Source organism: Eleutherodactylus coqui, chromosome 4, assembly GCF_035609145.1.
Source record: "Eleutherodactylus coqui strain aEleCoq1 chromosome 4, aEleCoq1.hap1, whole genome shotgun sequence".
Classification (NCBI taxonomy): Eukaryota; Metazoa; Chordata; class Amphibia; order Anura; family Eleutherodactylidae; genus Eleutherodactylus; species Eleutherodactylus coqui.
In genome coordinates this window covers 70,600,758-70,889,115 of record NC_089840.1, presented here as the reverse complement: position 1 = coordinate 70,889,115, position 288,358 = coordinate 70,600,758, and the positions used below count along the sequence as shown (strand labels likewise).

Sequence of the window (288,358 nt, the reverse complement as noted above, 5' to 3'; positions counted from 1 at the left end):
TGTGATCGCAAATTAAATATAAGAATTACCCTAAGAATATATTTTCATGTATGGAAAACAAAGTCAAAACTCCCTTTAATTTGGCATTATTCTGCAGGTTTTTAGGGATTTTTGCTCAGACCATGTAACAACTCTGGAGAATTTTTACAGATTTGCTGCCATTTATTCACAAAGCTTAAGATGAAGATAGATGCAGGCTATTTAATCCTAGGGTTGGGGGGGTTGTGACTCCAAGAATCAAACACTGGGATTATATTGATGCAAATTGGCGCTGTGTCCAAGGAATGCCAAATTTGACAGAACACTAGATGTTTAAAATCTTATCTCCTCCATAATTCTTTTCAAGCCTTTCGGGTATATTTATAATAATGGGGACACAAAATCTCATGTATTGTAATGGGCAGAAATGTCCAAGTCTGTGTATAAACAGTAATAACATTTCTTATAAATGCCCCTGATTCTTATAATTGTACTTTGTGAGTTTCCTGCAAGTAACGGCAATGTTTTGACAGTAATCCCTTTATCGAAATAAATCAAATTAAATTAATGAGATTTTGTAACCATCAGGCAACTCTAAAAAATGATTTTAATAAAGGTGCGCATGTACGTTTATTAGGATTGAATGGAACCTTTCGAAACCTTTCCCTTACTAAATGTAACAACCTGTAGACAAAGTAAAAAATAATAAAACAACAAAATGTGACTTTCTCCCAGGAGCTAGCAGTATATGTTACATATTGATCACTTGCAGGCAGGCAGCTGCATCCATTGCTGTGACAGGTCTGGGATCAAGTGGCACACTAATGTTTTTGGGAAATCAGTCCATTGTTTTGCAAATCCATGACAAAATCCATGTCAGAAAATGTATTTTTAGCTTTAATAGAAATTCGTGCCATAGTCTATACAGTGCTAACTTTTCCACTGATGGATTTCAAATCCGCATCATGGAAAAAGAGCGACGTGTCCCTTATGGACGTTGATTTTGCAACAAGAAATCTGTCAGTTGAACGGGGTAAATCCACTTGCAGATCCGCTGCAGAAATCAACATTAAACGTTTTTCCAATGCGGATTTCACTCTTGTGAACATATACACTGTGTTATGTTCAATATACATAAAAATGTATAAAATATGCTACTTTAACGTTAACAATGTATATGTATATGTTTTTCACTGTAAACTTATTTTTTCTTAATAAAGTTTTTCAGTTGAACACTTTTTTTTCTCCTTGAAGACATTTGATAACAAAAATGTATACCTTAAACATAAGAAAAACATACAGCCATACGTTTCCCATTGACTGTAATGTTAAAAAAGTATGTTTCCAGGTGTTTTTTTTGTGGGATAGAAAAAGCATAGTAGGCTAAACTTCAGTGTACCACAAAAAAAAAACCCGTTTATTGACATAGGTGAGGTCAAACGTAGTCAAAAGTATGCATATTTGACCCATTCTAGCCTATGGGTATGTGAAGCTTTTTTTTTTTTTTTCCGGGTAAAAACATCCAATTCTTGGAGTCTTAACGCTTTCCAATCCACTGTCTGACGTCTTCCTAATGGAGTCGAGGCAGGTGGAAGTCCCTAGACCTACCCGCAACCCCTGTCCCTACCTACTTGCCCCCCTAGGCTAGGCCCTAGGGCGACAACTGGGTGACAGTCCCTAGGCTCACTAGGGATGCGGGGCAGGAGTCAGACTCACAGACAAATACAGGAAAACAAACAGACACAAGGGGAGAGGGTAGCCTCTCAGCAGCAGTAACCATTCACAGGGCACTGGGAGAAACAGCCCCTGGCGCCTGCTAAAGAACGGCAGAGACAGAGCAAGTGCACCGGGGGGTCATGGCAATGGGAACTCGATGCGGGATGGCACCCACTGTGTCCCTAGCAACCCGGCTACCTAGGCGCCTGCTCCCAGAGAACGGGAGTGCGCGCCCAGAGCGGACAGCCAGGGGAGGTCACAAAGACCAGGGCTCCTCTGCACCGCACCCCTGCAGCACGGGTGATAGGACCGGCGGTGCGGGCACAGAGACCCCGAGAGCCGCCGGTTCTGACAACTATATTCTGATTGAAGCTTGTAGAGCTCCAATGTCAGAAGACATCCAACAGAGTATTCTTACCGTCTATCACCAGCCACTCCGCTGTCAGAGCCTCTCTGGCACACACACACTGGCTTTAGCTAGCAGATGGCACCATTGTATAACAGCAAAAAGAAGAAAGTCTTTTAGGAAACCTTGAATCCAAAATTGGATTGCAAAGGGTTAAATTCCAATATAAATAGCCCCTTAGACCAAGTAATATTTTATGGTCCTAAAAGACTTTTGCTCCATGTCCTCTGCCATCCACTGTAAGCAAGCTTTAGGATACAATTGTATGGTCATTAATGCTCATATTAATTCAGATCTCCATTTTTTACATCTGTAAGAACTCATACTTAGGGGCCTGGCTTAGCGAACTATGGGAGCAGACGTGTGGCTTAGAGCTCCGCTGCATAATCCTGTATCTATCCAATCTATTCTGCAGGAAAACTGGAAACACTCGCACTGGAGATTAGCTCCTACCTGGGGGATTCTCCTGTACCGATACTGGACACTCCAGTGATGGCTAACGGAGACAACAAGGTGCGGCAGAGTGAGAGATCAGGCAGTAAGGAGGCCTAACATGGCACCACAGTCTTAGAGCGGTAAACCCAGGGGCCATGAAGGAGGGCAGATCTATAATCCATCATGATCTTCAGAAGGTGGCTAAATGTACCACTGCAGTGGAGGGTCACATCAGTGAAGTGGAGGATGGTATGCAACTGATGCAGTGAGATATTCAGCATAATACCCAGGGGATGACTGCCCTATTCTCTAAAGTAGATGATAAGGAAAATAGACTACATCGAAAGAATGTTCACCTGATCGGAGTTCTTGAAAAAGTTGAAGGGTCAGATCCTAATACGGATTTTTGAATGGTGACTGTTGCAGGCATTTGGCAAAGACTTCCTATTTCCACTGTTTGCTGGATTAAGGGCACACCGCATCCCCACTCACCCTGGTCCACCAGGCCGCTCACCTCTTCCAGTGCTTATTAGGATTTTACACTACAAAGATAGAAATTTGAACCTGCATGAAGCCCAGGACAATCATGATCTTTCCATTAAAGAGTGCTTTCTTTCCAGACTAATCAGTAGAAGTTCAGGGTAAAAGGCTGCAGTTTCTGACTATAAAGAAGCATCTAAAGCAACTAAAAGTTCCATATTATATGATGTATCTAGCTAAGCTGCACGTGGTAGCACTAGAAGACTATGTTTTGTGAAACTCCTTGGGATGCCGTACGATGGCTGGATACTAATGAAGCTCAACTTCAGCGTGGAGCTTGACTTGCTACATGATGTGCACAAGCCACCTTCTTTTTTGGTGCCAGGTGCTTTGTATTCTTTAAGATGTACTGCTTCTGGACTATTCTGGACTCGTTTTGTGGGAAAAGACTCAGTAGAACTTGTAGTTTCTTTATTTAACCCCTTAAGGACCAAGCACCATAAATTTACGGTGCTTGGTCCTGAGATTTAATCCCAACCGACAACAAAAATACAGTGCAGGGATAAAAGCTCCTGCTTCTGCAATATAGCAGGAGCAGGTCAGATTCTTCGCTGTTTGCCTTCTCCTTTACAGACCACATAGCTTTCATTGAGTGCTATGTGGTGAAGAGAGGAAATGGAAGTGTTACTTATGCTTTTTAACCCAGTAATCACATGACCGCCGGTTGCCCCCTGCCACAGCAGAGCTTCAGGGTCCTAGCAGACCCAGATCAGCTTTGCCAGTGACTACTGTCACTACAAGGGGATGTTTTCCCCTGTAACTTGGGCTCCGATGAATGTCCAAGCTATAGTGGAAGAGTGTAAAATTAAAAAAATAAAAAGACAATGTGAATGACCCTTAGAGGTCTTATATGATATCATGGAGGACACGAGATGTTAAAAAATACCTAGTTACAAAAATAAGCTAAAATTTACTGCATAAAATAAAAATACATAAAGGAAATGAGCAACCACTAAGCTGACCCAAAAGCATCACCATATGCGTCCTATAATCCAAGACTATACAAATTATATAGCAAAACATTTGAAACAAAATGAAGAATGCTAGAGCAATAACTGTGTATCCATTTTGTATCCGGTATCCATCTTGTGTGCATACAACCTGTCATATCATATTACCGTAATTTTCCTTTAACAAGAATTTGTCAGATATGCACTCAGTTCTAAAGGACCTTGATGGTTTAGTACATTCTGTATAAAGCGATAAAGAAAACAGACCAGGGGGCGTGGCCTGGCAGCCCAGGAGAGAAGAAGTGCCCGCTGAGACTCCGCTCAGTAGCCGCTACAATCCACGGCATCCCGTGAGCTGGAGACTTGGGACGGCGATTTGGAGACCGGCGCTGGCATCCCCAACCCAGCAGGAACGCTTGGAGGCGTTTTTTGAGCCTCTCCGGAGAGGAGCACCGCGGGGCCTACAAGGCCTGAACATCCCCGGGCTCAAGTGCCGCCTGGCCGCGACCGGAAGTGCCGGCCAGCCGCGACCGGAAGTGGAGAATCGCGGGCTCTCCTGCCCAGCAGACCGGAGCGGGGACCAGCTTAAGGGCACCAGAGGAAGAGGAGAGGCCGGGTGGCCCACCCTGTACAGCTGCGGACCGGGTGAGTGACGCGGCGGCCGCCGCCGACCCGGGACGCCCCCCCCCCCCCGTGCTCCATCAGCCCCACTGGACTGCAGTGCTACACCTGGGGCACCAGAGGCCATCCCAGGCTGGCAGACATATCAGGGGCCCCCCCAATCGAGCGGCATCTGGAGCAGGGGGGACAGGGGATCTAGGGGGGGAAAAAAGCTGGAAACGCAGGGGACAGAGAGGGAGTGCGGAAGAAGCTGAGCATACAGTAAGGAGTACTGCACGCAGAAACCCCCCCCGCACACCCAAGAGAGCAACTAACTGCCCCCCCCTCCCATGTGTTTGGTCGCCTGGCGGACCCACGGACCCCCTTCATCAGCAGTCCCCCGGGACCATAACCCATTGTTTTGCGTACATCTACAGACCGAGCCCTGAGCTGCCGCCCGGAGGTAGCGCGTCGGTGGCGCACAGATACCATTGCATTATGACTGTACTCCAACAGCTATGTATTAAAGCTTAAACTGAGCATGAATCCCCCCCTGTGATATCTTACAAGCTCACGCCTGCGGACATCCCCTACTACTACTCTCTGGCGCGATGGCGCCCAGCAAGCAAGCTAAAATAACTAGCAAGCTGCAACAATACTCTCGGCCCAGCACCTCGGCGGACACCTGACCTAACGCGCCCTCCAGCCCACAGAGCGCATCCTCTGAGGGAGCCACACCAGCTTCCCCCTCCACACCCGGCCCGACTATTGCCGACGTACTGAAGGCAATCACAGAGTCGCGCTCTGCCCTCACTGAAAAAATTGACGCACTGCAGTCGGACTTTGGGCTACTGCGAGCGGACGTCCAAACGCTGAGAGAGCGCACAACAGAGGTCGAGACGCGAGTCTCTAACTTAGAGGACACTGTTGCACCACTCTCAGACCAGATGCGCACCCTTAACTCAAATCTCGTGGCGCAGCGTAAGAAAATGGACGATATGGAGAACCGCCTGCGCAGATGCAACCTCAGATTTATAGGATTGCCGGAGGGCGTTGAGGGCAGAGATCCTTGCGACTTCCTGGAATCGCTACTCAAGCAGGAGTATAGCCCCAACTCTCTGTCCCCCCTATTTTGTGTTGAGAGGGCTCACCGCATCCCATCAAGGGCCCCGCCACCCGGGGCCCCCCCACGCACCTTTATTGCAAAGCTGCTTAACTACAGAGACAGAGACAAAATCCTGGCACTTAACCGTGAGAGAGAACCACTTAGAGTAGACGGACAAACAGTCCGCATCTTTCCGGATTTCTCCTTAGAGGTGCAACAGAGGCGGCAAAAATTTACAGAAGTAAAGAAGACGCTGCGCTCGAAACAACTGGTCTACGCCATGCTATACCCTGCTAGATTAAAGGTGATCAAGGATAACCGCTCCCACTTTTTTGAAAACCCAGGGGACGTCCTAAATTGGCTTGAACGAAACTGATCCGTGTCGTGAGACTCTCAAAAATGCGCGCTTGATGTGGCTGTCCGACCAAAACTTCCCCTTTTCTTTTGCACTGTAACTGCGGAGGGAAACCCCCTTCCCCCTCCCCTTCCCCCTTCCCCCCCCCCCTTTCTCCCCCCTCTCTTTTCCCGTTCTTTCCCTCTTTCCTGCCCCCTCTCCCTCCATCTTAGACAAGAAGGTCGGCAGCTGAAGATAATGAAACTGCAAAGTGATGTGGACTGTGATAAAGCTACTATTTTCTTCAGACTGTGAGGGCTCGGCTGGTCTGGGAGCCTGGGTGCTGCCCGCGGCCCGAGCTGGGTACCCCTAGTCCACACTGGCGCAACCCACATTTGCATAATTCTGTCTCTGTTCCTTCACAGGGGGATTCCATTTTCATGTCTGTGACTGCTGTTACTGTTTAACCCCTTTTTCTCTGTTATAGTTTGTTGGTGACTCTCTTGGGGCCAGGCCTTACGCCCCCTACAAGTTGTGAGTTATGGGATCGAAACCTGTCCAAAGTTCGGGGGGATGGGTAGGGTGGGAGGGGGGGGATGGGTTTTGGGGGGGCAAATGTGAACAGATTTTGGTTTGCACTGTAACTTTTATTTGTTGTTGTTTTTGGCGCGACTCTTTTTCGGATACTTTACGAGGAACTTATGGGAACGATAACCAGCCCCTTGAAAATGGCTAGTACATACTTAAAACTGGTCTCCTGGAACGTCAGGGGCCTAAACTCTAAAATCAAAAGAGCATTGGTCTTTGACTTCCTCAAAACTCACTCCCCTCACATAATATTACTCCAAGAAACACACCTTAGGGGCTCGAGGACGCTGGCGCTTAAGCGAGCAACAATAGGCTCAGCGTATCACGCGACTTACTCAAATTATGCTAGGGGAGTCAGCATACTGGTAGCCAAATCGGCCCAGTTCAACTTCCGCCAAATACACATAGACCCTGGGGGGCGTTACCTGATTCTACAGGGAACCTTCCACGGGCGCCTCCTCACGATAGTAAGTGTCTATCTACCACCGCCTGCCAATATCGAAATACTTCATGAGGTGATGGCCCGAGTGGTCCCCCTGGAGACAGCCCCGATAGTAATTATGGGGGATTTCAACCTAATCCTGGATCCTGTGCTGGACCGCCTCACTCCAGCTGCTCACGCACAGACCCGGCTGCCTGGGTGGGCTGACTCCTACCTATTGCAGGAAGTGTGGCGTGCGCGACATCCACATGACAGAGCCTACTCGTGCCACACCCCGACCTATAATGCCTTCTCACGCATAGACCTCTGTTTCGGCTCTCCGGACTGCCTCCCCATGGTTCGTGACATATCCTACCTGCCCAGAGGTATCTCAGATCACTCCCCGCTCCAACTGGTTCTTGACCTTGGAGTTGAGGGCAGTCGTCCTATGTGGAGACTGAGCCCGTTGTGGTTGGAACAGAGAGAAGTGCACGAATATGTAGAACGAGAGGCTGAAATGTACTGGGGGGTCAACGAGGGGACGGCCTCGGAGCTAGTGGTATGGGATGCATTTAAAGCCTTCACCAGGGGATCCTTTACCTCGGCCATCGCCGAGCATAGAAGATCCCTGGGAGCCAGCCGTCTGGACCTGGAGCGCCGCCTTGATCTAGCAGAGGCTGGACACATAGCGGACCCCTCCCCGGAAACTACTACAACTTTGAGTGCCCTACGGCGGGAATACAAATTACTGCTGGTAGAATATACCAAAAAGAAACTTCTGTACTCCCGCCACCGGATCTTTGATCAGGGAGACAAGAATGGCCACTTGCTGGCCTACCTGGCTAGAGAGGACCAGACACTGCCACCAATTACAGCAGTAAGAGATAGCAGGGGTACTCTACTAGGCGACCCCAAACTAATCAACCAAGCGTTCGCCCAATTCTACAGAGACCTGTACACCTCCAAACTAAGCTGTACGGAAGCGCAGCTTCTGGAGTATCTGGATGACATCCCTTTCCCGTCGCTGAGCAGAGACAGTGCGGCCCATCTGGATAGAGACCTGAGCATAGAGGAAATAACGGAGGCGATTAAGTCACTTCCCAATAGAAAGTCGCCAGGCGTGGACGGGCTTCCTGGGGAATGGTACAAAAAAAATGTGGAAACCCTGGCCCCTCGACTTTTAACATTATATAACTCTATTCTGCGGGAGGGGGCGCTACCGGACACGATGCGTAAAGCCCTAATAATAATGATCCCTAAAACCGGAAAAGATCCCACGGACTGCGGCTCTTACCGTCCCATTTCCCTCCTTAACAACGACGTAAAAGTAATTGCAAAAATATTGGCGACCCGTATAAACTCGGTACTGAGCAAGATCATACACGCTGACCAGTCCGGCTTCATGCCTGGCAAAAGCACGGACATGAACCTGAGGAGACTCTTTAACCACCTATCGTACAAACATACTAACTGCGGGAAGCGCACTCTGGTATTTATAGATCAGGCAAAGGCCTTCGACTCAGTAGAGTGGAAGTACCTGTGGGCGGTGATGCGGCGGTTCAGATTCGGGCCAACTTTTATTAAATGGATCGAGATTCTGTACGACTCCCCGGTGGCTAACATTAAGACCAATATACATGTTTCTGCCCAGTTCTCCTTGAGTAGGGGCACAAGACAGGGCTGCCCTTTGTCCCCCGCCCTGTTCGCCCTCGCCATAGAGCCTCTGGCGATCAAAATCCGAACGTCACCAACAGTAAAGGGATTTAAATTGAACAATTACGAAGAGCGCATAGCGCTCTATGCAGATGACACCCTCCTTTTTCTCCAGGACCCGGAGGCGTCTCTGGAGGCGGCGCTGGCTATATTTGGCACATTTGGCACGCACTCTGGCATTAAGGTCAACTGGGACAAGACCCATCTGCTGGCGGTGGACCCTGCGGCTGCTGAGCTCCCCCTGCCCGCCCCACTGAGTTGGACAACCCAGACCACTTACTTGGGCATAAAGGTCTCAGCGGAACTATCCGCCTTTTACAATTCCAACCTGGTCCCTCTTCTGGGCTGGGCTGGGGAGGTGGCGACACGCTGGGCGTCTCTCCCACTCACGCTGGTGGGCAGAATAAACCTGCTTAAAATGAAAATGCTACCAAAATTTCTGTATGTACTGCACAATTCCCCTACATTAGTCCCCCAAAAATTCTTTACTATGCTCCGCGGGATCGTGCTGCGTATACTGTGGGGGGCACCACACCCAGGATTAAATTGGAGACCCTGTGCCTCTCGTCGAGTGGGGGGGGGGGGGCTGGCCCTGCCACACTTCTATTACTACTACCTGGCCAGCCAACTGGTATACGCGGGATGGTGGCTATCTTCGTCAGATTACAACCCAGTAGTAGGCCTTGAACGTAGAATGGTGGACCCTGCCCAGAACCTATGGGGGCTGCTACTGAGCGGCCCCTCATCCTCGGTTGCCCCTCTGCCCACTCCCATGCTGGTGACACTGGAGGCCTGGCAACGGGTCACGAGACTGTCCACTGCAGATGAGAATGCGAGGTCCCCACATACTCCCCTCTGGAATAACCCCAAATTGCCACACTTCCAGCGCTTCCCAGAGTCTGCCTTCTGGAGGCGTTGGGGCGTCAATGTCCTTTCGGACATAGTCAGCGGGGGCACGCTTAGCACCTTTCTGCAGCTGCGGGTAGCCCACGGCCTGCCCGAAAATTCTTACTTTAGGTACTACCAACTGCGAGGGGTGGCCAGGGCGCAATTTGGGGGTCTATCCATCCCACTATCTATGACACGACTGGAGAGCCTGGCACGGACGTGCAACCTGGTCAGGCCACTGTCAAGCTTCTATGCCCATATAGTGCGGCATCTAGCCTCGCTGGGCGAGAGGGCTGTGCAGAGATGGGAGGGGGACATCCCTGACCTGACATCGGGGGGGGGGATGAGGATATATTGGGTGGATCCGGTCCCCCCCTGGTAAGCGCTAGAGACAGGCTCATTCAAATCAAGTTCCTGCACCGCATATATTATACCCCTTCCAGGCTGCGTGCTATGGGACTGCTCCCCGCTGCAACGTGCCCGCGATGCCAGGCGGCGGATGGGACGATCATGCACGTGTTCTGGGAGTGCGTGGTCCTACAGGACTACTGGAGAGATGTGCTTGTTTTTATGGAGACGCACCTAGGGGCTCCGAGGATCATGCATCCTGGAACATGCCTCTTTGGGCTGGTGGGAGACCTGCCGGTGACTGCAGCAACACGTACACTGTATAAGCTGCTACTTTTCTACACAAAAAAAGTGATCCTACTCAACTGGAAACACCCCGGGAGACCGACCAGGAGTGCATGGGTCCGGCTGGTCAACTCCGAAATCCCTATGTACAAACTGACATACATGGCCAGGGGGTGCCCCGAAAAATTTGAAAAGATCTGGGGTGGCTGGGTGAGCTGCCTCGCGACGGCGGTGGGAGAGCAAAGCTAGGCAGTGGTGGAGGAGTGAGGGAGTGGGGAAGATAGGAAGAGGGACATCCGTATGACATATTAACCAAGTTAAAGCCATATGCTCAGAAAACACAAAATGCTCCGTTTATTTACATTTATTTATTTTAGTTTTTTTCTCTACTCTATTTCCGCTTTTTTCCTTAAAAGAGTCGCGCCGGGGGGTTGGGGGGGTTCTAGGTTCTAAGGTTAATTGGGGGAGGGGGGGGGGGGGGGAAAGTATTAGTCAGACATCAAGTGCCAAGTAGAAACAGATGGGTATATGCAGGTGGAGATTCTTTTTACCCTGATTTTTACGCAATGTACAGTTTACTGAACCTGACACCTGCGGTGCCAGCTACCTATGTTTATATGCTTGTTAATTTCTGGCTAAATAAAATTCCTTTAAAAAAAAAAAAGAAAACAGACCAATGGGCCCAGTGTCGGAACAACCTGTTCTCATGTTCCTAAATATTTTATTGTTTATACATTTCTGTACATTTTGTTTGGAGAAATCTCTTACACATAATTCCAATCCATTTGAGAGAAGTCTGCCTGGCTATTAGGATATTAATACTCTTTCTTTAGTTTTACGAACCGATGATAAATGAATTATAATAAATTATAATACAAGTGAGGCGTGTTCTAGCCTCATAGCAAATGTCTTTTGTATATATATACTTCTGCTGGTAATGCAATAAACAGATGGCTTTCAATCACATCCAATGCGTGTGTGGTTTGCAATTTGCTTCAAGCTTGAATATAAACAACTAATTTGGAACCCCAAAAACATACCTTATTCAATCTTTATTGCTACACTAACAGGAACGTATTCCCATACTTTATCTTAGCGTAATTATACTAATTTTAAAAGTAGATAACTATAAAAAAAATGTTACAAATCAGAAAAAAAGTTAGTGGAGAAGATTTTTAAAAAATAGCCCTAGATGTTGCGGAAAAAAATGCAGCAAAAATAATTTTGGCAGCTGCTGAAAAAAATAGGGCAAAAAGGATAAAATTCTTAAAAAGTCTCTGATCCTTTAGGACCAAAACACCCTGGCTCTTATGGGGTTAAATCTTTGCTCTTTCTGAACTTTAGGCCCATTTAGACACAACGATAATCGCTCAAAAGCCGTCTTTTGAGCGATAATCGTTGTGTCTAACTGCACTAACATCGAGCAGTTTTCGTTAAGCCGTCACTCATCGTTGTCTTTCAGTATTCTGAAAGAGAATGATCAGCCTTATCAAGAATTCACAGCGGGATACAGCTGATACTATGGTTTCAGCTGTATCCCGCTCCCTGATGACAGGCTGGGTATGAAGAACAGAGCGGTCCAGCTCTGTTCTCCATACCCTACTCAGAGTGCTTAGCTGTCTTTTGCATCCTCCGCTCGTCTTCTGCATCCTCCGCTCGTCTTCTGCATCCTCCGCTCAGAGCGCTCGGCTGTATAACAGCCGGGCGCTCCGAGCAGGGAACAGCTGGATGCAGAAGACAAGCGCAAGGTGATCAACATTTGAGCGATCAGCTTGCGCTGTAAATGACACAACGATTATCGCTCTTTTGAAATGGGCCTTTAGAGGTTCAATCGCAGTCTTTTCAGTGACTGACAGCTGTCTGTATATGATTGTGCGCATAGAAGTAGCTGTCAGGACTGACCAGCTACTGGACCTCCAAGTTCACAATGAGCAGAGATATAAATGAATAAAATATACTGTAAGTTCTACTGAATCTTTTCCCACAAAACCAGATATCAGTCTCCTACTTTATGACATGCTGCCCGCAGAATAGACAGCATTTTCAATTTGACATGTTCTCTTCGAAATACTTCATTTAGCAGTTGTCACATGGGTATGTGGGCATTAAAAGACAAGAAGCCATACTGAGGTGAACAGGAGCTGAAGGCAATTTAATATGCAAAAAAGAGAGGAAAAAACGGATCTTCTGCGTGGGGCGATTCTGTAAATTACATGTGACAAATCATCTTGGGAATGAGTTTATATTAAAAGGGAAGCTGTCACTAGTATTTAGCAAAGTAAACCAAAAACAGCGCTGCCATTCTGACGTCTTGCCCGGACTGCTTTTGCTATTGCTGTTAGTAAAAGCCTACCTGAATAATTGCAGCTTGAAAATTTTTCGCACCATATGAAAAATAGGCAGAGCGGTCCGGGGGACGTGCCGAACTAACTTTGCTAGCTGCCTCGTTTTCCCGAAAGCTTGCCCCTCTTGCCTTCTTTGACGTGGATGAGGCCAAATGTTTCATCCTAGCACCATTACGAAGTCCCGCACCTGCTCCGGGAGCTTGGCACATTGGCACATCAATCCTGCCCACAAATGGGGCAGTTTATCTGCTCAACAATTAAAGGGGTTTTGTCATTACAAAACCCCATTTCCCAGCTGGGCCGTGCCTAAAATAAAAAAAAACTAGGGTATACTCACCCCTTTTGGAGCCCTGGGACCTAACTGACAGCCAAAACACTGTATACGTGCGGCATTTATAAGCACCGTCGCTAAGCGACAGCAGGAAATTTAAAAGAAACCAGGAAGACTGCCCATGACAGCGTGCGCGAGGTACACAGTCATGCGCTTTCCAAAATTGCTACCCAGCAATGCGCCGGCTCATGCATACACTTGTTTATACACAATTTATCGTCCGCGCAAAAGAAAGATCAGGAATTCTGGCTTTTCTATCTATTTTCCTATGAAGTTGTGAGCGATTCCACTTCTCATACGCAATGTTAACAGAACACTCACATCCATTGACTTCAGTGGGGTCCGTCCGCGCAGGATCCGCACTAAAATAGAGCATGCTGGGATTTTCCTTCAGCTCGCAGAATGTGCAATTCGTATCCGCAAGTGTGAACGAAAATTCAAAAATACATGGCCGTATTTTACCACGGATCTTCAACGTGGACGGTGATTGTGGAATCGTCAATTAAAATCTGTTCGTGTGAGACCCCCTTTATCCTTCAGAATGTCTGAGCTGTAGTTGGTTTATTCTGGCGACACGTTCCCTTTAAGTCCTGGTTTTCTAGATAATACGTAAGAATTTGCGAAAGCCTTTTGATGTGTTTCTGACATTACTCTCTCTTTGCACTCTCGGAGTTTCTTATTTGGAATGAAACAATGCAGAATAATGAGTAATGCCTATGCCATACACAACTGATTTGTCAAGCTAAAACCATCCATCCTCCTGCACAAGGCGAGATATTGAACATCTGAACAGAACAGGTGGGAGCCGGAAGTTGGCCAGCAACTGGCGCCGAGCACCACATCCCAGTAGACTGCTGTTTGGCAATCAGTAGTTAGAGATCCAAGAACAAGTCATTTGAAACAGTGTGCTGCTTGGAATGATGCGTGCCTGAAGCCAGTTTGTCCTAATGTTGCCTTTTCTACAATGTAGCAGCCAGCTTTCTCAGAACCAAACAACAAGCAGATGTTGCTGCTCCCATCAGGTAATTTGGCACTGGAGCTATATGCAGATAGAGGAATAAAGTTTGCATTAAAAGGCCATTAACATCCAAACATTAAATATAATCAAACATGCTTCCATTGCATTTGTGAATATGCAGAATGGTTGTAATTTTTGCCTTTTTATTAATGAACGTATAGCTGTTGATCTAAATACGGTTTAGCAGTTTGCAGCATATTCTATGCATAGAATAGAGAGATACAGAAGATTCTGGACTGGGGATTTTAGTAGTATATTGCTGTTGGCAATGTGAAACATGGATTGATATCAGACTAATGCAATCATAGGTTCTGCTGATTTACGGTACAGCTTACGGCTGAGTGCACACGAGCGGAAATTTCGCGTTGAGATTTCATGCGGACTTTCCCTGTTGCACGCTACCATAGGATTGCATTGGTTTATGCAATCCTATGCAGACACACATGATTTTGATCCCAGAAAACTCACGTGGAAACAAAATCGCAGCATGTCCTATTTTAGTGCGAACCTCTGACGCGCCGGCTCGGCACTGCGCATGTGTGGCTGTGCGCCAGTCGTCACATCCGCAGACCAGAGCGAAGACACCGGACAGGTAAACCGAGGGTCACTGCAGGGGCACAGGTCGCATCCCGCTGCGAGAATCTTGCAGTCAGAATCCGACCCGGCCGTCTGCATTCACCCTACAGCTCAGGACTATAACACATAGGTATCATGTGTACTGTACTTTTTTGCACACACTGGATGTGTTCACATGGGCGCAGGATACACCTGCATTCGAATTTAAAAGGCTATGAGATCCAGATGTGTTCTTTTCCCCGGTTTTCTGCAGTATTTTGCGGATACTGTTGCATATTGTGTGTGCGTTTTTGCGCCCCACCACAGATTTCTATGGGGCCCTTTGCTGCGCAAGTGCGCACAAAATAAGGCCGGTCCTATTTCTTTGCGTGTGATAGAAATGCATGCAAAAAAAGAGACCGTGATTGATGGGTTATTCTCGCACACAAATACGCCTGTGTGAAGAATGGGGAGATTTCAAGGCATTTTACACCATGTACTGGAATTAAAAAGTTGCAGAATTTAGCGACATTTTGACTGCATGTTCTGTTTTTGTTGGATTCTTGGGAGATGAATTGGAGAGCTCACACATAAAGCAGGCTGAAAAAAGTCACTATGTGCAAGCGGCATCTTCAAAGGGAGACAGCGCAAGAATGGGGGACCCAGTGAATATTAACCCCTTAATGACACGGCCCTTTTTTTTCATTTTCGTTTTTTTCTCCCCCCTTTTAAAAAAGTGTAACTCGTTTATTTTTCCATTGATGTAGCTGTATGAAGCCGGACAAATTGTATTTCTCAATGGTACTATTTAATCTACCATATAATGTACTGAAATACTTAAAAAAATTCTAAATAGAATATTTATTAACGATGTGATGCATTTTGGCTTTCCACACAAGCCTTCTTCAAGCATTCTCCTCTTGCATCTGCCTGTGGCTATATCACATGCTCTCTGGGATTGGGGGTGCTGGCAGGAAGGCACCCCAGTGAAGTAAGTCTATAGATTTTCATTTTTTTCAATATATCCACTGCAGCGCAGGGATTTTTTCCACAACCCATTTATCTTACATCCAAGCTAGAAGCGGTACAACAGGGTACTAGAGCCTCCAGTATCACCTCTTGTATCTAAGCTACAGGCGGTACAACAGGGAACTAGAGCCTCCATGCCTGCCCGTTTCACATCATGTATCCAAGCTAGAGGCGGCCCAACAGGGTACTAGAGCCTCAATGCCTGTCTGTATCACATCTTGTATCCAAGCTAGAAGTGGCCCAACAGGGTGCTAGAGCCTCAATGCCTGCCTGTATCACATCTTACATCCAAGCTAGAGGCGGTATAACAGGGTACTAGAGCCTCTATGCCCACTTGTATCACACATTGTATCCAAGCTAGAGGCGGTACAACAGGGTACTAGAGCCTCAATGCCTGCCCGTATCACATCTTGTATCCAAGCTAGAGGAGGTACAACAGAGTACTAGAGCCTCCATACCTGCCTGTAGGTAGGCTGGTTTATAGCTCCATGCATTGTTTAGTATTGTGCGTGAGACGTATATTTAGAGCCAGCGATGGGCGTTGGATTTCACTAGCGACATCAATAAAGCCTCCTACACCTGTGCAGAGCAAATACACCTCCGTGAAGGTGGTCTAATCGCAGCAGATTTTTTTCCCTGCATGTGCCACTCCGTACATTCCTGCCTAATTCCAGTGAGAACATGCAAGTTCCAATTGTAATAAACCAATTATTGCGATAAAACATAATAAATCAGGAAATAAACGATTGCTGTGTAACTCGGCTTAAGACAAAGAAAACGTTAACCACTCAATTTGTACATTGTTTTTCTTCTTCAGCCTATTGAGAATTCACCACATTAATTTTGGCATTTATGTGTCCCCCACAATCACAGGTCCTCATATCAGAATTCAAAAATATTCAAGATGGCGTCTGACAGCCAGATTTCTTGAGTCAGATAATAATTATACTCAGCATGTGTCTCATCCTAAATGGCAGGGTTGGGACACTGGTGCACATCAGATCTGTCATTTCAAGCACTTTTACCATTTTTTGACATTGCTTATTCGTCATTAATAATTAATGTCTTATTATCTGGATGAGTGAAGCAGAAACGCACCAAGCCTTTAATGAAAGGAAGTGGGGAAAAAGCAATTTCATTTTGGCGAGTGGCTGGTTTTACGGGTTCAAAAGGTTCAATTTCAGTTAAGAACAAAAATATACAGTCATTATTAGACAATATTTTATTTTTAGGAAATGAAGTTGTAAATCCTGCTGCCGGGGATCAGGAGGGTCCTCGGGGCCATCACATCATTTTCTCGGAGAGCGGTAATAAAAAGCATAGCCGAGTCTGAACTAAAAGGAAATATTCTGCAACAAAGCACAATCTATGAAATATATATTGATACTGTCATACATTGTTTAAAAATTGAAGCGACGAGCAAGAGACGTTGTTTGATGTGAAAAATGTCTACAAAAAGCAGAACTCAATGTATTCTAGATTCCCTTTTTTTTTTTTTACACTCTTTGTTTCACTCTACACTGCAACGCCCCTTGTCACCTTCACCTGCAGATGGAGATATTGTTATTGCTGCGCTTTATGACATGCAGGTCCCTATAGGGACTAATTCAAGTGGTCAAGCTACGGCTTCACTGACATATGGTTGCAATACAGGTAAATAATAGTGTAACTCAGCTATATGGATGTGATATGTGCATAGAGATCTGTGTGTGGTTATACGCAAATTTTATGGTCATAGTATGATTTATGCTGTGATTTAATTTTCTCAAAATCTTGGTTTTGTGCGCTTTTTATGAGAATCACAGCAAAAAAAAACAAAACATAGCTGCGCACACTCGGATACAGCAGTTACTCGAGCAAGCATCGCTCTTTTCGAGTAACTGCTTACTGGTCCGAGCGTGCTCGGGGGAACAGCGGGGGGTGAGGACGAGCGGCGGGGGGTAGTGGGGGGTGAGAGATCTCTCTCTTCCCACCACCCCCTCGAGCACGCTCATACCAGTAAGCAGTAGCTCAAGAAGAGCGATGCTTGCTTGAGTAACTGCTGTATCCGAGCGTGCTCGCTCATCTCTAGCTGCAACGTTTGATTAGTAAAATAACAGTATGTTAGGCTGAAAAAGACATATGTCCAACTAATTCTGCCTGTAGCCCCCAATGTTGATCCAGAGGAAGGCAGAAGACCCCAATGAGGTAGAAGCCTTCTGTTCAGGCTACCATTTCCCCCAGTCAGAGGACTTATTTTTTAATGGTAAGTCTGTTTGCACACAAATGTTTTTTCGGTCCTGAAAAATCAGTCAGATTTTCTTGCATTTTTGCAATTTTTATGCATGATTTCCATTCGTTTTACATCCGTTTTTGACACGTGTAAGAAAAAAACGCATAAAAGTACAGGCTCTGCACTTCCTGGTTCTCCTAATTTTTTTTTAATATACATGCATTAAAAACAGACCAAGCGCATGCAGTTATTTATTTTTTTTAAACGCACTCATTGACTTGAATAAGTGGTTTTTACTACACGGAAAACGCACCAAAATAAGACATAAGACAAAAAAAAAAAGCCTGTATGAATACTCATACTCAAATGAATTTGTTCTATTTCTGTCGGATTTCGGACTGATTTTTCCAGTCTGAAAATTGGATGGAAAAATCGCTTTTGTGAATATACCCTAATATTAGTGTAATCTGCAGCGCTATTCTTTTCCGCAAGAATACTGGAATCCCGATGAACACATGAAAGTCAATGAGATCCATCAGCATTTGTCCGGATGAGTGAACAAATAAATGTATAAAAAAATCAAACATATTAATAGGTTAAAGGGGATGTCCAGCTTTACATTCTTGATGACCGATCCTCAGGATAGGCCATCAATAGTAGATCTATTAATCTATTGCTGGAAACACTCAGCTCTGATTCCATTGCAATTGACTAGGTTGATATTGCAGGCAAAGCTCACATTGACTTCTTGGACCCCTGCCGTTCTACTATTGATGGCCTATCCAGAAGATAAGTCATCAATACCGTAAAGCTGGACAACCCCTTTAATTGCTTCCTAGGAAATTGATCCCAGTGTATGTTTAAGGGTCCTTTTACACAGGACAATTGTTCATCGCAATCCAGTGAGAATCTGAATGATCATTCAGTGTAAATACATACTGCAAATGAACGATGAAGAAATTTATTTGCTTATCGTTCGCCATTCAGTTTATGCATGCAAAAAACCTGAACGGCAATTGGGCCGTGTAAACAAGTAGTCGCTCATCTATGAAGGACTCTCTGTTTACTGTAAACGGAGCCAGAATGATCTCTGGTGCTCTCTGAATCCATTCACTGAACGATGATCGTTCCTGTGTAAAAGGGCCCCTAAGAGATAGGTAAATTAGATTGTGAACTCTATTGGGGATGGGTATTGGGGTACTGTTGTATCTTGTCTCCACCCGAACTAGGGGGCGGAGACATGGGTTGACCTGAATCACTGACAGGGACCGAGGACGTAAAGCCCCCAGATGTGGATTGGCTGCTGCTCTGACACCCCGTCTGACAAGCTGGGCAAAGTAGCACTGGACAGAACGTGCGGCAGTACTGAAAGCCGCTACTCCGGACCGCGCACTCAGGTAGGGTGTGACGGGCGCCTTGTACTGCTGTACTGCTGCTGAGTCCCCCAGAAAGCCGCTTTTCCTGACCCTGCTCAGCTGGTGACCGCTGCCACTGCCGGCAACGGTGCTCTGCAGCGCTGTGCTGTTGCTCTGAAAAGGACAGGTAGCACTACCGAAAGCCGCTTCTCCGTAACCGAGCTCAGGTTGGTAAGGAGGACAAGCACCTTGTACTGCTCTGCTGCTGAGTCCTCTGGAAAGGCTTTTCTGCTGACCCCGCTCAGCTGGGGAGCGCTGCCTCCACTGATGTCTTGCTGCGCTATTCCTCTACTCTTGAATGCCGCTCCTGCTAGGGACCCCGCTCTGCTGTGGGTGCCTTGCATGGCTGCCTCCTGCTGCCCCTGCTCAGCTGCGGAGTGCCGGCGCCTTGTACGCAAGGCGCTGCTCCGGTCCCATGCCCTTCACGGTGCTGATGATTGGGTTCCTGCAGAAAACACAGCGCCATCAGCAGAAGCAGCAGCCAAATGACATCTGGGGGCGTGCCTGTCACTGATCATGCCCAACCCATTTCTCCACTCCTAGTTGTGGTAGCGACAAGATACAACAGTAGCGGTAGTGGTGCGTATGACGTATGGTGACAATCTTTGTTCAGTGCTGCAGATTATACTATATCTACGCTATATAATTACAGCATATACACTATGTTTACAAAGATATTGTGACTCCTACTAATCCGGTACTGTCAGGTGAAGGGGATATGCAAATTGGATGTGTGAACATTAGCTATGAAGGAGAGTGCCACACAGAAATTAACCCAGTACAGAACATCAAAATGTCACGAGGTATAGCGTTGGCAGACTCCCAACCATCCAATACGGGATATCACAGTGCTTTTGGACCTTCCAAAGTCCACGGGTGGCAATGTTATTCGGAAATGGAAAGCATCTGATGTGCATTCAGTGCAGCCTCCTTTGGGGACACCTTGTAAGCTGATAATACGGTTTACAAGGTCTCCCCAAATGTAGGCAATTAAGTCTTGTAAAAGCTGTGAAGGCATCACATACATCGTCTGATGAAAAACTCGCTCAGGGGGTCACACAACCCATTGGAACACCATTAGCACCAGAACCATCTGTAGGAAACCGTATGCGCAGGCTTATGATGGACGAGTGGCTGCACACAAGCCTAACATCACAGCAGTGAATGCACAGAGGCGCCACGATGGTGCTCAGAACATTGTTCTTGGACTGCAAACGAGTGGAAGCACAGTACACCTTCTTTCGATCGAATGGCCACACATAGATGTGGCGGTTGCCTGGAGATTGGTTTCTACACAACTACATCATTCCAACAGTGAAGTTTGCAGGAGGTTCTGTTATGGTGTGGGGGTGTTTCTGCTGGAAAGAACTAAGGCCATTGGTTATAATGAAGTCCATCCTCAATATCTATGGGTACAGAGACATTCTGGATAATGTAACATAGTAACATAGTATTTTAGGCTGAAAGGAGACATTGTCCATCTAGTTCAGCCTTTTTCCACCCCTCCTTGTTGATCCAGAGAAAGGCAAAAAAAAACAATAAAGCAGAAGCCAACTTAGCCCATTTGGGAGAAAAAATGTCTTCCCCACTCCATAATGGCAGTCAGAATAATCCCTGGATCAACGTTTTGAAAATTCCCACCTGACTACAAGACCCGGACCAACAGCCCCGCTGGTATTTAATGTCTATATCCTGTAATATATGTGGCATTACCTACCCTGTAGCAGTACTTTGTTACAGCTCTGTGTCTCTACCAACATAACCGAACACATGAGAATGTCCAGATCTCAATCTCATCAAGCATCTTTTGCATGAACTAGAACACCATATCCTTGCATACCCAACGCTCCCATCACTATCTGACACTCTCATCGAGGAATGGAGGCAAATCCCTCCACACGTCTTTCGGAATTTAGTAGTAGGAATGCCTAGAAGGGTTACTGCAGTCATTGAGGCCAAAGACGGCCCAACACCATATTGAAAAATGGGAATAAAATCAAATTTCATCACCTTCTATCTGTGTCCCAATGCTTTTGCCAGCATAGTGCACATATTGCTATATATGTAGCCTCCAATTTTTATTTTAAACAGGAAAAGAAAATTGCGCGACCTGTTGAAGTTTTTAGGTAAATTGGGGAACTATATTGATATAACATACTCTGCAGTAAAAATATCTTTCAGCATGCTAGCAACAACTTTGTAGCTGAGGTGACTGAGACATAAAGTCTTTACTCTTCCTCTGTATTGTAGTAGAATTCGTCGTGATCACATATTGAAGCCACACATAGCTGTTAAGTTAAAGCATGGCCTGTTGTGAGACGGTATGGATTTCTGAACATCGCAGGTGCCTGGAATGAAAATGGTTTGATTTCCCCTTAACCAGTTGGTGAAATGTTTAATTCTCCAAGGCTGAAGATCCTTATAATGTAATGCAGGTCTACTGCAAGGGCAGCGTCATTCAGACAGCTGAGCTATTCTGTTAATTAAGTCCTGTGCTCCAGGTACTCGCTGGTGGCAGCAATGCATCACCGGGATTCAGACAAATATAGTTACTTTAGCTCCCCCTGGATTAGATATTTTTGACACACAAACACTAATGGCTGCTTAACAGCTCTCCAGGCTGACAGTTTGGAAGCCATCCAGTGCATATTGCTCTGTAGCACAAAAAGTCATCTAAAATGTCTCAAAATGTGGCTCTGTTCACGAAACGTTCAAGTACACTGTCAAAAGAAGTGCAAAGGTAGATAATTCTAAGCCAATAGTATTGCATATATTAGTCATTGACATCCATTGTAATAAAGGATATCTTTTTTGCTTTTTTTTATTTTTGTTTTTTTGAATAGTGAGGCAGCTCTTCGGAATACTACAGCATATGTTGTTGTGTAGGTTGCTTTTAATACGGTTAATTAAAGAGTAACGCCCCCTAGTAAAGATGTAATTCAATATTCTGAAACTGAGTAGATAGCAGATGTCTCCTGTATTTGTATTAAATGGGTTGTTTCTGAACCACCTCTTTAAAAAGTGGATGAACCTGTGATCCATTGATTGCTACAAGTCTGGCATCTCTATCCAAAAGTTATGTCTGACCAGGATATTATGGGTATATACACTAAAATAATGAAAGCGTGTCAAAAGGTAACACAAAAGGGGAAATGGGGTAACCGTTCCTAATGTAGTAGGTGTTAGGGGACTGACGGGGACAGATGGTCAGGGAATCCCTACGTAACCCCTGTCCCGTGTCCCTACCTACTGTCCCTGTGCTGCTCTAATGACAGGGACCCCAAGGGAAGAGGGACAGGGAGACCGCAGGTGAGCACCGAGTAGCTGATAGGACACCAAACACAGAAACCAGAGAGTAGTCAGAACAAGCGAGGTCAAACTGGGAAAACACGTGCGCCGTACAGAAAGGGAAAAACAGAGTCAGAGTCAAATGCACAGCCGAGGTCATAAACACAAGAAGACAGGTCAGATGAATTGCAGGCGCAGGCAGACAAGGTCAAAACCAAACACTGGCAAGAGAGCCATTGGGGGAACCCCGGACAGAGACACCAGCCCGGGCCCCCACCGCACCCGGATGAGCAGCTTGCAGCAACCGTGCCCCGGCGCCCCCAGTGGTAATCCCAACTCTAACAGTAGAATGTGGGAAGATATGCCTATACAACAGAGCACTTATCCTGACAAAGGCGACCCTACCTCAGGAACCTGGGTCAAGCCTGAAAATGTCCTAGCTGGAAAGAGGGGAGAGGACCAGGAGAAGCAGACCAAAGATAAGCAGGAACATTCATACAGAGAAAAAGCAACACTCCAATAGCTTCTCCACTTCAGCGCTGCCGCTCTGCTGGTCCTAATTCAGATTTTTTTACAACTTGTTCATGCCTACTGTAATGAATGCAAATAAGAAAGATGGAACAATACCTCTGTAGCGCCACCTATTGGGTGGTACAATTCGTGCAAATTAATGTCCAACCCTTTATACAGATCTGTTCACGAAATGTTCAAGTACAGTGTCAAAAGAAGTGCAAAGTTAGGTAATTGTAAGCTTTTACAATTGCATATATTAGTCATTAGCATCCATTATAATAAAGGATACCTTATGTTTTTGTTTTTTTGAATAGTGAGTAGAGATGAGCTAGTATACTCGCTAAAGGCAATTGCTCGAGCGAGCATTGCCTTTAGCGAGTACCTGCCCGCTCGAGACAGAAGGTTCGGGTGCCGGCGCGGGGGAGCGGTGAGCAGCGGCAGTCAACAGGGGGGAGCGGGGGGAGAGAGGGAGAGAGAGATCTCCCCTCCGTTCCTCCCCGCTCTCCCCCGCAGCTCCCTGCCCGCCGCCGGCACCCGAACCTTCAGTCTCGAGCGGGCAGGTACTCGCTAAAGGCAATGCTCGCTCGAGCAATTGCCTTTAGCAAGTATACTCGCTCATCTCTAATAGTGAGGCAACTCTTTGGAATACTACAGCATATGTTGTTGTGTAGGTTGCTTTTAATGCTGTTAATTAAAGAGTGCCGCCCCCTAGTAAAGATGTAATTCAATAATAGGAAACTGAGTAAATAGCAGATGTCTCCTGTATTTGAATTAAATAGGTTGTTTCTGAACACAACCCTCTTTAAAAAGTGGATGGACCTGTGATCCATTGATTGCCACAAGTCTGACATCTCTATCCTACAGTAACCCAATGTTACTTCTGACTAGGACATTATAGACATATACACCACAATAACGCGGATAATAAAAGAGTGAGAAAAGGTAACACAAAAAGAGGAAATAGGGTAACCATTCCTAATGTAGTAGGATGTGGGAAGATCTGCCTATAAAACAGAGCACTTATCCTGACAAGGGCAACCCTACCTCAGGAACCTGGGGCAACCCTGAAAATGCCATAGCTAGAAAGAGGGGAGAGGGCCAGGTGGCCAGGAGAAGCAGACCAAAGATAACCAGGAACACTGATACAGAGAAAAAGGAACACTGCAGGAATGCTAAGCAGAACAGTAGACAGCGCAACATCAGGACTAGAAATCGCACCTGAACAGAGAGTATAACCAGCACCTTCCATTCAGAGGAGCTAGTATAACTAACCAAACAGTTGCTGGCTGACTAGTTAAGCAGTCACTTACCTTAGTCAGCCAATTAAGCCAGTGCTGAAAAACATTAACACATGGCGCATCACGTGGGCCAGGGCCAATGCACCAATGCCACCCCAGATCTACGAGTATCTGCCTGTTGCCCTGTGACACCCAATCAGCAGTTATCGCTGAGAGTAGCAGCATCTGATTAGACAGTTCCCCTGCAACAGGAAATGCCTGGCTGACCAAATGAAATGTGTTTTCCAACATAAAAATAATACAGACAGAAGATAATAGAGTAAAGTAGAAAAAAGCCATACTTAGCTTTCCAAAAGCTTCTCCCATTCAGCGTCATCACTCCGCTGGTCCTAATTCAGATTTTTTTACAACTTGTTCATGCCTACTGTAATGAATAGCTCACCCGCTGTGATGGCAGAGACCGTGGTCAGTATGGCGCTGGTTAGACTGGAGTTGTCTGAGGGATCCCATGTTTTCACTCTTTATTCCTTATATAGGAATCACCACTTTATTCCAGAAACCTTTACTGTAAGTTGTTACCTCAGAATAGTCGCTGACTGGCAGAGCAGTAGCAGGTGATGAAGAAGCATAATTGTAACTAGAGCTTAGGTTCATTACGAGATGACAATCAAGAAGACATCATGACAGCTGGGTTCACTGATTGGCCAGATGCTCATACGTTTTGTGCATGCACCTCCCGACATCCTCATCAGGTCTGCTGAGAAATGCTATGGAGCATGGTGAGGTAAGTTTTTTATACCTACAAGTCTAAGGCTTGGAGATACACAATATAATAGGAGAAACCCCAGATGTGAGCAACTAAATTATCAATTTGAAAACCTTTAAAGGATTAACCTCCAAAGGAGGAATTCCTTTTCTCTTATAAATTCGGTGAAATCACTGAAAAAAAACCTGGGTCCTATTGACCAAGATATTTGGCCCCTGTTACTCAAGATCTCCTCCAGTACAGTCTATAGAATATCTCAATATTTTATTGTTCACAAAATAAATTATATTCCGCTCATAAATTGGCCAAGTTTTACATGAGTAAAGACCCCTTGTGTCCAAAATGTAGGGTGTTAAAAGTGGACGCGTTTTATCTCCCCTACACATAACACATAGTATGTCAGGCTGAATGAGGACAATGTCCATCTAGTTCAGCTTCCTTCAACCCCCTGCTTTTGGCACAGAGGAAGGCAAAAAAAAACTCAACGAGCCAATGGGCTCATTTGGAGGGAAAAAACTCCTTCCCGACTCCATATGGCAGTCAGAATAATCCCTGGATCAACGTTTGAGTTCCTACCTAACTCCAAGACCCAGATCAACAACCCCACTGATCACCTAATGTCTATATCCTGTAATATGGTAGCACTCTAAAAAGATGTCTAGTCCCCTCCTAAACTCTTCTATCGATTTTGCCCCCAGGAATGCACTAAGATCCAGAAATTGTAAGAGATGGCGGTGGATACAATTGCTAAAATTTTCCAAATAAGGGTCTCATTTGATCCTAGAATGTGTATTCTTGAGGTATCGGGTGATTAAAAGATTAAGACCTAGGTGGTGGTAAATTATTATATTATGCAGCAAAATGTAGCATTAAAGGGGTTGTCCCGCGAAAGCAAGTGGGGTTATACACTTCTGTATGGCCATATTAATGCACTTTGTAATGTACATTGTGCATTAATTATGAGCCATACAGAAGTTATTCACTTACCTGTTCCGTTGCTAGCGTCCCCGTCTCCATGGTGCCGTCTAATTTCAGCGTCTAATCGCCCGATTAGACGCGCTTGCGCAGTCCGGTCTTCTCCCTTCCGAATGGGGCCGCTCGTGCCGGAGAGCTGCTCCTTGTAGCTCCGCCCCGTCACGTGTGCCGATTCTAGCCAATCAGGAGGCTGGAATCGGCAATGGAGCGCACAGAGCCCACGGTGCACCATGGGAGAAGACCCGCGGTGCATCGTGGGTGAAGATCCCGGCGACCATCTTACTAAGGTAAGTAAGAAGTCGCGGGAGCGCGGGGATTCGGGTAAGTACTGGACGGTTTGTTTTTTTTACCCCTGCATCGGGTTTGTCTCGCGCCGAACAGGGGGGCTATTGAAAAAAAAACAACCTGTTTCGGCGCGGGACAACCCCTTTAAGGAGTTCTCCAATAACTGAAAATTACTTCACAATCTCACTGTTCTTCCTGGTTGATGCTAACCCCGACATGTGACTGCTGCAGCTAATCACTGACCACAGTAGTGACCTTCTATAGCCAGTGATTGGCTGCAGCAGTCACATGTCCTGGTCAGCAGCAACCAGGAAGAACAGTGTGATTGTGAAGAAATTTTAAGTCATGGGAAACCCCTTTTAAAAATTGAATAACAGAATTTGCCCTATCATAGAAGATTATGGATAAACTATGAAAACAGGTGCATGGCCTAAAAAAATGTGGTATACAGAAAGAAAGGCAAATCCCCAAATTAATATTGCATTGAGACTCTTGGATTAGGGAACATGTGACTATCAATGATTTTGGAGATACTGTAGAATTGCTGAGATGTGGACAGAGGATAGGGGGGGGAAATGTCTTTATTTTCTTCTTTTCTTTTCTGATGACTTCTTACACTGGTTTGTTAAGAGGTTATTATACAGGATGTACTTTCTTTTTGAAATATTTGAAAAAAATTACAGGCTGTTCCTTCAAATCCTTTTCTGTCAATTATTTTATTTTAACCTTTGCCCATTGCAATGCATAGTAATTAGAGATGAGCGAACACCAAAATGTTCGGGTGTTCGTTATTCGGAACGAACTTCCCGTGATGCTCGAGGGTTCGTTTCGAACAACGAACCCCATTGAAGTCAATGAGCGACCAGAACATTTTTGTATTTCGCCGATGCTCGCTAAGGTTTTCATGTGTGAAAATCTGGGCAATTCAGGAAAGTGATGGGAATGACACAGTGACGGATAGGGCAGGCGAGGGGCTACATGGTGGGCTGCATCTCAAGTTCACAGGTCCCACTATTAAGCCACAATAGCGGCAAGAGTGCCCCCCCCCCACTGTCAGCATAAAGATCGTCCTCCTCTGGCACAGCTGTAACAGCTGTAGCAGAGAAGAACGATGTTTGCCCATTGAATTCAATGGAGCGGCAATACAGCATGTTCCACTGAATGCAATGGGCTGCCGGCGATCGCAGGATGAATGGTCGGAAAGGGGTTAAATATATAACCCCTTTCCTGCAATTCATCCAGAAATGTGTTACACTAAAAATATATACCGGCGTATAAGGCGACCGGGCGTATAAGACGACCCCCCAACTGTCACCTTATACGCCGGCAATACAGTGGAGCAAAGAATAAAAAGCATTACTTACGTTTTTAGATGATCTGCGGCGCTCCTGCAGGCTGTCGCTCCCTCCTAATCCACGGCAGACAAGCTTTCTCTATGAAAGGCTTTAAATCCCTGCCTCCAGGAAGACACGTGCCTTCAGCCAATCACAGCCAATGACAATGATGTCATTGAATGGCTGTGATAGGCTGTGTTTCTGGAGGCGGGGATTTCAAGCCTTGAAATCCCCGCCTCCAGAAACACAGCCAATCACAGCCATTCAATGACATCATTGTCATTGGCTGTGATTGGCTGAAGGCACGTGTGCTTCTGGAGGCAGGGATTTAAAGTCTTTCGTGGAGAAAGCAATACTCTGCCGTGGACCAGGAGGGAGTGACAGCCTGCAGGAGCGCCGCAGATCATCTAAAAACGTAAGTAATGCTTTTTATTCTTTGCTCCACTGTATTGCCGGCGTATAAGGTGACAGTTGGGGGGTCGTCTTATACGCCCTGTCGCCTTATACGCCGGTATATATTTTTAGTGTAACACATTTCTGGATGAATTGCAGGAAAGGGGTTATATATTTAACCCCTTTCCGACCATTCATCCTGCGATCGCCGGCAGCCCATTGCATTCAGTGGAACATGCTGTATTGCCGCTCCATTGAATTCAATGGGCAAACATCGTTCTTCTCTGCTACAGCTGTTACAGCTGTGCCAGAGAAGAAGGATTTGTCTTCTATATGTTCTCAATGGGGTCAGCGCTGCTGCCGCTGGCCCCATTGAGCGCATATAGAATGCATCCATAGCGAGCAGCGGGAGGGGCAGATTTCAATACTCGGGTGACACCTTATCTCCCCAGCCACTCACAGCAGGGGGGTGGTATAGGGCTTAAACGTTGCAGGGGGAAGTTGTAATGCCTTCCCTGTCTTTATATTGGCCAAAAAAAAGCGCTAACGTCTCAGGGAAGAAAGTTTAATTTACCAGAACACCGCATGGTGTTCGTTACGAATAACGAACATCCCGAACACCCTAATATTCGCACGAATAGCAAGCTCGGACGAACGCGTTCGCTCATCTCTAATAGTAATCCCTGGGGGCAGCAAGAATTACTATACAATTACTTGCTGTTCCTTTGTCTTTTCCTGCTTCTGTAGTGTCTGCAAAGCCTCCAGGGTGCTAATATGGAGATGGGTGATGAGCAGCACCCCAAATGCAGAGGCTCTTATTACTGCACTATTACAATTAATAACTCGCAACGTCTATGTATATATACCACCCCTGCTGCTCGTAATACAGAAGCTGATGCTCATTCAGTGTAATAGCACTCTACTGACATTACACGGTTTTTATGGCGCTCAACAACATTTCATTGAGCAGAATCTTCAAAAATAGCCAATAAAGTGATAATCTGAGGTATAAACTGCATTGGACAACTAGCCTGTCTTTTCCTTTTGCTGAACCAGACAAGTTCAAATGGATAGTTATGAAGAGATCATTGTTCCTTATGGCACTCAAGGGCTTTTTAAAGAGCCTCTATGGGAAATTCTAGGCTGGTTTCTTGACAGTGCATAGAGTGAAACTATAAAATAAAGTGCAAGTAGTGCTTCCATATTGTATATTCATTCATCCTGCCATGTAACGCATGACTGTGTACACTGCTCTTGCGACTCTCATAGGAGTAATGCTCCCTTCATAATCTTCCCCATAGGCTGAATTCCATTACCTTCAATGGCTGTGCAAATGAGCAGAGCTAAAGTACAAAGTAAACCAGGCTGAACTTACTATAGATTGGAATACACAGTATATTTGGCTTGTGCTCAGTTCAAGTGAATCAGAAAGTAGTTTCAGCAATTTGTATTTGTAGTTGTACCTGACTAGTTGTAGTCATGTGTATTTTGTCTTCTTTGTTTTTCGTGATATATACGACTCTTTTATTGTTCCAAATTCCAGCTAATATTTTATTTTATTGGTCTAAAAATGGACAAAAAACGGAAAAAATATTTTTTTTCCAAATGAACTGTTTTAACATACAGTGCTATGAAAAATTATTTGCCCCTTTCCAAATTTCCTCTTTCTTTGAATATTTGTTATACTTGAATGTTTCAGATTATCAAACTACTTTTTATATTAGACAAAGATGACCCAAGTAAACACAAAGTGTTGTTTTTCAATGATGATTTTGTTTATTGAAGGAAAAATTCAGACCCACCGAGCCCTATGTAAAAAAGGAATTTTCCCCCTTAGCTACTAAGGTAAGGTAAATGCCCTGGTGCAAGCACCGAGACATGACTCGAGTGACGTCACATCGTGCCATTTTCTTGGCAGACTGTTTTCGCAGGGTTCCATTGCCTTCCTCAGTCATCTTTTACCCCTCCAGCAAGCTGGGTTCTCATTTTACTGAACTCGGAAGGATGGAAGGCTGAGTCAACCTTGAGCCGGCTACCTGAACCACTCGGGGATTGAACCTGCAATCTTCAGATCATGAGCGAGAGCTTAGGACTACATTTCTACTTTGGTATTAGTTTGTGCAAGTCAGCTGCTTGGAAGAGTCGGGAGCACTTGGATGATCAGTGCAGCATTATGGGGATAAATTTACTTACAATTTATTTTCAAAATGACCTATTTTACTTCCCTCTTTGTCTATAAATGAGCCAACTAGCATCACTTCTGGTATGTGAAATTATTGTACGACTGTACTACACATATGACACACAGCCATACAGTCAAATGGGGCTTCAGTGTGTATTAACATGAAGGCTGATAATTATCAGTAATTATAAAGGTTGTAACAAGATTAGAAGTTATCCCCTTTCCAAATGATAAGGGATAGCTTGTAGATCGGTGGGGGTTTCACTGCCGAGAACCCTACCATTCCAAAAACGGGGGTCTTGTGTCTCCTGTCCTCACTGTGGGGCTACTGCCCTCTCCATAGTGAGTAGGAGTCTGAATGGAATGCTAGTTGTACAAGCGTTCTGCTGCTTCATTTCTTTTCACTGTGACTGCAGAGATAGCCAAGTGTCACCTGCTCAGGTATTTTCATCAGCCCCATTGAAATGAATGGAACGTTGACCGCGAGTACTCAGGTAGTGCTGAATTCGTTCTGTCTTCACTGCGGGGAAAGGAGCAACAACCCCATTGACAGGCAAAGCAGCACCCACGAATGTCTGTCTTGACATTGGTGTGGGTTGCGTACTCAGTCCCCTTATGTTACGATCGTGTGGGCAAACTACGAACGGGGTCCACACGATCGCGACCAAAGGGGACTGAGTACGTACACGGGTATCAGGCAACTGGCCCTGTGCCGTAGGGAGGATGAACTGGCCCTACCTAAGCGGGGACATTGCCTCAATAAGGGCAGCCCAGCGGTCTTCCGATCTGGGCCCCACCACCATACAGGATACATACACATGCCACATGACAGGGACTGAACAACAGGACACACAGAGCCAGAATACACAGCATACAGCAGCCACAATGCAAACAGTAATAGCAGATGATAAGCTGAATATAAATGCGAGGTGTTAGTTCAACCATTGGCCAATGAACTTAAGCTGCAAGCCCCGGCAAGGCCCCTTGTATCTTGCAGTCCCTACACTAGCAAGGCACATCTACTAAAGGGCCCTAGGGGCCACCCTGGGGCAGATATAGCAAACAAACTCAGCAGACCAAACACACAAAATAAACATACAAACGGACATGAACATCAAGGCACAGATTACACAGCAAGCTGCAACAGAACAGAGAACAAGTAACAAGACACATATCACAGATACATCCAAAGAGTACAAGACCAGCTTCAGACTGACCAGGAGTTGGGTTTATATGTGAGCACAGACCCAGGAGATTGGCTAGCAGGAAGAACCACACCCAGCCAGCTCAAGCAATTAACCCTGTGAGGGCTGTGCTGCTAGGAAGTTTAGAACTACAGATCCCAGCAGCACACGTAACAGATCCCCTATTCTGTAGACAGGGGGTGACTTCTAATTTTGGTACAAGCCCTTTAATGTTCTTTGTTTTTTTATGGCTTATTATATGGAGATAATAACATCTGAACACACAAGATCTTAAAAACAAGCTGCGACGTGTGAATATCCCATGTTTATGTATTGATTGTGGGGGAGTCAGGGGGACAATTCCAAAGAAATGACACTTAATCTTGTCACTGTGTGCTAGCGATTCTGGTAGAACTTAGCAAATGTCATGCAAGCTAGAATCAAAGAGCCTCATCTGTCAAAATTAATCAGGACTCTGGTTATTTTGGGCAACGTGTTCACTATTTCTCGAAGTCAGTTTTGATACATGAGGATGCGTGCGCACTTACATATTCTTGCACTCTGTCTTTTGGATCAATTTAAAATACATGTCTTTCAGATACATCAAAATTAGCATTTAAATTAATAGAGTGATAAACCGTATCCATTGTGATCAGTTGCAATCCGTCAAATGTTTTCTAGTTATACATTTTGGCGTGACTTAATTAGTATGGTACTTACATCTAGTCTAGACAGTAAGTTACTGTAAAACTGCATTAGACTCACAGAAGTAATTGCATGAAAGTTGCAGTTCTATTATTCCCTAAAGGATAAAAGTTGCATGTGACATTATAACTATCATAGATATTCCAGTACAGAACATGCAAGTTTTAATTGCTGTCTAGCCCTAATAATAAGTAAGCAAATAAAAAAATTCTTGAAAAATAACTATGGTAATTGAACAAAATAATCATAAGAGTTTCTCAGTTAAATTAACGGGAGAGTCCAACAGACTCCTGAAAACATTGCCACCACCCCTTAACTTAGCCCTCATCATAACAGTGTTCTTCTATTTTTCTCTATGTTTCCTCTAACTTGCATTTAAGCATAGAGTTGTAAATGGGGTGAAGTTGGTGATGCCATGTACTTTACCCAAGTACCAAAATTGTGAACTGCGTTACCATTTCTATGTTGTGGACTGCCAAAATCCTAGTGGCCACTTTGCAAATTTTGCACCGCTATATTGTTATTGCACTGTTTTGCCATGTTATATGCTAACCATGTTTATTCGCAAATGTTGTGTAGTCTAAACAGTTAACAACCAGTTATTTTATATGTAGGTCACAGGTGCAGACATTGAGCATAATGCCACATGGGTTCTGTCAAGAGCAGAGTCCGAGACTATAAATGAGTATGTGTCACGAGTTTAGCCCGGAGGGGGGGTGCAATCTCGTGCTGTAGCCACTTACTGGAAGATGTCGTAGTTCAGGAATAGTCGAGGTCTGGTTCACAGGATGGTGGTGCAGTACAGAGGGTTTAAGCAGAGGAATAGTCAGAAGGTAGCTGAGGTCTGGTTCACAAGATAAAGGTGCGGTACAATGGGTTTCGGCTGCAGAGTAGTCAGGAGGAAGCCGATGTCTAGGAGGATGATCAGTTGGTAGAAAGGCAGGTATGCAGGGAGGAAGCTTGACTAAAGGCACAAAGCACAATAAACACCTAAGGAAGGAGGGAACAGGGACAGGTTTATGTAGAGGGCTTATTGGGGAAGGAACAAGACACAGGGTTGACTGGACAGGGAAGACAGGGAACCAGGAACAAGGACAGGAAATATGCGACTAGGAATCAAAGAGAGCTATCCAGCTGAATAGCTCAATAGATAGGGCTGCTGCTTGGAGTGCAGGACAGATGTCCAAGGGGCTGGGTACCTGTGGTTAAAGTCCTGAGGGGCATGGACATTGAAAGGTTTGAGGAGGGACATGTGGAGGGACAATGAAAGGCTTGAGGAGACAAGGACAGGGAATATGGTACTAGGAATCAGAGGAAGTTTGATGAAAAAACCCTTGCTGTTATCAGCAAAGGCCCCAGGAATTTTGGCCCAAGCTTGGGGAAGGGACATGATAGCAGGGGGCCCTGGTGTATCTGGTGCAACTTGTTTATAGCTTGCCCGAGTCTCCTGCAGTACTTCCTTCTCCTGGAGAGGTGTGCATCCATTACTTAAATATGAAAGCAGATAAGAAAGCTATAAATCTGAAGTTCCAGTCTCTGAGACACTGATGATACGCTGTATAAGAAATGCAAATCCCTGAGATTGTTCTGAAGGCCTTGTTGTAGCTAATGGTCTTGTAGCTACAAGCAGAGAAAAGTTATTTATAATTGAATGTGCTTCTTCTGCTTCTGTTGACCTTCCGATTAGGGACTCTTGGCTAGATTGCCTAGAGAAGAAGATGGAAGACATTGTTGTATGCCTGCTTTCAGTATCTGTACTCTGCTCGCTTGTAGGCCTTTGAGGAGTAGTTGGATACTCTTCCTAATGCCGTTCTTGTAGTTTCTTCAGTTTTACTAGAAGTATTGCAAAAGTCCAATGAACTGTCTCTTTGCGGGAATTGTCGGACTCTAAATATGACAGATCTTGAACGTCTGCTGGAATTTCTGAGTAGTGAGGAACTCCGAGAAGGCAACTTCTCATTTTATAGGGGAGCACTCTTGGGGTCTTGCCCTTGACTAGACAGCTTGGATTGGTAATTCACCTTACAATGCTCTGAGGAGCAGGTGATGGTTCTTGATCCACAGTTGATGGCCGGGTTGTGAATAAAGAACCAATGGATTCCTAGGATGAATAGAGATTTTGTAGAGGAAATTAGATGAAAACTGATTGTCTCATAATGATTCAGCTTCATGTGAACTTCCAGTTCACTTGTCTCCTGAGTGACAGGCCCAGAAGCCAGAGGGGACCTGTCCACCATTTCCACGACAACGGGTTCAGCCTTAGCTCTGGTTGCAATACGGTTATCCAGAGCATATTGACAGTCCTTAAAGTTGCTACTGGATCCAACATGACAGTGCCTAAGATTTCGCAATTCCCAATAATTATCTTGATAGAGATAACAAAGTGGAGGGATGGGTGGTGTCTCTCATTGGAAGAGAGGGCCAGCATGGAATTGGCTGCCAGCTGCCCCATATAAAGGCCCTCCATTCCCTAAGTACCATGCACAGCCATCCCGCCAGGTTCCAATTGCGAACCCTAGCGGTATCCCGGTGACCTGGATCACATCTAGCAAAAGCTATAATTGTACAATATATTGAAAATAGTGTGCAAGGGGCTTTAGTGCTCTAGATGCATGTCTGGAAAAGGCACAAGAGAAGCTACGTACTGTACAGAGATAGTGTGCAAGCCCCTGGCTACTGCAGAAAAAAAAAATCACATCTACAGGAAATAAGATGCATCTAGGAGCAATCTAGTGACAAGAGCAGAACACACGCACATGGCTTAGAAGATTTGTGGTTGTCACCCATTGCATTCCTGGATAATTACCATGCAACGGCCCAAGCACATTCTAAATCATATTTTAATATTAAAGGAATCTATGATGAGAGACAGCAGTGATCTCATGAAGACAAGTGAAAACTCATTTGAATAACTATGTTTTATACTAGAGTTTCTCTTTAAGTAGATATGTTTTGAGATTGACAAGACGGGTCATTGATCCAAGGATTTATTCTGATTGCCAGATATAGAGTAGACAAGGACTCTTTCCATTTAAAATTAGGAAAATTCACTTCTACCTCATGGGGTCGTTTTGACTTGCTGTCATTTTCCAGCATCACAAATTATGATAGTATTAAAACTATCATGGGAAAAAACTTAAGGAAAACAATAATTCAAACTGATCACAACTTGTATTCAAAGTGCATAATTGTGGTCAGGTATTTTAAAGGATCCTCTATAATCATTTTTTAAGTAAGTATGAACCTATATTTTTTTTACTATTTAGAACCAGATCGTGAAACATTTTCCATTTTTCTAATTAGTTTTTATTTTCCGACTGTAGATTTTTTTTTATTCTATTGTTTGCACATGACTCTGGGGCTGCCATCCAGCCTAAGTTGCAGAGATATTCTTTACAGCAGCTTTTAGAGATATGGTTTACAGCAGCCATAGAAACACTCGACAAGAGGGGACCCATTGACGTCTATGGAAAGGTGTTCAAACCTGTGCATAGGTCATTGTGCAGAGAAGAAGGGCAGGTAAGCTGTGACTATAACCTATTGTGGATGGTGGATTCTGGGTCATCTACTTATATACTACTGGTCAAAAGTTTTAGAACACCTCAATTTTTCCAATAATTTTTGACATTAACACAATTGAATCCAGCAAATAATGTAAAATGGTTCAAAGGAAAGTTAAAAACAAATAATAATAGTCTTAATTTATGATTTTAGCCAAAGGGCTTTTTTTAAGGAATACATCAAGGTCAGCTGTATTGGACCAGACTGCATTACATGACCCTCTAGGGCAGGGTTTGGACAGTTTTGCTCTTCAGAACAGAGCACATTGCTATCATAATGGCAAGACAAAGGCAATTAACCAAAGACGACAGACAATTATAACCTTAGAAGTATAGGTCTGTCCTATAAAGAAATTGCCAAGAAAGCCAAGGTGACATTCAGTACAGTTTCCTGTACCATCACAAGGCACTTGGAAACTGGAAGAACCTCTGACAGGGAGGGTTCTTGCAGACCAAAGGCCATTACAAAATCAGATGACAAGAGTCAACAGTTTGTGGCGCCTAATAACACAAAACCTTCAGGCACAACTTAATGCAGGAAAAAAATAAACAAGTTTTCATTTCAACTGTGAAGAGAAGACTTCTATCTACAGGTTTGGCAGGTAGAGTATCAAAATTTAACATTTTTGGTATAATATGCTGGGTTTTTGTTCCCTGTCGAATAGGTGAAAGGATGGTTTCTCACTGTATGATATCAACTGTCAAATATGGAGGAGGATCTAGGGCTTTTTTCTTGGATCTAGAGTTGACAACTTCCACATAGTGACTGGCATACTAGACAAAAAAGACTACCACAGCATTTGGATATCCCATGAAATACTCTCTGGTGTATGCCTAGTTGGTCAGGGGTTTAACCAAGGCAATGATCCAAAATATACATTCGATTGTCTGGTGTGGTGGCCTATGGGACTTCTATCAGTCTTCCTACCCTTCCCTCTTTTACCATCCTTACTTCTCTTTCCCTTGTTCTTTTTTTGTAATTGCCTTTTGTCTTTTTGATTCCGATCAGGTACATGTTATCGGAGCATTTGCTACTTGTGACCCATGGAGACACCTGGAATAAATCTATTACTGGAAATTATATTGCACTATGCTGATACATGTCACATGCTTCTCGAAATATCTGTTCTTTAAACTTATGTGCATCATGTTTGTGTTTTTATATTTCATTATGTATGTTCTACATTTTAACATTTAGGTGTCATGTCCACGGGCGGATCGGATTCCTCATGCGGGAGGTCACAGTGGAATCTCACTGCGGTTACCTATCCAGGTCTTCTGCATGCTGTCTAGGTCTTCTATTTCCGTGTCTGAGGATGCATGCGGAAGCGTAGGTGCACATGTGCAGTACTTTTTTAACTCCTGCTTTCCTACGGAAACCGCAGCCCATCCTTAATTTAATTGCAGACCGACAGCAAATTGAACGGCTTCTATTGACTTCAATGGAAGCCTTCTGTGCGGTATCCGCACTTAAATGGAGCATGCTTTATTTCATTTGCGGGCGCCCATGTTTCCCTATGGGTGACTTTATTTGCAGATCGTCCGTAAATCAAACCCGCCCGTGGACACTGGGCCTAATAAACATAAAATTATTCAAAGCATACTTCTAGATTATGTCAAAGCTACTTAAGTAGACAAGAAGAAGTAGGCTTCAAAGAATGCTATGGCCTGCGCAGTCCAGAACACTATTGAGCTTGTTTGGGATGAACTGGACAGAAGGGTGAAAAGACAGCAACCTACAAGAGCAGCGGATTTGTGGGAACTTCTGCAACAATGTTGCAAAGGAATTTCTGAACAATATCTGAATGCACTTATAGAAAGAATGCCTCGATTGTGCAAAGCTGATATATCCGAGGTGGCTACTTTGAAGAGTCAAAAATCTAGATTTCCCCTTATACCCCTGTGTTTTCCACACCCACCTCCACTTCTTCCGTTCACCAACCCTCCTCTGCTTCAAGTGGACCAACAGTCAATTTCCAGAATGTAGGAATCCCAGGTTTAACATTCCAGTTGGAGTATGGGTTCCAAATTTGCCCTAACCTCGACAACAACTTAATCCATGTCCTGTTCCTACCTGTTATGGCTGATGAGGACAAGTTTTTGAAAATATGTAAATCTGTATTTGACAATGTTACTTTTTAATTATATTCTTGAAAAACAAATAAATAATTAAAAAGAAAATCTAGATTTAATTTGGTGAAACAAAGTTAATCCATTATTTGTATTAACCTTAACTTGTTTACTACAGTTGAGCGAACATACTCTGTCGAGCCTGATGCTCATTCGAGTATTAGCGTACTCGATGGTGCTCGTTACTCGAACAAACATCAAATCGTGTTCGACCCCGCCCCAGCTCTTGGCTCCTCCCCGCTGTGATGTGCCCATTTTGGCCCCTCCCCGCGGCGATGCAGCACATGTCATTTGAAAATTTTTTGTCTGGCAGGAAGGGGAGAGAGAGAGAAAATGAACCAAGAAAAAAAGAAAAGCGCTCGGGACCCGGCGTCCCACATACAAAAATGCTCGAGTCTCCCATTGTAGCCAATGGGCTTCGGTACTCGAGTAGAGCTCTCGAATTTTACGAAAAGCTCGACTCTAATAACACGGACCCGAGCATTTGGGTGCTCGCTCATCTCTATTGTTTACGTCTTCTTTGCTTTCATTTCTAAGTACATTTAAGACATTAAACTTTGTAAATAGCAATAAAAACTGGAATGATTGAGGTGTTTTAAAACTGGTAAGACCGGTAGTGTAGGTGATACTTTTCATGGTAACCCTGCTTATGATCATAATGAGTTGACTTCTGTAAAGTTTACTCTACAGGAAATGTTAGACGCTTAGTGGTCAATGTCAAAAATTCAGGATTATAGTTTCTTTAAATTCTAGTTGTAACAATGAAATTAAAAAAAATTCTTAAAAACTATGTTTAACCTAAAAACTTGACTTATGCAATAGGTCATTTTCTGATGACACATTCCTTTTAAGAAGGAGAACCATGTCACCTGTTAGCAATAAATTGGAAAGCAAGCTGGTTGAAAAAGGAGTCAAACATCCATTCTGTACAGCTTTTCCCTGATCCAGGTGACATCTGAGGACACCTGTATCCCCTACATTCATCCAAATGAGACCTTGTCCCTGAGATGAATGGCTCAGAGAATATGAGAAAGCAATATAGTTGCTTTAGTTTGTAGACAATGCATCCCATAGAACATCAAGGCCTTGTTTTGTTTTACTCTTTTTGTTGTTTATGTCAATCTGTTTTGAGAGCAAAAAAAACTGTGTTTTAAGTGGTTTGTGCAAAAAAAAAAAAGGAAGGTTATTAGCTGTTGCAGTTACTGAATGCTGTAAGGCTGGGAGGTGAACGTTCAGCGGCCTGGCTGCAAGCTTCTTTTCAGCTGCCTCATCATTATGCAAGATTTATAAAAGCATAAAATGGTATTATTATCCGACAGACATACAGAAGTGTTGATAAAGGGAGTCCTAATACAGTCTGATAAAATATACTAGGAAGCATCAGATTAGCAAGGCCCAAGATATCAAATATACAACTGCTTTATTTAGATCGCTTCTATACTGTATTATTAAAGGTTTTTCAATGGAACCCGCAGGAGCTGTCTGTGCGGGAAAATCGCATAAAAATGGAGCATGCTGAGGTTGTTTTCCAGCGCGTGCGATCCACTTGCCGGGCGTATTTATTTACCTGTGGGTGCCCAATGATTCCCTATGGGCGCTGATCGCATGCGTGGGATTTTGAAAAACAATTTATGCCGTGGACATGAGCCCTAAGGCCTCATGTCCACTTGCAAATTCTAATTTAAAATCCGCAGCGTTTTTCCTGCACGCGGATCCGCGCCCCATAGGGATGCATTAGACACCCGCATGTAGTTAAATACCTGCGGATGTCATTTTCCCCTGCAGACGCGGATCCGCGTGCAGGAAAAAATCCGGACCATGCTCCATTTGGTGCTGGTCTCCTGTGGGGACGGCTCCCGCAGGCTTCTATTGAGGCTTATGGAAGCCGTCCGGATCTGCGGGAGACCTAAAATCAGAATATACTCACCTGCTGCGGGCTGTGCGTGTCTTCCCTTCTTCCCGGCCGGATCTTCTTGCTTCAGCCTTGCGGATGTGCCCTGCGCATGCGTACGGCACGCAGCCGGCGTGCCGAGCACATCCGCTGGGCCGAAGAAAGAAGATCCGGCCACGAAGAAGGGAAGACACGCACAGCCCGCAGCAGGTGAGTATATTCTATTTTCAGCCCTCATGTCCGTGGGGCAGGAGGGACCCGCTGCGGATTCTCCATGGAGAATCCGTAGCGGGCCTGATTTTCCCCGTGGACATGAGGGCTTAGATTCATAGTTTTTATGCTTCTCCACCAGCCGTTATGTATGTAAACTCTGTTTATACACATCTGTATTTTGTTTATGCTGCAACAGTTTTATAGTATTGCTATTTTTCAATAAAACAAGTTTAAAAAATAAAAATTGAGAAATGCAATCATTTCCGAGCGTCTTCCTTTTGGATTGTGAACTGATGGCGTACGGTTTTGTAATCTCTGCATGTCTCTGACCTCAAGTGCACGAAATACTTAACACTGTTGTTACAGTTACCTATGAAAGGGTCAGATGCTTGAGGAAAGGTCACCTAGAACAAATGCTTGGATGTGAAGAGAAACAAAACTATTTCCTCCAACCATGTGGATCAGCCAAGCATTAAATGATAAATCTGGAGTGCATCCAGCTCCATTTATTCAGCCCCGGCTTGATAGAATTGTTTAGTATCTTGGCTAAATTGAATTAAGATTCTATCTTTGGGAAAAATCCTTTAATAACAACAAATACATATTTAATAGAAATTACTACAAATTATTAATGTACATCATATTCCTGTAATTATAGGTGAACCTGCATATTATTATACATGTGGGGGGATTTATATATTTGTCATGCTAATGAGAAGCAGTGGTGCTTCAGGTGGACAATGGCTTTTACATTTAGGGCTCCTTCCCATGCGTGCGATTGAGAGCCACGAATGAGTCTTTTTTGCGCGAGTTTCAGCGTATTTTACTGTACTTCTTGCACTCACAGGGCATGTTCATTTGCACGCAGCAGACAAACATGCCTGATTTAAATGGCTTGTAGCTTAATGAGTTCCAGATGTGATCCTTTTCTTGGTGACTTGCACAGCGGATTGTGCAGCCCATTGTGCATTGGACACATCCCCCTCGTACACTTTTATAAGGGGGGCTTTGGTGTGCACATGCACACAAAAGTAGAGAATGCTGCGTGCTTTTACGCAAACGTGAAAAGCGCGTTCGAAGAAAGGGGTAGGAGAATTAACTCATTGAAATCAATGGGTTCTATTCACTGTGTATTGCATACATACGTTGTCATTATAACCCTGAGCACTGCTGTTGTGTTTCTTTATGTCTTGAAAGGGTTATCCGGTTACAAAATGTACCCATAACTGCACATGTTTAAAAATAACACACCCAATGGTACTTACCCGTCGTCAGCCATGGGGATCCAGCACTACAGCCCCACGGTACTGCTGGTGTTTGTTATGGAACAGAGGCATTGTTTATTTTAAAAAAGGGGGGCAAATAGGGGCATTATTTCTAAAAGGGGACAAATGTGGGCATTATTTCTGAATGGGGACAAAGGGGGACATTATTTGTAAATGGGGTCATTATTTCCAAAAGGGTGCAAATGGGGCATTATTTCTAAAAGGGGGCACTATTAGTAAATGGCAATAAAAGTAGCAGTATTACTGAGTGGAGGCAAAAGGTGATATAACTGAGTGGGGACATAAAGAAGGCATTATTGCTAAGTGGGAGCACTTTTACTATGTGAGGGTCCCTTTGAGCACCACCTACTGCAGGGGGCATAAAAATGGTGATTCTACTACTGTGTAGAGTATCACAGATGGCATTATTACTATCTTGGGTACGATAAAAGGGGGGATTGTGTAGGTGTAGTTAACATAGTTCTGGAGCATGTGGCTTAAATGTGCCATTGTGTGCCAAAAACTGCACCAAATTTTGGTGCAATTTTTGACATAAACTTAAGCAACTACCAACCAACTAATATGTGGTTTAAATTAATACTAGACAGCCTAAAGATTCAACAAATGTATCATTCAGCAGAGCACATTTTAAGACTGTTTTGTCTATACTGTCTAGTTGTTAGGCAGTATTTGCATTCCAAGACGCACAAAACTCGCACTAAATAGAAGCCATTATTTTTGGGAGGGGATAGGCCAGCAATGTTTCTTTTGAAAATGCAGCATGCTTTAGGTATAAATGTTTTTGCTCCTTCTTTTCTTCTTTTCTTATAGGCTTCTCTACAGGAAAGAAAAACCCATGACAAAAATTTCAAAGAATAAGTGATAAATATCTGATCGCTGGGATTCTGGGACCCCCGCCGATCATGAGAATTGTAGTCCTGTGTCCTCCTTTTTCAGAGGGTACAATGAAGAGGAACTTGAATGGAGCAGTGGCCAAGCAAGCATGCTGCCGCTGCATTGAGCTCTACAGGGCGCATATTTGGTATTTCAGCAGCACTTCAGTAGCGGTGAGCGATTCCAGCGACCTGATTAGTTGTTGGGTACACACACCCCTTTGGAGATGAGCACGAGTGGCCGGCCCGTTAAATAAGCAGCAGCAGGGCCGTAGGAGGGCCGGCAACTAACCCAAACACTAAACCCTAACCGTAAACCTAAACCTAACCCTAAACCTAACCCTAAACCCTAACCCTAAACCTAACCCTAAACCTAACCCTAAACCCTGACCCTAACCCTAACCCTAAACGTAACCCTAAACCCTAACCCCCCGCGGGGCTCGTGAAGTAGCACTCATGCACATCTCCACAGGGGGGGGGGTGTACCCAACAACCAATGAGGTCGCTGGAATTGCTCACCGCTACTGAAGAAGTACAATATATGCCTACAGGGCTTCTGAAGAGAAACCGAGCACTCGGCTATCTCTGGCAGTCGCATAGAGTTCAGCACAGCCTAGCAAAAGTAATTGGACACCTGAAGAAGAATAAAAAGTAGTATTTATTCAGATATGTTAATACTTAGTGGGGCTCCTTTGGCCCTAATGACATTAGATATTCTCCATGACATACTTTCTACTAATATCTGATACATTTCAGCTGGTATTTCCCTCCATTCATCCTGCAAACATTTGGGGAGTTCTCTCAGTGAAGATGGAGGCTGTTCATATTTACTGATTTGACGTTCCAATTTGTCCCAAAGATATTCAGTAGGGTTCAACTCGGAGCTATGTACAGGCCAGTCCAATCATGCTCAAACCAATGTAAAACAGCGTTGGATTTGTGACAAGGTGTGTTGTCTTGTTGGAAGTATTGCTGACTATTTCCTGATTATTACCACATTGTCGGCAGCATATTATTGTCAAGAATGTCAAGATGCACCTCCATGTTCATAGTTCTTGCCACTGCAACCAGTGGACCACAAACATGCCACATAAAACATACTCAGACATAACGGAACCTCTGCGGTTCCTAACTGTTGGCACAGCACACGTAGGAAAAAGGCTTCCCCAGACATCCTCCACATCCAGGTACGTCCATCTGATTTGAAGATGGAATAGCATGATTAATCACTCCATAGCATGCTCTTTCATTACTCATCTGTCCAGTGATGAGGCTCCTGTCACCACTGTAGATGGGCCAATGTGTCTTCTTTGAGAGAACTCGCCGGATGTTTGCACGATGAATGTCAGCAATTACCAGTTGAAGTGTATTACACGTTAGTAGAAAGTATGCTGCATAAAGTATCCAATGTCATTAGGGCCAAAGGAGCCCCACTAAGTATTAACATATGCAAATAAATACTACTTGTGATGCTCAGGTGTCCAATTACTTTCAGCAGGATAGTGTATGCTCAGTTGCTCCATAGTGCATAGTGTATGGTCCATTCAAGCTAAGCATACTTTTATACTGGCCGATAGACAACCGAGTAATTGCTCAAAAGGGCTATTACAGGCAACTGTCATCCCATGTAAACATAGGACCCAACAGGGCAAGTAAGAGAGAATCGCTCACTTGTCAGAGTCACTTACTTTAGATAGGTGTTCCTCTATAAATGACTGCCAGAATGAAAGCTGGCGGGCGAAAATAATCTCTGGCGCACTTTGCCTCTATTCAGTGAGCGATTATCGCTCCTGTGTAACAGCACATAAAATTAGTGATAATTTCTATAACTGTCCCATATAAAAGTACCCTAACTCCTAAATGTGGCAGATTCAGTAAGGGGGAAGGGGCAACTCAGGATTCCCATTTTTTTTATCTGTAGAGGTCCCAATGGTGGGACTCCTAGTACACAGATAGGTGATAAATGTTAATTCTAGGAATAGCCTTTCAATTGTTTACCTCCAATGGATTCAGATCAGTTCTGGTCATGTAATGGACATAGGTGCAGGACTGATTATACAGTAGAGGTTGTACAGAGCCGTTTCTCCTAACAAACCATGTGTGTAAATCACAGGACCGAAAGAGATTTTTATTGCCTAGGACGGAATAAACAATGAGAGTTCCGATTGAATGACCGTAAGCAGAAATCTTAAGAGCCTGAAAACAATTGATACAGAAATTGTAATGGAAAATTTCAAAACTTTCGAGAAAAAACAAAATAACAACCTTTATTTGCTGGCACTCTAATACCCCTGTAAGGTTTTGGAATGGCTTTCACAGTCCCCAGACTTGAGTGTTATTGAAAATCCCTGGGTATATCTCAAATATGCAAGTCAGGCGACCAAAGAATATTCCAGAACTAGAAGCGTTCTGCATGGAAGAATGGGAAATAATTCCTACGGCAGGGATACAAAGACTGCTGAATACAAGAAACACGGGGAGGCTCTGATATCTACCAAGGGGTGATACTAAACATTGAATGATTTGGATGTGCTATCTTTCATCCATGCTGTATTGGGTATCAATATTACCAGTATGAGAAATTCAGCAAATAAAAAGTAATGTTGCATTAAAATTTACAGAAATCCATGATGTCTAATTTTCTTCACTGTAGAGGTTGTATTTTCCGGTATAATATCTGATAGGAAATGGCCAAAGTACATGAAGAATAAAATACAGACAAGCATTGATAACTGTCCAGGGAACTACTTGGCAAGTTTATTGGGCAGAGTGATTCAGTAATAAGTGAGGGTGGAAGTAAAAAAGGAATGCTGAGACAAGGGGGCAGCGGAGGAGGGTTTCAGTGCCTTTGTACCACCAATTGGATGTGGTGTCCGAGTGGCTGATAATGCTGGAGGTGCCGGGGTATGATGAGCATTGTCCGAAATTCTGCTTTGGTGAGGAAGTAGTTTGACCTATGAATAGAGATGAGTGAGCACGCTCATTTAAGGCTGATACTCGAGCGAGCATCGGTCTTCTCGAGTAACTGATTACTTGTCCGAGCAAATGTGGGGGGGGGGGGGTGGCGGGGGAGATCACCCCCGCTCTCCCCCACCGTCCCCCCACATTTGCTCGGACGAGTAATTAGTTACTCGAGAAGACCGATGCTCGCTCGAGCATCAGCCTTAAACGAGCGTGCTCGCTCATCTCTACTTATAAACAATCAGTGCTACCCTGTATATGAACTGCATAGATGTGGAAAAGATGATGTTGAGGTAAATAATATGTTTTGATAAGAAGAACAGAGGGGTTATTGGAGAAGACCCCACGGATTAACCATCTGACAGCTATTCCGAATTTCAGGGTATGCAAGCAGTGAGGCACATTCCTAAAACCCTGCCTTGGGTACTCACCTTATTCCATGCCTGGCTGCAAGCACTGGACTCAGTGTCCTAATGGTAGTTAATGTAGTGTGTAGTTTGTGCATTCTAGTGTACTATAACTTGAAATAGGGTAGAACATCAAAAAAACCCATGACCCCTACCTATTTTACTATAGACCCTATGACAGATACCCAGAATAGTTTATGCCAAGATCACAAGTAAAGGAGTTTAAGAGAAATGTTACTATCAAAAAGTTTTCATTAAAACAGTTACAACAGCAACAGACAGGACAACATGCAAATGGACCTCCACGTTGGTTTGTCCTAAGTATTTCCTGTATTCAAAATAGTTTACACGTTTACATTTGTAATTTTGCGCAACAATATTTATATACATATAAATTGCAGTCGACAGGCTTTCTACTACCGTGTTTCCCCGAAAATAAGACAGTGTCTTATATTAATTTTTGTTCAAAAAGTTTTAACTTTTTTACATGTATAGCTGCCTGGACACTATTTAAATGGACTTTTTAAATTAGCTGTTAGCAGGGATTAATTTTGGAGTAGGGCTTATATTTCAAGCATCCTCAAAAAGCCTGAAAAATCATTTTGCATCCTCAAAAATTCTGGAAAATCATGCTATGTCTTATTTTCAGGGTATGTCTTATTTTCAGGGAAACGGGGTAGTATATCATATGTGCCATAAATTAACAGCAAGAATTCAAAGAGTCCATATCCAGTTCTTGAATAGAATCTTGTAACAGAACCTCAGGAATAAATGACTAGGTTTACACACTCATTACGCTACCTGCTTTACACATATGTTGCTTTGAAGGATGACGTCATGATCTCTGACTAATGTCACTCTTGTCCTAGAACTTCCACTTGGGAGGCAAGAAATGTTGAAATGAAGATAGATGTTTCTGACCGTACAGGTATGAATATTATCCTTCTGAATTGAAGACATCAGTGGCTGTAGAGAAATGTGCAGATGGCTCTGGGGTCATGACAAAGGTCCCACCACCATTGCTTTTATCCCCGGTTGAGTTATGTCTCTTTATTGTTTTACTTGTTTTTCTACAAGAGACCGGTCTCTTAATAGGACAACCTTTCTAGAAGATAGCAGGATCAGTAGATTGTCAGTCTTGGCCAGTCTTGGCATGGCAAGGGATAATGTAGTAAGGGACCTTTCACATGGGTCGAATTGTCCGCAGGATGCAGCACAGATTTTGTCAATTATTATAGATTTTTTCTTTGCATTTTTAATACAGAATGCAATCTGCAGAATTTATTGTTATTTTTCTGCACAGATGTCCAACAGGTTGTCCCAATGATGATCACTTCTGTGCTTTTATACAAAAAAAGAGCATCGCTGAGTGATTGGAGGTGGAGTGATTCGAGGATCGTTCCGGCCTGTTCCATTCATAGTAAACAGGCAGTTGTTCAAAGGATAAACAACTGTCTATTTACACAGGCTGATCCGTCATTCAGTTTTATACTGCAGAAACTGAATGACGAACAAAAAACGAACTAATTCCTATTCGTTGTTCAGTCATTTACACTGAAGGATGATCGTTCAGATTCCCACTGGATGCAAGAATCTGAACCATTTATTGGCCCGTGTAAAAGGGCCAGTAGATTAATCTTTTCCAATCCAATTTCTATCCTGGTTTTCCTAGGGGGCTTACTCTTTTTCTGCAGTTATACAATGGCGCTATCTGCTGGCTAAAGCCAGTACTGCATGACGTGACACGTTGTATAGGCTCCAACAGCAGAGAGGCTGGCAATATACAGTAAGAGAACCCAGACAGACGTCTTCCAAATCGGAGCTGTACAGCCTTAAATCATAATGTCTTCAGAGGTCAGACAGTGGATTGGAAAAGGTTAATGTTGGCTGAACCTGACAATTGTGGCAGTAATGGCTGATCATCCAATGTGTATGGGAGCCTCCTGAAATTGGTGGCAGGTATGGAATATGATGCTGCTTATGGAAAGGCTTTAGGCCACTCTCGCACACGGCCTCGGCAAAACTGGACAGCACAGATGTGAAATCAGCTTTACTGCTATATTTTATAGGTAGTTTACAGCTATGCATTTGTTTTATATGGTCACACAATGTGATATAAGTGTGACTGGATACAACTATTGTGTTTAGAGATGAGCGAGCATACTAACTAAGGGCAATTACTCCAGCGAGTATTGCCCTTAGCGAGTACCTGCCCGCTCTCAAGCAAAGATTCGGGTGCCCGCGCGTGGGCGGTGAGTTGCGGGAGTGAGCAGGGGGGAGAGAGGGAGAGAGAGATCTCCCCTCTGTTTCCCCCCGCTCTCCCCCGCCGCTCCCCGCCCGCCACCGGTAGCCGAATCTTTCCTTCCGAGCGGGCAGGTACTCACTAAGGGCAATACTCGCTCGAGTAATTGCCCTTAGCTAGTATGCTCGCTCATCTCTAATTGTGTTGTATTTGGCATTATTAAATCAAAGTTTCGGTAAGAGCAAAATGTAATATTTTAGTTCCTTTCATCAGTAACTAATTAGGCTGCTTTCACATCTGCATCGGGGGTTCCACTTTCCTGCTACATTATTCAAGCAGGAAGGGGGAAACCCCTGGCCTTATTGAATCCGTCTTATGACAGAACTAAACAGCGCTGAACAGACCTCGTTGACAATAATGAGGTCTGTTTAGTTCTCGTTCAACTGACCAGCATCTTACCAGACGAAACCTAGGACTTTTGCTTCTGATATTTTGTGCCGGATCTGCGACGGAGCTTCCGAACGGATGTTCCAGCACAGATGTGAAAGCAGTCTTACTTCTATACCAGCAATACCAGGTATAGATATACCAGCTATACCAGCAATGCATAGAACTACAGATACAGATTAGGCAGGTTGAATGTGTGCAGAATATTACACAAGACCGATACCCAGAATTCAATATGTCTATTCAATAATAGATAATGCTTTCTTAAAATCAATAAGGAAAATTACTTCTTTATTGCACCTCTTATTGTTGTCTCTGAGGAGCACAATGCAGCCAGGTGGGGATTACTATTTGCCATCTCCATGTATGAAGCACATGCTTCAAGCCCTAACAAAAGACACTGTAGCTGAGACTATATACATGATCATTGGAGTGAACAAGCTCTTTATTATAGGACAAGGGTATTTTTAACCTTTTTATACCCTCCGGTGCCACACAGTATGTATAAACCTGGGCTGGGAGACAATTAGGAGGATTTTCAGAGAGTTCCAAAACACAACAAAGACCCATCGGAATTCTCCCCATTTAAAGGAGAAATGCATCCCGGGCTGTTCATATTTCAATGTGGCCTTTTCCGTAAAGGATAACCCTTTTCTTTTTTTTCCCCAAAGTTTCCGAGAGACAAAAGGCATCTTTGAAACGGCAGTCTGTTTGACTCCTGTGGTTTCTAGGTGGGAGAAATCTGATGACCTTTCTTAGCAGAGCCCTGACTTTTTTAGAGGGTGCGTAACATCAAGAAATCCAAATGTAAAAAGGAAAGATACTGCAAATCGAGAAAGGAACAAAGGGCATAAAACACAGAGTCATAGATTTATTAATGTATCTACCTTTGTAAGCAGCAGGCCTGAAACCTGCAGCAGACTGGTGAGGAATAATGTAGAATTAGATTCAGAGTCATTAGTGAAGAAGTCGCTGAGATTGATGCCGAAGGCAAAATAATGCCAGATCCTGCACCCTATTTATCAGTTCAGCTGGTTGTAATGGGCTTGTTCTTTCATAAATCTGGCACTTCTCTTGCATGTGATCAGCAGTTGAATGACTTGAATAAATTGCTCCTGTGACCTTTATTGTCGTGTTCTTTATAGCTTCCTTGTGATGGGGTTATTACACTATTCATAGCACTGAGTATAATTGTATATAATACATAATTAAAGATAGATAGACCACTGAATGCAATTAAAATATTTTAACCTCTTTATGGTCCATTCCAATATTTTAACCTCTTTATGCTCCATTCTGCGCAGGGATTGGCCTTGTTGTCTGTACCTTTATGGGAGCAGCTATGACATCCCAAGTTTCCTTTTTTAAAGTTTTTTTAAATTAATATTTCACAAACTCCTGTCTCTCACATTTTCTCTTGAAGTGCATTTGAGGGCCCTTGATACCATTGAGGAATCACAAGTGACAAAAGGCTAGACTGCCTAATCATACTAAAAATATCAAGGATATTGAAGGTAATTTTTTTAATATATAAACATATGTCTTAAATTGGTTGTCACTAATATTAGAGTACGGTAGTTATCCTCAATGAAATAAGAAATATTTAAATGTAGCCACCATAACAATCATCTAACTATTGGGAGTCTGGCTGCTGAAACCACAGGGATCAGGTTTTATCAACAGTGAAGTTAAATGAGTTTTCCGAGACTCTGATATTGATTACCTAAGCTCAGGATTGATGTTACGTCCGGATCGGATGTAATCAGTTGTTCTTAAAGGACAGATATACAAACAATGTACTAATGCAGAGAACACAAAATATTTCTAACAAAGCAAATGCAGGGGAATGGGAATTCTAACCTATCAATGTGATGAGATCCTAATTAAAAGCAGAGTATCCACCATGATGAAGGCGACCCTACGTCATGAACCAGGGGTTACCTTGACTCAACCTAGCTGGCAAACAGGGACAAAGTATATTACAATAAATAATAATATGTATGGGTGAAGATGTCAAACAACCATGGAATAAGCAATAGTCAGGAGATAAATGTAACAACAGCATAAAAATGCATTACACCAAATAGACTCATTTGTATAGTGCCAACTTATGCTGCAGGGCTTTCAGGTAATTATTATTTATTACCCCCCACCAAGCTGGGTTCTCATTTTACTAGAGAGATGAAAGGCTGAGTCAACCTTGAGCCAGCTACCTGAATCATGTGGGGATTGAACTTGCAACCTTCAGGTCCTAGGCAAGAGCTTACACTCTGCGGCACACGAGGCTCATGCCAACTAGACTAGACTAAAAGTATAATGATTACATGGGGAGCTGGGAGGGTTAAGTGTTGGCTTGTCACGGTGGCACTTACCAGGCTCCTTTCCTGGAGGGATGACACGCAGCCAAGGCCAAAGCGTAGCTGAAGATTACCAAAGAAACCCCTAGGATAGGGAATGCCAATAGACAGGAGGATGGGGGTAATAGTTGTCACGGGTGTCACCTCTGTTCCTACACACTGATATTCTACATAGTGGAGAATAATCATGGACACAGAGTACCTCGGGTCCCCAGGAATGGTTAGGGCCCGGTATAAACTTTACTTGAATAAAACTGTACATAATTTTTACAGGACAAATTAAGTACAGTCTTCACAGTGCAGACAACTCAAGGGCTCAGAGGTCAGAGAGGAAACACAGGATGAAACCGGTCCTACAGTCCACGTTATCTGTAAAGTACCGCTCTTGGACAGGGAGCACTCCGGAGGAGGAAGGGGGAAGGGGTCACTTCACAGACATTCTGGCATTAGTGTAATTGACTTTTAGGATTTGCACCCCACACTGAAGACGCGTGAGTGTCACTTAATAGTGTACCTCTATGCAGGGATCCTGGCTTTGGACAGCAGCATAGGAAAACTTGAGAAACTTAAATTAGGCCTGGGTCTCTCTTACAGCTTTACTTACGAGTGCTCTCTCTTAAGTTTGGGACTCACTCCTCTCACATCCAGTTTCCATTCGCTACAGGATATCTCTCCTCTTCCTCCATCTTCACCACAAGGAAGCTGAAGGTGCTTCCATGTGCCTCTGTGTTATAGCAGACAAGATAGAAGACCACTAAACACTTCATGAAACACAGGTTGAAGATGAACTCCTTTCCTGCTCTCAAGCACACATATTTATACCTTCACTTAAACCACATGGACATGACAGACTGATACATTTACAGAAAGGCAATGATTTTATGAAGGTTAACCTCTAAAGCACCGCAGCGCTTTCAGGTAACGTATTTACCTGAATAAAGCTGGGTACTCATTTTACCGACCTCGGAAGGTTGGAAGGCTGAGTCAACCTTCAGCCGGCTACCTGAACCATGCATTTAACTCGCAACCTTCAAGTTGTGAGCGAGAGCTTAGGACTGTATACTGCTACCTTAACACTCTGCGCCACACGTGGGAAAAACCACTCTATAAAATCCAGATGTCCTAATAAAGCATATAAACAAGGGGCTTCCTGAGAATACTATCCCTTTTAGTGGTTTAACAGGATGTATCGACATGTTCTCTACTCTATTTCATTTGCATTATGCTTTATATATTCCTTAGAGAAAGGAATATGCTTTGAGTATATTGCTCTATCCTGGACAGAGAGAGGCCTCCGCTATAAAGACCTGAGGAATACCAGAACTATGTATAATTTTAACTGGACATAGACTTCCACCAAAGATAGAACTACATGGGGCAGATTTACCAATCCTGTGTAAGATTTAGACAAATATCACAGTGGCTCATACGGTATGATGCATTTATTGTATCTTGCTAGAGATGTTAGACACTTTTGTCTAACTTTACACCGCCTACTAGTTGGGTTATTTTTTTTTTTTAAATTCGTTTTATTTTGACAAAACAAAGGCATTGTAGAATACAGAATAAAGAGAGTTTTGTTAGGTATGGTATTGTTCATACATACATTACAATTACATTAGGATCGATATATCTTATTGCTGTATTCTTCAGATAACTTGACAACAGTAAACTTTTTAACTTTTCCCAAAACGGTTCTGCTCTGACTTATTTCAATTTTGATGGAAGAGCTGTATTGCATGTCTGCGGACACTTATCTGGGTGGGGGGGGGGGGGGGAGGCACTGGTCGGGGTTCGAGGTTATTCCGTTTGTAAGGTAGAATGGGAGTCGATCCATATCCCCCACACCTTCCCAAATTTGGTCGGGCATCCTCTGTTTTGGTAGATGATCTTTTCGTAAGAGATTACGGTATTTACCATTTGTATCCAGTGTAGGGTAGAGGGAGGCTCCACCGCCATCCACTTCATGGCTATTGTCTTGCGGGCCAGGAACAGGATCTTTTCAAGAAAGATGCGGGTGTGATGTGGCCACACCTCCTCCTCCAGTAGGCCAAATAACGCCACCTTGGGGTCTAGATCAATAGTCAGTGGGGAAGGTAGTAGTGCGTTTATAAGGTTAGTAATTTCCGACCAGTACTCATTAACTGGGGGGCATTCCCATATCAGATGCCAAAAGTTCGCGTCTGGTTGACGGCATCTGTGGCAAGCATTTGAGGATGCGGTGCCCATTCTATATAGGCGGCTAGGGGTAAGGTAGGCCTGATATGTTATGTATAATTGGATTAATTTGTTGTTTACAGCGGGGGAAACTACCAGGTGGGACTCAGAGATGTCCTGCCATTCCTCAGGTGTGAGAGATGGAATAGTTCGTTTCCATTTGTCGTATGCTGTAGGTGGATTAGGGGATATTTTGGCCGAAAGGAGATACGTATATAGGGCCGAAATTAGCCCCCTGGGTCCTTGAGACTTAAAGGGGTTGTCCCGCGCCGAAACGGGTTTTTTTTTTTTTCAACCCCCCCCCCGTTCGGCGCGAGACAACCCCGATGCAGGGAGGTAAAGAAAGCTCACCGGAGCGCTTACCTGAATCCCCGCGCTCCGGTGACTTCTCTACTCACCGCTGAAGATGGCCTCTTCCTCCGTGGACCGCAGCTCTTCTGTGCGGTCCATTGCCGATTCCAGCCTCCTGATTGGCTGGAATCGGCACGTGACGGGGCGGAGCTACACGGAGCTACACGGAGCCCCATAGAAGACTGCAGAAGACCCGGACTGCGCAAGCGCGGCTAATTTGGCCATCGGAGGGCGAAAATTAGTCGGCACCATGGAGACGAGGACGCCAGCAACGGAACAGGTAAGTATAAAACTTTTTATAACTTCTGCATGGCTCATAATTAATGCACAATGTACATTACAAAGTGCATTATTATGGCCATGCAGAAGTGTACAGACCCACTTGCTGCCTCGGGACAACCCCTTTAAGGATGCCAATTGTAGGGAATTTAGATATATGTGTTGATGTGGGTGGGAATTGGGAGTTCAGAGCGTGTCTCAGCTGGAAGAATCTGAATAGTTGGAGATGTGGGGACTGCAGCTTGTCGCGTAGTTCTGTGAATGTAGGGAATATTCCGTCTTTATATATGTCGTTTAGTGTGTGTGCCCCTTGAGCCATCCAATATTGTGGATCTGGGATTGATTGTAGGGCAGTGAGGCCAGTGTTATTCCAGAGACAGAGCTCAGGTAGTGTATCTCGGTATTGTTGCAGCGCCTTCACCTCCCTCCACACCCCAAGGGCCAGTCTATGAAGCGGGACCACGTCGGAGGGGTTAGTGTATTGTGGGAATTCTAGGTAATTTAGAAGATTATTGCCTTTTACTTGCTTTGCCAGTTGTTTGTCTGCTATGGGCAGCTCCCTATTCAGGACCCAGGTCCGTATGTTTCTCAGTTGTCCTGCCAAATAGTAGAGTCGGAGGTCCGGAAGGGCCATTCCGGCCTGCTCCTTGGGCCTTTGTAATGTCGACAGACTTAGCTTGGAGCGAGTGGAGTTCCATACAAAGGAGGTGATTAGGGAGTTTAATGTCTGGAAGAAACGTTTGGGGACTGCTACTGGCATGTGCTGTAGTATATACAAACATTTAGGCTGTATGGCCATTTTAATAAGATTTATGCGCCCTGCCACAGAGAGCGGTAGTTTGGTCCATCCCTTTAATGTGTGTTTTATGTCGTCCAGCAGCGGGTCTATATTTTCTGCTATGGCGTTATTGTGATCATACGGCATTCGTATCCCCAAATATTTGAATGTTTGAACTGGTTTTAGCCCATATGTAGTTACACAGGGGTCATTTCCGGGCTAGGAGTTTGTATATAGGATTGTCGATTTAGACCAGTTGACGTACAGACCCGAGAAACTGGAGAACCTATCTATGTGGGTCATGGCTTGGGAAAATGAGTTCATTGGGTCTGATAGAAAAAGAATTGTATCATCCGCGTATAGTCCCACCTTACTCTCGAGGTCCGTCCATCTAATACCTTTTACACCGGGGGCATCTCTCAGACGTATTGCCAACGCCTCAATGGCTATGGCAAATAGGGCCGGGGATAGAGGGCATCCCTGACGGGAACCTCTTGCCAGTTGGAATTCGGGTGATGGAATGCCATTTACCACTACATTCGCGCTCGGGGACTTATATATGATTTTGATCCATTGTTGGAATATGGGTCCAAATCCAAAGCGGGTCAGACAGGCCTCAAGAAAAGCCCACTCCAGTGAGTCAAAGGCCTTTGCCATGTCCAACGAGACCAAGGCCCAGGGCATATTATATTGTTTTCCCAGTTGCATGGCCGTCTGGACTCTACGGATATTTATTGTCGTAGATTTCCCAGGCATGAAGCCCGTCTGGTCCGGATGGACAATGGACAGAATCACTTGATTTAGTCTAGTTGCTAGGATTTTGGTTAGGATTTTGTAATCGGCATTTACCAGTGAGATTGGGCGATAGGAGCTACAATCTGTCGGATCCTTTCCGGGTTTCTGTATCACCACTATGGAGGCTTTGTAGAATGAGGGTGGGAGGGTATTATCTATTTGGGCTTGATTTAGTGTCTCAAGTAGTAATGGGGCTAGTTGTTCACTATATTTCCGGTATGTTTCTATCGGGAGACCATCTGGGCCGGGTGATTTATTAGAAGCCATATCTCTGATTACTTGCTGGATCTCCTCTAGCGTGATAGGGGCTTCCAGAAGTTCGACCTGATCTGTGGATAAGGTTGGGAAGTTTAGATCCTCCAAGTAGCTTAGGACGTCTGCCACTGTACTTTGAGAGGAAGAGTTGTACAGATTGCTATAAAAATCTTTAAAACAGTTTGTGATAGATGGGCCGTCAGTCAGCTCCACCCCGCCCTGGTTTTTGATCTTAAGGACCGTATTAGTTTTATTTCCCCGTCTAATGAGGCTGGCCAGTAGGTGACTGGATTGATTTCCCAGTTCAAAATAATGTTGTTTGGTAAAGAATAATTTGCGCTTAGCTTTAGCATATATTTGGTGTTTGTGGAGTCGAAGTAGGCTAAGCCAGGTTATTTTATTGGCATCTGTAGGGTTGGATGTGTATATCTTTTCCGCCTCTATTGTCTGGGATTCTAATTCTCTGTCGGCCTGGGCTGACGATTTTTTAATGCATGATATGGCGGACTTGAGGAATCCACTTACGTAGGCCTTTAGGGTGTCCCATTTCAGAGCGGGGTGGGTATTCTCACTGTGAGCCTCTAAGAACAGGGATATGTGGAAAGGTACTTGATCATCTGGTCCGATTAGCTTCAACCAAAAGGGATGGAGCCTCCAAGTGGGTACTATATTTTGTTGGGGGAATTTCAACGTTAACAGTATGGGGCTATGATCGGATACGCCGCGTGGACAGTGCGTGATTTTGGAGAGGAATATTGCCAGTTCCGCTGAGCTAAATATATAGTCAATTCTTGCCAGTGCGCTATGTCCCGGGGAATGGCAGGTGAACTCCTGCACGTCAGGGTGTTTGAATCGCCAGAGATCGATCCAGCCGACACTGTCGATTAACTGTTTAAGGGAAGAGCTTTGGGTGGGGGTCGTATTAGGGGATATGTGGAATCTGTCTACGGCTGAGTCCATTACCATATTAAAATCCCCTAGGCAAATCACCCCCGCCGAGGGGTATTGATGAGCGTATGTTATAGCGGATTGTAAAAGATGGAGGTTATTATGAGGTGGGTTATAGATAGATAGGATAATGTAAGGTTTGGAGTCTATTTCTCCGAATATGAATATAAACCTTCCTTCGGGGTCCCTGCGAATGTTGATGGGGTTCCAACGTAATGACCTATGGATGAGCACGGAGACGCCCCTAGAGGAGGAGGTGTGGAAGGAGTGAGCTGCCCACTGCACCCAAGGCTTTGCCAGGGTGTCGGCCTTTTCTTTAATAAGATGGGTCTCTTGCAAACTTATAACGTGTGCGTTAGTTTGCCGAATATACGCGAAGACCGCTCTTCGCTTAAGGGCGGTGCCGAGACCTCGGACATTCCAACTAAGACATTTTAGAGTCATTGCTGACTGTGTGGATATGTGTTTGAAGTGTTGTCTCCGTGCCCCTAGAGTAGGGAGAAAGGGGGAAGATCTGTGGGTGTAGGGAGGGGAGTTGTGTCGATGCAGACCTGCTAAGAATATTATTGAAGAGCAGATTATAACATTTTAAACCTTTAACCTCTGACATTTTGCTTAATTTCGGCATAAATGTCAAAAACATCAAACAAGAATAAAACAATTTAGCTACAGTCTATACAGAAGTAGCAGATGTTCCTCTAATATGGGGGGGGGGGGGGGGGAGAATATCCCGGTGGCCTACAGAGGATCATGGGCGTTTGCCAGATCTGTTGGCAATTTAAAGATATTGTCGCCCCATGCTTCAGCGTCTATAGGTCAGGGGGGTATCAGTCGCACAAGATTATGAATTCAGAGTCCTGCCATAGCTGTTGTGGGTTCAATCGTCTTCCAGTATTTGCGGGTGCATATCCAGCCACTCCGAGGCCTCGGTGGGGGATTGAAGAAAAACCACTTTCCCTTGGGCTACGATACGTAAGCGGGCTGGGTACGCCATTGAATAAGGGATGTTTCTTTCTTTGAACTTTCTTTTGGCGTCTATGAAAGTAGCCCTTTGCTTTTGTAGCTCGGCTGAAAAGTCAGGGAATATAGAGATTATTGCGTTATTATACTTTAATGGGCCCTTTAGTCTAGCTTGACGAAGTGCCGCATCCCGATCTCTGCAGTTCAGAATCCTCACTAGGAAAGGGCGCGGGGGGGCTCCCGCTTGTGGTGGTTTTGTTGGGACCCGGTGGGCTCTTTCCACTACAAAGTGCGTGGAGAAGGTCTCGTCACTTAGCAAAGACTTCAGCCATGTTTCGGCGAATGTTTCTGGGTGGGAGCCTTCGGACTTCTCAGGCAGGCCAATTATCCGTAGATTGTTACGGCGTGACCTGTTTTCTAGGTCATCCGTCTTGGATTGGCAATATTCTGCTACTCGCGTGGCTTTTTTAACTGCCGCAGAGAGCGGGCGTAAGGAGTCTTCTGCGTTGGAGATGCGATCCTCCATTTCCCGCATTCTACCTCTCATGTTCTGCAAGTCTTGTCTCAGGAGCGAGACGTCAGACTTTATCTCTGCTATTTTATTAGTGAGAGAGGACTTGCAGGTATTGATTGCTTCGAGGAGCTGTCGCATAGTCGGTTCCAGCGGCTGCCCGCTCTCGTCTTCGGGCTCCCTCATCTGGGTGGGTCGTACTGGCCGCAGTGTATGATCTGGGGTCTTAGAATGGGCAAACTCTTTTAGCTTTTCTGCTGCCGAGCCACTTTTGGCTCGTGTGCTCATGGTGAAAGACGTGGATTGGTATAATGGTTTATGGAAGTAAGTGGCCCTTCCTCTTCTCCGTCCCGAGATTTTAGGTTTCAGTGGGTTAATGCGTCTCTTACAGAACTTAGATGTTATCAGCAAGAGTCTTTGTAGTTGTGCAGTTAGTGGTTGTTAGAGGGTAGGAGTCTTTTCCCGCTTAGCGTAGTGTGGTATATAAAGTATCAAGAGATATTGATTATAATAAAGTCTAGAGGGCAGTGCCGGTGGTTTTGGCGTGGTTTTGCAACACTTGAATGTTAACGGTTACACAGTCCTTGTAAGTTGCACTTATATTGGTTGTTAAGAAGTTTCTGCCTTTTCCCGTTCAGTGTATAACGAGTATGATAGAAGTGACTTATGGCGGGCGTCTTATGGTAAAGTCGACAGTTTTGGTGCGGCTTTGCAGGATTTAGATGTGATTAGCTATCCAGTCCTTAGTTATGTGGTTGCCGTAGTTGTTAGAGGGTGAAGGTCTCGCGTCCGGGGGCCTCAATTATATAGAATTTGGTCGAGTCTATGCCCAGTTGTAAAAGAAAAATTGGAAAGTGGCGCTGGCTCCTTGCCACGACACTGTTCGCCACGGGCAGAGGATCGGGCGGACGGGGGTTTTGAACGTAAGTAGTCCGTTCCTCGCGCCCTCCCTCAGGTGTTGTTATGTAGTAATGACAATAGCTGAGGATGTTTTGTTCCCCCCAGGCGGGGTAGTAGGGGTCTATTGTTGTAGATTATATGCTTGGTGTATATTCCCGGAGGGATCAATGTCTCTTAATGAGTGCGCTGTCTCTCTGCTGGTTACTTACAGTTCAGTTGCCGGCTCCGCAGGACCGGGTTCGGGAAGGAGAGTATTGCAGCGCAGGGTTTCGGGGGCCGCCAGGTGTCGCGAGCTGGGCCGCAGGTAGCCGGTCAGCGGTGTGATGGTCAGGCCGGCCTCGGTTCCGGCTGGGTCCGTGGCCGTCTATCCGGTAGCCGTACCGGCCAAAAGAACTCCCAGCTCGCCGAATTGCAGGTGAGGCGGCCGCTGAGGCTTAGATCAGGGCTCTTGTGCGACGTCCAGCCCCACTGGGGGACCGTGGTGGGATGTTGCAGGACGGTCCACCAGGCTGTGTCACCCGCACAGCCCCTGCGCGGGGAGAAGAGAACCGGAGGCTGCGAGCCAGGCAGCCCCTCCCGTCCGGGAAGGGGTTAATCCCTCGCCGGCTGCAGAGTCTTCAGTCGCTCGGGGTCGGACGTTGGAGCGAGCCGCGGACCCGGCCGGGGTCCCGGCAACAGGCACCGCTCCTCCTAGGATCGCGGGGCGGGCTCCCCAGCCCGGAGGGATGGCTCCCGCGCGGTCCGCGCGTCGGCACAGGCAGGCGGCGGCGAAGGTCTCGGGGCAGCGGGGCGGGCTCCCCAGCCCGGAGGGATGGTTCCCGCGCGGTCCGCACGTCGGCACAGGCAGGCGGCAGCGGAGGTCTCAGGGCAGCGGGGCGGCTGGAGCAGCTTGCGAGCCGCGGCTCTCCCCTCCGTCTCAGCGCAGCAGTCCCTTCCCCCTCCCGGGGGGGGGGGTGAGCCGCTCCGTCCCGGGGTCCGGGATCCAGGCGGCGGTGATCGGGGGGGGGAGGGCCGGCTCGAGCGGGGTGACCGGGTCTCGGGGAAGGCTCACCGGGCAGGTCTCAGCCAGCAGAAGCGGGCTCACAGGTCCTTACCCGGCTCTGTGGACAGGAGGCTTGGGAGGTCAGCGTCGGAGCGAGCGCGGGAAAACAGGTAATGGCGCCGCTCCTCTTCTTCCCCGGCCCGCGGCTCCGTTATGGGCACAGGAGACTCCAATCTCCTCCAGACGCGGTCTCAACGCCCCCTCAGGATTTAGGAGGTCCTGGATGATGTCTGGGGTCTCAGGATGTAACTCTGGCCAGGATTATAGCAGGATTTTAGGCTTTCCCTTAGGGAGCTTTCTTCACGTGCGACTGCTCATGTCGGTCGCTGGCCACGCCCAGTTGGGTTATTTTTTATGCTAGTATTCTGCCACAAAATATTGGTGCATTGTTCGAGGACTTTGTCACATTTAATGCATGCTTATTTTGATAATCCACACCCTTGTTTTTATGAGCCACGCCACTTTGCCTATTGAGGCGCAAAGGCCCTTTTATATGGAACAATTATCGTGAGGTCTGAACAATATCATTCTGTGTAAGCGCTGCCAGTGACTGAGTGATGAATGAATTTGTTCACTTATCGTTCTTTGTTCATTTTGTGCAGGCATAAACATCAAGCAATGATCAACTTGTGTATACAGGCAATTGCTCATCTATGAATGACTGCCTGTTTACTGTGAATGGAGGTGGGCAGTCGGAAGAGATCTCTTGCCTGCTTCACCACTGAGCGATAATTGCTGGGACGACTGTCAGTTGCTTAAAGGGGTTGTCCCGCGCCGAAACAGTTTTTTTTTTTTTCAACCCCCCCCCCGGTCGGCGCGAGACAACCCCGATGCAGGGAGGTAAAGAAAGCTTACCGGAGCGCTTACCTTAATCCCCGCGCTCCGGTGACTTCAATACTTACCGCTGAAGATGGCCGCCGGGATCCTCTGTCTCCGTGGACCGCAGCTCTTCTGTGCGGTCCATTGCCGATTCCAGCCTCCTGATTGGCTGGAATCGGCACGTGACGGGGCGGAGCTACACGGAGCCTGCATTCTGCACGAGCGGCTCCATAGAAGACTGCAGAAGACCCGGACTGCGCAAGCGCGGCTAATTTGGCCATCGGAGGGCGAAAATTAGTCGGCACCATGGAGACGAGGACGCCAGCAACGGAGCAGGTAAGTATAAAACTTTTTATAACTTCTGTATGGCTCATAATTAATGCACAATGTATATTACAAAGTGCATTATTATGGCCATACAGAAGTGTATAGACCCACTTGCTGCCGCGGGACAACCCCTTTAAACGCCCAACAATCGTCCCATGTAATAGGACCCTTAAATACATATGAAAGGGGATGCAGTTTTGGGGGGGAGATAAAAATTCTAGTGCATTAGGATGAGTTCACACATGGCGGAATTGCGTGAAATCTTGGATGCAGATTTCACGCCTAAATTCTGCAGCACTGTACATGACAATGTAAGTTAATGGGGTTTTAACAAAAATAATCTACAGTAGAAGTGAGTCATTCTGCAGATTTCGAAATTCACAGCATGCTGTATTTGTTACAGAAATGGCGCAGATTTTCACTATGGAATTTATTTAATTACAATACAATCAGTGAATTCTACAGTCAAAATCTGCATCAAGTTGACTTTCACACGGATTTCCTATGTGATGTGTGCTCATACTCATACGGGTATATGTGGGCCGTGTATTTTTTACGTGTGTAATACACAGTACACAGCAAATATGTATGCCTATTCACTGCGCATGTTAAACCTGCTTAGCCTATATTGGCGCATGATGTGCATAAAAATTGGACATGCTGCGTTTTGTTTTCACGCATGTAATACGCACAGAAAAAAACACATTTGTGAGTGGCCCAATGGAAATCAATGTATTACGAGTGTTTGTAATACGCAAGCTACATACTCTGTAAGTAAGCCGTTAAGGGACAAAAGGTTTCAATATTGACTTATGAAAAACCCTATGAACCCTCCATGTAGCTGGCAAATCAAGTTCATAAGCAAGCGGGTTTACTACATGCGTGATGACAAAGGGACCCACGTAACGCGGCGCCAATTTCAAAGACGGAACCTTCAATTTGAGATTTCTAGAAGACCAATATACCTTCTGTCCCATCCTGTAAGGCTCAGAGACTGACAGACTCTTCCCACTACGCAACTGCATACGAGCCCCTGTTGCTTCCAGGTTCTTCCGTACTTCTTTCCATACTCCCTGCAGCGCATCTGTGGTGACATCAGCTACAGGACAGGCAGACGGAGTATGAATAACTGTAAGGAAGCGAGGATGCTGACCATATATGCAAAGGAATGGAGATACCCCAGGGGAAGAACAAATACGGTTGTTAAGCGCAAACTCTGCCAACGGCAGGAATTCTGCTCACTGATGAGCCTTTTTACTAGCAAACAACCGTAAATATTGCACTAAATCCTGGTTCTTCTGCTCCGTCTAACCATTAGTTTGCGAGTGGAATGCTGACGAGAAGGTAAGTGACGTTCCCAGGTTTCTACAAAAGGCTCGCCAGAATTGCGCAACAAACTGAACACCGCGATCAGATACGATGTTTAAGGGAACCCTATGTAGACGAATGATTTCTTTTACAAAAATCTTTGAAAATTCTATTGCAGAAGGTAGCTTCTTTAACGCCATGAAATGTGTCATTTTTTGAGAAACGATCAACAACAACTAGGATAGCGGTGAATTTCTGAGACTCAGGTAAATCGGTGATAAAATCTACTGATAAATGCGACCACGAACGAGAAGGCACTGGTAATGGTCTCAGAGGCCCCTCCAGACGAAGCCGACGACTTTTACTGCGTGCACAGACAGAGCATCCCTTAACAAAATTGCGGATCCCCGAGACATGCCTGGCCACCAGTAGTGTCTAGTACAAAGATCCAGAGTCCCCTGAACCCCTGGATGGCCTGCGAGAACAGATAAATAAGACTCCTCAATGACTCTAAAACGTAAGGTCTCTGGCACAAACCACCTGCCGCCCGGCACCCCCGAGGGAGCGTCCTGCTGACAATTTTGTAGATGAGGAACGAGATCAGATTCTACAGCTGTCACCACCACCCCAGGTGCCTAAATATTCTCGGGAGCCACTGTCTCACTTTCCGGCGAACCGAAACTCTGTGAGAGAGTGTCTGCCTTCATGTTCTTCTCCCCTGGAATATATGTAACGATGAGGTTAAATCTGGCGAAAAACAACACCCACCTGGCCTGACAAGCTGTGAGTCTCTTAGCATTGGCGAGCTATACCAAGTTTTTATGAGCAGTATACACAGTCAAAGGATGCCTTGCCCCCTCAAGATGGTGACGCCACTCTTCTAGAGACCACCTAATCGCCAACAACTAATGATTACCCACGTCGTAGTTATGTTCCGCCGAACTGAACTTCTGCAAGAAGAACGCACATGGACTATACCCAGATCTCCTGCTGACTTCCTGAGACAAAACAGCCCCCGCCCCCACCTCAGACGCATCAACCTCGATGAAGAACGGTCGCCACGCGTCAGGCTGTACTAGCACCGGGGCAGCAGTAAACGCCTTTTTGAGATGACTAAAAGCCTATAGGGCCTCTTGCGACCATGTTACCAAGTCAGCACCCTTCTTGGTAAGATCGTTCAGGGGTTGAGCAATAACACAATAATGATTAATGAATTTACGGTAAAAATTAGCGAAATCTAAAAACCGCTGGAGAGCTTTCAGGTCATCAGGTCTGACCCACTAGGAGATTGCTGCCACTTTATCAGACTCCATTTGAATCTCCGTGGGTGAAATCACATAACCAAGGAAAGACACTTGTTTAGTACCAAAAATGCATTTCTCCAACTTGACAAAAACTTGGTACTCACGGAAACAGGTCAGAACCAGCCTCAGTGCCGCACATGTGAATCCCAGTCTGGGGAGTACACAAGAATGTCATCGAGATATATGACCAAAAATACCCCCAGGAAGTTGTGGAAGACCGCGTTCATAAACCCTTGGAACACAGCGGGGGCATTATAAAGTCCGAAGGGCATGACTAGACATTCAAAATGTGCGGGCGAGGTGTTGAACGCGGTCTTCCACTCATCTACCTTTCAGATGCGAATTAAATTGTAAGCCCCCCTTAAGTCCAATTTGGAAAACCAGTGGGCCCCTACCACCTGATTCAGTAAATTTGGCATCATGGGCAAGGAACACTGGTTCTTCACTGTAATTTTATTCAAAGCCCGATAATTCACACAAGGCCTCGATATCCCATCCTTCTTCTCTACAAAGAAGAGACCTGCCCCAGCAGGAGACCTGGATGGCCTGATATGTTGTTTGGCCAGAGACTCTGAGATATAGAACTTAAGGGCTTCGTGCTCATGCCCAGACAAATTGAAAATGGCTCCCTTAGGGATGGGACTGTCGGGGATCAAATCAATACCACAGTCCCACTCCCTATGGGGAGGCACAGTTTCTTGGAAAATACGTCATGAAAATCAGACAAATACTCAGGAATAAGTATGGTATCTGCTGAACACACAGATATAGTAGCTAAGTGACTATGACAGGACAACCCCCAATGTGTCAATTCCCCGAGTGGACCAATCAAATCGGGGATTGTGCAGTGCCAACTAGGGCATACCAAGCACTACATCAACGGACATCCTTTCCATTACCAAGAACGACAGATTCTCAGACTGGAGAACACCCACAGTGAACTGTAAAAAGGCAGTCCTCCTTTGTACAACACCTGCAGACAGAGGGGTAGAATCAATACTAGTGAAGCATATGGGAATCTTTAACACCAAGAATTCAGTCATCAGAGGTCTGACAAAACGTAAACTAATCAAATTGGCGTCAGCACCCGAATCAATAAAAGCTTGACTGGACCGAGTGAAATTCCGGAAGCCAATCTGACACAGCACCAACCACTTAGGGAGTACCTGTGATCCTAGGTGATCCTCCCAAAAATCGTCTAGGATCTAAAGTTTTCCGCCGGTTCGGACTGATGTTGTAGACGCTTCTGAGGACAGGTCGCTACACGATGTCCGGCTTTCCCACAATAGAGACAGAGAGGATGAGTCATCCGGAACCATCGCCTTTCCTCGGGACTTAGCTGGTCCACTTCCATAGGCTCAGCACCAGAAGTTGGCATGGGAGAAGTGGGAGTGGGTCTGCTGGATTCCCCAGCCTTATGGGCCTGACGTTCCTCAGCCTCCTATCAGCTTTGACTGCCAATTCCATCACATCATTGAGTGTTACGGGTGTGGGATGAGAAATGAGTAGATCCTTCACAGCATCAGAAAGACCCAACAAGAACACATCTTTAAGAGCGCTATCCTTCCAAGAGGTTTCACCTGCATACAGTCTAAATTTAGACCAATAGTCCTCTACCCACTGCTGCCCCTGACATAGAGACATGAGATGAGATACCGCCAACCCCGCGCGGTCCGGCTCATCAAAAATACCTCCATGTTTCTGAAAAAACAAATCAACTAACTGCAGGCAAACCGAACTCTTTGGCAAGGAGTAGGCCCATGTCTGGGGGGGACCCCGAAGTTAGGACATAATCAATCCAACTTTCTGGGAATCTGAGCCGGAGGAGCGAGGCCGCATCCGAAAATACAATCTACGTGCCTGCTGAAAAACAAAAAACTTGCTCCTCTCGCCTGAAAATACCTCAGGAGGAGGACACTTGGGCTCAGGAATAGAAGGGGCGGTAGAAACATGCACTAACTCCCGCTGCTCCTGGGCCACCATACGACCGTACAGGTTTGGATCACGACCACTAAATCCTGCAACAGGGTACTCATGGCCTCCATTCAAGAGCAATTTTAAGGGCCAGTTATTATATTACGGTATACAACCCATGATACGCCAGCCCGGGAGCCCTAGATCTCACCCACAAACCCCCCCCTGCCTACTTGCCCCCACTCCTGGCTAACCCCAGGCGGGCAACTGGGCGGTGGTCCCTACACTAACTAGGGACCGAAAAAGGGACGCTGGCGTACCAGGATGGAAAGGGTAGAATACCGTCAGGAAAGGCAGATGCAAATAACCAACAAGAACAATACTAAGCAGAACTGAGGCAAATGGAAAAACCTGGCAGATAATAGCAAAGAATAGAAGACAATCTGACAGAAGCAGGAAACCAACAGAGGCAGACTAGCTAGCACACTGAGGGAAACCAATAACTGGCAGTGATTGCAAGTCTCTGCACAACCTTTAAACAAAAGCCTCCGCCCAGGGGTAGAGAGAGGGAGATAGCCAACTCCCAACAGAACATAATAAAAGGGAGCTTGTGTATGGCAGCTGCACTCACAGGTGCGCGCGCAACCACCAGCACCACGCCACCCACGCCGAACAACAAGCTGGGGGGACGCGCCCCGACCGCAGGATCCCACACACTGCCGCCCCGGGAGGACCAGCAACCTCCGCATGGTAACACACTCACTCTCGTGCAACCTCTTTAGACATGCAGATTCATCGTTTACTCGTAAAACAAGAATCGTTCAGTCTCACATTAGCAAATGTGAAACACTGAACGAGCGTTCTTTAAATGGAACAAGCCAACAAGGATTTTTATGCCTGCATAAAATGGGCGATCGAGAAACTTTCAGTTGTTGTCTCGCATTTAGGCTGAACGTTTATTTTCACTTTTGCTCGTTTGAGGTAATTGTTCCATCTAAAAGCACCTTAAGACATAACATGCTGCTCTGACTGGCCAGCACTGCTCATATAGGCAACACTGGCCAATTAAAGCAGGTGTATAATGGCTTAGACTAATGATGCATACTAATGCACAGCGTGCATCACTTAATCAAAGAAGTGTTTTTTGTCCAGGACTGGAAAGGACCGTTTTAACTGCCTTTGAGGCTGGACAACTACTTGGATGCAGGTGGCTGTAGTCAAATCATCCGCTTGTCTGGGAAAGAGCAGTCAGTATACATATGAAGGCCGCCTGCAGACGGCCGGGTCGGATCCGGCAGTGAGAATTCTCGCCGCGGGACCCGACCGAGCGCATGCAGAGAGCAGCGCGTACTCACCCACGCCCCGCAGCACCGGATCTTTCATGTGCTGGCTGCTGGGCCCCGCACAGAAATAGAACACGCTGCCGTCTGTCTAGGATTGCGTTTGCTAACGCAATCCTATGGCAGCTTCCAAGGGCGGAAATTCCGCCCGTCTGCAGGCGGCTGAACTCTTTTTTTCTTTGGTTTGTTTATTTTGTGTAACTAGTTTATATAACACAAAATCTAGAATCATAAACACTGGCAGATGCCATAAAGACAAAAAAAATTAAAAGTGAATGGGGCTACAATACATTAATGAATGGGACACAGTCAATGGATATGAGTGACACTATGTATGGAAAAATTATTCTAATCCCCTCAAACCCTTTTGGTAAAGATTTTAGTTATATTTATATAATAAAAATATTATTAGGCAAATTTTTTTTTTGTTTCACCATTATACTACAGAATATGAATGGTTTAATCCAGTTTATTACATATCTATGGAAGACATTTCAAACAAACAGCCTCTTGGGGAAATTTGTTTTCCAAAGAAGGCTGCTAGTCCTCTGCATCTCTACGGCACAACATTTGTTTGCAAAAAAACCCACAATCATATGAGCTGATTTACTTTTAAATAGAGGATCTCTGCTCCCTTTCAGGATCTCACTTAAAGCCTCAGTATCCACAAGCTCTCCTGAATGAGTGCGGTGAAGCTTGGCCTGCGAACAATAAGCTCTGATCTGAGTGTCACAATCAATAAAAGGTGACAATGACGTCTAAATATACGTGCACCTCCAGTCACTTCTAGTGAAGCAATTGAGCAGCTAGACCTATATTAATCACAATGTGACAATGAATATATTAATCAGAATTAGGCTACATTCACACGAGCACGACTCTCGTGTGAGTTTTGTGTGTCGCAAGACGCAGAGAAACTTGCGCGAATACGACCTTCATTCTTTTGAATGAAGGTCATACACATGAGCGATTGTTTTTCCCTCACAGCGATGGTGCAAGGTAAGAAAATTGCTGCATGTCCTGCATGTCCAGAATGCATTGCACATTGTTTTCAATAGGACAGTCAAAAACATTGCATACCATGCAAAGTGCACGTGATGTTTTCCGTTGAAATCAATGGGAAACACTTGTGGGACAATCACCTGAAGATCGCTATTTCATTGAAGTGATGTGAGGCATTTTCACATTAAAAACGCCTGGCATCCACGGGAAAAATGCGTGTTGATAAGCGTAATCTTGGGCCAGGTTTCTTGGCCCAATATAGTGCTCGCTTGTGTGACTGTACCCTCCAGGAAACAAAAGAACCTCTAAAATCCTTCCATTCATTCAAAGTAAATAGACTTTCAGAAACCTGCGGTAAAAAGAAATAAAAAATGGTAAGATATAATGTAAGAGCACTAATCACTACCAGCAGTCAATATTGACAAAGTGAAAAAAATCTATCTATATGTCTTTGAAGTGTGGGAGGAAACGCGCACAAACACAGAGAGAACATACAAACTCTACACACTTGGTGGTCATGGTCACATTCAAACTCAAAAGTAACAATTCTAACCACTCAGCCAAGATCTGGCCCATAAGATATTTAGCCCATAATATAGTACTTTACTACATTTATTAAGTCAAAACAAAAAAAATCAAATAATAAATATAATTACAAGAAAAAGTAAGCAAACACTTTGGAATTACTTTTATTTCTGTATTGATTAGCAATAAAATGGTATTCTTATTGTTTAGCTAATAACACACAAAACGGATGTAATGTTCATCTCTTTTATTGAGCACATTCAGTTAAGATCTATAAAAGAAATATGCAAGAAGAAAAAGTACGTAAACCTCTGCATTGGCCAAAAGCTAATTGACAAACATAGTTTCAATTAATTGAGATTTGAAGTGTGGGTTTCATATGTGCTTTTCCATTAAATGGAGGCACACAAAGCCCGGTTAATGACAAAACTGTTTTTCTCAAGAAGGATTGGTTAATGTAAACAGTGCCTCAATAGAAAAAAAAACATTCAGAAGACCTCAGAAGACATGTTGCAAAGATGTATGAAGCTATAAAAGCTACAGTTTGTCTGACTCCGAGAATGCAGCCAATAGCTATATAATCATATAACCATCGTCCACATTCTTTTCGTGAGACAGACTATACAAATTTATTGCTTAAGACCTGAATGTACATCAATCCACATTAGTCAAATTATCTACAACTGAAGAAAATTAAAGATTGTTGCTATTCTACATACAGGGCCTTTCACATGGGACGGAATATTCCATAACAGCGTTGTGGAATATGCTGTCCTGGAGTTCCACATCAAAATCCAGATGACTAACTGTGGATTTTGATGGGAAATTGCTAGCAGAATTCTGCATTTTTCAATTGTACATCAAAATCCACAAGCTAGCATCGTGGATTTTGGTGCTAAATATTCTACAGGAGGGGATATTTTGCAACGCTGTTACAGAATGTTCCCTCCTGTCTGAAAGGTCCCTAAGAGTGGGTATACTGTTAAGATCACTTCAAAACCCAAGGGTAACAACAAAAGACCTACAGATGATGCTACAAACTAGAAAAACTTGCATTGGTGTTTACAATCAGAAAATAGTAAACAAGAATGGTGTTCATAGAAGGACTCTACAAGAGAAGCCTCTGCAGTTAAAAACGCAAACATTGCAGTTAGTCTCAAACTTGCACAAGACCACCAGCGTGTGTCAATCCATCTGGGGAAATGTTCTATGGATAGATGAGAGAAAAGTGGAACTTTTTAGGACAATTGCTTAACGCTATGGTTGGAGGGAAAAAAACACTGCACACCAACAACAAAACCTCATCCTAGCTGTAAGGTACGGCAGATGGAGCATCACGGTTGGGGTGGATTTGCTTCCTCAGGGCCTGGACACCTTATGATCATTGGGGGAACAATCATTCTAGGTGCATCAACATTTTAGAGGAGAATGTAAAGGCAGCGGCAGTTCATACTCTCAAACTTAAGAGATGCTAGGTGATGCAACAAGACAATGACCCAAAGGACACATGAAAATCAACTAATGGATGGTTAAAAAGTAAGGCTTTTGGAATGGCTAAATCTAAATTCTGGCCTTCACCCTATTGAGATCCTGTGACAAGACCTGAAGAGGGCTGCCCTTGTAGGGCACCCCAAAAATATTCTTGCCCCTCACTGCACTGCATATTCCAGCCCTTCTCCCAATCAGTGGCATGGATGACATCTCCTACGTTATCCACGAAATGGTCCAAATATTGTGCATATGTCTCGACCATGGACCGGTGCATGCACAGATCCTTCAACGCTATTGTTGTCAGAGTCGAGTTCAGTCCGTGGCCGTGGCACATGTGTAAGATTTGGACAGTCCCGTGGATGACGTAGGAGACATCATCCATGTTATTGATTGAGAGAGGGTCTGGGTTATGCAGCATAGTGAACCCTTAGCATGAAGGGTGGGAAACTTTAAAAGTATTTTACGAGGAATGCTGGCTTTGTTTACTGTAACAGAATAAGCATTGGAATAAACGCTCCTTTATTGCTCTGTGGATGCAAGTGATTTACCCTTGGAACTGATGACAGGTTTCCAGGGGTGCCCCTACCATGAGGCATTCTGCAGGAACTCAGAGTGACAGCAATTGGGTTGCCGGTAATAAAGGTTGGTATTTGTTTTTTGCTGGCCATATTAATGGCCAGTAAAAAGTAATTACCAGCTGCGAGCCAGCAGGACAGCAACTCAACAAGCATTTAACTCATTGGCCTGCTGCCCTTGTCCAGCGGCAGCCGCCGCTGCTGTAGTCGGACTGTCACCCCTGACCTCTCTCCCAGCATCTGCACTCCTGCATGCAAATGCCGGGGGAAAGTTCAAGGATTACAGTCTGATTATAGCAGTGTTATCAGATTTCTGCTAAGCTGAAGGTCCATTAAGGGGAACACTATTACTATTTTGGCTACTATGGGGGTCATTATTACTACTGTGGCCCTTAACGGGGGTCACTATTATTACTCGGGCCAGTAACAAGGTCACTATTAATACCCTGTCACTACAGACAAGTCTCTATGATTCTAATATGTGTTGTGAATCTTTCTGTATTGGTGCTTTAATGCCTCAGGTAGTATAAAGGTTTGGTGCACTCCTCCAGTTTTCCTTTAATGACCTCTCCAAGAGCTATTTGGCAAAAGATGTTTCAATGAGGGAGATGATATTGGAAGTATGAGTTTCACAGCTGCTTTGCCCATTAAATAAATTGTCACAAAACCGGCCTATTGAAAAATCTGTTCAATTTGGCACCCCCATCCAACCGATTAATGTAATGTAACGTTTTGTAATGTATTTTTTTCCTACGTTGTGGCATTCAAATCTAGACATCCAAGGGTAACACCCCACAGTGTGGCTTCTGGGCTGCCAGGATGCAGCTAAAATATGTGTTGAACAGCATCTCGGTACATGGTCCGGAGTCTGACTCCTGTCACACATGTGACTGATCACATGCTCATGTCATCATCAAGGGTCTTTCAGATTCTCCAATATCCCTCCTATACATGTGACTGATTACATAATTATCACATCAAAATGTCCTTTAGCTCTAGAGGTAGCTCTTCCTCTGATTTCCTGCAGCAAGCCCTCACCATTGCATCTGGGGCACATGCCCCTCCTTTAGCTAGACCCCTGTACAGGGATCTGTAGAATACCTATTAGCACCTCTGTACATGTACAGTGAGCTGGAAGTGAAGACGTAATCAAACTAATATAATCTAATGATGCATAATTCATAACAGATTTACCAGAAATGTATAAAGGATGAGAATGCAGAAAGTGAGACCTAGAAATCTCCATTCAGAAATAAAAGAAATTGAGGACCAGGCAGCTGCAATTATGAAAAGTTCATGAAAAAGCTTCCAGTTGTCTAATCTAAAGTGGCAGTGGTGTTCGGAAAGTGCGGTGCCATTTCTTCTGTCAGGTCCATTTGGATTTTTGGGAGGACACATGGGTGGCCCTTTATAATCAATGGCCAACCATGCAACCATCAGAAAAAGCAAAGCTGACAGAAGACGAAATAGGCACAGGGTTTTCCTAGAGCTACTGTTATTTCATTCTAGTGATCGTGGGGGTCATACCGGTTGCATATACTAGTGATAGTCTATCAATATAAGCCCATTAACCTATTTAGGACCAGCCACAGTAAATATACGGCGGCGGGTCCTGGGCTTAGAGCACCGCCGATAGTAAAAATACGGCGGTGCTCTAAGTCTCCTGCCTCTGCAATCAGTCAGAGACAGGAATGGGTTATCAGCTGTTTGTGACAGCTGATAACGCGGAGCAGAAGGCAGGAGGGGTTTTTAACCCTTCCTGCCTTCTGCTTCCCCGATATACAGTGCTCAATGAGCACTGTATGGGCAAAGTGAAAGTAAGATGTTCTTTCACTACGGGAGCCTCGGATTCCCTGCTATGCAGAGCTGGAGGGTCAGACTTAGACCCTGGCAGCTCTGCAAGTGACTAATGTCACCACAGGGGTTGCTTTCCCCTGTAAATAGGGCTCCTATGGACGCCCTAGCTATAGTGGGAAAGTGTCAAATAAAGTTAAAAAAAAAAAGTGAATGTCCCCCAGAGGTCTTATATGACCTCATGGGGGACACAGATAGTAAAAAACACAATTACACAAATAAGTAAAACAAAATAACAGAATAAAACAACAATACATACAAAAGAAAGAGAATAACACAAACCCGACGCCAACAAAAACCGTCGCCGTATGCGCCCTGTAAACCAAAACCATACATACTATATATCAAAACGTCTGAAATAAATAGAGGAACCCATTTCCATACTGTATTTTAGTGTAAATATAAAAATAATATTAAAAAAAAACTATAAATGTTAAAAAAATCATTTTTTTTAGCATTTTACCCCCAATAAAACTAAAAAAACGGAAAAAAAAGTCAGTGAAAAACGTATTAAAAAAATAGTCCTATATGTCACGGGAAAAAAAACGCAGCAAAAATTATTTTGGTAGCTAAAGGAAAAAAAAATGAAGCAGTAAAACCGCCACATGGGTAAAATCCCTAAAAAGTGTCTGGTCCTTAAGGTACAAAACAACCTGGTCCTTAAGGGGTTAATGCTTTTCTTTTCAATCATTCATATCATTTCTATACTCTCCCATTATTTTAACATTGACATAGGACTTTTCATTCAGGAAAGAGTGCTGGAAGTAGCTAATACGCAGTAGGATAAGGTGTATTATTTGTGTTATAATTTATTTATAAGGAGCTTACATAAACTCCAGAGCATTGTTCTGTTCTCATTAGATTATACATAGATTTATCCCATGTAATGCTCCTATGATCCTGCCTTGTTACTGGTGTCTAAATAGCTTGTACTGCAAATATCACACCTCCTGAGACTTGGGACGCTTCTTTATTCGTACAATCCCACAAGGGCCAGGTGTGTCAGCAATAGCTTACCTGACGTCACTAGGAGATACACGTTGTATTCATTTCCTGATTTCAACATCCAGTGAGGTTACAAAGAACAGGTATGACTAGCAGTGTGAGAGGAAGCACAGAGAGATCCTGGCTATGACGCCTGAACTGTCTGCTCAAAAATAACTCCACAGTAAGGCTGCCTGTGCACAGGCGGATATTTATTGCGTTACCTGCGGTGATAATCTGGCCGCGGGTAACGCAGTGATAGCTTTCCATAGCATTGCTATGGAAAGCGCAGCTGCGGCGTCCACGAGTGGAGACTGACAGATAGGCTCACCAAAGAGAAATTACAGCGGCTCCCACGCAGCGGAATATCGCTGGCGATATTCTCCAACGGCCATGGACAGGGGGCCTAGAGGTAGACTCAGACTAGCGCGTTTTCCCCTTATGTGGCCATGATGATCACAGCCTCCTAAAGGGCCGGATTTCGGTGGTTTTATTTTCACTATTGGGATTCTTGCCTGTTAATTGTACAGGTGAGAAAAGATAGGACTTGTCCTATCTATCCCGAATATTATGTGCGGTAAAGATCGTTTGGCACCTCTCTTCCCACGTTTTTTTTCAAACTCCTGCGCTTTGGGAAGGAGAAGATCTTCGAGTACGCTCCGTGCCGGTGAGCATGGTTGTGCTTAAAGCCATCTGAATAAGTCCTCAAAGTGCTTTTGGATGGAACGATTATCCTTGAAAAAATCGTTCAAACAAACAATAACATCGTTCAACAACAGAATTGTAAATTGAACACAAGTAGCTAATTTGTATTGATTTGATGCTGCTAAAAATGAAAATGACAGACAAAACTGGTAATTAGCTTTAGTTTTTATTTTTTACAAGTGTCGATTATGGAGAATCGCAATGTATTAAATGTAATGCCAAATCATTGCACTTCTATTGGGATTGCAGTTGGGATACCCCAAGTAGTGTTGCTTCATTTGTGAATGGCACAGTAGGGCTAATGAGCTTCGTTACATTAAAAAAAGACTGACCTGCAAGAGAAACACTTCAACCTGGTACACAAAATGTACAAAATGAACCATTGGTTGATTCTAAGAAGAATTTACTCCCTTCACATCAAACTAGGACTAATGAAAAACTTTGTAAAGAGCCTGTAACAAGTAGTTTCAAGTTGTTGGACCACACAATAGGGAGCTTTTTAAGGAAAATCTGTTTCACGATGTTCTTCAGGCTGATGAGAGAGCAGCAAGGAATAGTGTTAAGAGTGTTTGTTCAGGATTTTTGGGAGCTTTAATGCATCGCATGGCTCTCATATGTTGTGTGATGATGCAATGCTAGGTTTCGCATTGAAATCAATGGGAAACACTTCCGATCCTCCATCACGCATTTCCGTAGTGAAATCTGAAACAAAAGAAACAATGTTTAGCAGATTAGCTGTGGATTTTCCACAATGAATTAGTCCGGTGGGAACATACCATAAGGCAGAGGCGTAACTTGAAGCTCCTGGGCCCCAATGCAAAACCTGTAGCAGGGCCCCCAACTATAATGCTTTATTCATAGTACTGGGCTCCTTATATGGAGAAGAGAGGACTCATGGGCCCGGGTGCAACCGCATCCCCTGCATCCCCTATAGTTACGCCCCTGCCATAAGGGTCTCTCAAGCTGCTACAGTCGCTAATGTTTTCCGCTCAAGTGGGCAATTCTCAAGCATATAAATACCTGTTTAGGTTATAAATTTCTCCATTCCCTTTCAATATTATAGTGTCAGGAATCATTCTTCAAAGCTGACATATATGTAGTGCAAAGAGTACGTAAGTCTAGTTATTTATTCCAGAGGTCCTATCACACATTGCCATAAACTCAGGGGTGGACGCCAACATCAGGGGACCCCTGTGCAAGAACAGTATATGGGCTCCTTGATTTAATGGTATACATGGTATGCGCTCCTAGGTGCTTAAGGCTGGCTGCACATGAACGGATTTGCATTGCAGAATCCATGATTGGCGTCCGCACCGTGGACCTGCATTAAATACCGTTTGTAACATGCTATGTACAACGCTTCTTTCTGCACACTTGCATAAATTAATTGGGATTTCCGCGAGTGGAGGAAAAATTGCCGCATGTTCTATTTTAGTGCGGATTCCGCACAGACAGCTTCAATTGAAGTCAATGGAAGCAGTCCGGCCTACGGCCCACCCGCAATTGACATTGCAGATAGGTTGCAGGTACAAGCACCATCACCTAGCGATGGCGCGGGAAAAACAAAGAAGAAAGTGACAGGTACGTGCGGACGCCAGCTGCGGTCACGGCCAGATTCACATGCGGGCTTCTGCATGCGGAAACTGACCCTTTCGTGTGCAGCCGGCCTAACTGACCAAAACTACAGGGCGGGTCACAGAAAAATAGCCTGCCTCCGATCCCAGCACTACACTCTTTGGAGGAGGCCGTAGCCCCATGCACCCTGTCCAGTGAAGTCGTGTTATCCCAAGTGCAGTGTTCTGGCTTTATTGTACCCTACTATTTATTCCTTTTGTGCAGGTCACGCCAGAAAGATGGTGTTCTTCCTACAACAGAGTATAGTTATTGTAGAAGGGTATGTGCAAAGCAAATCAATTAAGGAAACGCGAAAGGCCTTTGCCGACAAGTACCCAGGTACAAAACCACCTGGTAAACGTTGTATTCGGTAACTGAAATGACACCAAACCAGGTCTTTTGCAAATATGAAGAAACTGAGACCTCCGTCAGTCCAGATGTCTGAAGATGTCCATGACATTCAGCAGCAGGTTGCAAATAGCCCTCGAAAATCAACTTGGAGACAATCCCAGTTGGTGTATCACGAATGACGTTTCAGCAAGTGCTGAAATCTCTGAACCTGAAACCATACCAAATAACGTGTGCAGGAACTGAAAGAGCTCGATAAAGCTAAACGTGTGAATTACTGTATGTAGTTGCTGACTATGATTGCTGGAGGACTTTTGGACCCATTGCTGTACTTTATGAGGAAGCGTAGTCTCATTTATCAGGTCACGTGAATTCGAGATGCTGGTCTACTGAAAATATCCACCTGACTCACAAAACACCACTACGTGACAAGAAAAATGGTGTTTGGTTTTGCAATGCCAGAAAAACGAATAGCGGGCTAAAAGTTTCTTCGAATCAGCTGTGAATATCACGGTTCATCTGGATATGTTTAAACAGTTTTACAAACAACTAACAACAGAAGAAAGAATATAGTACTTCTTCTAACAAGATGGGGCAACATGCTAATTGCTAAACCTTCCATGACTCACTGGCATAGGTTCATGAAGTGGTTTACAGAAAAGCGAACTATGAGCATGGGGTTTTGGCCAGCACGTCCCCCTGACTAGTCCACATGCAATGCTTATCTGTGGGGAAATATAAAGCGGAAAGTGCAGCCTGATAATAATCAGAGGCAAATGGGGACCATTTCCAGCATCTGTTTTAAGATTGAGAAGAATCAATAAAGCTTTGGAAAAAACAATACATTTGCTTGTTCTTCCTGTCTCAGTATTGTCTCAGGTGGCCTACTTTTCCGTGGCCCATCCTGTAGTTGTGATGCTACATCATAATACCAGATGGAAAGCCACTTATAATGTCACAGATGCATCAGTGACTGAAATGTAACTGTGATGTCACAGCAGCTTACTTGACTTGAAACCAACTTGTGATTTCACACAGCCTTAACTGACTGGCACCCATGTGCAGCGTCACAGCAGCTTACCTAACAGAAACCCATTTGTGATGTCACAATGGGTCTATCTAATGCCAACTGGACATAAGACAGCAGGACTGGACTTTACCTGTTGCACTTGCCTTTCATGGGTACTGACAGTGTCTTTGAACACTTAGCTAGCCCCAAATAACAGGACAACCAGAAAGTCAATAAAACCAGGTTTCCTTTATATAGTGCATACATATTCTTCAGCACTGTACATAGAATCTACCACCTACAATAAGGCCACCTGCACATGGATTTCCTGCAGAATTTCCACCTGTGCCTGCTGCCCCAGGATTGCATTAGATATTGCAATCCTATGCAGGCAGCCACCATTTGACTGCATGAAAACATGCACGGAAAACAAATCGCGGCATGTCCTATTTCTGTGCGAGCTTCGCAGAGGCCCGCACAGAAACGTCACTAGTGATGAGCCGGCTCTGCTCTGCGCATGCGCCTGCTGGGTTCATCGCAGAGCGGGGGCATGCTGGGAGGTCACTGTGGTCGATGAGCCAATCACAGTGATTCAGTGAATGACATCACTAAATGGCTGTGATTGGCTCATTAAGCGCCGGCTGTGATTGGCTGCCGGCACCCAATTAGCCAATCACAGCGGTCGCTTTGCTTTAGGCGGGGTATTCAAAGCCTCATCGCCAGCAGAAGCTCCGCTGTGAGACGAGGAGGACACAGCTTACCGCGGCACCGCTGAAGACCATCGGGATGCCGCAGAGTAGGTGAGTATTGTGTTTTTTGTTTTTTTTTGTAGGGCACCTGAGCTAGGTTTTATTTTCAGGGGAGGACTTATATTTCAAGCCTCCCCTGAAAACCCGATAGGTCTTATTATCGGGGTAGGACCTACTTTTGGGGAAACATGGTACAAGACTATGAAATCACCAATGAATGACAAGAACAGAATGGTGATAGTAATCAGAAGATGATATCAAATAATGAAGCAGGTGGAGAACAGAAATCTGACAATAATTGACCCTAACTCTAACTTTCCTTAAGCCTTCCAATAATCTATCCTCACAGCTGACCCAAATACCAGACCCCACTGTCCCCGAGAGTCCCTAAAGATATCCGTAATAGAAAGCAGAGCTAAAACACTGAACAACAATGTGGGCAATAGGATCCAGAGAGAAAAGAAAACAAACTTAAACAAAGCTCGTTCGGACAATTTATTCAGACAGATAAATCTTTTAAATTTAATTTGCTCGCTCGTTTAGTCAGTCACATTCACTGAACAATCGCTGTTTTCACGCACAGATGTGTGAATGAGCGCAGGAAGACTTTTATGCCTGCATAAAATGAAAAAAAAAATGAGAAGTAAACAAATTGTGATTTGTTGTTCAATTGTTGGCCGTGTTTACACTGAATTATTATGGTTCAAATTTGCACAAGCCAACAATTTTTTGAATGACAAGTGTTCCATGTAAAAGGGCCCTAAGGCTGGGTTCTCACTGGGCATATTCTCAACGGAAATCTTGCGGTTTGGCCGCAGCAAAAAAAACGAGAGATTTCCGCTGGGAGTGGCTCGGCCACAAGCTTTTCCGTTGCAGCTGGCGCTCCAATAAAGAAGAGCGCGGCCGTAATGGAAAAGAAAAAAATTGACATGCTGTGGCTAGCGAATTCGCATTGCAGCACCAGCTTTTCCAGGATGGATTCGCTGTCCTGTGTGGACAAGATTTCTGAGGAATCTCGTCCACATGGCTGGCCAATTCCGGGATTAGCGGCTGCAGGCGGATTTGCCACAGCGAAATTCCAGACGGAGTTTCCACTGCAAATCCGCCCTGTGTGAACCCAGCCTAAGAAGGTCAGGACAGGCAAAATACTTTTCTAAGGATGATACAATCCAAGTTCAGGGAGAGCAGCAGACAGAATGAATGTCGTCAACAAATAGGCCAAAGTCAGGAAAGTTTAGTGGAACTAGCACAGAACAAAGCCAGACTTGACACTATAATCCCCTTTGCACACTTTGAGGCTAATTGTTTGGGCATCAGCTAGCAGGGGGCGTACCTAAACTAGCCAGAGACTTGTCCAGATTGACTGAGGGTAGAAAAGCTCTCCCTTTAAAAAGCAGATCTTCCACACACCAAGCCTATGGAGACCAAGAAACTGACAGAAGATGCAGCATCTGCCACAGAAAACATGAGGCACATGGCGCTGGCCATGAATGACAGCAAGAGGTAGGGTATGCTGTTGGCCATGACCAGCTGTCAGAACAGCTATAACCAACAACAAACACCAGAGGCCAAGAATACTGAAAGAAAGGCTAGCCAATCAGGAACTGCTCTAACAGCGAGTAAATGACAAAACAGCAGGAAAATTCCTGCTGATCACAATAGTAGTATAACTGACAGAAACACAACTGTGATGTCACAGCAGATATGCTGATGGAATCCCACTTGTGATGTCACACAAGCCTACCCGACTGAAACCCATTTGTGATTTCATAGCTGTTCACCTGACTGATACCCACTTGTGATATGACAGCAGCTTACCTGACCTAAACCCACTTGTGATGTCACAGTAGTATAACTGACGTAAACTTACCTGTGATGTCATAGTAGTTTACCTGACTGAAACTCGTTTCTGATGTAACAGCAACTTACCTGACTGAAACCCACTTATGATGTCACAACAGCTTATCTGACTCATAGTGACTTGTGATATCATAGCAGTTCTCCCTAGCTGAAGTCCACTTGTGTTGTCACAGTAGCTGAACTCATAAAGTATAGAAAAACTAAATTAAAATACTAAGAGGCATAAGAATTAAAACTACAAACACCTGTCAGCAAACCTAGGAACACTGAGCCATAATACATATCATTCAGTGCTGCTGCATTATGCTGCATACTGGGCTTTCTAGAGCTCTCCTAAATAGCTAGTAGTAGAGATGAGCGAGCGTACTTGCTAAGGCAAACCACTCGAGCAAGTAGTGCCTTATGCGAGTACCTGCCCGCTCGTCTCTAAAGATTCGGGTGCCGGCGGGGGGGAGAGAGTGAGAGAGAGATCTCCCCCCCGTTCCACCCCGCTCTCCCCCGTCGCTCCCCGCCCCCTGCTGGCACCTGAATCCTTTGAGACGAGCGGGCAGGTACACGCATAAGGCACTATTCGCTCAAGTAATTTGCCTTAGCGAGTATGCTCGCTCATCTCTAGCTAGTAGCTATATAAGATATCAAGCAGGTCCCTGCTGCAGACTAATGACTCTGCCTAAATAATATCACCAGGTCTGCGTGTTTGAGCTGAAAGAAACATTGAAACTCCCCAACATGTTTCACCAACGTCGTGGCGTCCTCGGAGGGTCTGGGGTTACTAAAGGTGCACTGACCTAATGACAACTGTTATATAATATGAGGGAGGGATTCTCCCATTTACAAGAAAATCTGCAACACAAATCACAGCAAATCAGCTACATGTGAACACACCCTAACAGGGTATTTCAGAATGACTTTTCTAAAGCTATAAGCATAACTAAGAGTTGCACTCAACTCAGGCGTAATTTGCATCACACAGACACCAGTCCATGTACTGCCCATTATACATCGCACACAGCATTGCATTGACCTCATTGGCATGTTCTAGTCTGCATCCATTAAACGGACAGGAATAGGACATGCCATAAATTTTTTTAATACAGATCATCAGTCCGTGTGAAAAAACGTCCATGTGTATAGCTTCACAGGCTATAATGAATTGGAATTACATGGACAGCACATGGCCCCAAAATACACTAGTGTGCCGAAGGCCTGAACTGGACAGCCATGCTATACCCAAAAATATAAGCTCAGTTGTCACTGTTGTCCATTTCTTTTACTTTCAAACATGCCAGTCTGCTGCAGAACAGTCAGGGAAATTGTGGTAGATATAGTTAATATGTATTATTATTAAAAACATAATAAGACACGAAATTTGATCTTTTTAGACTAAGCCATGTATTTACGTTTCCATTTTATTTCACAACATTGCAAGTCCTTTTTGGCATTTCGAGCCTGAACAATCGGCTTTAGTAGACATGGAGGTGTAAAATATCAATAATTCACATTACGTCAATTGTTCTTTGACAAATGCTCCTGACACAAGTGATGTGTCGATAAGAACAGCTGACTGGGAGCAGTGCTCTTTGTTCGCTGTGCAGATGTTCTTATCACATTATACGATTACACCCTGGAAATGGAAAAATGAATATACTCTTTAAAATCAATTCATCAATTGTCTCCAAGGCTTTCTTTAGTACTCAGTGCACAATAAACTGTAACTAAAATCCCTAACAACTCGGTGTATATCAGCACCGTCAGATACTGGGCGAAGGATAACTGGTAGGAAGGGTTTGTGGAATACTCATTCCTTTAAACTTAACTCACCCTCACCTTTGCATGGTGCTACTATGGCTGTATCATTCCCTTATATATTGGCCGAGACTCTTCTCTATGTACAAAGGGTTTATCTTACTTTAATCAATAGAACTATCTACAAGCTACTTAATCAATGTGTCAGGCTGTCACTATTTTGACAAATTGCCCTTGTGTGCCATATCACTCCCAGAAGGTGGACTTCCTGACCCCATCTTGATATTAGAACTCCATAGAAAAAATACTCACACTTTCCATCTAATGTATTTAACAAAAGATTAAGCTGTGATATCACTGGCAATTAATAGCAGTAATAATAGGGAAATTTTAGCTTCATCCTCAGATCATTGCTGCTTATAAGGATCGTGCTCTTTTTTCTGGTTACACAGTTAGTTCCAATAATACAAGTGTCATAGATGGTGGTAGAGCAACACAGGATTCAGTATACAATGCAGCAGATGGAGTAATCAAAATGTACAATATTTATTTAGGAACTAAGCAATGGAAGTGCAGAAGGTTAGGATCATGATAAAGCAGTATAACTTTTACCTTGGTGTAATTGGACACTAGCTACGACTAACTGAATTCAGGGATGTTACGTTGTGCACAATACGAAATAACTGCAACACCTCTGGAACGATACGAAAAACACTTTGCAACTAGCAGCTTTGTGTCACCAAAATATAGATTATTGAATTGTAACTGACATTTCCTCATTATCTCTTTAGGGCTCATGTCCACGGGCAAAATAAGAATTAAAATCCGCAGCGGATTTTAACTCTTCTCCCGTGCGCGGATCCGCACCCCATAGGGATGCATTGACCACCCGCGGGTAGATAAATACCCGCGGATGGTCAATAAAAGTGATTTAAAAAAAAATGGAGCATGGAAAAATCTGGACCATGCTCCATTTTCATGCGGGTCTCCCGCGGGGACGGCTCCCGCAGGCTTCTATTGAAGCCTATGGAAGCCGTCCGGATCCGCGGGAGACAAAAATCATATTTTACTCACACGCTCCGGTTCTTCTCTTCGGCGCGGCGCCATCTTCTCTCAGTCGCGGCCGGATCATTTTGCTTCGGCCCGGCGCATGCGCGGGGCACGTCACCGACGTCATCATGCACATCCGCCGAGCCGAAGAAAGAAGATCCGGCCGCGACGAGAGAAGATGACGCCGCAGCGAAGAGAAGAAACGGAGCGGATGGGAGGTGAGTTTATTCTTATTTATTGTTATTTTCAGCGCTCATGTCCGCGGGGCAGGAGGGACCCGCTGCAGATTCTCCATGGAGAATCTGCAGCAGATCTGATTTTCCCCGTGGACATGAGGCCTTACTGTGAAAGGTTCGTGCCCTGGTATCAATATCTTAGCATGTGATCCGTGGCGCGCCTGATGGGAGTTTATTAACCAGTTGAAGTCCTTTGGCATAGCACTCTCCTATACAATAAGTCTGTTGATTAATTGCGTCCCAGCCAAACTTACAGTTGCTCATGTGGGAGTCGTCGCTACTACAGACTTGTCTGGGGTCAGTAGCGCGACACTGCCACTGCTTTCCATGATCTTTGTTCAATTTGGCCAGTTCAGCTGCCCCCACCATGTTGGGGCTGTAGCATGGCTCTCTCTATTTCTCTTGCTTGTGGCTCCCAGTAATGGGCAGTCTCCGGTTTCTCCAGCACTCACTATTTTCTCCAAGAAGTTCTTTTACTCAGGGTTTCTGCAATCCTGCTGCTTTGCTGCTTCTCCCCTTTTGCTCTTTGGTGCTACTCTTTGCTCTCGTATATGCTGTTGTAGTGGCGCAGCAAAAATTGTCCCTTTCATGTCAGAGTCTCATCCAATCAGCAAGCATCCTTTGACCATGTTCAGTTCCGACATGTGTGCCAAAATTTTGGCACAAATTTTGGTGCTCTCTGTGATTTTGGCACAATTTTTGGTGCTCCTGCACAGTCAATCTCCATAGCAACTTAACCCTTTAGGGGTAGTCCTTTACACAGGATCAGAGTGACATGTAATTAGAATTGTGAACTATTAATGTCATGGAAGAAACGTATCCAGCGAAATAGCGTTCTTCAGCTCCATATGGCATTGGAAAATGCTTTGTTTCTGGATACGTTTGGATTGGCTGTCCTCCGAACCATCCATGCACCCTATCAACTCTTACAAGAGATATTTCGATCCCTTCAAAGAGCTGCAGTTCAGGTGGGCTGACTTCTATTTTCATTTTTACTGTATCATGGAAGACTGCAGTCATACAACTAATTAGTCTCTTCACATATCATGTATAGAAATACCTTTTACTTCTAACCATGGGCCACTGACTTTGATGAATCTGTTCAGAGTACAGAATTTTTAAATACACGTGACCTTAGTTTCAGACTGGGGTATCTTGGGCCTACCATATGGTTATACAGAACATGTACGCATACACTTTTATTGCATTATAAACTTTGTTGTTACTAATTGCACAAATATATCATGATTAACATCTAATAGATTATACCTGAATCTACCCACAATAAAAATGGCAAGAAATTGACTCCAAATGGGTTGTCTTTGCTAAAAAAAAGTTTAGGCCCATTACTGCATCAGTGCCTGGGTCTTTCAGCGTATCCTCTGGTTGGCTAGTCTGACCCTGTTGACTAGGGTGTCCCAGTGCTTATCTGTATTTTTTGTGTACATACTGTTAGGTTGTGTGTCTGGGACCTGTGATTCTACAGGTTTCCATGATCACAGCTTCACAGAGGTGAGGGTTAATTGAGCTGGCTGGGTGTGGTGTTCACCAGCCAATCCCCTCTGGTCTGCTGCATATAAAAACCAGCATCCCTGGGTAGTAGATGCTGGTCCTTTTAGTGCTTCAGTGCTTTACTGTTTTACTTTGTATTAATCCCACTCAGAGCTGGTGTTATGCATGCTTGTCTGAAGTATCTCTCCTTTCCTGAGGATGGTCTGGACACCTGCTGTCCCTCTCTTCCTTGCATTCTGGGGTGCGTGCATTGAGTGGTGCGTGGTACAGTGACCGTGCAGGTGCATACGCCTGCAGGTTTCTCTTTATCCCTGGGCAGGTGATGTCTTGTGTGTGTGTGTCAGGTGGGTGATGCCTGATACTATTCCCTGTATCTCAGCATGGTGGCTGACTCTCTTTTCCCTTCAACTGAGGACAATTGGACTAGCTATGGTTTGCTATCTGGATGCATCTGAGTTCTGGCTGCGGTTTCTGTTCTATGTGGAATGCACAAGGTTTTGCATTGGTGTGAACAGTGACTTGTTCTGTATGTTGGTGCAAGTGGCCAGACATGTGGTGTATGTGCAGTCCTGTTCTATGAGGTTTGCATAACCTTGTGTGTTGGTGTGAACAGCGACATGTTTTGTATGTCTGTGCAAGTAGCCAGACATGAGGTGTGAACTGTTGTATTCTGGGTTCAGTGTGTGTGAACAGTATCATGTCCTGTGTTTTATGCATCTCTACAGGTTCCTAATCAGGGATAGCCAGGTCCCAGATGAAGACAGCTGGGTTGTCTTTATCGGGACAATCACCCTTCTTTAAGCAGGGGCTCCCCCCTTTCCTGATTAGTAAGGGACAGGTGTCCTCCCATCATTGCCTGGAGGTGTAGTTTGTCAGTGCAAATACTATAAATGGTGTTTGCAGTTTAAAATAGGACATCATCTTGCACCATGAGGCATGGTGCTTTAGTGCGCCACATGAACATAACACATAGAACATAGAATGGTGCAATAGATGCCTTTTATTCCATACAAAATTTACTCCCTCTACTAAACCAAGAAAGATTATATCCCCACAAAAATATACAAAGGGGAGATGAATGAGAATGTACTTCTTCCAAAATATTATGATGTCCAAGTCATGTGTTTAAAACCTCATCCTAATGATCCTTTAAGAACCTAAGGCATGTGACTAGGAATAAATGACTGGTCTATGAATCGGGGTTCTACTTAGTAATTGACAAATATCTGTGTAGGTGTAGTGACCTGGAGTGTGGCACTACAGTAAAAAAAGTACTTAACTGCACGTCAAGAGCAACTGTCCAACTCCAGCTCATTTAGCAGAGGCTAGTTATGCTGGATTTCATTTAATAAGAAGATGAAATTAGAGATGAGCGAACGTGTTCTTCCGAGCTTGATATTCGTGCGAATATTAGGGTGTTCGGTATGTTCGTTATCCGTAACGAACACCATGCGGTGTCCGGGTTACTTAAACTTTCTTCCCTGAGACGTTAGCGCTTTTTTTTGGCCAATATAAAGACAGGGAAGGCATTACAACTTCCCCCTGCAACGTTTAAGCCCTATACCACCCCCCTGCTGTGAGTGGCTGGGGAGATAAGGTGTCCGCTTGATATGAAAGTCTGCCCCTCCCGCGGTTCGCTCTGGATGCATTCTATATGCGCTCAATGGGGCCAGCGGCAGCAGCGCTGACCCCATTGAGAACATATAGAAGACAAATCCTTCTTCTCTGGCACAGCTGTAACAGCTGTAGCAGAGAAGAACGATGTTTGCCCATTGAATTCAATGGAGCGGCAATACAGCATGTTCCACTGAATGCAATGGGCTGCCGGCGATCGCAGGATGAATGGTCGGAAAGAGGTTAAATATATAACCCCTTTCCTGCAATTCATCCAGAAATGTGTTACACTAAAAATATATACCGGCGTATAAGGCGACGGGGCGTATAAGACGACCCCCCAACTGTCACCTTATACGCCGGTAATACAGTGGAGCAAAGAATAAAAAGCATTACTTACGTTTTTAGATGATCTGCGGCGCTCCTGCAGGCTGTCACTCCTTCCTGGTCCACGGCAGAGTATTGCTTTCTCCACGAAAGACTTTAAATCCCTGCCTCCAGAAGCACACGTGCCTTCAGCCAATCACAGCCAATGACAATGATGTCATTGAATGGCTGTGATTGGCTGTGTTTCTGGAGGCGGGGATTTCAAGGCTTGAAATCCCCGCCTCCAGAAACACAGCCAATCACAGCCATTCAATGACATCATTGTCATTGGCTGTGATTGGCTGAAGGCACGTGTCTTTCTGGAGGCAGGGATTTAAAGCCTTTCATAGAGAAAGCTTGTCTGCCGTGGATTAGGAGGGAGTGACAGCCTGCAGGAGCGCCGCAGATCATCTAAAAACGTAAGTAATGCTTTTTATTCTTTGCTCCACTGTATTGCCGGCGTATAAGGTGACAGTTGGGGGGTCGTCTTATACGCCCCGTCGCCTTATACGCCGGTATATATTTTTAGTGTAACACATTTCTGGATGAATTGCAGGAAAGGGGTTATATATTTAACCCCTTTCCGACCATTCATCCTGCGATCGCGGGCAGCCCATTGCATTCAGTGGAACATGCTGTATTGCCGCTCCATTGAATTCAATGGGCAAACATCGTTCTTCTCTGCTACAGCTGTTACAGCTGTGCCAGAGGAGGACGATCTTTATGCTGACAGTGGGGGGGGGGCACTCTTGCCGCTATTGTGGCTTAATAGTGGGACCTGTGAACTTGAGATGCAGCCCACCATGTAGCCCCTCGCCTGCCCTATCCGTCACTGTGTCATTCCCATCACTTTCTTGAATTGCCCAGATTTTCACACATGAAAACCTTAGCGAGCATCGGCGAAATACAAAAATGCTCTGGTCGCCCATTGACTTCAATGGGGTTCGTTGTTCGAAACGAACCCTCGAGCATCGCGGGAAGTTCGTTCCGAATAACGAACACCCGAACATTTTGGTGTTCGCTCATCTCTAGATGAAATCAAGATAGGGAACTAAATAGTTAATTTAGCTCAGTCATCTTTGCTTTAGAAAAATGGCTGAAAGACCTAGGGATGTAGCAGACAGGACCTGCAGATCACATGACCCAGCAGAAGAAAGAAATTCCCTGATTGGTCAAGAGGTGGCGCTAACCGCAGTCCAGCTGAAACAAGAGCCCTGAATGGAGTAAAGTGGAGATATTTCCTGTTCCCCTGATCTGTGGCATAGTAGATAATTAAAAAGTGTTGAGAGGGGGCCAATGAGGTAATGAGTGGAGAGAAAGAGAGGGAGAAGCAGGGGGGAAAATGTTTGCAGCCAGGTGAAGCTGTTACTGGCTTCCCTCCCCCTGACCTGTAACTAGGGAAGCTTACTTCCAAATTCAAGAAATCCTGTGAGCAGCTAATTGATCACCCACTATGTTGAGAGAAGCCTACGTGTGTCTTTAAGACCTGAAATCCTTCTGTCCATGCTTCAACAGCCAACACAGATGCAGCATCACCAGCTGCAGACATCAGACATCCTCATGATGGTCTCACTGGGAGTGAGTACTAGAAAATCTTAGCTCGGGTTTCAGGTTGGCAAAAAATGTTAGCTGAGTTGATAGGTGTTTTCAGTTCTCATCCGTCTCTCTATAGCTCTCCCTTATCTCAGGTATTGCCTCCTAGGGCTTGTTTATCCATGTATCGAGGTTTAAACTATGTATATACAAGTTCTACTGTTTAACATTCTTGCAGACTGCCATGTTTAACAGTAAATGGTAAGCCTGCAATTTACTCAAATATATGTGTTAGTTTTTTTCCATTACCAAGATCTTTTAATCAGGCACTAGTGTGACATTCACTTAATTCCATTAGTCGTTCATATCCTGTTGTTACCTTCATCTGCACACAAGATTACATAGAGCGTGCTGCGCTCATTGCCACCATGACACGGCTCTTCAGCCACCTCTTAGAAACTAGCCAGAGAGTGCAGGCCTCTTCCTGCTTGTCACACGTTGCATAGGCACATTCATACATGTAATGCTGTTGTTCTATGAGTGAAACCGCCCAGTGGACTTCTAAGCTCAGAATAGACAGAGATTTAGATTGATATATCAAAAATTGTACTGAATCTTTCACATTAAAATATACATCAATCTGCTCAGCTTCTCTTGCTTCCTAAGATATTACCTGCAGACAGACAACATTTTCAATGGAACAGATTGCCTTCAACTGTATGTAATTCAGACTATGCCAGATTGCAATTACTACTAATTACTAAGTAATATTCTTTCCTACAATAGAACCAGTAGATTCTGCCCCATCTCGCTAATAGATGTACATAAATAAGAGGACATTATACAGCACTACTGAGCAGTGTAGATGTGATTTCAATATCTGTAATACAGTAAATCACTTACTGTTAGTAGCAGCCAAGTCTGTGTAAGTCTTTTTCTTCTCCCCACCCCTTCTTTTCCCATAGACTTCTAATGGCAGCATGAGACAACACCCTTCTCTACTTCCTTTATTCTATCTTGATGTTTCTTTCACTAGAGTTTAATTTCAAATGACAACAAGCAGTGTACATAAAATTAGCAGGTATGGAAACTGCTACTGACCAATAGTTTACAGTTATTTTTCAGGAAAAAAAACGTAATTTTAGGGCAATAAAGCGATTTGCATTTTGCAGTTATCACATCTTGTTCTTTGTTGTCCTGAAAAGAAGATCAGGACAACAAAGAACAAGATGGCTAGATACAATCAAGGCCACCACAAACATGTCAATTGTGGAACTGAAAGAAGTGGTGAAAGACGGGAATGCATCGAGAAGATTGATCCATAAAGTGACCGAAGGTCAGATGAGATTGAACGGATAACCTTCATCATCAGTTATCCCATTGGGTATCATAATTAAACTACCATATATACTCGAGTATTAGCCGACCCGAGTATAAGCCGCGTCAATAAGTTTTACCGCAAAAAAATAGTAAAACATTGATTTGAGTATAAGCCTAGCTAGACTCCAGTATATACTAGGTTTAAAAAAAAACCCCGCAATACTCACCTCCCAGCATGTGTCTGTGTCCCCGGCGCGATGCTCTCCCCGTTGGTGCGGCAAGGTACTTCAGAATTCTCCCCGCTGTCATCTCCCTGGCTTGGTTTTAAATTCCCCCGCCGTCAGTGCAGTGTGACTAAGCGCTGTGATTGGATCAAGCGCCAGCCAATCACAGCCGGCGCTCGGTAAACCAATCACAGCCATTCAGTGATGTCATTCACTGAATGGCTGTGAATGGTCGAGCGCCGGCTGTGACTGGCTGGCGCTTGATCCAATCACAGCGCTGACAAGGGAATTCAAAACCGAGCCAGGGAAATGACAGTGGGGAGAAGTCTGATGCAGCTTGCCACACCGCCGGGGAGAGCATCACGCCGGGGACACAGACACCGGCTGGGAGGTGAGTATTGTGTTTTGTTTTTTTTTACCTTACTCGAGTATAAGCCGAGGGGGGCTTTTTCAGCTCAAAAAAATGTGCTGAAAAAAACTTGGCTTATACCCGAGTATATACGGTAGTTGTTTGAAAAGTCGGTGACCATTTGTGGAACTTTTGGTTTGGAACTGTATTCAATGGTAAATGTCATACTCTGTACACTTTTATGTATAATGGTAGTTTTTTTTCACTATTTGAATAACATCCCATAGATAATTATATCATCAGCCTTCGCATTTGTTTACATATATTGTTTATTGACAGCCAATTGACATTATTGCATGAACAGGCTTCTTTCTGTTTCCTCTAATTTCACGGATTGCTATTTATGTGTCACACATGACAGTACGATAACCTACGATACTGTTATTAAGCATGTTTGGTCTTTGCAGATATAAGAGGCACATTCATCTGCTATCTTACACAAGTTAGATATGCCAGAAAACATCTCCCTGTTCACTTTTGATTCCTGTGATCCTAATATGCATAAATTTAAGTAAGCTGATAACCCATATACAGACATTTCTAAAATGAAAGGGCAATCTCGGCGGTTTTATAGAGAATATGTTTTTTTCTCTGAGCTTAGGAGCCCTGAAAATACATTACAATGCAGATCAGAGACTGTTTGCAGACTTACTGCCAGTAAGTGAAATGGAGTTCAGAGATAATAATTACATCCCTGGAAATCTGTACCTCTTCTGCTACCCACACATTATAGTACTTCAGGACCATTTTTGCATAGTGACAGATTATCTTTAATTAGATTTAAAGGGGTTATACCAAGATATAAGGTTATCCCCTGATTGGTTGGGGTCTGACTACTACTGTAAGAACTACGCAGATTGGGAGAATGAGGACCCTGAAGGTTCCCGCAAGAATGTAGTGACACCACTCCAGTCATTTCAAAGGGAGCATCGAAGATTGCTGAGCGCTTGTACTGGGATTTACTACCATACTGGGATATACTTTCTTGCTGTATAGCCAGTACAGCCAGTGTATGCAGTTAATAGACATCAATTGACAGAGAAATTTCATAGATTATTACAGTCTCCAGGAAGTGACGGACTACAGCTCCCTCCCCTAGAGATCACTGACTGAAAGGGAAGATACATATTGAGCCTTATCTGTGTGCATGGTTGTCCTATCCTGTCTTATGTAGACTTCTAGAAGTGCAACAAGAGCTGGCATTAAAGGGGTTGTCTCATGAAATCAAGTGGGGTTATACACTTCTGTATGGCCATATTAATGCACTTTGTAATGTACATCGTGCATTAATTATGAGCCACACAGAAGTTATTCACTTACCTGCTCCGTTGCTGGCGTCCTCGTCTCCATGGTGTCGTCTAATTTCGCCGTCTTCTGGCAATTTTAGACGCGCTTGCGCTGTGCGGTCTTCTCCGTGGTGAATGGGGCCGCTCGTGCCGAAGAGCTGGTCCTCGTAGCTCCGCCCCATCACGTGTGCCGATTCCAGCCAATCAGGAGGCTGGAATCGGCAATGGACCGCACAGAGCCCACGGTGCACCATGGGAGAAGACCCGCGGTGCATCGTGGGTGAAGATCCGGGCGGCCATCTTGGTAAGGTAAGAAAGAAGTCGCCGCAGAGCGGGGATTCGGGTAAGTATTAAACTTTTTTTTTTTTTTTTTTTAACCCGTCCCTTGGGTTTGTCTCGCGCCGAACGGGGGGCCTATTGAAAGAAAAAAAACCCCGTTTCGGCGTGAGACAACCCCTTTAACTTCCTTTCCCTTTAATGATATTGAGATGATTCTGCTCATCCTGGGTCTGTACATACAGGAAAGCTCATAAGTGAGCGACAGATGCAACGTTGGGACCGGGAGGCAGTTATTGGAGCAAGGCCATTTCTTGGTGATCTTGGGTCAAGAAACACTCGGGAGTCAGTATAGCAGCATCTGATTCTGCAATGTTCTGGGTAAAGGTGATTGGTATCAGCACTGGGTTTTACTAAAACAGGGAATCTCTGGGCAAATATTCGGTCACATGACTCATCTATACCACGGCATTGCTGTTTCTCATCCAAAAGAGGGTTTCAACAGGAACTTTTATTCGGAACAAGTACGAGAAAAGTCTCTCGTTCATCCAGAAGTTGGAACAAGGACTAAGACCAGTGGGGCTTCCTCTGGGATACTCCGCAGGAGACCCTAACTCACAAGATTTGCAGCAGCGGTCTTTACACAAGGCATAGCCTATTTTCTGAACGTACAGCCAAAACGGGCAGAACCCACGCTCACAGTTATACTCTCTTACACAGAGAACAGGAAATATTAGTTTATTGGGGCTGCTCTAGTGGCAAGTATAAAAACTGCACTATTTCAAGATTCTTTTTATGTGTATAGATGCATAAAAAGCAAACAAAACTGTTTAAAAATATATGCATAATAAAAACCTGTTCTAAATAATGTAATTTTTCGACCATAGATTCCATTTAAGTCTCTTGCATCTTTCCCTCCTTTATTGAAACCGTCATCACTCTAAATACTTTTTAGTGCTTCCTCCCATCTTTCCCTTGCACACTCAATCTCTCTTTAACTCTTCCTCATTTTTATGTTTTTTTTAAAGGCAAGGGTTACACAGCAACTTTAACCATTACACAGGTCACATGACCAAAGTTTGTAGTGTAGCCCTGCGATTTCACAATCTAATAGAAGTCAATGTCATTGCAGTGTGGCTTGAAATTAGCCATGACTGCAACTCACCGATTGCAGGAAATCCAACTTAACTTAGCTTCTTACTGGCTACTTGCGAGCCTCAGTGTGCCTACATTGACTTCAATTAGATTTATATCCACTGGTAGTAAACAATGAAGGTTTACCTTGAATTACTGCAAGTAGACATCTTGAAATCCAAGAGGAATTGATACAGAAAATAGGTAGGGAAATGTTATGACTTCTTATTTTACGAAGAAAAAGCATTTTTTTCTAGATCTAGAATACTCTTTAAAGGGCTTGTACCAAGATTATAAATTACTGCCTATCTACAGGATACGGAATAACTTGCAGGTCGGCGTAGGTCCCACCTCTGGGACACTTTACGATTTTGAGAATGGGAATTCTGTGTCCCACGTTTTCCCCACTGCAGGGTTACTGCACCCCGCACAATGACGAAGAGAATGAATGGAGTGCTAGTTGCGCAAGAGCACAAGCGCTACATTCACTTTTAATGGCTAAGTGGCACCCTTAGGTATTTCCATTAGCCCCATTGAAATGAATGGAGTGCCGATCGTGAATGCTTGGTCAGCATTAGAGATGAGCGAGCATACTCGCTAAGGACAATTACTCGATCGAGCATTGTCCTTAGCGAGTACCTGCCTGCTCGGAAGAAAAGGTTCGGCTGCCGGCGCAGGTGACAGGTGAGTTGTGGCAGTGAGCAGGGGGGAGCGGGGGGAGAGAGGGAGAGAGAGATCTCCCCTCCGTTCCTCCCCGCTCTCCCCCGCCACTGGCAGCCGAACCTTTTCTTCCGAGACGGCAGGTACTCGCTAAGGGCAATGCTCGATCGAGTAATTGCTCTTAGCGAGTATGCTCGCTCATCTCTAGTCAGCATCATTCATTCTGATGCCACTGCGGGGTAAGAAGCGGCACCTGAAGTGATAGACAGAGCGGGATACAGGAGTCTCGTTTTCAATATGGAGGGGGCCTGCAGTGAGACCTCCACCGATTAGTCAGTTATCTCCTATCCTGGTACATATGAAAAGAATTATCCAAGTCAGTGCTCTTTTAATCTTGGTACAACTTCCTTAAGTGTCTGCAAATTTGTAATGTTAAACTTGACATTTTCTCTTGCACATAAATTGGTTTTTATAGATGGTGGTTATAAATTCTGGAAACTTTGGATATTAGTGCTATAAAGAGGCATGAACTGTTTAAAAAGGCAGAGCCTACACTACATAACTAACCATGGAGCGACCCTACAAATACTAGATGTCTCCATAAAAAGGTATTTATTCAGTGATCAGTAGCAACTGGACTGTGAGATAATCCTGCAGATTATAGTGGCTGCTCCAATCTTCTGTCTTGCTTAATAGGAAGCCCTCCTTTTTCTTTGCTCTCTCTTGTATGTGTGGAAAGAATTATCCAAGTCAGTTCACTTGTCTGCCTCACACATATCCACAGGGATCGCCCTTCCCTCTTCATGCTCAGATTGCTATTATATTTGCTCACTTTCCTTTCTTTAGGTTTCCTTGCTGATATTTCCTGATTTATGACCTATATTTTACGCTCATCATTTCATACTCTGTAAAAGGTCCAAGGATTTTGCAGAACACATTTATTCTTTGTCAGGGGTGCATCAAATGAATCCCCGAAAGATCTGAGAACGGTTGCTTTAGATTAAATGTATCTAATGTACCTGAAGAAGCAGTAAAAGTGTCACAGCATGCTACATATACTGTAGGTAAACATAGCTTCCAGTACATTAAACCAGTATGGCCATCATTTACTGAAACTACTACAAAGAGAGTAGAAATTGTCCATTGCACTATTTCTTTTCTAACCTCATGTTATCACAGCTATCTAACAAAAAAAGGCCTGAACTTGTTGGCCGTAGAACCACTCAGAGCTCCGCTTTCATTTATTGATCTGATTTGGGAAGATTAAAGCTGCACTGTGGTTGAGAAAAAGGCCAGTTCCATAAAAGTCTATAGTTGTCCTATTATGGCTATGTGAAACTCAGGTTTTCTGAAACAGTTACGTGTCCATGAGACTAGAGATGAGGGAGTATACTCGCTAAAGGCAATTGCTCAAGCGAGCATTGCCTTTAGCGAGTACCTGCCCGCTCGAGACGAAAGGTTCGGGTGCCGGCGCGGGGGAGCGGTGAGTAGCGGCTGTCAGCAGGAGCGAGCGGGGGGGGAGAGAGGGAGAGAGAGCTCCCCTCCGTTCCGCCCCGCTCTCCCCCGCAGCTCCCTGCCCGCCGCCGGCACCCGAACCTTTTGCCTCAAGCGGTAGTAGAAAGAAAGAAAATTTGTGAGAGATTGAGTTCCAAAAATCCACCTAGATTAATCAGATTAACCACTTCCCATCAGCCAAACAGCTATAAATGTCCTAACTGCAAATCCCTCTTGCAGTCAGGACGTATATAGATGTCCATAGTGGATGCTGTTGTGTGGTGCAGCGTGCTAATGCAGTAGACAATGCAGGGATAAGCTTTTGCTCACAATCTGAAGGTTGCAAGTTCAATCCCTGCATTGTTCAGGTATCAGGTACAAGGTTGACTCATCCTTCTGAGGTCTGTAAAATTAGTACCCAACTTTGTGGGGGGCAATAAATAAATTACTTGTAAGTGCAGTGGAATAAATTAGTGCTATAAAGATTTATACCTATACAGGTATCAGCTGTCTTCTTTGTAGCAATTATTAACATGGCTGGCATGTCATGATAACTCAATTAAGAGCATTGTAATAAATTGTAGTCATTTTATCGTAACTGAAAAATCACTGCCAGCCACCAGTGGCAGCCACTGCCGAGTCTGTGACTCCTGACTGACACTGCACCTTTGGACCGTTGCAGGCAGAGTGAGTAGAATTCCTTTAACCCTTTCCAATCCACTGTCTGACCTCTAAAGACATTATGATTTAAGGCTGTACAGCTCCGATGTTGGAAAACATCCGTCGGGGTTCTCTTACTGTATATTGCCAGCCTCTCTGCTGTCAGAGCCTATCCAACGTGTCACCTCATGCAGTACTGGCTTTAGCCAGTATATAGCACCTTTGTATCACGACAGAAAAAGAGTAAGCCCCCTAAGAAAACCAAGATATAAATTGGATTGGAAAGGGTTAAAGGGGTTATCCAGGCAGCCTTTGCCAGGATACATGGGGGTCAAGGTTTAATGCAAGGCTGGCGGGCCACATAAAATTAGGTGGCAGGCGGGATTTGTCTTGTGTCTGACATGTCTGGTATATAGTATAAAGTGTTATTATCTTGCCTTTCCTAGACCTCTAGTAGTACAATAAAGTTACCATTCAATCTCTAGCCTCTAAAAATAATGAGATGCCTCAGCTATTTTTGCCCTAATCTGTACAGCAAAGCTAACAAGTGAGTTAATAACTTTATTAAACAAATTCCAAAATAAGTGGATCTATTATTTATTGTACATACAGATGGTTCCCTACTTGCAAACAGGTTCCGTTCCAGGAACCTGTTCGCAAGTACATTTGTTCATATGTCCGAACAAATGTTTGTATGGAGCAGGATCGTGGGTGGATCCCATTCATACACCGTCGGGTTCAGGCTGTTCTTACAGCGGACACCCGGCAGCAGCAGTTCTCGTTGGAACTGTCAACACTTTAAATACCGCTGACAGCGGTATTTAAAGTGTTGACAGTTCCGACGAGCAGCGCAGGGCTCATCAGAACTGCTGCCGTCGGGTGCCCGCTGTAAGAAACAGCCAGCATTCGACGTTCAGAGGGCCCGTACAGTGTCCCGCGATAAGATCGCGGGACGCTGTGCGGTTGCTAGGCAGCCGAGGGCCTTCTCAAAAGCCCCAGGACTGCCAATGCAGAGTGCCTATCAAGCGCACAGCTTGATAGGCGCTCAGCATAGGCAGCCCTAGGGCCTTTCAGAAGGCCCCCAGCTGCCTAGCAACCACACGGAGTCCCGCGATCTGACCGGAGAGGCTTGATAGCATTACATCATACTGTGCAGGACAGATTGTTCATAACTTACGAAGTTCCTAACTTGAGCGTTTGCAAGTAGGGGACTATCTGTACTGTATAAATACATACATTTGTGATATATGCTATTAGGACCAATCGTTCTTCTATCCCTGACTGCAGCTTCTATGTAGGTTATGTTTGCACAGTCAAGATTTGCACTAGGCAAACTGCTGTGAACTTTTAGGGTCACCAACAGCAGAAATCCAGAATTGAAGCTTGGATTTCTGCCATGTATGGATTACCTACATTAAGGTTCAATGGAACTGATCCACAGCTTTTCTTGTTATGTTCAAGTCGAGTGTCTAACATATCACCCTTAGATTGGATATAAAGCAGCGTCCACATGGGACGAATGGACATCAATAAATAACGCTGAGAACACAACAATCACTAACCAATCACAATAAGGAAGGGAAAGGAATTCTTACCCTAAGATCCTTAAACAGAAAAGCCTGGCCTAAAGCGAGGCGATTGTTCCAAAGAAGGCGGCGACACGTCCGGAACCACGGCCACCTGAACTGTCCCTAGGTGGAAACAGGGAATGCCAGTAACCAAATGGCAATACCCATTGACACAACAATATATAAAGCAGAGATAACACTGCTATATAAAATAAGTGCACCAGCAATTTCTGACAGAAGACTGAACCCAAGAGGATGCGGACCAAACTAAAATTCCTCTAATTAGAGGAATAATCATCACCCAACAACAGGAGAGGCTGGAATGTATCCATTTCCACTATTTCTAATTAGCTGGCCGGGGAAACGTAAAACACGGAGGAATTTCCAACATACGACACCCAAGAAAACTACTGTAGGAACAGTATGCACGTGCCAAAAGCGTGATCACGTGAGTCGGGCTGAAGTCGTGACGCCAGCCCATTTCTGTGTCACAACCGTCATGCCACTACATCTCATCAGTTCCCTTCCAAAAAGCGGTGATACGGTAATAGAAGACAGCAAGGGGCAGTTAGGGGATGCAACTGCACAATTTTGATTGGCTTATCTTACATACAATATTTCTGGTGTCGCTTAATTTGATACATTTAATATAAATCCACAAGCTACAGTAATTGTGATTTTTTTTTTTGTCTTTTGTAACAACAGGTAACCTTAGGCCTTATGTCCCCGGGCAGGTCGGATTCCACCTGCAAGAGTCCATAGACGGATCCTACCCTGCCCGCAGCCGAGGATACTTTTTTTACCTGTGCGTATCTTCTGTGGACCTGTCCGGGTCTTCTGCGTCGACGCCCAGATGCCTTGCAATTAGCTTGTTCCCAGTAACATACACTATAAAGGCTTATTCACACAAGCGAATATGAAATCCATTCTTTTGCATCCATTCATTCACAAGCGATGCTGTGAGGGGAAAAAACTAAAAAATCGCAGCATGTTCTATCATTGGGACCTTAAAAGCCATTGCATGGCACTTGCATGCAGTGCGATGTGCATACGACTGCGATGTTTCCCATTGAAGTCAACAGGATCCTTTCACGCTTGTGAAGCACATTTCTGAGGATCACAATTTCACAGAAGTGATGCGGGTTTTTTTTACTCAAAAGCACTTTGCATCACCTTGAAAAACTCGGCCCGATATTGCGCTCGCCCTTGTGTGAATCTGGCCTAAAAAGCGATTGTCCAACATGGAAAACCCCAGTAGACATAAACATAAAGAGCTGAATTGCAAGGAAGCATTTGCTGTTTGATACAATGTATCCATTACATTATTCCAAGTTGTGGAGTTCCACATAGATCATACACAATGCAGATGGCATCTATACAGTATTACCAATACCTCTTTGTCTACTGTTATGTCTTTTGCTGAACTGTTTCACAGATGTGAGCTGGAAGCGGAGAGGACTCTGCCTCTGTCCATCTCTATTGATCCAGTTCTCTACGTCTGCTTTGAGTCAGACTAAGATCCCATGGGATGTCTGTGCGCATCACATGGTCAGCTACTGATGTCACTGCATGCATAAACTTCTAGGTTAATAGCAGGGCGTTTAGCGCTGCTGCTCCAGGGTCTGCATTATGTACTCAGCCAAGGGAGTGCATGTATTTCTGCTCAGTCTGTTGATTTACTATCACAACTCATTGCAAACAAGAGGAGTGGCTGTAATGTTTTCATATAAGGAATACTCAGTAGTCCTAATGATGTATTGATTAGTGAGCATTGATGAGAATACAATGAGGCAGTCTGATTTATACCGTCATTAGGTGGTGCTGCTATTTAAAACCTCATTAATTACATTAGTGTCTGCAACTTAGATTTTATTTCAAGATTCTTTATCTAATGGTGTGATCCATAGATAAAAAAATGCACATTGTAAACTAATAATCTTCTTCATAGACTAAATTACTGAACTTTTAGAATTCTGTATTTCGACTTGGTGATATGTTGTGTGAGTGGGCAAGGCAACAGGCCACTGCAATGACATGTAGAATGCAGTAATGTCACTACTACAGGCCCATGTGACATTTCGTCTCTATGGACCACAAAGGGCACATGGATGGCAGTGGTAAGGGAACAGTGGAGGATTCTAAAGATATTAAATTCTAAAGGTAGGTATATTGAGAACGTTATCATTTTAGCATCTTGGGCAAGTTTATTTTTTCTTTGTCTCTGGAAAATACTTTTAACATAAAAAGGCAAACTTAAGGGTTGTCCCGCGGCAGCAAGTGGGTCTATACACTTCTGTATGGCCATATTAATGCACTTTGTAATGTACATTGTGCATTAATTATGAGCCATACAGAAGTTATCAAAAGTTATTCACTTACCTGTTCCGTTGCTGGCGTCCTCGTCTCCATGGTTGCCGTCTAATTTTCGCCGTCTAATGGCCAAATTAGACGCGCTTGCGCAGTCCGGGTCTTCTGCTTTTCTCAATGGGGCTCCGTGTAGCTCCGCCCCGTCACGTGCCGATTCCAGCCAATCAGGAGGCTGGAATCGGCAATGGACCGCACAGAAGCCCTGCGGTCCACCGAGGGAGAAGATGCCGGCGGCCATCTTCACCGGGTAAGTAAGAAGTCACCGGAGCGCGGGGATTCAGGTAAGCGCTGTGCGGTGTTCTTTTTTAACCCCTGCATCGGGGTTGTCTCGCGCCGAACGGGGGGGGTGAAAAAAATAAAACCTCGTTTCGGCGCGGGACAACCACTTTAATTTTCTTGGTCAATCCTTTTCAATAAACCCCTTTAAGACCAGAGATGTTTTTTTAGCCCTGTTTTCCAAGACTCATAGCTATTTTATTTTTCCATCGAAATCGGTGTGTGGGGATTTGTTTCTTGCAGGTTGAGTTGTATTTTTTTAATGGTACCATTTAATGTAACATAATATGCTGAAAAACCTAAAAAATGTAAGTGAAATGAAAAACAAAATTGCAATTGCACTGTATTTTGAGTTTAAGTTTTTACAGTATTCATGGCGCAGTAAAAATGACATATGAACTTTGTTCCGTGGGTCAGTACAATTAGGATGATTGCAAATGTATATTTTTTTAATTTTTACAACTTTTAAAAAGTGACTACTTTTTTTTTAAACAAAAATTGCTTGGGGGGGGGCTTTCCACACGATGGGACGAAGGAAAGGTCTAGCTAGACCTCCAACTGCTGCAGAGGGAGACTCTGCGCTTCCTTGGCAGTCCCATAGCCTTGCTTCTAACATGGTGCCTCCTTGCTTCTAACATGGTGCTTGGAGAGCCCCGAGACATCCAGCAAAGAGGTAAGTAGGTAGATATCTCCCACATCTCCACTGCCAGCATGGTGCCCATTTCTGCATCACCTTCCCCAGCCGGAGCTCACAGTACATAATGGGCTTCCTTCCCCAGCAGCTGCGTTGCATTATCATGCATGGCACGCCCTGGTGCAGTGAAATCCCCAATTTGGGATAATGCATGGTACTGAAAAGCACATTTTAATAATGTCCAGAAGATGTGAGCTGGATAAGCTCTTTCAGCATTTCGAATCTTTCCATAAGCAAGCTCTGGAGCTCATATAGAAAGAAGTGCAGCAAGTTGGTCACCGGTTAGTTACAGTTGGGGAATTTCAGTAGACTTTTACCCTCTTGTAGACTCACAGACAAGCTATACAATCACAGTCCACCAAAATTGCCGACATATTACTCCACATAGATGACAGAGAGAACTGACAACAGAGAAACAACCTTGGTATACGTGGCCTTCCTGAGGATGGCAACACCACCCATTTGGAGACATGGGCCCAAACCAGAGGCCTAACTTGAAGCTCCCGGGCCCCGATGCAAAACGTGTAACAGGGGCCCCAACTATAATGCTTTACTCACAGTACTGGGTTCCCTATAAGGAGAAGAGAGGCCTTATGGGCCCCCTAAGGCTCCTGGGCCCGGGTGCAACCACATCCCCTGCATCCTCTATAGTTACGCCCCTGGCCCAAACCCTTTTTCGGAACTGTGCTTCAATGTCCTGCTAATAAGCCCATTGAGCTTGATCATATCCATAGGGCTCTGGGTCCCAGACCATCAGATCTGAAACGCACAAGAGAGGTCATATGTCGCCTACGCTTTTATAAAGATAAAGGCGCCGCTTTGAAATTTGTCCGGAAGTCGCCACCTTGACACATCAAGATTCACTTATCACCGTTTTACCTGATCTAGCCAGGTGCATACTTCAGCTATGCAGAGACCTGAAACCCTTATTGGACACCTTAAATGAGAAAGCTATTACCTACCACTGGGGATATTCTTTTCAGCTTTTAGCCCAAAAAGAATGGCAGGTATGCCATTTTCTGATCTCTAGATTGCCGATTGCCTAAATTCCTTGGCACCTTCGAGCTACTAATGATTTCACTGCCAGATTGTCTGTCTTTTCCTTTCCTTCCAGTTATGGCTTCTACAGAACAATGGCAAACCACACGCTCAAAGCAACAGAGTGTTGGTTCAGAGTCTCTTGTTGCATTTGGTGCAAACCGGTTGCGTGGTCAGGGGAAGTGAGAGTTTGGTACACAGGTAGTATTGGGTTGCGGTACAAAGGAGCAGGCAGGTAGCGGAGTCAGGTAAGCCAGAGGTCGGTACACAGGTAGTATCGGTTTGCGGTACAAAGGAGCAGGCAGGTAACGAAGACGGGAGAAACCAGAGGTCAGTACACAGGTGCAGCGATGATTGTGAGAGGAGCTAAGGGCTGAAAGCACAATAATCACGCAAGGTAAATAGGTACATGGCCAGGCTTAATTAGAAAATGCAATTAGAAAACAGGGTGGAGCTAATCAGGAACTGGGTTGTGGGAACAAGGAACAGGGACACAATTCAGCAGGGGAGGTGTCAAACAGGTTGGATAGCTCAATAAGGAGAGCTGTCACCCAGAGCACAGGAAGTCCCAGTTTTGTAGCATGCGACATTGCGAATCAAAAACCTTGTGGGTTTCGTAATATGCACGCGACTTGCAAGATTTTGTAGCCCATGTTTCCTTATGGAGCCTTCCTCTATGTTACATTGCATGAAAACGCGATTTTTGTGAGGTGCGATGAAACTTTGACAGTTGGAAATCCTACTATCAAAGCCCTAAACTAAGCCCCAGCTGCAGGAAAAAAAAAAAACATACATCACCTAAGAGGCGCTGTCATCTCAGGCGCGGGTCTCCCCTGAAACTCCCTGTCACTTGCTTGAAGTCTTCTGCCAATCCTTCCTGGATTGAAGAATCAAAATCCCCGACTCCAGGAAGGGCTGGCTGTGATTGGTTGACGAGCTCCGTGGCTCAGCCAATTAGAGCCGGTGCTTGTTGAACCAATCACAGCCATTCAATGAATGAATCTAAAGATTCGGCTGCCGGCGCGGGTGAGTTGCGGGAGAGAGTGGGGAGGAGCAGGGGGGAGATCTCTCTCTTACTCTCTCCCCTCCTGCTCCTCCCTGCTCACTCCCGCAACTCACCGCTCACCCGCACAGCCGAATCTTTAGAAACGAGCGGACAGGTACTCGAATAAGGCACTACTCACTCGAGTAGTTTGCCTTAGCGAGTATGCTCGCTCATTTCTAGTCATCAATAGTTGATCGGCTGGAGTCCGTTATTTGGGACCCTGACCGATCAGCTGATTGTGCACCCCCTGATATTGCTACAATTACACAGGGGTCGGAGTGGAATCCTCTACTCCGACCTCTGTGAAGTCGCTGGTGCTTGTAACTGCTGAGACGGCTCCCATTGATTTCAATCAGAGCTGCACTTGCAGTTACAAGCACCCGCTGCATCACAGAGGTCAGAGCAAAAATGTCCGCTGCTTCCACTTCGACCCCTGTGTATTGGCAGTGCTTAAAAAAATAAAAGGTAATAAAAGCTAAAAAAGCTAAAAAAAATAAACCTTTTGCCATATCTATAAAAAAGAAGCTAAATTTAAAGAAACAAAAACATATTTGGTATTGCTGTGTCCATAAAAGTCCAATCAATCAAAGAATTTCACTATCCACTCTGCACGGTGAATGTTGTCAGAAAAATAAATACATTTTTTTGGTCACCCCGTCTCTAAGAAAAAATGTATAATAAAAGGCCATCAAAAAGTCATATGTTCTCCAAAATGGTATCAATAAAAACTACAGGGCGCCCCACAAAAAATAAGCTCTCACACAAATGTTGATAAAAAAAAAAAGTTATGGCTGTCAGAAGATGGTAGCAAAAAAGAATTGTATTTTTTTTTCCAAACATATTGTATTTCAAAAGTAGTACAGCAAAAAAAAAAAACACTATATAAATTTGGTATCATTGTAATTGTACTGACCTATAGAACAGGGAAAGCGGTGAAAGGGACTTGTTATTTGTATAGCGACAACTTATTCCGCAGTGCTTTCAGGTAATTTATTTATTAACCCCCAGCAAGCTGGGTAGTTATTTTACCGGCCTCAGAAGGATGGAAGGCTGAGTCAACCGTGAGCCGGCTACCTGAACCATGCAGGGATTGTTATCATGTCATTGTTGCTGCATTGTGTACTCCCAAGATGGCGGAATTGTGCTTCTTTTCCCTTTTCACTCCACTTAGAGTTTTTAAAAGTTTTAATCCCTTAGGCCTCGTTCAGACGAGCGTGTATTTGTGGGCACGTATGTGCACACATAACCGCGTGTCTATTAGAACCATTGGTTTCTAATGGTGAGTTCACATGTCCGTCTTTTACAGGCGTACAAATTCGCGGACCTCCAAAAGATAGGACATCTGCACGCCAGAAGGATTTCCCGCGGGGAGTCCCCTCATCACTGAACACTGACAGCACTGTCACAGTGTTCAGTAATGATGGCACTTCCGTGGGGAGTAAAGAATCCGCTGCTACAGCTGTGGCAGAGTATCGCTATGTTCTCCTAGTACTTTCAATGGGGCCGCCGCTGCTTGTCTGACCAGCACGGTACTGAAACTCTTTCATAATTGAAAGAATGGCTGAGCGCTGCCTGTGATTGGCTGAACGTTGTGAGCAATCGCAGGCAGCGCTCAGCTGTCATTCAATAAATGGCTGAGTGCTGTCTATGATTGGCTGAGCGCTCACCCATTCATGAATTCATGAATGGGTGTGAGTGAGAGCTGCCTCTGATGGGTGAGGTTGTGACCAATCAGAGGCAGCTCATTCAGCAGGCAGGGATTTTAAATCCCCGGCTGCTGAATACTACACAGAGCAGTTCAGGAGAACTGCCGGCCAGACGGGGCTGAACTCCGGCTTCAGCGGAGAGGTGAGTATACATTTTTTTTTTTACACATTTTAGGATGATTTTCAGGTAAGGGCTTATATTTTTAAGCCCTTCACGAAAATTCATCCCGCGCTCGCCGGCAGCCCATTGCTTTCAATGAAGCCGGCTGTATTGCCGGCTCCATTGAATTCAATGGGCTAACATCGTTCTTCTCTGCCACACCTGTTACAGCTGTGGCAGAGGAGAACGATCTTTATGCTGACATATTTTTTATTTTTACACATTTTAGGATGATTTTCAGGTAAGGGCTTATATTTTTAAGCCCTTCCCGAAAATTCATCCCGCGCTCGCCGGCAGCCCATTGCTTTCAATGGAGCCGGCTGTATTGCGGGCTCCATTGAATTCAATGGGCTAACATCGTTCTTCTCTGGCACAGCTGTTACAGCTGTGGCAGAGGAGAACGATCTTTATGCCGACAGTGCGGGGGGGGGGGGGGGGGGGGAGCCCACTCTTGCCTCTATTGCGGCTTAATAGTGGGACCTGGGAACTTGAGATGCAGCCCAACATGTAGCCCCTCGCCTGCCCTATCCGTTTCTGTGTCGTTCCCATCACTTTCTTGAATTTCCCAGATTTTCACAAATGAAAACCTTAGCGAGCATCGGCGATATACAAAAATGCTCGAGTCGCCTATTGACTTTAATAGGGTTCGTTACTCGAAACGAACCCTCGAGCATCGCGGAAGTTCGACTCGAGTAACGAGCACTCGAGCATTTTGGTGCTCACTCATCTCTAGTCCTTTCCTTCTTCCGGGATAACAGTGATGTGTACTTTCAGGGAGTTTCTAAGGATTGTGTTTCCCGGATGAGACGGAGTTAAAGGCGCAAAGGAAATGTGGAGAAAGGGTTTCGGAGAAAGTTTTATAATATGAAATAGGGAGTCCATCTGGGCCAGGTGCTTCTCCTGTGCGGGATTCTTTTAGTGTGAGGGCAAGTTCTTCTTGTGAGATGGGAATCTCCATAGCTGGAATTGCTTCTGGGGGGAAATGGCCCAAGCCTGAATTGCAATCTGTTTCTTATGTAAACAAAATGTTCTCTTTTGGAATGCGATCTGCTGCTCTCTGACTTACTACACTGGAGAGGCCACACCAAGATATGCTTATCAAATTGATTGCAGAGCTTTAATTGTAGATGATATCCAACAAGGCTAAACTATATTAATTATGCATTATATTTAACCCTTTAACGACCAGCATTTTTCTTCTTATATTCTTTTTTGTTTGTTTTTTTTAAGTGGAATGAAGTAGAAAAAAAAGCCAAAATTGCGCCATTGATTTTTATAATTTGTTTTTCTGCCACTTTTAGAAAGGACGCCTTGAAGGTCAGCACAAATGTGTCAGTATCAAATTTATATAGGCTTTTTATGTTTTATTACTTCAAAAAAAAAAATAGGATAACCTTTAAAAAAAAAAGTTTTTATTTGCTTATTCTGATACTTTTTTGTTCTGTCAGTAGAGCTGTGTGGGGGCTCTTTTTTTTGTAGAGAAACCATTAGCTTTTATTTGTATTATTTTGGAGTACAAATGACTTTTTGATTACGTTTTGTTCAATTATCTTTTAGGAGTTGGGTGCCTAAAGAAATGCAGTTCCGGCACTATGTATTTTTTTCTTATGGCATTCACTGTGCAGGAAAATTATCTTTTACAGACACAGAAATTCCAATTGTTTTTTAGTTTTATTTTTATATTTTAAAAAATGCGGAAAAGGGGCTTTCAGAACTTTGAATATATATATATTTTTTTTACTTTTCCATTTGCCGCTTGGGAGCAGGAGCCAGCAGACAGATCTCCGCTGTCAGCCTATCTGACAGATAGCTGACCATGGAGAATTGTTGCAAATCACAGCATGCTGTGATTTGCCGGCTGCGAGCAGACAATCGCAATGATTCTCTACTCGTGGGCAGGGGGAAGTGCTTTCACTGCGTTCCCAACGGCCGGATTATCGCCGTGGGGAACGCAATTCAAACCCGCCTGTGGACAGCAGCCTTAGAAAGCAGGGTCCCTGAAGTTCTTTGTGCACAATCTATAGAACACAACATAGCACCAGACTCCTTCCACCAGTCCTGAGAAGACTGAGCGTCAAATGTACACCTTGCAGAGAGGAAAATGGGAAAAAGTACAGGATAGAAGTCATATAAAGGCCAGATATAGTGTTATTCCCCATGTACACAACATCCTAATTTATTCTGAAAAGTCAGGTTCACTTTAACTATTTTTTGTGATATGACTATCGATCTTAGAAGCAGAAAATTTCAAATTCTGAAAAATGCTAATCGTTTTCAAATCTTCACTAAACTTCAGATTTTTTAAACTACATAAACACAAAACATGTTGGCCAAAATTTGCCACAAACATGAAGCGCAGTGTGTCACACAAAAAAAATCTCAGGAAGCTTTGATAAGTAAAAGCATTCCAAAGTTATTACCACATGAAGTGACATATGTCAGATTTGAACAATGGAGCTGTGTCAGGAAGAAGAACGCTGGCTTAGGCGGGAGGTGGTTAAAAACATTACTGGTTGTTTGATGAACATGCTGGTTCATCAAGAAAAATATATAGTATTGTTAGCTCACCACAGTCCTTATATAAGATCCACTTCTCAATGCAAGTGCAGGGAAGAAAACAATCTGCATTAGCAATGGGCAGTCTGTACAAGTGACAAGATCCAAGGAAACTTCCAGAACTCAAATTGACAGAAGAATTAAATCACTCATTTATGGCAAACCTTAAGAACACCCGACATGATTAAGAATTCTGTGTGAGTTCAAAGCACGTAAACCTTCCTGGGTGTTGGTTTTTAATGTTTGCAATAAATCAGTTATTTTATTCTTCAATCACCTTGAGTTCTGAAAGCTTTCAGCCACCTGCACACCGGATTCTGAAGCAAATGCCTTCCATAGCATGCTATGGAAGAGCGCTTTTCCCTGCACACGAGCGGAAAACAATTGCGTTTTTCTGCTAGCGGATTAAAAATCGCGGCATGCTCTATTGTTGCGCGGATTGTGCGCAGACAGCTTCCATTGAAGTCAATGGAAGCTATCCATCCCGCAGCTCTTCCGCAATTGACATTGTGTAAAGGTCGAGGATTCTGCATCATCGCTAGGTGATGACACAGGAGAAGCAGGGATTTTTAAAACTTTGCACTGCGCTTGTCTGACAGTGAGCCATGCGGACCATCTGCACTACAGAAGAGAAGATACAATGACAGGTATGTGCGAACGCCTGCCGGGCACAGGGTCGGATTTCGATGTGGGCTCCCGCATGTGGGATCCGACCCGGTCATATGCAGCAGGCCTTCCTTAGATCTTGCCTCTTAATGAGCATGCAACCTGCCAAAATTAATAGATATGCCCTAATATGTTTTTCGTAAGGAAGATTTTACCATTTCCAATCAAAAAAAGGCTGTTCTACCACATCAAAGGGTTGTGTTATCAACAAGGGTCCTGCACTGTCCTAACACAACCCTTTTGATTGTGGTAGTTTGCACTTTGTTAACAAGAAGCACGATTCAGAATGCTTGTTCTATGGAAAAGTATCTGCAAAGGTAAAGTTTTCATTAAAAATATATAGAGAAAAAATACAGAACAACTAGAAATATATAAAAAGGAAACAAAAAGTTTCAAATACGAGTTTTACTTCTATGTCCTTAAGACAACACTCAAGGGATTACTACCTCAAATAAGCTTAGTATAAGGACAGGTAAAAGATTTCATAAATTTATATTCCAGCCTACTTTATATTGCCTACTTTTGTTGCCTCCATGCTAAGGACCTATTACGTTCTTGTGGGCAACTAAGCACTGGGCCCACACGAACGTGACCTGAGGACACAGGTTAGGGAGACCCAGGATAGGGAAACTGACCCTATGCTGCAGGGAAGATGACTAGGCCCTACCTACAAGCGGAGCAATTACCTCGATAAAGGCGGCCCCATGCTGGAACCTCGGCCCTGGCTCTCCCAGAATAAGTGGTACACGGAACCAGGACAAGTACAGACAAACCCAATGCACAAACTGGTAACTGACAGATGATAAACACACTTACCACTCAACCTCACACACTAAAGCAGATGGCAAAGCTGAATATGAAAATGAGGGATTAGTTCATACATTGGCCAATGAACTTAAGCCACAAGGCCGCGATGAAGGCTCCTTGTGTCTTGCGGTCAACACACAGGCAGACAAGACTTAGGAAATACAGCTTCCTCTTGCAGAGGGGCTGGGGTATATATCTACTACCAAACCCAGGGGATTGGCAGACCAGAACAATCACGCCCAGCCAGCTCAATTAACCCCTACCTGTGAAGGTGTTCTCCTGGAACCCTGAAATACAACACAGAGTCCAGCAGCACAACCTGACAGTACCTTAGGAAAGGCTAAAATCAGTTGGACATCCCTTCTATAAATGTGAACATTCTTGCTTCCATCTTTTGGGAACTCTTAACCAGTTCAAAAAGACCTATTAGTTTCCAGGTAACTCTGGTTGGAAATTCTGAATTCACTAGAAGCCGGAGGTCAAAAAGCCTCTTGCACTGCCTGAAAGTAAATGCCATCCTCTCTGCATGAAGTCCCAGAGGAGACAGGAGCATTATTTGTTGAACTTATTAAGTCACTCGAGTGTTAAAGGAAGCAGTGGTTTCAATAATGCGCGCCTACAAGACTATTGTCATGTGCCAAACCCATTTTGTTCCAAACAGATCACAACATCAGGACTCTTTTGCCAGAAAACAACTGGGAAGTTTCACTCATAAATCTGGGTTATTGCTCTATTAGGAGCTCCTTAAATGAGGCATATGATTGTAACTGCAAACTGCAAAAAAATCATGAAACCATAACAAAACTCAACCTATATATCTAACTGCAATAATCTGCTCTTTTGGGCTCTTAGTTATTTTCAAAAATGTAATTTTCACCTTTTAAATGTAATCTCCCCATTGAATCGTGCTCAGATAATGCACAGTCAATGAAGTCTACACTCTCGCCCAAATAACTGCTTGAAACAGCGATTTTTGGCAATGGACAAGTTGTATTATTCAATGCTACTATTTAATGGACCGTATCATGCAATGGAAAACTTTTAAAAATTGACAACAAAAATTTAAATGAGGTGAAATGGGAAAAAAATTCAATTTTACTATTTTTTTTCTTTCTGTGTTTGTTTCTTATGACGTTTGGGGTGCAATAAAAATGACAGGTTAGCTTTATTTTGTGGATCAGTATGATTACGGCTATACCAAGTTTCTATAGATTTTTTTTTAGGTTGTACTACCTTAAAAAAAATGCTTTCTGTCACCATTTTCATACCCTTTTTTTCTGTCGCTGGAGCTACGTGATGCTGTAGTTGCTATTGGTACGATACAACTTATTGATCACTTTTTATTCAATATTTACTTGGAGACCGGGTAACCAAAAAACAAAAAAAGGACAATTCTGGCATTGTATGTTTCTTTTCTAACAGTGTTGACCATGCGGTATAAGGGTGCATGGGCGAACGCAATATTGGTCCGAGAAACTGGGAGCGATACTGCATTTGTAAAATTTCAATATTCACTATGGGTGCATTGTGATTTGCGAGAAAATCGCTGAACATGCAATTTTCATGCGCATTTTACGTGAGCGTGAAAATTGCACGGATTTTCAAAAGGAAAAATTAAAAAACACATGTACATGTGAGTGCGAGACGATTTTTTTTCTTACCCACTGCAAACAATGGGCAAGATTTATGTGGACTCGCAGAAAAATAGAACATACTGCGATTTTGTTATCTCACAGCGTGGCTGTGAGAGAAAAGTCGCACATGTAATCAGACACATTGAAAACAATGGGGTCTATTTTAGTGCAGTTTTTTTGCGTTTTGCAATGCACAAAACGTGTGCGAGCAGTTCGCTTGTGTAACTTCATTCTAAGGCCTTTGTCACATGAGCGTCATTTTGTTGCAGAGTAGGTGCAATATAAAACAACCTATGGTAACCATGGGTTCTTTCAGGCAAATGAATCTTTGATATGCTTAAAAAAGAAAATCGTGATTTTTTTGACCATGACATTTCTCTCCGTCAAAAGATAGGACTAGTTCTATCTTTTGACAGCACAATGCCGGTGGCTCTGTAGACTCCTATGGGAGACTATGTGAGCCGTCCAGCAAAAGGAGATGAAGGGAATCCCCCATCGCGGGAAATTCCCTCCATCTCCGCGGGGTTTTTTTTTGTATTGTTCTGGCGACCAATGGATTTCGGGGCTGTGGTGTCAGTGCACTTGGTCGCAGCTATTCTTCTTTCACGCAATTTAACGCTCTGATATCTGTCATTTTTTAGCGTGGCTATCGGAGCGCTAAAATTATGCCCATGTGACCTAGGGCTAAAAGTAATAGTTTAATAGATTGAACTTTTATGACTGCTTGTCACCACTTATGTTAGTTTATTTTTTTTTATGTCACAACGGCGAAAAAAGCTTTTTTTAAAAACTTTCAATATTGAACGATTGTGCCGACGCGCCCGTGTGACCAAGCCCTGAAAATGTGAAAGAATAACATTTTTTTCCAAACTTTTCCCAATTTTGGCACTTTTAATAAATATTCACAAAGTCTATCAGTCTATTTTTACCACCTAAACGAAGTACAATATGTGGCGAAAAAAACAATGTCAGAATCACTTGGATATGCAAAACCTTTACGGAGTTATTCTATGTTAAAGTGACACATGTCAGATTTCCAAAATTTGGCTTTGACACTAAGGTGCAAACAGGCTTTGTCACTAAGGGGTTAAATTGAAAGTTGCCACATAAAGTCTCTGTGTCACTTCGCATCCCAATATTCAGGAAACTAAGTTGACATTTGCTGTTTACACTAACATGCCAGCTTTTTGTCTTCATTACAGAATATTATTAAAATGCAATAGTATTTGTGAATGTTTTAGACTATCGCTAGCTGTCAGAAAGGCATATGTCTGTTTTGGGATTCTACTACATGGCATCTGCCATGCTTATAATAAACACAATGTTTTTTTTCTGTTTACAAACAATCAACATTAGGATAAATATATATTGTACTATAAAAAGTACATTAGGAGTGTCTTGCACCTAACAAAGGCTTCCAGGGCTGTCCTGAGCTAATGCCTATAAAAAAACTCGTTTCGGGACACAAAGAGGGGTTTTCTCACCTGCCCCTCCTTTCTGCTGGTTCCAGTTTCTGTTTTCAGGCGGCCAGGATGGCTGCCACCATCTTTAGACTACCTAATCCCCTATAGTGCAATAGTATTATTAGGACTACAGAAAGTGGCAGTGTTCATCTTGGCCACCTGAAAGCGGGACCTGAAACCAGCCGAATGGAGGGGCGGCTGAGAAAATCAAGTACAGGTAACACACCTCTTCTAGTCCTGGGACAGAAATTTTGTGCTGAAACCGAAGGTTTGTTTTAAGGTACAGTACTGTGTAAAAGTTTTAGGCAGGTGTTGAAAAATGCTGCACAGTAAGAACGCTTTCAAAAATAGAAGTGTTAATAGTTTTTTGGTCGATTAAAAAAAATACTAATTCTTTTAGGTACACAAACTTTTTGAAGGAACTCAACAGGGATGTTGTTCCAAATATCCTGGAGAACTAACCCCAGATTTTCTATGGATGTAGGCCTGCTCAAATCCTTCTGCCTCTTCATGTAATCCCAGACAGACTGGATGATGTTGAGATCAGGGCTCTGTGGCGGCCAAATCATCACTTCCAGGACTCCTTGATGCTGACAATAGTTGTTAATGACTTTGGCTTTAAGTTTGCAGTTGTTGTCCTGCTACAGAATAAATTTGGAGATAATCATACACCCTTAGATGCCATGGTCTATGTTCTGTTGCCAAATCAACCCCTCGTGACATGATCGTGAATTGCCATTTGGTTGTTATGGCAGCTAGAGGCCTAGTGAAAGCTTCCAGGCTTGCCAATCTATTACTTATATTACACCTAGTATGACAGCCAGGGATAATACACTGCAATACAAGAGTATTGTAGTGTATTGTAGAAATTATCAAAAGATCACATGTTCAAGTGCCACTTGGCGATCAAAAAATAAAAATAGTGTAATCAAGTTTTTTAAAATACATAAAAAGTAATAAAAGTTAAGACAAAACCTCTTTTACCAGTTTTTACCTAAAAAAATAAACAATATTATCAAAATATGTTTTTTGCATGAACAAAAAGTCACATGCACCCGAATGAAATACAGTACCGATAAAAGCTACTTCTTTTGTACTGCTGATGTAATTGTTTGACTATACTACAGATTCCTGTTGTCCATGTCTAAAAATATACATAAGTACCAAAAATGTTATATTTTCCATATTGTAATGGTGAACAGATATATAAACTAAATATATTCACTCATGCTGTACCATGCAGTATTTTAGATATCCCAGTTGAAGATTGATTGAATATAACCGAAAAATAATTTCAAACATACAGAAAGAAAAGGAAAATGTCTTCATCTAGTTCTTTCAAAAATATAAAGTGGTAGATATGGTGCTATATTGATATGGCATTATATAGTTATATGCGATCTCATCAAGTCTGGAATACCCATTTAAGGTAAGTCAAACCCCAAATAGTGTCTCCAAATAATAGCTATGCCACTGACCCTACCAGAAGTAAAAAATAAATGTCCCCCTCAAGGTAACAGAGCCCTGCGGCCTAGTTCTTCCACCTAACCCTCATACCTCCAGACGCCTAAGCTGGTGGATCCTAGAGGCTCCCCTCAATGTTCTGCAGCCCCCAACCTCTGATGCTCCCGCACCTCCATACAGCAGAAGTCACAAAAATTGCTTCAATACTCTATCTCTCCATCCCCCACTCAGGAAAATCACTTTAATATCATGCCTCTCCAATTCACCTGATCAGTTACTGCATATACAGACTCTCCAGCTCCCCTCACCCCCCTGTACCTTCAATACAGCAGTACCTACTGTCCCTTCTTCACTAATCTGTTAGGATGCAGCCAGCTGCCTGTTGGGCTATGCGACTTCCTGCACAGCATAGCCCACTCCTTCCTTCTTCTGCTCATGCTGCAGACAAGGCGAGGAGTGGGGCTATTCTGGGGAGGAAGTTGCATAGCCCAACAGGGAACGAGCTGCATCCTGACAGATTAGTTAAGAAGTGACAGCGGCTACTGCTGGACTGAGGGTGCAGGGGTGCAGGGTGCGGGCTGGAGCGCTTGTATATGCAGTAACTTCTAGACGAGCAGAGAAAGAGCGGCGTGGAAGCGGAAGTAGAGGTGCAGTTCAGCTAAAGTAAAATGTAGCAAGGGGGGACATCCGAACCCCCTGTCTTAGGTGTTGCGTCACAGTTGTGACCCTTAAAGCTGCGCCACTGTTTATTGGGATTGTTCAAACCTACAACCTTTCTAGAAGGCTATCTTTCTCTTCTGCAATGACATTTATAGAGGAACCCTTACACCAACATCAGAGGTAGCTTTGCTTTCATCTATTCCAGGAACGATCTTTGTGGTAGATTAATGTCTGCTTTGTCATTTCATCAATCGAGCACCGCGATTTTCGAGTACTTCACTACTCGGGTGAAAAGTACTCGGGGGCGCTGCGGGGCGTGGTGGAGCGGGGGTAGCAGCGCGGAACAGGTGGGAGCTCTCTCTCTCCCTCTTCCCCCCCCACTCCCCTCTGCAACCCCCCGCTCACCCACAGTGCCCCTGAGTACTTTTCACCCGAGTAGTGAAGTACTCGAAAATCGCGATGCCCGATTGCGAAATCGGCCTTGCCGAGTACGTTCGCTCATCTCCATTTACGACTGGATAGGGTTAAAAAACATTTTTTTTACTAAATACAAGTCATAAAATTAAAAACATACAGTATTGTGACAACCTGTGCAACAAAATTAACATGCGATTTAGTTGCAAGACAACTTCTGTAATACGTACAGAAAAAGTATACCATAAAAAAATTGTATTTCCCTGTTTTGTAGGGGCGATTTAAGAGTGATCTGAGTGCTGCTATGAGGATTTTAGTATGTCTCTAATCATGTATATGTCATTGTAACAGGCTTACAGAACTCTGAAATGATGGAGGAGTTAAAAGTGAGTGATTGACTTCATCCTGTACATTTAATTTATTCAATGCTTGAATAACCAGCATTATCATCAAAACAAAGGGATCAATTCACATTCTGCCGTATGTAACTCTGAATCGTTCTATGAAAATACACCCACTTCATTGCCAGCAACATTGAGGATGACGACTAATGGGGTGAGCCAACTCTTTAAAAACACTTGAGTGCGAGGGGTGCAAAACAAGAGAATCTAGCAAGCAATGGAAATGATGATGTGTAAAGTGAAATGATATTCAGACAGTAAACAGAATGCAAATTAATGGGTGTGTTTGCTCTATAAAATGCCTTCCTTTGTTACGGCTTCACTGATACTGCTGAGCAAATGAAATGTTAAATGGTGCCCATTGAAATCAATGGGTCCTAGTTGGGTCCTACAGAGGTATAGCTGTTCTGTGCAGCTGCATTTTATTTTGACTAAGGCCCCCTGTCCACAGGTGAAGCAGACTATCACTAGTGATAGTCCGCCGCCGGGGAGCAGGGGAGAGAACTGAGAGTTCTCTGCGGTGGGTGAGTCTATCTGACAGATAGGCTCACCGTGGAGAATCGCGGCAAATTGCAGCATGCTGCGATTCAGATCCCGCGAGCGGGGAATCACTAGGATTTTCCGCTTGTGGACAGGGGGCTGCGCTTAACATAGCAACGTTACTGCGCTACTCGTGGCTGGGTTATCGCCGCGAGTAACGCAATGCACGATTGTCCGTGGACAGGAGCCCTAATAGATTCATTCATATATCCTAATTAAGGTGAGCAAACGAACCAGTCGAACTTTGCTAAAAGTTCAGTTCGTGGTAAGCCCGAACCTAGGGGATTTCCTCTTCTTTTGCTGCTCAGGGATTAGAACTGTTGGCTTTCAGCACTGGGGTCCGAGGCCACAGAAGAGAAAAATAGACATCAAACATCATAAAGACAGGTGTGAATCCACATGGGAAATAATGGTTTTCAACAGAGTTCTCCTTTAAAATGATTATTAGTATATTTGCTCCATGTGATCTGTCCAATGTGAATGACATGGGATATGTAGAGTGTATTTTTCTTCTTAGACATTAGTAAAGGGGTTAAATTGCCTTAAATTGTTACACTAACATCTTCACAAGAAAATATAAATGTGGCTCTTTAGAAGTCATTTTGTGTTCTAGATTCAGACAGCGGACCATCCATCAAAGGCATCATCTGGCACTACAGACCGCAGTTTAAAATGATAAATCCGTCTTATTTTTAAGTGGCAATTTTCTATAAATGTTCAGCTCAGGAACGGGCAAGTAAGGTTCATCCAGAAGACTGTAGGTAATATCTGCGCGTAGTAATAGGGCAGAGCCGAAAGGAATATTTATTATGAAAAATGGTACGATGATAAGCAATACATTTTGAAGCGACTGCCTCTGAGAGATGGAAGTGCCTTATCTAATTCTGCATGGGTACACTATTATTACCAGGCAGCTGCAGACAGAGATGGTGCTTCAAGCTTGTTCTTTGCAGTAGGCACGTTAGGAAAGGTATCTTTCCATAGAAACTTGAACATTTAAATAGAAAACGAAATGCAAAAGCTGAAGTACAACACTGGTGTAGGTATGATTAGGTAAAGCAGGGCTGAACAAAATCTGGGCACCATGATGAATAGAAGAAAAATAGCCCCTCTTAGGATTTGCTTCCCGTAGTCGGTGGCTGAGTGCTTTCACCTATTGCAGAATACATGGGGCTGGATGATATTACTGATAGAATCCAATCATTCCCTAAAGAAGCCAGCAAATATAAGGGATAAAAGTTGATACTATTACCTTATGGGGTGTGTTTCATAACGAAAGGTGAGACAAGCTGTCGAGGAAAGGGACAGCTCAATGAGAGAGGCTCTAAAAATTAAAGAGGTCCAGACATGGATCTGTATTACAGTTGTGGGCTTATCACAAACCGGTTCTGGCAGACTTCCCACCGACTGGTTAACAATAAAAGTTATTTTGCTGCAAACTATGTTGAACTGGATAGTGTCTTGGCCAGTATCTCACCTAGCTCAACGTTATGCTTGCAACAGAGAGTTTTTTTTACAGTTATGTAATTCTAGGTGGTACATTGGTATAGCAGTACCAGAACCCAATCTAACACTGGTGAAAGCCTAGCCTATGCTAAAGGTATAAAAAATCTTGATCCCGGGCCCTTTGACCTTGCTGGTAGGCAACCCACAACTGTCATCTATGATGGATGGTTCATTATTTCTAGCTTGGATAGATATCCCACTCCCCCAAATCTATTGGGTATAGACCTCTTCAGGATGGGGCGTGGTTTCAAAATCTACAACTTTGCAGCTATATCCATTCTCTAGGACGAATGCCTAGGCTATCAATTGCTCTTTCCAAATTCAGACAACTGTGCCTTGCTCCAGCACCTGCAATCTCTGTGGTCTGACATATGCCGCTTATGGAGGGAATACAGGAAACTTGCCTGGGTTTCAGAAAGACCTGGGAATCTGAACTGGGGCATTCTTTCCCCACTGAGGCTTGGGAGATATCTTTTCCCCTCACACTCAAGCTCTCAGTTTCCGTCAAACTTCAAGAAGCCAATTACAAACTTTTGTCGAGATGCTACAGGACTCTGCTCTCTCAGCTGTTCCCTGGTGCCTCCCATTTGTGTTGTAAGTGCTCCTCAGCTCCCAGCACGATCCTCCACATTTAGTGGTCATGCCTTTCTATTTCCCCCCTTTGGCAGATTTCTGGGCTATATAATCACAAATGCAGGACCTCAGTCCCCATCCTCCCAAAGATGGCTCAATTATTCATGTTTCCAGGCCCAATTTCAAAAGTTAGAAAAGGCTTGCTCCATTAATTTATTTTGGCCATGCTTTCAATTATACCTAGACTTTGAAAGTCAAATACTCCGCTGTTGAGATTGATGTCAACCGAAACTCTCGATAATATCCTGCATATGGAGGAAATGCGGGTGGAGAATAATAATACAATGGATGCCATTAATGCTATACAGAGTTCGTGGTATGTCATAATCAGCTTGAGAAAGACCCAGAGGGTGGGTCAAAACGTTGCTGTCTTGACCTTGGAATAAAAAGAAAATTATTATCTGATTTTGAAGTCATCTTGATTGTATGGATTGCCAAGTTACACCTCTGATGCTGCTCTTACTACTGGACTAAGTGCATTTTTTGGGGATACGAGTCTAGTCCCGCTTTGAAGCCTGCATCATTTCACTCTACCCACGGTATTGGGAATTGGTGAGTGCCGCTGGCTGCTTGTTTTTCATTGTATGTAAGAGTTCGTGGTATGTGTTTCGCTTCTCTTCTATATGATTGGATACTGCATAGTGCTGTGCCCAATCCCACTAACTGAGAAAGAGGGCTCTTCGTTTGCTTAGAGTTGTGGTCCAGGTCCTAGTGGATGGTGTTTTCCCATATCTTTCCTCTTTCGTTTTGCCTGTTTTTTGCTTGTTTTTACTATTAAAAAATACAAAGAAAGTATACAATAATTCCTGCAAATAAGACAAGATAATGATGCTTCATGGAATGTATCTATTTCATTTGTAATGCTATCAATAAAAGTTATTGAACCTATAAGTGGAGAAAGCAGATGAACCAGTTTGTAAGTGAAGTCCAGACTGTGGAACCTGACCCGTCAGTGAGCTGACAAGTCAAACCCACAACTCAAACCCCTCCTGTGCCTATTTATGTCCCAATCAGAGTCACTACTACTGACGACTCTACTTCAGAGAGATTGCTCCTGCCAAGTAGCAAGAGCATGCAGTGGCTGTCATATAATAACACAGAGGAAGTTACATACAGCATAGAACACACTGTGGGAATGCAAAAAGTAAGTACAGGCTTGACGTCCTTGACTTCTGGAAAAGTGCTTGTTGTGACTACTGTGTGAGGGGAGTTAGTGGAATGGACTGGGGAGAAACTGAGGATTACACATTAAGTTGGAATGGAGCAATAGAGAGCTGCCCCATAATTGTATCATGGCAACACTGCGTGTGAGTTGTAAGGCCATGCACACACATCCCCAGCTGCAGTGTAGACCCAGCCCTGCAGTGCATCTTGCTGCCTTCTAACGTTTGGAACGGACTCCTAGTCACCCCATCAAACCTCTGTTAGTTGCATTAAAAACTTGAAGAGTTCTTCTGTCTTTTCACATCATTCAAGCTGTTGTATACCAATCCATGTGTGAAGAAATCAGCTTTACTTTTGCACCATTCTTTTTGAATTATCTCCTGTGATTTGGGCTTTTATGTAAATTAGTTCCCTCTGCCTCTGTGATTCTTTTTGAATTATCCTGTACTTTCCCTATTAGGGCGTCAGAAAATACAAAAAAACATGCTTTCCACCTCCTAAAAGATTTCCTTGACTAGTCACGTCAACTTTAAAGCCATTGTTTGCTGCACATCGTCAATTTCAAACTTCCTTTGCCGTGTATTGATAGCAGATTTTACCTTGATGCCATTGTGTGAACCGTGCTCTGATTTATAGAACCATGTCCTGTAAGAGGAGACCATGCAGGAAATGATAGCTGACATTTACATATGCTGATATATGTAAATGGCATATTTAAGGCATTCTCCCAAAGATTATCATTTATTACTAAATGCAGCTGGTGAAAGGAATATTGAGGATGTAATGGAGCAGGGGGTCAACTACATCAAATGCCACATAAAGGTAGGGTTAGGTGATGACTGCTGCATGTTGATAAACTACTAACACCGCTGTGCATTGTGGACTACGCTCAATAGAAATGCATGAAAATTGCGCCTTCCCATTCAATTTTATGCAAAAAAATGAAAGTTATGCCATGCAAATCAATTGAACATTGCATAATGCAACATATGTGCTGTTAAATTCTTCGAGTTATTGCTGAAATCAGCACATTTTTTCTCCATGGCGCCGCACCAACGTACATTGCTTCCCTTCAGTTCATATACCACCTAGCCCGCACACTCTGATCCACTAACACACTCAGACTAAACACCCTTCCAATTCGAAGCCTAGATGCTCACCTCCAGGACTTCACCAGAGCAGCAACGATCCTCTGGAACGCTCTACCCCAAGGCATTCAGACATACCCCGATGAACGAAATTTCAGACGCGCCTTAAAAACGCACCTCTTCAGGGAGGCATACCAAATCTCCTGACCTAGTCCCCCTGCCCCTCCCTATGGCTACCCACACCTTCCACCCTGCTTATTCTCTACGACCTCTACCCCTGCACTTCCTTACCGCTCACACCGCGTTTGCTTCCTAATAACTGATTTCCACATGTAACTGTCAGGGAACTGGGAGTCCCTGAAAACTTCCCGCAACCCCTGCCCCTACCTACTTGCCCCCTTAGGCTAAGCCCTAGGGCGACAACTAGGCAACAGTCCCTAGACTGGCTAGGGATGTGGGGGCAGGAGCCAGACACACAGACAAATACAAGAGACAAACACAAAGGCAGGTCAGGCAATCTGGGTCGGCAACAGAGAAGAACGAGGTACAAGGAGTCAGGCAAAGGCAAGGACGGGTCAGGTCCGAAGCAAGCAAGTCACAGCAGGGAATCAAACACAGGATACGCGGGTGTAGCTGGGGACAAAACATACACTGGCAAAGGTCTAAAGGAACTGAGCAGTTTAAATGCTGTCAGAACTCCCACCCCAGCAGCTGATTGGGGCGGGGAGCCTGACAGCAGAAGGACCCAGACATTAAGCTTTGAGTCCAGAGTGCATATATCCCTATTCCACATCACCTCTACTCGAGCCAAGCTAAACAACCAATCACCGTGAACCAAATAACCAATCACCGTGAATCAGCCAAACCAAATAACTAATCACCATGAATCAGCCAACCCAAATAACCAATCACGATGAAACAAATAACCAATCACAGTGAATCAGCCAAACCAAATAACTAATCACCATGAATCAGCCAACCCAAATAACCAATCACCATGAATCAGTTAATCTAAACAACCAATCAGGTTGTGAATGGTGTGGAGGTGGTGTGGAATTTAGTTATACGCATCCAGAGTAGAGACCCAGACCTCAAACAGCAAGTGCAGAGCAGAGACCCAGACATCAAGTAGTGAGTGCAGAGCAGACGTCCAGCAATGAGTGCAGAGCAAGCGCGCCTGGGTGTCATGGCAACGGGGACGTGGCGTGGGGCGGTAACCCGACGCGTCCCCAGTAACTCGACTAACTAGGTGCATGGGAGCGCATGCCTGGAGCCGGCATACCGAATCACGGCAGCCAGGGGAGGTTACCAAGACCGGGGCTCCTCTGTGCCGCACCCCAGGTAAAAGGGCCAATAGTGCGGGCACAGAGACCCCCAGAGCCACCGGACCTGACAGTAATTCGCGTACTGCCTGTGTTCCCCCAATGCCTTATCTCCCCCCCTCCTTGTACCTCCTGTAACACCCCCACCCCGTTTGTTTAAAACTAATTGTATACCACATGTAATTGTTGTATTGTCTGTGTTCTCCCATGCTTGAAAGCGTTGCTGAATACATTGGCGCTATACAAATGAAGATTATTATATATTTTTTTCAGCCATGCCTTTCAAGAGCCATAAGTATTTTATATTTTTGTGGGATTATGCCGTCAATTTAAATACAACTCCCTAAATCGGACTTTGAGGTGCTGTAAGCTAAATCTTTTCCCAAGGTTGTGTAGGTGATGCTTTTCGAGGAGAGTCCTGTTAATCAACACCTGAGCCATTCTAGATGCGCCACTGATTGAAGGAGAGCTGCCACAAGCACTGCCCACGAGTATAGAGGGTACTCACCATCGCCATTTAAATAACCATCTTATAGATGCCTCTAAAAGTGCTACTATCTCAAAAGGTTGGCATTTTAACGATGGTGCAGCAAAAGCCAGACGAAAACTGCACTGTACAAACAAGGCCAAATTGACTGTTTTCATGTATCACGGATTATATCATACATCCCAGGCTCTGTATGGTGAGTTTAAATAGGTTTTCCATGCATGTATAAAGTGCTTCAAATTCAACTCATTTTCAAAAAAATCAAGCACCAAAAAGGAGTGATTGTAATGATGATATAAGTGATTACAATATCAGAGCAAGAGGATAATTTATTTCAGAAAACTGAACACTTAAAGGGAGGCTCTAGCACCCTGTTGGGGCGCCTCTAGCTTGGATACAAGATGTGATACGATTGGGCATGGAGGCTCTAGTACCCTGTTGGGGTGCCTCTAGTTTGGATACAAGATGTGATACGTGTGGGCATGGAGGCTCCATATGGTATCCTGCAGCATATCGGTCCACATTTGCTGTAACTGAGCCTCTAGGTCGTGCAAATCCATAGGCTTTCGGAGTTGGTGTCCCAGATGGCCCCATACATGTTCTACTGGTGATAAATTGGCCGACCTACCAGGCTACAGAAGTGTGACAATATTGTGGAGGCATTCCTGTGAAATCCTTGTTGTATGCGGCTCAGTATTATCCTGCTGGAAGATGCCTCTTTGAAGCCCTGCCATGACAGGCAACACATGGCTGCAGAATGTCCCTCAGACCATCACACAAGCAATGGGGGCAGTGTGCTGCTTCATAGTAAAGCTAAAATTGAGGTGCTCACCTCTAGGTCTCCAGATATGAACACAGCTGTCATCACTGCCCAAACTGAACCTGGATTTGTCGCTGAAGACAACCCGGTTCCACTTTGTAGCAGTCCAGGTTTTTTGTTCATAACATCACTGCAAATGGAAGCAATGGTGGGTGTCAAAGGCAGTACAAGTAATGGACACCATGAGACTAAATGTCCTTCAGCCAAGCACCTGGAAGTGTTTAAGACAGACACAGAGGCCTATAACAATATTGCCACCTATCTCTGGATGGTGGACAACGAAACAGTTGGAGATGCTCGTGTTTGTCGGATGATCAGATGATCCTCTCTACTGGTGGTCTGTTCGAGGGCATCATTAGACTGATCGCCTTGTGTATGTGCCCAAATGCATCCCAACACCTCCTAACAGTCTGGTCAAAATACCCCAGATGGCAAGTAATTTGTCGATACAACCATCGAGCTCATATTCCAATAATGCTCCCCCTCTGAAACTCTATGACCTGGGCGAAAGCTCTTCGAATGCATCACAAAGGCATGTCTAGTGGTCAACAAGCTCTAACCACAAGGGGCCTCTGAGAGCCTCTTTATAGGCCAAGGGTGGAACCACTTTTATCACCTCAGGTGGCAAGACCAATTATCTAATCACACCACAACTCTAATCATCTGCATATCTGCCTGAGATATAACCGCATGCCAAGTTTTGCAGAAAAACAACAACTCCTTTTAGGTGTTTGAATAATTTTTTTTACAAATAGGATAGTAAAATAGAAAACACAGTAATTATCATTAAAAAGATGTTCTGCTTCCCCAATGTCTGGTCTTATGCTATCCGACCCGTTTACTCCTACAAGTTAACCCCTTATTGTCATAGGATGTATGTTTACGCCCTTGGCACATAGTACTTAATGCAATAAGATGTAAACTTACATCATGCAGATGGCACGGGTTGAGAAATTAGTTCACACTGTCCCACAGCATGAATCGGCTGTGACTGACACATGGCCTCCCACTGCAATAGCGGAGAACACTGATCCCCACTGTTAAGCCCTCACATGCTGCGATAAATGTAGATCGTGTCATGCAGACTCCCTCTGTGATGTCATCAGACTTCCGCTATGTAATCATGGAGGACCAGTGGATTGCCATGGCCTGTGATTGCTATGGTATTGTACAAAAGTACTGCAATGCATTATCATAGCTTTCCTGGGTTAAGTCCCATATAGGGACATAAAAATGTAAAAAAAAAAAAACTTAAAAAAATAGTTAAAAAAATTAAAAACCTTTTTGCACACTTGGGGCTCAGTCAGATGAGCCATTTTTTTTATGTGCCTAAGTGCGCAATAAAAAATGCACCCCACGCATGTTGAAAATGCATGTGACCGCAGTTCCATGCCCATGGCTTTCAATGGGGCCAGTGATTGGTTCATTGAGCACTGGCTCTGATTGGCTGAGTGCCGCGGCGCTTAGCCTGTCAGAGGCAGCGCTTCCTCGAGGCAGGGATTTTCCAATCTCTGACCAGAAGAGATGCCTGAAAACAACTGCCAGGGACCAGGGAGAAGACGCTGCGGAGCTGACAACGCTTCTTAGGTGATGTATGTGCTTTTATGTAGCTAGGGCTTATTTTCGAAGTAGGGCTTATATGTCAAGCCCCCCCTCCCCCGAAAATCCTTGCACGTGGTGCTACACAGTTGTGCGACTTTGTAGCACCACGTTCGACTTTGTAGCGACACAAAATCGCAATATTGCCGTGAGAAAATGGATCATTGATGTGATATTGCTGCAATTTTCTTGCAGTGATATTACATCGCCCGTGTGAAAGCCGCCTCATAGGAATTTAGGAAAGTTATAAGTATGTTTAATGTTCTATTTAAATAACTTGATTATTTTATCATAATTGTGATGCTGAAAAGCCTGATGTTACGAATTTAAAGTGCATTTAATGTTAAAGTGAAAGGGATTAAAGCAAATTCGGTTTACATTTAGAAAAAAGAAAGCGCTGCAGATTTTCTGCTGTAACAGTACTGTAACTCTAATCTGCAGTTGTGATGTGTTTCCGCAATGTGTAAACAAACCCTAATACAATAAATGTATCACTTAAAAAGTTGGAAGTCAGAGGTTTGGTTTACTGACTCCACAGCCCTGGCGATAATTACCAAGATGTTGCTCTGAGAGTGCAGAAAGCTGCACAGAATACCGGGTGATAGTGGGGCATGCCAGGAGGACATTAATTAGGAGTTTGTAACATTGTATGTTAGGCTCAAAAAAGACATATGTGTATCTAGTTCAGCCTGTCCCCCTCCCAACCTCAATGTTGATCCAGAGGAAGGCAAAAAACCTCAATGAGGTAGAAGCTAATTTTCCTCATTTAGGGCTCCTACCCCCTTGTGTTTTTATAACGCGAATGTCAATGGGACTTTCTAATGTTAAAAATGCATCGCACAAAAATTGCAAAGCACAAACTTGCGATGCATTTTTAACATTAGAAAGTCCCATTGACAATCGAATTTAAAAAAAACACAGCGTTAACAAAAAGCAAGCTCTTAGGCTGGATCCACACAGGCTAGAAAATCTCGCTAGAAAATCATTGCTACAAAACACATGTATGTGAAGCCCATGGTTTCCAATGGGTTTATCCACATGAGCGATGAAGATTTGTAGCCTGAAAGAACCCATTGGAAACCATGGGCTTCACATACATACGTTTTGTAGCAATGATTTTCTAGCGAGATTTTCTAGCCCGTGTGGATCTGGCCTGAAGGGAAAAGAATTCCTTCCTGATTCCAATATGGCAATCAGAATAATCCCTGGGTCACCGACCCTTCTGCGGTAATTGGTGACTATAACATGTAATATTGTAACACTCCAGGCACCTCCTAAACTCTTTTATTGAATTTGTCATCACCACGTCCTCAGGCAGAGAGTTCCACAGTCTCACTGCTCTTACAGTAAAGAACCCACTTCTATGTTGTGTAGAAACCTTCTTTCCTCTAGATGAAGAGGGCGCCCCCTTGTTACAGTCCTGGGTATAAATAGATGATTGGAGAGATCTCACACAGAGATTTACACATAGTTTTTTGCCCCCCGGCTGTCCTTTTTCTAAACTAAATAACTTCACTTTTGATAACCTCTCTGGGTATTGTAGTCCACCCATTCAATTTATTTATTTGCTTGCCTTTGAACCTGCTCAAGCTCCATGTCCTGCCTGCTTACTGGTGCCCAAAACTGTAGACAATATTCCATGTGTGGTCTGACCAGTGACTTGTAAAGAAGAAGAACAATGTTCTCGTCATGTGCCCCTAGACCTCTTTTGATGAACCCCATGATCCTATGTGTCTTTGCAGCAGTTGCCTGACACTGGTTGATTCAGTTAACTAAAATCCCCAAGTCCTTTTCCATGTCAGTGTTACCCAGTGATTTCCCATTTAGTGTGTAACGGTGATGTGTATTTCCTCTGCTCATGTGCAGAACCCTACATTTATCAGCGGTAAACCTCATTTGCCACTTTTGTGCCCCCAACTTATCCAGATCCATTTGCAACTACATTGTGTTCTCTCTTGTGTTCCTTTCTTTACATAGTTGTGTATGATCAGCAAATATTGATATTTTACTGAACAATCCTTCTACCAGGTCATTAATAAATATAGTATAAAGAATAGGGCCCAATACTGACCCATGTGGTACCCCACTAGTACTGGTGACCCAATCAGAGTATGTACCATTTATAACCACCCTTTGCTTCCTATCACTGACCAGTTACTTACCCACTTACACACATTCACCCCTGGACCAAGCCTTCTCATTTTATGTACCAACCTTTTATGCGGCACACTATCCAATGATTTTCAAAAATCCAGATACTCAAGATCAAGTAACTCTCCCCGATCCAGTCTAGAACTCACCTCCTCTTAAAAGCTGATCAGATTGGTTTGACAGGAGCAATCTCTCATAAACCTGTGCTGATATGGAGTTATACAGCCATTTTCTTTTAGCTATTCCAGGATAGCATCTCTTAGAAACCCTTCAAACATTTTACCCACAATAAAGGGAAGACTTACCGGTTTGTAGTTTCCAGCTTGACTTTGCGCCAATCTAGTGGAACAGACTCCATTACTATACAGTCCTTAAATATAAGAAAAGCCAGTCTATCACATTACTTAATTCCCTTAGAACCTGGAGGGGTATGCCATTAGGACCCGATGGTTTGTCTGCACTTCTTCCTGGGTTGAACTGGTGACCTATAGTGAAGAGTTTACATTATCACTCTGCATCTCATCTGACATTTCAATATCCTCTATGAATACACTGAAACAAGCGATTTAATAGATTTGTTTTCTCATCATCATCCTTTGCAATTTTTCCTACATTATTTATTAAAGCGCCAACACTTTCAGTATTATTCTTTTTACTAATTATATAATAGTTTAATGTTAGTTTTACTCTCTTTGACAATGAGTTATTCTGTCTCTACCTTTGCTGCTTTTTACATAATTTATTTTTTTCTTCAAAGGTTTTAAGTGCTTCTTTGCTGCCCTCTTGTTTTAGTAGTTTAAACACTTTCTTTTTGCAGTCTATTGCCCCCTACTCATCTTTTTGAGTCACATTGGTTGATCCAGGGATTACTCCTATTCCTGGGAGTACAGATTTATAACAACTTTTGACAATTTCAACATAGGGTTAAATTCTTCAAGAGGATTCATGTGTGAATGGGAAGTATGAGAAATCTATAGCACAGATAAAACTGCTGGCCTGGTGATGCCCTAACACTAATTCAGAGACCATAAAACCTTCATACCTTTATCAGTGGACTACTTAAATGTTTATTTCTCTACTCATCCTGTTGCGGTATTCTTTGAGGTGTAAATTAATCACATCCATGTCTGTGCCTTGTCATAAGTATGTGTGTACATATATGTATGCCTCTTCGGATCTATTTCATTATGCCTGAGGAAGAATCCTGAGAGGTTCGAAAGCTCGCTATAACATCATGTATTTTTGTTAGCCATTAAAAAGTATCATATTCACAAGATTACTTTGTTTCTCTTGCTGGGCACAATCACGTTTAATGCCTTTATTACTGTAAGATATGACCTGCTCATAGTAAGTATTTAGTCTGTTATTAAACACTTCCCATTTATTGTCTGTACTCTTTATTTTTGAGGACATTGTCTCAGTCACTAAGGTTAAGGACATATTTGAGTTGATCGATCTTCGCCTTCCTAAAGTTTGGTATTTTCATAGCTCCCTGAAAAAACTCCTTTTTGAAAGACAAGTGGAAATGTATTATATTAAGGTCTCTATTTCCCAGGTGCCCCCCAACTTGCACCTGTTATCCTGTCAGGTCTGCTGGTTGATATTAAGTCCAAAATGGCCGTCCTTCTAGTTTGGTAAGGTATTTGTCATTAATTACTGACAGAAACTTGTTACCATTATGAGATCCATAGGTTTCGGCTTCCTAGTTTATATTCGGATAGTTAAAGTCCCCCATAATCACCTCATTGTGATTTGATGCTTTATCTATTTGCCTTAGTAATAGATTTTCAGTTGCTTCTGTTATATTTGGTGGCCTATAGTAAACCCCTAAGAGAATTGTATTATTGTTTTTCCCTCCATGTATCTCTACGCAGAGAAACTCCACATGTTCATCTCCCTCACAAATATCTTCCTGTAGTGTAGGCTTTAAGCCCTTAAAGGGGTTCTGACAAAAAAAAATTGTACTCACCTTGCCTGGCCTGGCCCGATCGCCAGGCATGTCCCCTCCAGCCGGCATCTTCTTCTGTGCCTTTAAAGCAGAGCAGGAGCGGTCAAAAAGACCACTTCCTGCTCTGGTCCATCCGTCAGGTACTTCCGAGGTGAACGGACGGACCGCCCACAGCAAGCACGTCACAAGCAGTGCTTGCTGTGGGCGGCCCGTCCGTCCTGCTGAACTCCGGAGTGCTGCGCATGCGCAGTGGAGACGCAGCCCGTCCTGACTCCTGTCAGAGGGCACCTCTCCACTGCGCATGCGCGCGATCCCGGAGCGGCGCGGCTCGTGCAGACAGAAGAGGAGGAACAGCGCCTACCGGGAGATGACCCCCCGATGTCAACAACAACAGAAGAACAGGTAAGTATTATCTTTTTATGCTTTAGCAGCCATTAACCCATGGGTTCCCTGGGTCCATTAGGCAGACCAGGGAACAATGGCTGCTAAAGCATAAAAACATTATTTGTGTCAGAACCCCTTTAAGGACGTGGCTTAAATTCCTGGCCTATTTTGGCCATAAGAACGCAATGAATTTTTGGAGATTTTCATCCCCACTTTTCAAAAGCCATACATTTTTTATTTACCATCGACATGGACATATGGGGGCGTCTTTTTTGTGTGACAAACTGTAGTTTTTATTGGTACATTGTGGGTACATATAATGTGTTCTTAAACTTTTATTAATTTTTTTGGAGGGCAGGGGGAAAACACATAAATTCTGGCATAGCTTTAACTTTTTAAAGCATTTATCATACGGTATAAATTTCATAGATTTTTTTTGGACAATAAAATCCATTTTCTTGGAAATTATTTTTGAACATCTTTGATTTTAAAGTCCCATAACTTTTTTATTTTGCCTTGGACAGAGCTCTATAAGGGCTTGCTTTCTGTGAGACAAGCTGTAGTAAGGTTGGGACATCGAAATCCGATGTATCGAAATATTCGATATATGGCTAATGCTTTGGCGATACTTTTCATTGATATTGTTATGTCCGATATATCGGTAACATCGATGGTTTAGGGCGATATAATATCGATTTTTGTAAGGCAGAAACGTGTCTTATGGTCTAATGACCATATTTTCTTTCTTTACATTTTGCCCTTTCCTTTGTGTTGGCACAGGATGGAGTTTTGCTCGAGGCACTAATGAACTTATAAACAAGTTCTAGAAACTTTTGGAAAGTGTGAGGCGACTCTTTGTCACCAATAACGTTTGCTCCAGGCAAAACGACTCTCAGAAAAAGTGGGGTCTTAGGCCCCCTTTCCACATGTGTTTGTTCATCGCGTTAGACGCAGGCTCTGAACGCTTGCGTCTAACGCGACGGCTGTGGGCAGTGCTTTCTAAATGAAGGCATTTCCACAGGCAGATGGAGGGCTGCGCTGAACGCACGAAGGTCGCATCCAGAAAAGAAGACGCGACATGTCGTGCGTTCAGCATCTAACGCGAACGCAGTGCTCATAGAAAAGATAGGAGACCCATCTAGCGCAATTACAATTGCGTTCGGGGCGCTGCGTTCACGTTACCAGGCCCTGCATTGTTTACAGGTTGCCATGGAGACTGTTGGTCCCTCAGCGACAACTTGAAAAAATGCAGGGCACGCAGCCCCACAAACACACGCAGAGATCATGCTCGCATCCCGTCAGGTTCAGCGTCCATCTACTGGCTTCCTTGTAGCTGGCAGGACATTGTTTCAGTGTGTTTACCTCCAATTATTTTTATTTGTAACTTTAATATATTTTCATGTTATTAATAGTTATAAGTTAATAATAAATTCAACAGTTTAAAGTTTTAAAAGAAAACTATAATTTTTTTTGTTGATTGTTGCTTTATTAACCCTAGGCCTGTTTTATTTTTATACAGCATTTTAAAAAGTCGATATATCGAAATATCGATAGTTTTTTACCGATATTTTACAATAATCGATAGTTTGTTCAGCGATAGTCGATACTATCGGCTATAGATATTTTTGTGTCGATGTCCCAACCTTAAGCTGTAGTTTTAATTGGTACAATTTTGGGATACTGTTGCTGAATGGCGCAGGCTCACTTCTGGGCCTGTGCCATCCACAGAACATAAGTCCTAGTCATAGAGTCATTAAATGGTAGAGTTGGAAGTGACCTCCAGGGTCATCTGGTCCAACCCCCTGCTCATTGTAGGATTCACTAAGTCATCCCAGACAGATTTTTGTCCAGCCTTTGTTTGAACACTTCCATTGAAGGAGAACTCACCACCTCCTGTGGTAATCTGTTCCACTCATTGATCACCCTCACTGTCAGAAAGTTTGTTTTAATATCTAATTTGTGTCTCCTCCCTTTCAGTTTCATCCCATTGCTTCTAGTCTTTACTTGTACAAATGAGAATAGGGCTGATCCCTCTACACTGTGACAGCCCTTCAGATATTTGCAGACAGCTATTAAGTCTCCTCTCAGCCTTCTTTTTTGCAAGCTAAACATTCCCATATCCATTAACCACGGCTCATAGGACATGATGTGCAGACCGCTCACCATCTTAGTAACTCTTCTCACTGCTCCAGTTTGTCTATGTCTTTTTTAAAGTGGGGTGCCCAGAACTGGACACAGTATTCCAGATGAGGTCTGACTAAGGAAGAGTAAAGAGGGATAATGACCTCAGGTGATCTAGACTCTATGATTCTCTTAATACATCCCACAATTGTGTTTGCCTTTTTGGCTGCTGCATCACATTGTTGACTCATGTTCAGCCTATGATCTATTAGTATATACAAGTCTTTTTCACATGCGCTGCTGCTTAGCCCAATTCCTCCCATTCTGTATATTTTTTTTTCATTTTAGGAGTTTGCATTTCTTCTTGTTAAATACCATTCTGTTAGTCGCCGCCCAGTTTACTACCACCCTGCAAGGACAAAAACTTATTGCTACGTTTGGGTGGGCAAGTGAGCACTGGGCCCACACGAACGTTACCTTGGATATGGAACACCAGGTGAAACAACCACTGATTAACACCTTTCCCTATCATCTACAAAGGAAGATGACCAAGGACCTATCTAAGCAGGGACATCGCTTCAATAAGGGGTGGGCCAGCGGTCCTCGAATCTGGGCCCTTGCTGCCCCTAGGAAACCACGCACCCAGGCTAGGACGCATACACATGCCACCACCAACAGGGACAACTAGCCAGGATAAGCTAACACACAGAGCCATAATCACACCATACAGCAGTGAATACGCAAATACTAGTAGCAGATGCTGATGCTCTAAATGCCAGGTGTTTGCTGACATTTTGACCAAAATATGGAAGATAGTGGGCCATGTCACGGTTCCCGGCAATACCGCTAGTCCCAACACTAACCAGGAGTCCAGCGACATAACCAAACAAAACACAAACCTTTCTCGCAGCCACCACACATAGAACCTGCTCACACAACACAGAGAGTTGTGCGTCACACTTCCATCAAAGCTGCCGAAAAAATCACTGTGACGGAGTCCTGAACTGAACCCTTCACTTGCATTACTAAAGCTGACACCACTTTGATGTCCATTTTACAAGAGTTTTGTTTGTTTCCCTTATATTTGGAAATAGTGTAGTCAACTATGTTATTCTACAATCCAAATAGAGCAAAAACTAACAGAACCCTTGTGAAACGGATGTCATAATGGTGTCAGCTTCACTAATGCAACTGAATGGTTCCATTCGGGGGTTCCCTCGCAGTGACAGATCAGCACCTATAAAAGAATGCCCTGACGTTATCACACGGCATAGTAAATAATGCTATGTGAATACTGCCTTACATCAGTTTGTATTGTACGACGCCATTCTAGTAGTGGAAGCAGTGTTCGGTATTGCTGATTTGTCCCATTCACTGGAATGAGATAACGCTGCAATACCATATACTGCGGCCACTAATAGTACAATGTCCTGCTGATCCGTGCGATTAGTGAAACTTGCAATGCTACTGCTCTAAGGGTGCATTCAGACGAACGTGGTTTTCTCCAATTATGTGACCGCGATAATCACGGCTGCCTAATGGGACAACACGAAACTACTGATTTCAATAGGATTTCAGTGTTTCATTTTCACTAGCTCTTAGCCATTAATACTATGGCCAAGAAAAGTTAGGCCCTGCCCAATCCTCCCTGCAATCCTCCATGTGGGAAAAAATTGGGAAGCGGCTATCTTCCCGCGGCTCTTTTCAAACTCCTATGCTCCAGCGTGGAGTTTGAAAAGCTATCGAAGGGGAAGAAATAGTTGTGCCTACGGCTGTCTGAAACCTCCCTAAGGGCGCATTCAGAAGACCGTATATCGGCCGGGTATTCACGCTGGCCGATATACGGCGTCTCTCTCTGCAGGGGGAGGAGGCTGAAAGAGCCGGGAGCAGTGCTCTGAGCTCCAGCCACCTCTCCACTATTTGCAATGAGAGGAGGCTGGATGGGGCGGGGCTAAGTTGCGGGAATTAGCTCCTCCCCCGTCCGGCTTCTCCTCATTGAAAAAAGTGCAGGGGGGTGGAGAGGAGGCAGAGAGGGGGCGGGAGCTCAGAGCACTGCTCCCGGCTATTTCAGCCTCCTCCCCCTGCAGAAAGGGACGCCATATATAGGCCGGCGTTAATACGCGGCCGATATACGGTCGTCTGAATGCGCCCTAAGACTGGATTCACACGGGAGATTTTTCCATGCGGGTTTTGTGCACATATAATTAGGTCTATTTACACGTGCGTCTTTCTGCTTGCAGTGATGCTGCGAGAGGGGAAGAGGGCAACATGTCCTAATTTTCTGTAAGATCACAGAACAATCGCCCATTATTTGCTATGGGTGGGATAAAAAATAGCATCGCACATACGAGTAAATGTGAGTTTTATGCGAGCAAAATACGATTTTTACATTTTCCTATTGAAAATCTAATGTTTATCGCTGCGATTTTTGCACAAACTTGCATAGAAAATCACAAATTTTACAAGTGTGATATGGTTACGAGTTTCGGACCGATATTGCGCTCACCTGTGTGAATCCAGCCTAATATTGATGCCTATTCTAAGAGAAGTATACGATTTTTCAGGTAAACGAGCCAGTTGCGCCTGGAAATTACCATTTTTATTATTAACAATAATAATAATAATCTTTATTTATATAGCGCCAACATATTCCGCAGCGCGTTATAAGCGCCCACTCACATGGGTGTACGCCATTTCAGTAAGTGACAAACTGACCAATTAATGTGCATTTATTTTTGTGGTATATTTCCTTTTTGTTAAGTCCGTGTGCAATCCGTTTTTTCATACGAGCAAAAAATAGCTGAGAGCGCTGTATCTGATTGGATGAGCGCTCAGCCAATCACAGGCAGCACTCAGCCATTTATTAAATGACAGCGGAGCACTGCCTGTGATTGCAGAGCAGAGAAGACGCGCCTGCGAGGTAAGCATATATTTTTTTATTTTTTACACAAGCTAGGAATGATTTTCAGGGAAAGGATTATATTTAAAGCTCTTCCCCGAAAATCCCTGCAGAGGGTGTCGACAGGAGTGGCGTCCCCATTGAAAGCAATGTGAGAACAGCGCGATCCTCTGTCACAGCTGTGGCATAGGATTCTTAACGCCCCATGGGGGGGGCATCATTACTGAACACTGTGACTGCTGCCACAGTGTTCAGTGATGAGGGGGCTCCCCGTGGGGAATATTGACACGCACCACAGACCTATGGAGCACGCATGTCCTATGTTTTCCAGGTATGTGGGTTTGCACGCCTGTAAAACACGGACATGTGAACACACCATAGGGAACCCATGGTTCTAATAGACGCGCGGTTTTGTGTGGATGTATGTACACGGATATAAACACGCTCGTATCAGATACACGTCCGTTTTTCCCGCATTTGAAAAAAACTCTCCTGTGGATCCATTAGTAAAATGCTTCAAAACAGTGTTGCTCTCGCGTATAAACCGCATACGACTTTTTTTTTCACACTTCCGTAGAAAATTATGGGCGTTTCCTGAAAAATTGCTCAAAAATACGACACGCAGCAATTTTTCGAAATAAATGTGCAAGAGAAAAAAAAATATGGCTCCTGTGAATAAACCCTTTTAAACGATTATTTTCCCTGCAAGTCCTGTCCATCCTGCAATTGGACAAAACTCCCCCGTGTAAATACCCCCTGACACCTGTAATATATTACATATAGATAAATAGTCCCTTACATTCGCGTTGCCTAGACAACACGATCACCGGGAGTCACGTGACCTCCGCTCGGTTGCACCGCACATCAACAACCAGCTCTCCCAGATTACCTAACCCTTGTTTTGAAGCCAGCCAACCACCGCGCATGCGCCTTTCCCCTCCTCTGCGTCACCGCCTATTGTCATCCCCTCCCTCCTCAGGCTCTCTCCCGCCGTCAACGCCTAGACAGCAGTAGAAGGCAGTGCGCCTGCGCGGCCCGCTATAACTCCTCCCTCCAGCACCCCTCCTTCTCTTGGAGCCGGCCGGTCGCTCCCTCCTCCCCTACAGCGGTTGATATGACGTCACCGCGCTGCTGAGCTCCGTTTCGTTGACAGCGCGGCGGCGGCTGCCCTAAGTGCCCGGCGGAAGGGACGGTTAGAAGGAAGGAGGCGCAGAATACCGAGCAGGGCGCTCCGTGAGGAGGCGGCGGAAGGATTATCGCCTGAGGGAACTAACCAGCTTGACTACCGCAGGGTCTTCTTGGCGCCTCAGCCTCCCCCCGCCCATTATCGCCGTTTTTTCCCCCCCTCAGTCCTCGCTTGTTGTGTGTAACGGCGGCCGGAGCTCCCGCCCTTCTGAAGACCGTCGTGAGGAGGACGCCCGGGCCCGGGAGAGGCCGCACTCGATGACTCCCCCGGTAGGTATGGTGTATTGTCGCCGTGAGGGACGGAGGCCTGCTGCTCCTGACGAGGTGGCCGCCGCCGCCGCCTCTTCCCTCCTCCTTCATCTTCTTCTCTCTCTCCCTCTCAAAATGGCGGACAGCCGTTACTGCTCACACCGCAGGGGGCTGCTGGGAAGGAGCTGTGGGGGCTCGGGAAGATGCTGTGGGGCGAGGCGCTGCCAGGGGTGCGGGGAGCAGCGCCACATCCGCAGTGTGCAAGGGGGCGCTGTACCCCTGCGCTGCACATGACAGCCGGATTGTCATTGACAGGACATTGGTGGGGCATGTCGTGACATCAGTTGTGATAGGAAGCCAGCTCTCTGGTCGAGCATTACCATATGTTCTGCACGGATTTACTTGTATCACCGGGTGTTCTAGAACTACTGCAGGTTGATACATTGTATCTATTTATAGATGCACTATAAAATGTATCTCTTTATCTCTAGGTGTGGGCTCTCTGTACGGCACTGAGGAGTATGCAGGTGCCACTGATGGGTGTTCGGCCCCCATGACTCTGCTTATTATTGAAGGATCTGCAGTGCCATGACTGCATGCATTATTATATGGATAGGATGCCATTATTGCACTGTTCCCTTAGAGATGCATTACCTATATAGAACGCAGGATATAGATATATATATATATATATATATATATATATATATATAATATATATTTATTTATTAGTGGATGGAGATCTCAGGCCTAGTAGAAAATTTTTTGGATGGGGACAGATCCTTGGCCATGTTGCGATCTGAAGCTGCCCTAGATATATAATATATATGCACTAAAGGGGTCTGCAGTGCCATTCCCTGTAGGATGGGAGCTGCGATGTGGTCTTGCAGTCATCCATCCCCAGTGCAAGCAACAGTGTGGAAATGTCAGAGGCGGAGAGAGATGGCTGAATCATGGCTAGGTGAGGTTGTGTGGCTGCGCACACCCTTGTGTTATACATAAGGGTGATGGATCAATCTAGGGGTTACCTATTGGGGTTTTAGGAATTGGTAACCTTCACTGTTAACACATGCCTTGATTAAAAAGCACAAGTGATCTTGTGCGGCAGGTGAAGAATAGAAGGAAGCTGCTTGCTTGTGGGATGCACAGACTGGGTGGAGTAAGGAGGCTGTTATCAGCACAATCATCCACCACTTGGTCCTGGTGCTACAGTGTGTCACTTGTATGCAGATGTGGCAGCAACTGCAGTATTACCCAGGGGGGCACAGATTTGCTTGTTGCATCTGTCGGGGTGGTTTAGATTATCGCCCACCCAGACAAGGGGTCATTATCTACAGCTATGTAATGTCATCAGGGCTCTTCTAAGCGCTGGCACCTCCTAAGCTCACACTTGTTGAATTATTCTGCTATTTGCTGGAATATTCATGTCTGCTGGATCTCGGCAGTCGCCTGCGCTGTTCAACGGTTACCTGCAGACTTTGGTTGAACTTTGACATTAGTTTTTTTTCACCCTTGGAATTTGCAGGGCGATGTGGCGTGTGACTTCCCATGGACTTTTATGACAATTGCGGTGTGACGTGCCCTCTTTTGTGAGTTGTCTGTACAAAGGTGGCATTCTGCTGAGGTTTTCTTTTCTGTGTGCCCCTGCATCTTTGTATTGTGCCGTGTTCTGCCGCTCAGGGCAGTTGTGTTAGAGGAGTGATCTGCCTGGATCCGGGCTCTGCAGCACCATGTGACAATGACATTCCATTGTTCAGGTTTTTTTTTTTCTTCCAAGAATTCCTCTGGAATTTTCTTTTGTGTTTACACCCCGTGTTGTGATCTGTGGCAGATTTGATGCAGCAGTTTGCGGGTGTAACATCTGTGTGGTGCCCGCTTGCCTGTTTAGAAGCCCTCATTCTTTGTCTTATGGCTTGCCACTCCTACAATGCAGTGCTTGTCGACTGCTCTGAAACTTCTCTATTGCATCATTCTGGAGCTGGATAGCGAACGCTGTCAGACACATCTTTATTATTTTACATTTTTTTGTCATTTCAAGTTTCCTCTGTTTTTTTATAGTGGTTTTTGATATTGGTGATTTTTTTTTTTTTTTTTTTTGCCATAGACACAAAGGAAGTTTGACACCTGCTTGAAGCATGTGTTGTGTGATGTTATGCCTCAGAGTTGGCTTTGTTTAGCCAGTTTTCTACAAAGCCTCTGAGTTGGCAGGTATCTAGTAATCTAATATATCTGACATTTCTGTTATGCAGCATCTTTTCTCCAGTAGTTAGCCCCCCCCCCCCCCCCCCATCACGTTGATACTATTTTTCTACCCAAGTGGCTTTCTAAAGCTTGACACTTTCTGCCACCCCTCAGTAATGGAAGGTGTATATACTTGAGGTTATCAGATGATTTATTTTCTTGAGTGGCTTTGCCTGGCTTTGTTGATACCTGTATATTTATTGATAAATTACTATAGGAGTTTTCTTATTAATCTTATGACCACAGACGGCCAGAGGTGCAGGTTTCATGAAAATTCAGGATAAACTTGCAGCGTCATTGACTGTTTCACTTATGCATAGTTCTTGCTGTTCCGAATTAGTTGCACCCTATGTGGATGATGGACATTTTTAGGCTAGTTGTGCACATCACATCATAGCCCCTTGTGCAATCTAGTCACATGTCTGCGTACACTATTACCCCATTCATCCATGTGCTTATGTGGATCACTATAGTACTATGTGCTGGCTCAGAAAAGATTGGCAGTTTGTTGCTTGCGCCTCTATTAGTACGATACATGAATGAGTAGGAGGCGGAGCTAAGTTACACGGATAGCTGATCTGTGAATTTTAGTTACATTAGGTGGAGCCAGTTTTGGATTTTGAAGACCGTGCACATTAGAAAAGGACAACTTAACTTTTTTTTTTTTTTTATTCTGATGGTTGAGCTGAGTTTACCAAAGTAACCACTTCAGTATACGCTATTTATTTTTTGCATCATCTGAATGAGATTTTGAAAATCTCATCTACTTTGCTGCTACTGTAAATGCCGTACATTTTCAGTGTGGACCGTCCATGGCAAATCTGTCCCTTGTGAGAATTTTTGTCCCCCATGTAGAGCAGGATATAGTCTTCATTGCTGAGGCACACGCTTCGAAGCAGCATAAAGAACATTGTATAGCAGTACTGAGCAGTGTAACTGTGAATTCAGGACTGTGGTGCTGTTAAAAAATAAAAAAACCAAAAACAACAAACCAAAAAAACATTGGAGGGTTCGGTCACTTCCTGCTTGAAGGGTCACTTGAGTGTATTTAGCCTATGTATTTTTTTTTTTTACGTGCGTAGTATGCAGCAAATGTGCATGTGACACGCGTATTTACTGCATATTTTATGTGCCAGGCTATGACAGTGGTGCGTAATATGCCCCAAAATGGCACATGCATTTTTTTTGTTTGTTTTACACGTACATACCGGTACTAGTTCTGAATGGCGCAATGTAAATCAAAGGGCTTTTTGCCCTACCTGCTACGCATGCAAAAAATATGTACGGAATACGCAGGCTAAATATGCTTGTGTGAGTAAAGCCCTGAGTTTTTCTGCTTCTCCCTCTTGTCTCCATAAATGTCTATGGGCAGCAAGAGATGTTACCCTGCTTCACTTCCTGTACTCCACCTGGGTGTCTCTGTTTCTAGAGACAGATTTCACAAGCCAGCAAGCAGTTGACAGCAAATAAGAAAGTGAGACCCCTAGTGGCCAGGGCCTTTTAAAGGTATTTTTCACCTATTTGGGATATGTGCATACATTGTGCAAACCTTCCGCAAGTAAATCCACACATGACTTCATTGCGGGTTTTGGTGTAGATTTCCACGGCGGATTTCACTCGCTACAATGAATGACGTATGCAGTAAATTATTCTGGTTTTCCATTTTTGAAAATGAGCAGTATGGCTGGATTCTGCTCTAGCTATCTAGATATGATTGTATGGTGTTTGCAACGGCATACCCCCCCCCCCCCCCCCCTTCCCCGGCGTGGATTTTTTCCACATTAATTTCACCACTAAAATTGACGGCTTCGTGGCCAAGCCGCTTGTATCTGCTGGATATTTTGTGGTGGATTTGGCGTGGTCAGTGGGAAAACCCACGTGTAACTTCTGACACGATTCTGCGCAGATCCATATGAAGTGTCATCTCTGCTTAGCGTGGAAATGTCGGGATATCTCGCATATTGATTTTGCCCTTTGACTGGGCAAAGCTTGAAGCAGACTGGTTTTAGATTTCTGCTGTGGTGTTAGACAGTCAGTGTAGAAAGTTCTGCTGTGGACGCCCCGTTAGAAGGCCTGTCGCCACTCCAGCAGTGTCTGCTTTAGTTAATTTCTTGTATAAAACTATGGAGCACCTTTTCTTAGATATGTTAAAGGGGTTTTCTGAGAAATATACACTCGCCCATTTTAGCTGTCTCTCTACCTGGACTGTTTACAAGCTGCAGAATCAACCTATGAATAGAATGTTGTAGCCAATCACAGACTCCTGCGGTTGACCATAGAGGTCTGTGACTGGCTGCAGCAACTTGTGACAACTCGTCAACCAATCAGCTACAGTTTTTAAACAGTGCAGGAGCTGTTATGGGTGAGTAAAGCTGGCTTGTTTTTGGCCATGGACACCTTAAAAATATGTATTTTTAATCTTGACACTTTTTTAAACATTGTATATTAACCCTGATAATACCATTTTACTACAGTGAATTTATTTCTAGCTATAAATGTGCAACAAAGGGCCACCAATTTTTTTTCACTGAATATCTAGCTATTCCCCCAGTATGTGTGCTAGCATTTCCTTGGTTAGTTCTCTTTATCTAGTTCTCCTCAGATGGTGATGTGATCTCAGTTCTGACCAGCTCAGATTTCCTTAGGTTTAGGCTCTGTTTCTAGTCAAATTCACTGTGTGCGTGCGGTTACATGAACCTACCACAGAAACTGTCTAGAGGGGGACATGTACACTTGTCACAGTTGATGATGATGGTACAGCTGCTGTCCCCATTATAATAGAGATCATCACAGCTCATGATCCTGACTGGATACTTCTGGATCTGTACCTTACTAAGGTAAATATCCATAAGGAAAGTAATACTTAAAACTCTCCCCTTCTCCTCCCAAGCAGGCAGAAATGGTACAGCCTCTAGCCAATTCTGTGCTGATAAATCATGGGATTGGTATGAAAGTAAAACCAAAAAAACTCACCATCAAGTTAGCGATTGATAAGTATCAGGGAACTGTATACACCTCCAGAGTGTGACAGGCAATTAGTTGAGGGGGCACAAGTGAAAACTGCCTCACATCACTTCGGGTAAAAGCAATTCTTCTGCTGCATCTGACAGCCACAGCAGAGGATTGCAGAGTTTCTCCAATTGCTTTCATTGGGAGACCTCGCGGTGCTGCCCCTAACCCCATTGGAAACAATGGGCGGCGAAAGCACGCAGAAAGATAGAACATATTGCGATTTGTTTTCTGCATCACATCTCAGTGCCATGCAGGAAAACATCGATTGTGTGTATGACCTCATTCAGAATAATGGGGTTCATATTTCTACATCTCAACGCACAAATCTCGGACAGCTTTCACGTCAGTGTGAGGGCGGCCTAAGGCTCCTGTCACATCTGCGTTGGGGCTTAATTCAGGGTTTCCGTTTGCTTCCATTTCGTCAGGCTTTGGTTTTTTTCGCATGGAAGAATGTTGCAGACTGCCTCTTCATTTGCTATGTTTTTTTTTTTTTCTTTTGTGTGTCGCATTAAAATGAATGGGGGGAAAAAAATACTCTTAAAACCATCACTGGATTGCAGGCTTGTCATCCTGTGTAAACACTTCCTGCTAAGCAAGAAGCCCGCGATCCAGCGGTGAAGTCCTGTAGTGTAAACTCTCTGCACTAGCGCTGACCGCCTTAGCGGTGACATCCGTGCTGTCGTTTACCCGACTGTTGGCCCGTGTAAAGGGGCCATTACCGTGTTTTCCCGATAGTAAGACCTGCCCCGGTTTTCGGGGGAGGCTTGAAATATAAGGCCTCCCATGAGAAGAAGGCCTAGCTAACCTCTCCAACCCCCACATCCAATCCCTGGCCCGAACATGCCACCTGCACTTCAGAAATATTGCTAAAATCCGGCCATTTCTCACCGCTGACACGCTAAAGACACCCGTCGCCCTCATCCATTCCTGACTCGATTACTGTAATTCACTGCCCATTGGCCCGCAGCAGAATCCGACCCTGCATATATGACTTCTCTTATTTTCCTGTACTGTGGATGGCTGCGGCGGGCTGCAGTAAGACATGCGTGTACAGATATTTTTTTTTAATTTTAATTTTTTTTTTTGTCCCGTGCCGTCGTTATGCAATGACACGAGTACGCATGGCCTTTCTGCAATGAGAATTGCGGACGGGCCGCAGATCTGACTGCTTGCATTGTCTCCAATGGAAGCTGTCCGTTCGTATACCGCACAAAAGTAGAGCATGCTGTAATTTTTTTCAATGATTTCTGCGAGTGCGGGACGAAGCGCTTTCTCATAGCATGATGTGAACGGTATTTGCTGCGGATCTGCGGTGCGGACGCCAACCGCAGATTCCGCAATGCAAATCAATTAGTGTGCAGCGGCCTTAAATTGATCAAACCCATGCCAAAGATCCATATTGCACACCACTCAGATGAATTTTCTATGAAAACTGCTTGCACGTGATCTACTAGTATTTGAAAAGCTTGTTTACATTGAGCCTGTGGATTAAGAGATTTTCCTGTCATCTAGTCAGCGACCTAATGGTTATCAGTGCTCTTCAACGGAAATATTAAAGGGGTTTTAATACTGTAGCAATGCTGTCAGACTGCAGAGACCGCTTCAGACAATAGCTGGCCTCCGTGATCATATGTGCAGTTAGTGACATCACCACCAACTTGGATATTCCCATCCAAAACTTTGATCTTCTGGGGAAGGAACGTCATGCTGGTTGACACTTACCCGAAATGACTGAATGCAGTCATAAAATGTATATCAAAGTATTAAGGCCCATTTACACAAAGCGATGATCGCTCAAACGACCACCGCGATAGATCGAAGAACAATGCAGCTGTTTTGAATATGCAAACAGCTGCATTGTTCTTGGCCCTTTCAGCTGATGTCCCGAGACATGATGCGCTGATGAGGCTCATTACTAATTTCTAGCTGGCTAGAAAAGCGATTAAATGAACAGTGCTCGGTGACCGCATGTTTAGATGCAAGGATTATCGCTCAAATGACTGCTTTTGAGCAAATTTTTAACGATAATCGTTGGCTAAATGAGATTTTAGTTTTAGGCCAGATTCACATGGACATATTTAAGGGCGCAGTACGCATAGAATAGAACCTATTGATTTAAATGGGTTTGTTTATGTGCGGTTTTCTTCCTGCACGTTTTGGTCGTGCATTACAGCAACAAGCTTTATATTCTTGCGCATGAAAGATCCCCATAGAAGACAATGGGAGGTACGCAACTGGACGCAATACACTAGGAGATGCATGTTAGGCCTCATGTCCACGGGCATGCGCGGAGGAACCCCCGTAGTGGTTACCACTTGTGCCCGCAGCCATGAGGCCAAAAATGACAGCATACTCACATGTCCGGACGCTGCGGGTCTCCCCTCTGTAACGGCTGAATTTCTTCTGACCAGCGGATGTGCTCGGAACCGCCGGCAGCATGCTGCGTGGATGCGCCATGCACACCTTTTCCTTTTTTTAATCTCCCGCGGATCTACGGCACAGCACAAAAACAGCTGTGGGGTAGCCGCGGATACGGATGGCTTCCATTGCCTTCAATTAAAGCCACGGAAGCCGTCCGTGCGGGAGATCCGCAGGAAAATGGAGCATGCTGTGATTCTGTCCCCCGCGTGCCATCTGCATGCTGGGGGGGGGGGGGGGAGAGAATTACACATCCGCATGCATTTATTTGCCCTGCAGATGCTAATGCATCCCTGTGGGCTTCTGGAGCTGCGGATCTCCCGCAAAGATTTTATAATTTAAATCCACACGTGGTCATTGGGCCTTTTATGTTGAGTAGCCGTTTCAGTTAGGGAGTTAGTCTGCCATAGGCAAGTGTGTGTATGGTGGCCGCAAAAAGTACAGTTAAAGGGGTTGTCTCGCGAAAGCAAGTGGGATTATACACTTCTGTATGGCCATATTAATGCACTTTGTAATATACATCGTGCATTAAATATGAGCCATACAGAAGTTATTCACTTACCTTCCCTGCGCTGACGTCCTTGTCTCCATGGCTCCGTCTAACTTCAGCGTCTAATCGCCCGATTAGACGCGCTTGCGCAGAAGGGTCTTCTGCCTTCGGGTCTATCCGGCAGCAGCGGTGTTCTGGCTCCGCCCCTTCTACGCATCATCGCGTAGCTCCGCCCCGTCACGTGTGCCGATTCCAGCCTCCTGATTGGCCTATTGAATAAAAAAAAACCCTGTTTCGGCGTGAGACAACCCCTTTAAGAATCGTTCAGTGTTTCACATTCTATATAAAACAGTGAACTATCGGTGATTAAAGGACACGTGAACGATCCATTGATTTCGCAGAGACTGAACGGCGAACGAGAAGCGTGCGATTCTTTATCCTTCAGTTGTTGGCTCATGTTTAAATGGAACGATTATCTGTCTCTTTTGTTATAACGCTAATCGTTCTGTCTGAATGCACATTACATGGAGTGTCCGCTAATAATTAGGTCCCAATAATGAAGCGTGTTCTGTAATGGTGTCCGTCAGGTTAGTGGATTATATACCACTGCACGCTGTAATATCTCAATTTTGATGGCATCCGACACTGAACGTGAATGCGACCCCTCCCCTTAGCCGCCTAGTTGGCTATCTGTTTCAAAACTGACCTTGTAGTAGATAAATTAGAAGTCTGCTTTCCTCGTTTTGTAATGTACAGTAGCAGAGAATAAGCAGAACCTTTAGACAGATGCGTAATAACATTTTTCCCTGCAGAAAGTGAGCAGCCTGTTGCTAAGGAGCCGGTGACCATTCTGTGACATGCTATTAGTAACCAAGCATAAAGCTACAGTAGGAGCTTGTAATCCGCTAAGGAGTAACAATAGCTGTAAATGCCTGTGCAAGGCTCAGTTCACACCTACGTTCATTGCTGCTGCTCCGCTCAGTCATGTGAGCCAGACAACGGACGTGTCGGACCCTGCCCTTCACAGACGCTGCCATCATGATGAAATATTACGGCATGCTGCACTGTTGGCAGGGACTTGGTACCGGATCTGATGCAGATGTGACGATAGCCTTGGGCACATCACACCGTGCATGTCCAATGTATCTACAAGGTGCCATTCACCTGATGAATGTCAGAGCATTCTCTGTTGGGCTGGTATGTTTTCACCCCCCTCATTCCCTTTTGTATAGCTATTCTATGTAGAGGCTTCCAGCAAAAGGGGACGTACCTATAAAATAGAAAATATTGTAAATGGAATCCCTGCTTTTCCTTTCCTGGGCACGTTTTAGCCTAGTAAGGCCTCCTGCACACGTGCAGGTCGGACCCCGCATGTGGGATTCCCGCAGCGGAATTCGATTCGGTGCCTGGCTGGTGACCCCAGCGCACTTCTCCACAGTCTTCTCCTCTGCTGCTAAAGTGCGCAGTACAGAGGAAGCTGCGCTGTCACTATGGCGATGACGCGGCTGCCGCCATCATTCTGCATTGATGATTGCAGAATGGCTGCGGGACGGAAGTCAACGGAAGCTGCTTGTGCGTAGCCTGCACAATCGCAGCATGTTGCGACTTTTCTCCTTCCGCAAGCGGAAAATCACAATCTATTTCTGCTCGTGGGCAGGAAATAGTGTCATGCTATGGGCTGGATTTGTTACAGAATCCGGAGGCGGAATACCGCTTTGGAATTCACAATGCAAATCCGCCCGTGTGCAGGAGGCCTATTGTGGTGGTTTTCTGGGTGTATTGTTACTGTTTGAATGTATGCATCCTCCCACTCAATGTTAAGGCAAGCCATTTCTTGGGAGACTCTTTTTAAAATGTAACTGTCTTTAAGGGTATGTTCACACATAGCTGGGACTTTCCACAGCAGATTTCACCCTTTTAATTGAAGGGTTGAAGTCTGGCGCAGATCTGAATCAGAATCTGCACCAGTGGAGCAGACCTTGACGTGGGTTTTAGTGTGTATTTTCCACTTTTGAAAAGCTAAGTTTGAACATATAATTTTTTTTTTTTTTGTTTTTGTTTTTAAAATTTTTTTTATATTTGTTTAAATATAAAATAGTGATAAGACTCTTGCAATAGCTCTCTAGATTTTAATGCTGCAGGACGCAAGCATACATCCTGGCAGGGTAGTGGTTAACGCAACAGGACGTAAACTAATGTGGGTGGCACGAGCTACGATGGGAGCCCGCAGCAGGAGTCTGCTTTTACTGACAACTGGCCTACTGCTGCAACGGGGAAGGGGGATCAGTGAGAACACCTATACCCACTGTAACACCATACATGACGCGATCAATGTAGATTGCATCATGTAAAGAGCTCAAAAAGAAAGTGTGCTCCCTGTGTGACTTCATCTGGCCTCTGCTATCTAATCATGGAGGGCTGATGGGTTGCCATAGCAACCGGATGCCAGACACTGGTGTCTAAGCCTGCTATGGCCTGTGATCACTAGTGAGAGTGATAATGTATTGCAGTACAGAAGTACTGCAGTGCATTATCGTAGCAATCAGAGCTTTTCTGGTTCAAGTTCCCTGCAGGGACATAAGAGAGAAAAAATCCTTATTTGCACACTAAAAAATATAAATTAAAGAGCCCACACATATATTTTGATATCATTATATCCGTAACTACCTGTAATAAATTGGATACTGTTTATTATGCATAAAAAAAAATATGCAGGCAAAATGCTCATTGTTCATTTTGCATTCCAAAGAAAACTCAATGCTAACTTCACAAGGCCGAGCGCGACATCAGGCTGTGGATCAGGGCCCCATGTTGCGCTCTTCAACGTGCATTTTTTCCTGTGGATGTGCTTTTTTTTTTTTTTTTTCCCCCCCCCTCAAAGTCTCGAATCACTTCAGGAAAGTTACGATACTTGTTTTCAATGGGAGACCTCCGGGCACGTTGAAAACAATGGGAGATACTTTGCGAGAGCACGCACAAAGATAGGACATGCCACAATTTGTTTTCTGCATCGTGAGAAAAAAAATCGCTCGTGTATGACCTCATTCAGAAGAGTGCACAAATCTCGTGTGATTTTTCTCGCTGGCGTAAAAGTGGTCAAAAAAGCTACACGTAACCCAAAATGGTGCCAGTGGTGAAAAACTATAGCTCATCGCGCAAAAAACAAGCCCTCTCGGAGCTCCATCCATGGAAAAATAAGAAAATGTATGGGACTTTGAATGCAGTGATGTTAAAAAAAAAAAAAAAAAAATACACTTAAATAAGATATTCCAATAAAAGGGTTTTTATCGTGCAAAAGTAAAATCTAAAAAAATTGGTCCTGTTGTAATCGTACCAACATGCAAAAAAATTATCATGGCATTTGTGCTCAAGAAAAATAAATGACAGAGTTGATGTTTTTTTCGCCCTCCACAAAAAAAAAAAAAAAAATTGTATTTTTTGGTACATATGATATATTGTAAAACAAAGCCCTCATGGTCATATTGACTTAAAAATGTATGGCTTTTGGATAGTGGAATCCCCAAATTTTGTTAGCTATTTTGGCCACAAGGACCCAACTCAAAACAGCATATTACAGCACGGAGGGCTTATCCACATGAGCGTGTATCTGCTGCAGTTTTCACGGCCGGCCGATATACGCTACCATCTGATGCATTGGAATCTAATGCATCAGATCACACAGGCGTATTCCTGCGGCGTAAAAGCGCCCAATAACCCTGGAAACCCCTTCCTAGCCTGACTAGGACCGCTGCCATAGACTACAATGGGAACCAATGGCAGCGGCTGGAGAAGGGAGGTGCTAGCCTCAGGTACACCTTTTTATTACACCCAATGCAGACACGGGCAAATCTAATACTGGTAATTTGGTAAGATTAAAATTTTATTTATGGCGTTCGTTGTGAAGGGTAAATAATGTGTTACTTTGATGGACTTTTATAGACGCAGCAATACCAAATATGTATTTTTTTGTTTAATGATTTAGATTTTTATTATAAATGACAAAAGGTGTGGTGTTTTGTTTTTTTTTCTTTAAATAGTAAAAGTTTTGTTTTTTTTTGTCTCCCCAAAGGCAATAACTTGCAATGCTTTGATCGTTCCTGCAGTATGATATAATGCCACAGCATTACATCATTCTGCGATTGGGCAGGCGTTCTGTCAAGCCACTCCATGGGCGTGGCTTGATGGGCATTCGGCTAAGACAGCCCTGGGGACCTTTAAAGGCGATCTTATTGCAGGGGACAGGTTGTACAGGACCCCCAAACATCGTTCGGGGGATTTAAATGCCGCTGTCAGAATCTGATCAGTCTCGTGGTTTGCTGGAGCTGTTGCCGCAGGGTGTCTGCTGTAAGAAACAGCCGGCGCCAGCGTTGTATGAAGAGATATCGCCGTGCGATAACCCAATATTGCAGAACGTAAATGTACGCGAAGGGGTTAATCCCAGTCGATGGTAAAAATATAGCACGGTATTACAGTTCCTGTAATCTAGCGGGAGCAGGTCAGGTTCTGTTTTTTAGTCACAGCCGAGGAGCTGGAGAAGGCAGAAGCGTTTTTTTAATCTCTTCTGTGTTCTCTTGCAGGCTACATAGTGCTCAATGAGTGCTATGTAGTAGATAAAGAAAGCGGAAGTGTTTCCTCTGCTATTCGACCCGGACTATCAGGTGACCGCTGAGTGCCCCATGATATGGACTGTCAAACTGCGGGGATGTTTTCCCCTGTAATTTCTAGCCTTTTCTTGTGCAAATGGGAATAGGGCTGATCCCTCTGCACTGTGACAGCCCTTCAGATATTTGTAGACAGCTATTAAGGGGGTTGTCCCGCAAAATGAAGTAAAGGTAAACACTTCTGTATGGCCATATACATGCACTTTGTAATATACATCGTGCATTAAATATTGGCCATACAGAAGTTATATACTTACCCCCCTGTGTTGGCGTCCCCGTCTCCATGGCGCCGACCGACTCCTTCGCCCGGCTCGATTAGACGCGCTTGCGCAGTCCGCCTTTTCGGTCCCGTTGAAGGGGCCGCTCCAGTGTGCTCGCGCCGCACAGGTCGTCTGTGCAAAAAGTGGGGTGCCCAAAACTGGACACAATATTCCAGATGAGGTTTGACCTAAGGAAGAGTAGAGGGGGATAATTACCTCAAGTGATGTAGACTCTGTACTTCTCTTAAGGCCACGCTCACACATGCCTTCAGGAAATGCTGCTTGAAATTGCGGCATTTTTACAGCGATCGCTAGCGACAATGCTTTTTAACGCTTCCTATCATTGTGATGGGTGATGAGGTGCGTAAAAAAAATAGAGCAGACCGCGCTTGAAAATGGCGACTTCAGAAATGCAACGTTAGAGCACATGTCTGCAAGGTCCTGTTGAAACCAATGGCGGCGTTGTACCGTCGTTAGCGAGGCGCACGGGACTCTGCGGTAAAATGCGGTGTGTGAGTGGCTTAGCACATCCCAGAATTGTTTCTTGCTGTTGCATCACACTGACTCATGTTCAGTCTATGATCTATTAGTATACCCAAGTGTTTTTCACATGTGCTTCTGCTTAGAGAATGGGAGGAATTGGGCTATGTGCTTCTTTTTCTTTTTTTCTTGCCCAGATGTAGGACTTAGCATTTCTCCTTGTTAAATACCATTCTGTTAGTCGCTGCCCACTGTGCAAGCTTTTCTAGATCTTTTTGAATACTCTCTTTACTAATGTTAGCCATATCTCCTAGCTTTGTGTAGTCAGCAAATTTGAGCAGTTTCCCCTCAATTCCCTCGAACACTGGGCCTTGTGGTACCCCACTTGGCATTCTTTCAATTGGATGTGCAGCCATTTATGATCACTCAGCCAGTTGCCTTGTCAATCCTAATTTGTTTTTTCTTCCTATTTTTGGAAATGGGGTGGGGTAGCAGCATTATAGTAGTTATCCCCACTGACACAAACCTAAACCATCACCATATGCGTTGTCATCTGAGGCTATACAAACTTTATATGCGATGTCTGAAACAAAATGAGGAACCCATTCCTTTACTTTATTTTAGTGTAAATATAATTTATAAATTCTAAATTAAAAGCTTTTTCCCTGTAATAAGACTTTAAAACAGAAAGTGAAGAAAAGATATATACTAAAATGGCTCTAGGAAAAAACGCAGCTAAAATACTTTCGCTAGCTGGAGGAAAAAAAAAACAACTTGGTTTGCAAAAACAGCCACATGGATATAACCCCCAAAATGTCTGGTCCTTTTGGACCAAAACACCCTGGTTCATAAAGGGTTAAAGAATGTTCCTTGCTTTTAGCTGCAGGAACATTCTGATGACATGTGGGGCTCTGGTAGGCCTGGTTGCTATGTGACCGACTTTGAGGATAGTCATTGAGCTTTCCAGTACAATGCTTGTAAATTGGTTTTACAAACCCTATTCAGTGTGGAAATGATCATCGGAGACTCTTACATTTGCAGCGTTCCCGACATCTCAAAGGATAAATCGCTGAGCCGTCTGCGGCGAACAAATGGGGACTTCAGGCCATTTCTGCAGCAAAAAAATAGGGGAATTTCAGTGAAAACCATTCTAGAATATAGTCCAAGTTGGTTTAACTCTGTACTCCGATGTAGGTTGTAGTTCTCTTTTTATACTATAGTTAAAAATTAACACCACAGAAAACCTTACACACTGAAGTTGTACAAGGATGGACATCTAAGTCACAATGCCAAGCTACGATGCTTGCTAAATAGTAATATATGATGACTCATTGGGGGAGGGGGGATTTATGAGGGGCTTTGTGCCACAATTACAGTATAGAGTTGTAGATGATGAGGCAACACGTTTGTGTAATTTGCGGCTTTGCTCTTTTTGCCTTCTATCGCTACTTTCCTAGAGGGGTGAGAAGTGGTCTGAGCTTTGCTGAGGGGTCTGACCTACCATGGCCGGGGTCACACCAGCGTATCTGGATTGCGGTTTATGCATGCGCATATAATACATAGTGACAATTCAAATACATGTTCTATTTTTCCACGCAATAGTGCCCTATTTATGGGTGTGTGCAAAACGCTGTACTTACACAATTACTGTATGGGGTTTATATGCAATGTCACTAAGCCACAGAGGGAAATTTGTTACATGTACTGATATCTTGGAATAGGGGGGTTTGGCAGCAGTGACTTGCCAATTTTGCAACTAGTTTACTAAAGGCTTTTGGCACTCTTCTATGAATGTAAGAGAACAAAAGGAATGGGCCGTTGAAATCTAGCTGGCTCATCCTTATTCCCCACCACCAATATGTTGTGCAGTCCTACTGCATTTGGTGGGTTCAGCTGTTCCATGTCTGTGTATGGCTCTCCTCGGGTAGGATAGGTCCTCAATAGCTAGATGTGCAACAACGCATTTAAAAGGAACAGGTAACGTGCCTTTGGGCTCATTTACATGACCGTGATTTCAGCACGCATCACACGCACAATGCCCGGCCACGTGGCACACAGTGAATGGAATCATTGAAAGTGCATGGATGTTTATTGACCCATTCACATTGGCGTGTAAACACTGCATGTAGATGCGTGCGTGCATCTTCCCCCTGCGTGCGGCGCTTCCCCCTGCTCTCCGCCGCAACTCGCCTGTCACCTGCGCCGCCAGCCGAATCTTTAGAGATGAGCAGGCAGGTACTCGAATAGGGCACCACTCGCTCGAGTAGTTTGCCTTAGCGAGTACGCTCGCTCATCTCTAGCGACGATACATACACAACCCTGCTATGAAACAGAGCGGGGAATTAAACAGTCACATGGCGCATGACCGCGTTCTTGAGCTACGCCGTGCACTCGCCTTACGTGGCTTCTGCCGGCTCACGCAGACTGGTATAACACTGCATTACCCACGCAGCGGTTTGCGCATACGGTTGTGCGAATAAGCCCTTATGCTGCCCTCACTGAGGGCGACATAAATTAGTGACCAGTCATTTCCATTATTCTGTTACTTGTAGGGTAAGGGCAGGCTCACAGGAGTGTAATTTCATTGCATAGTATGTGCAGTATACACGTGCGTAATACACAATGATTGGGGTTAATGAAAATGTTTATTTTCATTGATCCATTCATACTTGCGTATATTCAAATAAAAAGAAAAGCAGCATGTTCTATTTTTATGGTGTATCTGCAGCGTTTTATAAACGTGTTGCTAGGAAACAAAACCAGGAAAGGAAGTGTGTGTGTTTTAAAAGGAAGGAAAAAAAACAAAAAAAAAACTCCCCAGGAAGCCAGTGCAGGACGGAGCGTGTGAGGCATACATGATCACAATCACGGTGATTGCAGCTCCACCTTTCCGTTACATACGCTCGTGTGAGCCTGCCCCTGAGTGCCAGCGGTTAACAATTTGGGTTTTTCCTTTGGCGCCTGATGGGAGATGTCACGTTGTCATGACAGTAGACTAGCCCCACCCACATGCTGTGATTGACAGCTTTCTCGTTACTACACTGTACTGAAAACTGCAGGTTGTGACAGGCAGCGCGCGGCTGGTGCCGCACAAGTGTGACTCGTGGACTGCCAGGAAGTGAATGAACAACCTTTAGTTCTTGACCGGCCGCACTCTAAGCCTTAAGTAATGGACCGCTGGAGTTGGAGTGACCTCGGTGAGGCCAGCATCAAGTACATGACTGCTTCCTCTTACCAAGTGTTGCATAGTGGCAGAATTCACATGAAGGAAAAGTCACCCCTCTCTGTTGGCTCTGCTCAGATGCTGTGTACCAGCAGATGTCTTGGCACTACAGTGGGCAGTCTTCTAGCTTCTTGAGGTTAGGCTCTTTCACTGAACCAGGGACTCTGACCTAAAGATAATCTGCAATAAAACAGGAAAAAAAACAATTGGCAGCGAACAAGAAGGCATGATGGGTCAACTTAACTTTTAACTATTCAATGCCCCCTGGTACTTGCCATTTAAAAAAAATTATATATAATTTTTTTCCTCTTCCTAAATATTTATTACACAAATATACAACTTATCGTACTTTTTTATACTGAAAAGGATGCATTAATATTTTTTGCTAAAACATTAGTATTTGAATGGCAGGTCTAGGAATGGGGTAAAGGGAACATGTCGTCAGAAAATGACCTATTGTTTAAATGAAGTTCATGAAATATTTTTTAAATTTTAGTTTGCTTTTAACCTTTAAAAAAAAAAATAAAAAAATGTATATATATACGCGCACACTCGCGCCACTGAAATGCTTACTAGGCTGGCACATCCCTTCAGTACAGGTCAGTTTTCAGTAGTCTTTGTATCCTTACATAGGTTGTCACCCTTCTTTGCAATCCTGACACCGGGTTCCACCATACATTATAGGCCATGGTCACAGATAATGCAGCACTCTTCCATAGAAGTCAGGGAGTTCCCACCCAGGTTCTTATTTATTTATTTTTTTTACAGCAGCCACATGAACCATATCTCTGATAACAGTAGTTCAGGGAAGAGAGCTGACCCAAGAGTTGGGTATGGAAAATTGTTTTTTATTTTATCAGAAAATACAAATCTAGAAGAAAACTACATAGACTATAATAGAATGTATCATCCAATGTATACCATCCTGAAGTCCATCATAGGCATCTGTTTAATGACTGGCATGAGCTTTTCAACTGCTTTTCATGGCAATCTGTTAAAGCAGGGGTCTTAAAGGACTAGTTCTCAATATTCATGAGCCGTAGCTAGCCACACCCACCTCAGGCCACTCACCACTGTGACGGTTCTCCCTTAGGCTGGGTTCACACAGGGCGGATTAGTTGCGGTTTTGCTGCGTTTTTTTTCGTTGCGTTTTTGCCGCAAAAGAATGGTTTCTGCGGCAAAACTGCTTCAAAGGGGATTTTCTAGCGGAAAAATCCGCAAGCGTTTTTTTCCGCAGCGCTTTTTTACTTTTGCGGCGTATTTTGGTGTGGATTTTGCAGCGTCCATAGAGGTCTATGGACAAAAAAGTGCTGCGGAAAAGACAAAAGAATTGACTTGCTGTGTCTTGAAAAACCGCACTGCAGCTGCATTTCCGCAGTGCGCAAACAATCTGTCCTGTGAGAACAGCCTTTTGCCCAAACACATTTGTACTATATTGCACTGCAAACGCAGCAGTTTTGCCGCAGTGCGGATATGCAACGGCAAACCGCAGCAAATCCGCCCTGTGTGAATCCAGGCTTAGGCTACATGCACACGAGCACGAATTACGTAAGTGTTTTGTGTGTTGCAAGATGCACAAAACTCTCACCAATGTGAACGCCACTCTCTTGGATAAAGTTATTTATTTACATGAACACTCCCCCCCCCCACCCCCACCCCACCCCACTTACACGCAAATGAAGCTAATAGTGTTAATGGACATTAGTGTCTATTAGCACTTAATACATAACTATCACTAAAACTGTCCATCTTTCAATCGTTTGAAAGATTCTTTGCATGTAAATGGGGCTTAACACTTTGTTTTTAATCTCTATTAGAGATAAGCGGCCACGCCCCTTTTTCGCCTGAATACCGTGATTTTCGAGTACTTCCGTACTCGGGCGAAAAAATTCGGGGGGCGCCGTGGGTGAGTGGGGGGTTGCAGCGGAGAGAGGGGGAGAGAGGGCTCCCCCCTGTTCCCCGCTGCTACCCCCCACTCACCCACGGCGCCCCCCGGCGACCCCCGAGTACTTTTCACTCGAGTACTGAAGTACTCGAAAATGGCGGTACTCGATCGAGTAATTACTCGAAACGAGTACGTTCGCTCATCTCTAATCTCTAGCCATGTTATTGGCAGTCATTGGGGGGTTAAAGTATAAAGTCAACTTTTTATAGTAGGTGCCTGATCAATTTCCATTATGTTCCTATCTGGAGCTTGTGTGTTGTGCCAACTGCAGATACAGGCTACAAGATCAGGGCACCTGTTGGCAGTATCCTGTAGTTAGCCTCCGGTCAGCCGCCTGCTTGCGTTCCTTTTAGTCCTTGCCCAAATATACCCATGACTGGTCTGAACGTTAGTTGCCTCACTTGGCCAGATTAGACTATCTCCATTGATGCCTACATAGATATTTCCAATCGGACCAGTTGTGTGTGTGTGTGTGTGTGTGTGTGTATCTATATATGATTATATAATTTTATGATCGGTCCCGTAGCTGACTTTTCAGATTGACGTGTGCGTGCGCTCCCATAACTTGTATAGGAGACTTGTATAGGATCGTTTTGTAATCTAGTCAAATGTGTGAGCCCTTAAACTGGCCAATGGCTATCTATTAACTCCACCATAAAGGATTGAGGCATGTCTGATTTCAACATGCCTATCCTTTGTCACAGGAGACGAGCCATAAGCTACCAGAGGTGTTTGGCAGCAACTTATTTTCTTTTTGTTAAGAATCTGGATCCGCTTGTCCAAGTTGAGTATGCAGGTGTATGACGGCATTGACAGAAATGGCTGACCTCGATCACCTAACGCATCAGCCATGTAAAGTAAAACATGCCCAATCCTCTTGACATCTGCCATCAGGACGGTTGGGAGGTCCTCATACCCTTAAGATCGTTCTCCAAGCCTACTGATATGGCCAGCTTCTATCTAATCTGTCTGGCAGAGTGCTGAAGGGATTGCCTTCCTCTTGCAATTTTGACTGTTTTGTGGTCCGGATTATCAATGCTATCGGGTTCAGCATCTATGCACTTGTTGCTTTCTGTTGGCTCTCTATTTTACTGGTCCATTGCTCTGCAGTCAGATTCTTCACTTCTCCCTCGAAGTATGTGGGATCAGACAAGTGCAGATAAGGTTTTCAGAAGTTTTGACTGGTTTTGTGAGTTATGGTAGATGTGTTCTTGTGCACGATTATGTCTTAAATAAGACTGACTTGCATCATAAAAGATTTTTCATGAGTTTTGTCTGTTTCAATTGTATTTCACTTGATTATTTTCTGTCGCTTTAAAACCATAATAACCACCTGCAGCTTCATCCAAGCTTACCTATGAAACAGCTGGAGCCTGTGGAGTGTTGTGACTTCTCTTGTAGAACATGTTGATCCCAGCAAGGGATGTGAACTGATCTGGTGTCATCTGCATCCACGTACATGACAACTGTTGGGCCATCTCGTATCTCTTCAACCATGTGTCATTGGTTTACAGCCCTTGTTATAACATCGGTAGTAGACTATGCACGGCTTTTTTTCTTCTGAACCATTTTTGCTGTAATTTTGCATGCCATAACCATACAATGAAGAATAGAAGCGGTGATTTTGTCACCGTGTTTGTAGAGCTATTTTTGTCTTATAAACTATGCAGGTTTTCTGGATAAAATACTTTGATGTAAAATACAACTATTGCTCCCTCCTAACCCCTCCGCCGTTCCTCATCTGTTCCAGTCACTTTGGACTGCAGGTCATGGTTTACCTCATATCATACTTCTGTTTAAGTCTACAACTAGCCTTTCCAAGTCACCGTTAAACTATTTTTCTCTAAAATGGTTCTTGGTTCAGAAATGATTCTGTTACTGATCACTGGCACTTGTATACAATGTATCTCTATACTAGGATGATATTTTACATTTATTGCTTGAAAAATCTTTCTTCCAATCAGGTGAGTTCAGACTTACATCGGTGCTCAGTTTAGGGTTTCCGGCTTTTTGCTCACTTTTTGGAGCAAGAAACAAAAGTGGAAAAATTTGTTTTTTTAAACTATTGAAATGGGGAAAAACTAACAAAGGTTTCCCTTTGCTTCTGTTCGGTTTCCGCTTTTTGGACAAAAATATTGCAGTCTGCAGCGGAAAAAATAACGGAAGCAAAGGGAATTTTTTTTTTTTTTAAAGCATCATTGAAATTAGTAAAAATCTGTCTCAGTTTTTTTAGTTCAGCTGCTTTGCTACAAAAATAAAGCAGTTATGGAAACTCCACACTCGGCTCCAGCACAGGTGTTAACTGATACATGGATCTACAAATCTCTTAATTGTTTCTCTATCAGATTGTAGACTAGAAAGATATAGCCTGCTGCTAGTGTAAGTAGTGAAGGGGTTAAACAAAACTTTTTCTATACCAGTAGTTGTAGACAGAAGATAAGTCTCCCCCCACCCCCCCCCCCTTGCATTCCTTTTTACTAAATTCATAACGGTTTCATTGTATATTATAGTTACACCGTATAAGGTTAACTTGGGGTGCAACTCAAATATTTAACATATCATGCATTATTAATCTTGGAGGTAGATACTTTTCCTGTGATGTCATTTATGGTATATAAACCACATACACATTAGAATAAATTAGGAATCATTTGATACCGCAGCAGGCTGGCGTGATTTGTATTTCTCCTGGGCTCAGACTTCTGCATGGGCTCTGGGATTGTCTTCTCTTTTGATAAACGCACAAATTCTCCTTGCAACAGGTAAGAAATCTCCCTAAAAAGTGTATTAACTGTTAACGACAGCCCATACGCTTTTTGATAGCAGCCTTAATGGGGCTTTATTTTGATGCCCCATCTTGCAATGGTTTCTGCATCGAGAGTGGGTGCCTAGCTGTTGGACAACAGCCTGGCACCTGATGAAACAGTGGGGGCCAGAGAGATCTACAGTGTGACGCTAGCATGTAAAACGCTGACTGAGGGAAGGTGGCTCCCTCTCACCCACCAGACCTCCGTAATGTAATGACTGGGTCCTGATGAGTTGATGTGGCAACAGGAGGTTTGAATATGGCCTTCGGTTCTGTGGTGGCCTATGAGGCTTAAGGCCCATTTAGACACAACGATTATCGCTCAAAATTCGCTCAGCCTTCTGAGCAATAATCGTACTGTGTAACTGCACTGACATCATGCACTGAAAAGACAACGATGAGCCTTATCAGGGATTCACAGCGATATACAGCCAATACTATTGTTTCAGCTGTATCCCGCTCCTTGATGACAGGCTGGGTATTAAGAACAGAGCTGTGCAGCTCTGTTCTCCATACCCCGCAAGGAGTGCTCGGCTGTATAACAGCTGGGCGCTATGTGCCGAAAACAGCTGGATGCAGGAGACAAGCAGGGACACCCCGCTTATCTTCTGCATCCTCCGCTCTGAGCGCTTGGCTGTATAACAGCTGGGTGCTCTGAGTGGGGAACAGCTGTATACAGAAGACAAGCGGGGACACCCACTTGTCTTCTGCATCCTCTGCTGGCAGCACAAGGTGATCACTCAGCTTGAGCAATCATCTTGCAATGTAAATGACACAACGATTATCACTCAAAAGTCGCTCAAAAGACTTCTCTTGAGCAATATTCGTCTAAATGGGCCTTTACTTAGTCTCTGCCTCAGCTTCATAGGGTTTGTAATACACTGCTATTCTGAGGTATAGTAGTGTATTAGAATGGTAAAATATGATGATAATAAAGTCCCCTACTAAGCCAAAAATGAAAAGCTCAAGTACTAAAAGAAAAAAATCAAAACCTCCATTACTAATGTAAAAAACAAACGCACATGGTATAGCTTCGTTTGTAATGACCCAGAGAAAAGTCAGTACATTTACCTCGCACAGTGAACGCCATAAAAAAATAAAAGGCGAAAATTGACAGTGTTGCCTCTTGCATAAAAAAAAAAAACCTGAAAAAGTTATCAAAATGTCACATGGATCAACAAGTGATGTAATTTTTAAATTCTAACTCACCTTGCAAAAAACAAAAATCCCTTAGGCTAATTTTCACACAGCCAAGGGCAATATCAGGCCATGAAACTAGATATCTCACTCATGCTTGTGCAATGTTTCCGCGTATGGGCGGAGTTTGTGTCAAAGATGCCTCCCATCACTCAGTACAGTTGCGATCTTCAGTTGTGCCTTTCAGCCGTTTTCAACGGGAAACTTCATAATTTGCTGTGTGATGTGTTTTCCAGACCCATTAAAAACAATAGGCGAGGAGTTTCGAGGGAAAGCCTAAAAATGGGGAATGTCTTGCTTTGCACACATCTCGCGTGACTTTCACGACTGTGTGAAAGTGGCCTTGCAAAGCAAGTGTGAAAAGGTTGCAGCACTTCACCCCCACTCCTCCCAAAAAATAAAATCAAGCTTGGTATTAACATAGTCATACCAGCCTCCAGAATTAATTTAGCATATTTATGCTGCATGGTGAACTTCAGCACTGCATCTAGCTCTTGCTCACTGTCTGTACTCAGACCAGCGACAGAGGAAGAAGTCTCCAAACTGCTCTTCTCTGCTCGCCCCACCACCTGCGCTAGCGACCCTCTCCCCTCACACCTCCTCCGATCCCTCTCCCCAGTGGTCATCTCCCATCTCACCACTATATTCAACCTCTCTGACCTCTTGCGTCTTTCCCTCTTCTTTCAAACACGCCATCATATCCCCACTGCTAAAGAAGCCGACTCTTGACGCGACTGACGTTGCCAATTACCGACCCATCTCAAACGTCCCCTTTATCTCCAAACTACTAGAACGGCTTGTTTACTCCCGCCTTGTAAGCTATCTATCAGAGAACTCTCTCCTCGACCCCCTACAGTCTGGCTTCCGACCCCAACACTCGACAGAAACTGCCCTTACAAGGGTATCAAACGACCTACAAACAGCCAAATCGAGGGGCGACTATTCCCTATTGATCCTCCTCGACCTCTCCACAGCATTTGACACGGTCGACCACAAACTCCTCCCCAGTATGCTTCGCTCCATCGGCCTAAAGGACACCGCTTTCTCCTGGTTCTCCTCCTACCTATCTGACCGCTCTTTCAGTGTCTCCTTTGCTGGCTCTACCTCCCCTCCTCTTCCCCTTGCTGTTGGGGTCCCCCAAGGCTCGGTCCTCGGCCCCCTCCTTTTCTCTATTTACACAGCCCCTGTTGGACAAACCATCAGAAGCTTTGGCCTCCAATACCATCTCTATGCTGATGACACCCAGCTATACACCTCTTCCCGTGACATCTCTGCACCTTTCCTCCAAAACATCACCAACTGTGTCTGCTGTCTCTAACACTATGTCCTCTCACTACCTAAAACTAAACCTCTCTAAAACTGACTTATTGGTGTTTCCTCCTTCCACTAACCGACCTCATCCTGACATCTCAATCTCAGTGTGTGGCACCACCATAACTTCCAAACAGCATGCCCGCTGCCTTGGGGTCATATTCGACTCCCATCTCTCATTTACCCCATACATCCAATCTGTGGCCCGAACCTCAAGAACATCGCAACATTCCGCTCTTTTCTCACCATAGACACACTGAAAACGCTTATTGTTGCCCTCATCCACTCACGGCTCCATTATTGCAACTCATTGCTGATCGGCCTCCCCTGCACCAGACTCTGCCCTCTCCAATCCATCCTGAATGCAGCAGCCAGGCTCATTTTCCTGTCCAGCCGCTACTCGGACACCTCTGCCCTGTGCCGGTCGCTGCACTGGCTGCCCGTTAAATACAGAATTCAATTCAAACGTACTACCTTAATCCACAAAGCTCTCCACAGTGCAGCGCCCCCCTATAACGCCTCCCTCATCTCAATCCATCACCCAGCCTGGGCTCTCCGCTCGGCAAACGAAACTAGACTGCACACCCCTCTAATTTGAACTTCTCACTTCCGCCTCCAAGACTTCTCCAGAGCAGCACCGGTCCTCTGGAACGCACTACCAAAGGCTACCCGGGCAATCCAGGACTCAAAAAACTTCAGGTGTGCTCTAAAAACGCACCTCTTCAGGGAGGCATACCGCATTCCCTAAACAAACCCCTCTGTACTCTGCCTGATAACATGCTCCCTGACCTACTGACTGCAATCCCTGCTAGCTGTCATAAACCGCTCCTGCAGTCATACCGATTCTGCCGTCACACGGCTAAGTGTCTGACCACTGTCTGTGTATAGAATCCCTCACTCTCCACCTCGCCATACAGTGCACATCTCCATCCCCTTTACCTTCTGTATCACCCCATTACTTGTATGTAAGCTCGTTGGAGCAGGACCCTCACCCCAATTGTTTCCACCAACTGATTACGATTGTAACCGTGGTTGTGTAATTTTTTAATTTTTTGTACCTTTGTCTTTCTGTATCCCCCTGTCTATGTAAGCGCTGCGGAATATGTTGGCGCTATACAAATAAAGATTATTATTAAAAAAAAACAGGCCAGAATTGCAAATTTTTGTTAATGTTGCCTCCAGAAAAAATGAAATTAAAAATAAACAATGTTATGTTTCCAAAAATTTGACTAAATGAAGACTAGAGTTCATCCCGCAAAAACAACCCCCTATAGAGCTCTGTTGATGGAATGCTAAAAATGCCACGGCTCTTCGAGTGCGGAAACACAGTAGCGAGTCTTACGAAAGTAGTTTTTAGTGTACACATTGGCAAAGCATAAAAAACTTTGTATAGCCAGAATCGTGCTGACACGGCGAATATCACGTTGTTTTGCACACTGAACGCAGTAAAAATAAAATCCGGAAAACAAATTGCAATCCTCAAAAGAAAAAAAAAAGTAATAACGGATGCAATATATTACATGTACTCAAAAATGATGCCATCAGATACAAGTAATACAACTTGTCCCACCAGAAAAAAAAGCAAACCTGGCTAGATCGACTTAAACTAAAGTGTTATCGCTCTTGCAATGCAAGGTGAAAATCTGAAACATTGGTCATTGAGGTGCGAGCGGGCTTTGTCACGAAGGGCTCATTCACACAACCGTGTTTGCACCACGTATTGCACACGCGATGCATGCTCGTGTGATACGTGGTGAATGGAGTCTGATTGTACATTGCTTTTCATTGATCCATTCACCGCCTATCGCGGACGAACAGCCCTATTTTCTATGGTTGGCGTATCCAATGCTATTCATATGCAATACAGAGCAACGTTGCTATGAAACAAAGATGAGAATTAGAAAAAAAAAAATCACAGCACCTGAGAGCATGTGTGAGATGCACTACTGATGCCATGATCCATGCTGTGCTTTACGTGTTTTGCTGTGTGACTGAGGCCTAAGGAGTTAGAAAGGGTAACAATGTCCGTTTTTTTTTTTTTTTTTTTTTGCAGAATTCTGCTTAGTTGGATGGGTGTTCTAGAACTTCAGTCTCATTTTTCACTGGACTATAGTGCCCCATGTAGAGGCAGATTGAGGTCAGGTCTGCGTTTATTAGCCACAACTGTACAAAGAAATAGTGTGGGCTGGATGATGGTGGTGAGAGAATGCACACCGCTCATGACTGCATTTCAGCCAAACTGTTTGCCCCTAGTGCTACTTATTTCAGATGAAGTCCCTGCAGGTAGTCCCATTGAGTGGTCTTGCTGCCCACATAGCAGCAGATATCAGAGAGAGTTCTTGACCACATGTAAATATCGTGGATTTTTTTTCTGCTTTAAAAAATCCAAATGTAACACTTTCTATACAGTGTCAGAAGTGGACATGTTTAAATAGTCAATAACTTCTCAAACAACTTGAGCTCATGATATCCAACAAAAGTGCAAAAATCCCTCTTTACCCAAGATTGGTTCTCTTCTGAAAAATGGCTCTTAATTGCTGACTGCATCTCACCCCACCCACCCCCGAATTTGCCCCCTTTATCTTTCCGATTTATTTTTCCATTTACCTGTCCCTTGTGTTGTCACATTTTATGATATTCTTAGGTCTCATGCCGACGAGCATCGCCGGATGCACCCGTGTATTTACGCCGCGGGTGTACTGCGATTTTAAAAAAGTGCCTGCTGGTGATCGCGGATTTCTGCTGTCTCTATTAATGCTAGATTAATGGAGACCTACCACGGCGTGAATCCACAGCAAATAGAACATGCTGCCATTTATTTCCCGCTGTGGAAATCCATGATAGAATTCCACATGTGAGCATTGGCAGGCAGAAAGCTAATTAGGTTCAATAGAACCTAATAGCTGTGGAATTTGCGCGTGGATTTCCGCCGTGGGAAGCACGGTAAAAATCTGTTCATGGGCATTTACCCTTATATCTTCAGCCGTTTTTATTTGCATTGGTCTTACAATTGTTTGCAGACTTGGTTACAAGATTTTCAAGAGGCCTATGAACAATATTACATATATGCTTTTATGCACGATTCTACCTTTATAACCAATAAGGGAAGCAATACTGTCTTAGGAATACTGAGATAGTGAGTATAACTGAGACCTGGTTGGGTGTAAGCTGTGACTGGGCAGTTAACTTACAGGGTCACAGTCTGTTCAGAAGGAATAGTAAAAACTGTAAAGGGGGAGGGGTTTGTCTTTATGTAAAATCCTGTTTAACCCCTTTATGCCATAGTATGTAAGTTTACGTCATGCTAGGGTGGTACGTAATTCTATGAGAAGATATGTAAGGGAGATGAACACTTGTGGTCTCTATTGGTAGATACATGGTGAGAAAAAATAAAACCCTCATGGGGGTTTTCTGTAGGCCACTAAATACAACAGAAGCCACTAAAAAATCTGTTGAGGCAAACGGATAAAGCAGCAAATCACAACGAGGTCGTTATGGGGGACTTTAACTCTCTGGATATAACCTGGGAAGCTGAAACATGCAGATCTCTGAAAGGTAACAATAACTAAACATAATTACCGGACCCAACTAGAGGGGTGGCTATTTTGGACTTGATGATGACCAACATACCTGGCAAGCTAACAAGGGGTGCAGGCTGGGGGGCACCTGGAAAATGGTGACCATAATAAAACTCCCTTTTGAAAGACAAGTGGAGATTATATCTGTGAGCTATGAAAATGCCAAACTTTAGGAAGGCAATATTCTATCAGTTTAGAGATGCCTTTAATCTTACTGACGGGGACAATGTCCTCAAAAATGGGAGTGCAGACACTAAATGAGAAATGTGTAAAAACATCTTAACCCCTTGAGTGGCGGGTTTCCTACCACCCTGTCGTGCCCACCAGGGCAGGTTTTTTAAAATGGTCTAATCATTGAATTTCAACTAATTTTGCAGTTACGTCTCAAGAGCCATAACTTTTTCATTTTTCCATTGACACGGCCATATGAGGGCTTGTTTTTTGCGGGACAAGTTGTGATTTTTTTAAACAGGGGGGAGGAAAAAAAGAAATGGGGAAAAAAGAAAAAAAGGGGCCATGTCATTAAGGGGTTAAATAATGTATTAACTTCCTTCTCTGGGTCATTTCGACGCACACGGATACCACATGTGTGATTATATTTTTGATTTTTTACAAAGTAAAGGGAGACAAGTGTTTTTATTATTTTTTTTTATAATTTTTTATCTTTTTTTTTTTTTTAATTTTTTTTTTTGGTCCCTTTAGGGGACTTCCACAGGGACCCATCAGGACCCCTGATCACATTCCAGGGGTCCGATGGTGACAGCCCTTTACATGCTACAGTGACAACCCTTTACATGCTGCAGTCACATAGACTGCAGCATGTAAAGGGTTAACACAGCAGAGATCGGAGGTTTTCTCTGATCTCTGCTGTAAGAGCTGGTACCTAGCTGTCCTCTGACAGCCAAGCACCAAGCTCTCCCTGCCACAGAGACCATCGGTTTGCTTCTGACAAGCCGATGGTCTCTATGGCAACCTGTAAACAAAGCGGGAGGTTGCCGACATATCAGCAATATCTTCTGCTGGTTTTTCAAAGCCCTTGCTTTGTTCTCTGTGGATCTGTGCAGGCAGAGCACAGTGTCACAGCTTGTGGCATTGTGCTCTGCAGCTCCCATAGTGATACATAGCCCGGAAATCTTCCGGGCTATGTCACTATGAGCAGTGGAGCTCGTCCCGGAAAATTTCCGGGCGTGCCACTCAAGGGGTTAAATGCTAAGGCTAAGGTCAGACGGGACGTGTTCCCGGTGGAAATCTTGCAGATTGGCCGCAGTGAAAAACTGAGATTTCCGCTGGGAAACTGCAGCTTTTGGAGCGGCTTGGCCACACTTTCCCATTGCGGCTGGCGCTCCGATAGAGGAGAGTGCGGTCGCAACGGGAAAAAAAAATTGACATGCTACGGCCGAGGAATCCGCACCGCAGTGACCGCTTCTGCCGGCTTTGCTGCAATGGATTGGCTGTCCCTTGTATACGAGATTTCTGACCTCTTGTCCACGTGGTTGGCTGAACCTGGGGTTAGCTGCCGCATGCTGGGTTTGCTGCTGCTAAGTTCCGGAAGGAACTTCCGCAAAAAGTCTGCCCTATGACCCCAACCTTACTGTGAGAAGTTCATATTTTACAGGAATAAAGGAATTGGTAATAGGAGAAAACCAATGTGGCTCAATAAAGATGTAATTGGACTAAATTGTAATTGCACTAAAAACCTGTAAGGAAAAAAAATGTGAAAAATGGATAAAAGCCGCAAAGGTGGAGACGGACTTATTACCAAGGGAAATAAAACCATAACCCTAAGCTGTTATATAAACGGTAAAAAGATTAATACTGAAGTGCTGGCCCCCTAATTTAGGATACATTCTCAAGTGTATTCATAGAGGAAAATGAAATATCAGATGAGATACAGAGTGATAAAGTAAACTCTCCAATGTCACCAGCTAAAAGGCCCATTTAGACAAGACGAATGTCGGGTAAATGATGCCCGACATTCATCCTGGCAAGTACTTACTCTTGTGCTCTTGCACAGCAGTGAGTATTGTTGCTTCACAGCTCCCCAATCCATTCACTTAATATAGCGGATGTTCAGTACTGAACGGCTGCTATTTACACTCATTGTTCAGGATTTTACGCAGCGGGATCGTACCCTATGCTCAAATGGCAAATTCATATGTACCTGTCTTTTCTGTAACCCTCACTCCTCCCCCTCCTTTTCCTGCGAGTGGAAAATCACAATTGATTTCGCTCGTGTACAGGTAAAAGCATTTTTTCCATAGCATGCTATGCGCAGTATTTGCTGCGGAGTGGTGAGTGATTGTGTATTGACTCCTCTGAAAAATCAGCTGATTGTGTGCCCACTGATAGTGCCATAATAACCCAGGGGTCGGAGTGGAAGCAGTAGAAGGCTCTGCTTTGACCTCTGTGTGTAGCATTTGTAACTGCAGGCAGGGTTGGTAATGATTTCAGCGAGATGCTCTTGCAGTTACAAGTGTAAGCCACTTCAGAGATTGGAACAGAAACTTCCGATATGACCCCCTGTGTTGCAGCGCTGTCAGCTGTCGAACAAGCAGCGGACCCTAGCCGATCCACTATTGATGACCTCTTTAAGCACATGACTGTTTGAATTTGCAGGAGATTGACTAAGTAGGCAAGTAGTCTCCTTCCCCTTTATATAATTTGGGGTGGTATGTTTAACAGTTGGATAACGTCCCCTCCCATCCTTTAATCAATAAGAGAAAGTTGCTAAACCCCCTCCAAACAAACACCCACTTTTCCTGAAAGTGGCAAGGCTGGCACAGAAGGCTGGAAAGTCGCAATTTTATTTTTTTGTGCAAATAGTCCTTGTGCCAAAGTTTGTGACTTCCCTTCTCCTAGTTTTCTGACATAAAGCTGCCATAAATATCCCCTATCTGTTTTTGGAAACTTGGATCTTTTCTAATTGGTTTTCATTAAACATTTCTGGCGGTTTGACTTTTATACTTGTATTGTTTTCCAAAGCCGTGCAGACTGAAGGACTGACTTGGCAAAATCCAGAGTAAACAGAGGGCTGCTTTTCAGCACCTCCTTTATGCCAGGTGCGCACGAACAGATTTGTATTGCAGAATCCGCAGTCTGCGTCCGCGGCACGTATCCGCAGCAAATACCGTTCATAGCATCCTATGTAAAAACACTTCTTCCTGCACACTGGCAGAAATCCATTGCAATTCCCGTGACTGGTAGAAAAATCGCAGTATGTTCTACTTTAGTGCAGATTTCACACGATTGGCTTCCATAAGTCAGAAATCTTCATTGACTTCAAACTGCAATTCACATTGTAGATAGGTTGTGGGTACCCACGTCATTGCCTAGTGATAGAGCGCAGAGAAACTTTAAAAAAAATAAAAAATAAAATAAAAATCTGCGTATATTCGACAGTGAGACATGCAGACCATCTGCAATACAGTTAAAAGAAAGTGACAGGTACATGTACCTGATTCCCTGAGCTAGAACCAGAATACTGTGAGGGGGGCACATTACACAATGAGGGATTTCGGAGACACGACCATTCGTGGGCTTTCTGCAGTGATATTACAGAAGGCTGTATGACTGGGTCAGATGTGGGAAGATGCTGATCATCACACCAGCTTCCATGCATTAGCATGCTGCACATTGTAGTACCACTATTTTGTCATGCTCTGCTTTCCAACCAGATCTGCCCCCATCCACCTGCCCTATAGTAGAGTTAGGCTCTGTTTTTAGTCTAGCTCAACTCTTACCATCTTGGCTTACACCATGCCTATCTGTTCCAATGACCTCTCTAGATCAACCACTTGCGCCAATCTATCCTTCACTGGTAATGCTAAGTTTACACGGGATGACTGTTGGCTAAATGACTGCACGGGTCTTTAGGGGGATCTTGTTGTTACGGCATACGTACTGTGGCAAAAATGGCAACTTTTATTCTATTGGTCAGTACAACTATACCAAATTTGTGTCGTTTGTGCTTTTTTTATATTGCTGTACTAAAATGTTTGGAAAACTATTTTCTTTTGCAATCTTCTGATGGCCATAACTCTTGAAATGTAGTCTTATTTTTCCATTGACCTAGCTGTGAGAGCTCGTGCTTTTGAGGGACATCCTATAGTTTCTATTCTAGAACTATTTTGGAGTAGATATGACTTTAATCCCGTTTTATTTTTTATTCCCACCCACCACCCCCTTTGGAGACTGGGTGACTTAACACAGTTCTAGTCTTATGTTTTTGTATTTTTTTCTTCCCTTCCTGACACTCACTATACGGGATAAATAATGTGATACTTTGCTAGATCGGACTTTTACAGAAGTAATGATACAAAGTGTTTTTTTGTTTTTTTTCTTAAAGTTTTTAAAGCCTTAATGCTCAATGATGTACATTTATTCAGATCCATGCTCCATACAGACATCAAAACCCATGATGTAACTATGTCCTGTGAGGTTAAGGGGTTAGAGTTTCCACCTTTTAAAATTACTTTCAAAAACACACTTGGATTAAAACACAATTTGCCTTGTATGGCGGTGGGGTCTTTGCTTTTCTGTGTTACAGCTACAAATTCCCTGCATAGCTATAGATTTAAAAGAGACAGGGGTCTAAAAAAAAGAGAAAAGGGTACCTGTTTCTACCACTAGAGGGAGCTGTAGAGCATTTTGCATACTGCTGTATATCAGGCAAAAAATCTGACTTCTGTAAAGATGAATTAAGAAGCTAATATTTTTACTTTTGAAAATAAGGAGTCAGTTTTACAATCAAAATATTGAAGCTTACCTCTAACTGGATAAATCGAGGTGGTTTATATTGAGGTGTGTGTTTTGTTTCTCTCCCCCCCCCCCCCCCCCCCCCCCCCTACTTCCTTGCTTTAAGCCGCTTAGAAATACCAAGTGTCAATTTTTATCTAATTGATCTGAATTGCATGTAGAAGTGGTATTTCACACAATCAGATGTAGGGATGCTTGGGAAATTCCGCTGACATGGGATGAAATTCAAAGTGTAAGCAGAAACCTCAAATACGGTGTTTGTGAACGTAATTCTTTTTTATGCATTCCTAATGGGGAATGAACTCTAGTCCCAGTCTTCTGACTTGTATCAATATATTAACTCCTTTCTAAGGCCAGTCTCGTACAGTGTTCAAAGCGCCACTGTAAAAAGCACACGTGAGTAGTCTAATCCAAAATTAAATCTGGTGTAAATAGTCAAGTCTAATACCTACAGATATATTAACAACTGATGTCCCAACACTTGGAATAGACCAACCAATGTAGACCCCACACAATACATAAAACACGCTACATAACAAAACCTAAGGCACAGGGGAACCATGAATCTAGTAGTGTTCTAAGGAACAAGGCGATGGGGACACTCCGTGCTTGTGGGCTGAATAATGTTCAAAAGCAACTTCAAGGAACTCTGATACTGTTTTGACTAGCGCCGAGCCTAAGGGATCAGTGTATGACTTCTTTATTTCGTGTTCCTGTTTGACTCCTTGTCATACATTGCTCCCCAGGCTCTGAATTTAACATAAGACACTAGTTTTTCTGGGACTTTATTCATATTTAGCAGAAGCCATGAGGTTGTGTTGTAGCCTTCACATGATGGATCCTAATAGCATCTGACCGACCCGACTGACTTATGAGGTCTGGTGAGGTTTCTTTTCTCTAGACAGCAAGAATACTATGTGTTGTGATATTCTTGACGTTGGTGCCACTCCATCAGAGCCTCCATTACCTCGAAGGGCATATGTGGCCCACGTATTACTACAAACACACAGGAATTATGCGTGTAACATGCGCACTTGCGAAGTATCTTAAATCCTCCTAACCTATATTGGTGCGTATTATGCATAAAAATAGGCCTCCCCCCCCCCCCCACGCACGTAATAAAAACAGAGGTGTGAGTGGCCCAATAAAAATGAATGGGCTTTTAATACTGCATATTACGCACGGCCCATGTGAGTGATGTGAAAAGAGCCTGAGATAATACATTGGAACTGATGGATCTTGGTGCACTAGGACTTGAAATCTAAGGTGTATGAGTAGCTTTTTAAGCACTTGATAACTTGACTACAGTACGGTCGTGGAAAATCTAGAATATTTCATTTGTGTCTCTTTGGGCTTTTTTAAAATACATGTTTATGATCCGCATAGTTCCATTCTAACCGAAGCTTTTGTTTTGCAGGTGGAATGTACCTTCCGTGAATGACTCCAGTTTTCGTTGGGAGTTCTCTTGTGGTTTCCTGCAGCTGAAGCCACTCTGTGGCCATATTTTTCGCCGAGCCGGAGTTCCTTAGGATTTGTGAACTCCTGAAGGTCTCCACCACTATTGTTTCTGGGACTAACTTCATCATGGTCCTGTCACAGAGGCAACGAGACGAGCTGTAAGTTATTTTAAAAGTTTGCACACGTTCTCCACCAAGTGTATTTACCTGTGCCTACAGTTTTAAATGACAATACACGAAACGTCTTGGATTGGTTTATTGACTTATTTCCTTAGTAGAAGTATTCCGATCTAGCTCTAATAAATGTTAGACTAATGTACAGGAATGTTCCACATCAGTGTTGATGTTCCCCGCCCATGGCCTTCAGCTGAGTCTGGGTGTAGTAGACTTGATACAGAAATTAAACCAGCTCGACTGGTTTGCTCTGAGAAAATACAGCTTGTGCCGTTAAATTAAATCAAAGGTAGTCTCTTAAAGGGAATGTGTCATCAAAAAGTCTAAAATGACCCATTGTTTAAATCAAGATTTTGTTAAAGCCATCTTTATGAATGTTTTGTGACGCCAACCACTGCTCGCATCTGTGCTTCAGTTGCTCATTTATCAACAACTGCCATCCGGACTATTTTGGAGTCTTCACGGGGCGTCCTGCTTGGACCTGTGCCCGGTCTGCGAGTAACTGGAGCCACCCTATGTCCAGTGAGGAACTACCCTCTGTACTGACATTGCACTGCGGCCAGTCATTTAGGAGTTCTCACGATTTGATGCCCCCATTTTGAACGTACCACTTACCCGACCTCTCTCAAAGTCAGACATTTGGTCTTGGGTGATCGAAGTTTCATACATTTTCTGCAACTGAGTTTAAAGTTTTATTTTTCCGTTAGTGTAGTATGACCCTTCATGTTCTGCTGTAGAGAACTTGTCATCTCATCAAAGGCAGGACTACAATGAAAGGTAACGCATGCTGATGTATGTGTATATACAATCTCGCTGCTCCCTTTCCTGCAAGGTTATTACTAATGGCCCTTTTACATTGGGTAAACTATGCTCGACAGCTCGTCCCAGTGATGCTGGTTCCTGTGTTACACAGCAGTAAATATGGCTGCTTGAATAGGGGGTGGGGCAGGCGGCAGACCAGGGAGCATACGCCCGCCTGCCCACCTCCATTCACAGTAAGCAGTCAGTTCAAAAGTGAACGACTGCTGTTTAGCGTGAACAACACGTCGTTCAGTTTTCTGCATGCGATTACATGGGAAGTTTATCGTTTAGTTGATTCCCGTGCTCCTGCGAGAATCTGTTCTGAAAAATAATCGTCCTGCCTAAAGGACTTTACAGAAGTCACATTTCATTCCTAGCACACTTTCCCTAAGGCCTCATGCACACGGCCGGGTTCAATTTCGACTGCGAGATTCTCGCAGCGGGACGCGACCCGTGCCCCTGCAGTGACCTCTTACCTGTACGGCGTCTTCTCTCTTCTCTGCGATGTGCCGGTTGGCGCAGAGTCGGCGCATTAATGGTGAAGTTTCTGTGCGAGCCTCAGAGCTCGCACAGAAATGGGACGTGCTGCGATTTTGTTACTGCATGGATTTTCCGTGATCAAAATCGCAGCTGTCCGCATAGGATTGCATGCATGCAGCGTGGGCATTGGGCTTTAAGAAGGGCCGTGTCTTTGTGCAAAGGTTTGCAGCTTTTTGTCCTTTTTCTACTGCTAAAACTATGGTAACCATGATGGTACCCAATGGACTAACCATGGATCTGGCTGTGTGATGATTTCTATTGTAAACTTCATCCAAACTAAAGCCAAAAAAAAACTAAGGAAGTCTTCACTTTCCATGTCTCCCTCCTTGTAGCAGTCCCAGGAACAACTTTTGTAGTCTACAGTACATGTGCCAGTATGTCCTGGCTTATTGTAAATGTGTCTAATAGGTTATCTATCATTCAGCTAACCTGTGGTTCATAGGAGTGCATGTAGTTCTGGCCAAGACGAGTTCAGTGGGTGAAACGTTCTCCACGCGTGTGCTCTGCAACATACAGTTTAATTGTGCTTTGGCTACTTGGGTTGGTTGATTTCCATAAAATGCTTTATATCCTCTGCAGGGTTTCTTTTGGGAATAAGCATTCTCATTCATCTAATGGAAACTAACACAATGGCTTCTGGTTTGTTTCATGGGTAGATGAGAATGTCAGCAAATCTGCCAGAGAGAATATTGCATTACACCTCCTGTTTGGGGAAAATTTCCTCTGTAGCCATGGACAGTATCCATTACGGACATGCTTGTTTCAGGCTTTTTTCCTCACCTTTATTTGTATGACCATTCTTCACACCTGTCGCATGAGGTGATGCTGACTCTTCTGTAGAATACATGGGATCATCTCAGACTAAACTGGTGATATTTTGGCAGGTTTGTTCTGGAGTGGTGGTCTTCCTTCCAAACAGAACGTCCATTCTTATGAAACCAAAAATCCGACTTTGCCTCTTTCCATTTGACTGGCTTAATTCCTCTTAAACACTTTAAAGGGTGCAAAAATCCCTTTTTAGCCCGTACTGTGTAAATACACTCTTAAGAACTTCACTTCCTACTTTGAGCATTCTGCTCCACTTTACATTTAGTAAAATATACACTACCGTTCAAAAGTTTGGGGTCACCCAAACAATTTTGTGGTTTCCATGAAAAGTCACACTTATTCACCACCATGCGTTGTGAAATGAATAGAAAATAGAGTCAAGACATTGACAAGGTTAGAAATAATGATTTGTATTTGAAATAACATTGTTTTTACATCAAACTTTGCTTTCGTCAAAGAATCCTCCTTTTGCAGCAATTACAGCATTGCACACCTTTGACATTCTAGCTGTTAATTTGTTGAGGTAAGCTTGTGAAATTGCACCCCACGCTTCTAGAAGCATCTCCCACAAGTTGGATTGGTTGGATGGGCACTTCTGGCGTACCATACGGTCAAGCTGCTCCCACAACAGCTCAATGGGGTTCAGATCTGGTGACTGCGCTGGCCACTCCATTACCGATAGAATACCAGCTGCCTGCTTCTGCTGTAAATAGTTCTTGCACAATTTGGAGGTGTGTTTAGGGTCATTGTCCTGTTGTAGGATGAAATTGGTTCCAATCAAGCGCTGTCCACTGGGTATGGCATGGCGTTGCAAAATGGAGTGATAGCCTTCCTTATTCAGCATCCCTTTTACCCTGTACAAATCTCCCACCTTACCAGCACCAAAGCAACCCCAGACCATCACATTACCTCCACCATGCTTAACCGATGGCGTCAGGCATTCTTCCAGCATCTTTTCATTTGTTCTGCGTCTCACAAACGTTCTTCTTTGTGATCCAAACACCTCAAACTTGGATTCATCCGTCCACAACACTTTTTTCCAGTCTTCCTCTGTCCAATGTCTGTGTTCTTTTGCCCATCTTAATCTTTTTCTTTTATTGGCCAGTCTCAGATATGGCTTTTTCTTTGCCACTCTGCCCTGAAGCCCAAAATCCCGCAGCCGCCTCTTCACTGTAGATGTTGACACTGGTGTTTTGCGGGTACTATTTAATGAAGATGCCAGTTGGGTACCTGTGAGGCGTCTGTTTCTCAAACTAGAGACTCTAATGTGCTTATCTTCTTGCTTAGTTGTGCAACGCGGCCTCCCACTTCTTTTTCTACTCTGGTTAGAGCCTGTTTGTGCTGTCCTCTGAAGGGAGTAGTACACACCGTTGTAGGAAATCTTCAATTTCTTAGCAATTTCTCGCATGGAATAGCCTTCATTTCTAAGAACAAGAATAGACTGTCGAGTTTCAGATGAAAGTTCTCTTTTTCTGGCCATTTTGAGCGTTTAATTGACCCCACAAATGTGATGCTCCAGAAACTCAATCTGCTCACAGGAAGGTCAGTTTTGTAGCTTCTGTAACGAGCTAGACTGTTTTCAGATGTGTGAACATGATTGCACAAGGGTTTTCTAATCATCAATTAGCCTTCTGAGCCAATGAGCAAACACATTGTACCATTAGAACACTGGAGTGATAGTTGCTGGAAATGGGCCTCTATACACCTTTGTAGATTTTGCACAAAAAAACAGGCATTTGCAGCTAGAATAGTCATTTACCACATTAGCAATGTATAGAGTGCATTTGTTTAAAGTTAGGACTAGTTTAAAGTTATCTTCATTGAAAAGTACAGTGCTTTTCCTTCAAAAATAAGGACATTTCAATGTGACCCCAAACTTTTGAACGGTAGTGTACATCTCTGGATACATGGCTTAAGCTGGTTTTACATGGCTCAATGAAACAGCCCAATTCAGACTGGGGGAGAAACACATTCCCCATACACTTTTTATTTCAGCAGCACTTCTGCTGTTTACATGGAGAAATGTGCTAAAGACCAACTTTTCTTGACATATAAACCCTACCCCGGAAATGAGCTGTAGCTGAAGAAAAATATAGCTATACATCCCCTCTCCCGCGCTGTCTGGGGCGCCGCCGCAGCTTCTCTCCGGTCCCCGACACTGTTTCTCTTCATCTTCTGGATGGGGATTAAAAAATCCCCGCCTCTTGGAAGCACTGGCTGTAATTGGCAGACTCTTAGCCACTCGCAGCTAGATCTCGGGGAGAAGCTGCGGTGGCGTCAGCGTTTATAAGGTGATTTTTTTGTTTGTTTTTTTTGGTTTTGTTTTGTGTTTTTCCTGCAGCTAAGGTTTAGATTAGGCTTTGACAGTAGGATTTCCTACTGTCAAAGTTGAATCGCACCGCCCGAAAATCGCGTTTTCATGCGATGCAACAGAGAAGAAGGCTCTATAGGGAAACATATAGGGCTACAAAACCTCATGACTCGCGGGCATATCGCCGGACCCGCGAGGTTTTTGTGTTTGGTTGTTGCATGCTACAAAACATCTCACATTTGAAGTAACCCACAGGAAAGCATGGGCTTCACATACATGCAGTTTGTAGCAACGCGAGAAAATTGCCTGTGTCAAGGAGGCCTAAGGCTGCTTTCACATGGGTTACAAAATAGTGCTATTTTTGTAGTGATGCGATATAGCTACAAAATGCATGTGTGTGAAGCGCATGATTTCCAATGGGTTCCTTCACATTAGTGATGTTTTGTTTGGTATGTTGCAAGAAGAAAAATCACAGCAGCCTTGTTCATGCGGGTGACAGTCGTGTGGTTTTGTAGCGTTGCTACAATGCTACAAATCGCATGTATGAGAAGCCCATGCTTTCCTATGGGTTACTTCACACTTGATGTTTTGAAGCATGCTACAAAACGCAAAAACCTCCCCGCTATATGCACGCGACTCGTGAGGTTTTGTAGTCCATATTTCCCTATGGAGCGATTTTTGTGCAGTTTGATGCAACTTTGACAGTAGGAAATCCTACTGTCAAAGCTAAAATTCAAGCCCTGGCCGCAGAAAAATAAAAACAAAAAAAACCACATACATCACCTGTCCCGCGCTGTCAGCCCGGCCACATCATCTTCCCGGGTCCCTGGCAGTGATCTTCTCCTCTTCGGGCTGGGGATTCAAAAATCCCTGCCTTCTGGAAGCGCTGGCTGTGATTGGCTAAGCATCAGGCAATTGCAGCCCGTGCTCAATGAATGGCAGTGATTGAACCAATCACAGCCATTCATCGAGTGCTGGCTGTGATTGGCTGACGCTTAGCTGACTTCCTAGACTGGAATTTAACATCTTCTGGAGAAAATAGAGTATTTTCAGGTGCTTTCTGTCTGAGATTGCCTGATTTCAAGTACAACCCTACTGCATTGTGTGCTGTCTATCCAGAGTCCAGGCCATTTACATCCTGTATGAAGTCACCAACTGGAGTTGTAATGCGCTGAGCAGAACAGATAAATGAGCTGTATAGATGTCCGCTTTCTGTGTCGGACCATTCCAGTGTTTCCTGTAAGCTGCGCATTAACATGCAGGAGGGGGACGACCTCTAACGACCTTGCCTGCTTCACCTCAGCATTGGATGTTTTATGCATCTGTCAGGCAATAAGCACTGCTCAGCTTTATCATGTGAATCTGAGACCACATCTCGCTTGTGGACTGTATTGTTTCTTAGAACGGCAGGAGCCGGCACTCCTACAGATGTGCAGAAAATGGGGCTTTAAGGCTGGCAGGGTTTTTTGGTGTGTGCCATTTCTGTGTATCTGTTAGCTATACAACAGTGATGCCAAACTTGAAAATTTACTGTAGTAGTTATAAAGATACATGTTTGCATTGCCACATTCAAGAACACATAGCTCAGCAGGCAAGAAAAAAATTCTATGAAAGGTCTTGGTTTTCAGTGAGCTGAGTCTGTTTCCATTGGTGTATTTTTGAGGTACATGTGACTTTTTTTTTTTTTTTTGCCTATATTGCTTTTATTTGAGTGTTTTGGGAGGCAAATGTAGAATTGTTCTTTATTCAATTTATTTTTAGTGTGGGGGGTAAGAAACATATATTTTTTTCTAAGTACAAACTTTGATATCTCTCTCTCCCTTCCCCCTCCTTCAGGAGGAGGGAGTTTTGCTGGGAACAATTATGTTTAACAGAATTTTTGTCCCTCGGGTGCTTGGACTGGGCTGCCCTATTCTTTTTGTAGCCTAGCCTTAAGGCCCCTTAGTGACTGCCTTAAAAACGTGTATGGTTGGACATGATGGGGTTAAAATATAAGAATAACTTCTCAAATCTTTGCAGCCTAATAGATTAGGGATCTGGTATAAGATGGAGCCTCTTTAAAATATGTCCGTCTCTGCGGTCCCCATGTTCTTTATTGGTCAATATTATGTTGTGGTTATACAGGCTGTTGCCTGGCGCAGGACATTTAAAGGCAATTACTGAACTTCTGTTTTATGTGTGTATACAGAGATTCTGTAGTTGCCCTTAGACCGGTCTCATGAGCAGGTTGGATTCCGGCTGTGAGCCCGGCCAGTGATCTTGCGTACGGCACTAACTGTATTGTGGACGACCGCGGCGGCTCGCGTGCGGTCATGTCCAGTACAGGCTTTTCTTTCTTTATTTTTTGTGTGATGGAGTGGGCACCCGCAGCCCATAAACAAGGTTACTTGCTTATGGACTGCTGATCAGATGCCTCCGTTCACATCAATGGAAGCAGTCTGCGTGGAATCTGTAGTAAAATAGAGAATGCTGCGGCATTCCTTCCATTCACGGAATGTGCAATTCATATTCAAGTGTGCGGAAAAGTCGAAAATGCCAACTTTTCAATGTCCGCGTCTCACTGCGGATAGCACTGACGTCTATCATGGAATCCACAATTCAAATCTGCTCCTGTGACGCTGGCCTTATATGTCCTGTTCCAAGAAACTAACTACCTGTATAACCACAACAGATATACACTATATTAAGCTAGAAAAACTCCTTGCATCAGTGTAAAAACGTGCGATATCGGGCCGAGCTTCTTGGCTCGATCACTCATTTACGTGTGTAGGTAGTAGCCTGAGATGGAACTGCATGCCCAGTTTTGCAGCAAAATGGCAACTCCTAGGTCCTTGTTTTTTTTGTTTTTTTTTTTAAATGTAATTTTAGACTACAAGTGCAGCAATTTGTGGTAGAATGTCTGCAGCTATTAGAACCTTTTCTTAAAGTGGCCGTTAAAATGCACTTGAAAAACTCAGTGACACTGCCACATGGAAACTCTGCCTTATTTTGCCCCCCATTATGTTAAAGGGACATGCACATTAGACCTCGCTCACATCTGTGTTGGTGGATATGTTTGGGGCCTCTGTCACAGATTCCACTAAATTTACTAGAAATACTGTTGCATGCATGATGACACCATGAGGGAAGCTCTATGAACCACATTAGTCGGTGTCGTCCACCGGCTGCTGTTGGTGTCGGCATATGAGCGATTCAGCAGTAATGTTGCTTTCGTTGTTTTGCTCCCAGAAAAGAAGTTAAAACTCCCGACATGAATGAGGCGTAAGGCCACTTGTAGATGGACATGCATTCTGTCTGGCTTTCTGATCGGACGGCAATAGAATCCATTCACTTGAATGAGCGTACGCACAGCAGCGTGCCTTTTTTCCCCCCTCCCTTTATTTAAACTATGTGGTCAGAGTACAAATAAAATCACAGCATGTCCCTTTTCTGATTTTTAGACTAAAATCGCACATGTCGGTGTGTGGCGTTCAGCATATCGGAAGGGATGTCTCTTGCAAATTCAAGTTTGGCACAGCTTTTAAACTGCTTATGTGCAAGTAGCCTAAATCTGAGTTGGAGGCTCGGCATGCCGCGCTAGGTTTCCTTGTCAAATAGTGTTGCGCCTTCACACCAGTGCTTTTCCACAATAAGTTACTATAAGGTCCAATATGTGATAGTGAAAGCACTTCTTTTTTTTATTAGCAAAATATTAAATTCAACCCCCCCCACCCCCTTTTTTTCCCCTCTCCTCCTTCTTTCCTTTCTTTGTTAATCACTCCTCCACTATTTTTGTCCATATCACTCAGTGTTTAATCCAGCTGAACTGACGAGAGGCTTGTCCCCGAAACACGTTTTCACTTGCTAGTTTTTTGTTACTTGAACCTCCAGGACGCTGGCCCTATTGAAAACAATGGAGAACCTCACGATCTCCTGCTGCGGCAGGGATGAAGCAAACCCCCCTCCCCACACACACACACGCGCGCACACACAGGGATACGAGGCTGTTTCCTTGTGAAAATACCCCGCACCCCAGGGTTTTCAGAAAGATTGCGAGGGCGATTATCGTGAGGGGATTCACGGCCTGATATCGCCCTCGCCAGTATGAAGGAGCCCTTAATGAAATGACCAACTTGGTTCCAGAAATGCTTGAACAGGAACAGTTTTTTACAATTTAGCCTCCATACACACAGTGGCTATGAAAGTTGGCCTTCAGCATGTGACTTAAGTGTAGACTTACAATCGAATTCAAGGGGTTTAACAAGGATAACAGTTTGGGAAATGCAGTAGTGTTTTATTTATTTATTTTTTTGCTTAGGTTGTCCATTTTTTATAAGCCAAGCCCCTTCACGCCCCGGGCATACATGTACCCCTCAAGTTTGTGGGGATTAATGTGGCACGGGCTCAGAAGTTCCATGCATAGCTGGTGTTGGCTGACACCAGCCTGCAATTGGAGTACTCTTCAGTCATGACTGTTAACCATTTAAATGCTACCTTCAATTCTGAGATGGTCATGTATTTCCAAAAATATTTCATTGTAAAAAAGTTTTACCCACCCCAAAAACTAAACATTTGGTACTGCTGCGTCTGTAGAAGTCTTATCTATTAAAGTGATACATCATATATGTCGATGGTGAATGGCTCCTGGGGAAAACATAGGATTGTTTCTCTTACTAAGAACAAAGTAATCACGTTTTGCTCTACTGGCTAACACCGTACCAAATATTTGTTTCCTTTTGGAAAAAATACAGAATGCCAGAATTGGACTTTTTTATAATTTGTATTTTTTTTTTTTGGTTGCCCTGTTTTTAGGAAAGACTTTGAGCCCAAAAGCTTAACTAAAAGTAGGTGACCTGCTGAGTCCGGGGATGTGAAGTGTAATACTTGCCTTCCCTGTTGTTCCCCCTGGCGAGCTCTGCTTCACGTATTGAACGTCGGCTTTTAGCGCTAACACCGGAGGAACGATGAGGGTGATTATAACGCTTACACCCCCGGACTCAATGGGTGATCTACTTTTAGCCCATGAACTTAGCTTGTAGGGCTAAAAGCAGGTAACCTACAACCTTTGGAAAAATCTTTATTAAAGGGAATGTGTACTTCAAAGTAGTGCCAATGGGAAACAAGGATGTCCCACACAATAAATCCTTTTTAAGGGGTTAAAAGTAATTCATGAAGGTAAAACTTATAAAGTATTCGCACCTTTTTAAAATGTCTTACTTTACACTAATCTCCCTTGTCTGAATTGCCGTCTGTGGATCTGTGGGTGTCAGGGCCTTTTCTGGTGTGCTCAGTATTAAGAGCCCAGACTTCCTGTAAATTGCAAACTTGAAGCTGCTTACTGTTGTGTATTGCCGTCTATAGTCAGACCGTTCCGGTCATTTATTCATACATGAGTGTCATACAATATATTACACGGCGATAAACAAATTGGAGAAACCCATTTCATAGCTTTGATTTAGTAATTGTGCTTCTATTTCAGAAATCGAGCTATAGCAGACTATCTTCGTTCCAATGGCTATGAAGAAGCATACTCCGTTTTTAAGAAGGAGGCAGAGCTAGATATGGTAAGAACTACCCCCCCCCCCATGCAATGCATTTTGTTTTTTTAACATCCCGTGATTTCATGGTGGACGGCAGCGATACGAGATTATCAAGAAAAAGCATCGCTGATCAAACAAATTACCGGGAACAATGCTGTGATATCGCCACGATTTTGTAGCGGCGATATCACTGTTGCCTGCGTGAAAGAAGCCTTACATGGATCTAACATGTCAATCTGCAGCTGAACTCCCAGGCTGAACCTTGGAGTCCTGCTGTGGATTTTCATGCGCTCGTTTAGCCCCCAATGGGGCATTTTTGCATACAGCTGCACAACAGTTTGTGTGGAGTTCACACCAAGAATTGACATGTCGTGTGCGTGTGGTTTTTTTGTTTTTTTTTTAACATATTTTTTTATACAAATGCTAGGAAAAAGTAGGCTTCAATAGAATGCTATAATGGTGAGGATTTCAGCATGGAATCTAAGCTCAAATTCATGCCATAATTGCACATTGTGAGTGAGGCCCGGCTTACATTGGCAAGAAATATTAAAGGGTGTTTATCATTTCAGGTGAAGTTTTAGAATAATAAGCTGTTTTATGTACATTTTAGGAATATCAGCTGTTTTGTAAAATGTTTTGCCTTGCCTACAGTGGCATGTCAGATGTTTTTAACCAGTGGGGTCCAGGTGCTGATACCGCCTCGCTGAAATGAAGAGCAGAATCGCCCGAGTTCCGTGCCGCTTGGGCTGTGATAGTTACTCCTCTGCTTTTCTAAGCAGCTAAAAATGGGCTCAAATCCTTGAGCCTGTTGAGCTACTAAGGAGTAATGATCACAGCTAAAGGGCACAGTGTTGGCGCCAGTGCTTCTGCCATTCATTTTAGCAATTTTTGTGGGAGCCAAAACCCAGACCCCACAAACCATATTAAAAGCATTTCTTGCCATTATGCCTTACAGCCTACATATTTAGTGGCTTTTACCTTCTGTAGGCTCAGTTGCTGGCAGTTTTTCTTTGAGCTCAGCATAAGGATGTGGTGTCACTATCTGCCATGTCTCCATACACTGCGCACACAGAGGAGCAGGATCTCCTCTTTCCTCTCTCACACCTCAAACACAGCAGCATCATGGAGGACATTATGCAGCAACTCTTAGTGTAATTTGGATTTATACATGGAGAAAGACAAAGATGGCTGCAGCTTCTGGCAAGTGTTACCTGGTTTCCTCTCCTCTCAATAGACTTGTATGGGCTGCAACTGTTAGCTAATCTTTGTGTAAAGAGTTTTAGTACATTCAGAGTGATTGATCAGAGCAGGTGGCAGAAGGGAGAAGTGGTACTGGTGTCTGGTCTCCATCACAAGAATGGGTGGAGACCTACACAGTGACAAGTATCTCCTTGTTACCGCCCATTTAACGCCCCTCAGCTTTTCAACTTAGGCGCTCCCGCTCTGGCTGCGGCAGCTGCAACCGTCCATAGTGATCCTGTCCTCCCCAGTCCGCTAACGCCTACGCTCTCGTACTGCTTTGACGCCGCTGGCAACATCTTCTTCCCGATGTACCACCACTCACCGCTGCTTCAGGGGATGTGGCCGCTGAGGGCTACTCCGCACCCCTGTGTGTGTGTCTCACGCTCTCGGCAGCGTCGGCCATGACAGCTGGGGAATGGACCGCATGTGGATGCGGCCGCTGAGGGCTACTCCGCTCCCCTCTGTTTGTCTCGGGCTCTCGGCAGCGGTCCCCCGTGACAGCTGGGTGTGGGAGCGCAGTTTGGAGCAAAGGAGCTGACAGAGCGGGGACGGCACTACATATCTTGCAGGCTCGCCAGCGGTAACCCTTACAGTGGGGGGCATTGCTGGTAGGCCGGCGGGGACGGGAGCGCCCCTATCGCCTTATGGAGCTGAACGGAGCTAGCAGCGGCCAAGGGTGCTTACATGCAAGAAGGATGACAACAGCGGGGAGAGAGGGGGCCAATCAGCAGCCGTGGGCATAACCCATACCTCCCCCAGGACAATCCCACGTCTCCACCCATTCTTGTGGTGGAGACAAGCCACACCAGTACCTAAAGAAAGTGTCACCTGACTGTCAGCCTGTGTAAAAGGGTTATTTCTCTCACATAACTTATGTAATTTCCTGCAGCTCCATCCGGAGAAGAGTGTAGAGCTCATCTGTTCAATGTGTGGTTTTTGTTTCAGAATGAAGAGTTAGATAAGAAGTATGCTGGCCTATTGGAGAAGAAATGGACATCAGTCATCAGATTACAGAAGAAGGTAACATTATGCAGTATTATGTCTCTCCAGAGTTTGCAGTTAATGTTTCTGCAGTTTTAAAAAAATAAATTATCCTAGATTATCTCCTTTACAGACGGGGGCAAAACTGTAAGGCCGCCTGCAGACGGGCAGAAAGTCCGCGGCGGTATTTCCCGCTGAATTTCCGCCTTTGGAAGCTGACATAGGATTGCATTAACAAACGAAATCCTGGGCAGACGGCCGCAGTTTGTCCGCACGTAATCTCGCGTGGCAAACAAACCGCAGCATGCTCTATTTCTCTGTGGGGCTCGCAGAGCCCCGCACAGAAACGTCACTGCCCGGCCGCCGGCTCCAGTCTGCGCATGCGGCGGCTGGCTGGCAAGCCGGCACATCAAACAGCTGGAACTGCGGGTGAGTATGCGCTGCTCTCCGCAGGCGGTCGGGTCCCGCGGCGAGAATCCTTGCAGCCGGATCCGACCCGCCCGTCTGCAGGCAGCCTAAAGGTTCGATAAATGGTTCACCTCACATGGGCTAAGAGTTTCAACTATACCGGGCCTCCATGAGCTAGAGATGCTGTGTATTATGAGCCATTTAAAATGGAAACCTAGCAATACTAATGATTAATTGGATGGATATTGATGTGATTGTAGTTTTATCTTGTGTTATTGTCCAGCTTTTATACCACAAATGTTCGGATTGTTCATGCTCTGCCTAAAGGTCCATCTACACGCAAAGATGATCACTCAAAATTTGTCAAACGGACAGTGACCATGCACTTTAGCTCTGTCTTACCCGACACCCCCATACCCATGCATGATTGCCTCAGCTGAGCCTGCTTGTGTTCAGAAAAGAAATGTGGAGAAAGCATCTGCCAGACGCCTTGCAGCGCTCTATCTCCTCAAGCAAAAGAATCAGGCAGTTGAAATCAAGCCGCCCAATATATTCTTTCGAGGAAGAGTCTGGAGATTCTCCTGCCCATTAGATTGGCCAAAGTTAGAGTATATAGGAGTCGGGCCTTATATGTACTTTTAACTCCTCTCTCATCGGGCGCAGCAGCTTCTATATGTGACTGCTCTGCAACTATTAAAGGGGTTGTCCCGCGCCGAAACGGGTTTTTTTTTTTTTAAACCCCCCCCCCCCCCCCGTTCGGCGCGAGACAACCCCGATGCAGGGGTTAAAAAAAACCACCCGCACAGCGCTTACCTGAATCCCGGCGGTCCGGCGTCTTCATACTCACCTGCTGAAGATGGCCGCCGGGATCCTCTGTCTTCATGGACCGCAGGGCTTCTGTGCGGTCCATTGCCGATTCCAGCCTCCTGATTGGCTGGAATCGGCACGTGACGGGGCGGAGCTACACGGAGCTACACGGAGCCCCATTCAGAAAAGAAGAAGACCCGGACTGCGCAAGCGCGGCTAATTTGGCCATCGGAGGGCGAAAATTAGTCGGCACCATGGAGACGAGGACGCCAGCAACGGAGCAGGTAAGTATAAAACTTTTTATAACTTCTGTATGGCTCATAATTAATGCACAATGTACATTACAAAGTGCATTATTATGGCCATGCAGAAGTGTATAGACCCACTTGCTGCCTCGGGACAACCCCTTTAAGCCTTATCCTGTAAATTGTAGGCTTAGTTCCGCAATGCTCTACCTCCCAATTTACTTAATTTTTGTCAATGCTTGAATGTGTACCATTGAACATATGCCTATAGGCTAAACTTATGGGCTAAAAGTAGGTGCCCTGCTGAGTCGAGGGTTACAAGTGTTATACTTGCCTCTCCCCAGTCACTCCACCTCCATGCTGGCCGTGCTCTGAGCGATGCCAGAGATGCTTGCTCCTGTGTAACGGCAGAGGAGCGAGCTTCACTGGGAAGCGCTGTCGTGCATCATTTGCCCGACCGTTCGTCCCGTGTACAAGGGCCCCTAGCCTTACGGGGCTGAAAGTAGGAGAGTCTATTTGAGTGTGTTCTACATTTAAAGTATTTGCTCAGCTAGAATAACAGTAGGTACTGATAAGATGTCCTTCGTTTTATATTGCATTGTTACTTTGGCCACACTTCTCTGTAAGCTCAGTGCAATAAAATAGGATTATGCACACAGATAACAGCGACTGTGACTTTATTTATGACTGCAGTGCCAGAAGCCATATGCTGAACTGCCATTACCTACACAGCTGAGGACCTGGAGGAGAAGCTGTGTTTAACAGCTTCTGCCTTCTCATTTCCTGGCCACACCACGCTCAATGAACGCTATGTACTAACGAGAAAGCAGATGTGTTACTTCCACCATTCGACTCGGTGGTCACGTGATCGAGTGGCCCCTATGACTGCAGAGCTGCACCACATGGTTAAAATCCCTAAAAAGTGTCTGGTCCTTTAAAGACCAAAAACACCCTGGTCCTTAAGGGGTTAAGTGAGGCCAAGTTAACAGAAAGAACTTCCTGCAAAGTCCCTTTGTTAGAAAAAAAAATGCCCCTAGATAAGTTAAAATTGACTTACCCAAAGAGGAGCGGTGCACAACATTGTGTGGACGGATTAAAGTAAAATAGTTTTTAGTGCCTAGTTGCTGCACAAAGTCTGGACTGAATTGAAGCCGCAATACACTGAAGGCAGAAATGCACGGTGGTGCAAAATCCTGATGTGGGGATGTTTCTCATACCACAGTTTTCGGCACGTTTATCATATTGCCGTTTACTGAAGTAGAAATGACCAAAACCCATCAGTAAGCGAACAACATCTTGGTTACAGACATACGGGATGAAAGTAATGGAGTGGCAAACCCAACCCCCTGACTTCGATCCCAGAGAAATCTTGTGAGGCGACATCAAAAATGCAGTTTATTAGGCAAATCCAAAAAGTGCAAAACTGTGGATTGCAGTTCAGTCTTCTTGGACTGGAATACCTGTTCAGAGGTGCCAGAAGTTGGTAGACGCATGTGACACAGATGTCAAGCAATCCTCAAAAACAATGGTCGTTCCATGAAGTATGCAGTCATTCAGAAGTGATATCGTTTACATCTTTTTCAGTTAATACCTTACATTTTTTAGCCTCTCTTAGAAAATGCTGGCCAATTTTTTTTTTGAGCAGCCAGGAATTCCTGTTTTTTTGTTTTTTGTTTTGCTTTTTTTTAAAATTTGGAATGGAATGTGTAGTATTTCCAGTGTATTTGCATTTATGGTAATAATTTTTAGGTTTTTGTGCTTTGTCCTCTTTTTTGGGCATTACTGTATAGTTTGTGATAGAGATCCTATTGAGTCTCTTGCAGTGACCGTAATTGAAGGCAATAGTTTAACAATACCATTGGATTCTGATTGATCTATGAATTCTTAGAATTATGAGAACAAATACAAAACGTACTAATCCTCAATCCAAGGTTACGAAGTGTGTTCCTGAGACCTTGGGGAATCTATTTAGAGCGTATATTCCATAGCACTGGACAGATTGTCACTACCTGCTATTAGTCCCCGTCTCAACTAGGGCTCTCAATCTAAACTCCAAGTTAACTTATTTCTATGCTTGTATCTTCACATCTGCCTCAGAAGATGCATTAGTAGACAGGGTTTACACAGAAAAATCACAATTTTTATTTTTTTTATAGTCCCACCAAAAATGTCAGTCCCATCAACCGATACAAGAAACCCAAAAATACATGTCGAAGACAGGACTGCAGAAATTTATCATTAAACTGTTTATTGAGAATTACAAATTGAATAGAAGCATTTAAAAAAATAAAAATAAAAAATAAAGGAAATGCAGCATCAGTACAAGGGAAATCAATCACCTCAGGTCACACATATAAGATGTTCCCAAAGAAAATCATGCTTGTATAAACCTACAATAGGCGCAACCAATCTCCATGTCATGCATATAGTAAAGTTGTACCTCGCAACCGAGGATCTGGGAATCCCTGCGCCCCAACGCACACGTTTGGCCCTGAGCTTTGTTCAGCTGGCAAAATGGTGGGAACCTATAAACCCTGTTATAAGTGGGATCTGTCGAGTGCTATTGGTGTCCAGTGACTGACCCACCACTGAGGTTCTTCTCCCTCCTTCCCCCTTTGTCATGGTTTCCCTAAGTCTTAATGAGTATTTAGAAACATTTTCAAAACCTTTCAGAGGAGTCCATGTTGGGTAAATTCCAAAAGTTGCCTTATTTATGATCTTTGAAAAAAATGTCAGTGATATAATGTAGTTAATGTGGATCCTTTTAACCCCGTAGGTAATGGAATTAGAATCCAAGCTCAACGAAGCGAAAGAAGAATTTACATCTGGAGGACCAATTGGTCAGAAGAGAGACCCCAAAGAATGGATACCACGCCCTCCTGAAAAATATGCACTTAGTGGTCATCGAAGTCCGGTCACTCACGTCATTTTCCATCCAGTGTTTAGTGTTATGGTCACTGCTTCAGAGGATGCAACAATTAAGGTATTCTTGCCATTTTTAGATGTAGCACTTTGAGCTGTTCCTCACAGAGGTGACTTGAAGACATTTATAGTATACTTTTCAAAACGGAGGGGGTTGGCATTTTGGGGTTCAAACATTGACCAGCTGACTAGTCTTGTGGCGCCAACAACCAGTTGCTCTGCAGCTTTAATTTTCACAATGGTTTAAGAAATAAAAACTCAACTGTGATTGTTTTTTATGGGATAATGAGGGCTGCTGGTCAGGCTGCTTTGATAAATCTCCCTTTTCTGAGTTAAACCATGTGTTGTGATCAGAGCTTTTCATAATAAGCTTAAAGACAATGTCACGTTGTCACGTCCCCACAGCACCATAAACTAAATTATGCCATATAGGGATCCGGATGATTGTTTTACTCGCTTACTCCAGTGATCCAGCATTGTCACCCAGTGAAGATCAGGAGCAACACACAAATCTGACACTTTTCAGAGTGCCATGCTTGCACACTCCCATAGGCATGTATAGGAGAGCGCACGCATGGGACTCTGAAGAGAGGTTTTTGTACCTTGCACCAACTTTACCTGGTGATAGTGCTGGATCGTTAGAGCAGGTGAGTATATAACATACATCGCTTCCCTTAGTGGCACCAGAACTGTTATGGTGCTATGGGGATGCGACTGGTTCCCTTTAATTTATAACGTTTTCTGCCTCCACAGATTTATGTACAAATTATGTATGTAAAACTTGGAGAACTCCCCGTATTTCTCCTGTTTTTGTTGGCATTATGTAACTGACAGTCCCCACTACTGTCAATACGGGTCGATGCCTCTTATGTTCAACATAAAACTGTCAAACTCTGGACTTTGGCTTCCTCTGTTTCTTCACCTGTCCTCAAAATACTGTCACTAAGGCTTTAACATTGACTGGACCACCCCCCAATGGCTGAACTAGTATTACTGGCATTATAAGGGGTTTTCCGGGCAAATACTATTGATGAGCTGTCCTCGGTTGGCCATTAATAGTTGGTTGTGGTCCACCATTTGGGATTCTAGCCTATCAGCTGTTCGGGCACCTGCTGTCAGTGCCATAATGCAGTACGGAGCTGAAGCAGATTGCTCAGACCCCTGTGTAGGGGCCAGCGCTGATAATTGCGGGCGCAGCTCCTATTAAAATCTGACAGCTGTGCCTGCAGTTACAAGTGCTGGTTGCTACACAAGGATTGGCGCAATCTGCTTCAGCTCCGTTCCCTGTGTTTTTGTCTCTGACAGCAGGTGCCAAAACAGCTGGTAAGCTGGATCCTGAGAGGTGGACCCCAGCCGATTAACTATTGATCTACCCTAAGGATGACTGAATGCCAAACTATAATCATTGATTCAATTTATGCAGGCATAAAAATAAAACTACTCTTGGCCCATTCAAACAGGCAGCCGTTCATCTCCCAATAGAAGCGGGTGGCTGGAAGATCTCTAGGGTGCTCTGCCTCCACTCAGTGAGCGATCATCGCTCCTGTGTAAAAGCACAGTAGAAATAATAGCTAGGATGACTGTCAAATGATGGCCAAATAGATGAGGCGAGGCCATGCCCTAGAAGGGCTTGTGCCACCCATCTTGTCAATAGAACCACAATGTAAGCCAGAGTTCTCCCAGCCCGGTCACCCCATTTTAAAGTTGCTATTGCCTAAGGCCTCCTTCCCACGAGCGTGACGGGGTCCGCCGCGTAATATTACGCAGTGAAGCCCGTCACGGCGCCCCCCAGAGCCCCTATACTTACCTGCGGGAGATAGCGTGAAATCGCTTCCCCGCCCACCACCGCCGCGTCACCGCCCGTCACCGCCCACCGCCGCCGCGTCACCGAGCGTGTCACGTGACGCGGCCGGCCGCGTCATAAGGCGTCATATGACGCGCGGCGGTGGGCGGGAAAGCGTTTTTTCACGCTATCTCCCGCTGGTTACAGCGGGAGATAGCGTGAACGGACGGCTTCCATTGACTGCAATGGAAGCCGTCAGTGCGTACAGCCCGTCCTCACCCGCAGAAAATAGAGCATGCTGCGGGTGAGGACGGGAGAAATCGCGGTGCGTAATTCCGCGCTGGAATTACGCATCGTGAGCATTGTGCTATTAGGTTCAATAGAACCTAATAGCTGCGGGCAACGCAGCGGATTTTCGCCGCGAATTACGCGGCGGAAATCCGTTCGTGGGAAGGAGGCCTAAAACTGGATTTTTTTCCCCTTTGTTTAACAAAGTAAATCCAGGATTGCTGAGTTCTGGCCTCCGGTCACCGCTGAATGCCTCTTCCACTGGGGCTCATACATGGGCTTGCTGGTTATTTAAACTCCAGGAGGGGTGAAGCTCCAGCGGATCTGTCTTTCATCTGAATGTTTGAAGCTTTTGTCTCTTTAGTTCATTTTCTGGTGTAGAATTTATTTTCTGCTAATTGAAAGAGGTGTTAAATCAGCGACTCCATAATAATTACTTGTCATCACCTTTTTAGATGTCAGCTCCCCAGCCTGACAATGTGCTGTCATGGGTAATTGTGATGGGTGTGCACTTGCAGGGCCATACGTTTCCAGGCTCTTCACCAATTTTGCTGCATATAATCCTTCCTTCATAACTTTGTGTGTGTGTGTATAGCGGGGTGTTAGTACCCACAAGCGGTTTCTTTGTTATGGTCTTTTTTTTTCTTCTTCCTTTTAAATCTTGTATTTACGTTTGTCTTTTTAAACTTGAGTCTTTGAGATGGATTTTTAAAAGCATGTGTTGCAAAGCCTTCAGAAGCATGTGGAAAAAATGCCATTAAATATTTCATACCCAGAACCTGCTCTCCTCCTTTTTAAAAAAAGGCATTAAGGAATTGTGTAAAGATTCCTATAGCTGTAATGGAAAACGACTAACCCGCTGTACAGGGTTGTCCAAAATCCAAAAAGTTTTGCAGGGTTATAAAATAATATGACAGAAGGAAAAAATACACTGCTTGCCTGTTGACTCGGGTGGTGCTGCCTGCTGGTTTTTGCTTACTGGGCTTCTGCGATAACAGCAAGTGATTGCTGCAGCCAGTCAATAGTGGGCTAGTCATTGGCTGCAGCGATCACTCTTTATATGACCTCTTCACAGCAGTCTAGTAGATCAGCAGGGACCACCAGTGGATTCAACAGGTAAGTAGTTCTTGCTTTAATTTCAGATAACTGCCTGACTTTGCCCCAGTTTGTATTTGCGAAAGCCGCATTAACGGGTCCTCATGGAGAACACTGTGTAGGGTAGGTTGGGAGGGTTAGCTGGTGCTTTACGAGTGATCAGCCTTAGGTTTTAACGTATACATCACAAAAGTGTAGAAACAAATACAAAGGTAAACTCTGCTGCCCACCTTTTTATTAAAAAGTATTTCTTAGGGGGCACTCAAACTTTTTTTTTTCCGCACACTATTTCTGTGTGCTGCACAGAAATCACATGTGATAACCCATTATTTTAAATGAGCAAATTACGTATCCTATTTTTGGGCGATTCCATTCTTTCTGATGCAGCAAAAAGCAAAAATTGTTTTGTTTTTTTTTTGTTTTTGTTCCCCCCCCCCAATGAAACGAGCAGTTCTTTGCATCCTATGAAAACTGCATGTACCCCTGTAATGGTCCGTGTCCCCCCCCCCCCCCCCCCCCCCCCCGCAAAATGCAGCACAGTTGCATAGAAAATCTCTGGTTTACAAGTGCAATATCAGTCCGACTGATTTTGCACACGCCTGCATGAGTGCACCCGTAAACGTGTATTTGTATACACTTTGGCCTCCCTCACACAGATGTTTTTTCAATGTTTAGTGCTGCACTTTCAGCACATTGCTTAACACTGTCAGAGGCTCCCATTGTTTTCAATGGAGCGTATCAGACAGCTGCTCGATGCAGCGCCATGATTTTAGAGAAGTTTTTACAATTTTTTTTTTTTGACATTTAGTGCATCTCCTTAACGATTAGGTGTGCTAAACTCTATCAGCTGCAGCTCCCTGTGGCCAAAAGCTAAAGTAAAATCATGGCAGCATGCTGAGATAGAAATCCTCAATACAATGTGGGTGCCGGCTGTTTCTTACAACCAACACCTGCCCGCAACAGCTCCGATAAGCTGCGCTGCTCATTGGAGCTGCCAACGCTTTAAATGCGGCTTTCAATTCCTACAGTGGCATTTAAATGTACCGATTGATCAGGGGTTTCCATACAACCCCTCCGTGATGACATCTCAGGTTGCCGTTTGGGTGTCATACCAGTCGGGCCTTCTAAAAGGCCCCAGGGCTGTCATTACAGAGTACCCATCAAGCCATGCCTTTGGTGTGGCTTGATAGAATGCCGGTCAGACCGCGATATAATGCAGTGGCATTACATTATACTGCAGGAGCGTCAAAGCATCAAAGGTTCCTGCCCCCCTCTGAGGGCACAAAGTCATTTTATAACAAAAAGCTAAATAAGCAAAAATACATATTTAGCCCTCCATGTCCTTTAGCGGGTTAACGTTGGCGGTCTTTGCAGTTTATTTTATGTTTTTAGCCAAACGATTAGCTTGATACAGTATAGATGGGTCCTGCTTTCCCTCCCACGATGAGGTGGCTTTGGTAGTGTTTATTACTGGTGTTTGGTTGATCTTAAAGTAGTCATTTGGGCTCGGACTATTCACCCTCATTTTGTTTTCAGTTAACTGTTTTTATGTATTCGTGCAAATGTCTTTTGTTATGAAACGCCACTTATATTGTGTGAACATTTATATGTAGGTTTGAGTAAATGCTTCCTCCTGTCCTCGGCATGTAGCGGTATTTGTATTAATGGTAGTTACAAGTGTGTTCTGGTTGGGATTCTGAATGTTTGTTTGACAATTTATTGTGAATGGATAATCCACAGCGAGTTTTCTTTGTCTGTTTGCCTGGTTAATTACACAAAGAAGTGCCAGACTACCCTGCGGAGTGCAAATGGAAGCCTCCACAACCTGTCACGCCACAGGCTGGTGCTAACACATTTCTCTCTCCATGTCAGGTGTGGGATTATGAGACGGGAGATTTTGAACGCACACTCAAGGGACACACAGACTCTGTACAAGATATTTCATTTGATCATTCTGGCAAGTTTCTGGCCTCTTGTTCTGCTGACATGACTATCAAGCTATGGGATTTCCAAGGATTTGAGTGCATTAGGACCATGCATGGTAAGAGAATGCTCACTGCCGTCTGAATGTTTATCTAGATCCAATGAAATGTTATGTACCTGCACTTACACTGGCTTTACATGCCAGAAACTATGTAGGACATGCTTAAATGTTTCATGCTTATTCCAGATGTTGCCCTGTATTGTGTGAAAACAGCCCAAATCTCCATCACACTTTCTGTCCTTGTGCAACAGAGGCTTTATATGGTTTAACTCCTATTTCCTAACACATCTTAACATTTACAACTTTGAAGGGTCTGTACTATGACAAAGTAATTCAAATAGACATGTCCATTTAATAAGTTACACCCACAGAAAAGCGAGCCCCTCCAATCCCCCAAAATCGCCATTGTGTCAAATGGGAACAGAAAAGCAGTCCCATCCATGTTCTGTGTGGAGTTTGCAAGTTCTAAAATATCAGTGACGTGTAGTTTTACTAAACTCCTCATAGTTGCAGTGGCCTAGGATTCTCATACATTCAAGAGATGTTGGCTTCTTTCGCTTCTAGTTGACATCTTTCTCCCAATTTATGCATAGGGACAAACCTGTCAATCAGCAACAGGAGGGCAGAGCGGAGCCGGAGCTCATGATTGTGTTACACTTTTAGGTCACAGTGTTTTGCAACTTTTAAATTCAGAGTTTGCAATACTTTGGCATCTGTGACCATACTGTAGCTTTGTTAGTCTATAAGGGATCAAACGATTGCAAGTTCAAATCTTCTTAGGTGACTAAAAGAAAAGTTTAAAAATAAGTGAAATAAAGCTTTTATAATTACAAAAATAAATAAATGCACATCTGAACCCCCTCTTTTAATAAAAATCAAAACAAAATAAATTCTTATTTGTTATTACCATGTCTATGAAAGTCTGATTTTTATATTCAAATGCATTATCCCACATTGTATTTTTTTTTTTGTTGCAGCGTTCTTTATGCCAGAATTACGTGCTTTGGGGGTTGGGGCTTGCCCTGCTTCCAAGAGAGAGAAATTTAATGGGTGGTCAGAAAGTTGTATGTATTCTAAAATGGTACCAATAGAAACCACAGTTCACCATAATTTAATACACCAACAAATTTAATGTCACTGTAATCATACCGACCTACAGAATAGTTTTGTGGGGGGTTTTTTTTGTAACTTTTGCAGTGTTTGTGCTTTAAAGACGAGACCCCTCTAAGTGGAAACTACGTAATTACACTCTTTAAGTACTAAAAGGCTTTTAAAAATTTCGGCGGTATATTAAATAGTACCTTTTAACAAATACAACTCATTCCACAAAAAAACAAGCTGCATCACTGGATTTCTCAAAGTGGAGAGGAAAGAAAATAAATGTACCTTTTTTTTTTTTTTTAAGGGGTTACAGCCTTAACTTTAGTCTGTCATACCTGTCTTGAGTATTTTAGACCCTTAGCAGTTTGTGCAAGAAAATGTTATAGACCTGAGTTTTTGACAAAGTGCAAAGTGTTCTTTACTGGACTGAAATGAGAAGACCTCTTGCTCCGGTTTGAAGCACTGCGTTGGGTCAGTGGGCTCCTATGCTCTGTGGGTAGTGTACAAGGGCTGACTAGTAACTGGATGGAGCTTGCTCTGTGTTTGTCGTGGTATTAATTATATATTTTGTTTGTAGGCCACGATCACAATGTTTCATCAGTAGCGATAATGCCTAATGGAGATCATATAGTGTCTGCTTCAAGAGACAAAACGATTAAAATGTGGGAAGTTCAGACCGGGTAAGGTTTCTTCCGCTTGTCTACCGTTCTCCTCACTGGTCTGGTCTTCCTTACCTGTATAATGTGTCATTGTTCTGTTGTTGCAGGTATTGTGTGAAGACTTTCACAGGCCACAGAGAGTGGGTCCGCATGGTGAGGCCCAACCAAGATGGGACACTGATTGCAAGTTGTTCTAATGATCAAACTGTCCGTGTTTGGGTGGTCGCAACGAAAGAATGCAAAGCAGAGCTAAGAGAACATGAACATGTTGTAGAGTGCATCTCCTGGGCTCCTGAAAGCTCCTATTCAACTATATTGGATGCCACAGGATCAGAGGTAAGCACTGCATACTTCATAGTCCTTTGTATCTTTAGTGGGCAGTGCTGAACTTTTTTGTGATCAAAACCTACTCTTTTACAGACTAAGAAAAGTGGTAAACCTGGACCGTTTCTGCTGTCAGGATCTAGAGATAAGACCATTAAGATGTGGGATATCAGCATTGGGATGTGCCTAATGACACTCGTGAGTAACTTGTAGCCTTTACCAAAAAATAACATTTTTAAGTTTGGTATAGCTAGTCCTTTTTTTAAAGTATGATCGAGAAAACAATACTTTCTCCCAGAACCCGCACTACTCTTGTCTCTGGGCCGCGTCTGGTATTGCAGTGCAGCCCCCCAAGACACTTGAATGTATGTTAAAGATAGATAAATGCTGTCAGACACGAGGATAGTCTGAATTTCATTACTAGAGTTGTGCGTACCTGTAGTTAGTTACCTGTAGCTCATTTCTTCACCAATTCTATATTTTATGTTCTACATTCGTCTTATTTTTTAACCCGTAGGTTGGACACGATAACTGGGTACGTGGGGTTCAATTTCACCCAGGAGGTAAATTTATATTGAGTTGTGCTGATGATAAAACCCTACGTATTTGGGACTATAAAAACAAGCGCTGCATGAAGACTCTGAACGCGCACGAACATTTTGTTACCTCTTTGGGTAAGACTTTTTTGTTCTTATATTCAAATATTTTTTCTATGCATATGACAGTATGAATTGGAGGGAGATTTAGGTTAACGGCTGGTTATGTGTATTTCTGTACTTCATACTTTTACAGATGATGAGCCTGTCATACACTAGAACTGTCATGGAAGTCATTCAGGACTTCAGCAGTTCTGTAAAAAATAATTAAAGTTGCATTTCCATCTGAGCCTTTTACAGCCTGTCCACTGGATATGCCATATGTCTGATAGTTGCCAGCCGCACCTCGGGCCCGTAACTAACTCCGCAATGTACCACCCCTGTCCTACTTGCTTGCAGAAGTAATATAATAATATTTATTTGTATAGCGCCAACATATTCCGCAGCGCTTGCATAGACAGGGGGAATACAGAAAGACAAAGGTACAAAAAATTACAGAACCACGGTTACAATCGTAATCAGTTGGTGGAAACAATTGGGGTGAGGGTCCTGCTCCAACGAGCTTACATACTACAAGTAATGGGGGGATACAGAAGGTAAAATGGCTGGAGATGTGCACGGTATGGCGAGGTGGAGAGTGAGGGATTCTATACACATAGACAATGGTCAGATATTTGGCCGTGTGACGGCAGAATCGGTATGACTGCAGGGGCGGTTTTATGACAGCTAGCAGGGATTGCCGTCAGTAGGTCAGGGAGCGTGTTATCAGGCGGCGTACAGAGGAGTCGGTTTAGGGAATGCGGTATGCCTCCCTGAAGAGGTGCGCTTTTAGAGCACGCCTGAAGTTTTTCGAGTCCTGGATTGCCCCGGTATCCTTTGGTAATGCGTTCCAGAGGACTGGTGCTGCTCTGGAGAAGTCTTGGAGGCGGGAGTGAGAAGTTCGAATTAGAGGGGTGTGCAGTCTAGTTTCGTTTGCTGAGCGGAGAGCCCGGGCTCGGTGATGGATTGAGATGAGGGAGGCGATATAGGGGGGCGCTGCACTGTGGAGGGCTTTGTGGATTAAGGTAGTAAGTTTGAATTGAATTCTGTATTTAACGGGCAGCCAGTGCAGTGACTGGCACAGGGCAGAGGCGTCCGAGTAGCGGCTGGACAGGAAGATGAGCCTGGCTGCCGCATTCAGGATGGATTGGAGAGGGTAGAGTCTGGTGCAGGGGAGGCCGATCAGCAACGAGTTGCAATAATGGAGCCGTGAGTGGATGAGGGCGACAAGTGTTTTCAGCGTATCTATGGTGAGAGAAGAGCGGATTCTTGCAATGTTCTTGAGGTGCAGCTGACAGGTTCGGGCCAGAGATTGGATGTAGGGGGTAAATGAGAGATGGGAGTCGAATATGACCCCAGGGCAGCGGGCATGCTGTTTGGAAGTTATGGTGGCGCCACACACTGAGATTGAGATGTCAGGATGAAGTCGGTTAGTGGAAGGAGGAAACACCAATAAGTCAGTTTTAGAGAGGTTTAGTTTTAGGTAGAGAGAGGACATAGTGTTAGAGACAGCAGACAGACAGTTGATGTTTTGGAGGAAGGGTGCAGAGATGTCACGGGAAGAGGTGTATAGCTGGGGGTCATCAGCGTACAGGTGGTATTGGAGGCCAAAGCTTCTGATGGTTTGTCCAACAAGGGCTGTGTAAATAGAGAAAAGGAGGGGGCCGAGGACCGAGCCTTGGGGAACCCCAACAGCAAGGGGAAGGGAAGGAGAGGTAGAACCAGCAAAGGAGACACTGAAGGAGCGGTCAGATAGGTAGGAGGAGAACCAGGAGAGAGCGGTGTCCTTTAGGCCGATGGAGCGAAGCATACTGAGGAGGAGTTTGTGGTCGACAGTGTCAAATGCTGCAGAGAGGTCGAGGAGAATCAGTAGGGAATAGTCGCCCCTCGATTTGGCTGTCAAATTACAGAAGCAGTCTATTTGTCTGTTCTGCATTAACCCTTTCCAATCCACTGTCTGCCGTCTGAAGACATTCTGATTGAAGGCTGTACAGCTCCAATGTTGGAAGACGTCCGGCAGGGTATTCTTACTGTATATTACTGGCTGCTCTGTTGTTGCTGGCCTCTCCGGCATGTCCCATACCGCAGTACTGGCTCTAGCCAGCAGACGGCGCCATTGTATAATGGCAGAAAGAGAGCCCCCTAGGAAACCCTGAATCTAAAATTGGATTGCAAAGGGTTAATATAACTCCCATAGCAGTGAATGGGACTTATTTTCTGGAAAAGGCATAGAACAGCCTGCTTGGCTCTTTGCATAATCCCAGCCACGTGGCCATGACATTAGGTGTTTCCATCTCGGACATGACCTGATGAGATCAGAACAGCCTTTTTAATACATTTCACTCAAATTGTTATCCTAGTTGTATTTAAATTGGCTCTGCACTAGTTTGGCCCGCCCCGCCCTGCCCTGTCTGATCTGGCTGATGTACCTCGATGTGTGTAAAGATAAAGGAAAGTTGGTTGTAAAATTAGAGTTGGGTCTTTGTGCAATTATAGCAATCGACCTGTGCTTCCCAAAGGACAACCTCCGGCTGTATTTACGGGTGGGCGAGTGGGATAACTGTCCTAGAAACTTTGATCAACATTGTGCTTGTAAACCTGTAACTTTACCCGTGATTTGTGTTTTTGTGAGGGGGGAAACCTCATAGCTGCACATATGCTTCTAACACGTGAAAGTCGCATGTTTCAATGGTAAAAATAAATGCATCGCACTTGCGCAAGTCGCAGGTACGTAAGAGTGCAATGCTGGGTGTGTTTCACAGTCATAGGAATGAATGGGCGATATCGCCCAAGTAATACGTAAATCGCAGCATGTCCTTTCTCACACTTGGTGCAAAAGAAAAATCGTCCATGTGTAGTTGTATAAGCACTAGAGATGAGCGAACGTACTCGGATAGGCACTACTCGTCCGAGTAATGTGCCTTATCCGAGTACCTCTCCGCTCGTGCTCAAAGATTCGGGACGCGCTGCGGAGCGGGGAGCTGCAGGAGAGAGCGGGGAGGAACGGAGGGGAGATCTTTCTCTCCTTCTCTCCCGGCCGCTCTGCCCCGCTCCCCGCTCCGACTCACCTGTCAGCAGCGGAGCGCCCCGAATCTTTGAGCACGAACACAGCGGTACTCAGATAAGGCACATTACTCGGACGAGTAGTGCCTATCCGAGTACGTTCGCTCATCTCTAATAAGCACATAGAGGAAAATTGTTTTTTTTTTCTTGTGTAATTTCCGTCCACCTCGAAATTGGCGTGAGGAAATCGCCTGTGCAAATACGGCCAATTACTACAGGGGTGCCTACAAAATACTTCTGGTTTTGGTCCTCCCCCTTATGTTTGTGCCTCAAGCTTAGTAGAAGGAGCAGGTGAAGCACTCCGCAGTTATCACTAAGTGCTATAATTTGGCTCCAATGTATTCATTGCTCTAAAACTATCTGAGCAGGCTGGCTGACATCAGGTTACTTTCCCTATTGGGTCTAGTTTGTGATCTGGGGAGCCCTAGCTTGGAAATGCAAGGGAGAATCAGAAGTGCTTCCCCTCCCCCTCATTTTTCCCTTTAAAAAAAAAAAATAGGCTTTTGTGTAAAAAAAATTAAAAAAAATAAAAATGTTGCTCTAAGAATCTTAGGTCCACAACGCCCGAGCACCATGTAAGGGTTGATGATGGGGTTTTCCTAGATTTTGATATTCATTCACAAGCCTTAGAGATGGCTAAGCACCAATCTGATACTGTCTGCCAACTCCTGGCTCCTCCACCGGTCAGATGTTTTGTAAATAAATCTTCTGCCAATAATCCTTATAAAGTTCCCTTTAACCGGTATTCATTGTTTTTTCTCTTTTCCCTTTGTAGATTTCCACAAGACTGCGCCTTATGTGGTCACTGGGAGTGTAGATCAAACAGTAAAAGTGTGGGAGTGCCGTTGATTTAAATTCACCTTGGATCCCATTGCCTCTCCCCTTCCTCTGGATGCACTCAGATACCATGGTTACCCATTGAGCTCTGTTAAATACCTATTGTCCTTTCATGTAAATTATTCTGGATGTAGATTGAGCTTATTAAATGTTACACAAAAAGTATTCATGCATGGTGAATCCAAATTGTATACTGTAAATTTACATACGTTGTCTAGAAGTACCATAGGTTTAAGAACATGGGCAGGCATTGGTCACATCAGACCTAAGAGGCAAGAACTTGGGTAATTCTGCGGCGCCCCTCACCCTACCTGCAGAATCATGCCTGTCACTTTTTGTCTTCGGTTGTGGTTTCCTGGATCGGTTGGCTCACTTCAGAAGCACATCTTTTGTGGGGCTTTTTGAAAAGTAATGTGGATCTACTACACTATTTTTAGTGAGCTTTAAAATTGTACACTTCGTGTTGGAGTGTCTGCAAAAATTGGAGTTTGTGTAGCAGCAGCACTTGTCTTTTATGTATGTAAAGATTACTGCAAAACTTGGCACTAAATACTTTGTTGCAGGTATTAAACTTACCATTACACGTGGTTTGTTTCCCATTTTCTTTTTGTTTGAGGATTTGGATGTTCTACCATTTGATTAGTGTCTAATAATCGCCACCTAGGGTTCCTTCAGGGGCATTACACACTTTGATTGCCTTTTACGGAGATTGTTGGATGGTAACCAAAGACTTCACATCAGTGGTAAAGTAAGAATTATGCAACAAATTTTGTCAAACGTACCTAAATTTCTTCTAACAACCACCTGCACCTTGAAAACAGTGTAACGCGTTACCTCTCATTTTTTTTTTTTTTTACGTCAGTCCACCGTCGTGTGCCTCCAGATTAGCTACCACCATGCCTTCACCTAGAGCAGAAGTTTTTCCTTTTTTTTTCCTTTTCCCCTCTTTAAATGAAGACGTCCACAGGAAACCTCTATGAACTGAATTTATGGGATGTATTGGTATCAAAAATGAACGACCATCTAAAGAAAACTCGCTGTAGGTACAAAAAAAAGTTGACAGAGTAAAGCAGTGTAGAGACTTGTGTACCCTTTAGTAATTTGTCCGCCGTAGCAATTTACAGCTGTCCACAAGGTAGCTTTACGGTCACCTCTTATCTCCTCAGGATGGAAGTTTCTCGATTTCTTACTACTTCATTCTTTTCTTCCTCCACAAGATGCTGAAGCATTACGTCTTACCCGAATCATTCCCTGGATCACAGACTTCAGAAGGGGCTGAAATGAGTTTTGGTAGGAGCTTTATTAGAGACACTAGTCACGGAGACTGCAGGATTGTGACATCCTTGACTTGTGTCTTCTGATCTAGTCCTTGCACTAATTTATCACAGACTGCACCATGGTTATATTCTACACCATGTATACCCTAGTCATGGTATGGTTTAGCAACACCATTTACTCTTCTAGTATAGGGTTTGCTTCACTCTTCCACTGTTAAGAAAGACAGAAGAAAGCCGGTTGTCCATTGTTTCCTAGTACTAAGCACTCATGTCGTCTCCCGTATACAAAGCCACATTCTGCTGTTATTTCAGGAACGTAAATATATACATGCTGTAAGAAAATCCTCACTGCTGATGCAAGATCTAGTCATTGCTTTTCAAAAAGTACCTCCCGAGTCTACCATCTGGATCAACACTTACAACTCCATTCATCCTAATCCGTCTGCATAGATGAAACACTTTAACAGTTCGTTCTTGAGGATTGTTTCATTTTTAGCGTCGCGTTGACTTGTCTTCTACTCCTACTTTACATATAAAACATATAACCAAGAGGTCCCAGCACTTGTTGATCACAATGATGAAGTATAGCTCATTGTATGGTCCACCATGTGTCCTACCTTACCATGGGAGGGGAACATGCTGTTAAAAAGGGGAGAGATAAAGACAGCAGAAACTGCACAAACACCCTGTGGGTAACTTGGTGTGTTGTATCCATTGAAGAGAACGCCATCACCCCTTCACACTACACTTGTGTTGCCTAACATTAAAGTCATAGTTTTTTCACGTCTTGGTATGAGCATCTCCAGGTCCTGCTGTAAGCATTTTCTCCAGTAAGAGCGCCGCTCGGTGCAGTACATCTCATCCAGCCATCTTAATCGGAAGAATGAGGGTTGGTAGTTTATTTTTTTTTCTTAATCCTTCTGGTTTTTAAAACCATGATCTGTATACTGCACGAGCCTCCATAAAGATCATCCTCCTCTACATCATTAGTCCTGCTCTACACTTGCGTATAAAAATGTATTTCTGGACACTTTTTCTCTAGGGAGCCTTGAAATTGTCAACAAGTGTGCATTCTATGTAATGGATTCCTTGACTGCTGATTAGATACAAGTCGGCTTTCACGTTGGCTCTTGGGCAAGTGTGAGTGTGCCTTATTGCCTCCTTACTTATACTTTGGTACCTTTTTTGTATAGTATGTTGAAGCATTGATGACCTGCTTTGTAGTGCTGCTGTCTTTCGAGGATATTGAAGAGGCCTAGTTGAAGGCTCGAGCTCACAGAAAATGCCTTTAGATATTTAGAACCAAAAGGAACCTCCATGTCATAGATGAAGTCACTCCATTCATCGTTGCTTTTTTTGGGTCGATTGGATGTCTGTTTTTTTTGCTCCTTTTTTACATCTCTGAAGAAATATTGTGTCCCATAAACGCTGGATCAGAAAGGAGAAAATTAAAATTGGAGATAAACCATGGCACAGAAAAATGACTGCACAGTGAAGGGGGGATAAAATGGGGATGGGTGACACAATAACCATGTACCATAGGCCTGAACGTTGCAGAAAACTAACTCTTAATATCGGCTTATTAGCATTCTAGAGCGCCGGCTCCTACTTACTAGTATGAACTATTCTTGAAGGACTCGCACTTCAGAGGGGGATGCCTTCTCCTGCGGCAACATTGAACTTTTGCGGTCAGTGCCTCTACAATGACTGTTTGAAGAGGGCCAAGTCCACGCAAACCAACACCAGGCTTTCACCTCTATATTATTTCCCTGTCGATGGACGTATGTTTGCCTTGTGTTGCCTGTAATTGAAATTTTTTTTTTTTTTTTAGTCCTAGTGATGGCTCAAAAGAAATGCTAATATGTTCTAACAGTAGTAACCGGAAACGTGGGGACTTTTTGAATTAAAGTTGTTGCTGTCTAATAGCATCTTGCACTTTAGAAGTATAAGCCGTCCTGCTTTTGTGTGGTGTGACCAATGATGTGCCCAGGCACTAATCAAACAATAGTTACTAGCAAGCTGTCCGAGGCCGCGGAGCACTGTAGATAAACTGACTCTAGACCCACAAAGCCCAGTCTACGTATGATTGTCCACTCCCACCACCCCCTGCTTCTGTTTTGCCTCTTCTGCTTTGTGACCCTCTGGTATTTGACTTCTTTAGCCCGCACTCCTCCACTGGTGCCCTCTACTAGAGATGTGTAAACCTACTATATTGCTGTTCAGCGGTGACTTGATATAATCCTGGAAATGTTTCTATGGAAAAAAAATGGGGGTAAAATAGATATCTTAACAAAATAACAGGTGCTTTACATTATTTGTCCAGACGGTAGGTATAGAGAACCTACAGATTGTGAAATCTGTGGTGAATGTAATTGGGGGGGGGGGGGGGGGGGATTTATAAGTCACAACTGAGACATTTTTCTAACTTTTTTTTATTTTCGCTGTCCCACACGAATCATGTAAGTTGGCTACTTTCTTGTCCTCCCAGGCCTCCATTATCCCACACTCTTCATTCCTCACTTTTTTTGTTTTGAGTTCCCTCTTGAACAGTTGATCTTCAGTGTAGTTGACACGGACATGAGATTGTGTCCATTTTCATACGGAAAAATTAAAAACGGGAAGGTTTTTGTTTTTGGAGGAATTTTTTTTTCTTTTTCTCTTCTTTCTAAGACTGTAAGCGTTGACTGAGAATAAAGTGACACAATTAAAAAATACAAATATTAAAAATCAGTAAAGGAATGTATATAATACTGCTCTGTGTTTTACAGTAAGATTTGTTGCTCTCAGACTGTGTAAAACAAAATTTATTCATGTTTTCTGCATATTAAAAAACAAAAAAAATCTTATTGTACCGATTGGTAAACTATTAAATGCATATAAAACTAGACGTGTGCCGGTTTGTCTTTGGCCATCAGCCATGCTGCTAGTTAGTCAATGCAAAATGTAGAGTGCTACAAATGGGATGTTGCTCGTTAGCGGTGTAGTTCTAGTAAATCACCAACACAACTCCGCTCTTGAGATTTACAGAAGGATAGGACTTGGTAAATTTTGTAATTCTACATCGTTTTTCAAATAACCTTTTTTTTTTTAGGGTTATTTTTGGAACTAAAAGTATTGATGACCTGTCCTCAGAATTGGTCATCAGTATTGGGTCAATGGAGGGCTGATTCCCAGCATTCCAGACTATTTGAAGGGGCTGCCTCTTCTCTGAACTGTGATAGCTGACCGTGCGACCCATCACTTGAATTAGTCCAAGCTGCACATAGTCAAGAGGATTTGAGCTGTAATACCAGGCTACACAATATACGACACTCGTATGCTGGGAAAAGGCCATGTTGCTCACCTGAGTACTGTGACCCCCTTTAAACAGTTGATTAACAGGGATGCTGTGAGTCGGATACCGATGGCCTATTCTAAGCATAGGTCATAAATATCGAAGTCCCAGAAAATCCCTTTTTAATTTGCTGATCTTAATTTACATCATCACTATTCACAAACAGCCGTGTTGCTTGCAATATGTGCTGTGTCCAGTAGATGGCAGAATTACACACTATAGCATTGATTTAGATCAGTCATCTGAAAGTTACTTTGATACTCCAAAGTACTTCTGAAAAGTTGCAGAACTGTGAGTCGTCCTTTACAATACAATTGGTGCCATAGAGATCTAGAGGAACCTAGATTATATGCATTGTGGTTGTACGCTGTTACTGATGAACAGTTGCCTTTCAATTTGGCGCCCTAACTTTTACTACCACATTTAAAACACATGTTGCTTCTGCGTGGCTGGTGTTTGCTTGACTACACGCTGTCATTCTGAAAAATGGAGGAGCTCTGCGGTGTCACTTCATCGCACATGAAAGCCTGCATAAGAGGCCTCTACAGTTGTTATAGCACTAATTGGGGGAATGTGACAATTACTACTGAAGATCAAGCTCTACATGGAATTGAAGTCTGAGGTGTTCCTTGAAATGGTTATTGCAAGTGTAGAAGACTTAACACGCACAGGCAACCATCCATGTCTACAGAGAACAGTAATGTTCCCGAGAATGAGAGAAGGCAACAGGTACCCAGTATTGTAAAGGGGAACTCGCATAAGCAAAGTTTGAAACAGCCGCAACCTGCATCTTCTGTCCCTTCCACACGGGACAGAATATTCCGCAACAGCATTGTATAATATGCAGTCTTGGAATTCTGCACCAAAATCTACACTAACTGCCGTTTTCTGCTATTTTCTATTCCGTATTAAAATTTGCACGTTGGCAGTGTGCTGAATATATTTCGCAGGAGGACATATTCCACAACCCTATTTCATTATATTTCGTCCTGTGTGAAAGGTCCCTATAATGTCTGAGATTTAAGCTAGGTTTTAATTTACAGAGGCCTCTAGGGCTGAGACCTATTTTGCTATAGTTCAGAGGATGGTAGCTCTTATTGAAGCAGAGTGTTTCAGAAGCCTCTTCTCTCCACAAGATCATTCTCACTTTAGAAGGGGTTGAGACCGAGTGTCTACCTGATATACAGGACAGATGTCATGTCTATTTTTTACTTGGACTGCGCTCCTTGTGTTTGGGGAGCAAAGTGTAGACAGCTCTGTTAATAGTTTTGAGTTCTCAAATTGTATGTCAAAGATCTCTCCGCTGTAGTCCCAGCATCTCGCACTAGAAATTTATCTAGCTGGGCTCCCCGAATTAGTTGGAATATATCGGTAGTCAACAGGGTTCAGCAAGGCTGGATTGTAGACTCCCCTTCTACCAGCTGGCTCCACCATCTGAGGGAGTGACAAACTTTCAGGGATGTAGCATTTCTTGTCCACCTTGAGTTGTTAGATGCAGAAGACCTCTTCTAAAGGTAGGAAGTGCTGGTGGATTGAGAATTGGACTGTGACAAGGTCTTCAGAACTATCGCAAGAGCTCTATGGCTTATAAGAGAGACTGCTCAACCTTCAGGCTGAATCTATACAGGTCTTGGTAGAGTTGAGTGTCCTGATATACCAGGTCCTGCACTGGGGGAAGCCTTCAATAATAGCCTTGACTCTTGTATATGGGCTGTGTGAACCATGATCTCTTTGGCTAGAACAGTATGATGGCTATTACATGGCCATGTCTTGCCTGATTTTGATCAATATCCTTTCTATCAGGTAAACGAGATATTATATAGGTGAACCTGAGCTTCCATTGGTTGAACAGGCATCTGCTGCCAAGGGATGGCTCTCCTGATAAAGCTATCTTACCAGCTTGGCACTGAGATCAATTTGTGGCACTCCCCACTTATTGCCAATCTGCTTGACGATCACAGGATTCAGACTATTCTCCTGGGGGTGCTTAGATTTCAACTTGGTTGGTCAACAACAATGTTGAGGGAGCCTGGAGTATGCACAGTAGATAGAGGAGTTAGGTTCACCTCTGTCCATTCAATGATCTCATTTCCTTCAGAAGGGGTTCTAATTGGGTGGCATCCTGCTTGTTGATATAGACCATTGCTTGTTCTTTTTGTCTGCTATACATTGATTGCTCTTCCTCTGCAGAGAATGTGAATAAGCGTATCTTATCACTCAAGTTTTTTGAGGCCTGAAGATATAGAATTCTTAGAGACTCCATGAAGCCTGGACAGCTCAGAAATTTGGAGTTTACTTTCCGGCATGAGAACTCAAGCTTCCAGGTATCAGAAGTGGGTTTTGAACTTGTACCTCCACCGTAGGCTGCTACTTTAATGCAAAACCTTAACCCGCTTAGCCATCCTGACTGACCACCTTAGTGGCTTTAGAGTTCCCTGATCCCCCTATCTGGCCGCCTACCTCTGCATTAACTTCCTGGACCTCTTAAGCTGCCCTTCATGTCTGGAGGGTACCCATTCATGGTAGACCAAGCCATAGCCTTGGTTGTCAACCTTACCTGCTAAGAGCTAGTAGTATCACTTCTTAGATATAAGCACTTAAAAGTTTGAAGCTGCAGCAATGGATATCCACTGCCGTGGCCCCCATCCTAGTCGTTGCTTAGCCCCTGTGGGCAATGTTATGGCCAACAATGGGCCCCAACACTCTATCAATATCCATTGATATGATAGGTTAGTTGGTGCATACTCCTTAGTGCATTCAGACTGCCATGGCCACAGTCTTCAGCAGCTGCAGAGGCCTTTGTAACTCTTTAAAGGCCGTAGCCCTCCAAAAGGTGGAGACAGGAGCTCTACCCTCAGATTAACATCTTGATCATGACCGAATGGACTTTAGCAATTTCCTGCTATTTGACAAGGGCATAATATATTCTCTCTTTTATCCCAGTGTCGATTTACGGACTTCATCCCTCCATATCAGTCCATCTTGTAGAGATTATGCACCAGTAAGAAGACAACAATCTTGGTACATGGACGAAAAGCATTTTAGTTGCAAGGGCTCTGACATACCCTTGTCTGGTAGCTATATAATATAAGGTTGCCTTTCTTCCTCTAAAAGCAGTATCTCCGGAGCCTGCTGAAAACAATCACCCCCCCCCCCCCCCCCCCCCCACAAAAAATACATCAATTGGAAGGAATCTGTACTTGTCTGAAGTCTGTTAAATAAGAATGCAACCAAGTGCATGCTGCACTCAGAGGCTGAGCAGCACTGTGCCCAGTTTACATATTGTGAACGGGAGCCAAGGAGAGAGGTGAAGCTTCAGCTACAGTACAGTCACCTAAGGGGAATTCATTCCCAGACTGAGAAGTATTTATAAGAATTAAGTTATTTTTACAACCTACAGCACCATAAACTAAGTTGTGTTCCTGTTAGGGGACGTGACGGGAAGCCCAGTCACGAACACACACTTTTTTTTTTTTAAATACTCGTCTGCTTCCTGGTTCTTGATACTGTTACATGCAAATCTGACTCTCCAGAGTCATTGTGTGCACTCTCCCCTAGACTTGTACGAAAGAGTGCACACACGGCCATCTGAAAAGTCTGATTTCAGTACAGTAATCCATAACAGATGGGCAACACAATTATGAAGAAAAGAGGGGTGCAAAAAAGAAAAAGGGATGTGAACATATGACACAGGAAGTCACAAAAAAAAAATCACACACTCAAAATGGAATGAAGCACCTGTATTTAGAAAATAAACGTGTTCACTTTTAATGGGATGGCCGAGTACCTGAGAGGCGCACTTGCCCAATTGGATATTTCTATCACTCCTGTTGAAATGAACGACACGATGAGCCTGCATGCTCAACCTGCGCTCCATTCAGAGTTGTGTCACTGAGGTGGGAGGAGTGGACGTGACCCCCGCAGTGACAGGAGAGCAGGATGTGGGTGACCTTTTCTCCAGATCAGCTAGGGTCTCAGTGGTGAGACCCCCACCAATCAGCAAATTATTCCCTATCCTGTGATCAGGGGATAACTTTACATTCTGGTACAACCCTTTTAATTACAGGGTTTTTTTCTCTTTTTTTTGTTACAGTTGCATTTCGACCATGTAACAATTTCAAATTCAGATGCTTAAAATGTCCTACAATTTTGTGTAAGTATGTCTGCTGTGATTTGTGTGCAGTAGAGATGAGCGAGCACGCTTGTTTAAAACTGATGCTCGCTCGAGCATCGTTCTTGTTGAGTAACTGATTACTCGACCAAGCACCATGCGGGGGTGGGGGGTGGGGTAGATCTCGATCGAGCATCAGCCTTAAACGAGCGTGCTTGCTCGTCTTTAGTGTGCAGGCTTTGAGGATTCTAAGCTGCAAGTGGTAGTGCCAAAAAGTTTTATGATAGATCACCGTGCGTCCTTCCACTGGGATAACAAACCCTGAGCTCCCTTATAAATGGAGCAGTGGTGTATAGGTATAACCACCACTCCATGGAACTGATGGATACACTCAAATTGGCTTGTAATATACAATATGTGGTGGAACTGAAAAATGTCATAGGAAATAAAATCTGGATAAGGGGATGGTCTCAAGGATGTGGTCTTGTGACGAGGGTTCACTCTATAGGCTCAAACAATAAAAATACTTAAGACTGATAACTGAAACAACACATTCTGGTATGAATGATTGTAAATGTAGAACTACGACCTTCCATTTATTTGGTAGAAAGCCGTTGAACAGGTCAGAGCTCTGGAACACACGGCATGAACGTTGCCCAGGCAATCTACATCCATCCCAGAACATTACTATTCTGTACAAGTCACCTAGGAAACAAGTGACTCCAACAGAAAGGCCTTGTACTAACACTGGTCAAGCGTACTTTCATTGGTAGGACGGGCATGGCTGCTGAAAAAAGTCATTTGGAGGGCTGGAATGCCATTATGTTTGGTTACAAGAAACTATAATGCGATTTGCTTTCAACGGTCTTAGACCCAATCGCTGAGCATCGTAGCAGAACGCCTGTTGCTCTCCAATAATTCTTGTTTGTAAGGCTAATTTAACATCGGGCCATGACTTCACGGCAAAACGCGGACATTGTAAAACCAGTAAAATGGTTTTTCTCTCACTGACACGAATTGCGTAATCCGCGAGCAGAGGAAAAAATCGCAGCATGCTCTACTTCTGCTCTACATTGCCTCCATCAAAGTCAATAGAACCCATCCGACTTGCAGCCCACATGCAATTAACATTTTGTATGGGTCGCGGGTACCCCCAGTCAAAAATAAAAACGACTGCGCATGACCAACGGCGAGCCACTGCGGTCATACTGAATGCAGAAAATTCAGGTACGTGGGGTCACCGGCCAGGCTCACACATCTGATCCTGGCCCCATATACCTTGGAGGAGGCCATAGCCTTTTCACTTTACCATAGCAGTATAAGAAATGAACTGGTTGCTTTAGACAACTTTCCTAAATCTGTTCTGCGGTGTTCTTCCTGCAAGGGTGAATAGTTTTTGTAGACGGCTATGTGCAAAGCAGATCAATTAAGGAAACGCAAGAAGCCTTTGCTGACAAGTACTCAGGTACAAAGCAACCTGCTCAATGTTGCATTCAGAGCTTGGTTCAAAAGTGGCGCCAAACCAGGTCTGTTGCACACATGACAAAACAGGCCTCTGTCAGTCTGGACTTCCGAAGTTGTACGTGGGGAAAAAAAATGCAGCAGGTCCTACTTTGGTGCGTATCACGCGGGTAATACATGCTAATATAGGCTAAGGGAATTTAACTTACACAACAAATACACATGTTAAATACATATTTGCTGTGGACTACGTATTACATGCGTAAAAGATGTGAGTGAGACGTTAGTCAGTGTAATAGTTTTCTTCTCTCCCAGGAGGATCAGAAGATAGTCAGTGTAACATAATAAAGCAATATTAAATTATAAGTCGGGCCTCATTCACACGGATGTAAATACACCACTTTTTTTTTTTTACATGCTTTTAATGGGTTCCTTCACATCTGCATATTTTTCACGCAATTTTCGGAATTACGCACCAAAATAGACTGTAGAAGTGAATGGGCTAGTGCAAATACACATGCATATTCACTGCGAATAGGCATTTTTGGTCCGTGAATATGCTGTGTATTCACAGACCAAAATATGCTCATGCCCATGTTAATAAGCTCTTAGGGTGGCAGACTTGTGCTGCCTATGAACTCCAGGAAACCCTATGGCAACACAAGCCTGAATAGGATTTGTAAAGCAATAAAATTCTTTATATGGATGGGATAGCGGATGCCGTTTCTCACACTTTGTTGCCATAATTCAAGCCCTCTCTTGAGAATTTGTCTAGCCTACAATGTGGAAGATGTGTTAAGTTGGCACGTTTGGCCTAATGGTACATGTCCAACTTCAGTCCAGGATGTAGCTGTAGAATGTAGTCTGATATACATGTGGGAAGGTAGCACTAAGTAGTCAGAACATTCGGGGAGTGGCCCTCCAATCCACCTTGTGAGGGTGGCTTTGCTGGCTTTTTGTCCGCTATTGGGACCTTGCTGTTGTAGTAATAGTGCCTTTGACTCCCTAGAAAGGACTTAATTCTATGGATATACATTATCCATATACATTAAGACTGCTCTTTAGACATCAAGAGTATGCCACTGTTCCTGTTCTCCAACCTTTGGATTTGGAAAGACTACAAGTAAGTAAATTTCCTGCTTGATGTTTCTCTTTGATGGTTAAGAATCTCAACATGGCTATTCACTGGCTCAAACAGTTGTTTGATAAAAGCAGAACACCACAGTTAGAGCCCAAGCAGGAGTCTGCAAGACAGGAGTTAAGTTTTTCAGGGCTCTTAAATTTCTAACCATGTGATCGTTAGAGAACTTTCCTTGTAACTGCACATTGGTGGCTCTAAATTGCACTTTGAGTGTATCCAACTAGAGCTTTTTTCCCCTTCTTCTTTTAAGCCAATGTGTAAGACTTGCAGGATAGCGGTAAGAGAATCCAGAAAGAGGCTGTTCTGGCCACACTATGTTCTAAAGAAACCCCAAACTCTATTATACGAGAGGCTGCTAATAAGTCTTTGGCTTTACCCAGAAAGAAACGAGATAGGAAGATGAAACTTTACATTTCTTCCACATACTCTCCACTGATGTCAACACACTTCTTACATCGGTATTCCAAGTTCTGTAAGCCTTGCAAAAAGAAGGATTTCGGTTGTGCCTCAAACCAGTCATCCGTAGCAGCCATGGCATCAGAAATGGTGTGAAATTTGGTACCCTTGAGGTGTTTCTTCAGGTTTGGAAACAGATGATAGTCAGAGGGAGCTAGATCTGGTGAATAAGGTGGGTGGTCAACCAGCTGGAAGCCTAGCTCCACTAGTTTTGCCGTGGTCGCTTGTGCAGTGTGAGTGGAGGCGTTGTCTTGCAGGAACAAGATTCCTTTGGACGGCTTGCCGCGCCTTTTGGCCTTCAGAGCTACCTTCAATTGGTCCAAAAGTTCAATGTAATACCTTGTATTGATGGTGGAACCATTTTGAAGATAGTCCACTAGCAGCACGCCCTCCTTATCCCCGAACACAGACGCCATCACATTAGTGGCTGATTTTTGCACCCTGAACTTCTTTGGGGCGAGGAGAACCACTGTGCCTCCACTCCTGACTGCTCCTTGGTTTCAGGGTCATACAAATAAATCCGGGTCTCATTCATAGTGACCAGTCGATCCAGGAAGTTCTTATCAGTCCAGAACCGCTGACAAATGAACTGGGACGTTTTCACTCGCATGCTTTTCTGATCTGTTGTCAAACATTTGGGGACCCACTCTGCAGATAGCTTCTTCATGTTCAAATGTTCATGGATAATGATGATACAAACACGTTCACAAGAAATCCACATGATGTCTGCTATTCCTTTAGCTAAAATTCGCTGATTCTCCAGTATGCGGTTGTGCACAGCATTGACGATCTCCGGAACAACAACAACCTCTCCCGGTCGTCCAGGACGTTCCTCATCATTGGTGCTGAAGTGGCCCGTTTTAAATTTGGCAACCCAGTTCTTAACTGTAGAATATGAAGGGCATTGATCCCCCAATGTCTGCGACATATCACCATGAATATCCTTCTTGGACTTTCCTTGCAGAAACAAGAATTTTATCACTCCTCTGCTCTCATTTGCTGTGAATACCGCCTTAGACTCCGCCATTTTGTTTTCCCGCGTGCCGAGATCACTGTTGCCATAAGCTACAAACACAGCATTTTGAAAACATACATTAGACACATAAGGCTTTCATGTGATGCAACATTCGTTACCATAGAAACACAGAAAGAACACAAAGCCAAAGACTTATCAGCAGCCCCTTGTATACCTTGATGGTAGAAGCTCTGTTGGCAGCCAACAGAATAGCGATTACTTCATTAGGAAAACCTAATTCTCTTAGATTTTTTCATTCAGATTCCAGGCCAGCACATGCAGTGTGTTAAGATGTGGATGCAGAATGCTCCTCTGGGAAAACATATCCACTATGGGTGTAAATCTTCAATAGCTGTTGTCAGTAATGCACATGCCAGAGAGAACCACTGCCGATGGGATCAAGATGGGAAAATGCCAAATCACTTTGGCTTGTTTTTTTTTTTTTTTTTTCTAACACCTTAATACTTTGGGTATGAGAGGGAGAGGAGGTTACACATACACTAGTTTTCTCTCCAGCCGACAGAGACCATCTACTGCCTGAGCTTGCGGAGAGTGGTACTGGAAGCATAAGTTTGACTTTGGGGCTCTCCTCTATCACTGTTGTACTCAGCACTGGCCTCCCCATACTCCTGATTATCTGTGTAAACACTTCTGAATTGACGCTCCATTCCTCAGGATGCAGGCTCTTGTGGCTAAGATATTCCACTTTGATATTTTGGACTCTCCTGCTATGAATGGTTGAGATCCCCAGTACATATTTTTCTACATCAGTAGCCTGCATTCACTAGCAATTTGCCAGCTTTTGTTGCCTCCCTGCTTTTGGATAGAAAAACAATAAGTTAATTGTACGAGAACATGACAAATGTGGAGATGAGCCCGGATGTGAGACCGTACCAATCTGATGACTCAATTGCTTCATGTTAGACAATAAGACCTTTTTGTTCATTCACATTCTTTAAACCTAAAGGTAGTCCACATAGGCGCCCCAGGAGGAGGCATTCATAGTGAGGAGTCTCTGGGGCTGTAAACCCAGAAACCTCTTGCACAGATGTTCAGTGTATAACCACCACTGTAGAATATGACAACTAGAAAGGTGGATTAATATGGCCCTGTCTAGGTAGACATGGCTTCTGTTCCAGGAAAAACCATTGCTTTACAATGTTCAAATGTGTGTATTGCCTATAGAATGTGTGAAAAGCTAAAAGGAAGAAAGACTGGTGAATAGGTGTGACTCTTCAGAAAAGGTAGTGGAGCGGTAGGACGTAATATCCAACTTTTCTTTCACAAGATATACTAAAAACCAGCATAGAATACGCGTTTCAGGAAGAGCCCCTTCATCTGTCAAGGTGGATGGGACATCACTTCTGGGACTGAAGGAATATGGATCCCAATAGTGCTGGTGATACCAGTGATGGAGCTGGGGACACCAGAAGTAGAAGACTCTCGCTAAGGCTTTTTGGCCTCTAGACATTCATCTGGGAGCAAATCCTCTATGACCATCGGGTTTACTCCACTCCTCTTCATCCCTTTGCCTATAGATTGGTGACTATGGCATAAGTTAGAAGCTCCAATGCTCTCATGGCAAATCACACCTAAATTCAGTGATGGGATATAAGGATCTTTACTGATCAAAGTATTGAATCTATTCTCTCTGGAAACAATTTCCACTAGGAACTGAGGGAGTCAACAATGAAGCCTAGGTACTTCAATTGTTGAAAGGGGAGGAGATGAGATGTGTTGAGATTAAAGTAAAAATCCATGATCCTGCAGGATTTGAATTGATACTGGATGACCCTGCTGAATAAATAACTTGAGGATGCCCTCACTAACCAATTGTATAGATATGGTAGGACACATACCCTTCATTCTGAGGTTAATACTACCATAAATGGCCTCGGCTCTAATTATACGATGAATGGCAGCCATGTGAAATGAAAATGGTGAAATCCAGGGTCCATGTAAACTGAAATCCTCAAAAACGTCTTGTTGCTGTGCAAGATCGGCACATGAATGGAGGCATTTGTGAGGTCTGCTGTGGCATGGAGGTCCTATTCCTCCAGCACTGTGTTAACTGAGCAGATCATTTCTATTTTGATTTTTCTTTTCAGGTGAGCTGTATGACTAGCTTTTACTTACCACCTCACTTTGGGACTGGGAATATTTGGGAATCTGTAAATGGCCTTCCTCATGAAATCTTGAAGGAATAGAAAAATAACTGAATTCTTGCTACTGTTGACACAGAAATGATCTGGAGTAAGCCTCTGAATTCTATCACTTAAACTCTTTTTATAGTTGATGAGACCCAGGAGTCTGATGAGGTCTTTGACTATGGAGGGGAAAAAAAGTTTTAATCTTGCCCCCAGCTCTGGTTCTATAGGCCAGGCATCCATCTTCTGAAGTTTTCCAATTTGCCACCTTTTTTGAATGGAGACATTTTGTTCCTTCTAGCAATTAATTTTTCATATGTCAGGATATTAATTATTGGTTCTGGATCTTTGAAGCCAAAAGGCAAGGATCTCCAAGGGCTTAGGTCAATGCAGTTCAGCCTACTACACCCCCACCACCCAATGTTGATCTAGAGGAAGAAGCCAAATTTCCCCATTTATGGGAAAAAATTATTTCTCGACTCCAATCTAACAACTGGAATAATCCCTGGATCAACATCTCTTTTGTATCACTCAAAAAAGACATCAAGACCCCTTTTGAATTTTTTTTTTTAGTTAATTCACCCTCACCACGTCCTCAGGCAGAGAAAGTTCCATAGTCTCACTGCTTTTACAGTGTAAAAAAAAACCCCTTCTATGTTGGTGTAGAGACCTCCTTTCCTCTAGACTTGGAGGGCGCCCCCTTGTTACAGTAACTGTCCTGGGTAGAAATAGATCATGGGAGAAATCTCTGTATTTTTCCTTGATATATGTATACATAGTTATTAGATAACCCCTCAGCATTTTTTTTTTCAAACTAAATAATCCCAAATTTGACCTCTGGGTATTGTAGTGTGCGCATTCCGTTAATTACTTTAGTCGCCCACCTTTGTACCCACTCAAGCTCGGATATGTCCTTGAGTACCAGTGCCCAAAGCTGTATACAATATTCCATATGTGGTCTAACCAGTGACTTGTAAAGAGGAAGAACAATGTTCTCATCATGCGCCCCTAGACCTCTTTTGATGCACCCCATGATCCTATTCGACTTGGCTGCAACTGCCTGACACTGGTTGCTCCAAGTAAACTTAGTAAATAATCTCACGTCATTTTCCATGTTCGTGTTACTCTATGGTTTCCCCATTTAGTGTGTAATGGTGACATGTATTTCCTCTGCCCATATGCCTAACCTTACATTTATCAGTGTTAAACCTCATTTGCCACTTTTCTGTCCGAACCCCAACTTATCCAGGTCCTCTTGCAACCACCATGTGTCCTCTCGTTAATTTCTTTAATTTTGTATCATCTACAAGTATTGCCATTTTACTATGCAATACTTCAACCAGGTCATTAGTAAATATATAAAAAAAAAAATAGGCCCCAAAAACCAACCCCTGTAGTACCCCACTAGTAATGTTGATCCAATCAGAGTACGAACCATTTATACCAACCTGATTTCTATCACTCAGTCACTTACCCACATTCTCGCCCAGACCAAGCATTCTCATTTTATATACCAACCTTTTATGTGGCACAGTATCAAACACTTTGGAAAAGTCCAGGATACACAAGATCCAAGGATTCTCCCTGGTCAAGCCTAGAACTTACCTCCTTGTAGAAGCTGATCAGGTTGATTTGACAGGAGCAACCGATGCTGATACAGGAGTTATACAGCTATTTTCCTTAAGGAACTCCAGGATAGCTTTTCTTAGAAACCCTTCAAACATTTTACCCACAATAAAAGACGTACCAATTGAATGGAACAGACCCAGTCACTATAGAGTCCTTATAAGAAACAAGGGTCTGTGTATCACATTACTCAATTCCCTTAAAACCCGGGGGGGGGGGGGGGGGGGGGGGGTGTACACCATGGGGACCTGGCGATTTGTCTATTTTAATCTTGAGATGGCTCTGCACTGCTTCCTGGGTTAAACAGGTGACATTCAATGGAGGGTTTACTTTATTAGTCTGCATCTCATCTGACATTTCATTTTCCTCTGTGAATACACTGGAAAAACAACTATTTAATAGATTTGCTTTCTCCTCATCAGCCTCTACAATTTCAGTATTAATCTTTTTTACTATTTTTTTTTTATAATTTAACAACAGTTATCGGTTAGTTTTACTCTTTAGCAATAAGTCTCCATCTTTGCTGCTTTTATCCGATTGTTATAGATTTTTTCCTTATAGGTTTTTAGCACTTCTTCGCTGCCTTCTTGGTTAAGCGGTTTAAAGGTTTATTTTTTTTGCTGTTTATTGCCCCCTTTCCATTTTTATTGTGCTATATGTTTTCTCCTATTACTAAGTCTTTTATTCCTGTAAGGTATGAACAGCTGACAGTAAGCATTTGGATTTTTTAAACATTTCCCATGTATTGTTTGTAAGTCCCTTATTGGGTTGCGCAGATAGACTGACTGCTCTGGCCACTGGGACCAATGCTACCTTTGCTGCAGCCAAATCAGATGCAGACTTTTTTTTATGCTGTATTCTGCTTCATGGGCCATAGTATCTTTCAAAAGAGAACAGGCTCCTCCGATAGAACTATAGCATTTACTTCAGTTTTTGGGAAATCAAATAAGGTTTCATGTTTCCGTTTATGTGAGAAACCTACAACCGACTCAAAAAGATATTTAACAGATTTTAAAGAGGCATACATATGGATCAGCTGAATCGGATGGTAAAAAAAAAAATAGTTCCAAGATCCTCTCCTTTTTCGTGTGTCTCTGAAGATCTCCTTTTTCAAAGCTGAGGACAGCTAAACTTTAACCAGGATAGAAATTTCCGGGCTTCCCCTTCATGAGAGGCATTCCCCCATGGTATGCACAGTCTGTACAAATCGAATGGAAAGCTGTCCGACAATGGCTACGGCCTATCTTCTACACACACTGTTGGAATTCCTGCTACTGTCTTGACAGGTAGACACACCTAGGAGAAGCATAGTAGTGCAATTCTGTGAACATATAGTATGTCAGCCATAGGAAGAGTAGCATATATAGCCTTACCTACCTAGATAAGCAGAGGGTGCAGCAGTTCGAAAAAGTACACTGGGAAAGACCTCCAACTAGGCTTACATAGGCTGTATTATTAATTTAATGGCGTTCTATTGCATCCCTTCTGGTGACGTAGACGCGTTCCGCCTGACTATTGGTGAGGCACCAGCATCAATTCTGGTGACGCGTCAGATGTTACTCCTGCATCCGGCTGTTGGCATGCTCTATACCAGTGATGGGCTCTACCGGAGCGCTGAAAAGTCTCCTCTTCTGATAGCGACGTGGAAACCCTTCTATAGAAAGAGGGAATAAGGCATCGGTTGTGAGCTGGAGGTGCTGTGCTAGACACAAAGGGGACAAATGCTTTACAAGCTACAGGAATCACCCTGTATATGGCCTGGAAACTAGAAATGAAATCCTATTGACAATTCCTAATTGTGGAGGCAGTCTCCTAGAAGAAAAACGCAAAATACACTGACTCGAAGTCCTCTACCTTGCTTTATATGATAGGCTAACAAATTAATTGGCACTTAACCACCTGTCTGGTTGGACTTAACCTATTTGTGCTTGTGCTGCCGTAGGACGATGAAGAAATTGGTATTTGGTGTGCAGGGTCAGGAACATGAATAGTGGGTCCAATTGTTTTCAAATCAACTGTTAATACTGATGTTTATCTGGACATGTTGGAACAATTTTATGATCAATTACCACCAGAAAAAAAAGGATGTACGCCCTTTTCCAACAAGATAAGGCAACATGTCACACCTCCTGCAACTCATTGGCATAGCTTCATGAATGGTTTACAGAAGAGTGAAGAGTGGGTGTTCCACAAACGGCTGTATACAGACAAAACGGACTTCCTGCATTTCTCCAGATACACAGATCTGCCTGCAGGACTTCTCTAATAACAGGGTTACGGCTAGCAGATTTGCAGGACTTGTCCATATGCAGATTGTATCTTTGGGGAAATGTAAAGTAGAAAAAAAAAAAAAAAAGTGTACCTAATAATTTGCATACCCTGGATGAACAGAGTGAAAACCTCATGAGCACGATCCGCAGCATCGCTGTTAAGGTGCAAACAAGTGAACAGGGACCCCTTCCAGCATGTGTTTCAACATGCGGGTAAAGCAAAGCTTTGGAAGAAACAATCCACTTGCTTGTGGCAGTATTGTTAGAGGTGGGCAAGTTAGCATAACCGCCTGTAAAAAAGCTCCTGCTGTAGCACAGAGGGACGTCTTTGTATAGCAAGTGCTAGGAAGACATTCGGCATTTGGAAAGGGAATTAAAAAAAAAAAAAAAGCTCAGAAAATGATTTTTCATCTGAATAGGTTTTAATGTAAATTCAGTTGTCATAAATGTAAGCATTAAAATAAATAACTAATAAAACCAAAAGACAGTGAAATGCATTATCATCAATTTATTAAAGGCTAAAATTCTCAAATTTTAGGAATATACTGTTTAGGAGAAAAAAGGACAACAGTGTATTGACCTACTGCGGCCTTTTAAAGTTATTTTCCAAAAATACACTTACCATGAAACAGTACAGAGCAGCATTTAGACAATTACAAAACAGGGACTGGAGGTGAGCTAGTAGTCACTAGATCTGCTAAACCGGACGCCTTCCCAGAATTCCTGCAATCTATCATACGCACCAGCTTAGTCACGGGAGCTTCTCAATCCCCCCGAATATATTGAATTAAAGTTTTACTGTCTTGTGCATGTAGGACAAAGAGCTCAAAAAGTTAATGTAAGAAGAGGATCCAAAACCATATAAAATTAAAGAAACGTACAACAAAAAAACAACTTTCTAGAATATAAATGGTATAAATTCATACAGGCGACCATTCAAAAAAAATGTAATAAACAGGAAAAAAGTAAGCAGAACAAAAGCTTAATAAAACATTCCAATACTTGTATTCATTAAAAATGTGAAGCTGTCACAATCAAGTCATCTTTTCCTGTTAAGGAGGACTCTCACTCTCACCCATGATGCTTTAGGACGATGGGGGCTTTAGAACAGCAGTACAAATGGGGCAAAAACAACAAGTTCACAAGTTTAGGAGGGATTAGAAACCCAACTGCAACTTTCCTACACGTATAGTCTGATGTACAGAAGTTCACTTTTACACTGTAATGCCATGGTGAAAAAAAGTTTGCAGTTGGGCAAACTGGCAATGGATGCCCAAAGAGGTAAAACTTCTCTTTTTGGTACCGGATCCCAGTTTTCTGTAATGAAAAACTATGTAGCCATCGCATTGTGTGAACCTGGCCTGATGCAACCTACGGAAGGCCTACCCTTCTATACATACGTTCTTCAGACGGACGGAGGCGCAAATAACCTTACATTATTATTACACAGAGTGCAAAAAAAGTGAGAATTCTGGGGTTTAAGGCAGATAAGAGTGAAAATGTCCTTTACAATCAAATGCTGCTTAATTACAAAGAAGAATGAGCACTCAACATCCCAGCCATGACGAAAAGCCATATGTGATGAACAGCAAGAGAAGATTTGCCTGGCAATTGGCGCCCATTATATACTGGATCATTAAATGATGGGGAAAAAGAAAAAAAAAAAACTGTACAAAGAGGGCAAATGTCTCAAAAATGAGCAATGAAGTAATAATGATATGGATGCAGATGGAAAAAAAAACAAGGAATCGACGCCTTCCCCAAAACACAGCCTCCGCATTTGACAAGGGTTCTGTGGAGCAATGCAGTTCATACATTCAGGCACTAGTTTTGTGGGAGATAAGAGCATGGATGAGGGGCTTCTAGTTGTCGTATTTGCGTCGCTGGATCATCTTATGAACAATACAGACATACTAAATCACACGTGTCATAGAATCGCCATAAAAAAAAAAATTTAATACAAAACCCGAAGTCCTTTAATAAAAAAAAAAAAAAAAAAAAAAGCTGCAAAGCAAATGGTTAAACCAATGACCCCCCCCCCCCCCCCCCCCACAGAATGAAAAAGTCCTACAGAGTACATCATCCTCCATGTCTGTTCCAACCAAACAGGCTATGGAATAAGGATTTGGGGTCATTTCCCCACTGAGTGTATGGCTTAGTTCTGGGCCCACGAGCTGCACCTATTGGCTCAGATCACAGCCTTTGTGGCTAGGAATTTAGGAGATCTGGCTTCGAATTTCTCTGACGGACTCTTGAAAAGAAGTCCCAATCCGCGTTACTAACTAACCTGAGAAATATTCAGTCACCTCTAATGCAGAGCAATTACCTATAAGGTACAAACACAAAATGCAGAAATGGATTTCGCATGGACACACACCCAACGTACTGAAGTCCCAGAACTGGGCTAGCTGAAGCCCCTAAAAGCTGCTTAGGGGGCGGAGGGGTCTCAGTGCAGCCGACACAAACTTATTGATGGATTATAGATTAGTTCTTTTGCATTGTGAATTATCAGCATTTGTACCTGTGCAACAATATCGCCAAGACGTGCTATTTACCCTACAGGTCTTGGTTAAAAACCCCATAGAGGGCTTATAGTTTTAAAAGTAGCGTCAGAGAAGAGAAGACAGAGCTAAGCAGAGGTTTGTGTCTCGGCCGCGTCGTCTGGGACCACGGTGGTTTCGGCTGCTTCTGATGTTTCGGCTGCTTTGTTTTCCGTCTCCTGATTGTCGGTTCCTTTAATGGCCTCTTGCAGCTGTTGGCGACGCTGGACCTCGGCTTTCAGATTTTCCAGGTCTTTTTGACTGCAAAAATATCATCGTTAGAAAAGCTACAACTGTGAATGTAAGAACAGACAATTAGCAAAATGCGTATTAACTTTTTGTTTCTCCTTCCCACTTTTCATAGTTCATAAGTTAACTTTATTCTGTGGGTCACTACACTAGGCAATACCAAAATGTATGTAGTTTTTTTGTTGCATTACTTTTTTTTTTTTTCAAAGAGACTAAAAAATATAAAGAAAAATTACTGCCACCATCTTCTGACCTCATAACTTTATGTTCTGTCGAGGCAGCTGTGTGAATGCTTGATTTTTGCGGAATGACCTGTAGTACCTATTGGTACCATTTTCAGGTACGTGTGACTTTTTCATAACGTTTTATTATATTTTATCTTGCAGATTGGGTGACCAAAAAAAAGTGCTATTCTGGTTTACGTTCTCTGTTGACATTGAGCACACGGCCTCTGCAACCTTTCCGCAGTGATGATTGCGGATGGGTCATGGATCTGACAATGGAAGCTGTGCACGCGAAATCCGCGCTAGAATAAAACAGGCTGCAATTCTTCCTTCCCACGAATTTAAAAAAAAAAAAAAAAGCAATTACCTTCCGCTCGTGGACATGGAAAAGCAATTTTCATTGCATGTTTATAGGCAGTATTTGCGGCGGAGTCCGGAGATGGATGCCCGCTCCGGATTCCACGTTGTAAATATGCCTGTGTGCATTTGGTCTTAGAGATAGCATTTTTTTTTACTTTTCCATTTAAAAAATGTGGGGAAAAGTATTTTTAAAATCTTTTTATAACAAAAACAACTCCCTCATTTTTACTAAATTTTTTTGTTGTTTCCATAGAGAACTTGAAATCATTTCAAGTTTTCTACAATAAACCGCAATACTTTAGTATTGCATTATATTGTGTCTCTTAAGATGTGCCTGTGGCAGGCTTAAAAGAATGCCTCCATAGGCAGAAATACATGGTGTCAAGGCAGTCCGGGGCCCCAGGCTGCCATGACACCTAAACAGTACCCCACGATTTCCTTTTGGGGAGGCAGTTCAGACGACAGACAACAGAGGGAGATAACATCTCTCGGGCCATTTAGATACCTGTGATAAGAGTCCTCTTTAATTGCACCTGAGTGTCGGCTGTAAAAGACGGCTGACACTCATGTAGGGAGTGGTCTCGTTCTAGAGCCGGCTCCATACAAAGCTCACACACATCTACTGTAGGGGGAAGAAGTCACCATGGGGCAAAAAGGGGGTATGCACTTGTTTTACTTTGGGATACGAAGTGTTAGCTTATTCTAAAGCCAGAAACACTATATTTACTCCTAAGTTAAAGTACCTAGACAGTGAGTGAGGAGACTTAAAAGGCCATTCATGCGCTTCTGGGTAATATGCAAATAAGGGAGATGGAAAAATACCTCTGCAGCGCCACCTATTGGAAGGCAGCATTACTTCAAGTCAATGTCAGACTCTTTATACAAGCCTTGTAACAATGATCAGGAATTGCTTACAATGTTACAAGGCTGTGGAGGTATCGTTCCATCTCCCTTATTAGCCTATTCTAATTACACATACAAAAGGGAAATACCATAAAAAAGGCTTTATTTATTGAAGATAAAGTGCCAACATGTCCGCTACCTGAGAGGGATGAACAAGATTCCATTAATGATATTCAGCTGATCCAGGACACTGGCCATGCTGGGAGCTGTGAACTGCAAGAGAACACACAACAGGCGGCAATGTCATAATCCCTCCTCAACAAGAACAGTAACAGAAGACCTTCATGTCTGTTGTCCAAAACCACATTGTGCTTTATGAATGGCGGAGATCACGGAAGATCAGGAGAGCGCTTCTCCATATGATAGGGAACCTGTCACATGGAAAAGGGTTTTCAATCTGCGGCCATAGCGGTGTAATACAAGCTGGTCAGACATAATTGTATACAAGAGCAGCTTTCTTTGCATTTGCAGGAAATCTTACTTTGAATATTACCCCCCGACTACACAAATATGTCACCTCAATTCAACACCTCAAGGCAACACATCACTGCCTTCGTAAACCTGGCCTTTCCTCTTGCATGCCCATGTTCCATGTGCCTCTGCGTCTTCTACCGGATCCGCAGTGCGTTGGTGAAGTCGATGTGCATACACTTACCTCATGGTAGATGTTCAGGGAAGACTCAACTGGAGGGTTGCACAAAACGTGCGTGAGATTTCAGCGCTACCAGTGGAAAAAGCTGGGAGCGAGCGGGAGAAGAGGCCGGGTTTAGGCAGTGTCATGCTGAAGGACGGCTCATGGTGCCATCTTTGTCGCGAGGTGGCACATTTGCATAAATCGGCACTCCACCTTAAAGTGAGATTTCGTGCAAAAATGCTTTAAATACACACTCATATCTGTCCTGCTTGTGTTACACTGCTGAACGCTAGGGCAACGGTTTGAGAACAATTTTCCAGGTGACACGTTCCCTTTGTGAGCTACTAAATACCTCCCATGGATCAGGGGGCCACCGTTGCCATGTTATCTGATACAACCCCTTATATAACCCAGGTAAGCTTTACTGACATGAAGGAGGCAGGTCACATACCTTCAGTGGCATTATATTGGCACTGGATCCATTCTTGTAGATTTCATTCATAGTGCGCTGTAAAGCTACGGCCTGCTGGGTCAGGTACTTCAAGTACTCGGAACTTTCTTTGGTCTTTTCATGTTGTTCCCCCAGCTGAAATCGGGAGAGAAGCACAGATATTACTACATATAAAGTAGCTCTAGTAAAATTCAATCTACATGAAATCCTTAGATTTAGGTTTTCAATAAAATTTTTAAAAAAAGTGAAGCCTAAAAACTGCTACCCCATTGTAAGGATTCACCTGAGAGGGATAACATGCACAGAGCCAGCTTGTAGACACCGCTGACAAAGCGCTAGGAAGAAACATGGACGCCTACAAGACTTCCAATACATCACCTGATTCTTGTATATTGTGTATCCCTCCTTCTCGTGCTGTAATGCCGAGCGAAACTCCCCTTTAGTTTCGTACACTCGAGCAACAAGATGGTGACTGCAAGAATGAAAGAATCAACGGAGATTGACATTTAGCAAACTTGAATAGCGTAAAACCAGCTTAAAACATTCGTACGGTTTATCATCCCCATCTTTACATAAGCTGTCCCGCCAGATTTAACACCGATGCATGTTGGGTGGTACATTTGCAGAAGAAACTGTGAGCATGGGTTGTATTCTAACACAGTACTCCCTCATCGCCCAATACCCATTGTCAGATAGGGCTGAAGACCATGCCCGAGGGACGCTAATGAGCTATAATTAAGGAATGTACTAAAAACCTTTAACCCTTTCCAATCCAATTTGTATCCTGGTTTTCCTAGGGGACTTACTCTTTTTCTGCCATTATACAACAGTGCTATCTGCTGGCTAAAGCCAGTACTGCACGAGATGACACATTGGATAGGCTCTGACAGCAGAGAGGCTGGCAATATACAGTAAGAGAACCCCAACGGACGTCTTCCAACATCGGAGCTGTACAGCCTTAAATCATAATGTCTTCAGAGGTCAGACAGTGGATTGGAAAGGGTTAAGAATGGAAGCGCATTAAATAATACTGCCAACGGTTTTCATATCAGTGTCCAGTAAAGGTGGATAAAAACCACGTCTATGCCAAAGATGCAGACGGCTAGTCACCTGAGTGCAACCTTAAGAGACTTGGCTCCATGGAATTTGGAGTTGACGTTAAGTGCGTTCTCCAGGAAGCGGAGAGACAGGTCGTACTCCATTACTCCGTGAAGCACCAGGCCGATGTTGCTCTAAGGAGGAGACAAAAACTTGGTTATACAAAAGGTAGGGAAATAAAACAAATCGTACTCCTTTCTTTATACTAATGGGAATTTTGCAAAAATTGCTTGTATATGTAAATATTCTTTTTTTTAATCATGTGTACAGAAAGAGGACTTCATGTCCACATAGGAAATTCAGTCACGGAATGTAATGTTATAACTAGAGGATGCTCTGTTGCCCTCCACCATCAATAATACACTATCCTTTCAAAAGTATTTGGACACCCCTATCAGTAGGATATCAAGAAGCCACGGTGGCAACATGGTATGGGGACACAGAGTGGTTTGGGATCGACAAAAGTGACCGACAGGGCTGCATCCTCTCACCCTTTTTGTTTGACCTATGTGAAGTGATCATGCGGAAAATGGACCTAGATGAATTGGAAACGGGGATGAAAGTAGGTGAAAGAAACATACGGGTTATGCCGCTGCTCACAAGCCATCCATCACAAAGCGCAATACATTTGCCTGTCCACAAAAGAACCATTAACATGGTGTGTGAGGTGTACCTTGGCAATGTTATGCCAACAGTTTGGTTATACTCTGAGAGTGCTCAGTAATACTTCCAACAAGACAATGCGCCTCGTCACAAGTTCAAAACCGTTTTAAATTGGTTTGAGTATATGGCTGTTTCATGATCGGACTGGCCGCCCAGAGTCCCAACCTGAACATCTTGGGGATGAACTGGAACGTCGGGTCAGGAAATATGAACAGTATCCATCATCTTTGAGAGAACTCACTAGATGTTTGCAGGATGAATGTAGGGAAATATCAGCTGAAGCTTAATAGATGTTAGTAAGTTTACCATGCAGAGTCTCAGATGTCATTAGGACCAAAGAAGCCCCACTAAGTATCAAGATATGGAAATAAATACTACTTTTTATTCTTGCTCAGGTGTCTAATTACTTTTGGAAGGATGGAGTAGGATTATTTTGTCACAGCACCCTGAACAGCTTGTGGTCAGAGGAACAAGTTCAGGAAAAGTTTGTCCATAGTGATTCTATTGCCTGAGTAGGTATCGAACAAGTGACACATTGTTTGGTTGACTCCCTCATTGTGCCACTTGCGGGAAAAGTGGCACCAAACTGATACATTGTAGGCAACCACAGTCTCTATGGGCAGCTTAATGTGAGGGGGGTCATTCCATTTAAAGCGTTACAAAACAAAGGAAAATGTTCAGTATTCATCACAGCTCATATATAACGAGTCTTGAATACTAAAGAAACTTACATCCAAGAGCGCCATCTCAGGGTGACCTTCTCCAAACACAAGCAGCATGAGATAACGCGCTCGGTACAGCAGATTCAATGCAATGGAGAGTTGGTTATTCGCAAAGCAGTACAAGGCTAGATGCATCTGCAACGAAACACAGAAGTCGGTGAAATGAAAAGCAGACAGACGGAAGAGATGAGAAATACCCAGCCGGCCTGATCACATCTACTTACATATTCCTGGATGGTGCTGGGGTGTTCAGTACCCAGAATTCGCTCGCTCATCAGTACAGCTTTCTGCTGATTGCTTAAGGCCTTATATAAGAAGAAACAATACAAGACGTTCAAAACTCAAAACGGAAAAGAAGGTAATACACTGAATTAAAACACGCCAATTCATCAATGTGAATAGCCTCATATGGAGATATCAATATCCGCTGGGATGTTGGGTATTAACGGTCACGGGACAGGTTAGTCAAGAATTACAAGCTGTATCCCTGTGTACAAGTCTTTTGAGCTCACCCCACTTTATAGAGCTTCAGCACAAATATGGAAATGGCAATAACCAAGCATAGACGATTTACCTCTGAGTAGTCACCCATGATGTAGTTAAGACGGGCGAGTAGTCGTAGGCACGCACAGATCTCTACGTGCATAGCGCCATACACGTTATTAAACAAATTTAAGGCTTCGTTAATAAGTTCACACCCTTCCTTTAGGAAACCTAAGGGACATACGATGGTAAAGATAAGAAAACCATTTCATTTATACATTTCATAACATGCTCAAGAATACAAAATGAATTGCAGTCATTGTCTATGTATAAGAAGTAGCTGTTACTGGAATTCCAGTCCAATTGAGACACCGAAGAGGTTGGGGTAATGCATCGTCTTGTAGAGAGAACCACAATTGTGTAGGAAGCCTTATATAGACCATGCAGACGAGTGATTATTCCAGCACTCATTTGCAAAATGGAGACCCAAAAACATAATTCTAATACACTCCCCTACCAAAAGTATTTGGACACCTGTTCATTAAAATGGATTGGGTCTTATTAGCATGTCACGTGTCTTAATCCATGCTACATAAGATACAGACCCATGGAAGTGTCAGCCATAGGGCGGCTTCAGACGACCGTATATCGGGCGGGTTTTCATGCCCAGTCGATATATGGTGTCCCTCTCTGCAGGATGAGGAGGCTGGAAGAGTCAGGAGCAGTGCAATGAGCTCCCGCCCCCTCTCCACTATTTGCAATGGGAGGAGCGGGGCGGGGGTGGAGCAAAGTTCTGAGACTTAGTTCTGCCTCTCCCACCCCACCCTCTCCCATTGCAAATAGTGCCGAGGGGCGGGGGCTCCGAGCACTGCTCCAGACTCTTCCAGCCTCCTCGCCCTGCAGAGAAGGACACCATATATCGACCAGGCGTGAAAACCCGGCCGATATACGGTAGTCTGACTAAGCCCATAGTTTGTGATGGGAATTGGAAGCTATTGGAAATACGGGTTGTAGTGCTGCACACAAGACGTCCATCACAAAGCGAAGTACATTAGCCCGCCTACTATGATGCAAGGAGCATCATCACTAGACAGTTGAGCAATAGAAAAAGGGTCTATGGAGTGACAGATCGCACTACTTCATCTTTAAAGACAAAAGTAGACTGCCTAGGCAGTTAAAAACAAACAAACAAAAAAAAACGAACTTCTGCGCTCCTGACTTCTTATTAATCTAGGTGATGGATTATCTCAGCAGGGAAAAGGAAGACAATATACAATTACAAACAAGTCGCTGGGATGTGGACAGGGGGAACTCTCACCCTTTGAAGTCACGGGTGCAACATGTTTCTGCACTCTAATAGCGCCATTTTCAAGCATAATGGACACACACACACACACACACACACACCAATTACTTTTCCCACTCAGGACAAAGCTGGATGGACCGCCAACGGTGGGGAGGTGCGCAGGCGCAGAGGATGGAGAGCATTGTGCGTTCCACTGAATGGACAAAAAGGAATCCATACTAAACTGAGTCTGCGCATGTGCAGTAATTGGAGTGCGGTATGCATTCCACCAGACGCTGGAGAACGCTCGCTTGACACAGACCGAGGAGCTCACGCTGCGCTCCAGCTGACCACCATGATGGCCCCAAGCGGGTTGCCGGCCTGTGACAGTCTTCATGCGCCCAGCGTCCCAATGGCGACGGTCACAAGACTAAGTCAGATGGAAGCAGCTGGGCGTGCAGGACACCTGGGGGAACGCCTTTTACCGGAGTGTGTTGTGCGAACATTAACCCCTTCCAATCCATTGTCTGACGTCTAAAGACATTATAATTTAAGGCTGTACAGCTCTGATGGTGGAAGACATCTGTCTGGATTCTCTTACTGTATATTGCCAGCCTCTCTGCTGTCAGAGCCTATCCAACGTGTCGCCTCATGCAGTACTGGCTTTAGCCAGCAGATAGCACAGTTTTATAACAGCAGAAAAAGAGTAAGCCCCCTAGGAAAACCAGGATACAAATTGGATTGGAAAGGGTTAAAGTATGGTGGAGGTTACATTATGGTCTGGGGATGTTTTGTATGGCATGGTCTCAGACTGTTCGCTGTAGTGGCAAAAACCATGAACACAGATGTACCTTGACATGGAGATTATCCAATATCATTAGAACCAAGGGAGCCCCACTAAATATTACCATATGTACATAACTACTACTTTTGACTCTTGCTCAGGTGTCCACTTCCTTCTGGTAGGATAGTGTATCAGACTATGAACAACACCAATTCTGAACCAAGTCATAAGATATACAAACAAAGCCCTGCCATTGATGCTACTCACCCTGTTGCACTTTAGCTTGTCCACTTTGGAAGAAATGAAAAGCGTCAGACGCTTTGGGATTTACATGTTTCACCACAGGGAAAATATTCAAAATATCCTCTTCAGTAAAGGTGGGTTTATGTCGGTTGTCAAAGTTGTACTCTTTGAGCAGCACCTTTGATTGAGAGAGAAAAATCGGTTTTTGTACTAATTTTATATTAGAACACGCTCCATGGAATTTGCTGGTGTGATTGAATGGTTACATTAACTCGAAAAAGGAATTACAGTACTAGAATATATTAAAAGGCACATGGCGGTATCCTAGATCCAGGATATAGAGCCAACTACAGACCCATACTATGCCATAGAGATTGGTTCTCACGGATTCATATGAGGACTCACGAAAAAAAAGTGACATACATTCAGAAGTATTCTACCCTAGAAGAAGTGCTTCCAGGAGAAAATATGAAGTTTCATGGAAGTCACTTCAAGGGGTACAATTGTTGTACTGAAGCGTGAACAAAGCTGTACCTGAATGCCAACTTTGATACCGATTTCTCGGAGAAGGCTGATCTTCTGGAGGTTGTACATCTCCACGGCCTGGTCCACATTTTCACTAGAAAAGACAATATAAAAGTTTTACTACTGCGGTCTAATGATGGATCACTCTTAGTGACATATCTTAGTCATCTAGACCATGCAGACACTTACCATTCAAGACTGAAGTCAAAGTAGGCTTTGGCTTCGGAGCAGATGTTCTTCCACAGCTCCTGAGGGGTGACGCTGGACCAGGCTGTGTTGTCGGCACTGCTGAGGTTCCGGTTTTTGCGCTTCTTGTTTTTTTTCTTGGAGACCAGCTCATCGGCGGGAAGGTGAGCAACTGAGTTGGGGAAGGAGCTGAGGAAGCAGTTCAGGAAATGGCTAATGGCAGCAGACAGACCAGACAGCTCTACTCCCTGAAGAGAATATATAGGAAGATTTAGGCTCGGAGAGGAGTCAGTACCAAAATAGGTCTATGCGCAGCAGAAATTGCCTGAGGGCTTGCCTTCTGCAGGATGAGTTGTATTTTTCAATGGTATTATTTAAAGTACCATGTAGTCTGAGCGAACGTACTCGTTTAGAGTAATTACTCGATCGAGCATCGCGATTTTCGAGTACTTCAGTACTCGGGTGAAAAGATTCAGGGGGCGCCGGGGGGCAGGGGGAGGCGTGGCGGCGCGGGGGGTAGCAGCGGGGAACAGGGGGGAGCCCTCTCTCTTTCCCCCCCACAACTCCCCACTCACCCACGGCGCCCCCGAATCTTTTCGCCCGAGTACGGAAGTACTCGAAAATCACGGTACTCGGGCGAAAAAGGGGCGTGGCCAAGTACGCTCGCTCATCTCTAGTACCATGTAATGTACATGAAACTTTAAAAAATTCTATAAGTGGAGTGAAATGGAAAAAAATAAGCAATTTTAGTTATCTTCTAAAAAGGGTCTTGTTTTTAAGGCATATGCACTGTGGCAAAAATGACAGGATGCCTTATTCTGTGGGTCAGTCCGATTGCAACAATACCAAAATTTATAGGTTTTTTTTTTTGCCGTACTGCCTTTAACCCCTTCCCGCTGCAGGGCGTAAGTTTACATCCTGGCAGCCTGGTACTTCCCGCAAAAGGGCGTAAACTTACGTCCTGGAGATAGCGCGGGATCACATAAGATCCCGCGCTATCCCGCAGCGGGAGCCGGCTGTCACTCACAGCCGGCATCCTGCTGCAACAGCAGGGGAACATCGGAGATGCTCCCCCCGCTGTTAACCCCTTCCCTGCCGCGATCTAAGTAGATCGCGGCAGGGAAAGAGTTCACAGAGGGAGCGCGGCTCCCTCTGTGTCTCCGGCCGGAACTCCCGATGTCATCGCGAGAGCCCGGCCTGTCACCATGGCAACAGGACGCCAGACACTGGCGTCCTGTATTGCCTATGCCTATAATCGCTGTACAAGCGATAAGGCATGGCAGAGCAGTAGCTCTGCCATGCCTTATACCAGCGATCATCAGGGCAGTGGGTAAAGTCCCTCAGAGAGACACAAACAGTGTAAAAAAAACAAAGATTAAAAAAAGAATTAAAAAAAATATTTAAAAAAAAAGTAAAAATGCTTTTTCTCAGATTAGCATAAAAAAGGTAAAAAAAAAATAAAATCCCACATATTTGGTATTGTCGCGTCCGTAACGACGCGTACAATAAGTTGCACATGCTTTTGACTGTGCACGGAAAAAAACGCAAAAAAAAACGCAAAAAAACTGAGGCAAAATGCTAATTTTTAGCATTTTGCCTCACTAAAAACACAATAAAAGTGATCAAAAAAGCCGTATGTACCCCAAAATGGTACCAATAAAATCTACAGTTCGTCTCGCAAAAAATAAGCCCTCATAGAGTGCCGTACATCAAAAAATAAAAAAAAGTTACAGGACTTTGAATGCAGCAATTTAGAAAAAAAAAAAATTACCCAGAAAAAGGGTTTTTATTGCAGAAAAGTGGGAAAACCTAAAAAAAAATGTAAGAATTTTGGTATCGTTGTAACCGTACCGGTCCGCAGAAAAAATGGAATGTCTCATTTATGCTGCATGAGTACCGCTGTTAAAAAAAAAAAAAAAAAAAAAAAATCTATGGCAGAATTGATGCGTTTTCTCTCCCTGCTGTCATTAAAAAAAAAAAAAAAAGTTTTACAATATAGTCTATGTACCCAAAAGTGGCACCGATAAAAACTACAGTTCGCCACGCAAAAAACAAGCCCTTACACGGCCGCGTCGACGGAAAAATAAAAAAGTTATGACTTGATAAACGGAGAAGAAAATCCGCCAAAAATTGTTGCGTCCTTAAGCCCAAAATAGGCCATGTCATGAAGGGGTTAAAAGAACAATATATTTAAAAAGTTATCGTGGTCAGATTTTTTCTTAAATCTTTCCACCGATAGTGCGAGAGAACCGTTTTTGCTGCGCAACCTGAGGATTCTATTGGTACCATTTTGGAGCGCATATGACTTTTCAATTAATCACAGTAAATTTTTTTTCTTGGAGACAGGGCAACAACAAAAAAAAAAGTGCAATTTTGACACACTTTTATATATATCTATCTATATATATATGTTTTTAATTTATTTTTTTCCCCCTTAATGATGTTCACCGTGCGATACAAATAGTGTGTTATTTTGACAAATCAAAAAATGTTCATACACGCGCTGATAGCAAATATATTTTTAACTTAAAAAATAAGAAAAAAGTAAATAAACTTTCCATATTTCGAACTTTTAAATACCCTTTTTTTCTCCCCCCTTATTTTACTTTTATTTTCAGTTCTCATAGGGGACTTGAACTTTTGATCGCTCATGCCATATACTGCAATAGTTCAGTATTGCAGCATATGGCATTTCTGCAGGCATGCTATTAAGACAGGCCAAGTATGAAATCGAACATCAATACAATGCATAGAAAGAAATCTAGAGACCGTAATCATCCATATTCTAAACGTATGCTTAGGTCATCTTACCTGCAGGTAGGTCTTGAAGATGTGCTTTGCAGACCTGGTGATTGCTTCACTAATTAGTATTTTCTAGAAAAATAATAAAGGACATTTGAGAGCTTCAGGCTTGCATTGCCAACTACGATCAATAAAGAACAGCAATATGAAGTTAATAATGTTGAAGAAAAAGAAGGCCCATCGAGTTTTATCGGCTGAAGGTAGATTTGTTACTTGCACAGGGGCATTCTGATTTAATGGCAGGCTGAAGCTGAATTCTCATAAATTAGGTTAAAGTATATTAATGGTAGACTTCTCTCAATATTGTCTTAAAGTGAACCTGCCAATGGGTTCATGCTGCCCAAACCATGGTCCGCATGAGCCCAGTATGGATATGCTTGTTGCGCCCCTGCATGTCTTATTCAGAATAAAACACACTTTAAAATTTGACTCAGTATGGACTGACCGCTCTCACCCCTTTTGTGTATAAGGACAGAGCAGTCAATCTGCGTGCCGCAGGCAGGGAGGGGCAGGCGCAGAACTGCCTCCATGACTCAAAGTGCCATTCAGAGTTAAAGGGGTTGTCCGGCCATAAACATTAGGTCTCATTACTTCTGTTTGCCCAATACAATGCACTTTGTAATATACATTGTGCATTGTAAATTAGGCAAACAGAAGTTATTCACTTACCTCTTGGCTGCCCCCCCCTGTGTTGCTCCTCGGTTGCCATGGTTCCGACAAGTCTCTTCTCCTCTTCTTGTCGGGACGACCGAGGACGCGCCTCTCCAGCACAGCTCTGCGCAGGTGCAGAAGAACTTCAGCCTGGGAAGCTGCCTGCAGGGGAGGCGTGTCTGCTGGCTCTTCAACTCCAAGGTAAGAATGAGAGGAGGGGCGGGCTCTCGTGGGGGGGGGGGGGGGAGGAGGGAGGGAGGGGGGAGGATGGATGGATGGATGGATGTGTGTGCAAGTGGCTGTCAGAAGTCCCGGGGGGGGGGGGGGGGAGACGGACGACGACTCTGGGGGGGTGGGTGGCATGTGTAGGGGGGGGGGGGGGGGGGGTACTGCGGAGGGCACTGTGGGGGGGGGGGGGGAATACTGGGGGGGCACTGTGGAGAATGCTGTGGTTGGGGGGGAATGAGGGGGGCTACTTTGGAGGGCACTGTAGGGGTGACACTGGGGGGCATGTGTAGGGGGTACTGTTTGTGGCACTGTGGGGGATCATTAGAGGGGCACTATGAGGGCATGTGTGTGTGGGGAAATGTTTTGTTTCACTTTGACAGGGTGGGGGGGCAGTAGGTAGCCTTGCAGTGGGGGGCTGCAGGAGAGTTCTCTCTCGGCTCTCCCCCGCCCCTCTGCATTCACTATACGCAGTGCTAGTGTTTACAGTCATGCCAGGATTTTATCCTGACATGAGTGTATAACGCAGTCTCCCCTGGCCACACCCCCTCTGATTATAGTATGCAGCAGGGGGCGGGGCCTGGGCGGGGAGAGACTGTAGAGCAGTTCAATAGAGGTGGGCGTGTCATGGGCGGGGCTAGGACGTGAGCTTTGGGAGGCCATGAAATCCTGCCTTTTCATGTCTCTTACTACCATCGGGAGCGCGTACACAGAAGAGGGAGAGCGCAGAGAGGCGCCATCTTTGAAAGCTGCAGTGAAGATCAGATTCTAAGGTAATAAACTGACATTGCAGCTGATCTGCCGGCCGGTTTGAGCCCCTGTATGCTGTCTGTTACTATCCTTACTGAAAGGAAAGCAGCAGCATTATGAAAATTTTTACCCTGTGTGGCCGGACAACTCCTTTAAACTTCATAGTGTCATGTTTCAGATTGTCACCACATACGTGGGGCACTAGGTGTACCCGTTCTGGATTCATGCTGCCCGTGGTGCAGACAGCATGAACCCAGGGACAGGTTCCCTTTAACCCCTTGAGTGGCACGCCCGGAAATTTTCCGGGACGAGCTCCACTGCTCATAGCGACATAGCCCGGAAGATTTCCGGGCTATGTATCACTATGGGAGCTGCAGAGCACAATGCCACAAGCTGTGGTAGTGTGCTCTGCCTGCACAGACCCACAGAGAACAAAGCAAGAGCTTTGAAAAACCAGCAGACGATATTGCCGATATGCCGGCAATCTCCTGCGTTGTTTACAGGTTGCCATAGAGACCATCAGCTTGTCAGAAGCAAGCCGATGGTCTCTGTGGCAGGGAGAGCTTGGTGCTTGGCTGTGAGAGGACAGCTAGGTACCTGCTCTTACAGCAGAGATCAGAGAAAACCTCCAATCTCTGCTGTGTTAACCCTTTACATGCTGCAGTCTATGTGACTGCAGCATGTAAAGGGCTGTCACTGCAGCATGTAAAGGGCTGTCACCATCGGACCCCCGGAATGTGATCAGGGGGTCCTGATGGGTCCCTGTGGAAGTCCCCTAAAGGGACAAAAAAAAAAAAAAAAGTAAAAAAATTATAAAAAAAAAAAAATTATAAAAACACTTGTCTCCCTTTACTTTGTAAAAAATCAAAAATACAATCACACATGTGGTATCCATGTGCATCGTAATGACCCATAGAAGGAAGTTAATACATTATTTAACCCCTTAATGACATGGCCCCTTTTTTTCTTTTTTCCCCATTTCTTTTTTTCCTCCCCCCTGTTTAAAAAAATCACAACTTGTCCCGCAAAAAACAAGCCCTTATATGGCCATGTCAATGGAAAAATGAAAAAGTTATGGCTCTTGAGACGCAACTGCAAAATTAGTTGAAATTCAATGATTAGACCATTTTAAAAAACCTGCCCTGGTGGGCACGACAGGGTGGTAGGAAACCCGCCACTCAAGGGGTTAAACCAAGATTTAGGCTTTTGTGATAACAGAAATAATATATACTCACATATACGTGATCTAGCTGGGACGGGACAGGGAATTTTTTGACAATGTCTATAACTTTGCCTAGGTAGCGCATGTTGATTCCTCTCTGGTGCATTGCTTCAGCCAGGGTGGCTCCATCCATGGGAACTACATTATGGTCAAGGCAGTCCTTGATCTGAAAGCAAAGTAATAAATTAATGAAGGAGTAATAAAAAAAAAAAAAAAAAAAAAAAAAAGGTATATTGTGGAACTAACCAAAATCAGGCAACATGAGGGAAAGGAAATACTGCTGTAAATTAACCCTTTGTTGACTATATGCCGTAAATGTATGGTATATGTGGTCCTGGTCTTTTAGGCTTCATACCTACGTTGTGGCATGTGTTCACAATGAGACCCACAATGCTGTGTCAAATCAATCACATCATGGGTGTATTCATCATTGCACTCAGAGTACGCTAGAAGAATGGAAAACCTATAAACCGGGGCAGTGTCTGCTATTGGCACTCTCCCACCCACTCCTGGCTGGCTGTACGCCACCTCTTCCCTGACATCACTACCAGTAGCATTCCCCTTTGACAATTTTGCACACTGGATTTGTGGCCACTCTCATCAGTGGTAGTGACGCCAGGGGAGAGGCAGCGTACAGCCAGCCAGGAGTGGGTTGGAGAGAGCCGACAGCAGACACAGTCCAGTACTGCACTTATGGTTTCTAGGTTTTCCACACTTTGAGCATGCTCGTAGTGTAATGATGAATACGCCCAATGTATCCCAGTGAACCCAACTGATTATTAGGTTATGGGGTTCTCTCGATGGGAAGAACAGCACTACATACATGGAGCAAGTATCAGTGTGAACATAGTCCAAATCTGCAGTCTGATAAAATGTATCGGTGAGGGTTGGACTTCCTTGGTTTACTACTTCTATCTTCTTCCCCATCTCTGTATACACAGAGAACATTTACACAAAGGCAGTGGGCAGGGGAAGCAGCACCGCCAGCCGCCACTTTCAGGCATGTGCAGTTTGACAGCTGACACTAATAGACAATACAGAAGCATGGGTCTCACCAAGCATGGAATCTGACAGGACAGGACAAAAGCTGCGGCATCCTTCAGCAACTGTTTCTGATCGAAGACTTCGAGCTGTGCAGACTCCGGAAAGCGCACACCTGTTATCAGACACAAAAAGGGGTTATGGTTTCCGATGGCACTAGCGTTCTGAACAGACGTATCAGTGGTGTCTCAGCGCCAGTCCGCGACTACCCCAACGGGCCATGTTATGTGAACTTCCTTGTTATTGCTCAGGTAGTTTAACTTGTGTCCATGCATGAATAATCACCATAGTTGTGCAAACTGGTAGAGATCGTCAAATCATGACCAGGATTGTAGTGGTTCTTTATAACATAAGCATTAACCCTTTCCAATCCACTGTCTGACGTCTAAAGACATTCTGATTGAAGGCTTTACAGCTTCGATGTCGGAAGACCTCCGGCAGGGTATTCTTACTGTAGATTACTGGTCGCTCTGTTGTCGGGGGGCCTCTCCAGCATGTTCCATACCGCAGCACTCACTCTATCCAGCAGATGGCGCCATTGTATAATGGCAGAAAGAGAAAGCCCCCTAGGAAACCCTGAATCCAAAATTGGATTGCAAATTGTTAAAAGCCAGGGTGTTTGCATCTAGCGTGGGAAAATGGGAAATTTTTAAGTAAATTTGATCTGTCAAAAGAATTATGGTGATCACAAGTTTCAAAAGAATCTAATGTGGAGTTGAAGGGGGTTGGCCAGTTTAGAAAATCCATTTTCATCTGCACCATTAGTGAGAATTTGTTAATACAGGGAGGGTCCAGTTGAGGATTTTAATTTGTCGATGGTCTTAGGCTAAACTCACATGGGTGAGCACGATATCACGCCTGCCCATGTGCGTTTTTCATTCAAAACCACCTGGCATAATTTCCGTGAAATTGCGATCATCAGGCGCGTTTCATGTGCGTCAGAGGATCAGCAATCGTTTCCCATTGATTTCAATGGAAAACATCACAGCGTGCACACGGCATCATGAGTGTCAGGCAAGGTCTTTTAAGCTCACATTGATAAAACATTGGGCAAGGCATTCCGAGGGAACGCCAAAAGATAGAACGTAAAGAATGGCGTTCACATTCATGCGAGCTGTTAGCCTCTCAACACCCAAAGTTTGCTGGTGTGAATGTAGCCTTATGTGGCGATTTTACGGCCCTATTTTTTTTTTTTTTCAGCTACCAAAACTATTTTTGCTGCATTGTTTTCCTCCATGATATATAGAGCTATTTTTTTCCTTAAGTTTCTTTTAATTTTTTTCTTTTTTATATAGCTTAATAAAAAAATTAAGTTTATTTATAATTTTTAATATTTATACTAAAATAAAGTACAGAAATGGGCTGCTCATTTTGTTTTGGATGTTTTGAGCTAGGATTTGTATAGTCTTAGACTACAGGGCGCATATGGCAACAGTTTAGCTTGGCGTCAGTGGTGGGAGATCTATATGTAAATAATCTGTAATTTATTTTTTATTTTACTTTTTTTAAAAAAAAATCTGTGTCTCCTATGATGTCATATCAGACCTCTGGGGGGCATTCTCAGTATCTATTTTTTTATTTTATTTCATACTTTATCACCATAGGATCCCGTTACAGGGTAAAACATCCCCCTATAGTGACAATCACTGGCAGAGGCGATCTGGGTCTGCTAGGACCCTGCAGCTCTGCTGTGGCAAGGCGCACCTTGCAGCACTTCCGCTTTCCCTATTCACTACATAACGCTCATTGGGCTCTATGTAGTCTGCAAGACAGAAGGCAGAAGCAGTTAAACACTTCTGCCTTCTCCAGCTCCTCGGCTCTGACCAACAGCCACAGACCCGGCCTACTCCTTCTAGATTGCAGGAGCTTTAATCCCAAGCAGTGTTTTTACCGTCGCCCGGGTTTAAAAGCTCAGGTCCAAGGGCTGTAAATCTACAGCGCTTGGCCCTTATCGGGTTAAAGGAGCAATGTGTAGTGCTTCATTTCTCCTGTGGCGGCTCTATGGGGAAATTCAACACTTACTGCCAGGTTTCCCAAAAGGATTGCAGTTGATTGCTGGGGGTCCCAGCAGAGGGACACTATTTGCTTATTGACAAAAGGCTCTTTTAAGTAAAAGTTAATCAAAGCAAAGGAGAACCTCTTTAAATAGGGCTGTTCAATAGTATATATAACCTAGTAACAGTGAGGACAAACAGAAGACCGGGAGCCAAGGTCCCAGCAATCTACCATATAGCATCTGTCTTTAGGTTAAGGGACATATGGTTAGTGAAAAAATAAATAAAAAACCTTTAGCTCCATAGCGAGTCCGAATATGTGGCTAATATGTAATTTACAAGAGAAGACTGCTTTTCACTGGACTTTGATATAGAAAAAAAAAAGTTTGTAATTTGTCTTTTTTACACTACCTGGAGAAAAGATGTCAGGGTTGAAACGGATATCAAATGAGGTCTCACTGACTGAGCCCACAGCTTGGCATGCCTTCCGGATCACCTCCTTGCTCTTCAGATCCACTAAAAACAAATCACCACAAACAATATGATAGTAAACAAAAAAACAAAAAAAGATACAAGTAGAAGTTGAAACATTGTATACAGCTATACGGCTTCTGCTGCTTTAGTGACACTGGATATATCTTGGTGAAGAGCTTGCTAAGGCTGCCTGCCCACGGCAATGACGGAATATCGCTAGTGATATTCCGCCACGGGGGAGGAGCGCTGACAGGTCTCCGCGATGAGCCTAATAGATAGGCTCACTACGGCAAATCACAGCATGCTGCGATTTTAATCCCTACGATTCCTTATTCCTAATTGCTATGATTCTCTGCTCATGGAAGTTGGGCTGCGCTTTCCATAGTTAGCCTATGGAAGGCTTTTCATAGCGTGATCCACAGGCGATTTATCGCCACGGATCACGCTATGACTATCGCCCGTGGAGAGGCAGCCTAAGTAGAAGACCGAGAATCAGCTGATAGTCAGGAATCTGAGTGATGGATCCTTGACGATCATCTATTGATGATCTGTCAGTTATTAATACCAAGAGCCCTTAATGCAGGCCTGCAGTTCTGTTGCGAACAGAAGCCAATACAGTCACCATTGTACTGGTTTACTACTATTGATAGATGTGAATACCAGTTTCGTTGTGAGCTGCCACACTTTCTTCCAGTTCTTTGAGCTGGGCCTCTTCATCTATACTGTCCACCGGCTTGTCTGCAGACTGGCTCTTCTCCTGAGGCTCACTTTGTGCTGAAGAATCAGATGAGGCTGCAGCTTCCCCATTTTCTAGAGCAACGGGTTTCTCCCGTAAGGAGGTCTTCTGCTGCATGAGCTGCATGGCAGCCATCTTCATAAACAGGAGGTATCTGAAAGCATTGCATGTAATGTGTCAATGTGGCATCATGAAAATGGGTATAAGGTACTGTATGTTCTAACAAAGTTACAATGACTGTACATACAGGGGTAGCTGTCAATCACTGATAGCTCCGCCCATTGGACCTCTAAGCGCAGAATGTGCAGAGATATAAATGAATAAAATACAAGTTATACTAAATCTTTCCCCATAAAACTATATATCCGTCTGCTCAGCTCCTCCTGCTCTATAATGAGATGCCTGCAGTTTAGACAGCATGTTCCAGCTGACGGGTTCACTTAAAAAAAACTTCAAACTCAAAAAGAATCTCAGAGCCATTTTAAGTTTTATTTTTGAGGAGATGGCCTTCAAGATTGACATCACTAAATTATATATAATATATATATATATTATATATATATATATATATATATATACACATACATATATATATATATATATATATACACATATATTATATATATATATATATATATATATACACACACATAACACTAATGCAGAACTCTACTTAAATGCTTAAGGACACAGCTCTTTTATTCCCTCAATTTTTGGTTTCTGTAACCCACTTACACAAAATCATAACTTATTTCTGTTGACATTGCTGTCTGAGGGCTTGTTCTTTTTTTTTGTGGGACGAGTTGTATTTTTCACTGAAAAACTTCAAAAAATTTCTAAGTGGAGTGAAATGGGTTTAAAAAACCCCCACAAACTCAACATCTTTGGGTGGTGGTGGTTGTTTTACGGTATTCCAGGTATGTTCTGTGACCTGTGCAGATGTTAATGTGCAGGGAGTTCGAGCAGGTGAGCTGTAACCATCACTTATTGTGAATGATGGTGAACCCTGTGTTATCTGTATACAGGTGTCACCTTTCCTTGTAATCCCACCTGTGATAAGAGGACTGCTGAAACGTTCTTCCTGCAGAACAGGAAGTACCAGACTATTAGACTTAGTGGTCAGTGTAAAAACTGCAGGATTTCAAGATTTTTTTTTTTTTTTTTTTATAGATAATGAAAGGAAAATTTTGAAAAAAACATCACCGAGAATTTATATATAAAAAAAATGTTGAAATATTAAAAAAATATATATAAAACTTTAACAATGCAACTTTTTCTGACCGTACATGCTGGTTAACAGCACCACACTCTGAAATGTTAGGGCTCATGTCCACGGGCGGTTTTCACCAGCCATGCATAGACACATGTAATACGCAGTGAATGGAGTCAATGAAACGCAATGGACTTTTACTTATCCATGCATATGAGCATGTAGACACTGCGTGTAGATACGCGTGATTAATACATCACAGCATGCTCCATTTCTCGGCATTTCTGAACATGTGAACCAAGTTACCTGTGTTCCACAAAAGCATCCACCAACTCCTGACGTAGGCAGCATAACTTGTGTCTGTGTTCTTTGGGGAAACCCATCTTCTTACAGTCTTCTGGCATGTCCTCCCCTTCAATAGGTAGGAAATTGAGGTCTGGAGGAAAAGTGCGTAGCAAATCCAAAATGTAATGACGTCCATCGTTGCCAATGATCCCCTTGCACTCTACGGAGGAGCACAGCTCCACTTCCTCCTCCTTATCATTAAGGACTTTGTGTTTCAGGATCTTAAGCGGCCGGCTTGTTTTCTCTAACAACTCCAGATACTTCGGATGGGACACAACAGTTTTGCCAAAGTCAATGGACCCGTAAATGACACTCTGTTCCTGTTCCCGTTCCAAAATCCCTGGAATAATAGATTGTGCCGTAACCCTGTAACCTCGATAATCCACCACCACTGTCCCTAGTGTGTATAGTCCCTCTACGTCCACTGCATTGTATGTCCTTACTCCATTAAGATCATTTGTGGGAGATACATAGGCGGCACTATCCCCACCAAAATCTTTATAGTGATCTCGGACATCAAATCCCAAGCTGAAGAAGATATTGTTCCAGATAAACATTTGCATTTTTGTCTCCTCGCTGGGGTTAATGGCCATGACGTTCCCATCAATGACAGCCATGGCACCTCGGGTAGCAGCTGCTGTGAAGTCACTGTGGACCTGAAAGAAACAATCTGTAAGGAACGGGGACAACCATGTGCAGCCTGTAAAAAGCCAACTCAACTGCGTAGGATGTAGTGAGGAACCAGTACAACATTGACAACGGTACATGTTTGCAGGGTTGCCAAGTCAGGACGATTATGGCTCCCTTCAGGGTGCATTCCCACGAACGTATATCGGCTCGGTTTTCACGCCGAGCCGATATACGTTGTCCTCGTGTGCAGGAGGGGGGGGGGGGGGGGGGTGGAAGAGCCAGGAGCAGGAACTGAGCTCCCGCCCCCTCTCTGCCTCCTCTCCACTATTTGCAATGGGGAGAGACGGGCCTGGGGTGGGGCTAATTCTCGGAACTTAGCCCCGCCCTCGGCCCGGCTGTCCCCATTGCAAATAGGGCAGAGGGGGGGGGGGGCGGGGGGGGAGAGGGGGCGGGAGCTCAGTTCCTGCTCCTGGCTCTTTTATCCTCCCCCCCTGGGTTGGCATACTTAGAGCCAAGTACGTTAAGGATATACTGGAGATGTTTTCATTGCTGTCTTGAGGTCTATTAATTTTTCATTGATGCAAAAATCACCCACCTTGAAAATAGCTCTCTCCCTTAACAGTCTTTCTGGTAAGTTTTTGCGGGGCAGTTCTCTTGTTGTCTGCAGTTCTTCATTCCAGTCTCTGGTCTGAAATAGTAAATATTAATAGACTCTCGTTAAAGGGGAATTGAAAGAATAATACATATACACATACTTCAAATGGAGGCAATAATAGAACCCGTAATATCAAAGTACCAAAATCAATATAAGAACTATATACAATGTATTATGTATTCTCTAATTGCTCTATAGAAGGAGTGATGAATAATACAGCAGCAGAAGGCTGGATGATTAGAATGGCAAGGACAGCATTCGTACACGACAAGGCCATCACCAAAACCCGCTCGTTACCTGGCCAGGAATGTGCTCTTCATAACCGAGACGGGACGTGTAAGCATCTTCTGCTCTAACACAGTCCATGGCGTGTTCAACCTGCGGTGCCGTCCAGCTGTAGAGTTGGAATGGGGTAGCAATGCGTTCAAAAGGATGTCTCTGAACCCTGGAAAAAAAAATAAATAATTGTCTTGTCTGAAATGCCCGTTTTCATAAATCTGGGCCATCACCTACAGTATGTGTAGCATCTCTCGAAAGCACAACATTTCTAAGGGTTAGGCCAGTTTCACATCTGCGTCGGAACCTCTGATGGAAGGTTGTGTCGCATATTTGGCTGAAAATACCGGAAGAAAAAGTACTGCGTGCTGCGCTGCTTCTTCCAACCAAAAGTCGGGCAGCTGAGCGGAAAGTGGGCGGACCCCATTTTAGTCAATCGGGTCCATCCCACGCTGTTTGGTTCCATCCAGACCACGGTAATTCCCCTTTGCTGCTCCCCGAACAGAGCAGGAAAGCAGAATCCTTGCCGCAGATGTGCAAGCAGCCTCAATTCATAGTTAGTGGGTTACTATGCGGGATAATAACCATGGCCTTAATACAATGGCCTTAAACCGCATGTATTTACAAGAATACAGTTGCTTGTTTTGTAAAAGCAAAGACTGTAGGAATATTATCTACAAATGAATTGAAGAAATTAACTATCTGTATTCCCCCGTGCCCCCAATGCAGAACAGCGCACAATGTAGCAAGTGGCAGGAACCGCAGTGTCTTCAGACACATCTCCCTGGCCTCCTGTTAATATGGCCTTCATGTATTCTGGGTCTGTTATCCACGATGCACAATTTCTCTTTACCGCTACTCCTCATTTTCACTACAGATGCAGTTAACCCCTTCTCGCTCTGCAGTAAATGTACGCTACACCCATCAGTGCTTTAAGGCAATGCGCCATTCAGAGGGCATCAGTTATAATCTACGGCAGGCATCCAGCTGCAAAGGCTGGGATTTGAGAGAACTTAAGATTCCGGCCTTCTAACACCTTACAGCAGCCCTCCGGTTTCGGGACAAAATTCTGTCTCAGAATCGTAGGGGGCCGTGAGTATATTACTTGCACGTGTTCTTCTGTGCCGTTAGCCCAATCTGTCAGTTTCAGGTCCCATTTTTGGCCATCCAAGATGGCAAGCACAATCTCCAAGCTACCTAATCCCCACAACATATTGCTGTGGCCATCTTGCATAGCCAAAAACCAGGAACGGAACCAGCAGCTTGGATGGACGGAAGAAAACAAGTGCAGGCAATATACCCCTGCCCCCTGTTGTCCCAAGACAGAATTTTGTCTTGGAGCTGGAGAGTCACTTTAAATGGCAGCACCCAGAGGTTTGACAAAGAAAATAATTTACAACTGTTAATTCATTGGCATGTTTGATTGGTTGCCATGCTAGCAGGGGCCTAACAAAGATCCCAGGCCCGCCATGTCTACATGCCTTATAGGCAACGCCTAGTGCAAGTCTTAATAGGTGGTCTATCAATTTAACCATTCCAGGCATAACCTATTGCAAATCCATAATCCCCACTCTCCCTCTTCCTATCCGGATGCAGAGCATGTGTTTTTAAAGGACCCTGCAGCTGCATAAGTGTTTTTCAGGTCATCTGTTCTGGACACACCAGTTCCAACGTCGGTTGTGATCTGGTCATTTACGGTCCTGGTTGGCAAACACAGGCTGTACAGACGACAGCGACTTGGCTGCATCTCCCTGCACTTGGCTATTGGTAGCACTAAAAAAAAAAAAAAATGTCTGACACTAGGTCGCCCGAAGGGGCAGGGCTACATTCTATGTGGGTTCCTGATGAAAGTTCAAATTTTCTGGCAGTCAAGCGGAACAGTTTTTTTTAAAACTCTGTCATGTCGTGGCTTTTTTAATGCGGTCTTCGCAGGTTAGTAAGCCGGAATGGGTGGCCCCGTCTCAGGTAAGGGCAGACCTGTCCAGGGCCTCTGTGGCGATTCTACATAAATTGGACCAGTTGGCAGCCCCATCAGTCAGACGGGTATCCGACGAGATGGACTCAGTGGCAGAACCTGCACACGGTAGAACACCTAAGAGACACAGAAGCTCTCTTTTCAAGGCAGTCACCGGGCTCTCCAGCTTCATCCTTGCGATCCATGCAGGGGCTTAGCCACAGGTGTTATTCAGCGGAAGTAGTTGCGGTTTCCGGATTTCTCCTCCGACTCTAACTTGGAGGCAGAACAGGTTTCTGGGTTCTCCCTCAGGGTGGATGGCTTAATTTCAGTCATCAGAGAGGTCTGCGGGTACCACCCTCCCTATGGCAAACGTGGCTGCGCTTGCTGATCCATGGGACAGGAAGATTGAGTCCCTAGCCAAGGCCTCTTTCGGAGCCACATGGTTTTCCCTCAGATGGGTGTTCGGCTGTACCTGCGTGGGTAAGGCCACAACAGAATTGGCCACGTTGAGGCACAGAGGCCTGCAGTCTGGAGCCTCTGCAGAGGAACTTGGTAATCTGGCTTCCCAGATAAGCCAGGCCGGGAAATTAATTTGTGAGGCTCTTATCCCACATTTCTGCAGCCTCCGTCGCTACACATCACACTCTGGCTGAAATCATGGCCTGCCCTTTTCTGGGTCTAGACTCTTTGCGGCCCAAGTTGGATGAAATCATAGCGGACACAACAGAGGGCAAGAGTTCTCTTCTGCCCCAAGACTGGCCGAGAAGGTCCAGAACCGCCCAGAGAGGGAGGTCTAGTTTTCCCTCTTTACGCTGACCAACCCTTCGGGTGTCAGGTGGCAGCTAAGTGGTGCAGAATCACAGGCAGGGTCCTTCTTTCAAGCCTCGACCCCCTGGTGCCCACAGGCTTATGCCCCCAATACATCTTAAGCCAGATTTACTGTTTGACAGGCCACCCCCACCCATTTCTATCCGGGTGGGGGATCGTCTGTCCCTGTTCAGTGAAACTAGGTTACCCCAGGTTTCGGATTCCTTAGCACAAGAGGTCATTTTATCAGGGTATTCGATTCAATTCATGACCCAGCCCCCTGACTATCTTTTTTGCATTAAGGATACCAGATATGCCACACAAGGCCGGGGCCTTCTCTCTGGCGGTTCACACGTTGCTGCTGCAGGGATTGATAATCCCTGTCCTGGATCCCCAACGTGTCGAGGGGTTTTACTCAAACATATTTACGAGATCCAAAAAAAGATGGATTAATACATCCAGCATTAGATCTCAAACGCCTAAATCAGTACATAAGGGTCAAACCAGTTCACATGGAATCCCTCAGAACGGTGGTGGCATCTATGGAACAGGGGGAATTTCTGGCATCCATAGAGATCAAGGATGCTTACTTCCATATTCCCAACCATTAAGCAAATCAAGGCCTTCTCAGGTTTGTGGTGCACACGCAACATTACAAGTTTGTGGCACTCCCGTTTTGGTTGGCCACCGCCCCCTCAGGTCTTGAAAGTTCTGGCCTCGGTGATGGCCCTCCTCACGCCAGAGGAGTAGGGCCATCCCATGCCTGAACAATACACACACACACGGTAAGGTCGGTCAGCTCAGGGGACATGGGACGCACAAGAATCTGTGTTTCCCATAAACATCCTGGGACTGCGAGCTATTCTTTGTTCCCTCCTCTATTTTGCCCCTAGTTTGGAGGGTTGGCCGGTGCGGATTCAGTCACTCAATGCTTCAGATGTGCTATATGTGAACCACCAGGGTGGGACTCGCAGTGCAGAAGTCATGGCAGAAGTGTCCAAGATGGGCCAAGGTTCTCCTATTGGCTCCCTCGGCAGTTCACATTCCTGAGGTGGACAATTGGGTGCCAAATTTCCTCACTCAGAAGCGGTTGACCCATGCGAATGGGAACTCCACACGGAGGTCTTCCAGATGATATGTCAGAAATGGGGAAGACCATATGTTGACATAATGGCGTCCAGGTTCAATCACAAGCTACCAGTCTTTGTGTCTCCATCTCAAGACGGGGTAGAGGGGGGACGGGGAACAGCACCCACCCGCTAAGGGTCTTTTTTTTCCATTTTGCGTTTGGGTTGTTCTCCTGGCAGGGGTTTCTCTTTGTTGTCACACAGGAGCCTTTATAAGGTTGTTTATGCACCATAAATGGTATCGGGCCTATGGGGGCGCTCCTACTGCTTGAATACGAAACTGATTAGCTGTGTGCATGCAGGGGGTATATAGCAAGTGGGAGGAGCCAATTCATTTTCTACATAGTGTCCATCTCCAATCAGCAGTTGCTATATACCCATGGTCAAGCTGTGTCCCCCAATGAACAAAACGAGAATGAGACTTTACTGTGAGTAAAAGGGGGGGGGGGGGGGGGGGGGAATTAAATAAAAAGGTGTTTATCTGGTTTTCATTAAAAAAACAAACAAAAAAAAAAAAAAAACTGTTGGCGATATAGTCCCTTTATGCTGTTAAAGTAATAATGCTTAGAAAGGAATAAGAACTAAACCAGTTTCACTGGCAAAATCTGGCATTTAACTAAAATAAAACCTGCACTAAAATTCCTACATTTTCCCCACCAAGATTAGTTTCCCCGCTGCAATAGTCTTCCGGCTTTCATTGTGATCCATCTAGTCGCCTCCTGCTGGGTTACACTAATGATCCTATTTAATGAGATCCTACCACAGACATTACATCCACTTGTCTCCCACAGAGTCCTAGTAACATCCCAACACAGCAAGCAGAACAATACCCCCCCCCCCCCTCTAGGAGAATGTCCTACTAATGACAGACTGTGGAGATGGAGCACAGTCTGCTGAAAGTATAGAAAGGCCATGCCCAACACAGATCCATACAGGGGATGCCTCTATCTATGTATAAGCGACATATAAAAAAGGGAATTTTTTTTTTAAAAACGAAAATGGAAAAATGAAAAAAAAAAAAGTTTGGTCACCAAGGGGTTAAAAATACAGCACACGATACATTTTCAGTTCTACAGTCGACCCTGTGCTCTGTGAACGTTTCCGAATGTATAAAACTTTACCTTTTCTTCTGTAGTGCAGCAAAATTCTTCTTGAATATAAGGCTGACTTGATTGAGCAGCTCCACCAAGGAGTGGCTGAGGAAGCTGGGGTTGGCTGGTTTGGGATTGAAGGTGTATGCTGTAGATCTGCATAAAGGGGATTTGTACATAAATCAAGTAAGTTAAGCAGTAAAAAGGTGCGAGCTGAAAAGACTGGGTTTGATAAACTCATTGCGTTTCCTCTGTATATCCATTAGGCTGCCTGTTCACGGGCGAGTTTACATTGCGTTCCCCGCGGCGATAATCCGTCCACGGGGAACACTGTGAAAGCTCTCCATAGCGTTGCTATGGAAAGCACCGGCCCCGTGTTCACGAGCGGAGAATCACTGCGATTTCCTGTGATCAGCCTGCCAGATAGCCTGACCGGCAGAGATCCGTCTGCCGGCTCCCACGGCCGTACCGCCACGCCGGTGGACAGGCAGCCTTACTGGATGAAGAAAAATGCTGGGGTTCAAGCAACCCCTTTTGAAGTGTTCACAGAGAAGAGTCCCCATATTTGGTATTCCATAAGTTACACTGGCGGACTGTTCACAGGTAATATCCGCTAGCTTCTAAATGCTCAGATCTGAGTAAGGCCTACCACATAAAGCTAAGACTTACTGGTTGAGGTAGAATCCCCGGGTAGACGCTGTGATGCTGACGTGACGGTCCTCCATGGTTATCACATACAAGTACATGAGATCTCCATGCATTTTTCGGTTCCCGGGAGGGGGGTTCCAGCCGCTCATAGTGAACACTTTCAAACACTGCAAAGGCTGCAACAAAAATACTTATTTGCTACAACAAAGTCGGAAGCAACAGGAAATACCACAAGGGACCTAAAGTATTATAATATATATATATATATATATACACACACACACATATATACCTATACCATCACCTTCTCCCTATACTTGAGAAGTGCTTATTCCCAGGTTGCACTGGATACGACCTGTAGGCACCCCGCTGCTTCAGGTCGGGCGTACTCAGAAGGAACTACCAGGGACAGGTGTTTTCCTATTCAATTCTCGGGACCGGATTGCTGACCAATAGCAGGGCAGCACTTAGTGGGGTCACAAGGGAAGGTAGTACAGAGTGGGGTATTGTGGAAAATGTAGTTTTAAGTTGCATATCAGCAGGGATATTGTGGCCATCTTGGAAATTAGCAATGTGAGGAAATATCAGAATTGGAGGGTAAGAAGGTAATGGCTGCCCGATTTATACCTATAAACAGCTGTGCATACACCTGGCTTAAACACATTTTTGAAAATGTACTTCACAACTGGAATACCCCTTTAACTTGAAGGAATCATAACTATATCTTAACTGAAAAGTAGCAAGTTTTAAGAAATCCACTGATTTAGTGCAAAATCAAAGAGTTTGTCTAACAAATACACAAACATGCCAAAAGTCATGACAGGAACTTGTATTATGTAGGACCCTCATTAGCCCAGTGAAGTGCAGCAACTCGTTGTGGTATTGACCTCACAAGTGGACGGAAGACGTTTGGAGGGGTGTTAAGCCATGCCGTCTGGGTAGCCAACCGCAGCCCAATGGCATTTCTATGTGTAGGATGTTGGACAAAAATGGAGCTCTCCACCCTATCTCATAAATGCTCGATTGAGCTCATGTCGGGTGAGCATGCAGGTCACACCATTCAGAGGAACTCTCCAGAGTGCACTTCAAACCAATTCTGTACAACTTGGACCTGAAAGCACAGTGTATTATCTTGCTGGGATATCCCATCATTGTAGACATACAAAAAGTAAGTGAAGGGCTGCAAACAGTCACGAAGTGGTAAAATGTAGCAAGCATTGGTCAATGGCGTTTTTAGGCGGGCCGGTAGACCCAACCCATGCCATGAGAACACACCCTACACCAGTATGCAACCACCACCAGCCTGCATAGTGCCTTGTTGACAATTGGGGTCCTATGGCTTCATGGAGTTTATTTCAGCACAAAATAGTTGGTACCATGACTCATCAGACCATCCCACGTGCTGTCAGGATCCAGTTAGCAACCTCACAAGTCCAGTTGAGGTGGTGTGTCTGGTGTCATGGTGTTAACAGATAAGGGAGATTGAATATTACCTCCACAGTGCCACCTATTGGAAAGCAGCGTTCCTTCAAGCCTAAGTTAGACTCTTTATGCAAGCCTTGTATAATGGCACTCTGGTGGGTCTTCTGCTCCCCTATGACATGGAAGCTGAAGAACGCTACACTGACCTGTGGGATATGTGTGGGGCCTCCTGCATCAAAAGTGGTTGTGATTTCTGCCAGAGTCACATGTCTGTTTGCACAGACAATTCTTGCCAGACGCTGCTGGTTGCGATCATTAGGTACATGTGAACAGCCCCATGTGACATTGTGGAATGTTAAATTCCGCACAACTTTGGAAATGGAACGTCCGCTCCCCCTGGCACCCACTATCATGCATTGACTGAACTCCGATAATTCACATCGCCTTATCACGAGTCTGCTGGCCAGTGTCCAACCTCACTTACAAGATAACAAATCACAACTTCTACAGGTGTGGACGTTCCCAAGCCGCCACATGAGGGGATACCAATTCATAAATCAATTTACATAGCATCACTATCCCATGACTTTTGGTATGTCAGTGTATAACCCCTTTACAGCCATCAGGTTCTCTAATACCCCCAGGAAACACTCAGCTGACTCTGCTAGGGAAAGTTCCTGTCGGCCATTACTACAAATGAGGCAATATAAGTGGCTAATATAATAAAGTGACTGAGCATTTAAAAGGAAATCTGTCCGATCAGATTTATGTTTAAACCAATGGTATGCCCAAGTGGGAGGTGTGCAGACAGGTGTGAACATACCTGTCCGCCCTCTGCCACAGATCCCAATATGTCCCCGAAATTATTCTCATAAATATGGAGTGTATGTAACAGACTAACAAACCATCCAACAGGCGGTTCACTGGCTGCAACTGCTCTCAGCCCTCTTCCCTTTGCTCCATGGTTTCCAGCTCCCTGAAGACATGAATCATTACGCAAGGGGCAGTCTGAGAGGGGTTTGTGCAAAGTGGAGAGCCCAGACTAGTGGCAGCCAGTGAACCACCAATCAGATGGTTTGCTAGTAGTTTACATACAGGGCATTCTGCAAAAAAACACTGATTTTGGGAACATTCTGAGATCTGTGCAGAGAAGGACACTTGTCTACACATTGCCCACCTATGCATACCATTGGTTTAGACCCTAAAAATCTGTCTGCCAAACTTCCCCTTAACACATAGATCGGCTACACCCACCAGAGACATCGTTTATTATCTATTCTTCACTTTCTGAATGAAGGACCTACCTAACATTACATCTATATACACCAACATCGCATGTGGAGATTATACTATAAACTCTGTATATATTACCATACTCTATTAAAGTAGTTTTCCCGGCATTTACCATTGATGACCTGTCCTCAGCATAGATCATCAATAGTCAATTGGCGGGGTTCCACCCTTCGGGATTCCCGATCAGCTGACTCTGGCCTGCTGTCAGCGCAGCAGGGCAGTCATCTGCATTGGGGATTGATGCATTCTTACACTTCCGCTCTGACCACAATGAGAAGTAGGATGTATAATGGAAGGCTATGCTCCAATTGATTTCAATGGAAGTAAAGCCTTTTAGTAGGCGGACAGAGGATCAGTGGGAATCCCAAGCAGCTGACCCCTGCCGATTGGCTATTGATGACCTATCCCGAGGACAGTTCAATCAATCGTAAATACCCAGAAATCCTCTTTGATGCCATCACTTACCTTCCAATCCTTGTTCTGTGGTTGCAAAGGACAGAGAGGTCTCTCTTTGCTTCCAGGTAAAATATTTTCAGGAGGGGTACAATCTATTTGTTCAAGTTCAATGCCCTTCTTTTTCTTTTTTCCACTCTCTGAAAACAGCAGGATGGGCCATTAAATGTTTTTTTCTGTTAAATGGGTTTTCCAGGACTAAAATATTGATAACCTACCCTCAAGATAGCTCATCAATATTAGAGTGGTGGTCCACTACTCGGGACTCCCACCGATCAGCTGATTGAAGAGGCCATGGCTTCTTTTTAGGCCTTTAATGTCATGTTCACCAGTCACAAGGCCGGAGAGCAACTCAAATCCTATTCAAGTGAATGGGATTAACTGCTATATCAGGCGCAGCCACAATACAAATGTATGGCGCTGTGCCTGGTATGGACTGAAAAGGCATCGGTGCTCATCCAAGTGCCGCAGATACTTCAATCAGCTGATTGGCAGGGGTCCCAAAGAGCGGACCCCACTGATCTGATATTGACGACCTATCATGATAGGTCATCAATACCTTTGTGTTGGAAAACCCCTTTAAGAAAAACAGGTTAAATTGTTTTACTATAGAATCTCAAAATCTTGAATTTACAATTGATGGCTTAAGAACAAAATACATGCATAATTAAAGAAGACAAGCACAGTCCAACATAGCATCTTAGAAACTACTGTAGGGTTTATGGCTATTGTCCGACTTTCCAGGAGGCCCATACACTACATGCTCTAGTTTTGACCATAAAAATGGGTGAAAAGACATGCAACAGTTTTTGGTTTCCACAAACCATCAGCGAGTGTAGAAAAATGGCTGTGTCCATCGGTGGGGTTCACAGCCTGAGACCTCTGCCAATCAGCTGATTGAAGAGTCACAGCAGTCGGATGAGCACCGATGCCTCCGAGGTCCATACTATGCACAGCGCTATACATTGTATAGCGGCTGTTACTGATATAGCAGCTCGTTCCCATTCACTTGGTCTCAGGCCATGTGCCTACTATGGGTCTGTGTGTGGCTCATGAAATGCACGGACAAAGACAGACCAGAGATACAATCATGTAAATAGGCAAAAAAAAAACAAAAAAAAAACACTACGTTCCCTACACACTGGTGTCAGATTTTCGGGATGGATCTATTTTGTAGTAGATCTTAGTGACTTAAATAATTCTGTAAGGTTCCCACCCCTCCCCTGCTTTACACCACATTTACTGTATAGTTCAGATACTTTTAGAAACGTTTTAAGTCTCATCTGATGAAGGGGCATTACATCATGAAAAAGGGTACATAGCCTACATGGGACCAAATTTTTGTCTTAAACTAAGCCAACTAATAGGGGATATAGAAAGGTAGACTTGACAGTCTAAAGACAGGCCAGATTTACCACTCAACAGAGCGATAAACCTGACCTCTTTTAAGACTGTCTAGTTTAGGTTTGCACTAACTGTTACACAGTATTAGTGAACCTGCGCCAAAGCATGTTAGTTCCTAATTCTTGGGATCCACTTTTAAGTGCAATGTCAACTACTAGGGATCTGATCTGACTTACCTCCAAGGTCACCCTCTGTAAAGACGCTTAAGAATGACAGCGAGTTGCAGTCCACTCCATTAAAAGCATCAGATGGGTCCAGGCTTTTCAATAGGTCTCTTATATGGCGAACATGTATCCTGGCCTCACGCACAGTGTATGGCTCTAAAATAGAAGATGTAATACATAAAATGAGAATGCACTGGCCAGAAACAAACAAAAAAAATTAAAAAAAATACAAATGTTCATATTAATAGTGCCAACTTAAAAACAACCAAATTGCTTAAAAGGGGCTCTACACATTTGGCATTTTTCATTTGTCCTATTCACCACATACTTATGCAAGACACAGCCAAGAAAGCCCAAGTTGGACCTTGAAGGACAAGAAGCCCAAAGTGTAACTCTAACAGAATACCCTGCTTTGCCTAGAATGCCAAGTGGTTGAAAATACTTGATCCGTATGACCCACCTTCAACAACTTTCAGAACAGAACCTTCCTCAAATCCTTCTATGGTCTTGAGCTCTGCAAAGTTGTCCAGCACATTCCCATCTAGCTGAAGGGAAAAACAGGTCCTATGGCAGGTGTCCTCCCGATCCATAAGAACTTGATGGATCTCCTGGACCATCTCTTGAGGCGACACCTGAGAAAAAGCAGATCAAATAAGTTCTTGTTTCTAATGGAACTGCGGCATGAAGGACAGTACGCCATGATCTGTTACCTGAATTGAAAACGTCTCTATTCCAGGAACTTGTATTTTCACCGTAAAGCCGGTATCCTGAATAACGATAACCTCCTGTTCACTTCCATCTTCTGCCTGTTCACCGACATCATGCCCATTTTGCTTTGGCTCCACCTCTGCTCGATGCTCGTGGGCTTCATCTCCATTCATCAAAGTCATGCTGCTTGGATGTTCTAATGAAAAAGAAAGGTTCTTATAAATCGGACTGTGAATAGAACACAAGTGAGCAAATGATTTGTTGTGGATGTATCAAAATGGGTACAAACAACTACTCACATAACTGTATTTTCAAGCCAGTGGCCAGTTAACAGCAATATCGACTAGTCGGTCTGCCAAGAGTTACTTCCCTGCTGAGCAGATAGGACAAATATGGTGGTATGCAGATTCTGACCCATTAAGGCACACGTGTCAAACACAAGGCCCGCTGCCTCATTTTATGTGGCCCACGGCATGCCGACAGCTGCTCACCACTCTAGCAATTACCAGCTGGGGTACCGCAGCTCCCCGCTGGTAATCGTACTGCTACCGCTGATCCCGGCACACACGGACGTCAGTGTGCAGCCAGGATCCTCCTCCCCCGAGTCCCCAGCTCTTCAGTTCCGCAGGAGAGGGCTCAGGGAGAAAGCGTTCCGGGCTACACACTGACGTCAGTGTGCACCCGGGCTCAGCGTGATCAGAAGGGGAGCGGCGCTGACAGCAAGGGGGAGGTAAGTATATGGCTGGTGGGGGAGGGGGGGGGGCGGTGGGCAGGGCGGAAAGAGTTAATATTGCTCCTGGGAGGGGGGGGGGTTAATATTGCCGCGACGAGAGGGGGGGGGGGGGGGCTGGGGAAGAGTTAATGTCACTGTGGAGGTCGCTATGACGACTGCGACCACTATAGGGGTCACTATGACTACTGCGACCACTATAGGGCTCACTATGACTACTGCGCCCACTATAGGGCTCACTATGACTACTGCGACCACTATAGGGCTCACTATGACTACTGCGACCACTATAGGGCTCACTATGACTACTGCGCCCACTATAGGGGTCACTATGACTACTGCGCCCACTATAGGGTTAACTATTAGGGCTCGTTCACACGGGCGTATTTGAATTTCGGTCGCACAAATACGCTGCGTATATGCGCAATCGAAAATCGCTTATGCCTGCATATTTGGGCACGCAAAAAAGAACGCAGACGGGCCCACTGAAATGGTGCTCAAATATGCAGTGAATACACAGGTTTCCTGCACATTGACCACATATTTGCGCGGCCCATTCACTTTAATGGCCTATTGCAGTGCGCAGTATGTAACATAATAGGTCATGCTGTGTGAAAATATACATCATGTGAATGAACTCATTGAAATCAATGGCTTCTATTCACTGCATATTATGTACGCAAATACGCTTGTGTGAACGAGCCCTTACTATAGTGTCTTACAATCGGCCCTTTGAAGGTCACCATAAGCCTGATGTGGCCCTCGGTGAAAATGAGTTTGACATTCCTGCACTAAGGCATCGATTCCACAAAGCCGTTTGGTTCCATGCAGAGTTTCTTGGAGTTATAGGGACAGATGGCAAACACACATGTGCATGCAACAGTGTTACATAGGTCAACTGGCCTTGGTAGCCAATGGAGACTTCAAATGCTTAGGTCTTCCCAGACATGATTGCGGCAATCTTGTAGCAGATTGTTGGTTTGGACAATGGGTTAGGGTTCCTCAGGGTGATTTTTAGCTTCTTTGAAGTACTCTTGCCCAAAAAGTTTTGTGAATCATTGCTTGAAAACAACATTTTAGATCAGAGATGGCCCTAGCCTCCAGGTTATGCACATGTGGCCCGCAATACCATTCTCTGCAGCCCCCAACCAAATCCCTAACGGTAATACCCCTTTAAGCATTATTGCAGTGCTCGTGAGTGGTTGAAATACGATAATGTGGTCCTCAGACCGGCAAATTGTTGTGCAGCACTGTTAACAGCATAAACGGGCTATCACTTTTTACTACGGATTACCTATCCTCAGAATAGGTTATCAATAGCAGATTGGTAAGAATCCGCCACTTGGGATTCTCACAGATCAGTTGATCATTTGGCCACCTGTCAGTGCAGCGGGGCCGAATGTTTGCATCGGTGGTCAGGACTGGAAGTCAATGGAAGTGAAGCCGCCCATTACACTTCTGACCCTGACTTCCAATGCAGATGTCCAGCTCCACTGCACTGATAAAGGGCCCGACGATCAGCTGATTGACAGGGATCCTGAGCAGTGGATCTACGCTGATTTGCTATTGATGACCTATCTTAAGGATAGGTAAACAGTAAAACGTGAGAATAACCCTTTAAGGTTCATTGCAATAACATTTTCAGTGCAAACTGTCAAAAATTAATAAATCTTTAGTTGGAAACATTTGGTTAAAAAGAAAGAAGAAGCCATTACACAACCTTGAAGTTTTTTTTTCTGTTTAAACAAATGAAAGTAATTGCAGTGTTAAGAAAATTGTAGATCAATGTATCAGTTCATTGTTCTTTTATTGGATTGTAGACTAGAAAGATATAACATGCTGCTAGTGTAAGTAGTGAAGGAGTTAAACGAAACCTTTTCTATACCATTGGGGTACACATACAAGATAAGAGTCTCCAGACTGCCTCCCTTGCATTCCTTTTCACTGAACTCATAAGGGTTTCATTGTATGTTATAGTAACACATCAAAAGGTGTAACTTATGTTAAAGATTATTATTAATCTTGGAGGTATGTACTTTTCCTGTGATGTCATTTATGGTATATAAACCACATACACCTTAGAATAAATTAGAAATCATCTGATACCGCAATAAGGCTGGTGTGATATGTATTTCTCCTGGGTTCCAGACTTCTACACAAGATCTGGGAGTGTCTTCTCTTTGATAAACACATAAATTCTCCCTACATGCAGCTCGTATGTTTCCATGGTTATGGTAATTTAAAAAAAAAATTAAAAAAGTGTGATTAAATTGTAAGTTTTACTATTGAGCTTTTTCATACAAGGCATAAAGTGGGGGACTTAAACAAAAAGTATGAAATTATTTTTAAAAAAACATCTAATATGGAAAGTGCTGAAGGGCATGATACGTATTGTACTTAACAGCATTATGTAACTCAATACTTATCCTTCAAGTTCTCACAAAGCCCAGCAATAAACTTCTTCAGACTGCAATTATTCAAGGATAAAGAAACCAGATACAGTTCAGAAAGATGACAGATATAGCGGAAGAAGCTCCAAAACTATTAAAGGGGTTTTCCAACACTTAAAAAAATATTGCCCCAGGGTGCCTAATGGTATTAAAAAATAAGCATTAGTCAACTACTTACTTTCCTCTGGTCCAGCGCTGCTGATCGTCTCCGATATAGAAAGCAATGTTGCCTTCATTGCTCACATGCAGTTCATGCACACAACTGCTAAGCGACTGGCTGCAATAGTCATGCGAGCGATTAACAGGATGTCATCACTCCCTGTATCAGTGGGGATCGAAACTGAGGGAAAAGAGTCAGCAGTGCTGGACCAGAGGCTCAATGAGAGGACAAATAATGGTCATTTAAATTCTTCATACCATTATCTACTGTGGGGCAAAGTTTTCTTTAACCCCTTGAGTGGCAGGTTTCCTACCACCCTGTCGTGCCCACCAGGGCAGGTTTTTTAAAATGGTCTAATCATTGAATTTCAACTAGTTTTGCAGTTGCGTCTCAAGAGCCATAACTTTTTCATTTTTCCATTGACATGGCCATATAAGGGCTTGTTTTTTGCGGGACAAGTTGTGATTTTTTAAACAGGGGGGAGGAAAAAAAGAAATGTGGAAAAAAGAAAAAAGGGGCCATGTCATTAAGGGGTTAAATAATGTATTAACTTCCTTCTCTGGGTCATTACGACGCACATGGATACCACATGTGTGATTGTATTTTTGATTTTTTACAAAGTAAAGGGAGACAAGTGTTTTTTTTATTCTTTTAATAATTTTTTTCCTTTTTTTTTTTTTAATTTAAAAAAAATTTTTTTTTTTTTTGTCCCTTTAGGGGACTTCCACAGGGACTCATCAGGACCCCTGATCACATTCCAGGGGTCCGATGGTGACAGCCCTTTACATGCTGCAGTGACAGCCCTTTACATGCTGCAGTCACATAGACTGCAGCATGTAAAGGGTTAACACAGCAGAGATCGGAGGTTTTCTCTGATCTCTGCTGTAAGAGCTAGTACCTAGCTGTCCTCTGACAGCTAACAACCAGCTCTCCCTGCCACAGAGACCATCGGCTTGCTTCTGACAAGCCGATGGTCTCTATGGCAACCTGTAAACAAAGCAGGACATTGCCGATATGCCGCAATATCTTCTGCTGGTTTTTCAAAGCCCTTGCACTGCTCTGTGTGGGTCTGTGCAGGCAGAGCACAGTGTCACAGCTTGTGGCATTGTGCTCTGCAGCTCCCATAGTGATACATAGCCCGGAAATCTTCCGGGCTATGTCACTATGAGCAGTGGAGCTCGTCACGGAACTTTTCCGGGCGTGCCACTCAAGGGGTTAAATGTTGGAAAACCTCTTCAGGTTATGAGTTTCTGCCATGTAACTCAGTCTATTAGGCCCCGCCTCTAATAGGCGGATATTGCAAGCGTAGTAGAATGCACTACAAAATTAATGCAGTGTACTATCCTAGTATTGATCAATCAACTTCAAATCCCCTTCAAAAGACTAATAAAAGTTCAATGAAGTTTAACCCCTAAAAGCCCAGGCTGTTTTGTACCTTAAGGACCAGACACACTTTAGGGATTTTACCCATGTGATGGTTTAACTGTTTCATTTTTTTTTTCCCTTCAGCTACCAAAATTCTTTTTGCTGCGTTTTTTCCGCGTGACCTAGTACTAATTTAACATTTTTTTCACTGACTTTTTCCCCCCTGCTTTTTAGTTTTATTGGGGGTAAATCGCTAAAAAAAAAAAAAAAAATTTAAATTAAAAAATAACTAACATTTATAGATTTTTTAAAAATTAGTATATTTTGTTTCGGATGTTTTGATATATAATATATATGGTTTGGGATTACAGGGCACTGCGATGGTTTTGGTTGGTGTTGGGTTATTTTCTTTATGTAAATATTTTTATTTTATTTTACTTTTTTACCATCCATGTCCCCCATATCATATAAGACCTTTGGGAAACATTCACTTGGTCTTTTTAGTTGACATTTTTTCACTGTAGCCGGTGCATCAATAGAAGCCCCACTTACAGGGGAAAACATCCCTTTGTAGTGACAATAGTCATTGGCAAAGCTGATCAGGGTCTGCTAGGACCCTGCAGCTCTGCTGCGATAGGGAATCCTGGTAGTCATGTGACTGCCGGCTTTAGTTATACTTTCACCTCTTAGTACATAGTACTCATTGAGCACTGTGTACTAAAGAAAGAAGGAGGCAAAAGGGGTTAAAAACCACTTCTCCCTATTCCAGGTTACCAGCTGTGACTAACAGTTGACAACCTAACCTGCTTTTTCTGATTGATTGCAGAAGCAGGGCATTAATCCCCCAACCGTATTTTTACCATCGTCTGGGATTAAAGACCAAGACCAAGCGTTGTAAATTGACTGTGCTTGGTCCTTAATGGGTTAATTGAAAGAAAAACAAAATACAAAATCTAGCTACATAGATAAAAAAATTAAGTCAAGGGGGTTTTCCAGTGAAATACTATTGATGAGCTATCATCAGGATACCCCGACCGATCAGCTGAGCAGGCGCATGCTGTCAGTGCCGCAAATACACAAGAGCTTTCTGCAGGAATGGCCCATTGATTTCAATGAAAGCCATGTCTGCAGTTACAAGCACTGGACACTACATGGGAGGTCGGCGGGAGACTTCCTCTCCAAATATACAAAGACTGGAGCGGAAGACTCTGTGCCGACCACCGTATAGTGGCCAGCGCTTGTAACTGCAGACACGGCTCCCATTGATTTCAATGAAAGCCGTGCCTGCAGTTATAAGCGCTGACCACTACACAGAGGTCGGCGCAGAGGCTTCCGCTCCGACCTTTGTGTTATTGCGGCGTTGACAGCATGTGCCCGCTTAGCTGACCGGTCGGAGTCCCGAGCGACAGATCCCAGACGATCAGCTATTGATGACCAATCTATGAAAAACCTTTTTAGGACCGCTGGAACACAAAAGGGGAAAGGACTTACTGATAATTAAGGCTAAAATCACTAATGGGTTATAAACGCACTTAAGGCAACAGCGTTCTGCGACAAATATATGTTACGTAAGACAAATTCAACATTTAGAAGAAATTTTTGGGAGAGTTTTTCAAATTTAATGTCACTGTAGTTGGGAGGCGGCCATGAAGGGAAGGGGGTGGGGGTGTAATCATTAACTCAATGACAGAATTTAAAAAAAAAAAAAGTTAAAAATAAGATAGTAACAAAGACGACAGGAGAAAACAGAGTGAGAACATGATCCTCGACGAGACAGGATTGATGGGGTCGGCGCTCTCAATAGCTCTGTCCCTTCATAATGTTGTAAGGGTCTTCCGAGTTTTAAGATTCATAAACCCTAGAGTTGGTCCTCCACGGTGCTGCGGCTGTTGTTGGTACCCATAGAAGCAAAGTCAATCTAGCTACAGCAGAGTTTTAGAAGTTGCAAGGAAAATGGAAAGCACAGAAAAAAACCAAAAACAACAAAAACAAATTGGTTCAATGCAGATCTCCCCACAAATCTGTAACAACTCCACCACAAATCCACACGTTACATGCAGAGTTGGGGGCAAATTCACCATCAATGTAACCCATGCAATGCACGGGGTGAAATCCACTGTGTAAGTCCGTGGGAACGTTCCTGCTACATGTACATGGGGCTTCGAAAACCGCATCCACATGTGTCAAATGGTTACAGAATCTGAACCGAAAATGCCAGATTTGAACATACCCTTATCCTTGCGGTCAAGCCTCTGAGGGCAGTTTGTACTGGCCATTATACCCATGGTGTATCCCGATAAAGCAAGAAATTCAACAATGGTGAACCAAAGTAGAGGAGCTAATTGATCTGATGTGACTATGAAACTGTAGGTGAACAAAATAAATGCAGGCCTTAAAGTGACCCTGATTTCTAAGTTAGCCCAAGGACTGGAAGGGGTGGCGAGAGCTAGATTATCTGGTGGCCTCCTTTTTCACCGTTCTGCCTGCTGTTTTATGCTTCTGTGCTAAAGGGCAGGCTTTGAACACTTCTCTTTGGTGTTGCCTTGGATCCCGTTGCACATTGGACTTTGGCAAGTTTGGTGGCACTCAACCCCCACCAATCATATAACATTCTTTGCTCCGGTGCGCATGCTACATCCGCTCCATATAATCCACACACACAGGAATACAAAACTTTTTTCCAGAAGGAAGTTTTGAAGCACATTGGTTAGCCGTCATCTGGGATTTGCCCAGCCTAGCCGTAACATGCAACTAATAGTCTCAACTATGGCATCTTAGACTGCATACATGTACAAGCTTTGCCGATGCAGGTTTTGAACCTTCTCGCTGTCGCATATCAGCGCAATTTTAATCCATGGGTTTTCAAGATTCCACTTTGCCATAATTCCATTCATCTCTATGGGAGCTTACGATCTGCAGTGCATTCGCAAATACATCTGCAGATTCACTGCGGATGTAAATGTTAAAAATCAGGCTGCGAGGTGGGGGAAAAGGCTGCGAGGTGGGGGAAAAGGCTGCGAGGTGGGGGAAAAGGCTGCGAGGTGGGGGAAAAGGCTGCGAGGTGGGGGAAAAGGCTGCGAGGTGGGGGAAAAGGCTGCGAGGTGGGGTTGCAGATTTTTTTCCGTGCAGATGATCCGCAGTGCATCCACGTGGGAAAAACTGCAATCCACATTCTCACACAAGCAATAAAAAAATCAATTTAAGGCATCATGTCCATGGGCAGGTCGGATTCCACGGGCAGGAGTCCGCAGCGAAAACCCACCCTGCCGGCGGCAAGAGGACACTGCTTACCTGTCCAGATCCTCTGCGTGGCTGTGCGGGTCCCTCCATCTTCTCCCATGTGAATGTAGGTGGGCGCTGCTGCCACACATGCGCGGTGGAGGTTTTTTCCCCTAAATCTCGCGCTTTCCCATGGGAGGGAGTATCAGCTATGTATGTGCTGAAGATTAGACTGCTTCCATTGACTTCAATGGAAGCCCTCCGAGTGGGACCTGCAGAAGAATGGAGCATGCTGCGATGTTTTTCCCAGCACGTATGATCCGCAAATCGGGAAATATGACATTCATAGGTATTTAAAGTTACCTGCGAATGCCCAATGTTTGTCTATGGGCTCATGGAACTGCGGATAGCATGTGCAGGTGACACGCGCGGATTCCGCAATTCAATTATGCCCATGGACATGAGGCCTAATGATGACTCGCAGTGCATCCACTGCGGAAATCGCGGGTGCCGTGGACAGGAAGCCTTAGGCCCCGTTCACACGGGCTACAAAATCATCGCTCTGTTTTGTAGCCTGAAAGAGCCCATTGGAAACCATGAGCTTCACATACATGCATTTTGTAGCCAATGTGAAAGGCCTTAAACGGTATGCAAAAATTAAAGAGAAAAAAAAGCAAAAAAACCTCAAACAACTTTCTAAATTGGATGATGGCAATCTAAATACAAGAGCACAAACATCCCCTAAATAGGCATCTACCATGGTGGGGCACAGGTCGCCGACACTCAACACAATTACTATTTCCAATGAGCAGTTTTGTCTTTAAAAGCCATAAATATAGTATTAGCCTACAGCATTTTTATATTCCCTTCAGTCGCCGTCATCTTTGTATACTAACCGTGGTCAGATGCAGAATCCCCATAAGATGACAAAGACACGAAATGCAGAGCTGATGGAAGTACAGAACATGCACAGACGTACCATCATGTACAGAGAATACCTAAATTACCTGCAAAGAGGCCGATTTCCTTGATTACCAGGTACGCAAGATACTCATTCTGCCAATTCTCCACGCGAGGGGTTAACGACGCGACGGCAGCAGATTATCTTCAATACTGGCACAAAAAAAAGTTTAAAAAATGCTCAGCTCTGGGTGTGTCGGCAGACGCAGGGAAGAACAGGCTCCGCCAGCCTATAGATCCTCCTTGGTTATGGAGCCAGATTAGGGTGACTGACTGGGAACGTACATGTCATGCTCCGACAAACCACAGCTCAAGAATATCATATGATCCAAACAAAGGATATTATGTCTTATTTCTGCAAGGCATGCCAGCAGCAAACAGAAATAAAGCGACGCCGGGGAACGCACAACCAAATCACACAACTCTTCTCACTTTCCTCTCGGCTTCACTTCTCATGTAACACTTTTTCCATTGTGGATTTCCAACATAAACTTTAGAAGTTTTGTACCGATCGGCGCTTTCATTTTTTGTTTTTGATTTTTTTATAGATAGAGTAAAGAAATATTGTTACATATTATGTGGTTGCTTCAAAATGAAAGAAAATTATTAAACATATTGGTTAGTTAATAAAGTTCTCAAACTCCTAAAAAGTTAAGTCTTGGTCATCTGTAGACTACCTGCGCAGAATAATGGCTGCTCTATAGCATCACATAGTGGCCGGGACAATCCGCGGTAAAGTTAGGGAGCGTTCCCACAGAGTTTTATCACTGCATTATGGCATATTCTGGTGCATTTTTCCCGCACAAAAAAAAAAAATAAATAAATAAAAACGCACGAATGACAGTTGTCATTGTTTTACGCACTGTTTCCTGGCAAACATGTAAAATCATAGTGAATAGGCATGCAACTGAATATTTGCTGCCTTTTTACCTGATTCAATAGACTTTAGTAGGAGATCATGGACCAAAATAGGACATGCTGCGATTTTTCACACACGATCAGTCGGTGTGGAAAAAAAAAAACCCCAACTAACCGCTCATCTGAATACGCCAAATCAAATCAATGGGGTTTATGCTATCCGATTTAGGTCTGTAATACGGACAGAAAATAGGCCTGTGTGAATGAGCCCTTGCATGCCTATACAAATACCACATCTACAGCCCGTTACACAATGCGAGTGGCCCACCGGGATTCTGCCTGGTCGGGCAAACTTCCAGTCTGGCTGCTGCAGCAACGTAGCAGATGAGATTGAAACAGGTTTCATCCACACGTTGTGGAAAAAATCTGCACTAAATCCGTACCGTACTTACCATGTGGTGCAGATTTTAAATGTGCGCTGCAGATATAAACCTTTGTATACAAAAGGTGATATCCGTGGCAAATTTGAAGCATTTTCGCACCAAAATCCAGAAAAAAAACAAACAAACAAAAAAAAACAGGTTGGAAATCTGCAAGCGGTTACCATAATCAGACATGAAGAAAGCCTCGGAACCGGCCCGTCTTTCACTTTGGAGCGTTCCTTTGTTTGCCGCAGACGGGTCAGCTGTTCCTCTCAGACCCTCTTGTGTAGCAAAGTTCAAAACTGGAGCAGCACAAGCCGAGAGGGAGGGATGGGCGCCTGGCACATCCATTATGCCAGTTGGAAGGTCACTGTGAAAGACACTGCAAGCCTGAGAGGATTCGGAAGAGTGTCCTGCATGCCAAGAAGGGGGTTGAATGTTTTCACAACCACAGATCCCCTCGTCTTCCTCGGAGTCATGGCCAGCAAGCTGCTCATAGAGCTCCGGAGAGGTATCCCAAAAGAACCCCGAAGACTCAGTTTGAGGCTCCTCTCTAACCAACGACCCGTACTGACAGCTATCACAGCCGGCTGCGTCCCCAACAGAGTCTTTTATACTTCTTTTCGAGTCCTGCAAAAGTGATACGGCTTCACCGTCCGGCTGAATGCCCAGCGTCTGAAGAAGCAGCTGACGGCAGCGCCCACAGCACTGGCAAATACTGTTCCCCATTATCCTTGGTGAGAGAGTACATTGTAAAGGACAATCTCGGCTCACCCTCCAGTCTCCAGACTTGTACTTGTGTACTGGTGTTACTATTAATAAAGAGACCGTGGCTGACCAGCCTGCAGATCCTCAATGCCATTCTGAAGGGGGGTGCATGGGCTACAAAGTTTCCCTGGCTCAAGGCCAGTACTTGGTACTTTGCAAGGCCTACAAACTTTTTAAAAGGCAGAGGATGTTCTAGACAGACTTGAAACACATCCAGTAACATCTACAAAATGCTGCTAAGATGACACCCATTTTTGTGGTCAGGCTGGTCAACTGAAGCATTTTTGCATCAATGCCCCAACAGTATCAAATAAAGAGAAAAAAAATAAATAAAAGCCCACTAAACCACTAAAACAGCCGATTGGTGGGGATCCCAAGCGTTGGGCCTCTTGGTTATCAACTATTGATGACCAATCCTCCAGATGGGACATCAAATGTAAAAGTTCCGTGCGACTCCTTTAAAAGGTCATGGTCACCACTGAAACTTGGGTTTTTTTTGTTTGTGTCTACAGCCACAATGCACATCTACGCATCTCCATGGTAACAAACCAACATCAAATATGCCTCATTTAACCCCTTAAAGACCAAGTGGTTTAAGAACCAGGCACTTTTTAGCATTTTTAGTTTACCCATGTGGTGGTTTTACGGACTAGTTTTTTTTTGCCTGCCAAAATTATTTCTGCTGTGTTTTTTTTCCATCAGTCAGGAAGGGTATCATCACTCCTTAAGGAGAGCACCTAGGTGGTAAGTGAGGAGACATAGGCCCCCTGCACACGGGCGGAAATTCCACTGCGGAATCTCCTCCAGAATTTCTGCCCATGGCCGCTGCCATAGGATTTCATTAGAAAACGCAATCCTTGGCAGACGGACACGATTTGTCCGCGTAAAATCACACGCGGAAAACAAATCGGGGCATGTCAGTGGTGACGGGCCGGCTCCTCTCTGCGCATGCGCCGGCTAGCCGGCACACAGCGCAGAGAGAAGACGCCAGGAGCGGGTAAGCCGCAGGCCTCTGCAGGGGCACCGGACCGCATCCCACTGCGAGAATTCTTGCAGCGGGATCCGACCCAGCCGTCTGTAGGCGGTCTTAAGATGGATTGCCAGAGGGCGGAATCCCGACGGAAACCTAGCGGTTTGGACGCAGAGAAACACTACGAGATTCCCACCGGCTTGGCCACATGCTTTTCCGTGGCGGCTGGTGCTCCCATAGAGGAGAGCACGGCCGCAATAATGAAAAAAATAATATATAGACATGCTGCAACCGGGGAATCTGCTACTGCCGGCTTTGCTGTGACGGATTGGCTGTCCGGTGTGGACGAGATTTTTGACAAATCTCGTCCACATTGCAGACTAATCACTGGATTAGCCGCAGTGAAATTCCGCACAGAATTTCTGCAGCAAATCTGCCCTGTGTAAACCCAGCCCTATAAGGCCATGCAAGCTCCTCTGGGAAATATACACAAATAAGGAAGATTGAACAATGCCTATTGGATGGCAAGTCAATGTCTGACCCTTTATACAGGTCTTTGAAACAATGACAAGTCACAGGCCTCTCACTCGCCAAGCCAGAATCCTACTGTACACTGATGAGGGGCAAACACCCCGAAACAGCTGTCTGTTCATGGAGCCTGGCTTGGTTTTTAATTCCCAATCACTGTTCCAAAGGCCTATATAAAAGGGTCAAACATTAGTTTGCAGGAATGCTGCCATCCAATAGGTGGCGCTGCAGAGGTATTGTTCCATCTACCTTATTTGCATATATTTTTCACCATATACCCATTATGGGTAATTTTACAAGAAGCAAATATACATATAAATAATTATGTAGCTTAAAATTTGTTCTTTATTTTAAAAATTATTGTATTTCTGTTAAAATAAAGTACAGGAACGGGTTCATAATTTTGCTTTAGACATTTTGATATAATCGGCGACGGTTGTCATTTCCCACTTTTCATATTTATTTTATTCTGTAAGTTTTATACCTTTTTTTTGTAACAAACATCTAGTCCCCCATGACCTCATACAATCATCATTCATACTGTATTTTGTTTTTATTTTACACTTTTCCACTGTAACTGGAGCATCCATTGTAGCTGCATCCCTAGGAGCCCCAGTTACAGGGGAAAACATTCCCCTAGGGACAGTAGTAACTGTCAGAGCTGGCCGGGGGTCTTCTAAACCCCAGCAGCTCTGACATGCCGGGGGTTGCTGATGATCACGTGATCACAGGGTCCCATGGCAATGCCACTACCTGCATTCTCTACGTAGTGCTCATTGAACACTATGTAGCCTGTAAAAGAAAAGGCACAATCATTTTAAATCTGCTTCTGTCTTCTCCTCTGGGTCCTTGGCTGTGTCTGACATCCGAGGACCCGACCTGAGGCCAATGGGAGCCGTGCCTGCAGTTACAAACACCGGCCACTATACGGAGGTCGGAGCGGAGGCTTCCCATATAGTGACCGGCGCCTGTAACTACAAGCACGGCTCTCATTAAAATAGCTGACATATAACAGAGGTAGAAGGGGTGGGAGGAAAGCTACATAATAATTTTTTTTTTTTAAGTGATGTAAACTGCTGCATAATATGTTATATAAGTAAAGGTTTTTATTAATGTTAACTAGAAGGGATTTCACAACCATCTGAACTCCCACAATGCACTGCTCTGGTGTAACTAGAAAACAGCAAAACTCTGCAGTTAGCTTTAGAGAAATGTGTAACTGAGAATCAGCACAGCCTGAACACTGTGCTGCAGCAGCGACACCCCGCATGTGGGAAGATTCATTACTGGGACAGACTTTGGGTTACAATCTAGAGCTGAACTCATAATTGTGCAATTTGCATTTTAGGAAGCGGTATCTACACAGACGCGTTATCGTCATAAGGCGGAGAAAAGAAAGACTCATGCAGATTATAAAGGGATACAAGCTTTTATTTAGAGTATAATATACAGGCAGACAGCTCTCCGAATGCCCGATGCCGTGCCCCACGCAGAACCACTCCTTGTCAGCCGAACACACCCATGCTGGATCCTTCCCATCCGTGTTTGTTTACAGGCTGCAGTCCCGCCTGGTTTATGGGTCGTCACAGCCACTGGAGCCAATAACAGATCAGCGATCGATCGTGAGTTCCGTAATTGGCTGCAGTGCCTGTGACGTCCTGTAAACTGGACGGGGCAGCCTGTAAATGTAATGTCACCAGGGAGGGAGCAGCTCCGCAGGACACAGCGGGGAGGGGTGGGTATAATCCTGTCAGTTATTTTAGTGGATGGGATAGCACATAAAAGTGACATCACAGAGGAGGGAGCAGCACGCGGGACCCAGCAGGAAGGGGCGAGTATGGTCCTGTTATTTATTTTAGTGAATGGGATAACCCATAAAAGTGACGTCACAGAGGAGGGAGCAGCGCCGCGGGAGACAGTGGGGAGGGGCAGGTATCATCCCATCAGTTATTTTAGTGGATGGGATAGCCCATAAAAGTGACGTCACAGAGGAGGGAGCAGGGCTGTGGGACACAGTGGGGAGGGGCGGGTATTATACCATCAGTTATTTTAGTGGATTGGATAGCCCATAAAAGTGACGTCACAGAGGAGGGAGCAGCATGCGGGACACAGCAGGGAGGGGCGTGTATGGTCCTATTACTTATTTTACTGGATGGGATAGCCCATAAAAGTAATGTCACAGAGGAGGGAGCAGCGCGCGGACACAGCGGGAGAAGCGAGTATAGTCCCGTTAGTTATTTTACTGGATGGGACAATCCATAAAAGTTTAAAAACAGAACTCAGACAACCCCTTTAATATTTTGTGATGGCCACAGTGAGAGAATTATTAATGTGTAGGGCACACTGAAAGCAGCATTAGAGTGAGAAGAGTGTGCAGAGACGAGTCATGGCTGCAAGAAGTCATCATTGCAGTCTTGGCCAGATGGAAAGTAAGGTTGTTTGGAGTGTTGGTGTGAGAGGTTGGTAAGTAGAAAGAAAGGGAGTCCTGTGAGGAGCAGAGTAGCCGCGCCAAAGGAAAACAGAGGAAACTAAGCAGCTGCCCCAGTATCGGGGAGAGCACAGTGACAGGCGAGTATAAGGGCTCATGCCTATATGCAGAGAATGCTGCAAGTCTCCCGCAGCATTTTCCACTTTACAGCCCATAGGCTCTGCCGGCAGAGATTGCGTATGGCACTACGCATGCCCAGTAATAACGCGTCATGGACATGCAGTGTGACTTAATTCTTTTTAAATTCCCCGCTCAGTCCAGATTGGGGATGCGTATGGAAACGCTGCTCCTGCGCAATGTGTTGTATATGGACAACATATCATACGCAGCACAAGGGCTGCATATCATATACATAAAAAAAAGAGCATGCTGCGACTAATTTCTCTTACGTAACGATACACAATGTCCACACGCCAGTGGGCATGGAACAATGAAAGGCCATCGACTTTCATAGCCTCCATTCACCGCATATCACACGTACAAGCATTGCACGTGTGATACACGGTCGTTGGCATGAGCCCCAAGTCTTTAATATTTTTGGAGGTTTTGCACTGAGCCCACCACCCACCAATGGTACGTTATTGAGGCGGCCAACGTCATTTTGCATGCACCGAAGCCAAAAGTGTGGCTCTGGCGCAGACGCATGGCATCTGTAGCCTGAGCTGGAGTTGTCAATCATCAGGGTGAGAGGGGGGGAAAATACAAGCACAGCTTAAAATCCATCGTCCCTGATGAGAGGGACCGCACGCTGAGTTCTCTGCGAGCAGCGCTGATAACATTCTTTCAGCAGCTGTCCCGTTGGAAAATAGTGATGTATTTAGAGAACAGACTGTTCTCTAAATACACGCAAATGAAGCTAGTTAGCTACTAATAGGCTGATTAACCCATTAGTACCCCAATTCAAAATGATCGCTCAAAACTCTCAGTTTCTGATAAATTTTGAGCAATCTGTATGTAAATGGACCTTTACCTTCATTAGTTTCTCCTTTCTAACAGAGACTCCTGGCCGCCTCCTCAGAATGTGATCTCATTCCCACCAGCTCAGGTTTACTTGGGTTTTTGTGTTGTCAAACTAGTCAGTTTCTTAGACTGCATAACAGCTATGTAATGGTGTTACATGAAGTGTACTACACAAAACTTTTCAGAGGGGGACACAAACTTCTATCACAGTTACGGATGATGATCACGCCGTTCCGGTCATTAACACAGGTGATTTTCACACACTTTCTGCGTGTTGTGAGGCACTGAAATCGCACGTGAAACGAACTCCTATTAAATGGGTTAATTGGCATGAGCAATTTTTCTCTCGAACCAAGAGTCCAGGACAGAAAAATCACAGCATAATCGATTTTCTTTTTGCCAATTTTTTTCTATGGGAGGTGGGGAAAAAACTAATGCATGTGAGATATCACATGTCCAGAGATGCGATGCATTTCTCCTCGCACTAGTAGCAAAAGTCACAGGTTTAAGAAAGCGATATTTATATCACACTTGCCCGTGTAAAAACGGACTTATAGAGGAGATCACAGCTCATCCTATTGTCTATAGCTTATTTCGGAGATTATGAAAGAGGCTAATGATAATTCAACTGTTCCTCCAGCAGGCAGAGATGCATCATGGGATTGATAGCACCGAATAGTGAAAGTGAAGCCAGAACCAGTGAGATATGGTGCCTGATAAGCATCAGACCGGCATGGAAGCGACTGCGACATATACAGGAGACGTCCAGAATGCATACACAAATGCGCACTATTCCGTTTTTACGGAACACATCAGGACCATAAGCAGGATCAATAGCCTTTAAAATGGGCGCGGTAGTGTCCATTGCGCAAAACAAAACTGCCCTACGTATGCAAAAAGGTCAGTTAAATGCACCAATACACGGGCAAAAGAGCCACGTTTGTAGCACAAATATTTTGCGCTGAAACGTGTGCAATTGCACGTATGCTCGTATGACGCCGCCCCGACGGCTCCTCACATGGGTGTATTTGCGTGCGCAATATGCAGTTTAAAGTGCCCATTGATTTCGATGGGTTCGGTAACGTGCTAAGATAGAGCGTGTTCTATATTTATGCGTATTTGCGCACAAAAGGTCCCCATTGAAGTCAAGGGTGAGGGGTGCGCAAATGTGCATACAATATGCAAGATGCATGAGACACTGCGTTTAAAAAAAAAAAAAAGGAACATTCCCTGCAGGCGAAAAAAGTGCAGTAAAATGCGCCAATACATGCGCAAAAAAATCCCCGAACACGCGTGTGCACTTGTGCTTCCGCTTGTGTGACGTCGGCCTAAAAGTGACGTTAGGTCCTCCACCCAGACATTGCATATCCAGTGACTGCTGGAGGACTTGTGGATGTCCACTTTGTAGATGTTTGCACACTTCTAGCAGTTGTCCTGTCTGCAAACCAGCAGCTGCAGGGTTAACTGAACCGCTCCCTGCGGCACTGAACGAGTTAATACAACCATCCCTGCCCGCTCAATAACCTAGCGCTTACTTCCTGTTACCACTGCCAAACACAACATGGCGCACAGTCCCTTCCGGGGTTACGGAGCGCAACCAAGTGCCTCCAACTCTACGGGGGAGGTTTTACCATTTACATAACCTGCTTTCCGCATAAACGCACGCAACCCGCTAGGATTAAGATTATGTATAGAGACTAACAGAGCGATTATTTTGCATGAGTATATGGGCGATAGCTGACGGCAGCTGCGCCTAGAACTACGGTATGGAGATCTGCATTACACCCCTAAAAAGGGTGAAAAATGGTTTGGTCGGATGAAGGTGACCTTGGTTAAAGCTCTGGAAGCAGATGTCATAGACACGCCGTGGGAAGCCGTGCAGTGCTCTCCTCGCTGTCACCTCCAGCGTATGCAGAGCACTGCACGGCCCAGCACACTACCTACCGTCACAAGTCACGTGGTGCTACAGATATGACTAATGTCTGCACGGAACTGAACGCTTGGTGACAATATCATGTGGGGCAATGGAAGCCTTCAAACATACCAAGTTCTGCCCTAATCAGAGCAAGCCCACAAAATCAGATAAAAAGCAAAACATCTGTCCTTGAAGTAGTGAATATATCCCACGTGAGAGCTGTGCGATGGCGATATTGACGGAACTCGTACACGTTTGACTGCGTCCATGTACGCAAGCGATCCAACATGTGGCGTGACAATCCGAGTTGGAAAAGAAAAACAAAATCGCAGCATGTCCTGTTTTCGCGCAACTTGTACCATGCGGAGTCCCGCAAACTGATGAGTTGTCCTTGTGCTCTGCGATGCGAGTTACGCAACTTGCTCTGACCATGTGAATGCAGCCTAGGGCCATGCTCACATTTGCGCGGGCTCTTCAAGCACAGAATGGGTAAAACGCACCAGACAAAAATAGCACAGCATGTAGCGCTAGGGGCGCATTCACATCTGCAGTTGCGGTCCATTCCTGCCCTCAGTGCCGAGTAATACCGCAACTATGTCGGGCCTAAAGAGCGCCAAACTGCCCTTAGTGACTATAACGGGGTATATCTGGCTTCCGGAATCTGTCATTTTCCCAGATGAAATAGAGAATGCTGCGCCATTTTTATTTCGGGATTTTATGCTGATCTGTGCCAGAGGCTTTGAACTGCGCCTCAGACGCCGAGGCGAGCCCAGCCGGGGGACATGATAGAAACCTGACAGAGGGCATTATAGTCAATGGGGTCTGTTGGGCGCCATTTGTCCCCTATCCAGCGCTCCAGGTTTTTTTTTGCCATTTGCTTTCTATGATGAAGCCGGACAACATAAAACCCTAAAGGCCCCTTTCACATACGTGTTCAGAAAACGCTGCTCGAAATCGCAATTTTGAGCACATTCTACGGCACTTTTTAACGCCCCCTATCGTTGCGATGAAGGGCGTTAAAAAAAAGCGAACACACTGAAAAATAGAACAGACAGCGCTCGAGTATTGCAGTGCTACAAACACCACATTCGAGCGCAGGTCTGAGAAGCCCTGGTAAAATCAATGAGAGTGTTGTAATGGGGTTAGTGCGGCGCTCGGGACGCCATGGTAAAAAGCGGCCTGTATGAAAGTGGCCTTAGATGTATTCGCTGGGAGGTCTCCGCAGCAGAAAACCTAAACGGTGCCGATTCGGCCAGGTTTTTGAATTGCGGAAATGGAGCAGATTTGAACCCTTGTATTTCAAGGGTTAAAATCAGCAGTATAAATAAATCCACCGTATGAATAATTCACTCGCCGCGGATTTAGAATGCGCAATACTTTTCAGCAGTACTACGGATTTGCTGCAGAAGTTTCTGCAGCACGCAAAGCAGATTTTAGAAGTCTCCTCCACAAGTCTTATTGTAAATGCTGCGGAATGTTCGATTCCGGTAGTGAAAATTCCACAGCGTTTCCGCCGCGCGTGAAGACGGCCTTACAGAAATGTGAATAACGCATATGGCCGTGTGAATGCAGCCATCACAGGTGGTCCTTAATGCCCACCCAAATGCACAGAACATAGGGTTTTATGGCGAATTACATGGCAGTCAGTCAGATCAGCTCATGTGATAACGACAGCCGTATACCAGAGTCCAACACGGGACTAGATCCGGTAATGAGCCGATCCCTAAAATACAACTCACATAAAACACCCTACTACTAGTATACCGTCAGTAACCAGTAAAGACACAGCGTTATGATTTGCTACATATGGATAATAATTAGTGATTATGACAACCAGCTGTATCCCCTGACAGAATAAAATGTATCACTCCGTCTATAAATAAACAGAAACAAAGTATCAAACTCTTGTATAAACACATAATATACAACAGCTTCATGAGGAACTAAAGGGAAACACCTCTGTCTAGATCCAAGACCCATGAATATTCATCGGGGAGCCCTCGCACGTACCCACAATGCACTGCGATGATGTGTGCTGCCATTATTAAGAGGGATTACACAACTTCTGCAGACCTGGAAGGCAAAGCCGAATCCTGTTATTAACGACCAATAATCTTCCTCCCACAATTCCTGTGCACTGATCCGCAGTGGATACAAGGGTGAACACGGCACTGCAAAATAATGCAACCCTGGTGGGAGTCATGCAATGCGCGACCAAAAAAAAAACAACAAAAAAAAAACATTTTTCACGTTATTTCATTTGCACAACTCATTGCAACACGTTATCAGGCGCCTCTATCAAGTCTTGCTAACTTTAATTGCACAACCATCAAGTTTCAGAGAACAGAAGCAGCAGCAGCCCTTGTCCGTGAACGTTGTCGCCCAGCCAGCGTGGTTGTATGCGTGAAAGGCTTCACATTCCAATATCTGCCAGGTGCAATACAAGTAATAACGTAGGAAAGGCCAAGTAGAAAAAAATATATATCCTCTAGTGGAATGATCTTCAACTGGTGCAAAACTACAAATTCCCAGCATGTCTTGATAGTTGCAGCAGTGAAGGCACGCCAGAAATTGTAGTTTTGCAAATGCCGGAGAGGCCAGAGGTTGGAGATGGCTATAGTGTGAAACATATATTAGCCCGAGGCCTGTGACACTGCGGCCCGCCGTATAGATCAAGGACAGGCACCAGTTTACAGTATGACCACAGGCAGCAAATAAACAGGACAGGGGAAGTAGCAGGAACACAAGGGCATTGTAAGAGTGTCATAGCAGCACCCAAGGGCATCAAGTCAACACTGTCCATACAACACGCATCAGGTTGCTACGCAGGCACATGTCCGTGCAACCACAAGAGTTGGATACTAGGAGTTGGATGTAGTACTGGGGTTTAACAATGCCGCCACTGCTACTTTTTATGTGCGTTAACGCACTGCAATCCGATTAGCTGCGGATTGCAGTGCGGATCTGCAGCAGATTTCACTGTAGATCCTCCACATTAACTGCACAAAATCTGCTACATGTGAACGCACCCTTAAAGGGTATTTGACGGATATACAAAGGCTTCATTTTAGGGCCTTTATAAGACGACCTTATGAGGCTGTAATTCTATAGGTACAAGCGATATTGGTCAGTGACAATCTGACTTTTTCCAGCGATTCCTCTGCGCTCTTGATGTGTGTCCAATGCGTTTTTGTGTTAAAAGTACACAACTTGCATCGGATTCACTGAAAAACAAAAAAAAAAAAAGCCCCCAAAATTTCTTGATCTTGGACTAGCAATGGGTTCTTCGCGATATGATATGGATGGACCGCGCATGAGTAAATCAGACAGAACTCGCACGGTAATAGAGAAGAAAAGGCACAGATTAACCCCCATTCCCCCCCATGCCAATCATAAGTTAGCAAGTTCACTGAAGCACACTAGTGCGCCCCCTAGCTTCTCATTATTAGCAAACGCTATTACAGCGCGAGGGCTCATTCACACTTGCATTAGGGGAGCGGAAAAACAGAATCCCCAGGCCTAAGAGATCCGTCTAATGATGGAACTGAATGAACTCATTGACTATAATGCGGTCCGTTCAGATCTCGTCCAGCATGTTCACAGATGAAATAGCGCCATTTCCCCAACGGAGGTTCCAGCGCGAACGCGCCTAAATCTGCACAAAATGCAGAATCTGAATAAGCACTATAAATCTCGATATCACGTCTGTCTCCTGAATTGCGCAATCTGTAGTAATAATCGCTGAATTCTGCAGACACAATGCTATTGTTACTCCACGCTACGTTATATAGTTAAGGAAACCCGTTCCCTGTAATGGGAATTGGAAGGCGCCCCTTTAATAGCAGCGGGGTCAATCTGAGTGTGCGGCTGAGAGATCAGCAACGCCTCACTCTGGGGAAAAGCAGATTAATAGTGTTGGAAAAGTTTGGCAGCACAGAGGATTTAAGGGATGGAGGACTCGATTAGCGATTAATCGGATGCAGAAGACTAAGCTGGGAGTGACACTTGTAGCAATGGCAGCTGATCTGTCAGGCGCCACAGGTTGCAGCCTCCTGTATTCCCCCACGTGTGCACTTACCGCAGCAGGGCCTCTGGTCCGGGCAGTGTGCGGGGGCGCCGGGCTCCTCGGTCTTGCTCACCATGTCCTCTGTGCTGGGGCTGGAGGTGGAGGTGGATCTCGCTGCTGGAAGGACAGAGCCGCCGCTCTACACACACACACGTGGTGCAGCTGTAACCTCTGCCTCCCGACCTTCCAGATCAGACTCCTGCTACGGCGGCTGCCGAAGGACAAAACTCTAAGGGCTGCTGAGTCACCGAACGCCTTAAAGGGACAGGCATGTTTATTTTTTTCCTCCCTCAGGTTAGTCACCGCAAATGACTATTGCTGTTGGATTATTCAGGATCCAAGTAATGTGATGTATTATTGAACAGGGTTACACATCCTTCTTATAATGCAGTTGAGTATACATCATAAATAGTGAGGACTTTCCACTGCAGAATTGGCTGCGACAGATCTGCAGTGTTTTACACGACAAGCTGTGCAAATGGGATTTTAAGGAATTTTATTATCACGCTGCAGAGAAATAAACTCCACGTTATAAATTGACCTGCAGTAAGGGATAACACCTTGGTCACAAGCAAATAGTGGCCAAGGTAAAAGGAGGTGTAGTTTGGGGGAGTGGCTTATCACAATGTATGTTTTTACCTCCATTGTTCTAGTGGTCTCAATCAGTAATTGTGCCCCCCTTAGTGGCCCTAATAGTAATAGTGGTCCCAGTAGTCATAGTGGCCCCAGTAGTATCAGTGCCCCCATTAGTGGTCCCAGTAGTAGCAGTGGCCCCAGCAGTAAAGGTGCCCCCAATAGTGGCAACAAAAGTAATAGTGGTCTCAATAATAATAGTGCCCCCAGTAACACTGTCCGCTGTAGTAGTCTCAATAGCAAGAATGCCCCCAGTAGTGGTCCCAGTAGTAGCAGTGCCCCCCATTAGTTGCCCCAGTAGGAATAGTGCCCCCAATAGCGGCAGCAAAAGTAATAGTGCTCTCAGTAATAATAGTGCCCCCAGTAGTAACACTGTCCACTGTAGTAGCCTCAGTAGTAATAGTGCCCCCAGTAGTAACACTGTCCACTGTAGTAGCCTCAGTAATAATAGTGCCCCCAGTAGTAACACTGTCCACTGTAGTAGCCTCAGTAATAATAGTGCCCCCAGTAGTAACACTGTCCACTGTAGTGGCCTCAGTAGTAATAGTGCCCCCCAGTAGTAACACTGTCCACTGTAGTAGCCTCAGTAGTAATAGTGCCCCAGTAGTAACACTGTCCACTGTAGTAGCCTCAGTAGTAATAATGGCCCCAGTAGTGGTTCAAAAGTAATAGTGCTCCCAATAACAGTGTCCCCAGTAGAGGCCCCCTGTAGTAGTAGTGTCCCCAGTGGTAACAGTGCCCCAATTAGTGGCCCCAGTAGTAATAGTACCTCTAGTAGTGACCCCAAAAGTAATAGTGCTCTCAATAATAATAGTGCCCCCAGTAGTAACACTGTCCACTATAGTAGCCTCAGTAGTAATAGTGCCCCCAGTAGTAACACTGTCCACTGTAGTAGCCTCAGTAGAAATAGTGTCCCCAGTAGTAAAACTGTCCACTGTAGTAGCCTGAGTAGTAATAGTGCCCCCAGTAGTAACACTGTCCACTGTAGTAGTCTCAGTAGTAATAGTGCCCCCCCAGTAGTAACACTGTCCACTGTAGTAGCCTCAGTAGTAATAGTGCCCCCAGTAGTAACACTGTCCCCTATAGTAGCCTCAATAGTAATAGTGCCCCCAGTAGTAACACTGTCCACTGTAGTAGCCTCAGTAGTCATAGTGCCCCCATTAGTGGTCCAAAAAGTAATAGTGCTCCCAATAACCGTGTCCCCAGTAGAGGCCCCCTGTAGTAGTAGTGTTCCCAATGGTAACAGTGCCCCTATTAGTAGCCCCAGTAGTAATAGTACCTCTAGTAGTGACCCCAAAAGTAATAGTGCTCTCCATAATAACAGAGCCCCCAGCAGTAACAGTGTCCCCTTTAGTGGCCTCAGTAGTAATAGTGCTCTCAATAATAACAGTGGCCCCCTGTAGCAACATTTCCTACTGTAGTGTCGCCAGTAGTTATAGTGCCCCCCAAAGTAATAGTAGTGTCCCCAGTGGTAACACTGTCCACTGTAGTAGCCCCAGTAGTAATAGTGCCCCTAAAAGTGGCTAAAAAGTAATAATGCTCCTAATAATTAGGTTCACCAGTAGTGTTCCCCTGTAGTATTAGTGCCCCAGTAGTGCCCCAAATAGTAAAAGTGGCCTCAACAGTAATAGGGCCCCCTCTTTGTGCTCTCCACATCCTTAATCTTCGGCAGGCAGTAACCCTATAGCATCAAGGACTTCTCTCTCCCGCTCCGCCACTGCGGTACTTAGCGCTGACTTCTTACCCCCCCCCCCCCACAGCCTTTGCTTCCTGCACATACTGTACTCACCTTAGACTCCAGACAGAGAGGTCAGGGGTCACAGCGCTTGTTACCACAGTGGAGGCAGACGGGACGGGAGAGAGAGACAGGGTGAGAGAAGCCTTTGATGCTGCCCGGCCCTGCACTCAGCTGACAATTATTTTTAATAATAATTAATATGACCGATAAAAAATAAATCCTGGCACCGGCCTCTCCCTGCCGGGCCGGTAAGTTACCAGCTGGGTGGCAGCCCTGTCTGCAGTGCAGAATTTAAAGCTGCAGGATGTCAATTTATGCAGTGGATTTTCACTACAGGGGAGAAGGGGGGAGGAGGGGGTGTTGTTATATTTGTTTATTTTGTTATTTGTGCCTATTTCTTTAAGGATTGTGAGGAGGACCCAGAAAGTGGCCGGGTCTTGCAGGGCTCCGCAGTTCCGAGTATCGGAAGTGGCAGAGTGTAGTTGTGCTCTGAGGTGAGAGCAAGATTCGCAGGTTATCTCCAGCAAGCTGAGGGAAAACGAAAAGCAATATGGTCCCATTGACTTCATGTTTTCGGAGGATATTCGGAGCCCTATGTTGAGTCGGCCGGCAGTGCAATCCTATCACAGTACGCCTGCGGATTCTGTGGTAGGACGGATTCTGCAGATTCATATTATGGACAGAGATAAATGTTACATCTTCTTTGATGAACAAACTTTCAGTAATTCCGAAAGGAATTTTTTTTACTCTTAAATGGCGAAAATTGGCTTCTACCTCATTGATTTCCTTTTGCCTTCCTCTGGATCAACATTGGGGGGTAATAGGCTGAACTAGATGGACATATGTCTTTTTTTAACCTAACATACTATTAAGTGACCAGACATTCCGATTTAGGTGGGTCTCTCCGGCTTTGAGACCCTGTGTCCTGCTTTGCGCAGTGTCCCAAACGGGGCAGATTATTGTCCCGCTTTCGGGACTTCTGTTCTGCTTTTGACCCGCTTTTGGGACATCTGGTCACCATGAAGGTGATTACCAACCAGGGTGCCGCGGTTCCCCGGCTGGTAATCACTCTGTGGCGCTGCTGCGGGATGTTCACACTGACGACAGTGTGTGCACCCGGGATCCTCCTCCCCTGACCTCTCCTCGTTGGTTCCACAGGAGGAGGGGAGAGGGGAGGGGTATTCCAGGTGCGCACATTTTCGCCCACAACAGCACAGAGAGAAAGAGCCGTGGCACTCTGAAGACGAGGAGAAGGGTGAGTATATCAGTTTCAGGGGGGGCTCTATAACTATTGGGGCTACTGTGGGAGTCACTGTTACTACTGGGGTCGATATAGGGAACACTATTAGTAATAGTGTCCCCTATATCAGCCCCAGTAGAAATAGTTATAGGCAACTGTGGGGGTCACTATTACTACTTGGGCCAATATAGGTGACATTATTACCACAGTGGCCACTGTAGGGGTCACTATTACTACTGGAGCTAATATAGGGGTCAATATTACTACTAGAGCTAAGATAGGGGATACTATTACTACTGAGGCAGATACAGGGGCACTATTACTACTGGGGCCACTGTGGGGGTCACTATTACTACTAAGGCCAATACAGAGGCACTATTACTTCTAGGGCCACTGTGGGGGTCATTATTACTACTGAGGTCACTGTGGGTGTCACCATTGCTACTGGGGCTGATAAAGGGGAAACTATTAATACTGAGGCCACTGTGGGGGGACACTATTACTACTGGGGCCGATATAGGGGGACACTGTTACTACTGAGGCCACTGTGGGGGTCACTATTGCTACTGAGGCTAAAATGCACGTGGCAGCATACCTTAAGCTGACTTAGGGTATGTTTACATGTGGCAGAAATGCTGCAGAATGTCCACAGCAGAAATTTCCACTGTAATTTCCGCATTCAAAAAACAATCAAAATCCACACTATTGGTGCTGATTTTGACTGGAAATCAGTCATGTATCCGCAGCTGATTTCATACTATGCGGTGCTCCCCCTCCCCTCCTTCAAAGACTTACCGCTGTCAGCACTCCCTGGCTTCCGGTACTAGGGTGTGCTGCTGGGATCTGTTGTGCTACATTGGTTTCCTGCAAGCAGCCCCAGAGGTGGGGGTTGATTTGAGCTGGCTGGATGTGGATTTCTCTAGCCAGCCAATCCCCCAGGTCTGCTGCTAATATATACCAGCTCCTCTGCTTGAGGCGGCTAGGCTTTCCACTGTTTGTTCAGTGTAAACAGCGTCATGTTCCTGCGTTTCTGTGCAGGGTGCGGAGATGGGGTGCAGACAGTCCTGTTCAGGGTACATGGTGTTTGGTGTGAGCTCTGTTCGGTCCTGCTGTTTTTCATTTGTCATCTAGGTCTAGGTAGGTCCCTAGGTTCCAGCACGGGGCCGTCCTTGTCGGGACGATCGCCCCGCATGCAGGCAGGTTTCATGTGGAAGTTGTCTCGTTAGAGTAGGGACCTGCAAGACAACGAGAATACCCATATCTATTTACATCTGTTTATGCGTGCGTGTATGCTTGGTTGTGTTTTTGGCATTTGTCAGTCAGTGTGTTATGTCTGCCCATGAGTTATGTCCGCTGTTTCCGAGTTCCACCGGAGTTTCGCCAGTTCATTAGTGTGAATGACATAACATCCGGTTCCCAGCGGCCTGGTCAGGTGAGGCCACTACAGGTTGCTGGGAACCCGAAACCGGAGAGTGCTGAGAGCAGGAAGCCTTCGGAGGAGCTGAGAGAAGCACCGCAAAGTATGAAGTGAGCTTTGGATATGTGGGTGATTTCCAGTCAAAATCAGCACCAATGGTATGGATTTTAACTGTTCCTTGGATACAGAAATGCTGCGGAATGTTGTCCGTGCCTTTTCTGAAACAGCCCTGTACTTTTTATAACAACAGAGGTAAAATCCTACGTCGTGATAAGCCCCGCACCTGACCACACCCTTTTGTGCTGCTTTCACCCTTGAAAAATCTGGTCACCTTATACTACTGTGGTTTCCCAAAATTAAGACCTACCCTAAATGTAAGCCCTACCCCTGTTTTGGGGGGAGGCTTGAAATATAAGCCCTCCCCTGAAAATAAGCCCTAGTTAAAAAACCACATCAATACTCACCTAGCCCACGGCGTCTGAGCCCCTTGTGATGGTCCCTGGCATTGCGGCAGGCTACCGTCTCCTCTGCGCTGAGAAATCCTCTTTTTTCTGGTGACGGGGCTTTGAATACCCCGCCTCCAGCAAAGTGAGCACTGTGATTGGATCAAGCACCAGCCAATCAGAGCAGGCGCTTGATCATTCACAGCCATTCAGTGAATGACATCACTGAATGGCTGTGAGTGGCTCATCGAGAGCCGGCTGTGATCACATCGCTCGCTTTGCTGGAGGCAGGGTATTTAAAGCTCTGTCACCAGAAAGAAGAAGATACCTTATCGCAGAGGACACAGCAGACTGCTGCATCGCCGCCAGAGCCCAGCAGCACGAGGCACCGGGACACCGTGGACCAGGTGAGTATAAGCCCCCCTGAAAATAAGACACTGTGCTTCTTTTGGGTCAAAAATTAATATAAGACAGTGTTTTATTTTCGGGGAAGCACTACGTTATGCTATGATCCTTTACAGTGTTTGAACAATTCCTACTAACCCGGTTTCCAGAACTTATTATTTATTATTGAAGCCTGCTATAGCCTACTGCAATTGAACTTTCTCATTAAAGGGGTTGTCCAAGTTGTAAGATCTCAGGACAACCCTTTCCCCGTTCAGTAAAATAACTTGTGATCTATTCACCTCTCCCCACTCCCGCTGTAGACACACCTTCCACTGAATTCAATGGTTGTTGTGCTTGCATTATCAATCTGGGCTGCTACAATATGGACAGCACTATCTGCTTCCAGCACTGTCTATACTGACAGCTGGCCAAGTGATCAGCTGATCATCAGGGATTCTGAGTGTTGGACACCCGCTGATCAACTATTCCTGACCTAGCCTGAAGATAGATTATCACTTCTAAAAGTCCCAGACAACTCTTTTAAGATAACTCTCTGTGCCACATGTTGCTTAATTGGTTTACAATGGGACTTGTGGTCTTAAGATAAAAGAACAATAGCTTTCAATTGCTTACAGGAGTTGCTCATCTGTAAACTATCAATGGCAGGATAAGCTACCAATAGTAGATTTTCAGGGATCTGTTGCTTAGGATCCCCAATGATCAGCTGTTTGCCAAGTCATTGTGCTTGTGCAGGAAGCAAATAGCTCCATTCTTATTGCAATGGCCAGGCTTGGTATTGCAGGCCAAGTTGCCATTGAAGTGAATGGCCTGTAATACTATACAACGCTGCTCAGCAAACAGCTGACAGGTGGGGGTTCTGGGTAGCGCCACTAATTTACTATTGGCAGTCTTTCCTGTGAATAGGCCATCAGTATTTTACAACTGGACAAAACCTTCAATATAAGATAACTTGTTGCAGAAAGTTGTCACATTCAGGGTAAACTTGGCTTCATTAGTAAAGTACGTCACCATCTTGAGAGTTTTAGGCTCCAATGGACATCTATTGATACAAACAGATGTGTGGAGTAGAGAATTGAGCATAAAGTGGTCCCTGGTTTTAGTTAAGGCCTCATGCACATGGCGGGCGAAGTCTCACAGCGGAATCAGACCCTGTGCCCCGGCATTGATCCCCTGCGTAACTGTCCGCTCTGTCTGCTCTGCGCTGTGCAGAGTGTCGCGCCGGCTATGACGCGGATCCGCTGCGACTCACCGTGGTTCGGACGGCTTCCATTGACTGCAATGGAAGCTGTCCGTGCGAGGCTCGCACTTGAATAGGACTTGTTGCAATTTCCCCCCCACGAGTGGAAAACCGCAGTTGATTTCCGCTCGTGAGCATGGAAAAGCGCTTTCCATAGCATGTCGTATGGGCAGTATTTACTGTGGGATCCAAAGGCGAACTCTCGCTCCTGATCCCGCAGTGCAAATACAGCCGTGGGCATTGGGCCTAATAGAGGAGATCCTGAGAAGAGGACTCTATTGGATCACCATGTCCTCACAGAGAAAACGAAAATGGGATTGTCTAGTGCAAATTTTGTAGGTCACAAACCCCTTCGAAAGAGAGTTGAGCTACAATGAAAAGAGAGAAAGTTTGTCATACAGAGGACTAAGTGATACATCTATTATCCTTGTGTAAAGTGTCAGTAATTTGGTTTTGACCCTAGTAAGAGCTTCTAGTAATGCTATGACACCCATAGTGGGTGACAGTATCTGCAACTGCCATTAGTTGGGGGGACATAAGCCCAAGAACTCCATGTAGCTCCCGAACTCTAGTGCATACACCCTCTAAGTACAAACTGTGCATTGGTTTTCCATAATACGTGAAAATAACTACACTGGTATTTCAGTTCCAGCAGTAGGATATTATTCAAGGATCCAAAGTGCACCGTTCTGTTTACGGCTCCAGAATGGACTTTGAGCAAGTTATTTCAGTTGATTGTTTCTAAATATAAGGGGAGCGTTCTGTTAAGAATATTTGTCTGTTCTTTTGCCCTGTCGTTTCACTATATACCCTGTTGCCTGAAAATAAGACAGGGTCTTATAATAATTGTTGCTCCAAAAGATGCGCCAGGGCGTATTTTCAGCAGATGTCTTATTTTGAGGGACTATCCGATCTGCATATGAGAGCCCTCCACTTCCAACCCTTATTGTCACTAACACAAGTTGTCAGACCTTTGTTGTTGTTGGCGTTTTACGGTGTATTCTGAGCAGTAAAAACATCAACAAAGCCCTCAGCCGCCAACACCGGATCACTTCATGGTTACAGGAGTCATATATCCTGCCTCTACAAAGCGATGGCTGTGATTGGTTCTTGGAGAACTACATTGATAGCCTGAGGTGGGGTTCTAGCGAGTAGCAGGAAGGATCTCTGCCGAGTCTAGTAGATGAGTGACTCGAATGACCTTCTTGAAAAGTGCTTAAAAATGCAGCAATTGCTTTTCTTATGAACTGCAATAAGGGCTTATTTATGGGGTAGGGCTTATATTTCAAGTCTCCTTGAAAATCCTGAAAAATCATGCTAGGGCTTATTTTCTAGGTAGGTATTATTTTAGGAGAAACAGGGTATTATAATGCATGGCCAAGAAGATAACTAAGCTATGAGTATAACTAGTGGGACCCTGAGTGTGAAAAGTATTGCACAAAGTATTGTAAGTTATGTGAGTGAACAAAGGCCAGTGCTTTCTTCTGCTTTGCATGTATATGTATTCGTGTGCACAGGCAGAGCGACCACTGCAAGGCAAAAATTAAACCTGTATGCTGTTTGTGTGTGTCCGGGTCCATAGACTTCTTGACAATGTGACATGGATTTAATATAGCTGCTTTCTACAGCAACATGAATATGTTTCTGTGTAGTGCATGTGGTCCAACCCTAGTGGTAGAAGGGATGACTGCACTGGCGTAACTATAGGGGATGTGGTTGCACCCGGGCCCAGGAGCCTTAGGGGTAACCCAAGCTTTTGTTCTTAAATCAGTGCAAAAATTCGGGAGAGAGCCTGCTCTCAAGTCAAAAAGCTTGTTAGCTGAAGCAAACTTAACCCAAGGTATCACTGTATTTGTTTTAAAACTTTCACTCCTAGCAGGCTGCATCAGGAGAATTATGAACTTGATACAGTTAACGGTCTATTGTAAGTAATCACTACTGATGTACTAGGAAGACATCCAAGGGTTTTTTTTGGCACAATACAAAACTTACGAACTCAGCATCATAAAGTAATCATCAATATTTTGCAATGTTTACTTATTAATAAACTAAAATATCCATTAAACAGGAAATATTGCCAAAAGATGCATTATTTAAACATTGTACAATTATAGTGGAGCACTGTGCAGAGAAGAAAATATGGTGGCGCTAGATATAGTTTTGGCATAGAGCAAATGTAATTTCTAGAGATAAGTATGGAATTCCGCAGTATTTAAATGGATTTTCCACTTCACAATCTACAACATGATTTGTAGCAGGCCATGTACTATGAATAACACTTAAAATGTAACAGTTACACTGACCAATCACTGCATTAGGAACAGCTGGCCCCTGACATCTTGTGATCAGCAATGCGGTACCATGTGATGGACTTATCACAATCTGCTCTCAGATAATGCGCTGACCTCTCTTTTGCACAGCAGAAGGCATAATTTGGCAGTCATGGATAAATATGGTGACTTGAGTGACCTGGACTGCGGGGCAGATTGTTGGTTCCTGAATGTGTGGTGCCAGTATTTCTGAGACTGTTGTATTTGATGACTGTTCCCAAACCACGATATTAAAGGTGTACCAAGACTCATTGAACCATGGACAGGCATCCAACAGTAGATCACACAACGACAGACCACATGTGGTTGTTCCTAGAGGCAAACATCGAGTGGCATGTCTGGCATCTCTGAAATGACATACCACAAGTGGACCAACTGACCCAGCAGTACAACAGAGGGGAAGTTAGACAAATTTACACAATGACCTTGCCGCGTACCTTGCATTGACTGGGATTCAATAGCCAAGGACCAACAAGGTCGCCCCTGATGATCTCCTGTTATTGCCAGCAATTCCTTGCATGGGCCCAGGAAAAACGTCAAAGGACTTTCAACACATGGCAGAAGGTCACCCGAAGTGACAAGTTCCATTTCCTGCTAAACCATATAGATGGATGGGTTCACATATGTTGTAAATAGCATGAATCCGCATTCCATGGATGTACCATTGTGGTTCAACAGGCCGGTGGTGGTGGTGTCATGGTCTGGGAAGCATTTTTCTGGCATGGCCTAGTTCCACTGGCCATCATACCACAATCCTTGAATGGTGAATGCTACAGGGGCTTGTTAACTGACTATTTGCACCTATATCTTCAAGAAGTCCTCAACCACAGTGTCATCTTTCAATAGGACAACCCTCCATGTCATCGAGCTCAGATCACTAGGGAATGGTTGGAGGAACAAGGCAATGAATTCTCAACACTCCCTTGGCCACCAGACTAACCAGGCTGTAACCCCATTGAACATGTTTGGTATATATTGGAAAGGACTGTGAGTTCTGCTCCCACTTATCCACCTAAAGTGCACCAAGTGATTGAACTATTGCAGCGAGTATGGGTTGAATTGAGTATGGGGGATGTTCGCTACCTTGTGAAACATTCCCCATACTTTTTGTTCTTTCAGATGCCAGGGAATCTCTGTTCCTTGACATCTGAAAGACAAAAAAGGTTGACCAACTCATTATTGAGTAGGCGTTCGTGATTCAGTGATCATTCATTGTAGAATCCAAAGTTAAAGGGGTTGTCCGAGTTCAGGGAAACCCCTATCAAGGGGTCCTCTATACATTCAAACAGAAAATTTGCAGTTAATCATCTCTCTCCACTTCCCCATTTGTCCTCTGCTACCAACTACAGCCTCCGTTGTCTCAGCTGGTAGCTGAGACACAAATTAGATATTAGAAAACACTTTCTGACAGTGAGGGTGATTAATGAATGGAACAGGTTACCACGGGAGGTGGGGAGTTCTCCTTCAGTGGAAGTGTTCAAACAAAGGCTGAACAAATATCTGTCTGGGATGATTTAGTGAATCCTGCACTGAGCAGGGGGTTGGACCCGATGACCCTGGAGGTCCCTTTCAACTCTACCATTCTATGATTCTATGTTGTAGCAGCCAATGTCAGCACTCAGCCATGATTGATAAGTGCTATCATTGGCTGCTGTAGCTTGTTCGTATATAGTCAGAGCATGCAGAGTGATGTCACAGGGAGACCGGAGCTAGCAGCGGAGAACCAACCAGGAAGCAGAGAGAGGCGAGTACCGGTAACTGCAGATTTTTTAAATTTTAATGCATGGGGAACCCCTTGACAGGGGTTTTTCCTTAATCTGGACAACCCCTTTAAAGTGAATATCCAATACCTAGACTGAACAGTTACTTGGCATACGTTCCTGGAGTTTTTCTGTGTTGTGCTGTTTTGTATGGATCCCTAATAGAGCTCCTGTGCTGGTGAATGTTGTCTTTACTGTACTTCAGTATGCCTACCCTTTTATGTCAGAGTCTATAAAAAAAATATAATAATGGCATGCTAAATAGGATACTATATGTGTAAACATAGACTTCCCTGGAGTTCAAGCAGTGAGAGTGTATGCAGTAATCTCCATTACCTATATGCACACAATGTAATTCTTTACTGCAAGTGCTGTTAAAAAAGAATGAGTGAAACCTATATCACTACCCAGAGTTGCAAAATCTGTCATGAGAAATGTAGTTAAGAATATGGGGTGGTCTTCACAAAGCAATGTCTTTTGCAGAGGTTCCCGGTAGTTAGTTGTACCTCACTTGGTCATTTCTGGTAAAGTTGGAATATTCAGAGTTTTTACAGTGATATTTTTGTACTTTTTCACATCTACAGACTCCTGATATGTACATATTGGGAGGGGGATTTAAAAAGACCAGCATTAATATAAGCCTCTTCATATACGTCTCTTCATACATTGGGCGTATCTTGGGCCATCTGTGCCCCTACATGGAAATCTGTGACTGCTACGAGCTGGAGTAGATTTCTTGTATAATTTATGCAAGTTTCACTTTTTAAAAAGAAAGTGGTATGAGCTGGTATAAATTGGAAAAGTCCCACATTTTTAACATAAGTGAGCTTTGTGTCAAAAATTTACGACTGACACCCCCAGGGATCCTGAGATCAGCAGACCCCAATAAACCCCATGTAAATGGTGCAACGATGCTCATGCATGACCATTGCTGCATTCACTGTCTATGGAGACAGTCCAGCAGAGTGCATGGCTATCTCCGTCAGTCTCATAAAAGTGAATGGAGCAGTGGACACTTGTTCCATTTACTAGAGGAACTTGAGGACCGCTGTTCTTGTGATCACTGGGGGTCCTCTTTGAGGTACAGTCCTTGTGTGGATCTTGCTCCTGATTGTTGTTCCTGACCCTGGCATTATTAATGGATTCTTCTCCTTGGATTTGTTACTTGGTTCTGTTGTTCTACTTCTGCTTTGGAGTTTTGGGTGTTATCTTACTACATCTTCTCTTCGTCCCCTGACTTGTCATATCCTGAAAGCTTTCCTGGTGATGATCCTTTGCCTTGTTCCTAACTACACTACTGTTCCTTCAGCACACCTGCCACAGTGACTATTCTGGGGACCACCTACCTAAGATTCTGACCAAGAAAGTTCATACCTCTTTGTAGGGGCTAAGGGTAAAGAACGAAGAGTTTCCTTAACATTTCTGTCCACCTAAAACCACTGACAAAGATAGAAATATAGTGAAACGGAAACCAAAATGATCTCTGTTCTGTACATTAAACCCTATGGTTTTGTCCAAATTTCAAAACAGAAACCTAAGATGAAGAGGGGACAGAGGCAAACGTGGTCTGAAAGAAGTGTTATTAATATTTTACAAGGGCTACACAGTCGAGTCAGTCCCCCCTAATCAGATATTGATGATTTATCATAGGTGGCGATAAGCAAACATTTGAAAAGTTTGGTTTAGCCAATTCACCAAATTTTGGCAAAAAGTTTGGTTCGGTCTGAATTAGTGAAACTGAACCAGAACTTCACTGATACCCCCAAAACTTGTGTATAACATTGCCTGAAAGCCATACCATCCCTGAATAGCACTTTTCGATCACCTAGAGTGTATCTAAGTTCTTTTGAGCTGTTTTAAGGCATAGTCAATGAAGAAAAATGAAAGAAGAAAAAAGATTATTCCCTTCCTCTCCCTTTTTCTTATTTTCCCTTTTCTTCTTCCTTCTTTTTCATTTTTCTCCTTCTTTTTCTTTCTTCTTTTAGTGGATTTGGCTGAGATGAACCGCTCAAAGTTTGGGTTCTCGTAGAACTGAACTTTTAGCAAAGTTCGACCTAAAAGACGGCTGTACTATTTCGGTTCACTCAGAAGGATAAGAAAATGTCCCGGAGTGCCTTTTAACCCTTTCCAATCCACTGTCTGACCTCTGAAGACATTATGATTTAAGGCTGTCCAGCTTCAAAGTTGGAAGACATCCGTCGGGGTTCTCTTACTGTATATTGCCAGCCTCTTTGCTGTCGGAGCCTATCCAACATGTCACCTCATGCAGTACTGGCTCTAGCCAGCATATAGCGCTGTTGCTTAACGGCAGAAAAAGAGTAAGCCCCCTAGCAAAACCAGGATACAAATTGGATTGGAAAGGGTTAAGTCATGTGAAGGTGAATAAAGTCTGCTATATAGCCAAGTCTGTAAAAATGCTGTGGCATAATATCCAAATCATTTCATAACAGTACAAGTAAGACAATGAGGCATACACAGTCATCCAAAGAGTTCAAGGCGTATGTTTATTTAGCTGAAAAATAGCAAAAGGCGCAAAACACATCTTCTAAAAAATTCATCTACTAACAATATATATTTACTCAAATGTACATGTCCATATACATTAATGACTAGATCTCCTTGACAGTTCATGTCCATTCAATGGATAGATGAGAAGAAGAGTGAGAATCGTCTGGATTACATATAAGCATAAAGTGAGCAGCGGATAGACATCAAGAGAAATGTTGGCTTATATGTACGTTTGTTAGCTATGTACAGCACAAGCACTTCCAACAAACACTAAGGCACTCAAGACATCTTCATGATATACTCAGTGATAAATATTTAGGGGCAAGTAGTAAACCCACTCATATCCTAATAGTCTTGTGTTGATACATGAACCATTTTGATCTGATTTCCGAAAGCTATCGCAGCAACGTTCCGTGTCATTTTCATTCAACTAAGTCTCCCTTTTAGCAATACTATTTCATAAATGACCTCAGAAACCTTGCTAAATTTAAGCCTGGGTATTGTAACATAAAAAAGAGCAAATGGAATCACCCTTGTTGTAGTGGTTAGAGATGAGCAAGCATACTCGTTAAGGGCAGATACTCGAGCGAGTATCGTCCTTTTCGAGTACCTGCCTGCTCTTCAGAAAAGATTCGGGTGCCAGTGGGGGGTGACAGGGGAGAACGGGTGGGATTAGAGGGGAGATCTCTCTCGCTCCCCCCTGCTCACTCCCGCAACCCACTGCTCACCCCCGCCGGCACCTGAATCTTTTCTGACGAGCAGGCAGGTACTCGAAAAGGATGATACTCGCTCGAGTGTCTGCCCTTAACGAGTATGCTCGCTCATCTCTAGTAGTGGTACATTAAACTAGTTAAAAGAATATTCCCAGTACAGATATTGATAACATTTTGCTACGATATGCACTCAATGTTTGATTGGTAGGAATTGATAGCTGTGACTGCCACAGATTACTAGAACGAAGTAGCAACAGCACAAGTAAAATATTACGCCAATTTGTTACCTGTCACTTGGATTTTCTGGAGGCTGAATGGCTGTTTGTTGATTGCCAACGGTTGGACCCAAATGGCTATTCTGACAAATAACATATCCTTGTGATATGGACTGAGAAAACTGAATTTAAATGATAAAAGATGTAAAAAAAAATCACTCCAATCATGGCTGAGGATGAGTGAAGATTGGACAGCCAAGATGATTTGGGCAAGTAATGCTGCTCTGAGCATATGGGGACCTCTCAATAGATGTCTGGTCGAAAAATATATTGTGAATTTTCCTTTCCGAACAGATATGCTCTTTAGTCAAAATAATTGACAACATTCTAACATTTGACATAAGCAGAATGAACACTTCAATGTAAAGAACAAATGCAGGAATCACAAATGGTACAACTCAACAGTTATAATCAAATCTCCCAACTCTAGACCAAACACAAACAGTACACAAGCCAAGAAATGTATAGTTATTAGTGAAGTGTAGATGGATAACCAATATAACATTGATATCTGCAGTCTCTTTACAATTCTACTTTATGATCTTGTACACCAAAGCAAAAATTCAATTACTTGAAAAAAAAAAGTACAATGGAATAAACTTTTATCATCTATGGTATTACTACAGATATGATGCATTCCAGTTTTTGCACTAGCAGCACGTGGATTTAAAAGGGCAGTCCTACCATTAAAGGCTATACACCTTTTTACTATTTTTTTTCTTTCTTTCCGTAATTGGTTTTTGTTAAAAAATTCTGATTGTTTGATTTGCATTGTATTCCAAGGCACTGCAGACGAGAGGAATGAAATCTTATCAAATTCTGTCAGTCAGGGTAAACTGACTGATGTTATTTCTCTGCCCCTCTCCTAGCTTGCTCCGCTTGTTATAATTATGTATTTACTGCCTTTCAACTGAGCTATTATAGATAGTTCCAGGGTATGGTGAAGGAGATCAGGAGGAAAAAGAGCAGAGAAAACTACTATTACAGAGGGCTGTAATTCACTCCAGGTGGATTTTCTGCTCTTATTAGCAGTGATGGGAATGACCAGCGATGAGAGGATGAGATAGACAGAAAAATGGCTGTGTAGTATTGAGTGGGTATAGTTATGCTACACAGCCTCTGAAAGAGGAGAGTGGTGGGGGAGCGGACTTTGTGCACCTTCATGAGAGAGACCAGCTGATCCTTGCCAGGAGCTTCCCTGGGCCAGAAACCTGAATGTAGGAAAGCTTGCAAGCCAAGTATGAGGATTTCTAAATACACGAGCAAGAAAACTCAATACAAAAATAGATAAGTGCATAATTTTTCTTTAGGGAATTATTAAGATATTTATTTTCACGCACAAAGGTTTCCATGGACTTTAAACGTCATATTCATTTTATAGATCGTAAAAATGAACAGTGTT

The 288,358-nt window shown here is 44.2% G+C and overlaps 2 protein-coding genes and 1 long non-coding RNA gene across 5 annotated transcripts; 1 reads left to right on the top strand and 2 right to left on the bottom strand.

Annotated features, from left to right (window-relative positions):
- Positions 1-73,837: 73,837 nt before the first annotated feature.
- LOC136624647 (uncharacterized) lies at positions 73,838-133,221 on the bottom strand. The gene is made up of 3 exons (XR_010792368.1): positions 133,107-133,221; positions 125,261-125,440; positions 73,838-74,328 (listed from the first exon to the last, which is right to left on the bottom strand). It is a non-coding gene; the product is annotated as an uncharacterized lncRNA (long non-coding RNA).
- A 150-nt stretch (positions 133,222-133,371) lies between these two features.
- Positions 133,372-196,709, top strand: PAFAH1B1 (platelet activating factor acetylhydrolase 1b regulatory subunit 1). The gene is made up of 11 exons (XM_066599629.1): positions 133,372-133,762; positions 167,536-167,734; positions 177,688-177,772; positions 179,936-180,010; positions 184,208-184,414; positions 189,392-189,560; positions 191,182-191,284; positions 191,371-191,599; positions 191,684-191,785; positions 192,105-192,261; positions 196,061-196,709. Exons 2-11 carry the CDS (start codon positions 167,703-167,705, stop codon positions 196,132-196,134), a joined length of 1,233 nt encoding a protein of 410 aa, XP_066455726.1. The 5' UTR covers positions 133,372-133,762; positions 167,536-167,702; the 3' UTR covers positions 196,135-196,709.
- Positions 196,710-217,002: 20,293 nt separating this feature from the next.
- Positions 217,003-272,429, bottom strand: CLUH (clustered mitochondria homolog). Of its 3 annotated transcripts, none has more exons than XM_066599626.1 (26): positions 272,267-272,429; positions 250,398-250,591; positions 250,148-250,319; positions 249,700-249,843; positions 248,132-248,259; positions 244,973-245,127; positions 244,334-244,459; positions 239,343-239,490; positions 238,986-239,078; positions 237,722-238,416; positions 236,130-236,359; positions 235,407-235,511; positions 233,016-233,116; positions 231,974-232,126; positions 229,122-229,184; positions 226,314-226,558; positions 226,134-226,218; positions 225,624-225,777; positions 223,379-223,518; positions 223,029-223,109; positions 222,814-222,939; positions 221,432-221,553; positions 220,700-220,793; positions 220,322-220,456; positions 219,376-219,449; positions 217,003-217,761 (listed from the first exon to the last, which is right to left on the bottom strand). In XM_066599626.1, exons 1-26 carry the CDS (start codon positions 272,328-272,330, stop codon positions 217,590-217,592), a joined length of 3,999 nt encoding a protein of 1,332 aa, XP_066455723.1. In that variant the 5' UTR covers positions 272,331-272,429; the 3' UTR covers positions 217,003-217,589. The 3 variants fall into 3 exon arrangements, with proteins under 3 accessions (XP_066455723.1, XP_066455725.1, XP_066455724.1); XM_066599628.1 differs by lacking the exon at positions 272,267-272,429 and adding an exon at positions 260,742-261,322; XM_066599627.1 differs by lacking the exon at positions 272,267-272,429 and adding an exon at positions 259,327-259,474.
- Positions 272,430-288,358: the final 15,929 nt, after the last annotated feature.

Excerpts from the sequence above, each read along its gene's own strand:
- PAFAH1B1 (XM_066599629.1), top strand. The coding sequence starts at position 167,703 with ATGGTCCTGTCACAGAGGCAACGAGACGAGCT. Across the intron at positions 191,786-192,104 it reads GGATGTGCCTAATGACACTC|GTTGGACACGATAACTGGGT; the intron begins GTGAGTAACTTG and ends TTTAACCCGTAG. Across the intron at positions 192,262-196,060 it reads ACATTTTGTTACCTCTTTGG|ATTTCCACAAGACTGCGCCT; the intron begins GTAAGACTTTTT and ends TTCCCTTTGTAG.
- CLUH (XM_066599628.1), bottom strand. The coding sequence starts at position 261,288 with ATGGGGAACAGTATTTGCCAGTGCTGTGGGCGCTGCCGTCAGCTGCTT. Across the intron at positions 244,460-244,972 it reads CGGGGATTCTACCTCAACCA|ATCTACAGCATACACCTTCA; the intron begins GTAAGTCTTAGC and ends CCCTTTATGCAG. Across the intron at positions 219,450-220,321 it reads CCAATATAATGCCACTGAAG|TTCACAGCTCCCAGCATGGC; the intron begins GTATGTGACCTG and ends GTTCTCTTGCAG.